Genomic DNA, 247519 nt, shown 5'->3' with positions numbered 1-247519 from the left:
CTATTCTAACCCTGGATGATCAACTCATGTATATAAAAATGATTTTAAGATGGTTGGAGACCTTGACAAAGTGGGTTTTTTCTCCTCTGTGTCAACAATCAGCTGGTGTTCTGCAGTCGGTTCTCCATGATGAGGCTGTGATGTTGGACCTGAAGGAGGAGCTGCCTTTTTGTCCCTTACTTTTGATTTTTTTTGGTCACTCATGGATTTCCAGTTTGTGGGTACAGAATATGCAGCCTCTCTCTCCGTGATTTAATCTTCTACTTTCGGTGACATATTTGCTCCGGTTCTGTTAAAGGCTAAAAAAAGAAGAGGATCAAAATTGTGCTTGAAATGCAAAATTTGATATTTGTAGTGTATAATATTGATTTTATTTATTTAAGTTTGTTTTGGTTATTTCTGGGTTGGAAAAGCCTGTTTGTGGACACTGAAGTCATTCCTTTCTGTGTGTGTGTGTGTGCGTGCGTGTCCACAAATAGCCTTTGTGTGATTTCTGCCAATTTTTTTAAATGTCTTTACGTTTTGGAAGATTCCAAAAGTGGCAGATGACTCGTCTTATTATTATTATTATTATTATTATTATTAATATCAGAGCTTGGATTCCTGTCATTGATGTTAATTATTGATTATAAATAAGTGCTGGATGCTAAGCTTTATTGTGCGTTCTTTTTTTTTGTTGATATTTTATATCTTGTATAAGATGAAGAAGAAGAAAAAAAAACAGCTTTTATACTTTGCCTTGTCGTGGACAGCAAGCCATTGGGCTTTTATTGACCTTTGCCAGTTTACGCTTTTTATGTCATATTTCCCTATTTTTATTGGTAACATGGGGGGGGGGCATTGACTTTCATACTTCTCTGTTCGATATTTAATTAAAACATATACTCTGCACATGCTTTTTTGCATCACTAATGTACACTAATTGATAAATATCGAACCAAAAACAATCGAGTTCTTTGTAGACATGAAGTGGCTTTTGTTCGACTGTGTGCAGGTGTTTTTTGGGATTTTATTGTCGTGGTAAAAAAAAAAAAAATTTTTATTTTTTATTATTATCACTTTGTTTGGAGAGTGCACGTGTTTGTTTGTTTGTTTTTTTTTGTTGGTTATTCTTGTTGTTGTTGTAATATTGTGAATATGAAGGGCTGTGTGAACGGAGCGGCCAGCTTTTGAAGAATGAATCTTAGAGCCAAGCTGATACTTCGATTTCCCAACATGTCCAGTGACACACAATCATATAGAAATGCAACATATAGATCAGGTCCTACTGGGGTGGGATTGTTTTTGGTTTGGAAGCGAGTGGTACAGTAGGAACCTTATGTTGCCAGTGCTGGTCGCACACATCAGGCTTCACTGCACTTTTTTACCTGCTTTGTCCCACTTTGTGATGCTTTCTTCATATCTGGCAACTAGGGCTGGGCAATATAACGAGATTCAAGATATATCGAGTTTTCTATTTTAGTGATATAGAAAATGACAATATTACCTATATCGAGATATATCTTTTTTCTTTTACTTGTTTTTATTTATACAATCACACAGTACAAATAACATCATACAAGTATTTCATATTAGTCCAGTCAAACATTGTCCTTCTTTACAATTTGTCCATATTTCTGAGATATATATTTATAGCTTATTTTGTATTAAAATAGTCATTTTAGTAGTCTCTGCTTTCGTTACTTTTCAGAACAGCATGAAAAGCACAGTTAGATGCGTCCTAACCCAGACCTCTCCCTAAACAAGCCACACTACAGAACTCACTCACACGTGCTGTCCTTTATAGGAGAAAAAGCCAAAAGTGGCACATATTGTGCAGCTGTTTGTTAATAAATGTGCCTTTGTGGCATTTTTTAACAGCAGATTTAACCCAGAATTGTATTTCTGGTCAGACTTTGAGTTGAAAATATCAAGATTTATATCGTATATCGCCATTTTAAGAAAAACTATTGACATATGAGTTTTGGTCTATATTGCCCAGCCCTACTGGCAACTTATTTCCCCTTTTTTCTCTCTGTTATTTATTGCGTTTTTACCACATAGTTGTACTTTTCGGGGGGTTTAAAAACTAATAAAGGATGACAGTGGGTTTGGAAATGTAATGAATGTTAATGTTGGGGGTGGGCGGAGCCATTGATCAGTGACTAAAGGTGTTTCCTGTGGTGCTTTGAAGCCACTGAGTGACATGTGGATGTAAGTGTGTGTGTGTGTGTGTGTGTGTGTGTGTGTGTGTGTGTGTGTGTGTGTGTGTGTGTGTGTGTGTGTGTGTGTGTGTGTGTGTGTGTGTGTGTGTGTGTGTGTGTGTGTGTGTGTGTGTGTGTGTGTGTGTGTGTGTGTGTGTGTGTGTGTGTGTGTGTGTGTGACTCCCAGCCCTGAACGCTCCTCACGATCTGTACTGTACGTCTTCTTCCTCATTCTGGGTTGTACTTCAGGAAAATGTCTGCCATCAACCCCTCAATATGTGCCTCAGTAACATTTCACCCGTGTGTGCTTGTGTGAGAGAATGAATGTGTGTATCAGTGGACAGAGGCTACTGTATAATGTAACTGATCAGATTAAAAGTGCAAAACCTTTTTTTTTTTTTTTTGGAGTAGAGAATAAAGACTTTAAATGATGCTCTTACCTGCATGCCTGTGTTCATTCCGTCAAACCAAAGCGGCTTCTTCTTCTTCGGCGTCTGCACACAAACCGTCTCACGATGCAAAACTGGAAGTGTTTGCTTCGCCGCAGGTGATTATGGGTATTCTTTGACGTGTACAAATTGCAATCCTCATCTTAGCCTGTATTCACACGCGTGCAAAATCATGAAGCCATAAAACATGGGTATATCTATATTATATGATATTTCAAAATTGGCTTTTTTCTTTTGCTTTAGATTTTGTTCTTCTACTTAAGAGTGATGTGTGTATACCTTCATATATATGAATTTATATTGCTATTATATGTTATTTATTTTCTCTCAAGTTTCAGAAGGTCTTTAGTTTGTAAAAAGGTCACACTTGGAGCTTGAGGTTTTGTTGATTTTTTTCTTTGGGATGTTGTTCGATATGATACTGACTTTATATTGATTATGATCATAATCCTGTGTTTGTAACAAAAATGTGCTGAATAATCAAACAAAGCCTGTCCTGTTTTTACACCGAGTTTCTTTTCTTTTTTTTTTTGTTTTTATTTGTTGACAGAATTAAGTGCTCTTGTGCAGATATATTTCGGGTAATAGTACTGGTCACAAACACATTTTTCCTGTCAACCATGAGCCTCCTGTTTTAGATGTTGGGCAGAGCCTCGGTCGGTGTCCCACGCCTCTTTTTAAACTTCATGTTTTGTGGAAGAATTCGCTTGAGTATTATTTGCAAAAACCAATCAGTCTCAATAAATTTTGAAATTGCTGCTGTAAAGAAAGTGACTCATGTCTGCTGTGCCTTTTTCACCTGATGGAAAAGTGTTGTTGAGCCTCTAGTCAACCACAAGGGGGAGCCAGAGATTAGTATGTAAAACGAACATCTAAATAATATTTGAATTAATCTATGGTACGTGTCAAACTTAAGGCTCGGGGGCCAAATCCGGCCTTTTAGAGCAGTAGTTCTCGAACGTTATTGGCTGACGTACCCCTTTTCTCCTATTTCTGAAACCAAGTAACCCCTTTGTCTGACAATTTTGCTTAGAAAACTATTTAAAAACAATTATAGAGCATAATAATGGAATGAGTGATAACACAAACATTTAAATAATCTCATCTTGTAAATAAGTGGAAAGAAATCATATTTAGTTCAATGGTTCCCAACCTTTTTTGAATCATGACCTCATTTTAAAGAATTTCTGGTGACTCCAAAGACATTTTTTTTCTAAAATTAGTTTTTGAGCTCAGATGTTTTGTTTTTCTACTGCATTTTAGTTGAATTAGATTTCTATTTCACACAGTGAAAGTATAGAATTACAGATATTTAAGATTGTGTTTTAATACTTTTAAAAAATCTATTGAATTTTTTCAGGCAACCCCACATGGGGTCCCGACCCCAAGGTTGAAAAACACTGATGTTTGTGGTTCCTGAACAGATTTATTTCTATAGTTTTTATCATTTACAGTCATCTCACTCCTGGGCTGGGGCCAAGACTGACACTTTATTTGTTTTTCCACTTTCTCCCAAGTACCACCTATAGAGACATTAATTATTGTATTAAAATTACCAAACAATTCAGGTGTAGATATCTCAAATTCACCAATTTAATGAAACTACAACATTTTAGGCTCTTACATTTTTCCTTTGTTTATATCACTTGAATGTAGTATTTTTTTTTTTTTTTTCATTGCAAATTGTGGAAATAACTAAATTTTTCCACAAACCTTACAATTTTTCACAAAAAATTCCACCAAATTACACAAAATGTGTTAAATTGAAGTGAACTGATATTAAAAACTAGGGCATGATGTTAAAATAATTCTGTTTTTATACCAACTAAAGTCTGCAGCCCACGTATTGGGTTATTATACATTAGTTTACCCATGTGTTTTACAAATAAAAAGTGAATTACAAAACTGGTCATTTATGCATTAATCAATTCAGCCAAGCTCAATTATTTCCACACAGCATTTATCAACTCCATTATTTGAATACAGGTAATTATAAAGTGTTGTGAAATTAAATGAACAATCGCAGCACAACGGAAGTGGCAAAAAGCTAAACGGAAGTAGCAAAAATTCATATTCCGGTAGTGCGCATGCCCAAATCTCCTATCCACCTGTTTTATTCATACATGTCCTCTTTTCACGCCTTCAATATATCACAAACCAAGCAAAGAGACAATACTCTTCACGCCTTGTCCGGTGTCATGGTCTGAGTTCACATCATACTGAGATCGTATATGCGCGCGCACACAAAATTAATTTTGCTAAAGAATAGTAATAATAATAATAATTTTGTTTATTTTTGTTTTCAAAGTGAACGGACACGTGTTTTATTTGTTTATTGGATTATGTTAGGGTTAGGGTTATAATCTCAGTACAGCGGTAAACTCAGACCGTGACACCGATGTCTGAGTGTGCATCGTACTGAGATTGTATATGCGCAAATAAATAAATCATTTTTGTTTTTAAATTGAACGGACACATGTTTTATTTGTTCATTGGATTAGGTTAAGGTTATAATCTCAGTACGGAGGTAAACTCAGTACGTGACACCGGGGATATTTTACAAATTATTGAAATTCCCCATGTTTCCCAGGGACTTGAACGCATCTCTGGGATCGCGTTAATTTAAAAGACCAGTAACACCACTAATATTTGCTCTATCTGAGAAATTCCACCAGTTTCTGAAAGCTAAGAAGTTGCTCTTTACGTTGTCAGTATATAATTGTAATCACACGTGACAGAATCATTAAAGCTAATATCCGGAGTTTCTGAAAAACGTCTCGATGTCCCGCCCTAAACCGCTTCCTCGCCCAATCTACCAGAAGCCACGCCTATATTTTTCTGCACGTGCATCGCGGAACATAACAAGGTTTCATCGGGTCACATTGATATACAGTAGGTTTATTGGTCAGGTAAGAGCCAAAATCATATTTACCTGTTTGCTGTTGTGACGCGCGGCCTTGTTTCCGTGCATAGTTCCGCATTCACTTTGATTAACAGGCTCAAAAACAGGAAGTCGAAGCCTATTGGCTGAGCGCAGTCTGCGATCGTTTTCATTTGTATAGGAGTCTATTGGAGGAGGGAGGGACTTGTATACATTAATGTATATGAATGACCACCAGCAGTAGACCATAGTGAAAGACTAGTTATGCATTTTTTAACTTTTAAAAAGAATGATGCATAAACATAGATTTCTCAGAAACTTTAAGATGACGCTTTGCTTTGACGAAATCGTCACAAGAGGAAAAGAGAAAGAATAAAAAACCAATACATTGTCTTTTCAATTAAATTATTTGAAGTGTACATTTAATGATTATTTACTGTTCATGAGTGTAGATTGTGTCTCTATTGTTAAATAATAAAAAAGTTCAATAAAAAAATTAAATCACTTCAATTAATAAAAAAAATGTTTTCAATTAAAGAAAAAAAGTGTTGAAATGCAATTATTTGGGTCTCAAATACTTATTTGATCACTTTTTTCCTTGAATGAAAATATTTATTTTTGATCGACAAACTTTTTATTGAAAAGGTTTTTATTTTATTTTTGAAGTGAAGTTTTTCTGGATTAAATAATAATAGACAACAATCTATCTCCATAATAGTTCTGTAAACTTTGAGGTTTTTTTTGTTATAGTTTTAATTTCTAGGAGATGTTTGTCATTGTTTTAATGATTGAGAGATTTTAAAGTTTATATGAGATTTCTGAAGAACAGATTGTGAAAGTGGATAATAAAGGGCATTGACTTGAGTCACCATTGATTTCAGATACATTTTTTTTAAATAGTCTTTGTTATAAAGAGATGCTTATTTTTTAAGCTGTATGGACAATAACAATTTATTTCTTTTGCCGTTACATGGCATATTCAAAAAAGGTTGGCCCAAGTATCCTCTTTTTTGGAATTCAATATATGGTCCTTAATCCTCATGTGACAACAAGTAAAAGATAAAAAAATGCTTTTTAAAAATGATTTTTATTTTCTTTTTGTCACATTACATCACACAGATCACATTATCAGCATCATACATTGTCATCCATTGTCTCAAGCTTTCAAAAGCGCTTGACATTCACACAAATACTCCTCAAGTGCACCACTCCTGAAAAAAGTGCCTTCTCCATGTGGGTGTATGTGTTTGTGAAGGCCTGCTGATGAAGACCACAAGCCTAGTCTGCACACACACACGCACACGCACGCACACACACACGAGAAATGTAGCCCTCCACGTGGAGACCCAAAGCTGATGTTTAGGTGTGAATGTCAGGCTGGAGCTTCCTTTCATCTTCAAAGGAAAACAAAGCACATCAGCTTTGGGCCGTTTGTTACCGAGAGGGCAAAACAAACATAAAGCCCTTCAGTGTTGTATCTTTTGACAAAAAGAAACACGAGGTTGGAAAAAATGAGTGATGCTAAGCATGCAAAGCATCCTCAAATTCTTCTACAAGACACACACACACACACACACACACATAAAAAGCATTTTTTAAACACCAGCCAGTGTAAGGCTCAGTAAAAACACAACAAGAGAACAAAAAATGGTCATCAAATGAAAAGAAGAAGTGACGGGGGTAAAAAGCAACGAGAGCAAAAGGTGGAAAAGCGAGAAAACTGAGTGGAGCTGCCATTGCAATGCATTACATTGTATTTGGAAGGAAATCTATTGGCTTTGCTGCTGCTGCAGAAGTTAAAAACTGACATTCAAAAAAAAAAAAAAAAGCAGCACGTCAATGTTGACACATTTTGGTAAAAAAAAAAAAAAAAAAAAAAAAAAAGGAAATAATGGTGTTTTTATTTTTGCACATTTCAGGGGTTTTAGTTTAGCTTAATATACTGGGTGATGAACGCTTGGGTGGGGGTTCCACGGTGGAGCCGTACATGCACACAAACAGGAAATGGAAAAGGACGACGAGATGGGGACGAATTGCTGAAGAGAAAAGGAAACGGTGAAAGTGGAAAACACTGAAAGCTTTGCTGTCTGTTGGAATGTGCAGGGCAGGACGACATTACCCACGACATTTCCACTGAGACCCCCAAAAAGGTCAAAGTTGTCCTGCCAAACTAACGATTAGAACCACAAACAGCATCCAGATTCACACATAAAACAAGCTTGTGATTTGGCAGGAAACGGCAACAGAGAGAGAGCGAGAGGGAAAAATGTCCCCAAATTAGCATTTTTGTTCTTTTTTTAAAAAAGCCTCTCATTGCACATGGTTATATATCGTAAAGCAATACTGCATGGTTGTGTAATTTATTTTTCCATGAATTAGCAGAGAGGTACAGCTGTCTGCGGGTGTTCTTACGAGTACCAAAGATTAGAATGATCGACTACAGGCAGTACAAAAAACGAGCCAGCGACGATTACTGAGACAAAGTTTTCATAAAGATTTTACATTCAATAGCTTTTTGCTTTTCTCCCCTTTGCCTCTGAGCTACAATATACACTGAAAACGCTCGCTATAGCTTCTCAATCTGCTTTAAAATGAAAGAAACATATTTTCAATATAGTAGTAATAAAAATAAAAAGGAAGTTTCTTTTTCTAAATGATAAAAGATAAAAACAAACAAGTTCCAGGTTCTCTTTATGCTGCATATTTACACGAAAGCCCTGAAACGTCATCACCGCGCGTCACGCCTGCTTTTCCATCCAACGCCGACTTCCATCCGTTCCCCATCACTCAGTAGAACATGTAATAGTTGAGCAAATGTACACAAAAAAAAAAAAAAAAACTACCAAAACTTGCACGCGTGATCAGAGAATAACCTCAAAGCCACCGTTTTCTTTTCTTTTTGCACTTTACACAAAGGATCCTCTCAAAACACATTGATCGTCACAAGCCAGTTTAGTGCAACTTGAAAAAAAGGCGGATTAGATGCGAGTGGGCGTTTCTCTCTACCAGCTGACACGTTAACATCCTCCATCATCCCTTTTTAAAACCAGGGGCCAGAAAACTAGTTAACTGGGAGAAAGAAAAAAAAAAGCTTCACTTGCTGGTGATGTCCACAGATAATTTAATTAAATACCACCTCCATACCAGTAGGTGGCAGTACATCATTAAAGCTACTTTTGTACATTTTTAAGTTTGATGGGAACTTTAATGAATGCCTTAGCTCAGAAAATGGCCTTAAAAAACCCAAATCTACTTAGTGCCATTTGGTTATTTTACTGATCACATCCAATTAGTCCATAATGACGATGTGCAGAGGACACGCCCACAGCCCTTTGTCCTGTTGATTCCATCGGGCAGTGACGACAACCTTTTTTTTCCCCTGCCTCAATTGAAACAAAAAACACCTTTTCACTTAATAAACGTACGCTTATAAAACATCCATGCATAAAAACATGTCTTTGCGCAATGCAACGTAGTGCAATTCCTTTAGGTCAGTATTTCCTTTTTTCTATTCTCATCATTGGCACTTGGTGAAGTTTTTGTGTGTGGAAGAATCAGAAGAGCCTGTCTGTACGGGGACATGAAGGGGTAACGATTGACACAACTATTAACCCAACCTGGCAACCTACAACAAAACAAAACTATCAATAATCAGGAATCAACATCTGATGGTTTTCGCCACCAGCAACAAGCACAGGACGGGTGTTTCTATGGCGACAGAAGGTCTGAAGAACCAAAAAAAAAAAAAAAAAGTCTGTTTTTCCTCACCTCTGATTAGTCAGTATTAGTGAGAAATATCTTCTGATTAGTTTTGACCTCAAATATATCAGGTTAGTACGTTACGAATAAAAACATCATTAAAAAATTTAAATAAATGCCTTTAGTTGGAAGATTTAAAACTAGTCACGACTACAGGCTTTTCTTCTCCTCTCATCCTATTGTTTGATTATTCAATTACAAGTGCTTTTTTTTTTTTTTTTTTTTACAAAGGTTGGTACAATTTGAAGGCCGGTAGAAGTGACGGCATATATATATATATAAAAAATATTATAATATAAAATTTTACTTTGCTGTTTTAGAATTCTATATCAATATATATTGATACAAGGCAGGTAAGAAAATTGGCTTCACGTTCTCTTCAAACGACCAATATTGCTTTTAAAAACAGGTTGAAAAAGGGAAATAGTATAGAAAAGTATCTAAAAAGTCTACAAATTACCCTAAAGCGTACAAACCTTTCTACTTCTAGCTAATCTATTCAAAGGAGTAAGACTTTATAATCTAATAAAACGTTTCCCATTTTTGCTACCCTTCTTTTTTAAATGAATCCACAACCCTCGGGGGGAAAAAAAAAAAAAAAAAAAAAAAACAGGACAGAAGATGCGACATGGCGGCTTCTTTTAGCTTTAGCTGCTACTTGCTGGTAAGAACTTCAAAATGATACAAACTGGGAATCAACCACATGTAAAAATATGGAAGAAATGAATTTGGATGCCCGACTTCCTGTCAGGCGGTGATCGTTGCGTTACAATCGTAATGTTCTCGACCCACACACACGCACACACACACACGACTGTGGTAAACAATCTCTTTAAGAAGAACATCGGCAGTCAGAGAAGGAATAATCAAGGGATTCTTCAACCAACGACTCAATTAAACAAAAGCAAGAAAGACAATATTCAACGTTTGTTATCCTGCTGATTGCACAGTGTAGATAAACTACAGAAAGAAGTGGACGTGTGTACTCACGCATACACGGGATGACTTGTTTCTTTAAGGTGCGTATTAGGGAAGAACAATCTTTTACGTGTTGTTTTGTTTTGTGGGAATGATTCCTAAAGTGATCTTGGAACATTGAGGGGAAACCTTTTTTTTTTTGCACGCTGGGTGTAAAAAGAGTTGTGCTGAGTAAGCAGAAAAACAAGCAAGTTTGATATTGAACGATGTGAGTTGACATGTGCAGTCCGTGTCCAGTGAGGCAGAAGAAGAACCAAACCCAGGTGTCTGCGAGTCCACAGGCTGTGTCGGCCTCTTGGCTTAGAGAAACAGATGCTGAGATCCAGCACATCTGGTGTTAACCCTTTGTATTCCAAAACCCCCCAAGAACCTTATTTCATCTGATAGCCAGGAGCGTACATGAAGCTCATATGCTGAAAGACGTAGTCGACCGGAAAAAAAAAGCTTATCTGGAGTCTCCAAAAAACTGCGTTTAGTTGAAGCATAGGGAAACACATCCCATCCAATTACGTGTCTTTCACTGTCAGAAAAAAAGCCTACAAACCTGCGTAAAGTTCTTTTTTTAATTGTGTGATGCTTTTCATAAGTAGACATGCCAGTTTTATTTTCTCCTTGGGTTTGAAAATAAAAAAACAAGAAAAGGTGAACTCTGCTGCACGGTTTGGAGAGCTACATCACACCCCCACCACCCCCCAGCCCCACCCCCTCCTCCATCTCCAAAGTGGAAGAGTCTGCCTGGACGTCTCTCCCAGTGAGGAAGAGGAAGAGCTCATCCCACAGGCTGGAGCGGGGGTGGGGGGGAGGCAGGGTTTAGTCGATGAATCTCTGACAGGCTTTTTTCCAGCGACAGGCTGTGCACCACATGTCTCTCTTCTCCATGCCGTACACCTTTCTGCACTTCTTTGCTTCCCCGCGGGGTTTCCTTGGTAACAGCAGATGTGACAGCATTAGGACACACACTCACCCCCCAAATACAGGCAAAACAAGGAAACTCACATGAACTCAAGCTTTAATGCATCTCATCGTCATCGGATATGATTTAACTCGGCTGACATTCAGAAAGTGAAACGAATCTATTTCTAAAGTATCTTTCTATTTCTATTTAAAAGGCAGAGAAGTGATTCCTTCCGTGATCTCATTTTGTGCGGCCCCCATAGTAAATAAATCCCAAAACAGAGTCCAAAAACTAATATTGCCAAAAAATGCACAAAAGGACAACAAAACTGCACAAATTGACCTCAGAAACATTTAAAATGACTCCAAAAACATACATTACAGAAAAATACACAAAATGACCGAAAGAAAAATACACAAAATGACCTAAAAGTAAATACACAAAAAAACAAAAGAAATGCACACAAAATGACCTTAAAAACACAAACTGACTCCAAAAAACATATATTACGGAAGAATGCACAAAATACACAAAAAACAAAACGCACAAAATGACCCCAAAAAATACACAAAATAGCAAAAAGAAATGTACAAAACACATCAATTATACAAAAATGCACAAAATGACAAAAAATACACAACAACAACAACAATGTACATGATGACCTCAAAAACACCAAAAATGACTCCAAAAACATACATTACATAAAATGACCCCAAAACACACAAAAAATGCACAAAATGAATTAGAAAATACAGAAAATCACAAAAAAATGCAGAAAATGACCACAAAATAACAGCAAACTGCACAGAATGACCACAAAAAGACATACAATGTCTCCAAAACACATGCTGTATATTATAGAAAAATGCACAAAATAACATCAAATATTTACATAACCTCAAAAATACATAAAATGAAACATACCTTGTAAAAGTAAGAAGATACAAAAAATGAAAGGGAAAAAAACAAAATAACAACATTAATACAAGAAATCTTTGTTATTTCCTGTATTAATGCTGGTCTTTATTCTTAATGCTGACAGTGTTAATAATGTGGCCCACAGATCAGATACAATCCCAGTGCTGTGATAATGGTTGCCCATGTATCTGTTGTTTAATCTCGCCACTGGTTTCCCTGAGCGTGTTAACTAACAAACCTTACTTGTTTGATCCTGAACAAACATTTGACCTTTCCACACATGTGCAGACAGTCTCCCACACTTCCATCCCAGTAATCCCACATACCTGCTTCCTGCTGCTGGTTTGGGTGTCTGTGTGATTAAAGCCGGGGTTTTGTTAACAGTGGCGTGTGTGCTAGCTGCCGGCAGACGCTTCTCTCCAATGCTAACTGTTCTGATGTGAGTCACGGGCCCCTGAGGAACAGACAGAGACATTATTACCTGAGTGTTGTTATGATGGGACGTCACTGCACTGATTACACACAGACAGTCATGTGCCATTTAACAAAGTCACTGAACCATAAACAGTCACGTCACACAGATTTTTATGACATCACCAACTGTAAAAGTGTACAGTAAATATCTCCATTACAACTTTTCTCTTTAAAAATGTCATTATTCTTAAGACAAAATGTGTGCAAAAGTCATTTTGTTTCATACATTGTCACAGACACAGACAATATCCAAGCAATAAGTGACAGATATCAGTCCCTGCAGGATCTTCACTTCCTGGTTTTTGGGGAAATTTTGCTGAATACTGAGTACAATTGCAATATTTTGGAAAAATTGTGAGATGAAAAACGACTGCCATCATGTGATATGAGCGTGGAATTAGTGTTTATTTCAACTTACCGGTAATTTTATTCACATCTTAGTCATAGGGACTATTTCAGTTATAGCCTAGTTTTAGTCAACTAAATGATATTAAGATTTGAATCTAAATCTGGGACAGATACAGTCGATGAAAAAATTAAGAATGAGAGTTGATGCGTTTTTTAAAGATTGAATTACCATCATATGAGATGGTATTAGTATCTGTAAATACACACAGACCGATTTGATGTGATCGATGCGTAAGAACACATGATCACATGAGTTCTGATTGGATGTTGTTGCATGTGGCAAAATTACAGTTTTGTTTTTATTAGTTTATATTGATATAAATTTTGCTCACAATATTTTATCATCTTTGTCACAACTGTCAAAATATTTTACTCAACAAAATTAATTATATATATATATATATATATACTACCGGTCCGAAGTTTAGAAGTTATTTATTGCAATTCAAGTCGTGCAAGGCCAATGAACAGCTTGAAATGGTACAAAGGTAAGAACTGAACAGTCAGAGATTATAAAAAAGGTTTGGTTACCCAAAACTTAAAAATACTGTACATTTCAGAATTATATGAATAGGCCTTTTTCAGGGAACACAAAGTGGGTTAACAATGTAAAGCTGTCCTGCAGTAATGAAGGTTGAATCAGCTTTGAAAGCTGGTGCTACTCATTCCTACAGGTGTTCCAACTGTTCTAGATTACTTCCAACCCTCTCTGTCTGTATAAAAGCAGTGTTGGAACACTGTACTTTGATGAGTCAGAAGTTTAGAATACATTTGGTCTATAAATTGATTCCATGATTTCTTTTTCCAACTCAAATTGCTTATTTGTTCTATGCTTTCATTTCAGAGTGCAATGACACAATGAACTGAATAATTTTCAGTAAAAAACTGGAAAAAGTGTGGTGTTCTAATATTGTAAAATTTCATTGATGTTGTGAAATTTTTACATTCTCTTGCGGACACAATTGAACGCTCTAAATGGCCGACTTTGGCTCCCGGGCCTTGAGTTTGACACGTGTCTTTGAGCGTTTATTAATGAGCTTCACGCCCAATCTCATCACAAATAAGTCACGTGGACTCAATACATGAGGATTACACTGTTAGTCTTGATCACACATAAATGGTGTCGACCCTCCATCAGAAGCACAGAGATAACGTCACAGTGCATTAAGCACTACCTAGAATTGTACCCACAACCTCTCGCTCTACCATGTTCTCCAAAGGTAAGCCTTCATTCAGTGAAAGGATTAATATTCCTCCTACTGTTCTGTACTGTACGTGCAAAAAACCTTCAGATAAGCTAAAGGAAAAAAACAACAAACTTGTTGCTGAATGGACGACGACATACAGTAGATTTTAAAGCGGTTGATGAAAATGTTGAAAGTAAGTTAGAAGAAGTTAAAGTTAGGGTGAAGAGTCAAAGCCTCCCTCACCGAGACTCCTTTGAACATGACAGCAGGCGACTGCCACGACACACTAATGCCATTCCCACTCCCAGTTCCAGGCCCGATCCCATTGCCATTGGCGATCCCAGCCAGCTCCGGACACACTGGGATGCTCACCGGAGCGGTGGCCTGGAACATGGACAACCAATCAGACACAGCCAGAGGACGGAGGGAAAAGAGAGAGAGAGGGATGGACGAGTAAGGGGAGGGAAAAGAGTTTCCATCAGTGGGGAAGACATTCAACCATCTGACCTTCAAACTTTACACTGGTATTAAAGCTCTGCACAAAAGACCACATTACAGTAGTGATGCACGATATTATCGGCACGTCATCAATATCGGTCGATATTGGCCTTAATATTAAGTATCGACTACAGCCATTCTGCTGACATAAATAACCAATAAAATAGCAGGCTTTGCTTCCTTGATCAACCCATAAACATCATACACTTAGACCTGGGGTGTCAAACTCATTTCTGTTGAGGGGTCAAATACGGAGCCGTTTGGCCTGAAGTGGAAAAACGTGTAATTTCAACATTATTGTGCTCTAGTTTGCACTTCTACACACAAATAAAATGCAAAATATGTAAGAAACTGACAATATCCACACAATAAGTGACAGATATTAGTCTCAACAGGATCTTCACTTTACATTTTCTAGATTTTGTCACCAATTACTATTGAATTAAGGGAAATATTATGTCATAATTTCAGGAAAATTGAAGGATTTTGTAAGAACGTTGAGTTTTTCAACAGTTTAACATTAAAAATTACTTCAATCATGACATATAAGCACCGGGAATGTTAGTTTTCATTTACACAATGATTCATGTTTTCTCTGTAACTGTTACTTTCTCCTGTGGGCAGTATTGGATGCTCCAAAGGGCCGGATTTGGCCCCGGGGCCATGACGCTTCATCACCCGTGGAGAGGCGTGGTTAAGTGCTGCCATCTTGTGTGTGGGAAGCAGACAACAGGAATGCTTGTATATCAGGCAATCAATGATCTCAAAGTAGAATTATTCACTGAATTTATCCATTCTTAAACAGTTTGATTTTTTTTTCCTGATATAAAGCTATGACACAGAATGCTTGGATCTTGTAAAAACTCTGTTGTGAAATAATGACATAGATAGACCAAAAATCATATATCGTGCATCCCTACATTACAGGGCTTTTTTTGTTACTCAATAATGTGTTTAACTGTTGTGCATCTTCTGATGTCATTGCAACAAAAAGTTGGTCCCACCTAACGTTAATCTATTTTCCCTCCAGAGCAGAGAGGAGGGAGAGAGGAAATATAGTTCCCTTAGGTTTTTTAAGCTCTGATAAATAGTTGAGGTGCTGTACCTGGTAGGCGTGGTCAGTGCGGATGTGGCAGAGAGTAGAAGGAGCTGATTGGCTGAGCAGCGTCGGAGGATGACTCTGAGATCCGTTCATTCTGATGTGCTCCGAGTGAGGGACTTCAGTGAGCGGTGGAGGGAAGATGGGTGGGGGGCAGGCTGTGGTTGGGGAGGTGGGGGTGAGGCTGGACAGTCCCTCTGTCAGGCTGTCCATGTTCACCTCGATCTCAGAGTAGTAAAAGTCTTCCTCTCCGTCGCTGTAGTCTGAGTCACTGTTTCTCCTGACGATGACGAGGAAGGAAGACAAACTCATTACAAAGTGCATCGTCACTTCTTTACAGGACAGCAATAGCTTTAGAAATATTCTTCAGTATCCTAGGGCAGGAGATTAAAACTGTTTTTATCAGTTGACAAAAATATATATTGATTTTGTTCACGTTATTTTATTATTCATAGTCTCGCAGCTGTCAACACCGCATGGGAAAATATTGTAAAGTTTCATTGATTTTGTGTATTTTTTTTTACTTTCTCTTCTCTCGTGTGAATCGGATGCTCCAAACCAGGGGTCACCAACCTTTCTGAAACTGTGAGCTACTTCATGGTACTACTGTATAGTCTGAAGGGCCACTCGTTAGAAAATCACTTCTTAAATACTCCATGTTCACAGTTTCACTTTAATTACAGGGTAAGATAATAAGGAAAGCTAGTAGTAACTTAAAAAGATAGGAAATGTTGAGGTTTCAACATGAAACACTTTATTTCTCCTTATTCCTGCAAGTGTTTAATTGTAATTACATTTTATTAAAAATCGACCTTGCATTTTTCAAAACACAACTTGTGTGTGTATATATATATATATATATATATATATAACATACCAAAGACCATACACCAGATCTGCAAGACTTAAAAACATTTGTCACAATGTTTCTGTAAAAATACACATTTAGGCATATACAACTGGTCTCACCCTGGGATCCACATTTTTCCACGGTCATGTGATCACAACCTATTTTCAACCCATTTTCAACCAATTAAATGTAGTTTTTCAAAAATAGCTGTTGAAACCATACACACACATATATATATAATATTTTTAAAAACATAAATCTATATATTTTTCCTTGCAACATGCATTTTACAGCATGCTTGTCAAAAGAAAAGGTTATTTTAAAATAAAAGACAAGTCCAACATGAGAGACATTAAGTCTTTGTTCATTTTTGACCAGCTGTCCACGACCCACCCAGTACAGGTCTACGACCCACTTTTGGGTCCCGACCCACCAGTTGAGAATCGCTGCTATAGATAACATTACAGTACATTAAGGTATAAAATTGTTCTAAAAAGTAGTTTTAATGTGTTTTTTTAATAAAAAAGGTGCACATATTTTGTTTATTAGCAGCACATTTTTTGTTATATACATTTATATACCGACAGCAGGGGGCAGTAAACATCAGCGTGCTACAGTTAAGGACCTTTCACCAACAAGGCTGGGCTCTAATGTCCACTCCCAATAAACTCAGTCCTACAGAGAAATAAAAAGTGTCTCATGACAGCCCCTCATACTGTTTTTGTTTTTCTTTAGCTGCAATGTGACTAATTCAAAAATATCCGTGTTCAATCCTCCATTTCCGTCAAAGCGAACTGAAGAGAAACCTGTATTCACTTCTACTGTCACTTTAGAAACCACAAAGGAAACAACACTGTTCTAATAACATGTAAACACTGCAGAAAGACATGGATTTGAAGATCATTCTGTAAAGTAGGGTTTGTCAACCTTAGGGTCGCAAGAAACTGGAAGGGGTTAAGAATATTGTTTAAACCATTTCAGCCCATTTTGCAACTACACCAAATTTTCCATATTTTAACTTATTTTGATCACTTTTTTTGGTGGGGGGGGGGAATTAAATCCATTGACATCTTAAAGGGTAACTGCAGTGAATCGTAAATGTAACCTCATTTAAAAGCTTATATACAGGTACATCTAAAAAAATAAAATAAAAATTATATTATGAAAATGTTCAATATTTTTGTCACTCATTTCAGAAAGTCAAACCCATTTATGATATAGGCTCATGACACATAGAGTAAAATATTTCAAGCCTTTATTTCTTGAAATGTTGATGATTATGGCTTACATATAATGAAAACAAAAAAATCAGTGTCTCTGAAAATTACAATATTACATAATATCAATAAAAAAATCATATTTTAAACACAAATGTAAGGCTTTTGAAAAGTATGTTTATTCATTTATTTCTATGCCCTCAATACTTGGTTGGGCCTCCTTTTGCATGAATGACTGCATCAATGCAGCGTGGCATGGAGGCCATCAACCTGTGGCACTGCTCAGGTGCAATGGAAGCCCATGTTGCTTTGATCGCAGCATTCAGGTCATCTGCATTGTTGGGTCTGGTGTCTCTCACCTTCCTCTTGACAACAACCTATAGATTATCTATGGGGTTCAGGTCAGGCCAGTTTGCTGGCCAATCCAACACAGTAACACCATGGTCATTGAACCAGCTTTTGGTACCTTTGGCAGTGTGGGCAGATACCAAGTCCTGCTGGTGATAACGGGTCAGTTTGACCCATGTCTTAAATCAACTGTAAAATACACTTAATAAAAATTATTATCTATCTTCCAATCTCTTGGTTACCTTGTTATGCTTCCTTTTGAAAATACTGGTATTAAAGTTTTTGGTGTGGGTGTCTGAGCCTTTTTCTGTCAGTATACCACTATAACTTTTTTAAAAAAAAAGAAAATCAGAACTGACAGGCAGTGGGAAAACTTGATATAAAATGTATTTTAATGATTGTTAACTACATGTGTGTAAGCCATAGAATTGTAACATGGTTCCCCAGGTTTGCTTTTAAATTTAAATTTGTAATTGATTGATTTTTGTAGTATTTCAATGACAATTATAATTACAAAGTCAATTATCTCAGAATCTGAATCAGAATTCCTTTCCTTTATTAATCTCAGGAGAAAATTGCTTATGTTACAGCCACACAAAAAAAATCACAAATTAAACAAAAAAAACGTTAACAAAGACGAAAGAAAGAATAAACGTTAAATTAGTGTATAATTAAGTAAAAGACTGTTAAAAATAGAGATCAGATACACACACATTACAGTAGTAGAAAATAAAGTAGGATAGATAATACTACTACTAATAATAATACAAATTATATACAAATATGATACAGATATTTGCAACAATCAAGCTATGAGGTTACAGTGGTTATCTGAATTGCAATTATGATTGTAATTAATTATCAATTACGCGATTACAATTATAACTGACCACAACCCTGATGGCGGCCACCGTGTCTGATGGCTTTTAACTATGGACTTTACATTTTGCTCAGCGCACTGAGATGACTTTGTTGTAATTTGCGCTATATAAATAAAGTTGAGTTGAAGAAAATAAACCTCCAGTATATTATGATCTTTTGAATTAACTTGAAAATTAAATGTATTACAGGTACCCTTTAATGGCATTAAATAAATCAAGTGTGAAATGAAGTTTCTAACCAAGTCGATGCTCTACACCCTCGTACCTACATCAGGGCTGAACATACTGTATTGTTGCCATGTTTACTATCCAAAAAAAGTAAAAAAAAACATATAAAATCTTGACGACAGTAAACATATATACAGTAGATGTAATAAATCAATCAATGTAATCTCCACCTAAACCCAAGTTTATAAAATCCTATTAAAGTGGCCTAATAAGGTTCAAAACTACACTAAAAGGCAGGAATTCTCCTATTTTCTGCAGGACTGGGTGATTCCTGCTGCACCTGTGATATAAACACCTGCATGGAGCAGACGCAGCAACGTTATAGCTTAGCCTGTAAAAGACAGTTGTTGGACTGCATCCAAGCTCTAACACGTCAAATGTGTGTCACTTATCCCGTCTCACCGCACCCTTTAAATCACAACTGTAATCCTGCTATTCTGAAGCTGCCAGAGAGCCCAAAGGTACAAGTTAAAGGGCTATAATGAGGGGAAAACCCTAAGCCTGAAGTCTGGGCTGGGTGATATATCACTGTTGTCATGTTCATACCCATAATATTGCAATTTTGTGCATGTTTCTTACTGTGCATCAATGATTCAATGTATAACTGTGCAAATTTACATTGAAATTGTTATTTTTTTAACCCATGTCCAGATTAGAACCGTGTCTATCAAAAACTTCTGACTGTGATCAATTTTCTGAATTCTTAACTCTGTCAATGTATTGATGTGTATTAAACGTCATAAAAGTCACCTATTTTTAAATTAATAGAAACTGAATTACATAAAAATCTAATTATTCACAATACAATTATTACATTGTTTATTTAAAATATATTTTTTAAATAAATGAATATAAGTGATGTTAACTTAAATGTGTATATATTTGACATTATATACAATATTTTATACATGTAATACAAATGTACATATACCTACTATTCAGTGTCAATATAGGTGAGCTCTCCATCTTGATTAATATAATCATTATTGTGTTTTGGTAGTATATAATATTACTGTATGCACATTGTTTATGTTTATGTATGAATGTATATATGTACATAGGTGTATATCTGTATATGTATGGGTGCATATACATGTATGTATATATAAGTAGCTCATGGATAAATTAGTTACACTGGTTATAAGATGGGAAGGATTAAATAAGTCAGACTTCTTCCCGCTCCTTTTTTGAACGTGTAGATGTTTTATTGAAATCTTCTTACTTTGTGTTTTTGACTTGTTTTGGAAATTAACTTGTTTTGTGACATTCCTTTTATTTAATAAGTATTGTTCTTGTTTTTACATGTTCAAAAATAAATAGATACTGAAAAATCAAATGTACAACCTTTGTTTCATTTTTATCTTAATAATTTAAATGTCATTATCTGGTCAAATAAATCCATAAACAGGGAATAAATACTCCTAAATACTCACCCTAGGTGGAGGGTACGGATGTGCCGCTGGATCCCTGAGGAAGTGCTGAGGACTTTTTCACAGTTTTTCCACAAACACTTGAACATCACCTTCATGGAGTTCTGAAAAAGAGATTTCCAAATAAAACACAACGTCCGTTACACAACTCACAAAAACACTTTTTTTCTCAAGAAAGCTAAAGACCTTGTGACTCAACTTCAAGAAAACTGTGATTTTTTTTTAGTTCTTGAAACTGAGACGTCATCCTTCTGTGTGTGACTGCCATGATTTAAAAATCATGTTATTGCTTTGGTATTTTTTAGTTAAAAAAAAAGCCCAATATATAACATAAGTATAGAAGCCCAGATAAAGACAAGCTGAGGCAGTGAAAAAAAACAAAAACCCAAATGAGACAATGAATATACTAATGCACTGTAGATTTATATTCAGTCTGTCTATCTGGTCTCACTGCACTTTGTGGATAAAGTGCACACACAGTGTTAAAGGCTCAATCTAAACATACACACCAGCATGACATAAGCAGCGGTGCCCTTTTTCTAACCTCTGATTATCATAAGGAGCATTTAAAATGCTTATCATCTCCGATCCCACTCAAATCAGGTTTAACGTAAAACCAAGGATAACCGTCCCCTGCTTGGTTAAGTGAGCCGTGAGGAGATTGAGATTGAGTGATGTAGTAGTATGTCACTTTTTATTTCAATTTATTTCCCTTGCACATAGAAGCTTGCAGCTGTCTCTGGTGCAGGCGGGGACTTGAATCAGTGCTAATGAAATACAGTGGGTGTGTTTTCTCATTACCTTCTAACAGCCTCCGGAGAAAGACAAGTTAGAAGAAAAAGAGGAGGGAGCAGGTAGGCGAGCAGGAGAAGTCAGAGTAGTGCAGATTTTCATCAATGGATTCGTTTACGTCTGTTCTTCATCGCTACTACTAAGACTTATCTCCGATTGACCTTGGTCACCTTTAAAGCTACAACCCACCGTCATTTATTATTAAATAACATCGTAGCGTATGCCTCATAGATCAGTGAATCAAACGTCATTTACTCCAAAAAGAAAGGAAAAATAGACATGAAGTCTTGTAAACGGATGCATAGAAGTGTTTTTACTTTATTCTGATATCACGATGAATACCGGGAACAAACTAAAACAAAAATGGTGTCAAGCAAATCACCGTCCACCTTGTCTGGTGAAGAAAAACAAGAAATCACAGTAAGAATGAAGTAAAATGCATCTGTAGTGAGTGAAGTGCTTTTCCCTTATTTTTGGAGTAAAATTACTGTATGTTTAATTCATTGAGATATATATACTGTACATATATTAGTGGTGTGACTCAATCAAAAAAAAAAATCTAATTAATTAGAGACTTTGTAATCAATTCATCTCGATTAATCCAAATTAATCGCCTAACAAAATTAGACACAAGAAGCAATGTTTTTTCGAATTTAAATTGATTTTTGGTATATATGACTGAATAAATAAAAACAATAAATGAAAAAAAATGAACAGTGGAAAATAGTTAGAATATAAAGTATGTGGCATGAAATAAATAGACCAACTGATGAAGATGATACATTTTGTCTGAATCAGTATCAGTATCGTGGGTATACCAAGATCCTGTGCAACGAGTGCTGTTTGGAGTGCAAATAAAATCAAATCATTTTTTAGGGTGTTATTTTTCTGTAATTAATTAATCGTGATTAATGAATTACAATCAGCCCTCATATATAGCTCTACATATATATATATAGCAGCTATATATGGCAGCAAAGTAAAGCAAAGCATCTAATCTCTTGATAATGTACTGTACATGCATCCTAACATGCTGTTAAAAGCCTCTAATGAAAAAGCTGCTCTTTAATCCCACAAATAATCACAAACACCTGAAGCACTTTCCTTGCATCTTAACACAGTTACAGTAAGACGGGTTATTTCCATGTTTATTAATCCTCTTAACTCATGGCCTAGACAAAGCCAGTCTACAGCCCATGGATGATAGCGACGGATGCTAATAGGGATGTCCCGATACAACTTTTTCCATTTCCGATATGATATCGATATTGCAGCCTTGCGTATCGGCTGATACCGATATCAGCATGAATCATACATACATATTTTTTTTCCTCTCTCTCTTTTCTTTAATAAAAAATAATAATGACTTATCTTATTTTGTAGTGTGGAATGTTAGAAAAGGCTTGATCAAGTGATGTTAATCAAACAGAGAACAATAGTCGGCAACAGTAGGTATGAGAAAAACTGACCCATTTATTATTAACCAGTTGGTTACATAATTTTTTAACCTTCAACATAATATCTACAGTATTCTACAATTGAATAAAATAAATAAAAAATGAATTGGGGGAAAAATAAAAATAAAAATCAGAAAAACAGGAAATTTGAATCCGATATTCGTTTTCAGGCTCTAATAACGGTCGGGACATCCCTAATGCTCATAAAAATGTAAAAGTCCACAATCGGTCACAGCTCTATTGGTGCAACGTCATCCTGTGAGTTAGCACAACTCTCAGCCCTATATTAAATATATTACAGTATGTGACCTGCTTGTCTTTATTTTCATTCAAGCTGCCTCCAGTTTAATTTCCTCTCTGTTATCTGTGATATTGCAAAGCCCTCTGGCATCCTAGTCCTGTCTTTATAGTTTCATATTTCCAGTAGCTTTGCTTCTATCACAAGGGTTGAATCAAATGCTGTTCCCTCACAGAATATATGGGCTCTCCTCTGTCACCGTATGGACTGATGAAATAGTGGCATTCATTTCTCCATCTGCTGCAACCATGAGTATAAATTCTCCTTCCCAGCGGGCCTCATTTCAATATATGCATTAAATCCGTCTGCCAGCTCGGCTTTATCCGACATAGAAAGGACTGGAACCGAGAAGCTTTGTCACAGTAGAAACTCTTTGCTGTTGGTCAGGACTATTTCAAAAGTGTGGAGAGGAGAAAAATAATCCATCACCCACGCGCCCAAAAAAGTCAAAGGCTGTGAACTTGCACTTTTTTTTGTAAGTTTAACTTGTGCTTTATAACAACATTTCTTCAGATTTCAAATAAATAAGAAAAAATCCCACTGTGGATATATTAGCATTTATTTTCCCTAATTCTCTTACATTTTATCTTGATTTTGGATTTATTAATTGAGTTACAATAATGTGACATGAGGAGCATCTCCACCTGGTTTATCAGCTACAATCAAGCAATCTAAATTTTTTAAATTTTTTTTCTTTTATGTCATCAATTGTAATAATAAAGGAGTTAAAATAGGACAGCACCTTAGTTTCTGTTAGCGATAAGGCTCACCAATATTATTGACCAATATTATACACAAAATGTAATATCGGTATCAGTTTTTCTACTGATATTATAAAACCAATACGTGCAGATTTTTTAGACAACTTATTAAAAACAAATATGTGACTCTTTTATTACTGAAGCCAAATACATTTTCTTATTCTGCACGATGATGTTTATTTGTGGAATAAGATAAAACTTTATTGATCCCCCAATGGGGGAAATTTTAATGTTGCAGCAGCTCCAAAAAAAAAAAACAGGTGAACAGGAAATATAACAGCATCAAACAATAATTAAATAAGGGAAGAAAAAATATAATAGAATTAAATAATATAAGGTACACTTTCACTAGTGGATCACACACATACTTGACATAAACACTATGTAAACATAAACTGAATGCATTCAGTGATGCATTAACCTGTTATTTCCCTGGACAGATACAGTATATTATGTGACCTAAAATTAGGTCGGGGCGAGTCTATGTATATAACGGTACCGGTTAATATCGAAAAACGTAGTGTTGGACAAAATCGGCAAAAAAGTAAAATCTAACGCAAAGTTTTCATCAATAATACTCATAATTCTACCCATTACCAATGTCTTTTGAGACAATTGTGTTTGACGATCTTCGATCTAACCAATGGTAAAGTGGAATGAAGGTGAAACTGACTCAATTGACACTTTCTTTTGTTTTCATAGCCGTCAGAATGGTGATTGTATTTTTGGCTCAGGATTTAAAACATTATTCATTCCACAGTTAGAAGAATGATGCTAACAGTTGTTGTGGTTTGTTACAACTCACTTTGACAGATTGTAACTACCTTTCTCTTTCTTGGTATGGGGTCCTCAAACATGAAGTGCGCACTCTCCGTGACATCCTCACTGACATCATCACCGTGGGACGAGAGCAGGAAGTTCTTGTTGTGGTCATTGGAGAGTGGAGGAGACGGTGTGGAGGGCACTGATTGGTCACTGGCGTCCCAACTCCAGTTGCCACTGGTGGAGCTGCTGTAGCTGCCCGACAGAGCCTCTTTCCAGGTCTTGGTGGTTGGTTCTGGGACTGAGGTGTAAAGAGGACATGAACACAGTGCGTTTTAATTTGAAGTCTGACCTCAATCCTTACTGTGTATTAGGAACATGTAACATACCCAAAGCCATAAGCCTAAACAGCATCTCTAATGTATACATTTTAATACACTGTGTATACAGTTTGAGCATTTTCCTTTAAGCCAAATCAAATTCTAACAAAACTTTTTTAATATCCAGAGCAAGCCACTATACAGACTTCTTTTTTTCTATAGGCTTTGCTTTTCATGCCCAATCCAATGATGCTTAATACAAACATAAGACTTGATGATCATACCAGCCTGATCAGACTTCCTCTGGAGCAAAATAATAAAGTCTAAAACCCAATATTCAGGACATCCTAAAAGCATGTTAGGTGGGAATTAGATTATGTAAACTAATAACTATTTCATATAGAAATGGTAGGGCCTTAATCCAAAATTCAAAAGAATGTGTAATAAGTATCAATGTATTTACAGGGATTACGGTACTAAAGAATTTTAGAGAATTAGCGAAGCTTTCGTCTTGTTTTTGTTGGCCTTTTTTTAAAAAAAAAGAATATTTATCGTTTTTCGTCCTTTTACAGGTGCTAAAGGAAGAAATTAGCATTTGAATCACTAGGAAAACCGCTCAGTGTCAAGCTGCATAAATTACAAAAAGAGAGATTCAGCCAGTCCTGTAGTTCTTTAGATATTTTCTAGCTTCAGGATGAGTGACTTTGTTTGCATATTCTGATTACATTGTTACATCAGTAGATTTAAGCACTGATGTTCAAAATAAGTATAACGTTATATATAATTATTAAGCCTTGTTACGAGATTAAAAAGTAATTGTGATAAAGAAAGTCAAAATTATGAATTAGTTGAGTCATAATTATGAAATGCTTTAACACTTCATGGATACTGTCATAACTGCTGGAGTGTATATCCATGTGATTAGAAAGAGAACATTTTCAATGTAAATTAGCAAAGAAACGTACAAAAATGTGATGGAATCATTTAGCAATAAAAACATTTTTATCTACTATTTTCTACACTATGTGTTGAATTCTAAGAAATTAATAGCCAAAATGTGTTTTAAAATAATTATTATTCAAAGTCTAATTAAGACTATGACTTACTATTCCATCATGATTATTTCTCATAATTATGACTTTACGAACTCATAACTATGACTTTCTATTTCATAATTATGATTTTCTTTCTCATAATTGTGACTATTAAGTCATAATTGTATAGTTGTATACCCATCACACTGCTCACACTGCTTACAAACCATTTACACTGATGTCCACCCCAGTTTAGCAACAGGTGTTTCCATGCAGGCAGACCTGCTAATAGTGTATCATGTTTTTCTGCAGTCTGTGCCTTCTCCTCGCTCTTCTCTCTCTTTTCCGTTTCAGGTTCTTGAAGCTGGAGCTGACAGTTCCTGATCTGTGGTTCACGGCTCAACTAGTCTGGGACACACTGATGTTCTATCTCTCTATTCTGTTCTGTTCTCCTCCTTCTGTCCACTAACCCCAACCAGTCACAGCAGATGGCTGCTACCTTTGAACCTGGTTCTGCTGGAGATTTCTGCCTGTTGAAAGGGAGTTGTTATTTCCCACTGTCGCTAAATGCTTGTTCATGTGGATTTGTTTTTTTTTTCCTTTCTTACAAATTTAATATTTTGATAGCGCGTCGAGATTAATTTTGTTGTAACATGCACTATATAAATAAAGTTGAATTCAATTTAATTATTATGACTTTCTTTCTCATATTTATGACTTTACTAACTCATAATCATGACTTGCTGTGCTCATTTTGGTTTTTTTTTGTTGTGATGGAAAGGGGCTTCCATAATTATCAGATATCCGATAAAAAAAGACCATACCCTATTTTGTAAACACCTTTGTTGGGATACATTATGCTCGTTTAAGAAATCATTTTTGCATCCAAACATTTAAATAATTCAATAATTGAACAAATGGAATCATTTTGTTTAATCTATGGATATTTTGCCCTGAGAAAGCTACACAGGCACTTTAAACGCGTGAGAGATGAGGTTATAATCTATTTTCAAAGACAGACCGCTAAAGTGACATCTGTTAACACACGAGTTACTACATCTGATGCCTCACAATGATAGACATCTTTCAACTTTTCTTTTCTCCTCCCACGCCCACAGTACATCCTGGTAATATCTGCAGTCTGCTGAATCCTACAAAGACATCTAATCTATAGATACACAGCTCTACTTTATCACCACAGCATTATCACATAAGGTTCCTGTGGCCTTTAGGATATAGAAAGCTATATGATGCTTTACTGCTGGTTAACAGAGCAAAGAGAACTTTGACCGTCTGGCAGGGTTGGCATGACGATGGCAACCACATCATATCTGGAGACAGCAGAAGGACCTGTGGTGATTGGGTCAAGGCTAACGTGCATGCCTTTAAAGATAGGGAGTTGTGCCAATGACACTGGATAAATACAGGTTAACACATCAACAACTCAGCAGCTGTGTCTGGGTACACTAACATTAAGTGACATATGATACGTCCCATCTTCTGCTCCAGTCCGCATATATGAAAGAACAGAACTCTGCAGCATTTCCTAAGCTTCTATTGTTTTCTATTTCCACAGAGGGCACAGCAGGACAGGTGAAGATACCTGAGGGCGCACATGAAGGGTGGAGCACCAATGGGGACGTGGACAGAGAGGTTAGAACGGTGGCAGCCATCACTTCTTTATCAGCATGACCTGAAGGGTTCCTGTAAAACAAACAAATACAAAGTGAGGACACAAGGGAGTGTGGCTATTCACAGGTTCTCCTGTCCCCACTTCAACCTGAATACTACTCAATACCACCTCAAACATTCTCACTGGGTTGTAGAGGCTGATATTTACTAATAATCACGTGATGGGACCATTATAGGATAAAAAAGTTTAAACTATACATGTTTTGTGTGCTTTAGTGAAGGCTTTTTAAAAAATATTACAATAGATGAACTGTTCCTGTTGCCATATATTTTTAAATAAAACTGCAGAATACAAAGATGAAACAAATTCAATGTATTGCCTAAAGACTAAAAGAAAAAAAAATGGGAGCGGTACAGGAGCAGGAGTCATTCTGAATGGGAGTCATTTTACCAGGAGTGGGATGGGATAGGAATTTTATTTTTGCTTTGGCCCAGGATTGGGATGGGACAAGATTGTTTCTGTGGGAGTATGATGGGACCAGACAGGAGTGAAAATCCACTCTTGTGTCCCGGTTGTTAAAGTTCAGCTGGAATATTTGCGTTTTTGAAGTTGTTCCTGTTGATGAGCAGCCAAAACTCAACTAAACTTTTATATTAGGCAGCCCACTGTCAAAGGATACACACAACTCACAAACACATACATGTTCCAAACTTGGTATGGAAAGCTGTTTAAACAGGAATTTGAGATCAGTGAGATCAGTGATATCAATCATAGTTCAGCTCTGCAAGTGCTCAAAGTTTGGACTACTTGTACAAGGGAAGTAAAAAAAAAGTTTTTACTCATATTACTAGTGAAGCAAAAGGTGTCACTATTGTTACCAATGAAGCAAAACATACCACCACTGTAAGCCTTATATACTAATAAGGTGATGGGGAAAAGCAAATCCAGGGTTGCCATTGGCTAAAAATCATTACGGTGTACTCATGCTCAAAATTGTCCAGCAGTGGCAATGCTTTAAGTTCTTACTAGTTACATATTATAAAAACATTTTTAATGTATTTATTTCAAGCTAGGCAGAAAAACAAACAGAAAAGGGTTGTACAATAAAAGGAAATATATTCTATGCAAATGAAGATACAAAAATAAAACATAGATGCTCGAAATGGAGTAGGTCTACTAGTATCATTAGTAAAACTAGCAGACAATGTTGCTTTACTAATAAGGTTTACTCGCGCACTCGTACGCCAAAACTTTTACTAGTAAAAGCTTTTTTTGTTTACTAGTATCATTAATAGAGGTGTCCCGATCCAATATTGATATCGGATATTGGTCCGATATCAGCCAGAAAATGAATATCGAATTTTATCGGACTGCAACTAAAATCACCGATATAGGCGCTTCGATAAAATTTTCCACTCCAGCACTTCTATCCATGTGGTTTACACTCCAACAAAATACCCTACTGTTGCTGACTATTGTTCTCTGTTTGAGTAACATCACTTGATCAAGCCTTTTCTAACATTCCACTAGGGGTGGGAACCTCTGGGTACCTTGCGATACGATATGATGCGATACAAAGCTCACGATAACGATTATCTCACGATATGACGATACTGCGATTATTGATATATTGGTCAGAAATCAATCTACGATAATCTATGACATAACAAGAAAAAAGATTAAGTGAAAAAATACAATTTTTATTTTATATCTCTGAAAGACAATAAATTAAAAAAGTGTCCTATGAACAGTGACACTATTTTGGTGCAACATTTCTGTAAATAAGTGTCAACATATCAATGTAAATGAATAAGTATCTCCAATAGTGCTTTCTGTAAACAAAAAATAGGGTCTTTCTTACCAGTGACACCATTATAGTGCAATATTCCAGTTAACAATATATTGGTTCCTTCAACAAACAGTGACAACATTTCTGTGAAGACGTACCTGCACATTTTAGTGAAAAAGCAGAAAAGGTTTTGGGGAAAGAAAAAAAAAAAAAAAATTAAAAATTAAAAAAAATTAAAAATACAAAATCGAACAAAAAATCGCTACTTAAGCGAGAGCATATCGATAATCGATCGTGCGGAAAAATATCCCAATATATCGCCATATCGAGATATCGTCACACTCCTACATTCAACACTACAAAATAAGTAATAAAAGTAGTATACTACTGATAAAGCCAAAAGATTTACTAGTACAAGTAGACCTAATGCAAATTAAGTAGGATGGATTATTACCAAATTCAGCTCGCTGATAGGTGAAAGTCAATGTCAAGCTTGAATTTTATTGTGCCCGCCCCCTTATTAGCATATAAGGCTTCCTAATGAAACTTTTTACTTTACCAGTAAGGTTTATTTGCACACCAGTAAACCACGATTGAGTACATGTATTCCAAATTTCAGCACTAGTAGAGATTAACTATTAGGAGTGTGTATTGCCTGGCATCAGGCGATACAATTCGTATCCTGATACATAGGTCACAATACGATACGATATATCGATATGAAAGTATATTGCAATTTTTTTTTTATATATGACTTAAGAAACAACTAATCTGTAAATTTCTACACCTTCATGAGAACATTATGTATGAAATATATTTTATTGCCATATTTTACACTTAAAACATTGGCTTTAACATGCCATGTGCCAACAACTTAAAATAAAAAAAAAAACATACAATCTACCTGTGGCTTTTAAACTAACTTTGACTTTAGTACAACATGACTTTAATGCAACTTAACTGAGGTTTATGCCTAGAACAACAAATAAATGCAGAAAGTTAGTACTTTCTTTTTGGATTTTATTGAAAAAAACACAAGCTGTTCAACATGCCCAGGTTTCAGCGTACTTCTTTGTGCAGTTACAATGTCTCCTGCAGTGGAAAAGACTTTCCTGGTTAAATACAGGTAAAAGAATCGCATGATGTAATATATCCTGTTTATCATTTTTTTTTACAACACCCCTATTACCTATGTTTGATTTCATTGATATCAAATTTATACTCAAACAGCTTTCCATCCTCCAGTGTTTATTGCACTTATGGAAAGCAGAACAAGATTTGTATTTGAACGTAGACACTAAAAAAAACCCAAAGAAAAAGTAGACACAATGAGGACTCGATCCCTATGATTTGCATGTGAGAAAGTGTATAATTTATGAAATTGTATAAACAAGCACATTTATTCCAAATGCCCCTTATTCAGGCTCTGCAGCTTTAAGAGGACATGATCCCGCCCACACTCCTCCACTACACAACCAGAGTAAACTGGTTTGAAGCATTCTCTCAGCCAAGCCCTAAGCCTTGGCAGAGATCCGCTCGGCGTGTGTGCTGTGCATGCACACACGGCGAAAAAAAAACAAAAAAAAAACCAACCTTAAAACTAAAAACACTTCAGTCATGAGCGCATACAAAAGCAGATTAGAAAATCAGTGAACCAGCATGTACCTGCATGCACACACCCACTTATGCACAAATAAGTCATTCATAAAACATTTCACGGACACAGAAAAAGTTAAAAAAGTAGCAAAACTCCCACGCAGAAGAGAAAGTGCTGGAAAATGGGTAAACGAAGCAGAAGAATGCTGCAGATATTAAAGGAATTTCACATAGATGGAGATGTTGACTTTTCTTGGGTTTAACTTAATGATGAAATGACTGCCATCTTATGCATCTGGATGTGGGTGTGTGTGTGTTTCTTGGCAGCAAATTCGAAGTGGTCGATTATAGTTACTTATAAACATGTAATAGAGTATAAACAGGAAAAGTGGGTGTGCAAAGACATGGACAGCCCAGTTCAAGCATAAGAGCAAGGGACAGATAAATAACATGATTAGTTGTGTCCTGTTTCAGTCATTAGCCTTGTTTATATCAGTAAACAGGGTTAGGCAGGGACTCTTGTTTGATTAATGAAGCTCTGTTTTCCATTAATAATATTCCATTGGAAAATGTCACATGTGCACAAATAAACCAACTTGTTATGACTCAGCTCAAGATATGGGGAGAAGCTGTACATTTGTATGAGAAAATGTGCCTGTGGGGCATTAACCATATATCTGTGATGGTAATCTGTATGTGTTCTTTGGATTGTGTGAGTGCCTGTGTGCTTTTTACATAAACAACAACCAAAAACCTAGCTGCAGTGGGAACACCCCAGGAACATAGTCAGTTTAGTCATGATCAGTTATCAGTTACAGCTTTTACTTCACTTAGCAAGACGAAGACTTTTGCTACATTGGAAGTCTAACAAGGTCCCGCCTTTCTCTCAATGGCTTTGGGATGTTATGTTTTTCTTAAAACAAAAAAACAAAAATCAGAGAGGAGCTGAAGGGCAATACAGAGGCTTTTTATCAAAAGTGGCAGCCTTTTCTTTCCTATTTCAACTCATTACAGACATTACCATGCATGATGTGAATGCTGTAAAGTGGTGGATCTCGAATTCTTCAATAAAAAATATCAATAAAAAGGAAACAAAAAACATCCAAAAACCCTATTGGAAGATCAGCTTTGTTTTTTCTCCTATTATTTGTATGTATAAAAACACACACGCACACATACACACACACACCATTAACACACACCCTTCCACCGAGGCCTGATTTCCTGACATTGAGTGTTTTCCTTCCTTTCCAGAACAACAAATGATACTTAACCCCAGCATTGTATCTGTGGGGAGATTTTGTGTGTGCAGGGTAAAGTAAAAAAAAAAAAAAATAGAATACTGTGAGCGTGTTTCACACACTTTCTCAAATGGCTGAATCGCTGACTTGCTCTTTATCCTGCTGACAGTAGTGAAGCTCCTCAACTGTTGCTATCAGACCGTCTTTGATATCAGTGTTTACACCAAGTTAGCAGCAGATGGCTGCCATATTCTGCTGTCATAAAAGCCGTCTCGGCGCGATAACACATGCTGTTTATATCAGCACCTGCAAAGGCCCTAAATGATACAGTTGGTTAAGCTTCTAATCTGCTCATAGAATAGACATCAAATATTTTAACGTTGAGGGAGTGGATTAGAAATGAAGGTGCAACTTTGTGAATGAACAGTAAAAATGGTTTCTTTTAGAAGGTTTTTATTTATTTATTTTTGAGCGAGTTAAACTGGGGATGCCTGTAAATAGTCCACAATGAAGTGAATTTGAGAGCTGAGATCATTGTCAACAAAGTGGGTCTGTGCGCGGAGCATGTTTTTGGGGTGGAGACTATGGTTTTTAACTCACCAAAGTGGGATGTTTACAAGTGCAAGTCAGTGGTGCATTTATTAGATGTAGTATATTTAAATATGACATTATAGGCATTGCAGACCACGCCCATACCAGCAAACAAACATATGCAGACAACATACTATACCAGACATGGGCAACTGGCAGCCTGTGCCGATCTCGGTCTAATTTTAAAGTAAATCTACAAAATGACAGAAAAATACACAAAACAAAAGCAAGAATACATTAAAAAATACAAAGAATTACAACATGGCAGGGAAATACAGTTAAATACAAGAAAAATACTCCAAAAACACACAAAACTACTACATAAATGAACAAAATGACAACAGTAATAAGTGATTAACACAATATGACTCCAAAAAACATACATTTTACAGGATAAATACACAAAAGGACAACAGAAATACACAGAATGCCTCATAACAAGCAAGACAACAACAAACATACACAGAATAACAGAAAAAAGTCACAAAATTACAATAAAGACTTTGTTCTTTCATGTGTTAATGCTCAGATTGATCATTATTCTAAACATTGACATGAATGTTGATAATGTGGCCCTTCGATCGAACAAACACATTTTTGTGGCCCCCGCTGTGATAGAAGTTGCCCACCTCTGTACTATACACTACATACTGCCTAAAGTTATACAAAGTCAAAGCAGTGGTCTTTCACTACTACTGTCATGTTTTTAATGTATCCACTTTACCAGAACCAACATGTGTTGGAACATTTGACACACTTTAATACGAGCACAACAAAACTAACAAACTCTCAGACACACAGCAGACACCCTCTTACCTTCCTTCCTCCCTCTACTTGTATTGGCCCTGGCTGAACCCAGAACACTCCCCTCTGACAGCAGCACAGCGCATGAGCCGGCTAAAGTCAACATGCCAGGCCCAGGCATATCCACAGAGAGAGAGGGAGGGGGAGAGAGAGAGAGAGAGAGAGAGAGAGAGAGAGAGAGAGAGAGAGAGAGAGAGAGAGAGAGAGAGAGAGAGAGAGAGAGCAACAACAAGCTCAGGGGGCAAAAAGGCAGGAAAAGTTAAAGCTCGTGTTTAGTTGTTTGTTAAATGGAATAAACAGCTTTGCTTTGTAGATGATCATCATTAGAGGTGAAAGTAAAGGGTTAATAGTACTCTAGTTACTATAACTTACTTGCTTTTCTTTCTTGGTACTTGTACTTTTTTGAGTATTTGGATCCTCCACTGTTTTTACAAATGTGGCCTAAAACCTTTGAGATGTCCTTATTAGAAAACCTATGCCTAAGAAAATGCATTATTTTGCACCATATTCGTTTTATTAACTTTTTAAAATGGGACCTGTGCGCCGCCAAGTTGAAATTACCTCATTGATGATGCTAATCGCCCCTTTCATTCCATTGAGTTCTATAGGCGGTGAAGCATCCAGGATCATTTAGCAGCTTTTTCAGTCAAAATGACAACTTGTTCTGCTTTGGGTTGCTCTTTCTTTCTTTCTTACTACAGACTTTATATTTTGTTAAGCGCTCTGAAACAACTTTGTTGTAATTTGCGCTATACAAATAAAGTTGAGTTGAGTTAAATATCAGTAAAAGTTAAAAAAGTCAATCAAACTGCTGCTCTGAGTTCTTGGCATGACACCATGACATGCATTACGATCCTGGTTGCCTGTATTTACATGCAACCTGATTTGTTTATCAAATTTCGGTAAACAAAAGAGGTTTACATCGACTTTTTTTTTTTTTTTTACTTTTACTGATTTTTAGAGGAACCCAAAGGAACACAAGTTGTCATTTTGACTGAAAAAGCTGCTCAATGATCCCGAATGCCTCATCTCCTATAGAACTCAATGGACTAAAAGGGGTGATTCGCGTCATCAATGACGTCATTTCAACATGGCGGCACACAGACTCGAAAACGGTAAAGTAGTCCCATTTTAAAAAGTTAATAAAACAAATTTGTAAAAACAGTGGAGGATCCCTTTAAGTACGTTTTAAAAGAAGTAAAGTCATTCATTACATTTCTACATCCAACAGTTAATGAGTAAATGATTATCTTTAGTTTTAAAGTGATCGACGTACATTTTGAAACTACAAGAAATGAAATGACCAGACAACAATCAAACGCAACACATTATAGCCAACCAATCACCTTACATGTAATGTCGCTTCCTTTTTAGGTTCATACATGAGATGTTTACTGAATGCAAGGGAACCGTGGCAAAATGTATTACCAAAAATGAACGTGGGGGGTGAAAGTAACTCGTAACTTTTACTTTGAGCACTATTTAATTGAGCTACTTTTTACTAGTTCTTGAGCATTTTATGTATGACATACTTTTACTTATACTTGAGTACAAGTTTAATCAATTAAGAGTACTTCTACTTGAGTAGAACACATCAGTACTCTTTACACCCCTGATCATCATGTTCTCCAGAGTGCAGCAACATTTTTATTTGTTTTTCTATTTTTTATCAGTTGCAAACACTTGGTTAAAAATATATTGGTATTATTCCACTGCAGATCCCCTGAGAACATTTAAGCAGTTTAGAAATTAATGGTGGAACGATGCTAGGATGTAGCTGCTCCACCACATGATCCGTTACACTACAGTGGGCTGTGTGCTGTTGTTGGGGAGATCAGCAGGCCCTCCCCTCTATTTTTATACAAACTACCTATGATCTTGTTACCATCCCGACAGAAATCCCCCTAATCTGCCATGCTAAATCAAGGCCAAGTCAACATTGTTCACATTGTCATCATCACCATCACAAAGGAATCAAAATATATTGCTTTTCGGCCGTGTTACAAATTGTTGGTCTTTATTCTAAAATGATTTTGCTAAAGTTTTTTTCTGAGCTGAAAAGTTCCTTCAACTCTGTTTTTTTTTTAACTGCAGGCGACAAGTGTTGTTGCTCTATTCAACATGAGTTTTATGTATTTAAATGTAATCGCGGTGTAATGAATGGTACTGTGTACATTGAGATGAATTCATTTGAATGTGTACTCATGTTACAATCAACACTCTCAGTCTCTATCTATTCATAGCAGTCTGTAAACTGTACAGCTATAAACTTTTATAATAACATTAGCAGCATTTAAAAAATAAGTTGCTTTTTACCTCTGCCAAGGAGTTTATTTTATTTATCTGTTTGTGAACAGTCTAACTGAAAAACTAATGAATGAATAATATTTTCAGTAAATATCCCAAATGGGATAAGGAACAAGTGATTAGGTTTTGGGGATGATTTGAATCAATACACTGATTTAGGACCAGTTCGAAAAATCGATAAATCCCCATGTTCGGCTCTTTGAGCTGGTTCTACAACACCTCCTGGTGGTGACTTTGAGCATTACACGCTCTAGTCATAAGTTCTGTTTCGCACAGCCACGTGCAAGAAATTTCTTTAAAGTTTGAATGATCATTGTACCATGATCACGGATCCAGAGAATAGGATAGAATTTTGTGCTCTCTGAGTGCTCTAGTTTTACATTTTTCTTTTTAAAGGACATATTGATTTTGCATTCTGATTTAACAAAAATAAAAAATAAAACATTAAAACTGATTAGCAGGAAAACAAAAGTATAAGGCAGACAGCTCGCAAAAAAGGCAGGAAGCCGTGAAAAATGGGTACATTTCAATCACAATTACAATTAATTTTTAACCAAAATCGCACACTGCCACACAAAAAAACAGTTTCTGAGAGTCCCACTCAGTCCCAGTGGTAGCCTCTTCAAATAACCATCCATTCCATGTGATTTGCAGGCTCGCCAAATCAAGGATCACTGGGTGTGTATGTGCCTCTGTATGTACTGTATGAATGTGTGCCGGCTTCCTCAATATTCAAAGCAGCTGTGTGTGTGTGCCTCCGATTGGCAGACACACTGGTGTGTGACCTTGGCAGTTAAAACATTGAGCAATCCGGTCACACAAACACATGGAAACAACGAAACCTTCTGTTTGATGGGATAATACACACACACACGCATACGCGCACACGCACACAGAGCGTGTTTTCCTATGACAACTCTTTATCGCTCTTGCACTGAAAATAAATGAAATCACACACAGCAGGAGCGACACAAATATGCATAACGGGACGCATTATTTCAAGTCATTAGGGAAAGAATGTGAGAGGCTAGCAGGAAGAAAAGTGCTAATCATATGTTATGTTCTGTCATGTGATCTGATATGAAACTCCTTTCTTTCTTTCAGATTTGTCATCCTTGAAGCTTTCAAACTATTTTCTAAAGAACTTTGGTGAGGGGAATGTTTCATAGAAAAGCTTTTTTTTTCTGCGTTTCCATTATCCTTGGAAATGTGCAAAATCTTTCGAAAAAAGGTTTTGACGCTTTGACGAGGAGAAATTTCATACGTTTCACTATTGAAATGTGTCACAAAAGTACTATGGAAACACTTTTTCTCCAAATACCGTGACGTACCTGGTCACATGACCACTGCACTGCAAGAAAACATGACACCGTACGTGTAAACAGAAGAAAAGAGCGGGACATTTCTTAGCATTATACGTAAAAATGGTTACTGCCACATTAGACGTGAAACAACAAAGGAATACAGAGTGTTATAAGGAGGATGAGATTTCACGGAAACAACATTCGCTTTCATTTTGAGAAAATCTGTAATGGAAACCCAGCTTCTGTTAGCCAAAGGCGAAATGTGGTTTTATTGCACACAAAAAACTGAGCATGACAAACGAAGCTGGAAATGTTTTACTGTTGTCCAACTGGCAAATCCTGTGCAGTGACTAGTGAGACAACACAGTGACAACAACCAGGGCCGTAGGGACTGACCAGGCTAGTGTGGATGATATCTGCCTGCAGTGCAAGCAGGAAAGCTGCCCCATCTACACCCACTATTAATAGAACATCCACTGCTCTCAATCTGGCTATCCCTGCACCCCCCACCCCCAACCCTTCGTTCCACCTCAACCCCACGATATACATAACACCCCTCATTTGTCTCCGTCTCACATCTTTGCAGACAGATGGTAATGACTGAAAGAAAGCAGAGTCTTCCTCAAATATGTTAATGCATATAGTCTACAATCAGTTCTCAAATGTTTTGGCTCAAGTACCCCCTACCTCTAACTTTTGAATCCAAGTACCCTCCTTTTGTACGACTAGAACATTTTTCTCAGAATTCTGTGAAAAAATAACTTTAAAGAATAATGGTGGAATGAATGAGTTATAAAACACATTTGAAAGAAACTCATTTTGTAAATACAAGGAATGAAACAGCATTTAATGCCTCCTGAATAGATTTAAGGTCATCTCCCACCTGGTGTGGGACATCATTTTGTGTGTTTTTTCTTGTCATTTTGTTGTTGTTTGCCTGTGGTTTTTATCATTCAGTATATTTTTTTCTCTTATTTTGTGTGTTTTTGTGTGATGTTGGTGTTTAATTGTTAAATTTTTCTATCTCAGTTTGTGTTTTGGTTGTTTCTTATGTCGTCTTTTATGTTATTTGTCATTTCTGTGTATTTGTAGTGAACGTATGTATTTTCTCTCATCTAGTGGGCTCTTTGTTGTCGTTTTGTGTGTTGCTGGTACCAGTAAGTCCTTTTATCTCTTAGTGCATGTATTTATAGTGTCGTTTTGTGTATTTTGTTGTTTTTGTCTGTTCTTCTTATCTAATACATTTTGCCTTATTTTGTTTTTGTTATCATTTTGTGAGTGTTAACTGCTGGTGATACGTAGTACGATTATCATTTTTTAAATTAAAATAAACATCATAAAACTACATATTTTTATTCCTTTTATTTGTTAATTTTATTCTCTCTCTCTCTCTCTCTCTCTCTCTCGCTGAAGTACCCCCTGTAGTGCCATCGTGTTACCCCTAGGGGTAAACAGGCCTCCATTTGAGAACACTGGTCTACATACAACAACACTTAACTTCCTCCACTGTTTTATTCCTAAGGTACACTAATACATTTACATCATTTAACCAAATAAATTATAAAGTGGAATATGATCTTCACCACGGTTTTGTATGCATGTGTCTTTAACATTTAAAGATTTACTGTGCACCCCATACACATGTTGTCCCGTATACAAATCCCTTGGCTCTTGAACTCCCAGGAGAGGGAGAGGCTGTTAGGCAGAAGCTGTGTCTTATTTTTTTTTCATGTGGGCTGTGGAGTGTGATGGCTATTCAGTCAGAGGACAAAAAGCCTCCACTTCTCTCTTCTCTTGATCGTAGAATACATCTGTGGCCTTAGGGACAGGCACAAACAACAGATAGCTTTGTTCTGGAAAGTAATTGGTAATAGTGGTGAAGCAAAAACAAAAACCAAATACAAAACAAAGGGAAAAAAATGCTATTTTCTCTGTGATTTTTCACTTCAAAATACGAAGAAAGGGTTGCATTTACAGAACTACTTTTCTTTGTAATAACAAACCCATGTGTTTAAAGGGAACTTTCACTGTTTTTATATCCTTATTAGAAGATCTATGTCTAACAAAATGCATTATTTTGCACCATCTTAATTTTAAAAAAGGGACTATTTTACAGTTTTAGAGCCTGTGTTCCGCCATCTTAAAATCATGTGACTGATGATGTCACATGACCCCATTTGGCTGTAAACATCCCATTGTTTTCTATTGGAGTGAAGCATTCAGCCAGCTTTTTAGATTAAAATGACAAATTGGGCTCTTTTTGGTTGCTATAAATAATCTATTCATCATGACCTTGTAGCTATTGCAAACTCCCAAACAAATTCACAACCTCAGATAATCCAAAAACAACAGCGCTGCTAAATGTAAAGCAATCTCTTTAAATCAATAGCTTCAAGATGAACTTGGCTTTAGAAACAGAGGGCTGTCCTTCTTAAACTAAAGTTACAGTAAGATGTCGGTCAGGGTAATGTTAACCAGAGTGAACGCATGTGTGTGAGTGTGTGTGTGTATGATGACGATTTGTAATAATTGCGGAGAATATCTGATGTTAATCACGAGCGAATCGGCCATGTCAGTAATTTGTAAAGTAAAAATTCCCACGCAAATTACTTACTATATTTTGCTGAACTCCGAGGTCCTGTGAGAATAGGCCTCTCTGTGATTTGTACAAAAATGGGCGGGATCTGATGCATGATTACGCGTTGTTTTGTTTCCAGGACGCATGTTCATTTATTTTTTTAATAAATTTTACGGTTTCTTCTCGGATCCATTGACTACTTTTCTTCTTAGCGCCTACCATGTTGAAAACAATGTGAGCAAATGTTACACAATACGCAGCGCGTTGACATCATATCCGGGAGATGTCCGTAAATTTCAGCAAAATCACAGGCTTCAGTTTTCCCGGGCGAATGCGCCACATAAAAAGGAGACGTTGGGTGGGTCATTTATTTATTACATGGGGTCCCCAGATAATACTTATCCCATGCGAATGGGGATTAAGTGTGTATTCCATACCTCACATCCCACGTTACCAAGAATATGCTCAAACAGACTGTGAGAAGTGTAGCAGACGGATGGATAGACACTCATTCAACTGAAATCCTTTAAAACCACACCATGTGACATGTAGTGAGCCTCAGTGACAGCTGAAGTCCATGTTTGATTTGATCGAATGCTCAAAAATCTGAAACCCAGAAAATCTACAAGTAAACAGGAAGCAGAGAACCAAAGATAAGGAATAAAGTTTAAAGCCGAACTCCGAGCAATGGTCAGTCCTCTTTCTTTCTCTGGCTTCACTTCTTACTTGCATTCTCTCGCTTGCTTCTATACAATCTGCTCTCTGCCATAACAAGCCAGAAAAGGCCTTTGCTTGGTTTCCTGTGTCTTTCAAAAGTAAACTACTGCTCTTCCAAAACCACTCAGCTCAACTTACTGCCATGAAGCCAAATATCTGCAGGCAGCATCAGACACAAAGACTCCAGCCTAAAGATTGAAAGGATCCACTTTTTTTTCCTCCAGAAAGAAAACTTAAGACAACAAAGCTCTGAGGATGTGAGTACACAAGCACTGAGTAGCGGTAAATAGGTTTCATGACTTTCTTTCCCTTGCCAACCAAATTATATTTACAGTGAAAACGGGAGAGAAATTGCAGAAAGAACTGTGTAGGCCTATGTCGTTTCCAACTATGACTTGGACTTTTTTTGTACATTAACTTACAAACTCTTACAAATGTAAAATAAAGCTGCTCCATTTGAGTTTATACCAAAGCCGTAATGAAAGGAGGAACAGTATTTTAGTGCATATTTAAAGCTTTGACAACATTATTTTATTTGAATAAAATAAAATATTTTATGTTATTTTATTTTATTCAATTTTTTGAAGCTCTTTCTTCAACTTTCTTTAAATCTGCATTTATTTCCTGACAATGTGGACATTATTATACATCTTTGCTTCATAAAAGTATCACTTAGAAATTCTAAGACCTATGAAAAACTTTGCTTCAGTGTTGAACAGGTAATAAGGGTAACACTAAAAAAAAAAACTCACAACATTAAAGCTTTAATACAAACGTTTCAGTCAGTCATTTTAAAACTTTCTAGCAGTGATTGCCATGATGTCAGAAAAACATTCAAGCTCCTGCAGTGCCCACTATAAGCTTACTTTTCCTGATAAAATATATATATATACTGTATATACATTATTATTTTAAAACATCCATTTTATCATACTCAAATTATATGTCAGCATCGCAGGACACACGGTTCTTCCAAGCCAAATATCTTGTGCCTCATTGATTGTCATTAATCAATGTATCAATTAATTATTGAAAAAGCACTAGTACAGTTTTTAAATTTTAAGCATTGAGAGTTTAGTTTGCAAAATGATGAACAAACGCCACACCCTCCGCCCCTACGGACTAGAATGAACTGTTTAATTGACATAATTCAGCTACACTGTACATTTCACCACATATATTTATTTAATTTAGTGACATCACAGGTATCACACTATATTATTGAATAACTTGCCTGAAACTTCACCGAATCGCTTTAAAGTTGTTCATCATAATGAGGGAATATATAAAAATCAGTTTGTATAATTAATAACTTTTTTTTTGGTAACACTTTACTTGAAGTTTTATACATAAGGCTGACATTAATTAATCATTATCTGTCATTAGCATGAAAAAGGTGTCATGATGGCTGTTATTAAAGCTGATATCCAGAGTTTCTGAGAAATCTATGTTTATGTATGATTCTTTTGAAATGCAAAAAAATACCTAACTAGTCTTTTACTATGGTCTACTGCCAGTGGTCATTCATATACATTGATGTATATACTGTAAGTCCCTCCTTCGTCCTATAGACCCCAATGCAAATGGAAACGATCGCTGAGTGCACCCAGCCAATAGGCTTCGACTTCATGTTTCTGAGACTGTCAATCAAAGTGAATGCGGAACTGTGCACGGAAAAATGGCCGCGCGTTACAACAGCAAACAGGTAAATATGATTTTGGTTATTACCTGACTCATAGACCTATATCAATGTGACCCGATGAAACCTTGCTATGTTCCGCGATGCGCATGCAGAAAAGTAGAGGCGTGGCTTCTGGTAGATTGCAGAGGCAGAGGGAGGAAGTGGAGCTGTTGGGTGTGGGACATCAAGACGTCCTCTCAGAAACTCCGGATACTAAATTATGACACGTTTTGCTTAATTTTGACATTTTTGGAGCTATATTGGCATTTTTTGGGTTAGGTGAAGGGATGTAGTGGGGTTAGGGTAACGAACGACACTTAATGATTGCCTTCATGACACCTTATTCATGCTAATGACAGGTGTCATGTCATAATAATGACAGCGTAATGTCAGCCTTTAAGTATAAAACTAAGTAAAGTGTTACCCTTTTTTTTTTTAAATAATATATATTATCTATTCTCTCCATTGTGTTTGGCCACTGTCTGGGGTGAGTTGTAATCGTGTGCTTTGTACATTTGAGGAGTCATGCAAATAAGCAACAGGATGGGACAGTCCATAAGATGAATGTTAATGCTAATGATGATGTAATAACAGAGTTGGGAAGGAGCTCAATCAACACACCATTAGCTTCTCGTCTAGAAAAAGATCCCTACCGACTTCAAACCTAACTTGCTTAGTGTTTTGGTCAGGATAGAGAATGTAGAAATTGGTAATCCTCCAGTAAAAGCTGTGAGTTTTTCTATGAAGGCCAAAACGACATGATGATCAGAGCATGGAACACTCTCTCTCTCTCCCAGACTGACTGACTGACTGACTGATGGAAGGACTTGCCAGACCTGGCTCACGCTGTGTGTGACTAACTGTCAAACAGTCAGGATTCTCTGGCCCAAAGTTCTTCACTATTAGACTCACAAACACAGACAGGGGTTCAGTTCATAGGAAAGCGACATGAATTCATGTGTCAAAGAGGTGTAGCCTGACTGACTGGGCTTCTTTTTGTTGGCTGCACACTAAATTATATAGCTGTGCTGTGGTAAATCCAAAGAGTACTTGTGAAACTGACACTGACGGTGTCTGTCCATCCCCAAAAATGTCAGTTTGCAATAACAACAATTGAATGAAATTAAAATAAAATATGTGATATTGTTTGTTTTTTTTAAACTTTCAAATAGATCTCTGAAAGATAATAATAGAACACCATTTGAAATGTCAACATGCTCTATATCTACTAGTTTTTGGTCGAGTTGATAATATTTGGATAACCTTAAAAAAATGATACTGTTACTAAAACTTTAGTTTTTCTGTCTGAGTAACAGAATCTTTATAAATATATTAATGTAATAAATAAAACCATAATTTGGAAACTGCATTTAGGTGTAGGTGAATGGGAATCACATGGATGGATCAGTTTAAAAGCTTGGAAATTATTTGAAATGTGCAAGTCACCTCAGATAACCTGATTTTTAGTGAATTCTGCAGACTGTGCAAATAATAGTAAGTAGAAAAAACAGTCCCTCCTTTGTTGAAATCTATTGAAAATCCATTTTAAACAATTTTGTTACTTTAACCATTTTCTAAACTTCAAATGATAAATACTCTACATCTCTTTACTGTTTATATGACTGCAATGTTTATGAATTACAATCAGATCAATAAAAATGTATTTCTCATAGAAAGACATGAAACTATAATCATCATTCACACTAATATTAAAAATACAAGTATTATTATTATTAGCTTTTGTTGTCAGTAAAACCCATCTTAAACAAGCAAAGCAAAGCTAAAATAAATCCAAGGAAAAAACAGATTCAGTTTCTCTTTCCAAACTCTCTTTTTGCTTCTTTCCTTCTATGCCCAATAATCTCTTCTTGCCTCATTTTCTCTTCTTTTCCTCAAGGGATAATTACTGTAAACAAAATTCACAGTATAAACATAGCCCATTATATACACTGTGACAGTGGTGTTGATTCTTGGTCCAAACCAGATTGAGGCTGTTTGAGCTGAAGTAAAAGGGGTTCTACAAATAAAACAAATGGAAATCAGTGTCATCTTTCTTTGTAGATGAAAACGGGACAGTTATCTCACAATATCTTGCAAAAAGAAATCCACTGCTTTCAGACAAAAACAACAAAAAGTGAGCATTTGTGTTTCTGGATTAAAACCATGTGTGAGTGGACATCCAGTTGATCAGAGAGCACTGATAATATCCAGATGTTGAAAAGCTTTTTAGCTTTTACTTCTGTGCAGAAAGAGCAGCAATGATCAGAGCTCTTTTCAGCATTTCAATGAAACATTTGCTTTGTCCAGTGACATGTTTGTACCAGAGGCCAGAAACCCCAAATCCTGTGTAAACTACGTGTATTGGTCACAATAATTAATGTAACAGAAAAAAGTAATTGAAATGTAATTAAAATCTTTAATTCAACTCCTTATAGCAGCTCAACTGTGAAGCAGCGACCTCTGTGGCCAAACGTGGTGACTACAATCATTGATCCAAGTAATTCTGGAAATCAGGAAAATACTTCTCACACTGCACAACTTCCACCATCCCTCCAATCACCTCCAAAAGGTGACCATGGCTCAGTGGTAGAGTGGGTTGTCCAATAACCAAAGGGTTGGGGGTTCGAATACTAGGGGTGTCCCGATACGATACTGATATTGGATATCGGTCCAATATCAGTCAATATCGGACCGCATCTAAAATCTCCGAAATAACATATATTGGTTTTTTGGATTTATTTTTTCAATATCTTCTATTTTATTATTTCATTTATTTTATTCAATCATAGAATATTATTATTGGTAAAGGTTCATTATATGTAATCCATTGTTTTATAAGAAATGGGTCTGTTTTTTGTTTTTTTTTATAATCAAGCCTTTTCTAACATTGCACACTACAAAATATGTAATAAAAGTATGTATGATGCGTGCTGATATCGTATCGGGTCGTTATTGGCATCAGTTCGATAGATGCAATATCGGTATTGTAAAGTTGTATCGGGACATCCCTATCAAATGACGCAATATCCAAGACATTGGCTGAATAATGGTTTCTGTGAAGCGCTTTGAGTCTTCTTGAAAAAAGCTACATGGGTTAGTCAGTTATTTGGGAGTTTGTCTCTGCAACAACACACCTGAATTTGTCAACGTGTCATGCAGTTCTGTGGCCAGAGTTTGAGATCTGTGCACAATGAAATCATACTCATTTGTTCATCCAAAATTAATTTTAGCCTCAACAAGTTTGAATACATGAGAGCCCTTTATTATGATCTAAATCTTATTTTTTTAATGGTACGACAGTAGATGGATGGATGTTCCTATTCTAGGATCCACTTGCTATTAAGGTTTAGCCCACTAATCACTAATTATTTTGAAACTATGAAGAGCAATTGAGAGACAAAGCTTGCAAGTACCTGAATAGGAGCATTGTGCAGCCATGGGTGGCAAATGGAATGGCATGACAAAGTCAACAACCTGCTGTGTCTACAAAAAAATGCCACCTTCTAACCAGAGCTCTACAATGAACAATGTACAACTGTTACATAACAAAGAGGAACAAGCCAGGAATGTGCCTGAGAGAGATGTCTTTATTTCAGTATTTCTATATTTCTGCTACTTCAAGATTAAAAATAAATTTTAAAAAAATGGCACCACTGTGGATTTAGATATTTTTGGAGACACTAAATAGAAGCTTCAGCCTACTAAAAAAAGAACTGTATTTTAAAAATCCCTAAACAAATTCAGGGCTCTGTTCCACAAAGATCACAATCCCTCAGCACATCGCAGAAAAAACATTTTCTACATAATACAAGTAGTTTCGACCCTCGAGATTCACTTCTTGCTCTGTATGCCTGGAAATAGATGACTCATATTTATACACACTGTGTGCCTTCCGATTTCTTTTTTGCTCATTGATGAGATAAGATAACATGAAATAACACAAGACCAGACAAGACTGTACTTTGATGACCTTGAGGGAAATTCCTGCTGCTCAATATCTTTGCTTAGTTTTTACGTTATGTGACCCTGAAAGTCTCTAAAGGTGCTCAGAAAGTAATGCAATACTTTTCTTATGCTCGCTGTGCAGCACTTTTAGAAGAAAAAACATTAAGCACGACTTTGGAATTTTGCAAATCAAATGAATGCCATTGTAATTTATCACAATTATTCACAAGTTTTTCGGAAAAAAATTACGAGATAATTTGTCTTCCTTTATTTTATTATTGGTTGCCAAGCATTAAAAAGTGACCGCTGTGTAAAGATGGCTGATGGGTTTAGTATGGCACTCTCAGCAAACACTTTGATGCATGATGCATTAGCCAATGAGTGGGAGGACAAAAGCTTTACAAGTTGTTCTATGTTAAACAAAACCTGACTTCTTCACAATGGTCACAGAATGAGAGCGAGTGTCTCTGTGTACACGGAGAATGAGAGAAAGTAAAAGAGAGAAAAAATTAGCTAAACAAATCTATTCACTTACAAAACAGAGACCTTGTTTTCTGGGGGTTTTCATTGTTTTTTTTTTTGTTGCTTCCAGCACACACAAGGATAATTCCTTATTCTAAAACCCACATGGCTCCATTGTGAAGGATGTGGAAGTCTTCAAAGCCCATTAAGCGCACAAACAAAGCATTCAGGGATTCTAGGAGCGTATAGCAAACTAAACTGGGCACACAGGTTCCTGCAGGTGTGGTGTCCTTTAGAATTTGTTAACTTAAAGGTGCAATAGGTAACTCATAAAATTGACTTTTTGTCATATTTGCTAAAACTGTTACTATATAAAGACAGCATTGCATGAAACTAGTAATCTGTCAAAAAAAAAAAAAAACAGGCTCATTAAGTCCCGCCTACTGCTCATACTGCAAATTGCCAGAATCCACCGCGACCAAGCAAACAGAACCAATCAAAGCCAGGATTGTGATTGATCTCGCTCCCTTCCTCCTCAGTTAGCATTAGCATCAACAGCTTACACGGCAAAAACGACGAGTAAAAAGAGGAAACAAGAAGAAATAAAAGCTAAAAAGCAAGAGCCCTGTCCACACATAGCAGGGTATCTTGCAAAACAGAGATATTTTACTCCGATTTGACCTATCATCCACACGCAACAGGAGTGTTTTTCATGAAAAATGAAGGTTTATGAAAATTCCAACCAAAGTGTGGATTAGAAGAAAACGCTGGCTATGCGTTTGGGTGTGGACACTGATAACTGGTTTCCAAACGTCACTGGGACTGTGTGGTTCCCGATGTTGGTGTGGGTTTCTCTGCTACGCGGTCGCTCCGACGGGCCCTGCAGGCCCCATCTACCCTCCCCGGTGGCCCGCTGTATGGACAGGGCGGGCTCACACTAGACAGGTCTCCAACATGGACCGGGTCACAAACATTGGTAGGCAGGTGTGCAAAGCTATAACGATGCACTGGGACCCCAATTTATTAAGCTGCCAACCACAGAGCGTGATGTCCATTAATTTGTGGATAACACATTTATGCGGTTTGTGTGGATGGAATTTTTTCTTTAAACATGGATGTGGATATACATTTATAAAAAAAATACCCAGCTACGTGTGGACAATGGAGGGAACTCCGTGATCTGGAAGGACTCATAATAATATTCATGTCAGCCTCCTCAGGGGGGAGAGCAGGAGAGCAGCAGAGATGGAGGGGGTGGGATCTGAAAGTTGTACTTGTTCAAATTTAATGCTGAGTCCTCTCTTTCCTCCATGTTACCGACTGCAACTTTAAGCCAAAGCTTTAAAGGCTATCATGATAACATCTTTAGGCAAACATCAGGTTAACGTTGTGAATCCTACTAAAGCAAGACATTTTCTTGGTTCTTTTCTATAACAGCAGACACTGGATTGGAACATTAAGACTAAGTTTAGTGTAATTCCACTATTCAATTAATAGAATAAAAAGGAGTGACTGTAAACATTTCTTTTTAAATACAAACGGTTGATGATCAATTATTTCAAGGTTTGCCATTTTTTTATGTCCCATGTATTTCCTAAGAAAACGCAAGTTCCTGGAAAGTCTGAGTTGCTGCCTCACGAACAAAAGTTAAATACTAGATATATATATTCAAAACTTTTTCAAGAACCTCAAAGAATCCTGCTAACTAGAAAGCAGAATACTGACAGGAAACAGTAAAACAGATAATAACAAATTCATATTCAATGAAAACTCCACAATGTTTACATGGCTCTGCAGTTTTTTTTTCCAGCTTTTTCTATAAAAGCAGTCATTTTTTTTTCTCAACTTGTTGATTAAAACTCTCAAATGAGTTTGACACCCAACCTTTAAAAAATGTTTAATCATTATTTGCTGTTTGGTAAGTTCCAGCAACTGTGACTTGAGGCCGTATAACATTTCTATCCCATTTGTTCAGAATAACTGTCTCCCCATGCGAACAATGCTAATCTGCTAATGTCTGTGGCTGGCTGGCTGTATGATGCAAACTTGAACTTTTTTTGTAAAAATGTGCGAGTCCCGACAGGAATTCTCATGTTAAGATAACGAGTTAACATCTGGCTTCAGAGACTGCTTAGAGAGGATATGTAGGTTTAGGTAAGGTAACAAGTACAAATCCAGGGTATGTTTATCGTGGTTTGTGGTACAGGTTCTCAGAGTAGGAAACCAGAAATAAGACAGATGCTATGTGTTTTAAAACGTAAATGTATCGTATTGCTCCTTATTTACAGTAGTCTTCTTTTAGAATGAATAAGGCTTTGAACTTTTGTCGAAACTGTTTGTGTAAAATGAACCTGGGTGTGTATAGACCCACATATTTATATAGATATAAACATATCTATGTACATCTGAAACTCTATATACTCTTCCAAATACTTCTCAATAAGGAGGAACAAATCAGCGCAACTTCCAGTAATGTTTAGCTTGTCACATCAAAGTCGTTTGTGCAGATTAACCCCGCAAACGAAATTCAACAATTACTACCGTATGCTGCAGACGAATGTTAATGAAAGTTTGTGGATAAAAAGAACAAAAAAAGAAAAAGACAAAACAGATTAAAACTGCTTCGAGTCTCTCCAAGAGTGTGGAGTAATCCTTCTGGCAGGAGACTACGCATTGTTTAGAGGACTTCAGCTTCTCTGGATTTGAAGTGGGAATTAGTGCTTGCCCCTTCAGACAGAAGAGAGTAAGGAAAAAGGCCAAGAAAAATGGAAAAACGGATGTATGGGAGAGATAAAAAAGTAGGAACAAGAGAGACGGGGGAGCTTTATAAAAGCAAGGATAAAAATTTGTTATTTTCTTCCAAAAATCTCTGAACCCTGGAACAGGCTAACAGGCTAACTAAACTTACAAAAAAAGACAGTGTCAAGTTAATAAAGTCATCAATGCACAGTTAGTAAGGTACAGGATAAAGTTGACAGCTGGGGGGAAAATGGCGTGGAGCAGCTGGTGGTTGGTAATATGAAGCGTTTGGATGAAGGACAGAATGAATGATTGAATATAAAAAAGGCCAGTTGACTGTGGCATCTCTGAATGTTACTGAAGCAGAACAGAAGGACTTATGTAAGCCTCCATTAGTGTGGGTGAGCAAGCGATAAAGCATTTAACTGCATCACTGCCAGAGCTGCGCAACAAGAGTTTCCTTTTCTCCCAAGAAGTTTTTTTAACTTTTTACTCGCCTACCTGAGCACAGCAGTATAACACATTGCCTGTCTATACACCTTTAGACATACAGTTGGTAATGGAGATGTTAGATTTAACTTTAAGATTATGCAAAAACATGTGGAACATTGTCCAGAAACAGTACTTATGCAACACACACAGCAGAATATTAGCGGAAAACATTCCCACAAGAACTCCTACTCAGCTCCTCACTGCTCCTCCTTTAAAAAGTTAAATATTTTTTGTCCCCTTATATTCTTCCCTGCCGCCTAAGAACAGATGATGAATGACTCATTAGAGCACAGTGCACACACACATGCACACGGAGTATAGAATTTACTCATTAGCTGGTACTTATTTATATTGGCAGCAAAAAAATAGCAGAACCACAGCCAGGAACTAAAAAATGTTGTATATGAGAAGAGTTTTATCTCCACTAGCTAGCAGTCAGGAGACAGTGCTGCAGTGTTGGATGATGAGCTGTCTGCTGCAATCTTCCATATGCTTATAAACTATCTATCCAACTAATAACCTAGATCTTGAGGCTGACTGAGCAGACGTGCCGAATGCCTTCCAGCGTCCTGATCTGACCTTCCCTGCTCAAGCCGCATGACTCCATTCAGTGACGACCTTTCACCCCTGCTTGTCTGTGCAAGAGCTTTAACCTCTTGTTGTCTGGAAGGGACAACGTTAGATTAAAAGGGAGGAAAGAGTGTCCCTTTACATTTTAATGAAATAAACACAAACTTTGATGTTACAGTAAATAAGAATGGATAAACATGTTCTTAAAAATAGTATGCAAACAAAAAACTAAACAACCTGAGTGCTACAAGGTTGATCTACTAGAGCGGCAGAGTTAGCAGTCTGGAAGTGGGTTAAACATCCCAGACTACAGTGGGGGTGGGTAGCTGTTTCTCTACCTCTGACCTCCAGCAACCAGCTGTAATGTCTCTATTGAGAGATGAGTGTTGGTGGTTTGGTAAACGGTGGCGGTTGAGATATTTTTAAATGTCTATCCTGTTTATTTGGCCTAAATCCAGCCAGTGACTATGGTATTTTACAGCTGGAGTTAAGGCTGGTTGGTAATTATGTTAACACAGCAGTCTTTTTTATTTCTTCTCTCTACCATAGGCAGCCCCCCACATCCCCATTTCTTTCGGTTGCTTTGGTCTAGGGTTTTTGCCGAGTCAGTGTTTTCCATTCATGTTACATTGCTGTGGTCACTGAGTATCTGACCAAGGACAGATAAGAAAGGATAGCTTTTAGCATTGAAACAAAACATCCACTCCCCAGCGTGTTTCTGTCAGATCTATTTTATTGCTCAAGCTGCTTTTGTTGAATTATCAGCATGCCAAATCCCACAGGCTTCAAAGGCTGAATATGCTCCGCCTAACAATCCTAAAAAAGGGAGACATAATTAGGAAGCAAAAAATTGGAGAGAGAAAGACAAATAAAGGCACAGTTTGGAGAGTTTAAGACTGTGCGTCTGTGCAGCAAAACGTATCGGTAGCTCCTCTTCCTTTCAGAAAGATCTTTACCCCGGCTTGCCTCATGAATAATGACCTACTTTAGACCCTGAGCAAACTAACAAGACAAGGTGTGACAGTGCTTAGCTATACACAATAAACAATGCTGAGCAGGTTAAAACACACAACATTAAGCATTCAATCCAAAAACACAGGACTGGCTTGGGGAAAAACAAAATGGGGTCAAGGCTCTTGGAAGTAATCAAAATGAATAGTTTATTTGACGTCATTTAAAGCTTCTTCTCATGTACAAAAAAATGAAAAAACACATCCAGAAAGCTGCAGGGCTGCTCTGTAAGTTGGTGGAAAAGTGCAAGAGAAATGTTGCAAACACAAACTATTTGGATGTAGTTTGTTACTGTTGCTACAATCATTAGTAACCGTTTGAGGTTTGTGCCAGTTGCCTCTGACCCACACAGTATCAGACCAGTGTATCAGTATTAACTCACAGACCACGTGGGACTCAGGTGCGACGGACGGAGGGTTTGTCTAACCAAGAGGTTAGCAAGATGATTGGAAGGATCTCCCTCAATATGTTGAAGTATCCTTGTGCAAGACATTGAACTTAAAGTTGCTGCGAATAAAGGTTTGGTGCCTTGCGGAGCAGCTCTGTGAGAGTGCATGGATGAATGCTGCTAAATAAAATTGAGTTTTAAAACTTGAAGTAAACTTTAAACAAGAGCACTCAAAAAGTGCACACCTCAGCCAAGCGCCATCTGGTTGCCAAATAATGCCAGTTAGCTGTATCAGTGATCCTGATCATGCTACCATGACCATTTGCTCTTTAAAGGCTTGGAAGAAATTCATATTCCAGTTAATAAATTATACAGTAGGTCCAAAAGCATGGGCACACACATTTTTTTCAGAAAAATCGTAATGAAACTCGGGATGATAGAGGAACTAACTCGACATTGAGTTATGGTCATGTTTGTCTTGTTTCTGCTGCTCCGCTGACCTCACAGATTAGCTACTCATCTTTGTGTTGTGGTGTTTCTGTACAGTTTGCATGGTCTTCCTTGGTATGTGCATAAGCATAAGTTTCCTTTTAAAGTTTTAAAATGTCTAACTGTAGTAAATAACAAGCAAGTAAGAAACTGAAGGGATATTAAAATGATGGCCAAAGTAAATAATGTTTGCATGCCAGTAGTTTTTTCACTGTTTGACGTTAATTATATTCGACTATAATAATATTATATTAAACTACAATTATTTCACACCAATGTCTTACTATACTCACATTGTTATGGGACAACAATGTGGGATGGAGTGGAATTGGTCATTAGACCACCCGTTCTGCCTCCTGGCCAGATGTGTGTAGCTTGGTTCTCTGCAAGGAAGTAATATTTTCACCAGAGTTTATTAATTTGTTTGTTTGCCTGTTTGCAGGATTACATCAAAAGTACTGGTACTAGGGTGGTCCAACATTTTTTTATGCAAAAACAAACTGAAACTTGCATGAGAATGCAACGTACAAATTAGAAGAAGAAGAAGAAGAAGAAGAAGAAGAAGAAGAAGAAGAAAGAAGAAGAAGAAGAAGAAGAAGAAAGAAGAAGAAGAAGAAGAAGGAAGAAAAGAAGAAGAAGAAGAAGAAAAGAAGAAGAAGAAGAAGAAGACGACGAAGACGACGAAGACGACGACGACGACGACAGACGTGAGCAGTACAGTCTGTCAATTTGGTTAGCCGGTCCGTGGCACTGCTTCAACTGTGAGATACCCTCACGAGGAGCGACTGGATTTCAAACATGTTTGATTTCCTTACGACCATACAATTGCTGATGGGGAAGTGTATGCCTGCCTTTACAAAGTCCAGCAACCATTGTGGCTTTGTTGACATCACAAAAATGTTCATCTGCTCTTTGACAACTTGGAGTAAGGATTTCAAAGAAATGCTGATCTCCTTCCCTTCATAATCTGTATTGATTGTGACCATACCTGCCTGTCATTGCCTTATCTCGTAAGATCTCTGAAGCTAGGCCTGGTTAGTGGTTGGATGGGAGACCACTGAGTATTCCAGGTGCCACAGTGGGGTGGCAGCTACTCTAATGGCATATGTCATTGTGTCCTTAGGCAAGACACTTCAGCCACATTGCCTAGTATGAATGTAGTGAGTGAATATTAGTGGTGCTTGGAGGGGCCAATGGTGCACTATAGCATCCTTGCATCTGTCAGTCTGCTCCAGGGCAGCTATGGCTACAATAGTTGCTTACCACCACTGTGTGTGGAGTGAAAGAATAATGCAATGTAAAGAGCTTTGAGTGTCTATGAAATGCGCTATATGAAATCCAATGCATTGTTATTATTATTATTATTATTATTATTATTATTATTAAGGGTGTCACAATGCTTTGGTGGAATCTCTGAACCTTCTGTTTCTATAATTTTATATAAGTATAATGTGTAAAGTCAATTTCCAGAAAACTTTGAGCAGCGGGTGCAACCTCTAAAACATCTCTTTTTTCATCCAAATTTCTTCCTAAATCGTCTTCTGGATGCCAAGACCTAATAAAGACCAAAACACAAGTCAACTATTGTTTAGTATTTCAAGTTTTGCAGTGACAAGATCTAAAAACACAAGTCACATGTTAGAGACATGCAATGAGATAAATGGTAAATGGACTTGATTTATATAGTGCTTTATAACCACACTGAAACAGTCTCAAAGCGCTTTACATATCAGCTCATTCACCCAATCACTCTCACATTCACACACCAGTGGGACAGGACTGCCATGCAAGGTGCCAGTCGACCACTGGGAGCAACTTAGGGTTCAGTGTCTTGCCCAAGGACACGTTGACACATAGTCAGGTACTGGGATCGAACCCCCAACCTCTCGATCAGAAGACGATCCTTAAAATAAGTACTGCACAAGTCTGGTATTCAATGACCTAAAACACTTGATCAAAACTTTACGACAAGTAAAAAAAATAATTCCACTTGTATATCCAATTTATTCATCATTTCCATGTGTAACGAGGCGCAGCTCCGTTTTAACATGTTATCAAACAGCCACTTGGTATGATGGCTAAATGACGGCACTCTATAACATCCGGACAGCAACAATGAACAAGTTCAGTAAAACTGTACAGAGGGCTAAGGCACTGCCTCCAACCACTCCTAGTCAGTCCTTACAGTTAAATAATCCCTTATCAGTTAGCTAGGCTTGTCCCTGGATACAAGGGCTGCTGGCTCTGTGGGAAACTGTGTGTTTGTGCATGCACGGTATGTTTATTTTACCCACAGACAATCCAAAAATGATCTCTGTGCAAATGCTCATGTGCTTTTGCAAAGCAGAAAACAACTAAGCATGACCGATTAAATAAAATTGCACTCCCACAGTTTATCCACCGCCCTCGCTCACAGAAAGCAATAACCATCGCACGGGTAATTTAACTGGCCTACCAAAGAAAACTAACAACGCTTGTTAATGCAACAGGTCAATCAATATTTTCAGATGCTTTTTTTTCCTCTTTCTCTCGGGGTCGGGTTCTATTGCACTGAAAATAAATGTTTAGTGGCCAGTAATATCCATTACTCTCTTAGGTCTTTGTTGACTAAACAAAACCACTACACAGCCATAGGCAGACAGTAAATTCAACTTCTAGGTAAGATTGTAAAATAAAAGTTAGTTTAAAAACAAAGCACTAACATGAACCAGTTTTAAAATCTTTTTAAGTCATATACCGTTAGTAAGTATAAGAAAGAAGAGCAACAATTTTACCTAGGAAAGCAATAATATATAATATGTATATAATGGTATAAAATATATTTATACTTATTAAACATAATAAAAAAAGGAATACATTGTGATAGAGAATATCATTAATTCAAATATTGCCACACTAAATTCTGTACTTAAAATGTAATTGATGAAATCTGTGTTGTAGATGTTAAATAGTGTATCATTAATATTATGTACATGTCACATACGTTCATGTGTACACATGTATATGTTTGATGTGGTGTATATATAAAACTGTGTGTAGAATGTATATTGAATGTGTATAGTAAAAACAATATTAGTTAATTTTGTGATATTATTTAGAGTGGTGGTTCCAAACGGTGTGCCGCGAGACAAGTCCGGGTGTGCCGTGGGATTTTGTGACAACCATACATTTATTGCAATATAGAACTACACAAAAATAATATTTTTTTAATTTACTACTTTGTATGCACTCATTTCATAATATATAGAAAATATATATATATATAATATATAGCAAAGTATAGCAAACGCTATACTTAATTTTTTTTTTTTTTAAATATTTTGTTAATAAATATTTGATTAATATAGTCGCCTTTGTAGCATTTTTTTTGGCATTAGTAAATAATAATGCACATTTACAGATATTGTACATGATATGAGTGACAACATGAGTTACAAAGGCTATTTTGCACAATAAGTGTGCCTTCAGATTTTCACTCCTCCTTTGGTGAGCCTTGGTCACAAAAATTTTGGGAACCACTGATCTAGAGAACCTTGTTTTGTTTTTTGTGTTGGGGTAGGTGTGTATAAGCTTTTGCTTCAACGTACACCATTTCGGCTGATTAGTTAGACAAATGAGTGTTTTTTGTTCTGTTTTTGTTTTTTCTGAAGACTGCCACAATAAAATTCTAATTAATAACAAAAATTGACATACAAATGACCATCTACAGTATGTTATCTGTGATTCAGTACTAAATTAGCTGCTGGATCCCTCTTTGTTAATCTTGGTGGCCTTGTAAACATAATAAACAGATCTACAGGGTTTAAAATGTTCTCCACAACCCTATTAACCCCTCTTTACCTTCAAAGACCACATTACAAGAAGAAGTGACCAAGTGCCTCATACCTGTTTCTGGGGACAGGGATGTGAGAGGAAGGGTGGGTCTTGTTCTCTGTTTGTGGTACATTCTGCCCTTGTGCCCTCATGCGGCTGGCAGGCTCCGACTGTTTCCCTGGGTTTCTGATGTCCAAAGACACGAAGCCACCTGCCAACTGCCCGTTAATGCTCTGGCAGTGAGTTGGACTGCCCCTCTTCAGTATCCCAGAGAAACCAGTGTCCCTGTGGTCCCCGAGGCCAGTCTGGAAAAAATTACAATACGACATCTTATGTCAGTGGTTTCTTGCAAATCCTAGTTTATAATTGCTTAATGGTTTAGTAAAATATCAAAACCTAAACAAATGTATCTCAAAGGTGGTCCTCAAATCTTCTTTAAAGGTTCAGTATTATGCTATTTTTCACCCATTTCCATTTGTTCTAACAACAACACAGTAGTTGAGGTTTATTTTCCCAAACTCGCCTGTTTTCTAGAGTTTTAGCCCTCTGAAAAGTCACTTTCATGACGCTTCTATAAACAGGCTGTTTTGGGGCCTTCATGCATATGCATGAATGGGCATGTCTGTAGACGCAGACTTCATGCCTCGCTCTTGCGAGGGTGATCAGTGGTCACCAAAGCGATTTTCTTTTGCTATCCACACACTCTTGTTATTGTTTTGAGCCAAAAAATTGCACATTACAGTAAAACACATGGCTATTTAAGCCGCTATTGTGATTGTGAGTCTGTCTCAGTGCTTCAGACTGTGTGTTTATCACATCAGCAGCAGCGGAGTCGATCAGCTGTTTCAAATGCTCACTGGAGTGCTAAGCTGTTAAGTCACTTTCACAGGAATAGTGCATTTAAGATGATAATCATTTGTTTTGTGCAACCGCTGCTTCGCATTGTGTCACAAAACAATGTGACAATGCGAAAAAAGGCAAAATTGCATAACCATAAATACAAATAATGAATGAATTTACATTTTCATTGTAATTGTGCATGCTGGAATTGTGTCAACATTAAAATGATGCATTTGACTTAGACTCAATGCATCTTAAAATCCTAAATGTTGCAGCCATATAAGATTGTGTTTAGAAACATTAGAATTTTTTATTTAGATACATGGATAACTAACGTAAATATGGACAAAAGGTACGGATGTCCTGATCCAATATTGATATCAGACATCAACAAAAACAATCAGATTATATCGCCCTGCATCTAAAATTGCAGATAAAATACGTATAGTTTTTATTAGATTTATTGAAGTTATTTTTTAGGGTCTTCTCATTTTTTTTATTTTATTTGTAGAATATTCTTATGTTTAAGGTTACAATTTATGTAACCCATTAGTTAACAGTAAATGGGTCAATTTTTCTCACCCCTACAATTTCTTTGAGTAATATCACTTGATCAAGCCTTTTCAAACATTCCACACTAGAAAATAATAAAATAAAAGTAAATGTTATCTGCGTATCAGATGGATATTGGTATCGTATAATACTCAAAGTTGCAATATGGGCTAAGTTAAAAAGTTGTATCAGAACACCTTTAACTAAAAGTTTACAAAGCCTTACGCCGACTTTAACTTTTTGTTTTGCAAGATGTATTTTCTTTTTTTGCTAGATTGTATTTGAATTGTTTGGAAGTAGTCTAAGAATCTAATAGCTATTGAGAAACCTACACATAAGGAACAGTTTCATAGATCAAAAACATGCAGAAGGAACGCATGCCGATTACTCATAACATCATGACCACTGACAGGCACAGTAAATAATAGGATCTTCATCTTGGCACCTGTTAGTGGGTGGGAATGATACACTGTATTAGAGAGCAGATTGTGCTTTTGTTCCTAAAGCTTATATCCTTGAGGCATTATCACGTGTTATGGTTAAAGATGAGCCAAACTGTGAACACCAGATGACTGAGTTAGAGCCGTCTTTAATGGTCAGTTTATATTAAAAGTGGTTCAAAGAAAAATAGGCCATCAACTGGTTGACAACGTCAATGGTTAAAGGGTTAACCATCAACGTACAAGTTTCAAATCATAAAAGAAGTTACTGTTTTGAAGTGTTATTTTCTTAGAACCAGGTTCTACTCTTAAACCAGGGTGGGAGGATATAAATAAGAGAGAAGAGTTGTGGTGGAAAAAGAAAGTGGTTTAGTGGCTTTTTTGTACACTTAAAAACTACATATTCTTGTTTCATTTGTTTTTTCAATAACAACAATGTATTACTGTTCTAAATTACAAGTTCAAGCACTAAATCACAGTGTATGTAAGATGCAAGAGGGACAGAGTCGTGGTCATAAGGGAACCAACTTTGTTTTATGCATAAAAACAAAGTTCTAGAAGATGCATGGATTATTCATAAAGTGTATGAATAACTGTACTGTATATCACTGTTTATATCACCTAGCAATAAATGGTAAATGTGAAAAAGATCATCATGATAATAGAGGAGGCAAAAAAGCCTATTAGTCTTGTTGCTATAGGTGTAGTTAGATTAGAACCTCAGTTTTCTATAGAAAAAGTCTCAGATTTTCATCATACGTGGACAACCTTTCCTGGAAACAAAAATTCCCATTGACAGTGGCCTTTTAGCTTGCATTTGAACTTTACCAGTGATAAGAAATTATTTGAAAAAGATTCACAGAATATACCAACTAGTCAGAGGAGTTAACCTAAAGTTTCAAACCAAAGGAGCAGCTGTAGCCAACAAGCATATTTTGGGGGTGTCTACTTCACAAGTTAGGGTCCAGGAATGTCAAACCCAGGGCCCTCGGTCCAAAAAACATTCAATTTGTCCCGTGGGACAATTTCTCTGTGCTGTTTATGTCTCGATTCCTCCTCTTCCCAACCAAGGACGACAGATTATCTTATGTTTTATAAGAATATTCTATAACATTATCCTGTGGTCTGAGGTATGTTAAAAGTGAATTTGGTCCGATAATTGGCTCCGAGACGGGTCAGGGCTAACAATCGTAAATATTAAACCACGTAAATATTGAACACGTAATGCAACTCAGAACTTATCATTTCAGAGTTAAAAATTCCGCTCTCCGAGTTCAACCGAGTTCAGCCCCAGCATGTCGAAATATCTCAAACATGACTGACCGGTGAAATATCAGAATCTTTTCCTGACTTTTCCGACAAGGAGCTCTGACTTCCGGTGGCATTCCAAGTTACTTTTTCAAGTAAGAATTCAGAAAAACCTGAGATCTGAGTTGCTTGGAAGGCGGCATTAGAGCACAGGTTTAGATTTATTATAATAACGCAAGATTTCTGACTTGGAGGAAGATCGGTGGTGGGACCAAATGATTAGCTATGTGCACACACACAGAACAGTCAACACTGTTCTATGCCTGATTGTTTTTTTTTATTAATGTGTGAGATCTGTAACAAATCTCTGCAGATTTAAAAAAAAAATGATGTGTGTAGTAGTGCTAGGAGATATATCGAGTTTTTGATTTTGGAAATATAGAAAATTACAAAAACGCCTATATCGATATTTATTTTTTTTATAGCTTTTCTGTATCAAAAAACTCGTTTTAGGAGTCGCTGCTTTTGCTACTTTTCAGAAAAGCATGAAACGCACAGTTAAATGGATTTCTGAGTGATTCTTAACCCAGACCTTCCGCTAAACAAAGCACACTACAGAACTCACTCACATGTGCTGTCCCTTATTGGAGAAAAAGCCAAAAGCATATTGTGTAGCAGTTTGTTCATAAATGTGCCTGTGTGGCATTTTGCATCAGCAAATTTAACCCAGAATTGTCTTTCTGGTCAGACTCAATTTGAATTCAAATGTTCGAGATTTATATCGTATATTGCCATTTCAAGAACAACTAACAATACATGAATTTTGGTCCATATCGCCCCAGCCCTAGTGTGTAGCCCATTTTAAAAGATAAGACTGACCATTTTGTATATTACAATTTAGTCTACACCTTAGTAAACTTTGAAATAGTTTTTGTAAATGTGTTTATATGTAGAAGTGCTAAAACTAATGCATGGTAATGTTAAAAATCTATTCTGACTCATATTAGATCTAACAGTGCTGAAAGTAGGGCTGCACCATTATAGAAAAAATTATAATCACGATTATTTTAGTCATAACTGAAATCACGATTTTTCAAACGATTATAGGTCAACCAAAATGTTCTTCAGTTTTTTGCACAAAAAAACATAAATATATTCTTTAAACATAAATAAAATCCTTCTTGCACAAAACAAAACACTTCTTGCACGTTGATGTGTCTTTGCGCTAGGTCTTCATCATCAAACCCAAAGTGTTCCCATATCAGAAAATTTGACTTGCCACTTTAAGTTTACCATGTGTTTTTGCTGCGTTTCTCCTGCCATGTTTCAAGACCACTAGCAACAACTTTCCTCGTGTTGGCCTGCAGGCTGAAGTAGTGGTTTTGTTTTATTTAGTGAATAAAACATGTAATAGTCCTGGTTAAAAGGCCAAAATGAGTTTGCCTGTCCTTGTCACGTTAATCTTATTTTCAGATACGAAAGCGCAACAAGAGCGAGGCCAGTTCAATATAACTTGGCAGGTCATGTTTTTATGTTTCCACCGTGTCAGGATGGCTGAGTGGTCTAAGGCACCCGACTCAAGAATTTTTCCTTCTGCTGCTGTGGGTTCGAATTCTACTTTTGTCATGTATATTTTTTCATTTGAACATACAGTATTTAGCATGGCAAATTCCACCTTTAAAAATACATATACAAAAAAGAAACATTTTAGGGTATTTAATGGGTTAGGGTTTAAAATACATATATACGAAAAATAAACAAATAAAGATTTTGGTATTTCCTGGGTTAGGGCTAGGGTTTAAAATACATATACTAGGGTATTTCCTGGGGGTTAGAGTTTAAAATACAGACTATACAAAAAAACATTTTAGGGTATTTCCTGGGTTAGGGCTAAAATAAAAAAAATAAAAGGTAGCTAAAAATAATTATGAGCTAAAATAAAACTGAGGAACTTCAAGTCACGTGGTGCACCTTTCACGTCACCTAAACTGGCCAATGAGGGGCGCTGGGTATGAATAAACTACGTTTCCGTATTAATATCCACGGCCAAATTTTTTTTTTCTAGCACAAAATCATTTTCCGGTAGTATATATGCTCATAATCGACCTCAGTACGAGGCAAACTCAGTCCGTGACACCAGACCCAGTGCTGAGTAGCCCACGCTGTAGCTCCACCCAGGACAGGAGTCATGGGGGAGGGGGTTTGAAGTTCTGCCTCCCCCGGCCTGGCCTGCAGGCTGCACTGTAAACTTTGGTAGGAGTGAGACGCCATTTAAAGCGGTCTAGGTATATGACAGCTGCACTTAGTTCACATTACTGTTATTACAGTTGTTTATATTTATATATAAAGTAGTCAATAGGCAATAAACAAGACGACATGCTGAAGCAGGTGTGGTGTCGTACGTTACAGCATCGTAATAACACGTTAAAATGTAGATGAGAGCTGTGTGAATGTGTCACACACACACACACACACCCACAACTTACTTTATCCACGTCGTGCAACACCTCTGCTTGCCACCGGGCGTCGTCAGCCCGTTCCTTTGGGAGAAGTCCTGTCGTTGACAGCCTCCACCGCACACCCACCGTCCATAACCAGCCTACAGAGCACCGAGCCGTGCGAGTACACCGCCAACGAGCCGCTGCTTTTCTCCCCCCGTGCGTCGCGGAGCACCGAGCGGCCTGGCCGGCAGCTGAAATCAGCCCCTCCGACCCTCGGCCCCTTCTCCAAAATATACTTGGACTCCATATTCAGACTAGACTAAAGAAAAGGAACCTGCTTCCTGTAGATTTTAGTGCAATTTGCTGAATACATTTATCAGGATTCTCTCGAGTTTGTCAGATGCTTTGCTAACTACTACTACCCTAGACTACATGGAGAGTCCTCCACCTCCTCCAACGCCACCACCGCTAACCGGGGTATCCAAAAAGCCGCTCGGTCAGGAGGATAACAGATTGTTTTTCCTCTTTCCTCCAAACCAATGCCACGCCCCCCTCGCTTCACTCCCATTGGTCCAGAGCGTACATAAACATTTCACTTTGGCACGCGTCCACAGCGAGGCGACTCCTGATTGGCTGAATCTAGACCGTCAATCACGTTTTTTTCCAACGCAACGAATGTGGGTGGAGGAGAAAAAGGGGCGTGTTTCGCAGTTTACCGGCCGGTGTCTGTCGACGACGGAGCCGGTGAAGGGAAGCATGCTTCAGAGCTCAGCGGTAAACTAGTACATTTGATCAAATATAACGTTCTAATAGTAGAGAGTAAATGAAATAGTAGTTCAGTAGTTTTTACACTATGGAATTTTATTTATTATTTATAAATTCCAAATGAACACACATTAAGATTGTAACTCTACTGACACACGTTTTTTAAATTAAACAATTCAATTTCATTTATTTTAATAACGCTATCTCCACAATTTGCATTGCTTTACAGCAGGGTTCGGAGCCAATGTATTTTAAAACAATTCTTAATATATTATTATTATTTTACACCCCCGTTAATTTTGGAAATAATTTAGTAAATTGTGGAACATAAAAGGCCAGTCAAAACATTTAAACAATAAAGTGATCACATATTTTTTGCCCCCTATTATAAACAAATTTATCTCCAATGATTATTTCACCTTATTTGTTCTAATCTTCAAATCATTTGAGAGTAATAAAATAAAAACATTGATCATTTAACGTCCTTTTTTCAAATTCCAAACAGTGTGGGCAGGAACTGGTCCCCAGGCCAGCAGTTTAAAACCACTGCCTTTTACTGTATCCATCTTCTTTCATTGGATAAACAGCACAGTAAAATGTATTCACAATAGAATTCTGGTGGATATTTTTTTGACTGCTTTATGTATACTGAATTCACATCGTCTTAAGATAACTTTTGGTGAGATACTACAATCACATCTCATTTTATTTTTTTTATTTTTTTACTAACAAGATTTCATGCCAACACTTTTTAAACTGTCATAACTAAGATGAGCAAAAGGCAAAGCTATAATTGTGAAATAAAACAAAAGACTCCAAGTAAATGAAACACGTTATAATGTGCCACTTTATTAGAAAAGTAAAAACTCGCTGTTATATTTTATGAAGATTAATATAAAACATTACAATCTTCTGCATATCTGCACCGTCACACTATATTTCATTATATTTCATTCTTTTTTTTAACATAACCCTGTGCTTTTAGGACATACATTGGCTACAGCTGTCACAGCAGTATTGGCCCATAATTATATTCTGAAAACAAGTAACAAACAGCATTTTTGTATCTGCTAGGAAAGCTAGAGACAGTTTGCATCCACAAAGTACAACTCGTCAGTGATACCCATCTTTTTTTCCCCCCTTCAAAACAAATATACTGTATAATTTAATAATTACACTTGAACAACATCAGTACAGCAACAGAGTATTTTACACAATTACGTCATCATACTGTATTTGTGCATTGAAAATCTCGTTCGGTGTATAACTACGCTCAAAAAATGTATATGGGTGCTTACTCTTGGAATAAAGTAAATGTGTCACATCGGATGATCGGCAGGGAAGGAGGATTGTTTGTGTGTGTGATGGCGATTTACAGCCTGCATTGTTCAAGTGAAGCCTCAGGGGCTTGTTTAGCATTTCAGCTGTTGGCCATTTCTCATATCAGGCAGTAGTTGAGCCGTTGGTGCATTGTTGATATCAGACATAGGTTGGCCCGACCCACAGCGGCTAGGCTACCCCCTCTACAGCCTCCCATCTCTCCCTGAGTCCTTCAAAACTGGACATCAAAGGCCCCTACCCCGCACTGCCAGAGAGAAAGGTTGAAAAAAAAAAAATTGAGAATATAGCAGTAGAGAGAGGTGTGTGTTTGTTGAAGGAGGGTGGGTGAACACTGCTGGGGGAGGAAGTAGAATCGAGATTCCCTGAACTGGAAATGTACATGGCTAAAAGTTACCGTATGTGTTTCTGTGCTTGTCTGTGTGCACACGCAAACAAGTTTGAGTCGACAGAGGAAGCTCCATTGGGTCTCTGTCCATTTGCAATGATCCTTATCCGACTCACTGCTAGCTGTGCACCCCCTTTCCCCCCACCGCTCTCTCTTGCTCCAGCAGTGCAGTGAATAAACATCACTCAGGCCTAAACTCCCAGTGGCTTTTCTCTCTAGCTGTTTTTATTCTCCCCATTTCCTCTATGTGATGTTGTTCGGAGGTTAAAAGCTCTATGTAGCACATGGCAAAAAAAAAAAAAAAGCACAACAGAAAATATTAACAATCAATTAAGTAGCACAATATTTGTTTTTTATCTCCATATACAAAGCATGCACTTATTTGACCAAGCAGAAAAAACTTGCACCGACAACAGAAACATACTGTTTTCATGGCAGTGGTATGAGCTATTTAAACAATGGGTTGTTTATTTTTTTGAATTAGTACTCTAAAAAATAAATAGTGCAATAAAATACAGAGTGCTTTCATTTTTGACAAATATCCTGACACAGTAGCATGAATAATCTATGTCTAATCTCTCTAAACCCGTTTTATCAATGCATCGCTATCTCACTGTGAGATCATTTGAATGCTATCTTCATCTGGACACTTTAGTTACCTCTTCATCATTTATCCTTCATCCCATTTCATAAATATCTTAAATCTCTCTTTCTTTTTTTACATCCCCATATCTACATGGGAAATAGGTTGTTTATAATGGAAGCATACCTAGTACAGAGGATGAAGACAGAGGGTGGAGAAGGGCAACCCTCCAAAAGACTTTTTGCTCATAACTCTTATGTCCAGCTCTGTATTTTTCTTGGATTCCAAGCCTTCTGTTGCTATTTCAACCATTGGACTTAAGTCTAGGGAGCTATGAGGAGTTTCTGGCTTTGACTCAACTTCTGAAAGCGCTGAAGAACTATGCTGACATATGCCCCTTTGCAGCACTTTATTGCACAATGAACCCAGCAGTCCTGCAGCTGTCCAGCACAAAATTACAATTGTCATAAAATCTGGTGTTTACTAGACCCAGAAGACATGGCACATTAATGACTGAGGCTGAGGCATCCTGTACTATAGTCTGGATACGCTTCCTTTTCTCATTGGTTACAGTATTACAGTTTGGTTCATGCGCTGTTGTGAAATATGTCACTCTTATAGCTCTGGGGAATAGTCACTTAATGCTCCTGGCCTTAACTACCCCTTCACCCTCCATGACTCTGCCTAGTATGTTTGCGTTTTTGTGTAGGTGGGTGTTGGAACGAGTGTGTCAACATGCCTCGAGCTACAGATGTTTGTCCTTTTTGAATGTTGATTTTCCACGAATCCCTTTTTAGAATTTTAAGATGCACTGTCTTGTTATCATACGTGCCATAAGAGTTAACAGCTAATCAATGTAGGGCTGCAATGGTGTTCATAATTTGTAACTTGAAAACCTAAAACTTCACTTTTGTTGGCTGGTCTTCAATGTTTGACTCACAGACCACCTGTTTCAGATGTTTTCTAAAGTAAAAACCCTCACACATGTATGTTCATAGTAGATTAGTCATCTAAAACTACCGTTTAGGCATGTGTACATGTTTGAGTGTGTGTGTGTGTGTGTGTGTATAGTTGTGGCATTGTTAACTGTGTCTCTTCAACTCTTTACATAGCCAACACCAATGCTACCACAATCCTTTTTCAAGTGTGTTTCCACATGCATGCACATTTTTTCCCATACACATTAAAACGTGTTCTGTTCATTTTGTGAGTTTTTACCACATATTCTAATGGAGTGTTCATACAAAAATAAAGATATCATGGAAAATGATACACTTATAAGTAAGTATGAACAGTGACGCAATACTGTATATTGAAGAAGCATTTGTTTTTTTTGTTTTTTTTAAATGATTTGATTGTATTTGGTCCTTAATTCTGGTCTGGACAAGGCTTAGGCTGGTTCAGAAGTACAGACCAATGGATGCAAGTCTAAACCTGGATTAAGACCCTGTTTGTACCTGATGTCAACACAGAATGGATCCTGATGTAGTTTGGCGATAGAGGACCTTGTGTCTATGTACAGCAACCTGTTGGCTGGTGAACAAGGAGATCCTTGGACTATGTGCCAGTGGAATTTGGGGCCTTCCCCACCTGACAGCCAGCTACAGACCTGTGACATACATCTCCATCCCATCATTGAAGGTAAATATGGTGGTTGTGCCGGAGCTGTTGGCCCCTTGTTTTACATCGCTGATGGTCTCGTAGAAGTTTTCCCCACCGGGGACGCCTCTGACAGTGGGCAGGTGGTCCTGAGGCTGGAGCAGCTGTTGGTGTTGCTTGCTGTTGCTGTGGCGGTGCTGCTTCTTTTCTCTTCAACGTGGGCGCTACCCCTAAGCTACAGCGATTCTTTCTCTTCAACGTGGCGCTACCCCCTGCTGGGCTGTTGTTGGTTCCCTCCTGCTCACGTTTCCGGTGGCTATCAATACTTGCGTAGGCAGCTTCTGCCTCGGTTGCAGTGGTGGACCAGGACCTGTCTCCTCCCATCTCATAGCAGGGCTCCTCCTGGGAGCGAGCCTGGAGCTGGACTGCCTTGCCTCGACCCCGGGAACCCATGTTTCGTGGGAGGGTTTTTGCGCCACTGTGTTCCATGGGCGTCTTCTTCTTCTGACTTTTGCAGACGATGGAGTAAGTTTCTGCAATCTGAGCATACACGCAAAGCAGAGCAGAGTGTGTTCAGTTAATACGAGAGCAATCAATACAAGCCTTTGGATGACACCTTTAAAGTTACAATGTAGAAACATTACTTCACACACACAACTGGTTGAAAACATTTAAATAGAAAACTCTCTTTTCATTGGTTAGCTGTGAGTGTGTCTGTTAAATAAATACTTTTTTTCTGTTTATGATATAAATCGAGAAACGAGAAAGCAAATAATAAACGGTTAGATTGTGTGTGAGTCTGCAAGTGTGTGCATATACGCAGAAGTGTGCTCAAGTATTGACTGAGCTTGCTCTGTGCTGTAACCTGACCTATTTCAACAGGCAGGATAAGAGGGAGTAAACAGTGTTATCAGCCTCCAAGGCAGAGCTGGCTCTGCAGTGGAAGGACCTGTTAAATTTTCACTATAACTGCTGTGGCAACTGAACACCGAGGTATAGCACGAGGGGTCTGATGATTTGCCAATATTGTGTTTATTGCTGAACTTTGATCTAATTTCATGTGCTTGAATACAAACAAAACTTTTGAGTTTTCATTGATTTATTAATGGAAGCTGCATGGTGACTTTGAACTTGTGCAAATGAAAGGGCTCATATTTACGCCTTTAGGTTTTCATATCTGCGACTCAATGCTGAAAGACCTGCACTGGATGAGGTTTTCAAGGACATTTAGATAAACCCCATTTCTGTGTCAAAATTCTGCACTAAGCGCACGAGAGCAGAAAATTGTGGGATATAGTAATGTTTAACTTCCATTTTCAAGCCCTGAATAGTGACTCTTCTTCTTTATGAGCCTAAATAACAATAACACATGCATTCAAATATACTTTTTTGTTTTGATCCTATTCCAAAAGCTAAATCCTGAAAACACAAAACTCTTTCCCATTTTATGTATTTACCATGTAATTACTTTTGCTGTTTAAATTTCCTTTACATTCTATGTGATGCATGCATGTGTGGTTGTTACATTTTGGCAAAAAAAGAGAAAAAAAATGCTTATTACGGGTACAGAACTGCCATTCTCTGTGACTCTTGTTTTCTGCCTCTTTCGTTCCAGCGCCTCTCCACCCTCATACAAGCCCTGCCCCCACAAATCTCTTGTATCTATGACCTTTTTGGATAAACAAAGACTCTGGCGTGTGCTTTACGGGTGTACACACAATGTGCAGTGAATGTAAGTACAGACACATGTATATGTGTGCAAACACACTTTGCAGTTCTGTGCAGCTGAGGAAGGAAGTCACAAGATGATGAGGATTTCAAAACTGGGCTGCAGCTGTTGAGGAAGCTTGTGTATTGTTTGTTTTCTTTGCCTCACCCCATCCGTCTGCACTTTTTTTTCCTCTCTTAAAAACCTGCCAAAAAGTCAAAGGCTTCAACTTCCCATTAACATAGATGAAAACTAAAAAAAAATAACAGAAACATTTGCGTATGATCATCTATATTTTTCTACATGTTGTTTCCAAGTTCTTCTATTCATCGGGTAAGACATGTTTTGTGCAACGTGATTGGTTGACGAGGGCAGCGCCTCCGAAAAAGCCACAGAGGGAGTGGAGAGCGGCACAAGAGGGAGGAGATTGAGCTGCAAGTAGAAATTCAACACCTTTGTACAGCAGCAACTGACAAACTCCAGAGGATAGATAGCATATGGGCAAGTTAGGGCAACCACAAACTCGTGAATGGAAAAACACAGCAACTAAGAAAGAGAATGTTGTTTGCGAAAGGAAAAAAAAAAAAAAGTGTTTGAAAGAAAGAAAATTGGGAGGAGAATGTAGAAAGTAGTCAAGGCCAGAACCTCTGTGTGCCAGAGGAGGAGTTAAACAAGAGCGACAGAGCACAGACTTAACCCCGTGTTCTCCAATAGACAGTGAAACTTGTTAAAACGGCAAAGAACTGAGTAGAGACTTTCAAACTGCTTATTAAGTTCACTTCACTGCGTTCAATTAGGAGGAAATATTACTTTTGTCTACATAAAAATCTGCTAACTGGTGTTATTTGTTTGTGTTTCAAAATAGAGACCTATACACTGACAATACATCAATGAAGGTGATCATGGAAAGCATTGATTAACCTGACACCAATGATAGATGGTGCTCTGTTTGTACGCCAGCTGCCTCTGAAACTTCCAAACCTACAAAGAAGTCTCTCTTATACTAGGGAAAGCATTGAGCAGAGAAAAGGGGTGTAGCAGTGACCTGGGGTGGAGTTGCTACATGTGGAAACGCATGTGCTCAAGTATGTGACATGATTGACACGTGCAAGTGTGAGTGCTTTCCCCTTCCACCAGCAGCTAATTGTGTTTCTCAGTGAAATTGTGCCAGGATATTGATTACAGAGGTTTGGACCTAAGGTTTAGGCCTACACTCTGACCCCTGTACTGACGCAAGGTTAAGTCCAATGGACTTGATTTATAAAACGCTTTTATAACCAACGAGGATGTCCCAAAGCACTTCACAATATCAACTACTTCACACACCAATGGGACTGAGCTGCCAAGCAAGGCACTAGTCGACCATTGGGAGCAACTTAGGGTTAAGTGTCTTGCCCAAGGACACTTCGACACATTGGCCACGTTTACATGGGAGCTTTAATTCCTCTTTAAAGCAGAATAAAAGTAAATTGTACAAACTGTCACAAATGCCGTGAAGTGTCACAAAGCCACTTGTGTACAGACATTAAACATTTTATTCACTAACTATAGATAGATGGGCCACAGGCCGGTTGAGTTTGAGAAATGGGAAAGTTTTGAGCAGGAGAACCGGCTACGGCGCAGAACAAAACATCAGAACCACCAAAAGCAGGAACATTTGTTTCTGCTCCATTATTGAATGTTGTGAAAGAGCAGGAAGAGAACGCACTCGCTTTCAACAATAGATGAGATTCTCTTCTTCTCATTTCTTCTTGTCTGATGAGAGAAGGGTCTATTCCATTAACAGTGCCCCCAATTGACTATCACATGCAACTGCATCAGAGGCTGTTTGCAGCAGATCACATACAAGCCTAATCAAGCTGATAGAATTATCAGCTGTTCTCTGCCCATTTGGCCCAGGTCTGGTTCTATACCAGTGTGAAAAGCAGCCTTAGATAGGTAGTGGTTAGGATTAGAGGTTAGGGCTGGGGTTGGGCATGTAGTAGGTGTGGTTGAAATCCAGTAGTTCTGCAGAAAATAAATCATTTTCAACACAACACCCACCACACGTGTCAAAAGAAATGTGTCAGGTAAATTACCTCAGAGTAAAATGACCTCAGATGACATGACAACAGTCATGAAGAGAGCACATTACAAAAAATACAATGTAATAAGGAAAGGTTGAAAGGTTGTACCAACCTGTTCGATGAGCTGCAAATATCAGTCTCAGAATAATTCAAAGAGCGCAGACAGTTTTAATCACAGGACAATGAAGTTTGACGGGGGAACGGAGCAAGTTTTGCATCTCTGTAGTCCAGCTTTATCCACTTCAGATAAGAATATGAGGAGATTTTTGAGCAAACACACAATCAGCACTTTCTCAACACAGATCCAAGGCCATCCATCAATCCATCCATTTTCTGACCCGTTTGTTCCTTTTTTCAGGGTCGTGGGGGTTCTGCTGGTGCCTATAGCCAGCTCTCATTGGGCATTTGGTGAGGGTACAACCCTGGACAGGCTCCAGTCCATCGCAGAGCAACACAAACAAAGGCAACCTCTCACACTCACATTCACTCCTACAGGCAATTTAGAGACTCCAATCAACCTAACAGTCATGTTTTTGGATTGTGGGAGGAGGCCAGAGTACCTGGAGAAAACTCACGCAAGCACGGGGAGAACATGCAAACTCCAAACAGAAAGGACCCAAGTGTCCACCCCAGGGCTTGAACCCAGGACCTTCTTGCTGTGAGGCATTTCCTAACAATATGTGTGATCAAAGAGTTTTCTGCTAATGTCAACCAATTTTATCATCCAAGGCTGATGTGTCCAATTGTTTCCTGAAAACAATTGATAATTATCAGGCCGCAGTTGACCCTCATGCCTCATGTCCAATCTGTTGGACTGGACGTTAAAGGCAGATTAAAAAAAAGGGGGGTGGTGATTGGGATCAGGGTTCAAGCATAAAGTGGGGGTGGGAGTGAGGGATCCATGTAACGTACCTCCAGCAGTAAGAAGAAACCTCGTATGACAGGCAGGTCACAGGGCAGCGCTGTTATGACGGCGTGTCTAATCAAATGGGCGCCCCCGTTGATAAACACAAAAGCAATCAGAGAACGTGCTGTCTGTCCATCTGCTTGTTGTCTTTCCGGTCACACACTGGCACGCACACACACACAGCTACACTACCTCTTTTTGCAGTTGGGGGTGATGGGTGCCCCTGTCCATTCTCTCCACGATGCGGAGGCGGTGCAAGGTGATGATGTCATCATCTTCTGGAGGCTTCCAGATGTACTGCTCACCGTTACCCATGAAAACGGCCTCCTGATAACAACACAGGACAAGTAACGCTGGTAAGCAAATGCAAAATGCTTCAAGTCTTCTACAAGTGATGTCAGACAATGTCATCTGAGACATGTTCTGCAAAGAAATAAGGAACTCCATACAGATAAACAGTTTATTATTGATAAAGCACATAGTGGCTCACACTTTATCATGCTACATCATCATTGCACCCATTTTTATTACCGTAAACTACTTGTTGTGTGTTCAGTGAAAAGTTACAAGATTACTAGTCTTTACATTAACAGGATTTTTGGGCCGATCACCGATCACTAATCAGTGACTTTAAAAAAAACAATAACCGATCACCGATCCGATCATATGATTTCAGGTTGTTTTTTTAATAACAACCTGAATAAAGAAAACAATCGCGCACACACACACACACACACACACACACACACACACACACACACACACACACACACACACACACACACACAAACACACACACACACCAGTCCCCGCTTCAGAGCCAGTAGACTGGGGAAGAAGTCCGGTGCTCAGCCGCTCCGCTCGACATTTTTGCCGTTCACTCATAGGTTTTCACCTTTGTGCGCAAATACGAGTGAAATAAAGCCGTGTCATGTAAAGCAAACAACTCTTGTAAATGAGACGGATAAAACAATGCAATGGGAGCATCTACAGAAAGTTATTATTATTATAGTTATTATTATGTCATTGATCGGATCGGCAAATTAAGACATTACAACCAATCACATTAACTGCATTAAATGCAAAATATTGGCCGATCCAATAAGTGTAAAACCTAAAGATTACAATTTATTTCACAGACACTTGCATCCAAAGCGATGTACAACACTATCAGTTAGGGTTAAGGGACTTGCTCAAAGATCTCCTGCTGACAGACTGTGAGTGATGACTGAATCAGTGTAAATGTTGCTAAAACAACATCATTGTTCACCTCTACCTAAATTATATGTAAGGCTTGTGTTGAACAAAAATGATATGAACCTTCTGATCCCGTAATGCAACCTTTTACAAATACTGACAAATGAGTCAAGACGCCAATTTGGTGACTCATGAAATACGAGTACAGTGGTATGAACAAATGTATTGGCCTAAATTTAAGTACAGATATAGAAACACTGTGCTCACACTATTGGTTCTAAACCAGGAGAGGTGGCCATTAGGGATGGTGAGATTATTACCAGGCTAAATAAAAGTGGGTGCAGTAATTTTTGCACTGTACCAGACTGGTGATGAGAAGTGGGAGGTGAAATCTGAGCACCGATCACAATAAACATCAACTATGGCCTAGTCTAACCTTGAGGTCATGACTGAGAATAAGACTCCAGTTAATGCTGGCATGGAGTCAAAATGCCTCCCCCTGGTTTTCTGTCTTTGGTGGTGTACCAAGCAAAGCCAAGTGGAACACGACACCATGGTTAGCACAGGAAATACTGCAAAGATGATGTCTCCCTGTAGGTCTGGGATTGACATGGGATCCCATAGGATGAGCCAGATGAAGTTGGGAGGACTGGGATGTAATTTTAACCTCTAGAGTGAATTAATGTCAAAAAGGTTCAATCAGGTCCAGAGCCTTAACTAGAGGAGACGGACTCAAGTTAGCTAAATGGTGGTGTCTGTCAGAGGAACAAAGTTATGGAATACACTTCCAGAAAGCATCAAAAACTGTGGCAATTACCCAACCTTCAAGCTGTTCTTGGCTCTTTTAACACCGGAGAATTGTGGGTTTTTTTATTGTAAAAAGTACATGTGGTATCATGTTTTCTGTCATTAGTCAGATGAATGTTTGTCTAATTGTGCCATGTTAAATAGTATTGATCAACTGTACGTTATATAACATTTACCTGCCCTAGGACAACGGGTGAAATTTAGCTGTTGTGTTAACTCCGGCATATTCCTGTTTACGCTGTTTGCTGAAACAAATTAATAAATACACAAATTAAATAGTTCATTAAAAAAAATGAGTCATTTAATGCCTTAGGCCTGCATGGTTTTCAGTGATATCGGTTTCACTTTTTAAAAACGCATTGAAATACTTATTCTAAGATGATACTGTTACTATAATACACAGGAATGTCAAACATATTTTAGTTCAGCAGCCAAATATGTACACGTTTGATCTCAAAAGGGGCCTTTAGTTAGATTTTAGTTAGGAAAAACAAGTACAGTTAGGTCCATATATATTAGGACACAAACACAAGTTTTATTTTATATTTTAACCTGTTTAATAAAACATATTCCAATTTAGAGCTGAATGATTAATTGCATTTGCGATATTATCGCGATATCGTGAAATGCAATTTTTTAATCACAAAGGCTGCACTTTTTTCTTTTATTAATTTTCTTTTATTTATTTTTCTTGTCCTGTCTTCTACTGTCCTGTTAAGTTAAGAGAGTGTTTAAGAAGTGCAGCCCACATGTCCACAAGTTTCATGAAACGTGAAGTTGGTTAGATATGTTGAAGAGGTAAAGCCACCGATTCCTTGTTGTTTATTGCTTGAGTTCATTGAAAAATACATGACAAGAGGCCCTTGAAAAAATAATCGCATATTAAATCGCAATATTGAGGAAAAAAAATCGCAAATTACATTATTTTCCAAAATCTTCAGCCCTATTCTAATTATAGTTATATAATGGACATGGACATAAAGTGCAGACTTTCAGGGTAAACTTGGGAGAGAAAGGCCCACAAACAAACAGCAACTCTAAGCTGCTGCAGTAATGGCCTGGCAGAGCATTAAAAAGGAGGAAACCCAGCGTCTGGTGATGTTCATGAGCTCAAGCCTACAGTCAGTCATTGCCATCAAAGAGTTCACAACCAAGTATTAGAAAACAACTTTTTATTTTCAGTAATTTAGTTTACCTAACTACTTTTGAGCCCCTGATAAAAAGGGATTGTGTTTAACGAATGTTTTTAGTTCTTCAGATTTTTATTCAATCTTTTTGTTTAACCCACTGAATTAAAGCTGAAAGTCTGCACTTCAACTGCATCTAAGTTGTTTAATAAAAAAGTTATTTTGGTACTGTACACCAGTGTTTCCCAAGCTTTTTTGTCTCATGTACCCCCCGAGGCCTCTCTTCTGATTAGGAGAACCCCTTCGTCACTCCAATTTAGTAACCTTTCTTGTTTTATTTACATGTTGGTAATAGCTTGAAAATGTCAACCTGTATGTTTAACCCACACTAAATATCAATTTTGTGTACTACAATTATTGTATAGCAGAGAATATATTTACCTCAATTTTTAGTAATAACATGTTAGTAACATTTTAGTAGGACATTAAGGCCACAATATTGTTTATTTCATTAATGCAGTTTATTGTCAACGGGTGGAAAAGCTGTTGGATGAACATGTACAGTGTCTGAAATAGGCTTAAAAATGACTCAGCATGTTGGAAATAGATTCATCAATGTTTCCAAGTACCCCCTACAATGTGTTCAAGTACCCCTAGGGGTACACTTACCCCTGGTTGGGAACCACTGCTGTACACAACCAAAATTAAAAAAATGTTGTCTGTCCAAATATATGTGTACCTAACTGTATTTTTAACATAAATGTGCCCTGGTTTGCTCTTCCTTAAATTTTATATAAAGTATGTAAGGCACCAACAATATCCAAGCAATAAGTGACAGGTATCAGTCCCTGCAGGATCTTCCCTTTACATTTCCTTGGCTTTGTTTTTGTGTCCCAAGAAGATTGCAGAAGTTCTTTTAACAATTTGAGATTCAAAATAACTGCCATCATGTGATATAAGCCTGGGAAAACTGTGAGCCCTGCTGGTTTGTATCTTTACCAGATATTTTTAGTTATTCTATCGGTAACGATGATGACTGGTGTGGGTTTGCAAGTCAAATAAACACAGCAAAAAATAAAAAAATGAAAAATTCCCAATTAATTTTCTGTCCCTGCTGGTGATCCGAACCAATTTGTAGCCAACAAGAAAACACACAGCGGTGTGTGTACATGAGACCAAGAAAGCTGTTATGCATTCCTCCTGGGTAGTGAAAGTGAGTCATGGAAGCTGAAAGGAGTAAATGGCTTCAATATGAGCGTGTTGTTCATCCCACTCTAGTTGCTGGCTACCTGTTAGCTGCTCCTAGACTGACTTGATGACAAATTCAGCTGAAACACACACACACACACACACACACACTCATGTGCATCCATGCACACACAACTGGCTGGGCAGCCTGCCAAGCTGTTACATAATCTATCTCACCCCTCTAATACCTGCTGTGCTCTGTAGTATAAAGGGGACATAAAACACAAACACACGTACAGTACGCGCACGACACACACGAACAAGGACTTATCTTACACAGATAAAAGGCACAGGTCAGCAACTAAGCAGACATCTACAGCTGAGGAGCAAAAAAACAAAATCATCAATCTTCTATAATAAAAAAAAAAGGCAGTGGTTTAATGCTCCGTCAAAACACACACACATTAAAAAGACAGTGAGCCAGTAAACCAATACGGAAACAATGATCACCGTCAGACAATAGTCCATTTGGTTGATTCCAATGGCCAAATAAAACACTTTTGTATTCATAATATATTTAGTGTCCAGTGGTTACCCACAGGACATGAGTCTCCCCAGGGGATAAAAAAATCCCTGATTCCTAATACCAGAGGCTATATAGATATATATATATAAATGGAAAGAGTGCCCACTGGTGGTTAACTGACAGGGTTACAGCATATGGAGGAATATGTGTTGTTGTGTCTTTAACATTGGTTTCTTGTCCTCTGCTCTTTAGCTTTTATTAGTGTTGTGTTCAAAACCACACTATCCGAGACCAAGACTTGCCCGAGACCAGAATGCACCAAGACCAAGACTTCCGGGACCCGAGACCGAGTCAAGACCAAGACCGAGACAAGCCGAGACCGAAACCAAGACCATAAACATTTTTTTTTTTAAATTAAAAAAATTATATAAATAAATAAAATTATGACAAGGTTCGACATTTAAATAACATTCTCTCTTGCAGGTGCCTGCAAAAAATTAACAAAAATATTAAAACTGCTACTGATAAATTCACGATTATTCTACATATTTGAAAACAAGATTTTTATGTCAGCTGAATGTACAGCAAGTGTTTAAAAGTATTTCTGCAAAGAAATAACATGGCTGGTCACCTACACACCGCAGAGTGTTTCCTCTTTGCTGTGCTTTTACAAATGTATTCTTTGTGGTTCGTGAAACCTAATTTCACAACCAACATGTTAGCGGACATGTTCAGCTCCCGCCTCTCTTTCCTGCTTCTGTGTGTGTGTGTGTGTGTGTGTGTCACACACATCACTCAGTCACATTAAGGAAGGTTGAGGTCATTATACGGGGTGGATTAAAGAATGAATAAAGGATCATTTTATTCCGTTCTTCTCCTTTAGTTTAAAAATAGCAGGAATTAGTGCTGGTCTTGAACGGTCTTGAGGGACAATCCAGAGTCCGAGACAAGACCGAGTCAAAATGCTTCAGAGTCCGAGACAAGACCGAGACCTTTAAAAGACCGGTCTCGACTACTACAACACTAGCTTTTATGCTCAACATGTGAAATGACTGGCTTTTCAATGCTTTTGTTTCATCTAAGTTTGATTATTCTAACATATTCACCTGTCTTCATGGGACTGCTGCATCAAGGGTTGGGGCCAATTACATTTTCAGTTACAATTACATCTTTAATTATCCATATTCAATTACAACTCAATTACAATTATGGTGAGCAGCATCAATTACAATTAAAATTATGACTATTATTTTCTCCCCAAAAGTCACTTACAATTACGTTCTCAATTACTAAAGTTCAATTTCAACTAATCAAATCAGAATCAGACATAATCACTGAGCCTGTAATAAATAAGCCCATAAAACATATTTTTCCTCGTGTGTTAGCTTTTTGTTAGCATCTATTATAATAACGGGTCATGTCTTGAGTCTTAAACACAAAAAAACATTATCTCGTGGTTACCTTATTAGCCTTCCTAATCAATGAAGATATATACAGTGTATATATATATATATATATATAAGTTTTTTAATCGTGAAAAACTTGATATGAAACACATTTTAATAATTATTAACTATGTATGTGTAAGATATAAAACTACAACATGGTTCCCCAGTTTTGTGTTTTAATTAAATAGTTGTTTTTATAGAATTGCCATGTCAATTACAATTACGAAGTCAATTATCTGAACCCAATTACAATTCAATTATGATTACAACAGCAATAACCCAACGCTGGTTGCAGCTCGGCTTTTGAATAAGTCTCCTTAACGCGCTGGTTCCCAACCTTTTTTGGATCGTGACCCCATTTTGATATCAATCATTTCTGGCGACCCCAAAGACATTTTTTTCTAGAACTTTTACTTTTTGGTCTTGTCTGTTATACTGTATTGTGACAATGACGTGACACTTAAACATAATGTCCAATTACATTTCTTTTCGTTAAACTTAGAATATATGCCCTCACTAAGATTTGTTTTAAACAAATATTATTTACTAAATTACTTCTGTCATTCATCCTGTTATTCAAAGCGTCAAAATATCATGTGGTGCGACTGTCTTTTGAAAAAATCTTTGAAATTACTCTAAAAAATCTATTCAAATTTATTTTCTGCCCTTTTTTTAGTTTTTAGTCCTACATAAGATTTCAAAGTATTTCTATTTTTATTTCCATCATAACATTCATGCAAACCTTGCCCATTGATGCCCATTTTATGAAAAAAAATCCTCATGTGTCATTGACACTACAAATACAGAGTGGTTACAATTAATGACGAGTTGTTGTTGTCAGCTCAGATTTTTTTTTAACTGCATTTTATTATTATCATTATTATTATTATTATTATTATTATTTTATGAACTAGATATATTTTTTGACAAAGTGAAAGTATAGAATACAGTTGTTTCAGTTTGTGTTGTTTTAATTTGAAAAACTAGCTAAAAAAAATTCCAAAATGTATTTCTAATCATTTCAGGTGACCCCATTTAAACTCCAGCTGACCCCACATGGGGTCCCGATCCTAAGTTTGAAAAACCCTGCCATAACTGCTTAATTTTCTGAAATTGATTATCTATCTATCCATCTATCTATCTATCCATCTATCTATCATCTATATATCCATCTATATGTCCATCTATCTATCTATCTATCTATCTATCTATCTATCTATCTATCTATCTATCTATCTATCTATCTATCTATCTATCTATCTATCTATCTATCTATCCATCTATATATCCATCTATCTGTCTACCCATCTATCTATTTTATGGCCTCTACTCCTAAAATGATAATCCTTTAAAAGGCAGCTCAAGACCTGTTCTTTTATTGCTTTTGTTGTGTAATTGTGTGTGGGTTTTAATGCTTTATTGTAGTTTTCTTCTCAATGTGACTTCTGTGAGACACTTTGTGACATCGATCCAATGACTTCTCTACCTTTGGGAAGGAGTGCAGGTGGAACGGCTCCAACGGTTTGCGTGGAAGCTCCTGGCTGCGATGCAGAGGAGGAGGGGCAGTGGAGGGTGAATCGCTCACGCTCGATTGGCTGTCGGATTGGCTGTCGCCGCCGTTATTTTCCTTTCTGTTTATCTTGTCCACCTGATTTTTGAAAAATAGGTGAAAACATTGTATTTTGAGAAAAAAAACTACATGCATTAAAAGTCACGTTCATAGACACGACTTTGTATTTTTAGTTATACAGGGACATTAAAAGTTCATGTCAGCAGTGTTCGTTTTGGTTTACTTTTCTAATTAAAATGTCATTTATTTGTGGGGGCCCTTTAATGCAAAAAGATTGAGTTCAGTTTTAGTTTAGTTTGAACTCAATTGTAAATGAATTATAGTCAAGTCATTCTGTTGGGGATTCAGCCAACTTCTGGTTGACATCATGTTCTGTTCCTTTACACTAACTCAAAGTTAGCCACTGATTGGACAAAACAGTTTGGATTAATTATAGTTTAAACTTTTTTTTATGTAAAAAGCATGTTTTTTTTTAGAGTTTTAGTCATTCTGCATTTGTTCGTCTCTAAATCCTATGAAAAAACTATTTGTTGGCACTTTTAACACTTAAATGCAAGATATTTGGGATATAAATTTGAAAATAATTTGTTGCTGAATTGTCTCTGTATCTATTTGTATATTACATGTGTACACACTCCTCGGTTATGATTGCAAATATTTATTTATTAGCTCATAAATGTTCCCTCAGAACACAAAATATATGATTAATAGTAAACTTAGCACAAGTCGTGTCAGAAATGTTCATATGGCAATAATCGTGAGCTTTATTTTGTGAATCCAAAACATGCAGAGCTGTATTCACCTTTCTGAATTTCCGTATGGATGCGTACTCGGCTCCAGATGGATCATGAGTGGACAAGGAATTGACAGAAGATAAAGGAGACCTGCTGACCACATTCGCCCCGTTACCTCTTCCAGTCACTGGTCCATTACCAGTGCCGTTCCCTCTGCCTTGTCCTCTCCCAGTCTGTGAAAACAAGAAGCAAACACAATATGCTACAATATCCATCCGTCATCCAACCATTTCATTAAAAAAAATGGACAAAAAGTGTTTTAAAAAGACAATTTCAGACAGAAAGTTTATCAGTGTTGATTTTTGGCCACCCCGTCACAATGAATTGCATTTTTCTGCAGCATTAAAAGGAGCTCACTGGGTGACATAAACATTAGGGGTGAGATGATAGTTCATAAAACAATACAAAAGACAATGATGGGCACGCAATAACGATACAATAGGTTTTGGAAATGGAAATAAGACCAATTAAATGCAGTTGGAAAAATATCCATGTTTTATTTCACTTTAAGTCTGGGCATACTTACTAGGGGTGTCCCGATCCGTTATTAATATGGAATATTGGTCCGATATCAGCCAGAAAACGAATATCGGATTTTATCGGACTGCATCTACAATCTCGATATATATTATATTATATTTATTCAATTGTAAAATACTGTAGATATTATGATGAAGGAAGGTATGTAATCAATTAGTTAATAATAAATGGGTCAGTTTTTCTCATACCTACTGTTACTGACTATTGTTCTGTTTGAGTAACATCACTTGATCAAGCCTTTTCTAACATTCCACACTACAAAATAAGTAATAAAAGTATGTATGATTCGTGCTGGTATCGTATCGTATTGACCCATGTGTAAGGTTGCAATATCGGTATCGTATCGGAATTGGAAAAGTTGCATCGGGACATCCCAAATACTTACACACTTACTCTGGCTATGATCTTTTTTAAATAAGACTGTAAATAGAACAGAAAAACAGAGACTGACAATTCATGCCTGTCTAAAATAAAAAAAAACAAATTATGTCCTCATCATAATATTCTTCAAAAAAGAGACAGCATGTGTGAGTGAGTTCCATAGTATGACTTGTTTAGGGGAAGGTCTGGGTTAGGACACACTCAGCACTGTGATTTTCATACTGTTTGGAGAAGTAGTGAAAGCAGCGACTCCTAAAACCAGTATTTTAATAAAAATATATTATAGGCGAAATTGTGATATTCTATATCGCCAAAATAGAAAACTCAGTATATCTTGAGTTTTTATATGCTTTGCTATACCACTTATCAACAATAGATTTTGTGACATTTTAATATTCCCACCTTCAATAAAAATTATGCGCAAATGTTCTGGAAAAAGAATAAATAGCTGGTGTAAATCTTTAATATGGAAACATTCTACATCAATGTATGTGTGTGTGTGTGTGTGTGTGTGTGCGTGTGCGCGTGTGTGTGTGTATGTGCGTGTGTGTGTGTGTGTGCGTGTGTGTTTGTGTGTGTGTGTGTGTGTGTGTGTGTGTGTGTGCGTGTGTGTGTGTGTACGTAGATTATAGGTGGGGAAAAATTTAAATGACTAACATTATTGTATCCTAGTTTTCAGTTCAATTCACTTCAAAAAATCTTGATTTTGTTACAAATTTTTGTGTAATTTAGAGGAATTTGGTGGAATTGTTTGATGAATTGATGAATATTTGTGGGAAAAAAAGTTATTTCCATAATTTGCAATTGCATTCATGTGATATAAACAAAGGAAAAATGCAAGCCCCTAAAAATATCTCGACAACTGAATGATTTGGTAATTTACACAATAATTCATGTTTTCTCCTGCGGGCTGAATTGGATGCTCTTAAGGGCCAAATTTGGCCCGCGGGCCTTAAGTTTGACACATGTGGTGCAGGTACTTACATTCCCGTTTCCAGTCCGAGCCCCGTTGGGGTGAGCTGGGGGACTCTGAGCCGCTCTGACTGAAGCTGGGGTGCTGCTGGAGGATGTGGACGGTGCTGCTGATGTTACCTTGGGGGTCACGTCACCCCCTCGCACTCCCACGCTCTCATACAGGCCATCATCCAGGTAATGGGTCGGGGTGGGGTTTTTCCGCACTCCCACCTCAGTATAGGTGTGATCTCTGGGTTCCCCCCCTCCTCCTCCTCCTCCTCCTCCAGCTGACACCACCTCCTCTCCTGTTTCTCCTCCATCACCTCCTCCCTGGCTGGAGCCCTGGGGGCTGGTGGGAATCTGAGGGAGTTGGCGTCCGTGTGAGGGCCTCAGGTCGGTCTGTGAGCGCCGGCTGTGGAGGAGCAGCAGATCCATACTGGCCGGGCGGCTCTTGCTAACTGCTGCACAGCAAAGGAAGGAGGACAAAAAGACGAAGGGACTGAAGCATGGAAATGAAACGGCTTCAGGCTGCTTGTAATTCACCGTCACATTCAGAATTTCAATATTCAACACTTACAGTTCCCATTGCAGGGAAAGCGGTTGATCTCGTGCAGCTTGGTGTCAGATTTGCTCATTGAGTTCAGATTAGGGTGTCGAAGTGTGCCCTGCTGTCATACACACACATACGTGATTACCAACATGGATTATGTGTGCGTCATTCTGTACAATCAGGCTGTGTTTGAAATGGCATACTACGCACTATGCACTACAAACTCAATGAGTATATAGTGTCTACTACAGGGGTCACCAACCTTTCTGAAACTACAAGCTCCATCAAACGTACTGAATCATCTGAAGGACTACCGGTTTGATATACAACTTTTAAATACTAAATTGTCACGGTTTCACTTTTATTAAAGGGTAAGACAATAAAGAAAACTAGTAGTAACTTAGAATGATAGGAAATATTTCAACATGCAACACTTTTTTTTTCTACATTCGAGAAATAGTTTCATTTTCATTACATTTCATAGGAAATGTTCGTCCCTATTTTACTAGCCACTAACTAACAACTTTTGTTTAAAACATGTAACATTTGTACAATTTAACAATTTTGTAATATTTTACAAAAATCCACTTTGCATTTTACATCTTATAAAAATTAGCAGTTTCTTACATAAAATCCAATCTACACTTACATTTTACCCATTGTTTGCGTAAAAATAAACATTTATAGATGGCAAATTTAATACAAAAACTTATCAAGTGAAGCAGTGATGATGTCAGATGATGTCAGAATTCTACAGTGTACTGAAGAACTATTACTTCAGTACAGTGAGGATTTCCTTGATCTGGGTAAGAACTGCTATTTCTTTCCACCACATTACCACAAAAACACATTCTCAAAGACTACACAGTGTAACCTTATTGTATAATGATTTACATCTGTTTTATACCCACACAGAAACAAATCAAGCACCTCCAGCTATGATTTAACCCAACCCTCATCGACTGTCATAGCACCACCTATTGGCAAAAGGAAATCATGGGCATCGCATTTGCAAAGAACATTGCAGGAAAGTTTATGATATAATCCTTGAAAATGGTCATCTACGTCTCAACACTTCAACATTTCTGCCACGCCCCGACATGCAACACATCTCAACGTGCGCCACATCCCGACATGCATGTGGGTGTGAGGGCCCGTTCATCGCTGCTTGCAGCTTTAATTGTAATTTAACTTCAGTAATTGAGAACGTAATTGCAAATTACTTTCTGAGAATAAAAAAAAATTATTGTAATTTAATTGTAATTGAACATGGGTAGTTGAAAATGTAATTGTAACTGTAACCAATACATTACACATCTGGGTATTTTTCACGTACTCAATCTTTCTATACTATCTAATGTGAATGCACTACATACATTTTTACGTGAGACTTAGTATGAGTAGTATGAGTAATATGTTAGTATGCGATTTTCAAAAACAGTCTCAATCTGCAGGCGTAGATAAAGACGGAGGAAGAAGAGAGAATAAATGTGCATCTCACCATGTTTACAGATGTCCCTTTCTCTCCAGCCGGTGGGTGCTTGCTCTTGCTTTTTCTGACAAAACATCAAAGTAAGGAAGGTCAACAGAAGCCATTGGACACCCTCAGCAGCAGCACAGATAGATACTATCTATATACTATCAGCATCCACCACAAGCCAGGGCGTAAAAGTCCTTGGTTGATGACATAAGCACAGTGGATGAAGCATGACTCACTATTTGAAAGCAGACGACCTTCAGAGAAGTTTTTTATCCTCGAACAAAGCAAACATACTTACTTTTCAGTCATTTCCATATGCCGCTTTCATTTTCTTGTTGATAGGGTGGCCTATCCCATGATACCATAAAAGATTAGAGGACTATTTTTAGTATTCGACTAAGCAACAAAAAATAATAGCAAACTCATAACAGGATTCGTATCTCAGAGAAAAGAGAGTCAAGAGTCACATTGTATAATAAAAATACAATAAATTATGTCTATTAGTTTTAGTGTCAGGTTTCATACAGCTCAGTTACAGTCTGTGTTACATGTACAATATTTTTAAGTAGGGATGTAATGATTAATCACAAGGCAGTTAAAAATCGATTCATAGGTATCACGATTCATATTAATTTTCTGAAAATTGAATTGCAGTACTTTTTTTAAAACTTCTCTTGTCCAAATGCTGAGGCGGGGGGGGGGGAATCTGCTACTACTTTCTTTCTGGCCACCTTCTACTCTTAAACATGTTCATAAATGATTCCTTACCACTTTAGCACCGAAAAAATATCTGTAATATTACGTGAATATCTGTAAAAGTCACGTTTTTCTATTAGCATCTCTTCTTCACTGCACAGAATAGCTGCATCCCAACCGACCACTGGGTTACCAGCGTCCTCTGTTGTTCCAAACAAATATCTGAAGTAAATACAGTGCTGACTGTTTTTTCTTTAAAGTACAATTGTTAAGGCACAAAATACATTTTCAGTTGCACTTTTAAAAAGAAAAAGAACCATTAAGCAGTTTTGCATTGTTTACTATAGAACCAGAATTTAAATTAATAGGCTTCTTCTTCATTTGTATTATTCCTTTATTTATTTCATTCTAGATTTATTTATAGTTAAATTGCATTGTTTTGAATAGCTTATAATACAGTATTTTCAATTTTTTTTTTTCTCAAAAAAAATAATGGAATATTTTTCAGTCATCATTTGTCTACAGTCCCATTTTGTAAAATAAATTGTGAAAGAATTGTATTGTGAACCCAGTATCGGGAGTTGAGTGAATCGCTACATCCCTATTTTTAAGTGATAATATAATCCGCTTTGCTGAAAATATTGAACTTTTTGTTTGAGTACCTAATACTTTTCACATTCAAAACAGTTGTTTTTAGGCAGATAACCTTTAAAAGTATAGCATTTTCATATATTGGGGGTCAACATATGTTTCAGTCATTAGATTTTCAATTCAGAAAAAAAAATTAAAAAGCTAATTTTCATTTTAAAAGTCAATAGTTCAGAGATTTTTTTTATCGGAGTCGAGAAGGGATGAACAAAACTGTAAAAAACATTTTCATTTTCTGTTTCAAAAACAAAACTAAATATTTTTCATATGGCGCAACCGCACGTTAACGTTTTCAAAGAAAGAGTACATCTGAGGGCGGTGTTGTGTTTCTAGCAAGAGGACCAAAATATGACTTCTAACCTGTGGTTTCTCGAGACCAGACCTTACTATGAACTATGGGATTTTTGACATGGCATAACAAGACTTGTTATCTGCAGAAATCGCTGCATGCAAATCACACCAAAGAGTGGGTGGAAAAAGTTGCATGCAATCACGTCGTCTTCCCTGAGACACACTTTTTTTATTGTTTCAAAAAACAACTTCTGTTACACAGCAGCTGAAAGTTTTCCTCTCTACACAGCACCGTCCTCAAACACGCTCTTACTTTGAAAACAGCAACTTCTTTTTTTTTTTTTGTCTCTGTCTTCTAACATTTCATTTTTTGTTTTTTAAAAACAGAAAATCAACTGGTTTCAAAAGTTTAATTTATCCCTTCTTTACCCTTATACAGAAAAGTGTCTTGAAATTCAGTTTTTAATATCTTTTTTCTGAATGAAAAATCCAATGACCAAAACATGCACTAGCAAACAGTAATAGATTTATATTACTAGAACATAGTGACTTTACCAAAGAAATGTAGCCTGTGTTCCTAAAGCTATAAAAGCAGAGCCACATTTAGCATTTCACACACATTAGTGTAACGCTAGTGTTTTTCAACCTTGGGTTTTAAATTCCAAGGACCCCATGTGGGGTCGCCTGAAATGTCTAGTAAATGATTAAATTAATGACTGAATAAAAAACATTTAATATCTAGTTTAAAAAAATAATAATTAAAACACAACACACACTGTTAAACAAATATAAATCTAGTTTAAATAAAATGCACTATGAAGAAAAGAAGAAAGAGGAAAAATGAAATGAAATAAATCAATATGTTAAATAGAAAATGAAAATATTTGAGCTGGCACATCTTGTCACTTTGTGCATAAATCCTGGTTAATCAGTATTTGTTACACAGTATAACAAACATGATTAAAAACCAATGAACATGAATAAAAGTATTTGGGGTTGCTAAAAATGTGTGATATAAAAATGGGGTCATGATACAAAAATGGGAGGGAACCACCACATTAAACTGACCAACAGCACTACATAAACTATTTAATTTACCTTTTTCTCTTAACAATGATTCAGTACTTAACATATGATGCTGTCTGGTCTGTGTTGCCAGATAGAACTGGTAATTCTACCCATAAACAGCCAAAACTCCACCAAAATGCAGCGTACACCACCTGATTCGGGCACTTTAAACCCAACCTGGCAACACAGCTTCTGCAGAGCTTCACTCTTCTGTCTCTGCTTGGCTGTTTGACACTTTCTTCACTTACAGTCTTATTTCCCCGTAAAAAGGACATTTATTTATTGTTTACTTATTTATTGTATTCAGGCCTATTAGTTTTTTATGGAAGCCACTAAAAAATCACTAGGGCAAGTCATAATTATGAGTTAGTAAAGTCATAATTATGAGAAAATCATTTTCAATGTAAATTTGCAACAATAAAATAACATATAAAAATGTGACGGAATAATTTTTGCAATAAAGACTTATTTATGTACTATTTTCTACACTATGTACCATGTGTTGAATTCTAAGAACTGAATAAACAGCCAAATTATGTTAAGAATGAAATATTACTTTAAGTAATTATGACTTTCTATTTCATAATTATGACTTCACTAACTCATAAATGACTTGCCATGGCGATTTTGATTTATTTTATAGTGGTGGAAATCAAATTAAATGGAATAGAAAACAGGGATTGTGTCAAAAGGAGGATATATGAGCATTAAGTATCAAGTACACTGTACATCATTAATGCTCCCCTGAGACACCGTAACTATAGGAAACAGTTGATATGGTGAAAGAGTGACGAAATGAAGTGAGAAAACAAAAGCTCCAAGGTGCAGGTGAGAAGGTGACAACACCTCTGTGTTCATTATTCCTCTCTCACCTAGGATCTGCATCAGTGAATGCGTGATTCTTTAACACAGTTAAGAAGTAAAATGTAGCTATTTATAAGTTCCACTGAGGAGAAGAAATCGTACATTCTTCTTATAACCAAATAGTTTAGAAAACTCCTTAGTTGCATATTTTTAGCAAATCCACATTTTGTGTCATCGTAATATTTTCTTTAAAGACGTATGACCATTAGGAGAAAAGTGTAGAGATGATTTCCTGATCTCTGCACAAAGCAGATGTTTAACAGACAAAAGGCAGAAACACATGTAATACACATTTTCCTTCACCATGTACTAAACCCACGGTTGGAATAACTCATACTTGTACCTGCCAAAGTTCAAGTTCCTTATAACGCGGCAATAGTGTGATTTTAATGCCACGACAAAGGCAGCTTTGACATTTCTCTACATCCTTATCTGAGTAACCCATGGCAACCAAGCCACAGTGCTGCCTCTGATTGGTCCCTGAAGGGTTTGGAAAAGAAGAAAAAAAAACAGATGTAGGCTGTTGGGCTGCCTACGTTGACTTGGTCCTGAATGCTTGGCTTAAGAGTCTGATGGCTTTTTTTTTTTAAGGGGGAAAGATGTCCCACTGCTCCAGGCTGCAGCGCAGCTCAGACTCAGAATGATGACATGAGGCTGTTCTGGGTTTGTCCTGTAAAAGGTTCTTCATCTGATTTGACACTGGCAGACATTAACATTCATTACTGTTCCTCCTCTCAAATGGAAACAGAGACGTAGATTTATGAAGTGGAGACTTTCTCAGTCATTATGATCATTTGACTTCAGCGCACTGTTTCACATCTTTGTTCTGATATGAGGAAGAGGGAATTTTTTGTTCCCTGCATTAGAGAAGGAGCTAAAGGCACAACTGGATCCTCGTTTTAGACGCGACCTAAAAAGTAACACAACGCTGAATGAACATATCTAGAATATTGTGGTGGTAAAAAAAATTATACACATAAATAAAAGCTATTAATTTCAGTTATTAGGTGTACTGGAATGAAACAAAAACACTATATATACTATAAAACATGCACAGCCGAAGAGGAAAAAAAGTTTCTTAAAAACTTAAACATTTAATCAACGTTTTTCTGAATACCATATCAATAGGCTGTACAATACCACCATCTGCATTTAAGAGTTTGAATAGTTCATAGATGGCACACAAACATGTGGCCCTTCAAAATAAAACATTTTTGGTAACACTTTACATGAAGTTTTATACATAAGGCTGACATTACACTGTCATTATATTCACTAGCATGAAGAAGACATCATGAAGGCTATCATCAAGTGTTGTACGCTAAATTATGACACATTTAGCTACATTTTGACACCTTTAGAGCTATGTTGGCATTTTTTGGGTTAGGTGGAGGGATCTAGTGGGGTTAGGTAGGGTTAGGGTTAAGATTAGGGTAAACACTTAATGACAGCCTTCATGACACCTTATTCATACTAATGACAGGCGTCATGTCATAATAATGACAGCGTAATGTCAGCCTTTATGTATAAAACTTCAAGTAAACTGTTACCACAGGTGGTACACTAGTGTACACTAGTTAAAATTGCTACTTCTCTGTTATTCGTGAACTGATCGGGCGGATATTTGATACGTATAATCTATGAATGTGTACGCGTCGACGTTCAGAGCCCAATTTTTGATTTGGGGCCCAGGGGGGGAGTCAATTTCTCATTTATTTGTGAGTCAAATATTATGACGGTTAGTGGTACCAAATCATTGGCACATACCAATATCTACTGTAAATGTGGCCAAATACACCGTACGTGTCACAGGGGCGCCAGGGGGCCTAATTTTTCAAATGACTACTCCTCCGTTAGTTCCTGTTCGATCGGAATGCAGTTTGGTATGAATACTCTATGAATTAATATGATTAGACGCTCTAGCCCCTTTTTTTAAAAAATGAGGCCCGGGGGCCCTTCGCCCATTTCCGGTCATTTCCAAATTTATGGGAACATAGTCATGTGATATAATGTTTCAAAGGTAATTCAAAGTAGATTACGATTATGCCTCACACAATTCAATTCGGGGCCCAAGGGCCCTGGGGGCCCACCTCCACTATCTGACACAGGTCAGATAGTGGAGCCCAGAGCTCACAGTAAACATGGTGATGCTGCTTTTAGTTGTTATGCTGCAAAGAAGTGGAACAAACTGCCAGCAGAGCTGAAGTCAGCATCCAATGTGAAAATTTTTAAATCAAAGTTAAAGGCACTTTTTTTCTCTACTGCATATGATTGAGAGAGAGATTTTTTGTCATGTTGTTGATGTAATGATGATTTTAATTGATTTTACTGATGATTTTAAATGTTCTTATTCATTTTAAACAATTGAATGTTTTATCATGTAAAGCACATTGAGTTGCCTTGTGTATGAAATGCGCTATACAAATAAATTTGCCTTGCCTTGCCTTGCCTTTTCCGGTAATTTCTACATTCATCGGAACATAGTCATGTTATATATCGTTTCAAAGGAAATTCAATGTAGATTACGATTTTGCATCACACAATATGATTTGTTTTACTTGGAGGAACCGAGTCATTTGACTGAATTCTCGGGAAGGAGGTGCGTGCTATTCAGCGAGGAGATGTTCCGCGGGCCCGACCGTAGTTCATCCAAACTTGTTTTCTAAACTCTCGTAAAATCCCAGAGAGCACTTTAACATTGAGTTGTTATACTGCAGGGCAGGGTTCATCCTGGACCGTTTTCCATTCTATTTATAGGACCAACACACACTGATGGATGAGCTCAGGCCACCAGCAGGATTCAAACCTACAATCTTTGTACATTGAGGCAGCATGGGCCAGTAAACAAGATCAGGACTCTTTTAATTGTCATTGAATTTATATTATATATATCTATATCTGTTTGTAACTGAAAACTGAAAGAGATGAGCATAACAATCATGGAACCCTTGGTTGCACAGATGAGAAAACAGTTCGTTTTAATGTTAGTTTTTACTTCTTCCTGAATTTTTTTGGTAAATGACAGCCTCACCTTTGGCATCCCACGCAGACGAGCACAATGAGGATGGTGACCACAAAGGCTGAAGCTGCTGCGATGGCTCCCAGGAGCAGCAGGTTCTGGTAGGGATGCTCCTCTTCATTTGATGATTCGCTCCCATCCATGACACCCACTCCGTCGTGCACTGAAACCTCTCAGTTACGCAAGCTCAAACTCTGAAGCTCAGCCGTCAACTCAGGAAAACCTGCAGACACACCAGGGCACGAAAAGAGAAGTTGAAAAAAAAATAACGAGTGACATTAGCGATAAGACAACACTAACACAAACTTGAGGAGGATTGTGTGTTTGGTTTGCCACTGGCATTTTGTCACTTCTCTCTTCGGGTTTCTATTTTCGACTCAGAATTGCAGAGAAAATAGAGCACCTTACAAGTCAGCCTGAGCGAGCGTGCCAAAAAACGGTTGATCATTATCTTTATGAGTTTTAAATAAAGATCAAACAACACAGAGACATTTCATCAAGTAGAGCAGAAAGCATTTAGTGTTACTTTCAAAAGAATAACCACCAAGAGACATTTTTCACTGATACGAGGACCAAACCCACTACTGTTAAACTGTATTTCCACTCAGCTCTTACACAGATTTAATTCTTTACACAGCAAAACAAACTCAATGTCCATCATTTTGTATACTTCAACATTTTTAGGCAAAGGGCAGTCAAAGGAAAGCGGCATTTTCAAAATAAATCACCTGGAGCAAACATGAAAATAAAATTTGATTCCATTCTTTAAAACTTTATTCCACTGTGGCCTAATGGTTTGATTCATTTATTTACCTTTTTACATTTCAAATTCCGTCCTTCGCTTAGTTATAAGAAAAGCTTTCGTTTCATTTCCACAATTTTTAATTATTTTTACAATGCATTGCCTTTTTCTTCTATCTTGGCTGCATATGTTCTCAAAGGTTAACATTACATATCGTGCAACATTTTTGTGACAGCTATGCAATTTTTATTCTTGCAAAAAAAAAATCAATGTACTAGAATAATGCAGACATAGGTAACTAGTGGCCCAGGGGCCACATGTGGCCCTCGGTCTAATTTTGTGCGGCCCCTAAAACACACAAACTCCAGAAAATGACAACAAAATGTACAAAATCTCAACAATATATACAAAAGGAGTTCAAAGACACACAAAATGCCAACAAAATTGCACAAAATGACAGAAAAATACAACAATAACTAAAAATATAACAAAAACACACATGACTTGAAAAACACACAAAAAGGTAACAAATATTCACCATATTGACAAGAAAAAAGACAAAATGAATTCAAAAACACAGAAGCACAAGAAAACCCAGACAAAAGGACTACAATGACCAAACCCTTTGTTCTTTCCTGTATTAATGCTCAGATTGGTCATTATTCTAAATGCTAACATAAATGTTGATAATGTGTCCCTCGGATCAGACAATCACATATTTGTGGACCCCGCTCAGATAGAAGTCGCCCATCTCTGCAATAATGCATCTTCAGATAAAAAGCCGGATTACATATTCTGGGAATCCTTATTATCTAAAATAAATGAGAAACATTTTCACATCACGTCAGAGTATTATTATCATTTTTCTGCTCTACTTTTTAATTCAGTTTTTTTTTAAAGACCCATTTTAGCACAGATATAAAATATTCAGCAAATGCAAATCTGTTAAATACATGGCGCTTCTTTTTTTTTCTCTTTTCAGTGCAGATATTTGCAAAAATGTGGTGGTTCACCATGAAATTCCTTCTTTTTTACTATAATAAAGTGTAATTCTCTCCAAACAAATTGAAAAAGATAATTTAGGATATGAAGAAAACAAATCCAAAGCCACTTCTATGTAGCCCTGTGTATTTAACGTGTATAAATTATTCTTACTAAGAGAATACCACATGATCAGGCTTTCTGTTTTCCTATGTCATCTCTACTTTACTTCCTCTGTCACCCTTTCTTTCTCTTCTGATCACTTCTCCTCCTCGTCCTCCTCTTCTCTCACACTGCCTGTTTGCCTGACCCTGCAGATATGTGAGGCGATGCAAGGCGAATGAATTAGCAGAGCCGAGGCCTCAGACATCCCTTTATGAAAAAGACAGACAGGCAGGCAGTGAGGGAAGCTGAGCACAACACAGCGGGGGAAAGAACTGGAAGACAGTGATTGAAAAAGGGAATGGTATGGGAGTGATGATCAGACACAGGAGCAAATGAGTGGGATGAAAGGTGGGAGAAGATGCGGGAAGACAAAGAAAGGTAGAGAAAAGAGGGAAGAAGGCAGAGTGTGGGGGGGGAGCGTGATGAGGAGAGATGAAGACGGGTAGGGAAGAAAAAAAAAAGAAGCAGGAAAGCCTCAGAGAACGTGTGATGGGAGGCAGAGAACGAGGCAAGGAGAAGGAGGTCATCAGCGGTCTGAGTCTGCCTGCCTGCATTTTGTCAGCCTGCTTTTTCTGAAATATTAAGAGGAGAAACACATGCTGCCTCTCTGAACTACACAATGCAAAATGGAAGCACATGTCGCGTGGCGTCTGCAAAGGCATGTGAAGCACAGGAGTGGTGAGAAAAAAAAAAAAAAGATTCCGAGGGAGGAGGAGAAGCAGTTCCTGCTCAACACCCTGCGGCGGCAACGCTCGGTGGTGACACACAGCGAGGGCGCTTTAGTGTTTATTTCAGCATCTGTCTTCATTTCAGAAGATTGTGAGTGAAATGATGACAGTGATAATAACACCATATTGAGCACAGTGGTGGATGCTTGACTGGTGTCGGCTGCTGGTAATTACAATAGAGATGTGAGTGATGACGACGGGTGCAGATACCAATACTGACGGTGATAATGAGGCCACAGTGAGAGTTGAACAGAGATACAAAAGTGGCGGATGCAAGCAGGAGGTTTAGAGCCCTGTGCAGCAGTGCAACCTGACCACAGGGTGGGAGGTTTCCTCTCAAACACACACATACACACAAACACACACACACACACACAACAGACAATCATTTGTGTATGTGTGTTGCTGGGTATGGATTACACAATAGCTTTGTGGCATAAAGTGAACCATTTGTCAGACCTTCAACGTACTCTGCAGCCTACTTATTTTGCAATATCCACTAAACCAAAGCTAATTATAGATTCACACTCAGCAGTGTTGAATAATATGTGCACATTTTTTTTTACATGCACCTAAAAGGCATTAGCATCCGTTTTGTTCCCTGGCTTTACAAGACAGAACAGCCTGTCTCAGTTTAAAAAAAGGATGAAGGAGGCGTTTTTAAATGATATGACTACACATTCTAAAATAAGATTACACATATTAAATGTAAAATAAATTGTTTTCAATTACAAAAGATGACCAAATCACTTTACAGTCTGATTCAAATTAGGGCTGGGTGATATGGACCAAAACTGGTGTCTCTATATTTTTTCTCAAAATGGCGATAATATACAATATAAATCTTGATCATTTTAAATCAAATGAAATCTGACCAGAAAGACAATTCACGATTAAATTTGCAGATGTATAATGCCGCACAGGCACATGTATTAACAAACAGCTGCACAATTTGTGCCACTTTTGGCTTTTACTCCTCTAAGGGACAGCATGTGTGAGTGAGTTCTGTAGTGGAAAATTTGTGTCAGAAATCCATCTAACTGCTTTTCACGCTGTTCTGAGAAGTAATAAAAGCAGCGACTGCTATAACAAGTATTTTGATACAAAATAATATAAAAATATATATATATATATATACCTATCGATATAGGCGATAATGTAATTTCCTATATCACCAAAATAGAAAACTCGATATATCACCCAGCCCTGATATAAATACTAATATACAAGCCAAAAATATCCTTTATCTAATAAATAATTCATTACAATTAATGCGTTTACATGCACACAGCAGCTACGCTCATAAATCGATGAAGTACCTTTTGTCTTGTCTCAGTATAAACCTATGAACCCAAACTCCAAACAAACTGCATCGGACTCTACCACGATAGGTGGCGCTGTATCCTGTATGTTAATACAATGCATGCTGATGTAGTTCTTGTTGACCCGAAGAGGAAGATAAAAATAATTTTTCATGCATTTTTCCCATAATGTGTTTCAAGACGTTCAGTAGCAGCATGAAATTGATTTCCTCGTCAGTCCAAAAGTGTGTCTTCTGCTTCAGAATGTTATTCTTTTTCCAGGGGAGAAAAAAGTGTTGCATGCTCAGATTGCAGCGCTGGATCCAAATCAAGCTACATAAACTATTAGCTAGATTAGCAACCGCATTATCTGGGTGTGTCAATCGAGCTAAGGATAAGCCAATTACAGCCGACCTGACCTGTTTAGATGTTTTACAAAATTCCGTTAACATCGGACTAAACCATTTATTCATTTTTTTCAAACCACATACAAACCAACTGGATGAATATGTCACAGTGAAGCTACATGTCCTCATTTTAGGCAAAATTAGGAAATTCTGAGTTAATGGAAAATGCAAAAATGAACTAGATTTAAAAATTGATTTTATGACAAAGTAGTTCCATGCATGTGTCCAGTGTTTGGCATAAAACAGATCCTAAAATAAACTGTGAAGAAACTATTGAAATTTAAGAAATAAGAGCAACGGGGTGATTTTTTCAGTTCATTAATGTTTTGAGATGGGCATATTAAATTCCACCACAAGGTGTAGAAAATTTGTTAATGTAATACTGTGATTTTGAGCATGCTGTGCTGCATGTTATTGTACTAATCTGCTTTTAACTAAATACTGCACAAAGACTACAGTGCGCAGCTTCAGGCAGGCAGAGCAAATTGAGTATTAAAGTTACCCTCAGCATTTAAAGGTGAATCAAAGCAATCGTCTAAAAATTAAATCAGCAATCATCATCAAAAATTAAATAAATGAGTGCAGCTGCCCCTCTTCATTATACATGCCCGAGAAGGCTTAATGATGATAATGCACAGTATAAGTTCCTCCTCCTGCATTTCTGATTGACAAGCTTCATTAAACCTGGGAGTAAACGTGAGGTCAGGGCTGCTTTCAAGACTCACATGCTTGGAATATATGCATGCACTCTTATCTTTATTTTTCATTTTAGGGATTAAATTGGTGTATCAATTTATTCAGAAATGTAATGTCTTGGGCAGGCAATTGAGAACCTGAACCAAAACAAAAGTAAAATGATAAATAATAACATTAAAATGATCTTTGCAACCCTGCACACTAGGGGTGTGTATTGCCTGCCATCTGGCGATACCATTCGTATCCCGATTACATAGGTCACGATACGATATATCCCGATGTTAAAGTATAAGGCAAATATTGCGTTCTTTTTTTTAATATATGACTTAAGGAAAAATTAATCTGTACATTTGTACATCTTCATGAGAACATTATGTATGAAATATATTTCATTGGCATATTTTACACTCAAAACATTGGCTTTAACATACCATGTGCCAACAACCTAAAATAAAAAATAACATACAATCTGCCTGTGGCTTTTAAATCAACTTTGACTTTAGTGCATCTTAACTGAGGTATACGCCTAGAACAACAAATAAATGCAGAAAGTAAAAAAAATATATATATATATATATATATATATATACGCTAGCCGGAAGGACGGAGGACGAGGACTAGTGAGTGTGAGAGCCACTATCCAGGATGAAACATCCAAGATCCATAAGTACATCAAGGACAAGGCTCCAACAGATGATGTACTCAGTGAATGTCTCAGACAATGGGGAACAGAAGATGAGGTGCTGGAGGTTCCGTCATGGGAGGACAAGCCCCAACACGGGATGTACCACCGAAACATAACTGAAGTGGCGGATATCAAGAAATCCTACCAATGGCTAGGCAGAGCCGGACTAAAGGACAGCACAGAGGCACTCATCATGGCTGCACAGGAGCAGGCCTTGAGCACCAGAGCAACAGAGGCCCAAATCTATCACACCAGACAAGACCCCAGGTGTAGACTGTGCAGAGAGGCCAATGAGACAATCCAGCACATAACTGCAGGGTGTAAGATGCTGGCAGGGAAAGCTTACATGGAGCGCCATAACCAAGTGACTGGTATAGTGTACAGGAACATCTGTGCAGAGTATGGGCTGGAAACCCCAAGGTCAAAGTGGGAAACACCTCCAAAGGTGGTAGAGAATGACCGAGCCAAGATCCTGTGGGACTTCCAGATACAGACGGACAGAATGGTAATGGTGAACCAACCAGACATTGTGGTGGTGGACAAAGAGCAGAGGAAAGCCGTTGTGGTCGACATAGCAATACCGAGTGACTGCAACATCAGGAAAAAGGAACACGAGAAACTAGAGAAATACCAGGGGCTCAGAGAAGAGTTGGAGAAAACCTGGAGGGTGAAGGCATCAGTGGTGCCCGTGGTCATTGGGGCACTCGGGGCAGTGACCCCCAAACTGGAGGAGTGGCTCCAGCAGATCCCAGGAAATACATCAGACATCTCGGTCCAGAAAAGTGCAGTTCTAGGAACAGCAAAGATACTGCGCAGAACCCTCAAGCTCCCAGGCCTCTGGTAGAGGACCCGCGGAGGGTGAGGAAGAGATTTTTTTTAATATATATATATATATATATATATATATATACTGTATGTTTTTTTTTGTTGTTTTTTTTTGGATACAAAAAAACGATATGGATGCATTTTGAATCGATCTGAGAATCGCGCGACATAATAACATTAAATATCGCCGAATCAATTTTTTTTCAACACCCCTACTGCACACAATGCACCTGCAATCCAACCCAAGCCTATGAGCAAAGAGGCTACACTGCTATTCTATTTTCAGCTCCACAGAGCGGCCCCTCTCACAAACACAATCACGTTAAATTGGTAATTGCAGCTACTGCATTAGCATTAGCATTACATCTCATCTGTCGCCAGACAAGCAGCTGTTATGTAATGAAACTGTGTCAATATTTCCCTACAGAGAGCTGTGACATTTTACACAGTATGGTGTGAAACTCAATAGAGATGCATTTTTAGAAAAAACAATCAAAGACACCCATAACAAGATTGCCTTTTTTATAAAATGAGCTCATTTGGAATAAAAAAAAAAGGAACCAGTTTGTTTTTGAATGCACTGTAATCTGAGCTCACTTACAGTAACACGTACCGTTTCTGTGCAGAAATAAGGTCCTACAAATATATGAGAAAAGCTCTTTGACTGTAAAATCAAAGCCATGTTTGCAAACCATCATCAAATCATTCATTGAGAAAATAATCTGGTTTTCCAACATTTGGCGTCACAATTACTAGGAGCTCTGATTTTATGTTTTACAATTTCCCAAATTCTATTTAAGGGATTATTATTATTATATCGAGTCACATTACATTTTTCTGTTTCTTTTCCATTTCATCATTTTCTGTTTAGATAACCTTACTGGCTCTTTAACGTCCCAAAATCATGCCAAATATGCATAAGATGTAAGACTAATGAACAATACGCCTAAGCTCTGATGCGGCAAACATCCTCCCTGGTACCTGCACTCCTATTTTTACTTTCTTTATTATTTATTTCTATTGTTTATTTCTGTAGTATTATGTTTATACAACTATATTTCTGTTGATATTTCTTTTCTTGCATGCTGCTGGCCCCCGGGGAACACATTTAGTTTTTATGGAAACATGAAAATGACAATAAAAAACCTTGAATCATGAACCTTAAAATATAGTGAATAGATTCAACTACTGGTAATCATTTTACATTTCATAAGCTTCAAATGATTTATAAAATCTGTATGGAAATCATGGTAGATTAGCACTAGCCACAATGCTAGACCCTCAGCCACCTATTTATGGGAAAAATATAGAGGAAATGTGTGATTTGTGAAACTTTGAATTTCTGCCAACAAGCGAATTACCCTCATATATTGCATTAAACCTCGTGCGGCTGTGTGATTGGTAAAATGACCACCAGTTCAACTAATACACCAACAGCTAAACCAGTGCATTTACAGATTTGAATGCAGTCTTAATAATCTGAACCAATTATTTGTCAAAACACATTCCAACATACGAATAAATACAATTCTTAATATAATGTAAAGAATAGTAGATAATATACAAATATTTAAGTGCCATAAAACACAGTGACTGTACAAAATACTATAAGTTTTCAGTGAAATGGTCCTAAAATTTTGAGACTTTAGGTTGGTTCTTTTTCTGTTGCACAATTTTTCTTCACAATATAAATGGTGATGCGACACTGCGCCCAGCAGTTCGTGTATGGTACTGCAGCAAAAATGAAGCCGAAAGATTCGATCATTAATTTACAACATTAAACAACTCATCGACGCACATTTTTGTAGTCAACATTATCAATTATGTTACGGATCATTTTTGCATTATTATACACATTGTGGTTGGTGTGAATCTCGAGACGGACAATCACATTAGGGATAGACCAATATGGATTTTTTAGGGCCTATGTCCTTACCAATTTTTTCTCCATTAGCCTTCGCCGATGACCGATACGGACTGCCGATTTTCTTGAGCTACTTTTGCTCCCTCAATTTACATAATAAAAATGACACAATGACGATAACAAATGGTACGAGTCTCAATTTTTTTCTAAAAAAAGGAACATTTATTTAAATTAACAAAGGTGATGTAGAACAAGAACAAGTAAAAAATATTTAACAAATATCAAAATCAGGTGATCAAGAACAAGTAAAAATAATTTCTGCCGATACACATAAAAAACGCAAAAATTGCCCGATAATATCGGCCAGCCGATGTATCGGCCTATCACTACTCTGCATGTATTTTCAACACGTAGTGAACAGATTGACAAAATTATGAATGGAATTGGACATATTTGTCCATTTGTCAAACTATCTAGACATTGATTCATTCATCCATTTCTGATGAAAAATAGCTTGTAAATGTGTGATATTTCCCCAAAAATGCATGTGAGGCATTTCTGTGTAAAGCACTGTTTAACAACCCAACAGTCAGCAGTGAGTGACAGTTTCTCAGATGTTTAAATAAATAAGCACAACCCGCCAAGCTCCCATTTTCACCTTTTGTCTTTCATCAATTTTACCAGATATAGTATCAGGCACATACCATATAATATATAGTGACAAACTAGATGCACTAGGAACTTAGACGTTTTTCACACAAGCCCAACTTTCACAATCAACAGAAATCTCAGCTTTCAGTGTCCCAGTTTGTCACTTACTTTAAAGGAGGTAATTCACTTTGAACATGTTTCTGTGCAGGAAACACGCTGCGATAGGAATTGACGGTGAAAACAATGTTTCAGGAATGACAAGTAACTTTTTCAAGAATGAAAACCGCTCAAAAAAAAACAACCAAGCTTCCATTATCTGTTTAAAGTTGCTGTGGCAAGTCATTAAACCTCAGACTTCCATTCTACTATAGTTGCTCTTACTGGCTAGAGATTGCCGGTGAAGACGCAGCTAATGATTGACAGAAATTAGCAGTTATAATTAATAGAAGAAGAAAAAAAAAAAGGCAAAGCAGTGGACAACACGACTGCAAATTTTTTGCGAAGCAAGTTCAGAGGAGACGAGAAATCTAATTATGTCTGTGGTAATCTCAAGCTCCGTGGGACATCGCTGCACTGCACTGTGCATACCAATAGCAGGGACGGGGAGACACAATTTAAGGCGGTAAGAGTTAGTGGAAGTGGAGAGAAAGTGCACAGGTTATCCCTGCAGCGGCTATTTTTAAGCCTCCTACACTCACATCAAAGACTGGAGTGGAGGAATTTGGAAATTCACTTTGCATGTTGATGTCAAACCCAAAATGACTTGTCAGAGGTAATCACAGAATCCATCAAGTTCACAAAAACCTGCTGAGCTTCATAATGTTGTAACCTAATAAGTACAAGAAATATGATTAGAAGTGGACCAAAAGCTTTTGGTAACCTGCCTCTGCTAATGAGTGAAAGTATTGGGTAACAAGTGAAGAGATGTCTTTTAATAATAACACAAGCCTCTCACAAATATGACTATTAATATGATAATTCATTTAGGGTGCAACAATACATGCAAAACAGTAAACTAAATTTACCTCCGATTTATTATCTAGTAGGATACTATTTGATTAAATGATGTTACACCTGGGTCATTACATGACATTTCAACAAATGGCCCATGTACTTCGGTCTGAAAAATGTCAGAAATTTTTACCAATTGTTCCGTGATTATTCAATAGGCACACTGTAAATTTTTAGTTTGATTGAATTCATTCTTTTTGAGATATGGTCTGTTCATTTTTCTTCCATTTTCAGCTTCCAATATCTCAGAAACTACATCGCATAGGACAGTGGTTCCCAAGCATGGGTACGTGTACCCCTAGGGGCACAGGAGCACATTGAAGGGGGTACTCGGAAAGATTTAACATTTAATTTAAGAATAATCAGGAAATATTCCTAGTTCTTTTTTTAGGCAATTTTTTAAACAAATTTACCACAAACTAACAATTAAACTATTGCTTAATAAAAGACTATATGTTCTTGTAATTAGGATTATTTTATGTTTGTTTGGTTTGTCTGTTTGCCTACCTACCTACCTATGCTGTAGAGACCATTTTATCACACTTCTGACAATAGGACACAATAATTAGCTATTTGCTTAACATTGAAGTAATTGCATAAAAGTTGCATGGTATTAAATAATAAAATAAAATCCACTTTAAATTACATTAATTGCTTTGAATTTGTAGATTAAGCCATAGGGAACCAATGAGTGAGACACAGTTAGGGGTTTAGGAGAGCCCACTGTTCCACAAATGAAAAAGCATATGAAATTATGGAGAGGGTATCTATGATATGAAGAGGGGGTACACGCATGATTTAACCAAAATACAAAGGGGGTACATGGGACAAAAAAGATTGGGAACCACTGGCATAGGAAACTGAAATTTGGTATAGTAATACAGCTGCACCTACTCTCTGAGAATATACAGAAATATCTACTATAAATCTAGTGGACATGCCAGTACCTCACATTTGGAGAAAAGTTTGTTTTGGGCTCAAACATGTTTGGGCCTTCAGTAAAAAACTTTGCATTTGCCTCAGCTCACTGTATTTTTATCATCTATGTACATAGACTGTTCAAATCACTGATGATTAGTCACATATATGCATTGGTTCTTGGGTGACAGTCTCATGAAATCAGAAAAAAATAATTCTTTTTTACTATATTCATTGGCCCATAACTGCATGTGTTTTAATTAAAGTATAAATATAACTCTTTATGAGACTACTTCTTCATTTTTCTTTCTTTCTTTGAGATATTTCATCACTCGCAAATATTGACAATCCTTGACATGAGGCCCTCGTAGCTATATCCTCTGTGTCTCATAATCATTTATTGTTAATTCGTTTTTCAGACCCAAGTGTTCAATACCGGGGCTTGAACCCAAATCAGTTTCCGATAGATAGGTAGGACAAACTTCATCTCTTTCACATGCAATTCAGCAACAATGATGTTCTCAAACGCCAAGTCTTGTTGGTTTATTTTTAGTGACACCGAACTTTGACATTTTAGCAGTTTTCTACGCACATTGTAGCCGCCACCACAAATAAAGAGAAACATCCTTAAAAAAGATTGCTGAACATCTTTCTTTCTCTGAGGATCAATGTGTTTGTATGAATGATTAGTGACATTTTTGTAAATAATGCCATCTATAAATCAATGATAGTGTGTACGCTTTACACGATCAGGATTTTTGGGCCGATCACCAATCAGTGAGTTTAAAAAAAACAATAACCAATCATATGAATTCAGTTTATTTTTTTAGGTAACGACCAAATTCCTTCGTTACTACCTGATACAGATTCGAGGAAAATAAAATGGTACTATTTTTCGGGACCTAAACGCTAAAATTGAAGAATTTCCATAACATTTATTGTCAGAGTGTGTGTGTGTGGGTGCGAATGAACACTCTAGTTGCTCGACCATGTGCGGAGTGAGAGAGCGTGCGTGAACGGAGCAGATCAATTATAAGCTGTATGGCGTTTTTAGTGATTGGCAAATAAACGTTGCAGCTGTTGAATTAAACCAGAGTCACATGTCAGACTCAACGACTGCTGTGTAGCAACTACAAGAGAGTTGGAGATGAAGCTGTGGAGGTAGACCACACTGCAACTACGTGAAGCCTCCACTAGCATTAGCGTTAGCATTAGCGTTCGGAGCAAATACATATTTACTGACTGTGGCGTCACAAAACCTGCTGTTGCTTATAGTTCATATTCACAGCATACCTGTCAAGTTATGAATTTGAGCCTTCCCACGCGCCCAACCAAGCTCCAGTATCCCTTATATTTTAAGATAAAAGAAATCTAAAATACCCACTTATCAAACACTTACTAAATACAATTATGTGATTATTATTTTGTGTATTTTGTTGTTGTTTGTCTGTTCTTTTTATTATTCAGTATCATTTTCTCTTATTTTATTGTCATTTTTGTGTGTTATTATTTACATTTTTGTGTATATCATTTAAATTATTCTCTCAATGTGTGTTTTTAGTATCGTTTGGTTGTTTCTTATGTCATTTTGTATGTTTCTCTGTTGTTATTGTGTATTTTGTAGTGATATTGTGTAATTTTCTTTCACTTAGCGCACCTTTGTTGTCGTTTTGTGTGTTGCTGGTAACATTTAGTACGATTATCATTTTGAACTAAAAATAAACATATTTTTTGTGCTTTCATTTGTAATTTTCTACACTCACTCTCTAAAGTACCCCCTGTAGTGCCATCACCCCCATTTTGGAAGTTGTGAGGGTTGAGCTAATATATAGTGGAGCAACTGACAGGATACAGTTTGATGCTTCTGTCTGAGCGCACAGAGGACATAAGCTACAGATAAATGGATCGTGCTGATCCTACAGACTCGTCCAAGCCAAGACCCCATTTTTCTCTCACTTAATTAACCAGAATGAGTCAGAACGAAGCAACATTCAGGATTCAGATTCATCCTTATGGGATTGGGGATCACTTTTTGTCTTTCTCTCACTCTGCTTCCCTGACTTTCTGTTTATGGTTGACTCTTGTGCTAACTTCCTTCTCATTACTCTAATGACGGTGCGTCAGTGAGCTTATGCTCACAAGTGCAGTTTGCTTTTAAACCTTTGCAGTTTGGGGATGGCACAAAAAACCACACACATGCACACAAACTCATGCAAGAGAGGGAACCAAATGAAATCACAACATCGCATGAATTATACATGCGTGTTGAAGAAAGACGTGGAAATATCAAGAAGCGTGAGCGCTGCTTATGAGCGTGCATGCTAGGATCACAATTACTGGGAATCAACTAAATAATGACGGGGAAAAAGAAGGATTGTGGGTGAGGAGTAACAAACATTTTTTCTCCTCCTCAGACGCATCACCAAAACTCCCAACATAAATTCAAGTGTTTGAAAGTAAGACAGAGTACATCCAAGCCCAGCTTTGCCTTTGCTTTAGATGCATTATTTATCTGTGTGCCAATTTGGAGGAACCCTCCCTTTATCCCCCAGCTGGCACCAAAAAGAAACACGAGAGAGAGCGAGGGAGGCAGAATAGAGCGGGAGAAGTCATTGCAAGAATATCAGAAAAAGGGAAAACAGAAAACCAGCGAGAGATTGAGGGGAGAAAAAAAAACACAGAAGTAAACATTGGGCGAGACAGATGCAGCAAAGTAGGTGCAGGAATTGCTCTGCAATGTGGTGAAACATCCAAATGATCCAGGGAGGATTCTCCTCCTTACATGTTCTGATATTCCCGCTCAGTCCAACTCCCCTGCACAGAGCAGATTAATGACAAATTCCACACCAAAGACTCATCCCACAGGAAAACACAAAAAGGAATAGAGAGCTGATATTTCTTTCTGTCTTAAACCAAACTGAATAGAGCTGCTAAAGAAACATCATCCTCTCACACTGATGGAAAAATGCAAAGTGCAAGCTTGTTATCAAACGCAAACACAAAAATAAAAACACAGCATTCAAACTGGCTTTGTGGGTTGTCGTGTGTGCTGCAGTGGCGTCATTATTAGGCTAATTTAGGGGGGGCTGAAGCCTCCCGAAAATATTCTTCAGCCCATCCATTTTCTGATTCGCTTGTTCCTGTTTTTCAGGGTTGCGGGGGTCTGCCGGCTCACACTGGGCGTTAGGCAGGGGTACACCCTGGACAGGGCACCAGTCCATTGCAGGGTAACACAGACAGACATTCACTCCTATGGGCAATGTAGAGACTCCAATCAACCTAACAGTCATGTTTTTGAATTGTGGGAGGAAACTGACGCAGCACGGGGAGAACATGCAAACTCAACACAGAAAGGACCCTAGTGTCCACCCCAGGGCTTGAACCCAAGACCTTCTTGCTGTGAGGGCGGACATGCTAACTACTAAGCCACCGTGCGTCCTTGTTCTTAAGCCTCCCTCCCCCTAAATAATTTTGGTGTTTTATTTGCAAATTTCTTTTACAAATAAAAGTGCAGACAAATGTAATAGAAAGTGACTGGACTCATTTTATATTTGTATATATTGATAGTGCTTTGAGATGACTATTGTTGTAATTCACGCTATATAAATAAAGTTTAATTCAATTCAATTAAATTTTGGATAAATAATCATACAACCTGTTCTTTTTCATTATTATTATTATTATTATTATTATTATTATTATTATTATTATGTTATTAATCCGTGTGTGTGTGTGTGTGTGTGTGTGTGTGTGTGTGTGTGTGTGTGTGTGTGTGTGTGTTGTTCTCCTAGGGGCTGAGCCTCCCCCGTCCTTAAATCTAGTGACGCCCCTGGCGTGCTGCTATCATTAGTGGATAATGGTGACATCATCCCATTCTCTCTCCCAATCAACTCCATCTACGCTGGCAGCTGTTTAGTCTGTTCATGACGGGACAGCCTGCCCCAGATTTAGACACACACACACACACACACGTTCAGCCTTCGTCTCATCTTCGACCTCTTTTTCCAAACCCGTCACATATTATTATTGACTGTCACACAAACGTACTACAGCTCTTTTAACATTATGCTCTCACAGGAACAGGAAGAGATCACTTGGAGCACTAGCTCCTCACCATAATGAGTGTGGGTGGGTGTGTGCTGTGAGGGGAGGGGGAGTTGGGGGCTGGTGTTTAATCTGCTCCTGTCTCCCCTTAACTCAGCTCTGAGCTCAAAGACTCAACAGCTGGTTAAATCCATCCCCATGGTCCATCACATGGACGACACACCTACAAACAATATTTATTGAACCTATTTTAATTGTCTCACACCTTTGATGTCAGGTCTACAGTCGAGCTGTGAAACAGCATTAAGGAACGTAGCTATAGCTGTAGTGCAGGGCGTTGGCTGATACACTCTTCTGCTGAAGGATCTGTCAAAGCTTGGAGCTGCTCTGACGATCTGCCTGTCAGGTTTAGCCCTATTTGTCAGTCGACTGTGATTCGTCTCTCTCAGCTTTGTCACGTCACCGTTCAGATTCCTTCAGCAAGAACACGCCGCCCGCTTATGTTGATTCTTCACTAGATGGGCCGTAAATGGACAACACCATAAATAACGCAAAAATAACATTGTTCAGTTACAATTACGTCTTTAACTATCCATCTTCAATGACTTAGGGCTGCACGACAATGGCAAAAATGATAATCACTAGGGGTGTTGAAAAAAATCGATTATGTCGCGCGATTCTCGGATCAATTATTTTAAGTTGTTGGCATCTACAGTAATGTGTACACTTGTATTTATTCCTTATTTAATTGATAGACTTTTACTGAATTATGTACATTTTATTTTCTCTTTCTTTCTTTAGTGTTTATTCTTTTTATTTGTAATATTTCTCGAGCCGCTGTAACACAAGTGATTTCACCCTGAGATAAATAAAGTATTTCTGATTCTGATTAATAACATTGAGGCTATATAGGGTTGATAAAAAAAAGCTTAATAAATCTATATCTAATAATATATCTATCAATGCAATTTATGCAGTTATATGTTAATAAGCACGTATTCAAGAATTTAACAACTTATCAACATTAAGGAAATGTTTATTTACATTAATAATACTTGGGTAATGATAGTAATGCCTTATGAAGGCTAATAATTTATATTATTATACACTTATTGATAGTTAACAATGATGCTCTTCATCTGCTTAATAACAGATATACAAGGGAGGAGTGTGTGCAGGTGTAGTAGTATGGTTTCTATGCAATGTTTTATAAAGGACGCCCCGGGTCTAAGAAAGTAAATCATTTATGTCCAAACAAACAAAAAAAGAAAAGAAAGCAGAAGCTGAGACATTTACATAAAGTTATGTTAACAGCTACAAAGAATGTGATGAAATACAAAACTCATGCCCCCATTACACTTTTTTTTAAAATACGATGTATGTATAAAATACACTCAAAACAACACACTCAAAAGTTCAGTTCATATTAGATATAAAGTAGGGATGGGCAAAAAAATCAATTTAATTGATTTATCAAATTTGTAGAAAAAAACAATTTTTATTTTGCAAATTCGAGTAAAAAAAATAAAATAATTGTATTTATTTAATTATTTTTTTTTCCCACCACAGTTTTTTCTGACTTTTACGTGTTCCGTCCTTGTGGGTAACCTTAGTGCGTTATGAGCCAGCCCCCTCTTTGTTTACATGTTAAATTTTTATTCAAACTATGCTGAGAAGCTAAGGGAAGAGTTAATTCATTTTTTTTTTAAATTGTAATGTTATATGTTATAAAATATGTGGTTATCTGATGTTTTAATCAGAAAATTTAAGCTACTGTGAAGTTGCTGTTGCACTTTTGCTTAAACCTGAGTTAAAGCTTGAAATAGTTGAATGACAGAGTCTCAATTACTTTTTATTTTGGGATTGCTCTATGCATTTTAACTCTTGAGGACAATCACAGCAATAAAGTTGCACTTTTCACAATATATCTGATGTCTGCAGTCATTTTGAAGTTTTTCTTTAAAAAATCTGATTTTTTTTTTTAAGGCAAAAATCACCTAGCCCTAATATAAAGTTGCAGTAAAATATTATTAACTGACTTAAAAACAATTGAAACAAACAAGCAACCTCTTGGGAGACTCAGACAACCAAAGTGTAACGTAGTTACAGAAGAATTAAATGAGGCTTTTATATACAGAGAAATATGAAGTGCTATGATTATAATGTTTTCTAACTAATCCTGTTTCAAAACAATGTCACAAAAACTTTGTGTTTTCTGATTGAATGATGAATATGAATAGAAATAATAATAAAGATAAATCTATTAGCCAACATTCAATGGTGACAGAAAATTTAGGAATTTTACGAAAAGATTATCTGTCATTTTTGATTAAAGACAAACTGATACATTCTGATGCTCTCACGCTGGGAAACTACACTCACATAATATAAATAAAAAAAATGTGTACAGTATATGTTTTCAATAAAAGTTTCTATGGGTAAATGATCACAAATTCACTAGTATCACAAAATCAATGCAACACCTAAACTGGAGGAATACGAGCTCGTGAAAAAGATCAGATCCTATAAAAAACCAAATATATATACGTTAAGCACCTGTGTAAACAGTAAAAACCACGCACTGCACACACACATAGACACGTGCACACGCATGTAGCAGCACCTGGCTGCTTTATCTCCCCGGTGGCTAGTGGTGTGTTCACACATTTGTGAGGAGATTGCTATTTCTGCAAGAATCCAGATAACTCAATTATTCATTGTGAACGCTGGTGCACTCACTTTACCTCTGTAAAGAGTGAGGCGGGCCTGTCGCGCAGTGAGCGTGCACTCACCTCGTGCATGTCTATGCATGCGTGCGAGCGTGTGCAAATGTGTGAGAAGACCTCTCTGACAAAAGATGAGCTGCTGACATGCCACACCACCACGGGGAGGGGGTGTGTGGGGGGGGGGAGGCGAGGACAGAGAACAGAGCTGTCATAAACTTGACAATCAGAGATATAAAGCAGGAGGTGAGGATCAAAGAGCAAAAGGAGGGGAGGAATTAGTCTTCTTATCTCTTCTCTTTAAGCCAACTGTGCAACTTCAAATCCTCACCAGTTCGATAAACGATTGCGAAGAAAAAAGACTTTTGGAGCCAGCAAAACTGAAACTCAATCCCCATTTAGTGAAGTATTTCTAAGCTCTAAAAGTGTTATCCTCACATCGTTTTTTATTTTTTATTTTGCTAAGGATGCTATAGCTGTTCGACATGTGTTGCCCGGCTGCTAATTAGACCTGATCCCCTAAGGATGTCAGAGGCCTTTTAAAAGTAGCTGCTAACAAATACATTTTTAAAAATTCAACAAATAACGTATACAGTACATACAAACAAGTCATATACAACATTCAAGTAGGATCGTATAAGTCTATAGGATTAGAAGCATTAAATAAACTACAATCCCTACACAAACAAAAGCACACGAAATATATCTTTATTCGAAGACAAGGGTGCCATAGTTTTTTATTTCTGTTAAGGTAAACTCTCTAATCAAATATAATATTTTGCTTGTTTGTTTTTAAGCATTTCAATAGATTCATATTATTGTAGAAATGAATTGGGAATAGCATTAAAATGAGGTTTAACGTCGGAATACTTTGGTTTATGTATGAAAACCTGTCATTGATGACAAGGAAGTCCTGGTGTTCATTGTCCAATATGAGACCGAAGATGTTTGTGTAAATTCGTGCTATTTTTCACCCATTTCCATTTGTTCTAAGAACCCCAAAAACATAGTATTTGAGGTTTATTTTCCCAAACTCGCCTGTTTTCCAGAGTTTTAGCCTCTGAAAAGTCACTTTCTGAGCAACCCTACAATGCATATTCATGAGTGGGCGTGTCGAGGGCTGAGCGATTTTGGAAAATAATCTAATTGCAATTTTTTTCCTCAATATTGCGATTTAATATGCGATTATTTTTTCAAGGGCCTTTTGTCATGTATTTTTCAATAAACCCAAGCAATAAATCAATTAATAAATACATTTTAAAGCACAGATTACAACAATAAAGCAAACAAATCTGTGGCTTTACCTCTTCAACAGTAGGAATGGACATACTACTACTCTTATCGATCTGGTACTTTATCGATACCTTAATTTTTTTAAATCAATGGAAAAACACAAAATAACAACAAAAAAAACAAATAATGAACTGTTTATTTTCAAACATTTTTAACAATTATGGCACACAAAATAAATGAAAAATACAAAATAAATAGTTCTAAATAAAACACTAAAAATGTTTAAATAAATACCTTTTTTATATTAACAAAACACTAAACCAACTATCTAAACAATAAAAATATTCAAATCAAACATATCAAACATTACTTAATGAAAAATTGTGCAAAAGGAGAATTATTGAGCTAAAATGCTGATGGCTGCTGCTGCACTGGCTTGTGACAACGAGGCTAACTATGTTGTATATATTATGTATGTTATAACCCTGTTTTTCCATATTTACTTGCAACTTTAGCTGTAAGATAACATATAATTGCAAGTCACTACTCCAACTAAACGTTGCTGACAGCCACGGCACGGTAGCGGCCGATGTGCGGGAAACCGCTAGGACCGCTACGCCGAGATGACCCAGCGTCCCACGAAGCAGCGGGTTTGCCTGTCAGCACTCGCCGCCACTGGAGCAGACGGAGGCGGCGCGACAGACAGCAGAAGCGTGGCTGCTGTGGAGGACTATCGGCTCGGCTGCCGTGGAGAACACCGCATGGCGCACACACACAACTCATCTGGTCCTGCAGCAGCACACACTTTTCTGACTCAAAATCACAATAGCCGCTTAAATAGCCATGTGTTATACTGTAGTGTGCAGTCTTTTGGCTGAAAACAATAATAAATGTGTAGGTAGCGTCTACAGACACGCCTACTCATGAAGCGAGGTGAGTCAGTCAACTCCGCATGCGGGTTCTTAAGGAGGACTGACATTATCAACGCTTGTCTGAGGCTTGAGGATTAATGCCACCTTAAAAATACCGGTAACAGGGCCGATAAGGATGTAGTCTGTCGGTCCAAAAACAAAATAAAATAAAAAATAATAATCGCAGCCTTTGCGATTATAAAATTGCGTTTTTACGATATTGCGAGAATATCGCAAATGCGATTAATCGTTCAGCCTTAGGCGTGTCTTTAGATGGGACACTGACTTCCTCCTACCCGCACGGTGACGTAGGGCCAGAGGACGGCCCGCCCTCCTCCCACCCACTCCGTAGCCGAACTCATGCTGCTTTATAAACATGAGACAGAGCGTGGGGGCGGGGCATTCATCGGTACATACACAGGGCGACCGTGGCTCAGGTGGTAGTGGAACGTCTTCTGATCGAGAGGTTGGGGGTTCGATCCCAGTACCTGACTATGTGTCGAAGTGTCCTTGGGCAAGACACTGAACCCTAAGTTGCTCCCAGTGGTCGACTAGCGCCTTGCATGGCAGTCCTGTCCCACTGGTGTGTGAATGTGAGAGTGAATGGGTGAATGAGCTGATATGTAAAGCGCTTTGAGACTGCTTCAGTGTGGTGATAAAGCGCTATATAAAATCCATTTACAGACTGTAGAAAATACATAAATAGCACTGCACGAAGGACGCTGAAATTCGTCATCAAAGTGGGAACATGTCATCAAATTGGAGCGAGGTGTTTAGGCTCGCCCTGCAGTAAGAAAGGAGCAAATCACCCTCTAACTAACGATTGAGGGAATCAATGAAAAAAACACTTCGGGCATGTGTATGAAACCCAAATAGCACATTTATGATGTTTAAAGTACAGAAAAGTTAGTTTAGCGTAACATGGGCCCTTTAACAGAGCACTGGATGTGTAAATTCTGTTTGATATCTTAGAATAGCGTTTTTTAAGTAAAGGGTTTGTAATCCGTCAATAAAGTTCTTAGATAAGTGTTAGGATATTGATTTTTTTGTATAAAATTAGTGGATATGAGATGTAATTGAAAAGAATTGCTGAAAAATTATTTGTTACCTTTTTTTAAAACTCATTATCCATTTAGGCAGGTCAGGAGTAATATTTGGTATTTTCTCTAGTAGCAGGCAGATAACGTGTGCTTTGGAATGTCTTTAAATATAGATTTACAGTAAATGGCTGTGAAGCCAGCTTTTTGTAGGGTCACAGATTTCGTCACAGCCCCTGTCTACTACTCTGGGTTTAAATGGTGGCCACCGTCTATCAAGAAAGAGCCCTTTTCTCTCCTCCTGGCTGCTCTACCAGGACTTTTAAAGAAAATAACTCGACTAAACCTCTAGTATATGATATTTTGATTGAGCTTGCAATTACATTTCACTACAGGCACCTTTTAAAATTCATATCTTTTCTGGGGATTGCTGTGGAGTATGCTGCATATGTACAGAGTGTAAAACTCTCTGTTTTGGTTAACAGAACATGTCCTAAAATACGGATTTATTTGTAGCTATGAGTTATATCAGGCCTGTAATTCATCTGTTACCTTGCATTTATATTTATATATTTACATTCAGTAGTGTTTTTGGATATATTTATTTGTAGACAGAGTATTTAATGAAAATACTCAATGCTTCAAATAACTGACAAATGTGTAATAGCCTTAAAGGTGCAGTCTGCAACTCTTATAAAAGTGAATTTTTGTCATATTTGCTAAAGCGGTCACTATGTAAGGACAGCTTTACATCAAACTAGTAGTTTGTGTGAGAAAAACAGGCTCATTGAGTCCCCCCTGCTGCTCCAGCAGCCTTTGGCAGATTGCCAAAATGCACTGTGACCGAGCAAAAATAACCAATCAGAGCCAGGATTGTGTTTGATGGGCTGTCTGACAGCTGTTGCTCACAGACCCTACCCCTTTCCCGGAGCTAGAACGTTGTCTTTTTTACAGTGTATGGTCTGGAGAAGTAGAAGATGGAATCAGTGACTTTTCTGCTTGAAAGGTAATTACTGCTGCTTGATTTACATTATGTTTGATTTGTAATTGTTACACTAGAACTCTGTAGTGCATGTGTTGTTCGTGTGCGCGCAGCAGCATCCGTGTGAGCTGCTGTAAGTGACACTGCTGCTGTTGAAATGTGTGCACATTGAGAGAGAGAGAAGCGCTGCAGTAATATGCTTTTAACAGAGCATGTTATATTACTGTGATGTTGCTGTCGGACTAATGTTAGCTTGTTAGCTCCTCTGAGGGAGGGACTTTGGAAAGTTTGCAGGCAGGGCAAGAGAGCAGCGGGGAGGGAAGGGGGAATTAAATTAAAATGTAAATAAATTTTACAACAGAAGCATTCAAAAGGGTGTCAAAAGTTTGAAGGAAGGAATGAAACTTCAGACAATCGGATCATAAAAATGGTTAATTATTGGTGAATAATGACAATTCTAAGAACATCAGACCTGGAAATGGAGCACTCTACACCTATAATTTTGTCCTCAATCAGCTCACTATGATCTAAAATATGTGGTATCAATAATATAAATATGAAGCTGTTGCCTGGTTTAGGGATTAGAACTATTTAACCATGTCTCATTGTAGTTTATTGTAATTCAATCCATGTAATTATAGGAAACTCACATCTCTTACGACCCCAAGGAGGGGAAACAGAATGTTCCCTCGGACCAAAAGAGGAACTTTTGCTCTGCTTTTTAAATTCACAAGGCCTCAGACTGTGACTTCCTGACCCCTGTGGAGAGGAGTGTCAGTTCTGACAGTAACCAGTACCTTTCCTCCAAGGACTGGGAAAAGCCCAGCTCTCGTTCTTCCCTTAAAAACTGAGAACAAAGAAATCTGTTACTATCTGTCACAAAAGAAAACGATATTATAATGATCTATGCAAAAATTGAAGATGTATAAATTGTCTCATCCTCAAGAGTTCTTTTCAGATAATTCTCCTCAAAAAGGAAGCTATTTTAACCGTTTTGTTGTGCTAAAGTGTCCAAAAATGTCTAGAAACTTCACAAATGTTAGTTTAAAGGACTGTTTAACCATCCAGGAAAAAGAAGAACATGATCTCTGATAATTATGTTTAGCAGTAAAATTCACCAACCATTTCTGAAGTAATGCTGTGTTAAGTATAGCCATACTTGGTATCAAAATGACTTATAATTCATGATATTACAAGTTCTCATATTGAAAAGGTAAATTGAAAGTATACTGGACTCATGTCATTGTTTCATGTTTAAATCTAGGATTCTCCTTGTTTGTCTGTCATCACCCACTCACACGCACATGCACTACAGACAAACCCCCAAAAGTTGAGTAAACTTAAACCAACACCTTCGCTCACCAATCACAGCCACGACTTTTAAGAATTAAAAATAAGCCCATCCTCTAAGAGGCGTTCTCCAAAGTTACTTTTAAAGAACGTTTCTCAGTAAATCGTCAGTTTGGGACGTTGGCGTCTTCAGCTCACCCACATTCCTGCTAGGCTTGGGCGGTAACACGGTAATACCGTATACCGTGGGGTCATAAAAAATAGCATTATAAAAAATAAAAAAAATCAATACACTTCCACATGACTGCGCAGTGTCCGCCCCACACATACACACAGGTGTCAGAGAGAAAATGAGAACAGACATGTGTAAACCAAGATAAGCTTATTCAAGGTTAATGCTATAGTCTGGAAGCGGAGTGATGGTTCGCTCAGAGCGGCCAGAAGCCTAGATCACAGCCCCCTCTGTGTGTGCTTGTGGCGGGGTCTCTAATACACCAGAAAAATCTCCAATAATACAAGATAAAGTCCATACATTTGTCACTAGTCTATACTGCGAAAAAAAGACACTAAGGGTGTTCAGAATATACCAGTAAGGGAGGTTCAGTTTCGTTTTCAGTGTCAAAACGGAGCGGAGAGAGGATTCTACGAACTGCAGCTTTAACTCCTTGAATGAGCCTACATTTTGAGTGAACTCATCCTTTAGTAACTACGCAAGATGTCCCTCGGCTCTGTCCACACACACACACAGAGAGAAACAGCCGCTCTTCGGTGTGAACGCACCCTGAGCCTTACGTCACATTTGTTAATTAGTAACGGTAATACTGTTTACCGCGGTAAAATAGGGAGGAGAATTTGGATACCGCCCAAGCCTAGTTCCTGCCTTTATCTCTTTTTATTTCATTTTAGCTGTCAAGTTAGATTTTGAACCAATAGCTCGAGCAGTTCAAATGGACCTCGCCCGCAGCGAAGCCTAAGACGCTGGAGCAACGTGCGTAACAGCCGATCTACAAAATCAGGACCGCAGACCAACTGCGGTCCTCACGCTCTCCGTCAATTCAGCTGCGACCGGCCAAAAGTGCCATGGATCGGCTAACTGAGCGAACCCTGCTGTCCAATGCCACAGATCCAAAACGGTGGCACATCCACCTGCAACACAGAACTTGCTAGTTCTCCCGGGCATCATCTTCAGGGGACCTGAACAAACATTGATAATCTTTTTAGAGTAGCGATTTCACTTTATTACGTTATGATCCTCACATGAATTAGCTTAGAACTGCATTTTATCATGACATAATTACCACATTGTTTTTGTTTATTATTGAAATATGAAAATAAAAGGTTAAATTGAAATCTTTGACTCTCTCTGATTTTTACGTGTGTCTATTGGGTGTAGAGGAAGTGGTCTGAACTCCTTTCCCCAGCTCGACAGCTAATGGGTTATTGTTAAATGGTAAGGTATTATACCGAAGTGATCTAGAACACTATAACTCTATCTTAGATGGCACCTCATTTAAATTCATGTAATATTAATAACACTTAACATTATCATTCTTATCGCCCACTGTTCTTCTCCCCCTACATAATGCTTCCTTTAACATCAGTAAGATGGGTTCCTTTAAAGAGTCCCAAAATGTTTATAGAACTTAGCTGTCAGTTAGCTGTCAGACGATCACACCCCGGAGATTTACTTCAAGTTATGCTTTGTACTGCTTTATTATCCTGTCATCTAATTTTGGGTAGAGGCTGCTAACAAATACAAATGTGATTGAAATGTCACCACCAAAACTCTTGGGGGTATATCTACTAAAGGTCTGCGCCTCTAAAAAACATGTGCAAACTTCACTTCACATATATATATCTACAGTATATATGTATAGCTCTCAGTTTGCAAGCCAGGCTTAAGCCTTTCTACCGTGCATCCGAAAAATCAAACGATTACTCTTCTGCGACACTGTAGATACAGTGAGAATGTTTCCAAAGTCGCTCAAGTTTCCACTGTCATCATATTTGTGCAGTGATTGAAAAGGATAAGGTATGGTGTTACAGAGGTTTGTAGATTTTCACTTTGATATAAGCTTTCCAGCAAAGCAGGTCGTCTAACGGTCATTGTCACAACAGCGTGTTTATGTCCACTTTGACCTGAAGCAGATTAGTTTTACATCCATTCTGTTTGTATAGCACCTGCAGGCTGTGAATCGGATTAGCTTTAAAAGATGGGCCTGGTTAGATTATTGATCTTGTGATTTTCCTGCTCAGAAGCTGCAGATGCTGTGCAACCACTGCACAAAGGTAACTGAACATCAGCCATGAGAAGTGGCTGCTAACATTTGATAAGAATGAAACCTCTGATTGAAAATAAACACTTTATTTGAATGTTTTGTGTCAGCAAATGCATGACACAAACGTCTTCACAAAAAAAAAAAAAACGGTTCTAATGTGGTTTTTGGTGGAATTGTTGGGTTTTTTTCTTTAGAATTTTATATTTTGATAAGGGCTATGAAATGACTATTGTTGTAATTGGCACTATATGAATAAAGTTGAATTGAATTGAATCGTTCTCTTCATTTCTCTTGGTCTTGTTGAAAATATATTAGAAAGTCCAAAAAAAAGGAGATTTAGTAAGTTACAACAAAACAAAGGCTTACTGTACACAACAAAAAGCAGAACCTTCCTTACCAACTTAAAAACTAGAGCCTCAGATTTCCACTTTTCCAAACTCCGTTTCAGTGGGGAGTGCTGCCCCCATACCACTAGTTGGTGTGACTGAAATTGTAAGCCAGACCAGCTGGGAGTGAGGTGTAGGGTCCAAGTAGGAGGCACGTCTGGTGTGAGCCCAGCTCATCCATCCAGCGGGCCACCAGAGAGGATAAATGGCACGCCAACAACACTTTCTAGCACATGCAGGTCACCTAATGGCCACAGACCTATAGATCTGGGAGTGTGAAGGTGCGAGTGTGTGGTGAATCCACACTTGGCCGCTGCTACGTGCTGGCCCTCGAGTCCATTAATCCCCTGTGACTAGGGATGGGCACATATCACATTTGAACCAATACTCTGTACATGTGAATCAGTAGCATGTAGTACGAAGGAATTCGGTCGTATCTAAAAAAGTACCAAATTCGGTGCCCATTCCTACCTGTGATGATATATGTAGTCCTATGGAGTCTGAAACGAACAAACTACATATACAAAAGTAGGGGTGATAAAACGATAACAATATGTATCACGATAGATGTGTGATCAATATCAATAGAAAATATGCGCAATACAATATTTGTTAATTCACTGCACTCCGTTAAAAAAAAACCCTAGAAACATCCCCAACTTAGAGCCGCAAGGCATTCTGGGGGATGTAGGCAGAAGAATGGCCGCACATTTTGCTTGATTAAGCATTTATTTAAAGTATATATTTGCACATTGACCAGTTTGTTTATTTAATTGAGGTTTTTCTGCTCTTTCCATAGTTTTGTTGACCTCTTTTTAAATGGTAAATGTCAAATATGATGTTTAAAATAAAAGTATTTAAATTTGACGATTTTTCTTCTGGTCCTTGAAAAAAACTAATCAATAATTATCGATATCCACTGATATGAAACACTTATATCATAATGCATTTTCCAGGCATATTGCCCAGCCTTATACAAAAGCCTTAGATGGCAGACACTGTGTTGGTGAATCTGTGTGTGCCACAAACCAGATCCTCATCACTGTGTGTGTTGCTGCAGTGCTGTTGCCCTTATTTCCCTGAGGACTACTCCACAGAACCAATTGGAGCAGTTACACATGTCAACACTTCCATGCAACCACTTACCGCAACACACCCACCCAGAGATTCTTTCCATCACCTGTACTGTCGGTGCACACAAAGGCACAGTCATTGTACAGACAGACCTAATGGTTTCTTTCAGAGACACACATAAAAAGTCCCGCCCACTTTAATCTTTCGGGCAGGCAGAATCTATGGGTGATTTATTTTGAAGCCATTCCCTGAGGGTTTGACAGGATTGAGCTAGTACTCAACCTGATCACAGCGCTCGCTTCCAACGTCAGCATTTTATGAATCCGCCCGCTTCAGCCCAACTTGGTGTGTTTGGGAGCAAGTTAATGAGGAATGGAGATGGAGTGGTGGGAAGTAGAAATGAAGAGAGAGTAGGAAGGAGATTCAGCACAAGTAAACTGGCACTGTGATGAGTGTATACTGTAAGTCAGCATACAGTCTGTAGCACACACCCCCGAGGTATTGGGTGACTCACACTCTGCTTGACGCCTTTATGTGCCGCACGATTCCTGTTTTGATTGAGCATCTCTCCTCCCAATAAAGTGCAACACAAATCTTGGATACAGTGTAAAAAAAAACTAAGCTGACGCAACAAAATCAAAGCTTGACACATCCTTAATGGTCGGGTTCAGTCATTGGACTTTACCAAGTGTCATCCTCATGACTGTGTCTAATTTCCCTGGCTACTTCATTTTTATTTGAAAGGTGGTTAGTTCCTATAGAGCTGTGTTATCACAGTTGTGCAGAAAGAGGGGGCTTACCTCGCTTCTCCCAGCATCAGATGGGAGAAGCCATTGATTTAAATCCTTGGTCATGCTCAACAATGGCAGCTTACGGAAAGACCATTAACTCAGGTGAATTCTGCAACGTTAACCTACATTCCCATTTTCCACCACACTCCTGCTTCCTCTGAATGTCCTACACAGCATCACCGATGGAACAGAGACAGCAGAGGGAGCTCTGTGGAGAGCTCATCAATGGCTCCTCTCTCAGTGACTCATGCAGCGATTCTTTGCATTTCTTGTTCAAGGCCACCTACCTACCACCTCCACTCCACTGCAATGACTACGTATGCTCATCCATTGCACTACACAATGCAGAGGATCAAAGGTATCAAGCTGAAAAGTGTGTTGCCTCCTTAAAATATATGGTGTTTAAAAATTTTTTTAGAAAGGAAATTGTATCATTATCCCATTTTCCGCAATAAAAGTATTGTGGTTCGACTTGCTAATTTTTGTTTTCCTCTTCTACTCACGACAACTTTAAACTAGGTCAGAGCTGAGCTCAACCTAATGATGTTCAAATCTGTCTCTGAGAAAGCTCCGTCCTCTTCATAATTGTGATCAAATGTAGAAAAGTGTGCCTATCTAGATCCTTGTTGCTGAAGTCTATCCCAGCATGAGCACTTAGTACGAAGCACAGTACACACTGGACAAGATATCAGTCTGTGACATCATTCACTCTCATTCTATTGTCGTTAACCTTATTTCTCCTGTTTTTAGAATAAGTCCTGTGAGCGCAGATGGTGACAGGACAACGCCTTTAGAAGATTGAAAAAACCCTATTCTCATTTATAAATATAAAAAAACACGTATTTAATATAAAACCTTATATTACCATTTTTGGGACTCCTATTTTTCATGTTAACAGAAAATAGATAGAATACATGGAATTCACGTTCAATCTGAGCCGTTAATTATCTTTCTATTAAAAATCAGGCACCAATATGAAACAGAAATGCCTCTCATCCATGTTTTGGGGCAATATCTCAAATGTTCTCACTATTGTCCCCCTAAAAACGGGTAAATTAATGTCTAGCAAGTGTAAAAAATTATTGAAAATTAGGAATGCACAGAAATGAAAATTCTTGGCCGAAACCGAAAATTTTAAAAAGAAGGCCGAAAACCGAAACACCAAAAGAAATTATTATGCAAATGATTAGTCCTATAGCATTTATGGCTCTGAATGTATACTAACGTCACTAAAATTAAAACATTGCAATTGTATAAATTCATATTAATGCCTCAAAGAATAAATAAATTCAAAATATGAAAATATTTATTTAGCACCGACATTCCAACAATGCACATTACAAAATAATAAAATTGATCCAACTCAAACATTAAATAATGTTGTACAGACATTCTTTCGGTCAGAAAAGTGTTTCAGCCAAAAATTTCGGTGCATCACTAACGAAAATGTCAAATTTCGCTCATAACCTCGTTCATATTCTTGCGCGACATAATCACAGAGCTGCGCTGGATTCCGTGCAAAATGAAATGAAAATAACCATAAGAAACGGACTAAACCCTCACTTACATGACCATAGCATGCATTACAATGCCACTTTGTTTTGTGCCACAACAAGGTTGATGTCTAGCAAGCTTAACAAAAGCACGGCAACATTTCTCGCAACATAATCTTATGTGATTTCAGCATAACCCTCTGAGCTTCCTTAAGTCATCTGAAGCATATAAATATAAAATAATAACAATAGTTGACTCTATTAACCTGGGATTCACTTTTCCAATAATGAGTTGGGATTTGCCCATTGGGATTTTGTCATGGATTTGAGTATATTTTCATTTTCATGCACATTTTGTCAGGACTATTTTCAACTTATTTGGCAAATGCATCTAAACACAAAGTCATTATGAGGTAATGTGGGATAGAATAACTTTGAAACCGAATAATATATTTAGGGGTGTCACTTTAAAAAAATAACAACATTAATCGCTTTTTTTAAGCACTCCAAACAGGGCGGAACCTTTATCATTTCAAGAGTTTTTGGTATACCCAGAATACTGATGCACCTGCTACAATACAAGACGGAAGACTGTCGAGCTTCTCAGCTTCGTTTGCATTAATTTTGGCTTAAATAAATACACCGTATGGAAAACACAGGCCTAGTTGTGTGCAAATCAAGCAAGTAAGAGTTTGCCGACGTTAGCACCTCCATGATAAACAGGTAACGGCTAGCACGGATAGCTAGTGCAGACACTCGGACAGTGCTATGCTACATCCTTCGAGCACGCCGTGTTACAAAAACTGGACAAGATGACAGGGTTCAAAGCCAAAATGAATAAATCCTGATGTTTTATTTCATTTTTATTTTCTATTATTTGTAGATTGACATGAGTACACAGCAATATTCACCCTGATGGTCAAAACTAAAGGTGTCAGCCTGCATCTTTTCAAGTCTATTGAAAACAATAAATGACTTTATAAGCATCACTTTGTTATATATCAATCTTTTGATCAGCCACAATAATGTTATTTAAATGAAAATATCTCAAGTTGAGGGCTTTTCTCAGCAATTTTTAGATTTGATTAAAAAATCGATTAATCGCACCATTTTTTAAATCTCTTGACAGCACTAAATACATTTCAGTGAAGGTTTTCAGTTATCTATACGATAGTTTCTCTTCTAGAATGTGTTTGTGTATTGGAGATTCCCTGTTATAGGAACTGCTAACTAACGTAGGTCACTTCAGAGCAGAATCCTCTTGGACTAGAAGTGAAACATCGTAATGAATATCTCCAGCAAGACTACTGGTACTTTTTATTCTTTGCAGTGTACTGATCAAATCTAAGTAAACATAACTTATGAGAGTTTGCATATTTGTTTTAAATAAAGATATCATTCATTTACAACCCATATATTTAGTCTGTTTTTTTTCAGCAATTGCTCTCAAAAAACGTATTTGACACATTTAGTCAGACAGCAACAGATTTATGAAATGAAATAAACTTAAGTCAATTTATATGAAGTATGGCACAATATTAAAAAATTAAGTCAATTTCACATAAATTGACTGCAGAGATGAATCCACTGCTCATCATTATCTGACTTATACGATCATTTTTTATTTAAAACTATTGACTAAATAATTCAATCATTTTCAGACAAGAAAGTAAGAAATGACACCAATAAGATACGCCTTGAAGACTTCATTCAGTTCAACTGCTCAGTGTACAGGCAACACACAATCACAGAGGATCTCAGAGGACCGCTGACCTTGCATGTTTAAAGCCATTGTGAAACAGTTCAACACAGATGGGGTTCTACTAATTGGGTTAGTGCAGGGTTTGGTTAATTGGGTTAGTAAAGATTTCAGTAGGCTTCTCAACAATCAGATTGGTGAACGAGTGCAAGAACCAACAGCAGGTTTGCGTTAGTGAAACATGCACCATCAAGTGAAAAATAGTGGTCACACCATGAGAACTTTACAGTGACACTCCACAGTCACGCACCACGTACACCAGAAAGCTTTAGGATGGCAAATTCTTGTTTAAATATAGCAAAAAAAGGATGTTGGTGAGACCACAATGGCTAAATAAATCAATATCTTGCAGACATGCATTTGTGTGAAAGAAGGACAAATAAGAAAAGAGTGTGAAAAAGAAGAAGACCAGAAGAAGAGCAGACCACACGGGACTTCAGCTCTCTTTCATGTGGAGGTGAATGCATAAATAATAAAATTAAACCATCAAAAACAGCCAAAAATAGTACTGACACACACCCACATGCATACACAGACACACACAATTTATACGTACAGGACCAAATTATTGAGACAATAGGCTTCTTATTTTACCATATACAACAACTAGAGTGGATGTTTAAGGTTGTTAAGCTTCGAACTTTCACTTCTTTCCTTTACCCTACCTGTTATCTAATGGGAGCCAGACAGCCTGTGAGATGTTTGGGAAGCAAACTGCTAAATAAAGATATTTTCAGTCTCTTTGTACGCCAAGAAATCTCAACCTCAGTTACTTCACTTGCTCACTAAACACAATCTGCTACCTCCTAAAATAGCTCGATATGTCTCTGAAGCTGAGCTCTTGACTTTGACACAGAGACAGATAGGATACGTACAATAAAAAAATAAAAAACAGACACCACCAATGGTGCGACAAGCCACAACGAGATGTGGAGGTTTGTGCAGTGTGATCCAAGTGCATGTATTGTATTGAGTTGTATCGACTTGTCTTCTTATTTTTGTAACTCATAAGGAGGTTGCAAAAGTGTCCTGATCTTGTTTAACTTTCATGACGTTAAAAACAAACATGCCATTATACTATTCACAATGCTAATCTAAAATAACGCCTTCAAATCTAAAATATTAGTAATATTATCAGCAGTTAATATTTTTGGCTGTTAGCGGGATTACATCAAAAGTACTTAATGAATTTTGACAATATTTTAACAATGATAGAGCTTACATCTAGAAAGTTTCCATTTAATTTTGGAGGGATTCTGATCAATATACTGATTGTGGATCAGTTTGAAAAATCAAAAATCATGAACGGCAAAAATTGACCAATCTTTACAAAATTTGACTCAGTTACGTTGGGTTGGTTCCTCAATTACCCCCTCGGATCGGATCCGAATTGGGCATTTCATTGCAATGTTTTGAGAAAATGTGGATGCTCATACATTTGAATCTACTGTATCCTTATTAAAGGAGATAGAAATGTATTTAAAGTGTAAATGATCATGGTACCATGATCAGGATCACTGACCCAGATAACTGCCAATATCTGGCAAAGAAGAGATTTGGAGCTTAGCGTAGGTTTGCGCGCTCTGGGTGCTCTTGTTTACTAATATATTATATATATATATATATATATATATATATATATATATATATATATACACACAGGTTACTGTAAAAGTTCATATTTGAGGTTTTCCCATGTTTGTGGAAGCGTCCTTGCTTTAACAATAACAGTCTTGATTATAAGCTTGTAAATTGTGCAATGTTCTGGCTTTATACGTTTTCTCTACAATGGAAACAACCCTTTTAATTTGATGTAGAGTGGAAGTCATTTTTTGGTTCTTCAAAACACCATTATATGTACAAAAGGTCAAGATCAACCATAGATTTTTGGAGCAGAAACAGTTCTTCAACAGAAAACAATCGATAGTTACTTGACAAATATGTTGGAATTTGCCAATGATTGACTCTTGTCGAGTGCTAAAGGCCTTAATTTAAATAGATCAGCCCTTGTTCTTGTTTATGTTTTGATTTTTGCTCTTTTTTCCAGCCAGAGGCAGCCTCTGGAGTGGAGATTATGTGATCTCTCTTTCCACAAGCCACTCTTATTAAGCAGCACCACTAAAAGCCTAAGGATTCTCTTACTAAACCAATCAATAAGGGATCTGTCTTGCCGTACTCCCCGGAGCCCTCAGCTCCACCCTCCATTCTTCTTCTTCTATCTCTTTCTGTCCCTTCAGTTACTCTCATTCAAGGTAAGCAGTGCACAGGCAGGTGAAGTGTGTGCTCCCATGTGTTTGGGAGTGTGTGCACTCTGTGATCTGGCACACCCATTGATGGCTCTGACACAAGATGTACCACCGTCTGAACCCTCGGGAGGTGAGACAAGCGAGAGCAGTCCGCTGAGGCACAGCCGAGGAACAAAGTGTTCTGTTAATGAATAAATAGCAGAGGCAGCCAGCGCGAATGCCCTGCTGTCATCACCTCGTCTGAGTGCAGAGGCTGATCCTCCATCAGCAACACCTGTGTGACTGTCAGAGCAATCAATAGACGGGGGAACCCGGCCAACGGAGCACACGGTGTAAACACTGCGTGATGGGACATTTAAATAAACTTCCCATTCAGACTGACACCATGATGGCCTCGCCAACATTCCAAAACCATAACAATATTTATTTACATGCATTAACACAGACAAATGACAACAGATGCATACAAGACAAGAAACACTCAAATAAACAGTGCGGTAAACAAAATTGAAAGTCCATTTTGACTAAATATATGTATCTCTTCCCAGAAATTTGTAATAAATCAATTGATTTGATCTCGATAGTCGATACAATTGTGGGCTTCCTTGTTACATTATGTAGCAGTTTGCTTTAAAAAAAAAAAATAAAAATAGCAGTTCTCACTGAAGTAATTTCTAGTGACTGCTTTGTTTCAAACAAAACAAGCTGTTTAAAACATTTAAACTGCAAACAATCACTGAAATGATCTATTCATGAGAAGTAAAAAACCTGAGGCTCTTGTTGTGAAAGGTTTGAAGCTGAAGTTGGTGTTTTTAACTCTATGTACATTCGAGGAAGAAAGTAGAACCAGACATACTAGCGCAGCTTTTGATTTTTTTTTTTGTATTTTTGTTTCATGTATTTATCTGTTCATTAAACAGGAAGTTTCTCCAATATTGAGAATGTTGCAACCCAGGTGTTTAAGAGATTTTCATGTGTCAGAAATTATCTGTATTTAGACTTAAATTCTTTCTTTATACTTTTTGATTGCCTTATTATTAATATATTAAAGTTAAGATGAGGCAAAAGCACTTTAGTGTTGAACTAAATAAACAATGAATTGCAGATAAGAGTGGAAATCGTCTATAACGTACGATAAGTATTACATTTTTCTAATAGTTGCTTTATCGTATAGAACAGAGGTGTCAAACTCATTTTACTCCAGAGGCCAAATATGGACCAGTTGGATCTGAAGTGGGCCACAGATTATATGCAGGGAAAACAATAAATTTCAAACATTATTGAACCCTAGTTTGCACTTATACGTATCGATATGTAATGAATGTAAGGCACTGGCGTTATATAAGCAATAAGTGACAGATATAATCTTTCCAGGATCTCACTTAAATTTCCTTCATTTTGTGACGGTTTTTTTAATATTTAATTTTGGTAAATGTATAATGAATAATAGGGCTGGGTATCGCCAGGTACCTTGCAATACCAGGAGTGGGAACCTCTGGGTACCTCACGATACGATGCGCGATACAAAGCTCACGATAACGATTATCTCACGATATGACGATACTGCGATTATCGATATATTGGTTAGAAATCAATCTACGATAATCTATGACATAACAAGTAAAAAAAGATTAAGTGAAAAAATACAATTTTTGTTTTATATCTCTGAAAGACAAAACATTGAAAGAGTGTCCTATGAACAGTGACACTATTTTAGTGCAACATTTCTGTAAATAAGTGTCAACATACCAATGTAAACGAATAAGTATCTCCAATAGTGCTTTCTGTAAACAAAAAATAGAGTCTTTCTTACCAGTGACACCATTATAGTGCAATATTCCAGTAAACAATATATTGGTTCCTTCAGCAAACAGTGACAACATTTCTGTGAAGACGTACCTGCACATTTTAGTGAAAAAGCAAAAAAAAAAAAATTGATACTTAGCGGGAGCATATCGCTAATCGATCGTGTGGAAAAATATCGCGATATATCGCCGTATCGAGATATTGTCACACTCCTATGCAATACGATACATTGCTATATTTTTGCACATGATGACGATATTATCACGATACAGAGTGATAATAGATAAATTGTGGGACATTTCATCTAAGATACATTACGATATCTGTGTCACTGAAGAAATTCAGAATTTATTGAATGCACTGAATCAATTTCACAGGAATTACAAAACACTGTCAATCAATTTTATATGAATGACAGCCAAGTAAAACAAAGTGTATACTGCACAGTGGCTCTTCTCGATAACGTACAGCAAAACTAAACCTCACGATATATCGTTGTATCGATATTTTGGCACACCCCTCATGAATAACTTGAGGAAATTTGCAGGATTTTGGGGAAAAAAAAGGTTATTCAGTAATTTGAGATTAAATGACTGTGATCACATGATTTAAGCATGGGAAAACTGTGAGTCCTGCAAAGATCATGGAGTTTCATTGAATTTGTGTATTGGGAGAAAGTATCGACAACTGAATTACGGTAGTTGGTAATTCATTTTTACATTCTTCTGTGGGCCAAATGGGATGCTATAAAGGGCTAAATTTGGCCCCCGGGCCTTGAGTTTGACACATAGAACATGTTCTGAGTCATTTCATCAAAATGAATGGTCACATTTGATATTTTACCAAAAAAACTTCCTCTTCTGTGTTCAGACTTTATTGTGTTACCTGGTAAACATCAGGTCACACAATGAAGCTGAGGTTTGCAACACTTAAAATAGTAAAAAAAACCCAAGCTTGAGCAATGCTGTGGTGAATTGCATGTTCTCTCTGTGGCTAAAAGTGTTTGTCTCACAAATAAACTCAAGCCATAAACCACCTCTATATTGACTGTTATGGAAGTGTTTGTAGAATATATGCTGCATATTTGTGTTTTTGCGTTGTGTGGGCTTTGATAGGCCTCAGCCTCCTCATACAGGACATAAAAAATAGACAGACGTCACAAACACTCGTTATAATTCTTCCCTTGTCACGATTACGTATTATGTGGGTGATATTGCCTGGTTTTCATTATCTTTCGCACATACTCTTTTATAGCACAACCCAGCCATGCCTTATGTGATGACGTCAGTATCGCTAAATTCTGATGCAAGAGACCAATTACCAACACCATGTCTGTAGATGATTTGACTCGGGGCATTTTGCTATCGGCTCTCACACTTGGTTTTCCAGGTAGAGGTGCAAAATAAAGTCTGAATGAAAACACTTGTCGGCTAAATCTGAACATTACATGTGGGTAGGAAACACACTCCCTTTACTTAAAATGGGAGCAGGCACCGTTTGAAACTAGTTTGCCCCTCTAACAGCATAAAACACAAAGCAGAATAGTGACTAAAAGGAGCATCCCCCTGCTAATGAGACCCTGAAGATCTGCTCTGTTTGTACAGTTTAAACTGTTGTTGGTATTAAAACTTCTCCACCCACGACAAGTGGTAAACTGCACGAAGCGGAAAGGAAAACAGAAGTATTTTCACTTTGAATAGCGTGCATACGGTGTACCGTGCTTCATTGCAGTTGCATAGCTGGAGGGATTTTCAGAGAGAGAGACGCTGAACACTAAGCAGAGTATGTCAACAAACAACACAAAATGGAGTGTGAAGTGAACTTTAACTCAAGTTGCGAAAACAGTTGGAGAGAAAACAGTTTTGCTTTACTTAACACTTACGAACACATTTTACCCTTGGGGTCGATCTGATATTTGCCTCCAGAAAACGATTTTCAGAAAATTGTTGACCGAGTTTTTGTGTCACTTTGTTTATTTGTTGAATTCATAAATAACTCCTTGATAAATGAAACCTTGACCTGTTCTCTAGCACCAAGATCAGGCTAAACTTTTAAATTAGAATTCATTTATCTGCAATAGCGTTCATCCAAATCTTCTCAAGTATGAACACCGTTGGTTGTGGTGATGATATGACCTTTCCTGCAGCGCCACCACTTTCAGTTTTAGAATTAGTGTATCTTGAAAATCTTTCATCCAACTATTTTCTAATTTGGGGTGCACATTCATGACAGAATGAACCATATTGATTGATGTTGGTGACCCGCCCTTTCCTCACATAAACACATTTATTTACTCATTTTTTTTATCTCCTTTTTTGTAACATATAGTTAATAACTATAAAGTCTTCTGTCTCAGACACATTCTCATCGACATCATTTTCCCTGTGAAAGAGCTGTTCCAAAGAACAGAGGACATTTTCAGGATGTAAGGTCGCACACAGTTTTACACAGCTAAAACCACTTGGGGTCAAATTGACCCCAGAGGATTACACCAATGTAATGTGTGTAATATGTATTCAGCACATTGAAAAAATATTATCATGATCATTTTATGCTGAACTAATTGTACCCATGAAATTTGGAAAAATTATGAAATATGAAGCATTTTTTGAATAAGGGGTCAAATTGACCCCAAGGATAATAGGAAGGTTAATTTAAAATAATTCACGTTCAATAGGAAAATGTATACTCAATGCGTTCATTTGCAATAGTTATAGCCTTACTCATTGATGTTATCAACCACTTGTTCTTTCTTGAATCTTAACTTAACTTTTACACGAAGCATGCAATTTGCGTCAAGTGATTTCTTTCTTTCTTCACAAGAAAAAAAGCGGCCTGCACAACAGAGTTAATAATTGAGAATATTGTACGCAGACACTGCCTTTTGGTGCCCTGAGCTCTTTGGTCACAGATCCATGGCACTAATGCCGTGTGGCAGGCCAGTTTGAGAATTCAAGAGGTCATTTACGCTGTAATCTGTAAAACACGTCTCATTCTTCTTTGCTATTATTTAACAACCAAAGGCCAAAAGCAAAGAGTGAAATTTGTTGGGCCTTCTCTTTTATCGACTAAAAACAACAATTCTGACTCAGACGCCCGCCTGCCATTAATGATTATTTTGTTGTGAAGCAGAAATAGAAGTTTATATGACAAAACACAGCTTTTTAAAAGAAAGAATGAAAATGTGTAAAGGGGACTGGAAACATATCTGCTGGAAGCTCAAATGTGTGCAGGCAATTAACGTGTGTGGAAAAAGTATAATTACATTTGTGTGAGCATTATGATGATGATTATGATTAAGGATTCACGGGAGTCGAAAAATACTGTGCATGTTAAACAGAAATGTCTCCGTTTGAGTGGAGTTTTCATATTGAAAGTAGTTTTATCAAACGGAAAACCATTTGAACTCTCATCAGTGATTGGCTAATGGAAGATTTGCAAAGGCCTTTTTTCAAGCTTGGAGGCACTACAAAGCAACAATTATTCTGTTAATGTTAATCATAATGTTGTTGTAAATGACACAAAAATAACAAATACAGTATATGACAGTAAAAACTGTGAAAGGGTTACAATAATTGACTTTTCTGATTTTAAATAATAGAAAGTAGAAATAAAATGCAGTTTTTTTTTTAGGGTAAGAGGCAAGCCAACATAAAAAAAAAGTGGGACATGCTAAAAGAGCTAACATGGCTAAGTAGAACGTTAGCCCTGGGATTAACTGATCAGTGTCAGTGGATTATGGTCCATACAAGACAGGGGAAAGAAAGATGTGTCAGCTTTTATGAAATACAGAATTAATGGTAAATATTAGAAGAAAAAAACTGTCCTATATCAACTTGTGCTACTGTAGCCGTCTGAAAAGTTAGCATGCTAAAGCTAACGAGTTTCATGAGGTGCAGGTGTTTCCTTCTTTTTTTATTCATGAAATCCAAAAGACTGGTAAAGGGACTTTACTTATTTCGGTATTAATATACTCTATGTGTATTTCCAAAGTGCTTCTCACCACATTCACACATTAGAAGTCACCGACATGTTTTGGGCTGGTTTATTCAGCCGTTATTTAATGTTTACACTGTTATAGACCATTAAAATTGATTCTGATTCTGATCTAGAGACCTCACACACTTTATTTAGTAAGTAGCTAATACTTTAGATGCTCTAAACCTGCAATGCCAACAAAATCAAGTTGTCATACTTTTCATCAAGAAAAACATACTTATCAATCTGTGAAACTAAATGAAGAGAGTGAGCATTAAGAGTGCAGTTACTTTAGAGCACTGTGGCACTTTTATTTTCTTATTTAATAACATGTCTGTTGGGTATTTTAAGATGAGGCACTATTCATTTTTATACTAAACATTTTAATTTAATATCATTTAATCTTGCACTAAAGTCTGACGTGAATTTTCTTTTAATTTATTGCCGGATTGATCAAACTCACAGAAGTGCTCTGTTTAGGGTTGAATGAAAAAAAAAGGTGAATAAAATAAATAAGGGACATCCTGGATCTGTTTTTTTTTTTTTGCTCTTCTTCATCTTTTTAATTTATTATAGAAGTATCGGGACGGGACTCGGTATCGGCCAATTCTCAAAATCAAAGGACTCGGACTCGGGGGCAAAAAAACCTGATGCCTACTTTAAACCACATTCACACATTAGAAGTCACTGACATGTTTTGGGTTAGTTTATTCAGCCGCACACTCCGTACTATACACTACAAACTCAATGAGTATATACTGTCTGCTATATACTACAATTATGATTAGGATGATGACCATTCCCACTGAAGTATACTTCCGAGTTTCCCAAGATGCATTTCGAATAAGGCTGAGCGATTAATTGCATTTGCGATATTAGCGAGATATCATAAAACGCGATTTTCTAATCGCAAAGCCTGCAATTTTTTATTTTTTATTTTTTTCTTGTCCTGTCTCGTACAAGTAAATATCCAAGGAAGTATTCTACATTTAGAGCCTGCAATTATCTACATTGCACATCTCAATACAGTAATATATAGTTACATTACATTTCAGTTACATACGGTACATATCATTTTATAATTACAGTATATACGAATAAATACCAATGTTTGTAGCAGAAGCTCTTTGTTTTTAAGGATCTTCATCGAAACAGTGGTTGAAAACATCAGTTTTTTTAACGCCATTAATAATAGTTATTTATGATCTTTAAAGTATGGTTTTGACAACATCACAGATTAGCAACTGGTTTAGTTTGTTGTCAAGAAAAAAAATGTAGGATCTGATATGCAGTATTTATAGAAATTATGGCTTTTATAGTAGTGGCAAAAGCACAATACCGGTAATTAAACTGAATAAAAAGCTTGGAAATGTTGCAATGTTGGTGTTACTGTCAAATAACCTGAGTGGTAGATGGATGTAGGAGATATTTAAACATCTACTTGAAAATATGACAGCACAGGCTCATGTCTGCACACATAGGTTTATGAATGATGGCGAGCACGGTCAGCACATGCATGCATATGGAGACGAAACAGGCAGACAGGAAGAGTGCAGACAATGCTGCAGGTGTGCCACTGAACAGAAGGAAGAGTGTGTTTTTCATTTCTACAGTGAAGATGGGATAGGATGATAGGATGATAGGATGGAGGAGGGAGGATGAGAGGAGGGAGGATGAGAGTAGAGTGCTCCAGTCCTGTCGCCTTCAGTGCATCAGCAGCAGGAATAGTTCCTGGCCCTGTGGTGGCCAAAGGACTGTTCTGGAGTGTGTGCATTAAAGTACACAGGCGTGTCAATAAATACATATAGCTACGACTGTACATTCACTGTGCTTTCTGAGGGAGTTGTGTGCGAGGAGAAAGGAGCTCCTATACAATTAATGTGTGGGTAGATGACAAACGCAATTACCCTGGACCGGAACCAGAGCTGGGACTCCAACGCAAACACAAAACGCACAAGATCCAAGAGTTAAGCACCTCTCGACAAAAACCACTTGACTGATCCAGTTTCACACTGGTTGTGTTACATGTAGATATATTTGAATCTCATTCACCTGAAGTGAAAAACCAGTGTTGAACTTAACACATGAGCTAAAAATGCTCTTATTCTTCTGTAGTAGGCACCAGTAGTGAGATGTAATCCAGGGCATCGCTGCTCAATAAGGCTGGAGAGCAGCCCTCAGGGGTCACCCTCCTGCTTAAGTCACCACAATGAGTGCAATGAGGTGAAATACACACACACACACATGCTGGTGGATAGGAATCATGCACTGAGTCTGCAGGAGAGGATCCACACACACACACACACACAAACTGATTACAGGTGGAGAAATTAGGGGTGTCCCAAGATCCGATATTGATATCGGATATCGGTCCAACGTCAACCAGGACACGAATATTGAATTTTATCGGACTGCATCTAAAATCTCCGATATATATTATATTTTATCCATTGTAGAATACTGTAGATATTATGTTGAAGGGTAAATTCAATGTAACCAATTGGTTAATAATAAATGGGTCAGTTTTTCTCATACCTACTGTTGCTGACTATTGCTTTCTGTTTGAGTGACACCACTTGATCAAGCCTTTTCTAGCATTCCACACTACAAAATAAGTAATAAAAGTATGTGTGATTCGTGCTGATATCGTATCGGGTCAATACCAGTATCGGCCGATACTCAAGGTTGCAATATCGGAAATGAAAAAGTTGTATCGGGACATCCCTAGTGGAAATCATGAAGGCTAGTTACTAATGGTGTAAGAAAAAATCGACTTGGAGATACATATATATATACAGTATATATATTTAACCATACGATTATTGTGTCGATCCAAAAAATCTCAAAATTGATTTTTTGAATCGTGTTTTTTTGAAGAAAAAAAACATTTTATTGCGCTAACATATGCGTAGCACGTAAACGCCCAGTCACTACATGTCAGTGAACCACTAATACATTGTAGCAGTTGATTTGACTTTATTTTCATAAAACATACTGGGTACTTTTATAGTTGAATTGTTTACTTTTTTTTTTAAGAATTTCAGAACTTAACAGAATCAGAATCTAAAAAAACTTGAAACTTTTTTTTTGAAAAATGTCATTTGACAGTTTGATAAACATACCACTTGTTTTTGATGTTGGTACTTGAATCATAGTTAGTTACCATTTACGCGTTCTCGCAAGTTTACTTCTTTTTTTTTTTTAATAAATTGTATTTAAAGCATTTTTTTGTACAAGTAAAGGTGAAATTTAGAGAATTGAAATGACTGTTCTCTCTGCCCGAAACATTTACAGACACAAAAACACAACAATGTAGGATATATACATTGTAAAGTCAGAACAACAACAACAACAAAAGAACTATTTGCTATAATTACAGTGAGAATGCAGCAATGAATATGAAAATATATATAAATATAACTATGGTGTATTACAATAGTGGAGAAATATGAATAAAATGAAAGTGAAAGTGACAGTGAAAGAGGTGTGGGTCGTAGATTAGCATGTCGACGCTCAATCAGTGCATGCATCAGATACAGATACAGTCCATGCTAAACCATAATAACCAACCTTGCCGTGAAGTAGGGCTGGGCAATATATCAAGATTCAAGATATATCGAGGTTTCTATTTTGGCAATATAGAAAATGACAATATCGACTAAATTGATACATATTTTCTATAGCTCAGTTTGTATTAAAATACTTGTTGTAGGAGTGGCGGCTTTAGCTACTTCTCAGAACAGCATGAGAAGCACCGTTAGATGGATTTCTGAGTGCGTTCTAACCCAGACCTTCACCTGAACAAGCCACACTACAGAACTCACTCACACGTGCTGTCCCTTATAGGGAAAAAAAAAAAAAAAAAAAAAAAAAAAGCCAAAAGTCTCAGTATACGGTTTTATATCGTATATCGCCATTTTAAGAAAAATATCCACCAGCCCTAGTGTGCAGACAGAACTGGTGCCTTTCCCTCATCATCATCATCATCATCATCATCATCATCAGAGACCCACGCCCTCAGGGCCAGCAGTGGCTCCATGGTGAGGCTTTATTAATTAACTGTGCACTGGCACAGTGTGCAACACATGTTCACTCTAATCCAAACTTTAAAGGGACACCATCGACCTCCACAGTCCACACACCCCCTGCGGTGCACAGCACGAGTGTGTGCATGAGCGTGCGTGTGTGCAGAAAGTGCGCCATTTCTCAGTGATCCGAAAGGAACTTTGGCATCAAGCTGACCAATCCGCTGTGTGCGTGTATATGAATGAATGACTGATCAGATTCAGACAGGTGCATCGCCTAGTAGGAGGTGGTGATCGGTGGGGGGTAGGTGGTGCTGAAAGGCTGAAAGGCAGAGGGTGGTCGGGGGGTTGCAGTGCTACAGGCTGAGCTTTGGTTCATGATAAACAGGATAGAAAGAGGTGGATGGTACTGACCCGCCCCCGGTGCGTTAGCAGAGCATCCCGATGCCTCACGGTCGGCTCCTCGGATCACTTCTCCTCGGACAACGCGCCTGGATCATCACCGTCATCCTCCAGCGGCTTCACATCACTCTTGTTATTTAAAATCACACGCTGAGGGTAGCAGGTGTTGGTGTCTCAGAGTGAGGGCCACAGGAGGCTGAGGAGGTGTCTATTTGAGGGGATGCTGACGCGCTACCGGAGGGGCTCGCCTCCTGCCTTCATCCAGCTCCATCAGCTCCTCCGAAGGCAGCACCATGTGACTCCAACTGGCATCAAGGCACCTTCAACAGTGTAGAGCACTTCCGCTTTCAGTTTTCAAAATAAAAAAAGCACAATATAGTCCAATGTAATGAATGAATGATCCGACGTGGACAAAGGACTTCCCTTTAATAATTGAGTGAAAGTACTGGAGTTAGTTAGATATATAGATAGATAAATAATGAATAATAATAATAATAATAATGCATTGGATTTTTCATAGACACTCAAAGCACTTAACATTGATGTGCATTATTCTTTCACTCCACACACAGTAGACAGACAGACAGACAGACAGACAGACAGACAGACAGATAGATTTTTTTTTAATCATTTTGATCCAGTCTGGATATTTGCGTATTTGATCATGATTTTTGTATATAAAGAAAATCAAAAACAAAGTTAAAAATGTAATTAAAAAAAATGAATCGGGGTGCTGATACATTTAGATCTACAGTATTGTTATTATAGGAATATACATTTCTTCCAAGCCTTTAGTGTGAATGATCATGTACCATGATCATTAGAATTGGAGCTAAACGGAGGTTTGCGCTCTTTCAGTGCTCTTGTTAAATCTGAAATTGTACAGTTTTATTACATATGGGTAAGGTTATGTTAAGGGAAAAAAAAAAAATCTAAATTAAAAGCCAGAAATTTGAGAGCCTTTCCCGGTTTGACATTTTATGAACACTTTGTGAGCAAGTGACTGAGTTGTTGTTCCAAGACAAATAAAGTACAATGTTATTTCAGCTTTTTTTTCTCATATATCTCAATAACATCTAATACCGTTCTAAGAACTGATCTTAGATGTAAAAAAAATACCCTAGATGTGGCTCTAACGGACCATATATTACTGGCAAAAAGGACAATGGGTTTTTTTTCTCAATCTGTTATTATCTCATATCATTTTATATGTCATTTGTCTGCTCTTGACTTCATAGTTTGACATCATCATTAAAATCATTCATTTGTTGGGATTGATGCAGGGTTGTTTTATTTAGTGAAACTAATGATATAGGATGAAAAACAATATGGAAAAAGAATTAAAAATATGGTCCATGATTGTTTCAGGAGTAGGGGAAAATGTAGGCACACCATACAGTGAATGATGCAAGAAGAAGCTTTTGTGGGATAGGTTTGAAGTTCACGCACCCATATTAGATATCTTGTGAGTCCAAGTTTTAAACTTGGAAATGTAACTGGTAAGAGCATGTCTTTAGGTTTGACACAAATCAATTAAAAATATTTTTGAAGACACATTTCATACATAGATGAGTTCTAGTAATGCTCATTTTATAATTATTTTTGCTTTTATGTTGAAAGCCACTCATTTCCGCCCACATGTTCTCTTTTATTTAGCTTGATGCTGCCGTGAAGTCGCCCATGCACTTAAAAGAGGTCCTCTGAGAGCGCGCCCCCTGGTGGTCACCATCTACACTACATCAGTGCTGAGAAAACGCTGGTGGGAATCAGAGTCTTCACCGAAGCTTCCTTCCATCATAAATATTTCACATGCTTCTTATAATAACCGCCGTGTTTATCCTTCATTTAGTCTGAAACTTTATTCATATCGGGATGGAGATCAGATCAGATGAGACTGTGCCACTCAGGGCACATGTATAATGTTAAACTTTAATGAGCATAGACCGAAATAAAGAAAGTGCTCACGTGCTAGTCAAGCAGTCACTGGTGTGTGCGGTTTGTAGCTATGAAGGAGAACTAACTGGTACTGGTGTGGAGGAAAGCTGCTGACAGTACATTTGTCTGTTTCATCATTTGAATGGTGTATTTATTGGGTTTACAGTAATTTAAAAAAAAAAAAAAAAAAAAAAAAACAACCTTCTGTTTTCATTGCTAAAAGGTTAAGTTAGTGCAACAGTGCTCACATGAACAGCTTTAACTGCTTGATGACTTGATATTGTTAGCTTAACTTTGCTCGGACGGTCACAGACATAATTTCTATATTTAGCTCACATTTAGCTAGTTTTTCTTTCATTTGACACAGAAATTTATTTTTTAAAAAACATGTTCTATATAATTGTTAAAAATGTGTACACCTGAAAAATAAATTTAAATCTAAATGTAAATGTTAAATGTAAACGTTAAATGTAAAAGTTAAATCTAAATGTTAACTGTAAATATACAGTAAATGTTAAATCTAAATGTAAATGTTAAAATCTAAATGTAAATGTTAAAATCTAAATGTAAATGTTAAAATCTAAATGTAAAAGTTAAATCTAATCTCTGGCTGCAGTCAGTGGTGTGGGCGGGGCCGCATTATCAACAGGCGCTGGCCTGCATACTTGACGAGCGATTTAACATTTATATTTATATTTAACATTTAGATTTATATTTACATTTAAATTTTGATTTTATATTTTGATTTTATATTTTGATTTAAATTTGAAATTTGAAATTTGAATTTCAAATTTAAATTTCAAATTAAATTAAAATTAAAAATTAAATTTAACATTTACATTTATATTTAGGAAAGTGAGCTAAATATACAAAATATGTCAGCTATGAAACAGTGTCTGAGTTTTTACGTTCAGCACCCCATATGGCTTTGTAACAATTGTTTGAGTATTTAAATTGAAAACTGCTTCTCTTTTACTGTTGTAATGTTATTGTACAATGCATCCCCCCTTTACTTTCTTATAACTTCTATCACTTTATAAGACTTTTGCGGACAAGTATTGCAAATTAGCACATGCTAAAAAAAAAAAAGAGCAAAAAAACTTAACAAATAATAAAAAATAAAAAAAATTGGTGCTAAAGCAAGGAAACACTTTTCGTGAGATTTAAAGTATGTCAGAAAAGAAAGTGGGTATAGGGAAATCTAATAAAGGGGACGGGGTAACAGCTTGAGACACTTTCAATGGCAGAAAAAGAAAGGATTTTATCCTTTTGCTATTGTTGTCCACTAAAGGCCAGACGCACGGGTCTCCTCCACAATGTGGTTCCCCTCGGAGCAGCACACCACTGGTTGCCCTGTCACTTCACATTAATGTCTCTGAGGGAAATGGCAGCCTGGAGGGCCACACTGGATATAAAAGAACGACTCTGAACACACACACACACACACATACAAGTTTACAAAATAAGTAGATTTGGAGGGGAAAAAATAGGTTAAATGTGCACTTATGATAAAACTAGACCAGTAAGCCCATTCTCATGAGTCCTCCATTACATTTAAGCCCCTTACACACACACACACACACACATATATAGACACACTTTACATCCCACACATTCTGATAATAGAAATACAACAGTAGCTACACATGTCAGAGCCACACGACAGTCACCACCACCACCACCACCACTGTATATGACATTGACCCTAACTGACACAAACGCAATAATACTATATGATTCCACACAGTGAGTACACTCACCACCTTGGGTTGCCATCAATCATATAAGTGTGTATTTCCTGAGTTGACTGCACGGAGTTTAGACCAGAATATTCAATAAAGGGTGACTGTACAACTTGGAAAATGACAAGGATGTGAGATAAGAAATATGACTTTATGGGTGGTGGAGAAATGAAGGTGGCGAACAGAGGAGGAGGAGGAGGAGAAGGAGGAGAACGAGGAACAAAAAAAGAGAGTTGGAGTCGGTGATGAAATTTGATGTGAAGTGTTCCCTCACTCAGCCCACACATTCATCAAAGATTGATAAAGCTGGTTAGAAGAGAGGTGGGAGCTGCGTCCATGCACTCTGAGAGAGGAGGAAGAGGAGGGAGGAAGAGGAGGATGGAGAGAGAGGGAGAGAAAGAGAGAGGGAGGAGGGAGAGGGAGAGGCAGGAGGGGAGTGACTATGTGCTTTTAACATCTTTTCCATTATAAATCACATTGGCCAGTAGCTGCCCAGAAGGCAAGAAGAGAAGATGCCAGGGCCTGATGGGCGGAGTCAGAGGGTGTGAACAGATAACAGGAAATGAGATGGCAGCATCGACAAGAGTATTGTGTTGACAATGGAAAGGAGGAAAAGTCAATAAAGCCCTTTTTGTGGCTATAACTCATTCCCTTATTTTAGGTGGTCTCCTAAAACGTGCTCCATATTTATATTATTATATTATTATTTATAAACCTTCTTCAGGGTTTCCATGTACACTTCCTGCTGCTGCTGCTTCTTCACCGCCAGCTTCATCTGCAACATCCTTTGACTAATAAATCAATAATCTTTCCTCTGGACATGCCCAAAATATCCCAATCTGGCCACTGTGCCCTTCTCTTCAGCTGCTGCTCTGCTCTACACATTGCTAATGCTGTATTTAGAATAATATAAACACAACTTTGTCTGCTATTGAAGCACATTTCTTCAACTGAAACATTTCATAATGTTCTATTACAAGTGCACGTGCAGCCCTCGTTCTGATTTTGTGCGGCCCCCAAAAACAAATGCACGGAATGACTTAAAAATAGTCAAAAACTGATAAAGTTACACAGAATGAGAACAATAAAACACAATTGACAACACAAAACACACAAAAGGATGTCAAAAACACATAAACAACAACAAAAAATATGCAAAGTGAGAGAAAAAAAAGTAATACATGATACCAAAAAACACACAAACAACAAAACCACACAAAATGAAAATAAAACAACAGAAAAAAACACATAAAGTGGGATAAAAATACACAAAATGACAACAATAATAATGCTCAGATTGGTTAGATTATAAATAATGACTTTCGATTCTTCTTCAGATGAGATTCTAAATGCTAATATGGATTCTCATAATGTGGTCCTCAGATCAATCACATTTTTTGTGAACCTCAGTGTGATAAAAGTTGCCCATTTCTAGTATTGCCTATTTTAGACTCTTGTTGTAAAAGGCCAGAATTGGGAGCTGGTATGCTGTATGTGAAGCACTTTAGCACTTTACATTGGTAGGAAATAAACACAGTTCAGTGTTTTTCTGACCAAACAAAGTGGATTTCTGTTGTTGTAGTTTATATGACACAAGAAGTGGTTGCATCTATAATGAAGAGCTGGATAGAAACCATACAACTTTCTTTGAGTAGGATATACAGTATATATATATATATATATATATATATATATACATATATATATACATATATATATATATACATATATATACATATATATATATACATATATATACATATATATATACATACATATATATACATATATATATACATACATATATATACATACATATATATACATGCATATATATACATACATATATATACATGCATATATATATACATACATATATATACATGCATATATATATACATACATATATATACATGCATATATATATATATATATATATATATATATATATATATATATATATCAACACACAATAACTTTATAAAAACTGCTAAATATTATATCACTAAAATAATGCTTCACTTTTAAATATCTAAGGAGTGCGTTTTTGTGTTTTTTACACTTGTGAAAAAGTGTTTCAATGCAAAAAATATATAATGAAATAAAATATTTGAGACCCAAATAAATGCATTTGAACACATTTTTTTTAATTGATTTTGAAATCTTTTATTTTCTGGATTAATAATAAAGACACAAATGTATTACCCATAATATGGCCCAAATACAAAAAAGATGAAAATAATACTTTTCAATCAAAAAAAACAAAAAACAAATTCAACTAAAGAAAAAAGTGTTCAAATGCAATTATTTGGGTGTCAAATATTTTTTGGCATTTCAGCACTTTTTTTTTCTTTGATTGAGAATTTTTATTTTGATTGAACTAATATCTTTTTTGTATTTGGGCCATATTATGAGTAGTATATTTGTGTCTTTATTATTCAATCAGAAAAAAAAACCGTATTATCTTTTTGATTAATTGAAGTCATATTTCTTTTAATTGAAAGGGTATTTTTTTAAACAATAATAAAGTCACAAATCTGGTTTAAGGCGTGCGTATTGGTGTGTTACGTCACCAAACCAGCAGATGGCGCTAACTACTATCAAACCTGGCAGCAGCAGCGTGGTTAAAAGTCACATTTGCTTGTTGTGGCGCTTTCATTTCTTCAAAACGAGACAAATATGATCCATCACATACTAAGAAAACGTGTCCAGTGGAAACAACAGCACCTAATCCTCACTACTCATTTTAAATCAGCTTTAACTGGAAGGTTAGAACAGTTCATCATGGGAGCAAATGAGCCTATCTTTCATGTTTAAACAGTTTGTAATGGATCAGAATTGTTTTATAATTGTTGCTCCTGTTCAGCCCTTGGTCAGTCCAGTATCTGTCTCACTCCCAGTGGACTACACCTCCTCCACCTCCTCCTCCTCCTCCTCCACCTTCTTTTTACGCACCATCCTCCAGTTCCTACAGTCACCTCCTCCTGAGCGCCCGGACCGGCTGGAGTCAACCATCTCCTCCAGAGCCGCTTTACCTTCTCTTCCATCAGGGCTCAGATCTTAAAGTAGACCCTCAGAGTAGCGGAGGAGGACGATGGGACCCCGGTGTTGGGCTCAGGGCTGAGATAAAACCCCGAAGTCTATCCTTGTGCGTCCGTGCGTTCACCGTTGACACAATGGGCTGCTGCAGCGGACGATGCACTCTCATCTTTATCTGCACTTTACAGTTGGTGAGTGAACACACTCTTTATGTCACTGCTTAACTTTAAAAGTCTTTAATGGGTGAGAAAACAGGGAACAGCAAGTCAAAAAAGAAAAGCTACTTTGTCACTGGTTGGTGGTTACCAGTGGTTCTTCATTTGACACACCATCCATCACCCCATAATAATGACCCAAAAAATGTTTATTAGATATAAATTAAAATATTAAATGTATCATAATGTTAGAGGTCATCACAGAAGTAGTATTGGAAATTAATATAATTTCCAAACAAAAGTGAGAGTAATATGTTGTCTTCAAAATAAAAGCTTTTTTTTTTGTTTTTTTTGTTTTTTTCACATAGGGCTAGGCGATATGGACCAAAACTCATCGCGCAATATTTTTTTTCCCCTCCGAATAGCGATAAGCGATATAAATCGCGCTCATTTGATTTCAAATGAAGTTTGACCAATTCTGGGTTAGATTTGATGATCCAAATGTCACAAGTCCATTTACTAACAAACAGCGGCACAACATGTGCCACTTTAATCTTTTTCTCCTCAAAAGGACAGCACGTAAGAGTGAGTTCTGTAGTGTGGCTTGTTTAGTGGAAGGTCTGGGTCAGAACGCACTCAGAAAACCATCAAACAGCGACTACTAAAACATGTATTTTAAAACAAAATAAGCAATAAAAAATATATATATATTGATATTGTAATTTTTTATATCCACAAATTAGAACACTCAGATCTTGAATGTTGATAAATTGCCTAACAATATTTCCATGAAAACTACTAAAAGTGAAAAAAAAAAGAAAAAAAAAGAAAAAAAAACAGATCTGCTACCCTATTTTGAGTCCCGACCCACCAGTTGAGAACTTTAGTCTACCTAACCACAAGTTCTTATGTGTGGTCTAGCTTAGTGTTTATCAAATGGGGCTACATGCACCCCTCAGGCTATGCACCAGCAATAGAGGGGGTACTAGAGAGAAAGAGAGTGGAAAATTAACAAATGAAAGCTTTAAAAATATGGGGTTAATAATGTTTATTTTTATTATTTTATTTTTGATTAAAAATAATCATGATAATGGAAATGAATTTGATTAGAACATGAACTGAAAAAACAAGGTCCCACACCAGGCAGGAGATGACCGGAAATGATAAATACGATAAAAATTAGATCATTTAAAATGTGTGTTATCACTTATTCATTGCATCATGATTCTATATTTTTGGTTTTTCATAGTATTCTGAGCAAAATGTTGTATTTGGGTAAAGGGGGTACTTGGATTCAAAATGAAGAGAAATGGGGTACTTAAGCCAAAAAAGTTTGAGTATCCCAGGTTTAGCTCAATCTGTGACCTGGACTCAGGCTTGTTGATGTCAGACTGTATTAAAGCTGCAGACAAGCACTGAAATACACCCAAAAACCCTCCTTTTTAGTGGCTTAATCTAGAGCTCAGGTAACAAGCTTACCCCCATATGCTCTGTACAAAGTTACAGTAATCACTTCATCTGAAACATATAGGTTTTTAAGTATAAGTCTAGCATTTTTACTGGCAGTGTTAATTTGGTGAGTTTGAATGAAAAATGGATAAAGGATGGATGGAAGTTAAAGGTCAGAAGTGTGTCAGTGAAGATCAGGTGTGTGTTTGAGAATAAACATCCAATCTCGAGACTTAAAGTTCACTTAGTTTTTGATCAGTCATCTGTTGCCTGAGACATTTTGCTGACGGTCATCCAATCTCACAGGGTGCTTCCCTTTGCCCGTATCCCTGAGCAGAGTTTAGTCGACAGCCTGTGACAATGTTATTTACGGTGGCATTAAAACCTCTCAGATACAGGCTGCATTCAAACAACAGAGGGAACAATGACATTATCTTCAGGCTGAGGAAATAAATGTGATGTATTGCATTCTCTATGTGTGACTTTAAACGGGAAATGATGTAAGAAGACAAGCGGAGGCTTGCTTCTATCCCACTCCACAGGTTTCTTGCTTTATTCTGCAGTTGAGAAATACACTGAGGTTAGAAATGAACCCGGATTCATCTTTAAATAAAACTCGAGCGCAAACCTCCACTAAGTGCCAAATTTTGTCTTCATTTACACTTTAAAGATTTGGAAGAAAAATATTTCCCATAAATAATGATACATTAGATCCAAATGTACTGTATGGACACAAAAATTTGCGATTAATAACGCAAGATGGATCCAATCCAGACGAAACTCAGAGGGGTAATTGATGAACCGACCTGACATTACAGATTCAAATGTTATAAAAATTGGTCAATAATGAACCAAGCTAAACATTTTTGAAATTCTTCAATGATGAGCGATAGGGATTTTTCAATTTTTGAAAACTTGGCAGAAGTAAAAATATATTCACTTAAAATACACAAATATTTCTGTCTTTTGCATTTTCAACAATTGTTAGACAGCCGGTACCTCTATGTTGAACTTTTGTTCATTGAATTAAACTAGCAAAGGCTCTACAATGACACACATAAGCGCTGAAGATTATGAACTGAGCTCAAGACACACACACGCACACACACACACACACGGAGCTTCAAAGCTTTCCGCTTCGTTAAAGCAGAGGTCAAGCATTGGTTATGAGCTTTATAAAGCTGTCAGCTGGCTGCCTAAGAAGTCCCCAAAGACTTCAAGAAACTGCTTTATTTTCCTCGGCACTGTTTCTGGATAAGAGGAGACTTCCTGTCACACATCTACACGCAGTTGAATTTAACCTGCAAAAATTGGTTGTATCTAACCTTGGCTAACCTTTCCAAAGGTCATTCGGTTGTGTGAGTCTTTAGGTTTGTGTCTGCTGACATTAATAAAGGCGTTTGACAAACAGAACGAGGGACCTTTGCTATCTCTTGGCTGAAACCTATGCATTGGCAATGAGCTAGGTTATTCCCAGTCCATTACAGGTTAAAACTGCCATTAACAAAACCTCATACTCTGCTCCGAAGATGTAAAAATAGCCCCTGTGAACCCCAGTGTGTGCTAATTATCCAGTCAGAGTGCTTTGATCAAATCTCTTTTGGCATACTGGCCTTCCTCTAATTGAACTGCGATGTGCTTTCCCCGTCAACAGGCTGAGTGGTGGGACTCATCTCTCTGGTTAAGAAAGCAACCTTATAATGAGTTTGTATTGTTCAAACCGCCACTGTTCTCTCTTTCCTTTGCAACCAAACTGTTCTAGACAGTGGGGCTGGATGCTGGATGCTTGTCAGGACCACCAATTGCGCACTTTGTCACTAAGCCTTGTCCCTGCAATGATTTGTTTGTACTCTGAGACACAGGCGTTCCATTGTTGGTTGGTTAAGGTGTTGACCTAACGCTGACCTGATGTTAAAGATTTTCTCATTGGTTGGATCCAGAAACCAGCCTAGACTCATTGTGAATATCAGCAACTAGCCATGACCACTCTTTAATGGAGCTGACAGCTGCTGTGGCTCTGTGGACTACAGGTGATAAATGATGGAGGCCTCTCCATCGGTTGTGGTGGGTTTTTTTTTCGGGAAAGACCAGCCAAGAACCATGAGCCGACACATATAATCACACTGACCAAGGGTAATGAGCTCAGAGCAGAACGGTGACCCCGAAAAAGGCGGCACTGATAAATGCGACGTCACACATAGGCACTATTTCACACACTCAGACACGCCCACAGTCACAGCTGCACATTCTGGACTGTGAGTTATTGGTTATTTAGGAAATGCTGGGTAAAGTTTACTGCCTTCGTGTATGGAGAAGATAGAGCTTTGACAAAGTTGAAATAAATCTACTTTCATTTGTGCTCAAAGAGGACATAATATTATTAAAGCTGTGGCTCAAGGTATGAATTTAGTTTTAATCTTTGGCTTTTTCTTCATTTCTCTCTTTTAAACCAACAGTCAGACTGCACACATCGAATCTCAGAGCGTATATCATGTGTGTATGTGACATCCAACTTTTCCCCTTTTGATGGCATAGTTAGATACTATACTATCTTTGTAGCCAAAGCTTCATAGAAGAAAATTGGGTTCAACCAAAGTGCTTCCAAGAAAGTTTTAGTCAAGAAGCAGAGCAACACATCTGAAAGTGTGTTTTCTCTGAAGGCACAACATTATCCCATGGCAGGCCTTACCTCACCTCCTACATATTACAAAAGATTTATGCAGCTTTACTCCCAATTTCCACAACTAAATGCGTTTGCATTTTGCCACTCGGCTTCTCACAAATCCAATTGCGTATGTGTGACAAAACAGGCAGATGGGAGGTCCTGGCCTGTGACTTTGACATTAATGCACCACAAAGCTGTAATTAGGAATGATTACTGCAGCTAATGTGATAAAACACTGTGCCCTTCTTTGGCCAGCAGATCAGTCAGTGAGGATCGCTGTACTCTATTATGTTACTGTATCTCCTGAAAGTCCAGTTGTAAGTTTATACATCTAACCTTCTATCTATTGAAATATAAGTCTACGGTTAGCAAGAGCCTCCACGTGCTGATTTTAGACGATATGGATGCTGCAGGAATCTGTTTGGTCTTTCGGAGAGTATTATGTGTGACTGTGGTCCAGTATGATCAATGGTAATAAACTGGATTTCCTTAGCACTACCAAGTGGATGTAGAGAATGACCAAAGGGAATACAGTAAAAAATCTCTCTGTTCTTTTTTATCCTTCCCTGGGTTGTCTATTAAGTTTTGATGAAGCTTCTTAGGATTTTGGACTGTCATTCATACCATGTTGGTATGAATGTTTTTTTTTTCCCAATTATTTTTAACTTTGTTTTGCTTTGCACAGATAGATAGAGTATCATAACATTCCTACCTAAATTATCCATGTAGGCTTTTGTGTGTGTGTGCTAAACACAACCTGCAATGCAGAGACGGACTCCCCATAAATAATAGTTCACTGACTAAAAATACGTTATCAAGACATCTATTTAGTTTTTGCAGGAAGTAATTATGTTGCCGTTTCAGGCCCATAAAAAGGACGCTTAGGGCAATGGTGGCTAGTGTCGCTGCCTTGTGGGAAGGAGATTGAAGGTTCAAGCCTCGGTTTCGAAAGGATAATTGAAAGATTTATCAGGAATTAGCATTTAAAAGCATATTTGGAAAAGGTATTTGGCTGAATTGGATTTTATATTTTTACACTACACTTTCTTTGCTATTTGTCCCAAAGAGACACATAAATCTATTATCAGTCAGACACTGTTGCATAACACAAAAAAAGAGCAAGTGGCATCCATCCATCCATCCATCCATCCATCCATCCATCCATCCATCCATCCATCCATCCATCGTGGCTTAAAGTTATTTTAGATTAAAAGAGGACTGGCTTTGTAACCAAACTGTTGTCTTCTTTTTATGGTATACATCCTTCTTTAATGAATAAAACTGCACTCACCAATAAAGATATTGACTCATTGTCAGTTTGATATAGATTGGACTTTCAGTTAAGCACATCTCACACTTTATTGAATAAACATCCAACGAGGACAAAAAAGGTTCGCCTTCTGCCGATTTGATCTTAGCTACCAACAAAGGTCATTAATATACAAAATCACACTTATTCACTTCATCCTTCAGTGGTTGTGATGTTATGGCTGATTAGTCTGGGTTCGAAGACGGGAAGATCAATAATGATTAAATAAACCAAACAAAGCTGCTGTTGAAAGCCATTGTCAATTCTTGTGCTTGACATCCTCTAGAGATCCAGATATGATGTGATATTTGAATGACAGGTTCATCAATGTTTTTAAAAAGAAGTGTGTTTAACAGTAGGTAAATGTGGACCACAGGTGCCAAAGTTATTCACATAATTTCAGGAAAAAAGGGGTGATAACCTCATCTTAGTTTGCCTTCAGGCTCCTTTTCTTCACTCTGTGAAGGCCATACAGGTCCCTGTAATCGAGTACAACCTGTGCGTGTGTGTGTGTGTGTGTGTGTGTGTAAGTGTCCGCTGTGCTTGCGTGGTTAAATAGACCCCTGGTGTTCAGAGCTGATTGTGGTCTTGACCCAGTGCCTGCTGATTACTATTCCATTATAGTCATCTTCCACTGAAGAGACGATGCTGACAGGTCAGGACTGTTTTCACCTCCAAGTACAGTACCCATCAAAATGATGATTAACTACAGCCTCTCAGCCTGAGTGCAAGGCATGAATAATTTAAACTCAAATTTGTAACTTTGGAAAACTTCACCTTGTCGTGACCAACAGACTTGTCATCCAGGCTCACGTATGAATTTGTGTTAATTTTGACAGCAAAATTTGATTTAGTTTGAGTCATAGTCTTATGACTAAAAAAAACTTAGTTTGAGTTAAAATGCAGTCATCAGGACTCTTATAGTCAAGTTTTTAATTAACTAAATTATATAAAGATTGTACTTGACAAAAGCACAAGAGTTGATGCATTTTTTAAAGCTTCAATCACCATTTATCAACTTGATTTGTGATTCTATTAATATTTGTAAATACACAGAACAATTTGATCATGTGATCAATGCGTGTGACCACATGATCACATGAGTTCCGATTGGATTTCCTTCCATGTGAGGTACTTGTTGTTGTATTTTCATTAGCTAATGAAAACATCAATATATTTTGTTGTCATTCACATGTATTTAAAAAAACATAAATCCTACTCTTGTTGTTGTCACGTAAAAACAAACATCGTATTCGACGAACACAATGACAAAAATCTTTGGTCAACAAAATTAACATTGGTATGGACACTTCAATGTGTGATGTATACTTTTACATTCTAAACACATTGATTTATGGCACTCCATCACCTCATTTCTCACAAGTCAGGTCAGATAATTTTGCCAGTATCACTACTAGAAGAAAAAAATAAATTCACCAGTCCCCTAAAGAAACCCAAGGTTAAGATCCTCATTTTCCATGTATTTTAATATCTGGCCAGTATAGGTCAACACTCTAATGATAATGGAGTAAAATAAGACTGTTTTTCTCTTTTTCTATCCTCATCTCCACTGTTAATCTTTATTTTTTTACTAATACTTGATTTCCTAGTTGAATTATTGATTACCTACTGATCTATCAGCGGGACAGGAGTCGTTAGAGATTTGTTAATATAAAAGACTAAAGAGTGGAGAGAAGCAGTGAGAGGACCTCTGACTCTGGGCTAATTATGAGCATGACTCTAGAGACAGGAGATGTCTCTCTCCTCTTTCCGCCCTTTCTTTCATCTTGCCTCCCCATCCCACAATCTCTTTGATGCGATGTTGCCATGGAAACCGCAACGCGTACGAAAAGATGCTGAAGAGCCCGCGGGCTTTTAAAGGCAGAATGTCAAAAAGATACGCAGGGAGTGTTTGATTCAAATCTGAGTTTACAAGAGGCAGGTGCTGGCTGAGGAAGGCTGAGGGTTGGACTCTGCTCAGAGCTCGACACACATCCTGACTTCAGGACAGCTGTCATTCCAAACACGGCTCCGCTTACAAATATAGCCTTTAACCTCACCACAGAGGCGTCCCACCCAAAAATGCAACATAGCAATCAGTTGGATGCAGCCGTTTTGGCATTGACTTTGTTTGAAATGTCCTCCTCTGGCTGCAATTAGCTATTAACACATTCCTGAAGAAAGATTTTATGCTAATGATAAAAGAAGTAGAGACAAATTTCCCTTTCCTCTTGACCTTCCCCAGAGTTTGGATTCAAGCTATATTGCATGTTGGTTTATAATATTATGTGCGTTGGTGAAAACCTCATCTCCTCTTGGTCCCTGGTGGCCCCTTGTACAACTGTTCACCATTTTAATGTCTTCAATTTAACACACCATTAATTATGTAGTTATAGTGAAAACCTTGGGTTGGGGAAACGTGAGCAAGTACTTTTACCCTTCCGTGCACCGGTTTCCGTGTATGCTTCTGTGTGTGTTCCACTTCACTGATGGTGTAATATAAAGCTTTAATGGAGATAAAACTCAAAACTATTTGCAAGCCCATTTCTCTCCAATTCTGACAGCTCCAGCGGTGTCATTTGTTATAGTGTGGCATCAAATAAATTGCTTTGGGAGTAGCACAGCTGGGGTGACTATCTTGATAGATCGCACACAGTTGAATGGCTTCAATGCATATTCATCTCAATCAAATTTCCTTCCACTGTTTTTTTTTTTTTTTTTTTTTTTTTCTTGGCATTCGCTTCTTGTTCTACAAGCAGCTGATGACTTAGTGGATGCTTTAATTGCATTGACCAAATGGTCAGACAGCAGGCGGGATCGGGGTTTGATGTTCTAAGTGAGGAATCAAGGAACGGTGGATTCATGGTCTTTGTGTGAATAGAGGAACAGCAGTACAGACTTAATTAAGAAAAGCAGCTCTAGAGGGAACAAACTGCTGACAGCTGTTTGTCGTTCTCCACTGCGTATTCTTGATGAGAATTTCCTATGTCGCTGTTAAATTGCCTTGATGGTAATTGGAGAGACTCCTAAACAGCTCTTCGTCAAATCTGGGACAAGTTGAAATAGAAATTGGAAAAAAGGATCTGCCTGTTTAAACTCGTTTTTTTCATTATCTTCCATCTCGTTCTTAGTCATAGCGTTTGGGTTGCATCCATCATCATTTTCAAAGGCGTTATTTGCTCAGCCAGCTTAGCAGAAATCTTCAAAGCTTCTGTTGGTGTTGTTTTGTGTGTCTCTGTAAAATTAGATAAAGATAATTGTATGTTACCTGATACAAATAGTTTGCATGCATTTGTGTGTGACACAGTTGGCTGTCAGTGCTCTTTGTCAAAAATAAAGAGAAAAAAAGGCAGAAAAATACTGAAAACTGGAATAAATCTCTCTGAATGAAGCTATATTGGTGCTGCATCTCCCTCTTGGGGTTGATGTAAAGTTTAAATTAATCTTTAATGATCTAACTATCGCATCCACGTTTACAGATAAACTAGTTTTCCAAAAGCAAGGCGGTGGAAAACAGATAAACAAAACAAAGCAGATGATGTGATGCAGGGTTGGGGTCAACTACATTTTTCAGTTACAATTACGTTTTCAATTAACCATGTTCAACTACATTTCAATTACAGTGACCAGCATTTTTCCCAACTAGAATTAAATCACAGTTATTTTTTATCCTCAGAAATTCAATTACAATTACGTTCTCAATCACGAAAGTTCAATTACAGTTAATCACAATTACTGAGCCTGAAATAATAAAAGCTAACCTTCCTCTTGTGTCAGCTTTCTGTAAACATCTTTTATGATAACCTATGATAAGTCTTAAGTCAGCCGTAAAATATTCTAAAAACAATTACCTATCATATAATTTCTTTCCTATTTATTGGTTACCTTGTTAGGGTTCCTAAACAATGAAAATATAGGTTTTAATATTTTTGGTGTGGACATCTGAGCCTTTCTTGTGTCAGTATACAACAGTTTAGCGTTAATGTATAATTGCCTATTTTTTATAGTATTATTTGTAATTAATTATCAATTGTGCAATTACAATTATAATTGACCCCAGCCCTGGTGTGATGTAGGCATTTCAAGTAAGAGGAGAAACAGTCTTTAGTGTCAGAGTTTGTGTCATATCAGTGATCGACACTTTGTTTAACGTTGGACATTAATAGATCTCAAGATCAACATAAAGATTGTTAAGTTAACCATCATACAGTGAATCTCTTTTGTCCGTGATTAAATTGTGAACAAGATTCAAGCTTTTGAAAACACAGCTTCAGGTCCTTTATGAGGCTTATAGTACATTAAATAGTCAGAACTCGCCAGGGAACAAATATATGAGCAAAAGCGTTTGATTACCATTCATTAAGGTTTTTAACCGTCTGCTTCATCAAGACTCTGTGGGGGCTGTTGGGTCTGATTTGATTTAGAAAAAAAACTACTCACTATGTTGGTTGTGCTGTCACGACTCATGAGTTTCATCAACTTCAAGCAGATTTCTAAAAGGCAGACAGGAACTAATGGTGAAGGCAATTTGTTTAAAATGCTTGGAGAAGATAACCCTTTATTGATCCAACATGTGGATGACATTTATTGTATTTAATGGTGGTTTTTCATCCACTGTTTGAATTTAGTCTGGGGTAAATGATTGATCCTCATATTTCTACTGAGTCACTGTAAAGTGAGAAAATGAACAAAGCACATCAAAAGCAGAGCGGACGTGAAGTGAAGAGAGAGAGAGGAGGGCAGACAGGGTGAGAGAAAAAGGATCAGTGTGTCTGCAAACCTTAACTAGTTTAGTTGACAGACCAGACACGACTGGGGCTCCTTTGCACAGAGACTTTTATTTAACTCAGCTGATTAAGCTGAAATGAACTATAAACTCAGATGCACTCAGCTTTATCGAACCAAGCCAAAGAGGATTGTTGATTTGAGTGTGGATGGTTTTTAAAAAAAAGCCTGATGCTAAAGAACCTGGAATAGACTAAAGATATACACCACCACTGCAGGACGGCAACAGCTAAAAAAAAGTTTGAAGTAGTCATTCTGAGTCCAGACGGACAGTTCTTCTACACGGTGATTTCAAATCAAATGCGACAACAAATTACCATGTTATCAGTGCTGTGCTGAGGCACTTGAAGTTCAAAACGCTGAATAAAAAGCTTTTAGAGTTGCGTGAACTTTAAATAACTACTTCATCAAAACACACAATGACAACCAAAATTCCCTCAGTGTCTGTTCAGCACTGCCACCCAAAGCGAGGGGCACTTAAAGGGACTCAAAACTGTGTGTTTCCACCGAACAACAGCAGCAGCAAAGAAGAAAGTGGCTTATGAAAGCACCCTACTTCTTAATCCCTGTTTCAGCTCCGCTAGACCATGCACCACCAAGGGCCATCTATCTATCCAAGTCTTTATAAGAGATCCATGCACACACCCACTGGCACCATTAGTTACACAAGAACCAAACAGAGTATAATAGCTTTACCCAAGCGAGAGATGAAAAACTAGATTGGAGAAAGTACTTTGTGAAGTATTTAAGGGACTTGTTGGGAGTCACGGAAGACAGTGGGCATAATTAGATATCAAAAACATCCAGCTAGCCTCTAATTCATACCATTTCTCTGCCATGTTCCAGCATGGTCACATTTATAATGCAAATTAAGACAGTAACAGTCATCTGTTTATCTCATTTTACTACGTTCCCAATCACTCAGGTCATGGTGGTTAATTTAGGCAAAAGGATGAGTGAAGAAAACATATATGCTTGTTACAACAAAGACCCTGAGATGTCAACAGCCTTTTGTTTACTCTAAAGAAAAAGTCAGCATCAATATGTAAATCCTAGACTCCAAATCAGTCACTTCTTTGATGAGAAGAAAAATGCCTTCAAGGATTTCAGTCTGGTCCACTAGAACCACAAACCACTCACTCACCGAGTACAAATGAGTCAGGTTTTTGCTTCTTGTTTACCAAAATGTACATTAAATAATAAAGTATTTAATTAAATAATAAAACCGAGCCCATTCTCAAAAGTCATCCCAAGAGTTATGTTTTGGGTAAAGTCAAGTTTCAATACAAACTCCAAAAACGTTGTCTTTTTTAAGTTGTCTATCGTTTGTTTTAGCATCCAGTGTTTGCGGGAAACGGCCTCGCAAGTTGAAGATGAAAGAAGAAAAAACAAAACGCACAGTAATACACAGCATGTCAAAGCATTCTTGAACGTACATTTAGAGGGTTTTCCTGATTTTCACTCAGGCTCATCATTTTCAGCCCCTTCAGTGATGTGTAGTGTTGCTTGAAGGAGGGATTTCAACACCTTAAATGTGAATACTCGATTAACACGGTTGAGCAGATACTCATTGAACTAGAGTTACTTACAGAGTGAGATTCCCACTGGAGGGGAAAGACCTGACAAACAAGGATGGGGAAGACCATGAATCAAACTGGCTGGCCTTTTGTAATGTAACTGGCTCTGCGATGACAGATCTTCTTTGTTAGAGGCTCATAAACGACAAAATTGTACCAAAAGGGCAGGATGACACACAGGAAACAGCATAATCCACTTGTTTGGTGAGTAAACAGTTCCTTGTTAGACTCTTTTTTTACCCCAATGAAGCCTGATTACTACGTATTCACTCAGTAAAATCAATTTTGTGGTGAGGAATTGAGATCAATATGCTGGAAACGGAAATGTGTAAGAGTTGTTTTTAATTCATCACTCACACTGAGCACTCCTCAATTGTCCTCCTGCCTGTGTGAGTCACTTTTACGCTTGAGCACAGAGGAGACTGACTCATGTAGCCTCAAGTCATACGGAATGGGTGCACACACACACACACACACACCCAGAAACATGTTATCAAAGGCCATTTAACAGAGGACACACCCAAGCAAGCCGACTGGTGCAATTTATAGTATCTGGGGGCGGGGGGGTGGGGGTGGGGTAATTAGGGAAAGTCTAGAACAGTGGTTCCCATGTGTAATCTTTGGGATACTTGAACACATCTCAGGGGGTACGCAGAAACATTTGTCAATTTAATTTCTCAAATTATAGAACACATTGATAATAACTTGTAGCAGAACTCTGTGAAATCTATCAAAAGGTGAAGTTAAAAATTTAAAATGACCCAAAACATCAGAAACAGATGAATAAAAGATTTAATCGCAGGTTAATGTTGGAAGAAAAGAGTCTGCTGCCATAAATAAACAGTGCATAACATGAACTAAGGGGCTTCATGGGACAAAAAGGGTTGGGAAACACTGCTCTAGGACAGTGATTCTCAACTGGTGGGTCGGGACCCAAAAGTTGGTCGCGGACCTGTACTGGGTGGGTCATGGAGAGCTGGTCAAAAATAAATACTTAATGTCTCTCATGTTGGACTTGTCTTTTACTTTGAAAGAAACTTTTCTTTTGCTGTGAAATGCATGTTGCACGGGAAAATATGTAGATTTATGTTTTTAAAAAAGATATCTGTTTTGAATTGCTATTTTTGAAAAACTAAATTTGGTTGGTTGAATTCTTTAAAAAAAAAAAGAAAAAAAAGTGGGTCACGATTTAATGACCGTGGCAAAATGTGGGTCCCAGGGTGAGACCAGTTGAGAACCCCGGTGTAGAAGATGACTGGTAGTAACCTTTGACTTAAAAGGCATCAGGTCCTCCTCTCCCTTTCATCAGAAAGTTGTTTGACTATAGAGTTATTACTCATAGACAAGGTGCATGACAAGCCAAGTGCTGCTAACTTCAAAGCAAGCTTGGTCAAAGCGGGCTGTTTTCCACACAGTGTAGTCACTTATCTTCAGGAGGCATGCGTGTATTAAACATCTTTCAGATGATACAGATGTCAGACCCACTCACACTCCTCTCTTCCCACCTATGCATGGCATACTTACCATCTACTTCTTTTTCTCCATCACTTCTAAAAGACAGATTGAATTTCTTTTCTTATGTATTTACGAGGGATAAAGGTCTTACTATTTCAAAGGCTGTTATTGGGTGTTCTTTTAAGCTCTGCTTGTGTCCTCATTTAAGAACCGAGTGCAGAGACCTGCTAAAAATGTCTGACAGTGGCAGCAGCAGTGATAGGTTGTGAACCTAATCTGGTATTAAATGTATGTCGGGCTGAGTAAATTATATGTGTTTTTCAGAGATCCAAAAATAGAGATTAAGTGAGTGTGAGAGGGAGAAAAGTAAAAGATTGGCAGTTGTGGACGTGTAAAGGCCTTGTTGGATCCTTCTGTCATTCCCATTCCTTAATGCCTTGGTATTTATGGTGGAAGAAGCGGTATGTGTGGGCAGCATGGTCTCACACATACACACACACACACACACACACTAAGTTAAAATACTCACTAAGAGATCCTTCAGAGAGTCATTTATTCTTGCAGGAGGTCAGTGGGAGGCTTTTAGGGGCCGTTATGGAGTCGGATCAGTCTTCCTGGAAGAGCATTGGTATCTTTTGATCAAATTCTACCCCACTCTCCAGTAACCTGCTTCCTATGAATCGTCAGCTAATTGCACCACATGAGGTATATGCAGTAGTGCAATGTTAGAGTGTGTGTGTGTGCCGGCCTGTGTGTGTGTGTGTGTGTGTGTGTGTGTGTGTGTGTGTGTGTGTGTGTGTGTGTGTGTGTGTGTGTGTGTTGGTCAATGGTTTTTCTAACCCTGATTGATTGCTGTCATTCTGAAGGATTATTGAGTTAGCAGCAAACGTGATGGGCTTACAGCAGCATTTATGAGAGGGAAGGCATGCCACACACACACACACACGTACACACACACACACACACACATACACACACACACGTACACACACCTTTTCACACAATTGTTTATTGATGGCATAAAATAACAAGGGGTACAAAGCTATCCCGTGTTTACAGAGTCTGTTCTCGATAGAATAATTATTAGATCAATGGATAGATAATCAGCAATTGTCAGAGACAGAATCAGTGTCTTACCGTTATATATTTATTCATTGATATTTTTTTTTCTTGTGAAGTTCTTTGATATCTTAGGTTTGAAGCTAACTCGCTTCTTTGAGGCTGATTATATTCAGGCCAACTTGTTTTCCACCAACAGTGCTCAGGAGTACATCCCAAATTCAAAGCTGAGTCGATACTATTCAATGGGTGACAGTTTAATAGATTTGGGCCTGTAAACACCCGCCCCAATTTAACTCTGAGGCTTTCACCTCTGATGGCAGATGTCATCCTGCCAGTTTAATCAGCACTTTAACTGTGACCACGAGCTGACACGAAGATCAGCGATCTGGGGCACATTGTTTCATGTCTGAAATGTGACTTCCTCTGAAGTTATTTCATCTCAATGCTTCTTAAAACTGTTTGCTCTTGATTAATTTAGATATTTTTGGTGTTTTCTTACCCTGTGCCCAATGCTATTCCAAGGCTTTATCCATCACTAGCAGAGATACTCCTTGAATATGGCCACGAGGACATGATGTTTTTAATTCAGAATTAGTTATTCCGAATTAAATTATTTGGTTCTGCTTCATGTTTACATGGAAATAGTAATTCCAAATTAAAGCTGATATCCAGGATTTCGGAGAAACGTCTCGATGTCCCGCCCTAAACAGCCTCACTTCCTCCCACTGCCTCTCCCAATCTACCAGAAGCCACGCCTCCACTTTTCTGCACGCGCATTGCAAAACATTATAAGGTGGCATTGATATAGGTCTATGGGTCAGGTAAAAGCCAAAATCATATTTACCTGTTTGCTGTTGTGCATTCACTTTGATTGACAGTCTCAAAAACAGGAAGTTGAAGCCTATTGGCTGGGCGCAGTCGGCGATTGTTCCCGTTTGTATAGGGGTCTATAGGACAAAGGAGGGACTTATATACATTAATGTTCATGAATGACCACCTGCAGTAGACCATAGTAAAAGACTAGTTTGGTATTTTTTTGCATTTCAAGAGAATCATACATAAACATAGATTTCTCAAAAACTCCAAATATCAGCTTTAAGGTTTACATGGAAATCCAGTTTCATTCAATTCCACTTTTGTCCTGGGAGTCGTAAAGGGTTCTGATTGGACAGGGGGCGAACATGACGTATTCACGTCTATCGGGATAAAAAAACCTTTTCAATCAAACCCAGTCGTTAATGCAACAGCTGTTCTAACTCCACTATTCAGGACGTCGTGTGGAAAATGAACTTTATAACGTTCTGCGTCATTAGTGAAGCTCTGGTGCACCATGCCCCGCAGCACCGATGAAGCCTGTTCCATTTGCCGATGTCCGTGTGTGTAATAAGTCAATGTGTCCGTGTGAATCTCCGCATGTTTATTCTTCCGTCTATCCACTCTTTTCATTATACCTGTCTTTTAAGGTTCTTATTAAATAAATAGTCTCAGCTCTAGTCCGGGTGTCCATCCTGGACTATGTCGTCACCAGCGCGTCATCACGGCAAGTCGCGCATGCACAGAACTACCGGAATTAACTTAAAGCGGAATTATGTGTTTACAAGAAAGAGGAATTATTTAATTTGGAATTAAAATTGGAATAAACCAGCCACTTAATTCCGATTTAAGTTTAATTTGGAATTAAGTGTTTGCAAGGTCAATGTAAAGAGGATTTAACTTTCATTCTGAATTAAAGCACCCATGTAAACGTGGCCTATGTCACGTGAAGCTTGGTGCATTTCACAGTTAAGTCCCCTTAGCCTCAGTGTTACTTCACGCCGCGCCTGTGGATTTCCTGCCCTTAATGTCTGTGTGCGGCAGTGTTCAGTTTTAATTATCATTCTTTATTTGATCACCTCCCTGTTCTGCCTGTCACAATGTCTCACCATTTTTGCTGGTAACATTTCCATTACATTAGGACGCTCAGCCACCACTGTGTATCGAGGTTGTGCGTTTCTATCAGTGCGCTAGAGATGAGATTTCTTCCTGCCTCATCCATCTTCAACCTCTTGGCTGTAAATGACATGTCTGCACACAACAACCAAACACAATGCCTCCTCCCCCAACACACACACACACACACACACACACACACACACTGGGACCAGAATTGGACTGGCAATGGAATTTTAATTAATTGCTTTGCACTTCCCTGTATTTTCCCCAAATGGCACAATAATTGAGTCGTTCCAAATTAGAACTATTACTCCTAAAGATTCAAGTGGCTGTACGTTGTGATATTTATGATCAAAGATAAACTAAATCATCAAAATTGGAAAATGTGTTTGTTTTGTTTCAGCTTAATTACCTTAACGTGATGGCAACGAACTTGAACTTGTGTAGCCAACAGATTATTTTCCATGCATTGATAAAGTTAATGCAGATGATCAAAACTAAGCAATTATAATTTAAACGATAAAAGATTAAAAAACACATACTTCAAAAAAAGTTTATATCACGAATGTTCAGAATTTTAACAAGCGTTTCTGGAAAAGCAGAATTTTTTTTTAAAGCGCTGTTGGAAAATCACTGGTGAAAAGTAAATTACAATCAGAGATCAGACTGTAATAAAGAGTAAAAAGGAGACAACTAGTGTTGAGAAGATGGTCATCTTTTATGATACCATGAAAGGTGTTAATGTTTGAGCTAACCCAGTCAATTTGCTCTCTCTAACTCAAATTATCATCCACAAAAACTCCCAGGAATCTTGCAGACAATACTTGGGGCATTTCAACAAAATCAACAATTTTTTTGCCACAACAAATTATAAAGCTTGATTTCTTTATATTCAAGGACCATTTGTTTATTTTAAACCATTGCCCATAGGCACTTAAACCAGCCTTAGCATTGTGCATCATTGAACAAAAATATGGGTGTTTGTTAATGTTCATTGATAATAATTTTACACATGACGGTGCTCTTGGTATACTTTTGTTTATAAGCATGAAGCATTTAATTCACGTTATTTTTGTTGTGTATTAGGATGCTATTTTTCAACTACCGTTTTCTAGTCTATATGAATTGTTTTTATTAAAAGTTAAGTTTTATCATTCTTATTTTGTGCAGGTTTTTGGTTTGGAGAGACAAATCTTTGACTTCCTGGGATACCAGTGGGCCCCCATCCTAGCCAACTTCCTCCACTTCATCATCGTCATCCTTGGCCTCTTCGGCACTATCCAGTATCGTCCGCGCTACATCATTGTGGTAAGTTACACTAACTTGAATCACACTAAACAAGTGAGACACTATAAACCCGACGAAGGCTGTATGTAATCTATTTTTCATAAATGTGCTCTATTCATCATTTAAAAGCTTAGTAATTAGACCTAATTAAAGAGAAGAGGGTGGGCTGTCCAGCTAAACATGGAGCTCATCAGATTTATCATTTGGATTTAGATTTTTGGACAGAAAAGGGGACTTTGCCTTTTTTATTTTGCCATATTTCTCTACACTAGAAAACTACCTACTTGGGGGTGTGACTGTCGGTGACATTGCGAAAGTGTTTGTTGTTGGCAAAAGAACAGTTTACCGTCAGATTGCCGATCAACCAATAGGCGAAAAGTTAAGCCAGTGTGGACAACCCCCTCATCTGCATTATTCAATGTGTGTGCTGAAATGCTTGCATAAATAAAATAATAATTAAAAAAAAAACATTTATTTACAGCATATATTTAGGTGTTAGCAAGTGATTTATTCATGAAAGTGTCTATTTGTGCGGTTGCCGTACGGACATCCCCCAGTGCTATTGGTTAGGTTACTGAAGTACACGTACGTAGCGTCTTAGGGTTAGGTAGATAACCTAATATCGCAACAATTTTTAGAGTTAGGGTTAGGTTTAGTCTTAGGTCAGTCGTTGGTCAGTTTAGGTTGCATGACTATGACGTGATCTGGCCAAATATGGGCGCTGTGTACAGATAGAATGTCGGTATATTGATACGGCAACCATATGGATAGTCACTGCCTTTATTTATCAATGGCATATATCTGTAGGTTTTTATTTTTTAGATATGGCAGAGTTGGTCCTTCATAGTGCAGCTGGTTGTTTATCACTAAGAAAAAGCACAAACATTCTAGAAACGTGCTTATACGCACATCAGTTTCATTTGACACCAGAATATACATTTGATTTGAGGAACGTGCTTTGAGCAGCTTTAGTTTGAGGCACAGATGGTGAAATAGAGACGGGAGAGGGTGAAAAGGTGAAGAATAAACTGGAGTTTTGCAGCTAGTTGTAAAGGAGGATACAGGACAGGGAGGGAGGAGGGGTGAGAGAGAGAGAGAGAGAGAGAGAGAGAGAGGAAAGTTGGGGCAATAGTCTCATCATTGGAAAACAGGATAGGTTTCAAGATTCAACTTGCATGTTTTTATGAAGTTGCCGTTCAGTCTTTCACTTTGCCTCTTGTGTTTAAACACACATTGCATTGTGAGTCTGAGTATTTCACAACCCATGCTCAGATGACTGTCAATGAGTACCACTCAGAGCCCCCCCTGCATCTGTCAACACTCGTCCGTCTGTCTGTACCATTCCATGAAAGGCTGAGTCATGATTTTTATTCAGTCTCAGCAGTTTTTCTTCTGCTTCCCTTAGGGTGTACATAAACTTCCTAGACTTACTGGCAACATCAAAAAGCATTTAAGGGACAATAATAGAACATTATTTTTCATTTTGTTTGCCCTCTTTCTGCACTGCTAATCAGTGTTTTTTTTCTCCTTAAGTACACAGTGTGGGCTGCTGTTTGGGTAGCATGGAATGTCTTCATTATCTGTTTCTACCTGGATGTCGGAGGCCTGTCCAAGGTGAGACCTTTCTATTCTCTTACCTATTTTAGCATGCTTGTGTTTGGTTCTCCCTTATATGTGATTCCGGTCAGGTCCCGGAACTGAAAACCCACCCGGTTCTTTAATGCTAGAGGAGGACATACAATTATAATATTACACTTGTCAAAGAATAGAGTTGACGCTATTTAGTACAGACACATTTTACAAGTGAGTAAAAGACTATTCAGCGCTGGCTCGCAAGTTACGTCACACAAGTGTTCCAGAAGCAGAAAGAGAGCAAGTTCCTGGCTTCCCCTCGGCTTTGACTTCTTGGCCCCTCCTGGGCCCCCGTCCCCTGACTTAACCTGTATCAGTGGCCCATGTGCTGTGCAACAGTGTGTGAGAGGCGTGGTGTTTTACACCCATATGCGATGCTAAGTGTACTATCTAGTGTTTGTGAGTACGCAAATAATATCCCTCACTTATAAATTGTTTCTGAAAAATTGAGTGATTGGTTCAGTTGAAGCTAATGAAATAGAAGCTGGGTTGCCACTACCCTTTGAAATGCACAAAATCTAAGTAGCGCAATAAAAACCGGTAATGGAAGCACCTGGATTTTGAAAAAACACTCAAATATCGTTAAAAGGTGTTTACACTTTCATGAGGAGGAATTTCACACATTTCGATATTGAAATCGCAAAAGCACTATGGAAACACTATTCCTGCAAATACATGTCACATGACGTCCCTGGTCACATGACCACTTCTTTCCAAGAAAACATGCTGCGTTATGTGTAGACAGAAGAGGAGACCAAGACATTTCTTAGCATCATACTTTAAAGTTGAGAATAATTAAAATGATTACTGCCAAACAACAAAGGAATATAGAGTATTGTAAGGAGATTTGAAGCGTCCATCTTCCTGTAGAGATTTCACTGGAGTTACGGGTTAGGCTCAGTTTGGCTCCTGCCCAAAACAACCTTTAATGGAAACACGTTCAAAGCGCAATTATACTTTGCCGACATTGAGAAATATCGCTTTTATTTTGCAAAAATTTGTAATGGAAACACAGCTTGTGAAAAAGACAGCTGGATAATTTGACCACTTTTGAATCTATAGTTACTGCATAGAAAGCAAATGAGTTTGTGGTGTGAACTAAATATAGATGCTTTAATCACAGATTGTTGACAAGAGCGCGCAAAGATAGTTTTTGTTCAAAAGAGATGTTTGATGATAAAATTAAATGACTTTTTAAAACAACCCTATTCTCACCATGCCCTAAGCATCCTTTGAAACAGATTTCACTACTTTAAAAGCATCTAAACTACCTAAGAATCTTCAAACTAGATCAACATGGATAATCAGTTTTATTGGTGATTGCATCTGTTGCACTGACATTGGGTGCTTCTCCATCTGTATCGAGCCTGAGGACAGATGTGCAGCTCATGTATTAGTAGCTCAATCATCACTTAGTATACAATAAATGTTTTATAAATCTAGCAGTGAACAATAAATCGCTCCGGAAGCCTTCGGTATAAAGATTTGTGCTAACAAAAAAGAAAAAGAAAAGAAAAACACTCATCGCACCAGTTGCAGCTCTTCATTAAAGCTGAGGGTTTGCAGATATAGGGCCCTATTTTCAAGGCGCAAACCTCAGCAGAGAGCAAGAGAGAGGCCAGACAAAGTTGGTATTAGCACAGACATGAGCAACTGGCGGCCCGGGGGCCACATGCAGCCCTCGTTCTAATTTTATGTGGCCCCCAAAGTAAAAGTACAAAATGACAGAAAAATACACAATATGACTCTACAAAATACCTCATAACGAGCAAGTCCACAGCAAACATATACACAAAATGACAGAAACTTTGTTCTTTCCTTTGTTAGTGCTCAGATTGGTCATTAATTCTAAATGCTGACATGAATGTTGATAATGTGGCCCTTTGATCAAACACACATTTACATGACCCCTGTTGTAATAGAAGTTGCCCACCTCAGTATTAGCATGTTTGCGGTCTAAAATTACAGTGGAGGAATTGTTATCAAACTTGGAAGTTCACCTTGAGTCATGCTTTGGGGTACACAAGGTACTTGGTTCAAATCCCGGTCAAGCCCCCACTTTGTTGCTGCTTTCCAGAGGTGTTTTACTAATAACGTGGTTTTCAAACAGAGGTGCTGTCAGTATGCAGAAACAGTGAGAAGAGTAAACTGATTAGTCGCCATATTTAGCTTCTTCTGAGCTCAGCACCTCAGAGCGCTCCACATACCACACACACACATCTCACCTACAACACAAACAGAGAAGGCCTACCTATTGGCTGTAACATATAAATGAGTTATCATAAAAGCAATAGGCAAACATAGGATTGCATCTTGGCTGTGCAAAAAGTTATATTGTGCATTCAAAGCACAATCGTTGTGTTTTTAACAAAGAGAACAAGTCTCTAAAAATGAATGTAAAACAAGATCAGAGAACGTAAATCTCCACCAAGCACCAAATATCCTTTTTGCCAGATATTAGCGGTTATCTGTATTAGTGAACCTGATCATGGCACCATGATTGATTACACTTTAAAGGCTTGGAACAACACTGTAGGTCCAAATGTATAGCTGAGTGAAATTTCATAAAGATCAGCCTTTTACGCACCGAGATATGTATTCTTGAAATTTCTCCAAGACAAAGATGCTGATTTTTCAATTTTGAAACTGAACCAGAATCGGTGTATTGATCTGGATGCCCTTCAAAATGTAATGGAATCTTTCTTAGCGTAAGTGTGAAAGCTCAAAGGCAACAGCTGAACATTTGTTTTATGTAAGCATATATTTAGTGCTCTACAGTTTGTACAATGATTTTTATCCCTTTATTGAATGTTTATTGGGTTTCCTTGAAATGCTGAATCAAACTAGTTTTTCAGGAAACATTTTTTTTTATCCAAAACCCAGTGCCACAGTTTATACACGCACATTTATTTCTTCGTAGTTCCTCTGGTATTCCTTGGTGTAATTATTTAAATTAATTCAACAGTTTTTTGCAGCATTGATCATTCTTGTTCTATTTCTGCTTTTAACTTCACTTTTCTTCTCCTGTATTGATGTATACTTTCAAACAAGCCTTTCTTACTATTAGGATAATGTTTTCATTTTGAAACCATCTAACACCTGATTACCCTCCTATTATCCTCAAATATTCCTAACACATTTTACCCTTGGGGTCAATCTGACCCCAGGAATATTTGCCTCCATAAAATTATTTTCAAAAAATTGTTGACTAAGTTTTTGTGTCAGGCACTTTGTTATTTTCTTGAATACATGATTAATCCCTTGATAATAAAACTTTGACCTGTTCTCTCGCGCCACCATCAGGACAAACTTTTATATTAAAATGTATTTATCTGGAATAGTTTTCATGCAAATCTTCTCAAATTTACTGACATGAGTGTATGAACCCTATTTGGTTAGTGTATCTTGAAAATCTTTCATCCAAATCTTTACTAATTTGGGGTGCACATTCATGACTCATAGAACGAACCACATAAACATTTATCTACTTGTTTTTATCTGTTTTTTTGTTACATATTTGGGCTTCTTCACTATGAATTCCTCTGTCTCAGACACATTCTCTTCTACGTCACTTTCACTGTGAAAGAGCTGTTCCAAAACCTCATTGACAGTAAACTCATCTGTTTCAACTCAAAAGTATGAACTCTGCACCTGCAGGTGTGGGGATGTAAGGTCGCACACAGACAGACAAGTGTTACACAGCTAAAACAGTTTGGGGTCAAATTGACCCTCGAAGAACACCACTGTGTGCAAGATTTGTATAGCACGTTGAAAAAAATATCATGATCATTTTATGCTTAATTAATTGTAACCATTAAATTACGAAAAGCCATGAAATATACAAACATAAAAATAGTCAACTATTATTTTTTGAATGATATACATTGAATGGCATCAAATTGACCCCAAGGATAATAGGAGGGTTAATACACAAAAAGTAGTTTCAGACACTTCCTGCAACTGAGGAACTTGGCCATTGTGTGAAAGTCTTTGGCACCGTCAAGTGTGTCTGTCACTCAGTGCTGATGGCCGTGTGTGCAGCACATTGTGTATTTATTCCTGCATGATGTCTGCTAGAATAATGAAGCTTGTAAGGGCCAGCTGCTCTGGGCTAAGGCTGGGCATTACCCGACAGATTGCACCAGCCTCGGTTTGGAACTCTGCATATGGCCTCCAGGAGGAGAGCTAGCTAATGGACACACACGCGGCCAAACGTGATGCTCAGCCTTCCAAGAGAACCCTGACACAGTGACCAGTATTGACTGGGTTGTACAGGAGGTTAATGTATCTGTGTGTATTTACGCATGCATGTGTGTGTGTTTTCGACACAGGCTCTCACTTTTTAGAGTGAAGTCAAGTGCCACATGGTCAGTCTTTTCCTATTGATCTCCGACCCCCTCCCCCCACAGTGCAAGATCCAACAGACCGACAGACAGACCATGTGCCTCTGTATAAACCTCATGTTTTTAACAGCCTCCTTTCATCCTCCCCATTGTGTTTTATTCACTCTTTAACATGTGGCAAACTGTGCCAATGTATACACAGATGCTTAGGATGTCCTCGTCTATCTGTCAGATTTCCTTCCTTATCAAACAAATTAGATATTTTTCTTTATAAATATATAAAGTTTACTCAAATTGTTCCTGTTTTGTATTTATGAATATCTAAGGTTTGCTTTTGATAAGTTTAGAAGGCTGCACTTAAGAAATCAAAGTATTAATTCAATTTCCGTATTAAGTAGGTTTTGCTTTGTAAACAATACAAGGACACCACAAGCACAATTCAATTAACTCTTTAGTCAATATATACCCCCATATATGCACACCGACGGTCATTTCCATAAATTCGGTATAAACAAAATACAATGGGGTAAACGAGCACGCAAATGTCTTTTGACAAGAAAAAGTTGAAGGCACAAACAAAATGTCTTATTTCCTTTAGAATTCATTTATTTCAGATTTTATTTTTTAAATTGCATCACTATCCCAATACTCATGAACCATAAACACTCACTAAAGTAGAGATAGGCAACTTTTATCACAGTGAGGATCACAATAATGTGATTGTTTCTAATCTGAGGGCCACATTATCAACATTCCTGAGCATCTGAGCAATAATACATTGAAGAACAAAGGTTTTCTTTGTTGTCATTTTGCATATTTTTCTCATTTTGTGTGCACTTGTTCTGTGTTTTTGGATTCATTTTGTGAATGTTTTTGTTATGTAGTGTGCCGGTTTGTAGTTTATTTCATTTTATTGTTATACATCAATTTTATATAGCGCTTTTCTGGGTACTCAAAGTCGCTTTACAATGAAGGGAGCAGTGTATGGGGTCAGTGCCTTGCTCAAGGGCACCTCGGCAGTGCTTGAGAAGTGCCCTGGCACCTCTCCAGCTACCAGAACAACTTCTGTTCTTTTGGACCGTACTGGGACTTGAACCGGCGACCCTCCGGTAAAGTTTTTTGTATTTACCATGCAAGTCCCATAAAATTAGACCGAGGGTCACCTGTGGCCCCCCAGGTCACCAGTTGGCCATGTCTACATTAGGCACACTTATTTTGAGCCACAACTTCAAAATGAATTTATAGTTTTATGAATCATCTTGAATCTCTGGTGAGTCCACACACAGGCTTTGCTGTGAAACATTTATTGACTTTCTTTGGCTAGCGACAATAGTTTTACTAGTGAAAGACGAGAAACCTTGAATCAATAATATGGCGTGATTGATCTGTTCTTTGAGGTGCAAAGGGAGCACAACAATAACAATCAGACAGTAAGTTGCCAAAAGCCTCTTCAGTATTGACTGCAGACGTGAGTGCAGCCCAAGCTTGTATCAAGATGATTTCTAGTGCTCGAGGGATCAATCAGCAGCATCTGTCAAGTCATCGGACTATGCGTTTGTAATGACCTCCACTTGACCTTGTTTTTGTTAAACTGGGCTAGAAAGTGACAGACTGAAAAAAGGAAGAAAACAAACGACTGCGGGAGATGACGGGTGATCTTCTCGAATTAAGTGCTCCAAAGTTGAGCACTATTATTTTATGACTAGACGCCTGTCAAACACTTCTCATCTGACTGCACCGACCTATTGTTGAAAGCTGCGTGTATGAGCGTGGCCAGATAGAAATCAGAGACGTTTCCTTGCAGCCGGGGGCTCTGTTAATAATGCATGTAATGTCGCTGTGGGGCAGATTGCAGAGTTGGATTGCTCATATTGCGATATTGATTAGCATGCCTGCATGTGTGGGCTCATATAGTTGTGAGTAAATGGGTTGTCACTATTCTGTACATAACATGTATCTATAATAAGAAATATTTAAAATATATTGTATTATTTTCTAAAAAATGACATGCAAGGACTTATTGTTTATTACTTAAACAGTTGATTAAACATGAATAGGAATCTGCAGTTTAGTGTGTCAGTTTATATTTGAATATGTAATGCAAAATTACAATAATTGCATTCATTACAGAGGGACAGTAGTGTTTATTATTAATTTTTCATATTTAAAAAAGGGGGATGGGGTGGTATGGATGACCATCTCTGCCATAATTAAAAATAAATAAATCAATGAATAAATAAATACCTACATAAATATGTCATAAATTGGTGAATCCCTAGAAAACTACTTACTTAATCTTTTAGTTGTGAAATTAAAAAAATTCCCCCAGAAGCTACAAGTCCCAACATTTTATGAATATTTCCTGCCTTTAACTGCTCATGTGCTGTGACCGATATTCAAAGCTTAGGGTTTGCAAGTTTTAACAATTCAATGTGTGAAACTTTTCATTAGTTTAAGTCACATGACCATTTGACAACAACCTCTTTGTTTATGATGGAGTCAAAAAACAAACCTTCGAGCAGCAATTTCTACTTTTGAGATTAGTTTGTTAGTAAATCCCTGTCTAAGGATTTATTAACATTTTGGATGATATACCAATAAAAATGCGAGTTATATGGTTAAGCAGCTTTAAATGAATATTTTTAAACCTGTGGCAAAAGTTACACTATACAGTATATAGTATATGCATTTTTTTTTAAATTTTTTTTTAAAATCTATTATATTGTATATACATTGTTTATTCTTATGTTTGTATTTTTATGGGGAGCTCTATCTCATTACATGTTATGTAATGATAATAAAAGGCTATTCTATAGGCTCAAGTTTTCATGAAAGCTGTTTTTAAAGAAAAATATAATTATTTATTCAAGGAAGGCACATTTTAGAAATCAGTTTGTTTATCAAAATTGTTCTTTTATTGACGACGTTAGCTACATCTTCAATGTAGCCATACCAGTCTGTCATTGCCCGATCCCGTTAGATCTGGCCCTTGTTAGTAGTTGGATGGGAGACCACTGAGAATTCCAGGTGCCACAGTGGGGTGGTTGTCACCCCAGTGGAATCTACGATCGTGTCCTTGGGCAAGGCACTTCACCCACATTGCCTAGTATGAATGTAGTGTGTGAGTGAGTGTTGGTGGTGGTCGGAGGGGCCGATGGCGCACTATGGTATCCTCGCCTCCGTCAGTCTGCCCCAGGGCAGCTGTGGCTACAATTGTAGCTTACCACCACTAAGTGTGGAGTGAGAGAATAATGCCTTCATTCTGTAAAGCGACTTTGAGTGTCTATGATAAAGCGCTATTTAAAATTGATGCATTATTATTATTACTTCTGGTCAAACTTTTGCAAAGAAAGCGTCACAAAAGATAAATCTGCTCGGTGAGGTTTATGTAAAGTGGATTTTATTAATAACCAGAGGTGTAAAGAGTACGACTTAAGAAGTACTTTTACTTAATTAAAATTCTACTAAAGTACAAGTAAGTCATACATAAAATACTCAAGTACAAGTAAAAAGTAGCTCAATTAAATAGTACTCAAAGTAAAAGTTACTAGGTACTTTAACACCCCATGTTTATTTTTGGTAATACATTTTTGCCACGGTTCCCTTGCATACAGTAAACACTATTGGAACTTACTTTATTCTACATAGATGCCTTTGTGTAAAATAAAGGTTTATCAAAATTCAAGTCAAAATGAAAACATTCTCTAAGTAGATCTACATTTATGAACTCTAAAACAGAGAAAATGACCGACATTCAATGCTGTTTATTCTGGTTGGTCGGCTGTGATGTGATGCATTTAATTGTGGTCTGGTTATTTCATTTTTTGTTGTTTCACAATGTCTGTTGATCATTTTAAAACAAAAGAGTTATAATTTACGTCTAAGTATCCATAAAAGCAACTCAGTTACAGTAACATGACTACTTGCAATCCATTACTTCACCTCAGTTAATAACCCAAGTGGAAAAACAGAAGTCAGATTACTGCTATTATCACATTCTCCATCTCAGTCTGAGGTGATGAACAGTATTAGGAGGATGATTTCTGTTTTTTCTCCTACACTTTCCAATTAAGCAGAAATGTGTATTTCCTGGTTGTAACAGCCTGAACATATGTTTTCATGATATATTATACATTTTTTACATCATTTCTAAACATGCTATGTATTTCTTCAATGGTCCCTTTTCATTGCTGCTTTGTCTGATTAGGGTTATCCATCCCAGCTTATTCTCTGATGCTTTTATTCAACACCAAAACATTTTGTCTTTCATCATTTTTAAAGGTGTCTTGCATTTTTCCAGGATAAAGGTTGATTTTTTTTGTCTTTTTTATCTCTTTTAGGACAGCGAGATGCTGACGTTTCACATCTCAGCGCATCACTCGTGGTGGAGCGAACACGGACCAGGCTGTGTGAGGAGAGAGATGCCACAGGCTCCTATTGGAGTCCAACCCTCAGAAAACCACTCCTACATCACCGTCATGGGTTGCCTCCTGGACTACCAGTACATCGAGGTCATGCAGAGCAGCACACAGATTCTGGTTGCTGTAAGTCCCTCCGTGATTGATCACTACGGACTCCACATGTGGATGCCAGATGTGCATGCTAAGACATCTATGCACAGGAGTTATGGGTTCCACTGCCATTTCTTTCTACCGCAGCATCTCTATGATGACGTTTAGTGTGACAGCTGCTAATGTGCTAATCAAACACTGCAGGGGCCATTATTGGTCCCTTTGTGCTACTCAATGTTAATACTAGAAACTCACACCCTGCCTGCATGTGCGTTTGCATACAAACTAACCTCTCCATGGAAGAATACGGTATGCTTTTCCAACACTGCAGCTTATATGCTATATCCATTACAGGGCTCTACAGCATGAACCATTCACTCAAATTTAGTCGCTCATTATGAGAGTAGATGAATACCAAACATACATATCATTACCCCATTAATTATTACACAGCTCACTTTGTGCGGGGACGTAACTGAGGGTCCGAGTGAAGTGGAGAAGTGTCGCCTGTAACAGATCTACAACGTGAAAACACACTCTTGTTGTCACTACAACACGCGGTTTAGTTGGTAAATTAAATGTTTTCCAAATGCTGGAGTGAAGCTCTTATTTAGATGAGTTTTTTGCATGGACTGGGTGGTGGGGACCCTCCCAACTGATTGTGATCAATAAGTTCAGTGACATTTTGCATAATAATTTGCATGAATAAAATAGACTATAAATCTAATTTTTTTTTTGTTAAAAAATGTTAATATAATCACCTTTTTCTTATAAAGATACTTTTAGAATACATTTGTTTTAACTTTGAACTTGTGAAAATGTATCTGTTTTTATTTGTTTTAGAATTCAAAATTGATTATGAAAAAAATCCATGTCAGCTATAAGTTACCTTTTTGGTCACTTTATCTTTATGTCATAAATAAGTTAAAATGTAAGGAAAAAACTTAATAAATGCATTATATTAGTTCATTAGATTTCTAATGATTTCACACAAGATCCATGGGGACACCAGAATCTTTCATTAAATCAATTTTCCTTATATTTAAGGAGGAATAATAGAATAAATGGATACATTCTCAGTAGCTGCCGACACACACTAGAGTTGAGGTGAGTGTGCCGACACGTATAAACTGAATTAAAGTATTAGTTCATTCACTCATGGCACTGTGTTCTTTGTTATTTACCTTGCCCACCACGTGTTCCATTGACCAAAGGAGGGTGGAGCTTATCATTTCCTGTATTTCTACCCTGTGTGACATCTCCAGTGATGTCACCAGGTGAGACCAAGTAGGAGGGGTGGAGGATAAAATTATGTTTGAATGATTAATTGATAAAAATAAAAAAAAAGTTACTCAAGTAAGCATGGTTATAGAGAGGCATTATTTGGCATGTTTTCATCCTACCACATTCCTAGCCACTTCGGTCTCACTTCTAACAATCTATAATAGTTAAAAAAAATTAAAAAATATACCCTTAATAGTCCTAATTATTTAATAAGGCTAATAATAGGAACAGTTTGATCACAACTCTGTGGTGGAATGCTGACTTCTAAATGTGCCAACACACAAAAGTATTTGGACAACTAGTGGAAAAAATTATGAATCAATTAATACATTTCAAAAGATAGATTATTTACATTGTTTAAATTGTACTACAAACCAGGTGACTCGTCCTAATTAAGATATTTCAATTACACTGTACAAAACTGAAGGTGCTGTGAGGTGAAGAAATGAGAAATCAAAATGTAAATGTAAAAAATGCCTGAGGTGAGGTGCTGCATATTTTTGCATCTATGATTAAATACTTTCTTTCATTTCTTCGTGCTCTCAAATCTTTGACTTTAGGAGAAATATTACTGTATAGCACTGCATTGTGATGCACATATACAGATTGTTACACGTCTATGTCACAGATAGAGGGACTAAGGTGTAAACATACCAGAGGATGATGGAAGCAGGGAGCACAGGACAGCTGTTAGTCATGTTGGCATATTATACAGTTGATGGATTGACATTAACATGGAACATGGTATCTATCATTCATCACTGCAGCCCTGCCCACAGAAGTAATAGAACCATTGACCTCAATTCACAGTCCAGACTGTTTGACTGAAGTGCATTAAGACATTGAACTACTCTCTGATTGACTGTCATGCAATCCATCCTTTTCACCCAATATACCAGAAATGTCAGACTCAAGGCCCGTGGGCAAAATACGGCCTTACACCGCATCCATTCATACTCATGGAAAAATGTTGCACAAAGTAAAATTTGATGATGATGATGATATGATGGAATGGTAGATGGTAATTTGGTAGACTGAAAGCCAATAGCATGCCGGCATTGAGCAGCGTTGAGCTCTGTCCCGAACTGTGGACTGCAAACAGGGGTACTTCAAAATCCCTGCTAGCACAAAGACACAAGAGACAAAACATGAAAAAAGAACTAGAATTGAACAAAAGAATAAACCAAAAGGGGACCACGAGGGCTAAAGTCAACTAAAACCAAACAGAACCTGACATTAACATCCTCAGAATATTTGCATTTGTATTTAAACATCTCAGGTTTCCAAGTAAAAACATTGGGATTCATATTCTTTTATTTTTTTGTCTGTGAACAGTTTAACTCAAAAACTAATGGACGGATATGATAAAAGATTCAGGAAATATCCAAAATGGGATAAGAAACAATTTTGGCAATTATCCAGATCAATATACCAAATCTGGATCAGTTTTAAAAATAAAAAAAAAATTCCTATGTTCAGCTTTTTAGGCTGAAAAGTCCATTTTGGGACTAATTGGGAATCGATACAGTTCCTTACAGTTTATAAATCCCACCCACCCTACTTTATATCATTTAAGACAAGTTGTTTTTATTTACTTTTTCTCTCAAATTTAAGCATGTTTTGTTTTTTTTTATATTTAGAAGTTGTTTAGATACAAACAAGGAGACGTTATTATGCCCTTAGCTTTATTATCCTTTGCATGAATACGGATTAGGCTCAGATTAGTTCTCAAGCGCTGCTTATCTTTTGAAAAGCTTTGACAGAAAACATGTTGAAAGCAGAAAAACAAGCAGCTTAGGCTAGTTTTTAAGAGTCTTATGTCCTTTTTAAACACCCTCACATGGAAATGTTTCCAGTGGGTCTGAATGTGAATAATTAACTACTTGTTCTTTCTTCCTGGCTCGGTGACATTAGCATGCTGTTTCCAGTTTTACCTTTATGCAAAACACGCAAATCAGCTTGTAGAGACTCATCAGCCCCCATTTGTGCGTGTGTGTGTGTGTGTGTGTGTGTGTAGTATTGTACTCTCACACTTGCTGGGGGATGGTAGAGAACAGGTGGATGTGGTCTCTGTAGTCCCCAGCTCTTCATGATTTGTCATCAAACATGCAGCTGCCTGGCACACACACACACACACACACATGCACGCACACGCACGCGCACACGCACACAGTCTGGCAGAACGTCCTTTGTAATTAACCTGCTGCATCTCTGCACCACCTTTTTCCTGTCGCGTGCTCAACGTCCTCCTTCCTCCGTTTCTTAAGTTTAACCTGACAATTCTTGTCATTATTGCTCAGTTTATTGAGTTTTCTCTTGAAAAAGCCACAATCAATAGTGAATTAATCACCTTGTAGATCATGTTATTTACCTATCGCTGAATACACACACACACACACACACACACACGTATAAGAACGCCCATTGCTAAGTAATGTGTGTCTCCCACCATTGTGTCAGACAGGATCTCTTGTTAATATTAAGCTTACATTAGGTTCATTACCCTGAATATTTGGCGAAGGCTGGTAGAAGAATAGACACAAGTCACACATTTTACATTAATAAACTACACAAAGAGATTAAAATTGATAAATATAATGAATAAATAAACCGTGTTTCACCTGAAGATCACTTGTACCATCTTGTTGGAAAAATATACTTAATATATTTTCCGTGATTTCTGACTGTATGTTACTTTGGAATGAGACTGCCAACTTTTTTTTTTTTTTTACAACCTTATGAAGCATGTAAGAGAATTAGCATTCTCTTGTTTGGTTAGTGGAGTTTGCTGTTATGGTGAGATTGTATGTATCAAGTAAATATTAGTCATAGGCTGTGTTTGAAATCAAGTACTACTCATACTAATTCTGCCTTCAAAATTAGTATGTAGTGCGTTCATATTAGATAGTATAAAAAGATTGAGTACGAGAGAAATACCCGGCTATTCATTATATTGGGAATTATGCACGGTAGATAGATGAGTCATACTCATGCATTACGAGAGGAATGTTCATAAAATTGCCCTGGGAACGGTGTCACATACTGAGATTACCTCCATATTGAGATTATAACCCTAACCCTAACCTAACCCTAAACCTAACTTAATCCAATAAACAAATAAAACATGTCCGTTCACTTTGAAAACAAAAATGAATGATATTTTTTTTTTAGCAGAAATTCATTTTACGGTAGTGCGCATGTGCACGTAATCAATCTCAGTACGATGTGCACTCAGTACATGACACCGGCTTCAAGCCAAAAATCAAACATCATCTTTTCAAAACAAAAGCATCTCTTCTTGTCTGCCATTAGTTTGCAACTCTTTTGTAAATAGGGCTCTTGTTTTGAAGTTAACTGGTTTGCGTGTGTGTGTGTCGAGTGCATGTCTCCCTGTCGCAGTGTCTGATCGACCTGAAACTTTTTTAACAGCTTGCGCATAGCCCGAGGTTGTGCATCCATTATTTTGGAGTTGGAATTTGGTGATTACGTTGCAAAACGTTTATTTTCATTTTATTTTGAAATCAACGCGGAATCAACGCGGGTTAGACCGGACGGAATGAAAACGGCAGTCATGAGCCGCACTCGCCGTACTCACACTGATATACTAGCAAAGCTCTCAAGTCTCACGCATTGAGCATGAGACACATGCATTTCAACCTGATGTGAGTGACGGAGTGGGTACATGCGCGCGGCTGATGTGCGTGCATGTGTGTGAGAGTGAGCCCACGGAGGAGAGATGCGCGTGCGTGCCTATGAGTAGAGTCCGACACGGCAACCGGGACAGGTAGTTATGTTATATATAGTGCAGCCAGTCAATAAAGCGCAGCTCTACAACAGCAAAAACGACCTGTTCTTTCTACACGGTACCATCTTTAACGAGCTTGAGGTGTACGGGAGTTAACAACAGAGGAGAAGCAGCCTACGGCCCAGGAGAGTACAGATCTCCCCCACACACACGATAATCACCCCTGCACTAAGAAATGTTAAATACTAAATAAATAGTTTAATTTGTACGAATTTGTCTTTTATCAGATTCTACCTAAACCGCCGCATTGGTGCAAACTTTATTCATCAATTTATCATGCGCGTGTCCCATAGAAATTTACCTCTTTACAACACTACAGAGTACAGAGTATGTACACCTCTTTGTACATCCAACCTTCAAACACATACTCATTTGGCCATAATTGACAACTCTATTCTTAATTTTGGTTTTAGAATAGACGTCTTTAGACTAACCCTGCATATACAGAAACTCCTGTCTAATGCAGCTTTTTTAGTTAAAATAAGTCACAATGACTGTGTATTTTGTCTTATCAGAGGCAATCAAATCAGCTGATCAACAAACTTATCAAACAGCAGCATCGTGAGTTTCAAATATTGCTTTTGCCCTTCAAATATCTCAGCATCCAGAAAGACTGATCATGTTTTTACATTCATTTTTCACACCAGATGCATTTGGGTTTTGGAATTCATTCCTGCATATTTTCTGTCAACCCCTGGGCTAACTTGAAATTTCAGGGAGAAATATGATCAGCCGTCTAAATATCATTTTTGTCTTTATGATGATGACATTTCCATCAACCTATCAAGAGTGAGGTCTTGACATTAATCGAGTAGCACGTCGTAAAGGTGGAGTTTCTTTACTCGTGGACCAACAGATGCAGTGCAGACTTGACCGTTATTAGCCTATGCTAATAGATGTAGCCCTTTTTCTGGCAGGAACCTAACCTTGAATGATTTTTAGCTTCGTGTAAGTGCTATTTTATTGCAGATGAAACACAAATGCAACCAAACCAATACAAGAAGAAGAGCAAGAAGGGGCCATAAAAGCCTTTTATAATGGCAAGACCATAAAAGATACATTTCCCAGCCTTAGTAACGAAGTTTGAAAACTTCCAGGAAAGCTTGAAGAAAATGAAAAAGAAGTAAACGAATATGGAATTACAAACTGCCGCTAACAATAAAATACAATAAGAAATAATTCCTGTGTCCCATCTTTGGAACTTTTCTAAATTCTACCCTCTCAGAAAGTGAGATGTGTTTGATCGACTGAAACTAAATTAGTGTGCTGTGTCACTTTATCCCAGTAGTCATTTGGCTGTCCACGATTAGTGCAGATTGTTGCAGACTTTGGCTCAACTGTAATTTGAGTGTTTAAAAAAACAAAAAAAAAACCATGTATTTTATGTCTTCTGTATTAGTTTGAGCAGGAAGTTGAGATTGAGCAGGAAACACACTGATAAAAGGAAGTGAAGCACAAAAAACAAAGCAGGAAATAGATGGGATATACTGTAAAATAATGGAAAAATATACTAACAAACACAATGAGCAGTAATACCTGGACATGGTGTTTACACTATTGAGTAGTGTTGTCTCGACTGTTTAGATTATGGCAGCGTTTGTTTGAGTCGTCCACAGACTGCATCAAAAATCCGGCTCTTTCATGAAATTAAACAAACGTGCGCTCATGCATGGAGATGAAGCCACATGGAAGTACACGCTTTCAAAGAAAGAAAAAAAACACAGAGAGACACAATAGGACTGGAAAAGAGGGTGTGACCCCTGCTGTTAACACCATCTTGTGTTTGACACTGGCCTTATACATATGCTAATACTCCTCCATTTCATCGCCTTCGTAATGGCCGGGGTGAGATAAGCAATTAGATTGAAAAAAAAATCTAGAGAGTTACTAGAGAGATGCAGTAGTTTGAGTCAAACGTCTTATAACTATAGCCCACACTGAGACAGGACCATATTCTTCTGAGTGATTGTATTCCAGCTCACAACACAAATGTGGAAAAAAAGAAATGGCAATAAAATAAAGAACATGATGTCTTTGTGCTAGTTTGTGCCATTTATAATCACACAGACCACGTTAAGGCGAAGGCTGAATAAATAGAGCATAAATATCGTCATCGTTACATACAGCGATTACGCAGAGGGCATTGTGTCCAACGCGGTTTTAATTGTCCTGGTAGAGTCCCTGATGATGGATGGATGGGTGGAAGGATTCCGCATTGGATGACAGCCATCTGTCATGCCCACAGGCCATCATCCATTTCTGTTTCCCCACACTTGCACCCACATCTTTGCACTAGTGTGCTTCGTCGCTTACTCTCGAACGATAAATATCTTCGATTCATGCATTACCTTCTTTTTTTTGCCTGTCAAATGTATTTAAAAAAAACTAAAATTAAAGAGAGAATGTTCTTCAACCGTTCAACCTTGTCATGGTTTTTAAAATAGATTTTTGTGGCCCCGGTCTTGGGTTGTCACTCTCTTAGTCTTGACTCAGTCTCGACTCCCAAAGGTTTTGGCCTTGTCTTGGTCTCGGTACATTCTGGTCTCGGGCAAGTTTTGGTCTCGGATAATGTGGTCTTGAGCTCAACACCAGTTAAAGGTACTCGGAGTACTTGGACTACAAGACTTCAACCCTTAAAGGGCAAATGTTACGCTAAATCAACTTTTCTGTGCTTTAAACATCACAAAAGTGCTATTTGGGCTTCATACACATGCCCAAAATGTTTTTTTTCATTGATTCCCTCAATCGTTAGTTAGAGGGTGATTTGCTCCTTTCTTACTGCAGCCCAAACACCTCGCTCCAATTTGATGACGCGTTACCACTTTGATGACGAATTGGATGCAGGAAGCTCTCTGCCGTGATTCACATGTAAACAGACACGCCCACTAAGGTGATCATTTCAGCGTCTTTTGCGCAGTGCTATGTATGTATTTTCTACAGTCTATGTATGTACCGGCGAATGCCCTTCCCCCACGCTCTGTCTCGTGTTTATAAAGCAGCATGAGCTCAGCTACAGAGTGGGTGGGAGGAGGGCGGGCCATCCTCTGGCCCTACGTCACCGTACGGGGAGGAGGAAGTCAGTGTTCCGTCTATAGACACGCCCACTCATGAATATGCATAAGTAGGCTGCAAATTAGCCTGTTTGTGTAGAGTTGCTCAGAAAGTGACTTTTCAGAGGCTACAACTCTGGAAAACAGGCGAGTTTGGGGAAATAAACCTCAAATACTATGGTTTTGGGGTTCTTTGAACAAATGGAGATGGGTGAAAAATGGGACCTTTAAACTTCATCTTAAAAAGCCACAGAGGGAAAATGGGAACATCACAGCTTATAGTTTCTACAATGGGCATTTAAAGGATCCTTTAAAGTTGCAAGTTCTCTAAATGTGGTGATTTTGTGTTTGAATTATAAATGGACAAGAAATAAAGGTTCAAATCTTCCATTACATGATTTAAAAACTGTTTGAAATAGATGTAGAAAATGGCTGTAAGTACCATAACGGCTTGCTTGACTTTGATTTCCTCTGGTTCTGTTTCTTGGCACAGTGTCAGTCCGACAATGGACACAATCTCCTCCTCATTTTGTGAATTACAGCTAACAAGCAGCTGCCTAACTGCACATTGTCGTCCCTGGCTGTGATGTCTAACCTCTCTTGTTTGCTTGTGTGTTCACAGCTCCTGGGCTTTGTTTACGCCTGTTATGTTGTCAGCGCTATCACTGAGGAGGAGGACAGCTGTGAGTAACTTACCTCACACAAGCTCACACTCTCATTCTCAAAACAACCCACCACTTACCCAGAGGAGACAAAAAAACGCCTGAGAGATGTAGACTCTCCCAATTTTCCTCTTTTTTTATCCCACCCTGCATTCTCCATCCTCCTACCTCCCCCACACTAGCTGGGTTGTCTCACTTCCTCTCCTTCCTGAACCAAAGGAGCCATGTGTTCCCCTTACACACCTTACTAAGGGCGTGGTTTTCTCAACAATTGACCTGTACCAATGTTTGGTAAATCAACTGTAGTCAAATTAGTGAATGGTGAGAATTGTAAGTTTATATTTCTTCCCACTCCTTTTCAGACATGTACATTACATTTATATAGAAAGTATTTGAGAGCTTGTTTGTATGATCCCATTCATTTGTCCATACTACTTTTTTTTAGCTACTTTGTTCTGTTTTTTATTCTTTATTCTTTACATGTTCAAAATAAATGAAATAAACAAACAAATAAACAAATGGGTGGATAGAATCTTTCCATCGGTCTGGCTCTTTGTTGACCTGGACATAGTGGCGTCCCGTCCTGGGTGTACCCATCTAGCATCCAATATGAGGACAAGATAGAACTAGTGGAGAGGATAATTGGAATCTGTTTTCCACCTATTTATCCCTCACTGTTAATGCACCCACGTGATTCAACCAGAAGCAAGTTCAGAAACAAGTTTGATACTAATATCGTTGTTTCATCACTCTGAGTCAGACGAGGGCAACAATCCACCATCGTGTGAGCACTGAAGTAGAAAAGGATGTGGGAAAAACACATTGAGGAGTCATGGTATGAGTCATAGGAGATGAAACCAGAGAAGCAGTTGTACTAAATGACTCAGTTGCTGTGGCCTCACTGGCAGCAGGTCAGAGGTCGTCATGTCGGTTAGCCAATCAGAGGTCAGGAAACATGTGATCCGAAGGTCACCTGGAGTGCATGTGGTCGTAACTTATGATTAACTTCGCCAAGGATTATGTCGAAAGTACTGAACAAATTTTGACAAAATTTTAACCAAAGATAGACTTTACGCCATGGAAGATTCCATTAAAATTTGGAAGAGGTCCAGCTCAACATACTGATTCTGGATCAATTTCAAAAATTGAAAAATCCATATCTCCTACTGTGCAATTTTTTGGCCCATTTAGGGCTGATCTTTGACTCGTGCATCTATTTTTGGGATTGGAACCTCACGACCAGCTCCGAATCGGCAATCATATGGTTTTAAGAAAATCAAACATGTTTGAAATTCAGTTGCTCCTCATGAAAGTATCGCGCTGATGAAGCAGTGCCACGGACCGGCTTACCTTAAACTCTCACATTGCGCATGCGTGAACACCGTAGGACCGCTGTAAAACTGACAGACCGTACTGCCCACGTCTGTCCAGCCAGTTCCTGGTCCATCACATCGCCACCTTTTCTTTTTCAAAGCTCTTTTTGCTCAGATTTGCGAGTGTCTCTCCACTTCTGGGTTCCTTTACTTCTTCTGTTTTAATGGCGACACTTCAGAGTTCTTCTTCTTCTAATTTGTATGTTGCATTTCCACAAAAAAGACCCCGACGTGTCGTGTATGGACGTACAGGTTGAGCAGTCAGTGTTGGTCCGTACAGCGTGAGAACATGAATTGAAAAAATTGCACAGTGTATCCCAGCCTTTAGGCAAAATTTCAAAAATTCACATCTTGGCTCTTGATTGGCCAATCTTTATGACACTTGACTCAGTTATGTCGAATTGGTTCCTCAATTAATCCACTCAGTTTCATCTGGATCTGATTTGGTTTGTGCATTTGGTCACGATCTTTTGACCATACATTTGGACCTATCATTATTCATGGGGATAGACATTTATTACAGGTCATGGTCATGGCACCGTGATCAGAATCACTGATCAAAGATAACTGTGACTATCTATCAAAGAGAATATTTGGCGTTTGTCGGAGGTTTGCGCTCTCTGAGTGCTCTTGTTTCAAATTGTTTTGGACGTGCAAACAAAATCATAATAAAATTTGAACATTGAAAAAATAAACAGGGGATGTACAGGTACATACACAAAATGTGTTCTCTGCCTTTAACCCAATCCCTGAGGAGCAGTGGGTAGCCAAGGTGTTGAGCCTGGGGGGCAGTTAGGGTTAAGAGACTTGCTCAACATCCCAGATGGCCCATGATGGATTTGAACTAGCGACCATTTGGTTGAAGGGGTTGCTAAAACACAACTTAGCTTAAAGATACAGGATGTTGGAATTCATTTCATCGGTTAAAAGATCTAATGGCCTTCTGTTACCTACGCTGTGCCAGAGCGACACGCTGCCACATTGCTTTTAAGTGCTGCTTCTTTGTTGTTGTCCTTTCTCTGCACACTCATGTATGCCCAAGCTCTCACTCACATGCTTGTGTTTGGTCATGCAGGTGCACAGACTCTCACATTAACTCAAGAACTAGTTTGGCACTTATCTGTCCCATTTCCCCTCCATTTGATGTGAACATGAAAGCATGTTGCCACAAAGAGCTCCATGGCAATCTCAGCATCTCCCCTCCTACAACAAAACCCTACTTTGTACATACTTCTCCCCCGTTATCTCCTCTTAAATTACCCATGTCTTTAAAAAAAACGATTGAATCATCATGACTCAGAGTCCAAATCGTGTCCAAATCTTCGTTCTCTCTTCCTGTCTCCCTTTCCTTCTTTTATTGGCATTGAGCTTCAGTGAGGTGTGCTTGTAACGCATTAGAAGCCTCTGGTCACTCGTTGTTTCAGCCTCATTAAGGGCCTTGCTGGTCAATAACGTCCACAGCTGATGGCTCTTCACTCAAATAAGAAAAGGCACAACAAATCCTCATCAGAGACTGAGACGGTGAAAGCAGAAAGAGACAGATGAGAGGGGAGGTGTACATCATTGGAGTAGAGTGAGGTGATTATCAAGGAAAGGAAAAAGGGAGATGAGGCAATAGGCAGGAATAAACAACAAAAGACAAAACCAGCTTTTTGTGAATAAAGTGATAAGACAGGAATTCTTCTCACGGAGAACACTTTCTCACCCCAGGGAGAGGTCTCGGGTAAATTTGAGTGCTCAGGCTTGCTTAAAGACTGAAACCACACACATACGCACATACACACATAAAGCACACACAAAGGACACAATAAACCATATGTACCATTAGCTTGAGGTCTGTCGAGACTTTGGCTTTTTTATTGATACTGTCTCTTTCTTTGTGTGCGTGAGTGCGTACATACTTGCACCATTCTGCTTTGTGCTTTGACTTATGCTAAATGTCTGTGTGTCACTGTCTTAAGTGTCGGGTGTTTGTGTGTATTTGTTTTTGTTACACAGTGAGTTTTGAGTTATCAGTGGCGAGCAGACGCGCAAGCAGAGTGAGTTGCGGGGAAAATCCTCTTTGCAAAGTAGGTCATGGAGTTAGCCGCCTAGCACCAGGATAAGCTTTAGCTTGTCTGCTAATTATTGCTGCTCGCTCCTCCTGTGCTGAGTCACTTCAGCAGAAAATCCTTCACGGCAGACTGAGCTGCTGTAGGGATGGATGAAGGTAGAGCTCAGGTAGCAGAGTAATCTTCAAAAATAAGGGAAAACAACACCACCTATTGACCCTTTTTCTCTTTGTAAACATTGTGACTTATCCATTGGCGTAACAGTCAGAGGCATAACATATTTTTCTTACTATGTAAAGACATAAACTAAGACCACGATTGGTGAACTCGGACTTATAGGATTTGATTGACAACCCTTTATCTTAGACCCTGAATTGACTATTGAACAGGACTACAGTTAACTAGACAGATAGACCACAGAGACCCTCAAGTGACATAAATAAGAAAAAATAACTAAAGAAGTTATGATGGGACCCGGAAGTTATTGGCGGGCAATGTTGAAAGCCAATAACTATGTTGAAAGCGAACAGCGAAAAATGCAAATTTTGGCATTATAAACGCTGATATTTTCACCACGTGCTACATAACCAAATGCGCACCTTGGATGTACATGCTGAAAGCACACAGAGCTGTTCAGAGACAGAGTTATGACAACAGAAAAGTTTGCGGAAGTTTCAAATAGCTCCCACGAGTCCGTTTGTTTTTTCTCTACACACGCATTTCAACAACCTGTGACGAGTATGTACATGCGCGCGATTAATGCGCGTGCGTGTGTGTGTGTGTGTGAGAGAGAAGATGACTATATACTATGGAGCAAATAATAAAAACTTCCTGGATTACAGTGGATATTATTCAGATATATAAATAACTGTGGTTATCACAGATTCATAGAACAATGGACCATCATTTTGCTGACTTTATGGATGGGCCCCAAAAAGTTCTCCCCTTTATTCCCCCTTATAGATGACCCTGTCTCCACATGACTGTTCTTCAATGTTCATGTCTGTGTTCAACCACCTTCAGGTACAGTGGGGGTGCCCGGTCTCTGGGACCTTTATGTCGGGGTCACGGGCTAAAAAGATTGAAAACCCCTGGGTTAGCTAGCAGTTAGCAGTAGCGTGCAAATAGAGTCCTTTAATAATTTAACTACAGTCATTATTACCAGATCTTGCCAGCGTTTATTTAAGTTAAGAGCTGGATCCCCGTCTGCTGACTGTGAGAAAATGTATTCTTACAGAAAGGAGCAGGTGAGGGGTTGAGAAATGAAGTATGTTAGTGATGAAAACAGTGATTCCCACAGGAAATCAGGGCAGGGTCAGAGGAAAGGGACAACACAGCACAACAGCGCTCATCCTGCATTCCTATCAGTGCTCAGCAGACCATCTCTGCCTCCTCTTATCAGGAAGAGCTTGATTTGGCCCTACAGTATTTTCCATGGCAGGTTAGGATCTATGTGTATTTTCTTCACTGAAATTGGTTCCCAAAAAAAGAGAAAACCTTTTTTTTCTGTTATTCTTTCCAAAAAAGGGATCTAATATTGCTCCTGTGTGTTTTCCAATCATTTAAGTGCAATTCACATTTTCTACTTTTCTATCCGTCATGGTGGTGGGAGCCTCTGGTCACGCGGAGCTTTTTCAAATGCCCTCTTTCAGCTCTTATCTTTTTGTCCCTCCTGTCAACCAAACCAAGAAGCGTGACGAGCTCAACCTCTCCCTCTCCCTCACTTTCTTTGCCTCCTTGTGTCCTCAAAAGCCAAACGCATTTTTGCCCAAATCCCTGTATCTGTAAAATATCCTTTTTTGTTTTTTTTTTTTTTGTACCAGCTTGTAAATCATTTTTAGCACAACATATTACTTCTTTAAAAATGTTCACCTAAACGTTGGTTAAAACTTGTAAGAGAAGGTGGACTCAATAGAAGGTGGACTGCATTCGGTTTCTGAAGGTTACTATCGTTTTCGGGCGATAAAAAGGATATTTTGACAGCTTTTCACCTGTTCAACCAGATTTCCCTCTGGCATAAAGCAGATGCATTTAATAAAGGTTCAACAGGGCTTTATTCTCCCATTTGTGGACTATTTGAGTTCAAACTAAAACTACAAAAAAATTGTGCATTTTATCATCTGTAACTAGCTTTTCTCATTGTGTCCTGTATTTCCATTTCAATCCATCACACCTTATTTTCTTTACTGTGTCATTGTCTCTCGTTTGATTCACACTATGATTTATATTTACTTTGTTTTCAGTTGATTTTATTGGTGGATTTGACCCTTTTCCACTCTACCATGTCAATGAGAAACCATCACATCTCCTCTTAAAGCCCATGTACCTGTAAGTATGAGTGTGCTCTCATTCCACTGTACGTGCCTTTGCGCTGTCATCACAAGCGTCATAGTTTGTGACGAATGCAACGCTGTTGAAGTCATAATTTGTGGCCAAAAGCAAGATCAGGTTGGGTGCTTTGTGTTTGAAACCAAGTCTGTTATGTTTAACATTACGCTTCAATTTAATCCAGTGTTTTCAACCTTGGGGTCGTGACTGCATGTGGGGTCGCCTGAAATGTCTAATAATAATAAAATGTAAAGAGTTATTGATTAAAATTACATTATTACTATATTTTTGTTTTTTATTATTTTGCACAGTTAAAAAAACAACACCTAATTTCAAGGACTTTTGTCATTATGTGCATAAACATGTACATAACGAAATAACGTCCTCAAGTTCCACGTTAAGCCCTTAAATAATAAATAGAGTAAAAGAATAAAAATAGAAAAACAATAATAGAATTATACAATGATATACAAAACAATAGTCACAATAATATCACAGAAATAGATATACAGTGCTGAAAGCTCAAATATGATTGTTTTTCAAATTAAAACACAACATACATTCTCTAACAACTGTTTTCTATACTTTCACTTCCTTGGATATAAATCCAGTTCAAATAAAAAGCAGTATGAAAATGTGTGAGCTGGTGCATATTGTTACTTTGTATTTGCAACAAAGTATAACAAACATGATCAAAAAACTAATTTGTGATAGAAAAATGGGGTCACGTCAAGAAAAAGGTTGGGAACCATTGATTTAGTCCATGCTTTAGTCTTTAGAACAGTGATTCTCAACTGGTGGGTCGGGACCCAAAAGTGGGTCGCGGACCTGTATTCAGCGGGTCGCAAACAGCTGGTCAAAAATAAATAAATACTTAAAGTCGCTCATGTTGGACTTGTCTTTTATTTTGAAAGAAACTTTATCTTTTGACAGGCATGCTGTGAAGTGTATGTTGCACAGGAAAATATATAGATTTATGTTTTAAAATAGAGAGTGTCTTTTCAACAGCTATTTTTGAAAAACATGGGTCGCGATTTAATGGCCGTGGAAAAAATGTGGGTCCCAGGGTAAGACTAGTTGAGAACCCCTGCTTTAGACAATATTTTTATTTAGTTGTGGTGGTATTTACTATTTCTAAAAGTATTTTAGTTTGCATACATATCTACGATGGTAGTCATGTAGGCTGGTGTTGTGGCCATTTCTGTTGCCTGTCAAAATGATGATTTACGGTGACCTTCCAACTCCATCAACTTGTAGCGATTCCTAATCAAAGCTAAGCAAAGGCTCTGAAATGACAAAAGTGTTACAGAATCAGGTTTCACTCAGTTAGCTCGTATGCTAAACAGCCTGGCTAGCAGAAAGACTCCAAGGTCTTGCTGGTTTGGTAGGTCTGAGTTATGTTTGGGGGATAAGACGCTACATCCTGTCAGAATGCTCTTTCATTGGTCTGACATGCAGAGGTAAAAGTAATGGATTACAAGTTCTCAAGTTACTGTCATTGAGTTGCTTTTATGGGACTTGAGTATATTTCTTAAATCAGTCATTTTACTTGCACTTAAGTATGTTTTAAAAAGAAGTAAAGTAATACATTACATTTCTGAATAAATTATTACATTTATTATTTTTTGTTTACGTTTCATGGTCACATTGAACATAATCCATATGTTCTTAGTCGTACCATTTCTGACCAACGCCTTGGGTTCAGGTTGTGGTTTCCATTATGTTGTTACCCACATGCCACATTTGGCATGGCACTGTTTTAGAGTTCATAACTGTAGCTACACCTGAGATTTCTTTAAATTTTATGACTTAACGTACTTGTACTTGAGTAGGATATATCAGTATCAGTAGACTTTACACCTCTGCTCACATGTATATAATATACATGTGTGTCCATGTCTTAAGCACGAAACATTTAAAATTATATTTCAAATTGGATTAATCCATTTAGTTGGAGAGCTTTATAACATTGTGTCTGGGAGGTCATGCCATAATTTTCTGCTACCATGAAATGAATATTTTATTAGCTTCTTGACAGTTTAATCAGCTCTGTCTCTAATGGTGTGGGGCCTTTTCCTCCCCCCCCCCCCTCAATCTGCTGAGAGTCAAACCGTAGAAAAAAATGCTCTCTGGTATATGTGTGTCCGTGTGTGTGCTGACCCTCTGCTCTCCCACTGTCTATCCTCTCCAGGTCTACGTAAGTAGAGCATCCAACGCAAACGGAGAATCCCACTGAGAGGAAAATTGCTGCCCACCAACAGACGTTCCCATTATTCTTGATTCCGATACTGTAAAAATGTCATTTACTGGCGTGTCGTCGAGGACAGGAAAACATTCATCAGTATGAGTCCATTGTGGGGAGTTCAGGTGAAAGGGAAATTACATTGTAACACAATATGTCTGATGTGGTCTTTATAGGGGAGAATTCAATCTCTTCTGTGGAGCCTTCTGCCTGGTTTCTGCAGCTTGGACTATAATAATTCCCAGGATTGTAGATGTGTTAAACAAGTAGAGCTAAAAATACTGACTGTGTAAGGCTCTTCCTGGTCTGTGGTCCTTGTCTCATGGAGACACAGGTGATTTAGCAAATCACTGCTGGTCTGCCTTTGATCTGGGCCCGACTGGCTGAATTACGGTGGAGGCTATTGTTACACTGCCTGTTTACTTTAGGTCAGGATCTGTGTGCATATACACATGAGTCTAAGCAGGAAGAGGATTGGGAGGCGAGAGGAAGAGGGTGTGAGTGTGGAAAGAACAGAAACAACCAAACCTACAGGGGCATCCGTCAAAAAATAAAAAATGTAAATAAGTAAAGCAGGAAGTGGGAGGTTTTTGTATTTTGAATTGTAAACTGTCAGGATGGTAAATGAGCACCGACACAAAGTCTTAACACTTACGTTACGGAGTCTTGACTTCTGGCTATTCTCACCCACGGCGATCGGCTGTGAAAGAAAGCTTTGTTTAGGCTCCAGTTTTAACTCTTTATAAACTGCCATTTCCTACAAGGGGAATCAAACAATTACTGAACCACTTTTTCTTTTTCTTTGTTTAGTTGTTTTGCACATGGCACAGAACCTTTTCAATCTGTTGGTTAAACAACAGCCATTGCTCTGATAGCATGGTTTTGATAAGCAAGTGTGAGACATACTGATAGTTACATTAAAATCTGGTTTCTATAACGATAGACATTGAATATTACTGAACGGCTTCACTCTTGTGTCTTCTTTAAAAATTCACTTTAAGGGTCCTTCGCTTCACCTTTCAATAAATATTTAAATCAAGATTTATGCTCACCAATGGGACACCAGCTGGTCCCAGTTTGAATCTGACCACACCTTCAACAACTGATAATGGGCTCCAGTCAAGTCAATGGCAAAAATGGCCTCCCCTGTTGGTGTGAGTCAATACTGCCCCCTGGTGTTGGAAAGTGGACACGTACAATTCGTAGGTTGTCAATACATAAAATACATTCCTCACCACTATGATCTGATTCTATTAAACCATGTTTCAAGTCATTTTTTATTTTATTGTACAACCAGTAGCAAGACTGAACTGAATTTTAATCTTTTTCATCAGATTTCAGGTTTGTTTTCAGTTTGGGGTTTATTTTTAACACTTAAAAACATCGAGTTTGTGTCCGTTCCATTATTGATTATGAAAACACTCAATAAACTGAAAATTGTTGTTACGAACCTGAAGATTGCGTGACTATGACTGTGACTTTGAATTTGAGTACAGACTGGTTAATTCTTTCTCTGAGGGAAGCAATAAGTTAAATGTGATTTTTATTTCTTAATTTAAAGCCTGTGATGTAAACACTACTGGAAAGCTAAGTGTTGTGTTGTTTAATGGAAACACAAAGCACCTCATATAGCAACATAATCAGTGTTAAAGTAGTGACATGCTACTAAAGGTATAACAATTAGTCTTCCTTTCATCGCAATACAGCCTTTCTCCAGTTTGTATTAGCAGACATGTTATGGTTGTGTATGTGCTAGTCTTCACTGAAGAACAATGTCATATCTTCTTTGTAAAGTATGTGAAAAACTTTTTTATTATTATTGTTTTTTTTTTATTTTTACAACATGTGAAACTCAAACCAGATAGTTTAGTGTTGTGCTTTGTGGATGTAAATATGTTTGTCATTAAAATAATGTGCTCTTCTAATGATCTCGTGGGGTTTTGTTTTTACAAACAACAAAACAGTTGCAGTTCACAACTTTAACAGGATTATATGTTTATTATGGTTCTTTATTAGCATTAGCACAAAAGAAAAACTCCAAGTTGCTCATCATCTGATACCAAGCTTTCCACTGCAGCCTCATGACATGAACGCACGGACACTGCCTCTGATCACAGCTCTGCAGATGGGGCAGTGACGCAGGTTGGCTGCACAATCTCCACAAACCACCAGATGACCACAGGGGATGAAGACGATGGAGACCAGCTTGTCCATGCACACCTTACAGGTTCTCTCCTCTTGCAGCTGCCTCAGAAGATCTTCGGGGTTGGAGTCCTTCACTGGAGTTTAACACACATAGTTTCAGTGTCTTGATCCTAAACCTGCAGCAGTTTAATCCAGTGCCAATAGTTTTACAGTTGTTGTTGACCACTGACCTCTCTCTGAGCACGGAGTCTGTGTCCTCACATTTCCACCACTAGTGCTCTGCCTTGTTTCTGACTCTTTTAGAGAAAAATACAAAAACATGTCAGTCTGACAGAATTTCAAACATTAGTTGAACTGATTTTAAAAGCTACAAACTAAACTAAGTAGATGGAATTTGTGTATCTTTTTTATGCAAGTTTAAAGTCTAGACTACATTTGTTAGTTGAATTTTATGGAGCTTTTTAGTGAATGTTCAGCATCTTATACTCTACTTTATACTGCAGTCTTTCCTCTAATCAAGAATGCAACAAAAATCACAAATCGACAAGATTGAAATGAACAAAACAGGCTAGGATTCAATAAACCTGTATTGCAGTGTTTTTCAACTTTGGGGTAGTGACCCCATGTGGGATTGCCCAGAATTCAAATGGGGTAGCCAGAAATATCTAGTAGTTTATTTATTTATTCTTTTTTTTTTTTTTTTTTTAAATACTGATTAAAATTATATTTTTATAATTTTAAATATTCTTATTTTTTTTCTCAAATTAAAACACTACACACAATCTCAAAAAACTGTATTCTATATTTTCACTTCCTCAAATATAGATCTAGTAAAAGAAAAAAAAGCAGTATAACAATGTTTAACAAAATAGTTAATTAAAAATTAATAAAAAATCAAAATTACATTTTAGTAATAATATATAAATCATTTCTTTTTCAAATTAAAACACCACACACAATCTCAAATCTATACTTTCACTTCCTCAAATATAAATCTAGTTAAAAATCTGAGTCACTACATCTCATCACTATAGTGCTACTCGTAACACTATATCACAAACAGGATCAAAAAATAAATGAATGAACGATGTCTCTGTGGTAGCCAGAAATGTATGATATCAAAATGGGTTCACGACCCAAAAAAGGTTGGGAACCACTGATGTATTGTAAGAATTTGCAAATAACCTCACCACTCACCTGCAGTACCTTCAGTAACCACTGGGGTAACTGGCACACTCTTTGGGATTCATGTACTTCTACAACATTGCCCATCTTTCTCACATTTAGCACTAGGGGTGTCCCGATACGATATTGATATCGGATATTGGGATATTGTTTTAATTTCATTTTATTATTTTTTTTTATTATTATTTATTCTATTAAATTGTACATTATGCTTATATTTATGTTCAACTAAAGCTTATTTTGCACTTAGAAAAATATAATTATTTGATGGTATTGGATTTATTGAGGTTATTCTTTAGGGTCTTCCAATTATTACTTTATTTATTTGATTCAATTGTAGAATATTCTCATGTTTGGAGTTTGGAGTAAAAATGTATGTAACCCATTGGTTAATAAATAAAAATAAAAAAAATCTCATGCATACTGTTGCTGACTAGCCTATTGCCCTCTGTTTAAGTAATGTCACACGATCCAGCCTTTTCTAACAAGCTACACTAAAAAAAATAAGTAAGAAAAGTGTGTATAATTCATGCTGATGTAGTATCGAATCGGTATTGTTATATCGGTCAATTCTCGAAGCAAAAATATTGGTATTTGGAAGTGAAAATGTTGTATTGGGACATCCTTTACTTTACTTTGTCTGAACTACTTCACAAAGACCAAGCAGCGTCTTTAATCAGGGGTTAAACTCTTATTTACATATACTGTATGTTCGAAAACCAGGGAGAGCAACAATCAAAGTGTGTCAAGGCACTAGCCTCATATAAAGACTGTGTTTCTAAGTGATATTTTAATGTAAATTGTAACAGATAAGTTCACTGTATTTTGATATGGAGGCTTAAGGAAACACTGTGTATCACTGGTGGATGTTACCTGTAGTTAGTGGCTCCCTCTGTCTGTCCTCCTCCTCTGCATGCAGTACATCAGTCACCAGGTCAGACACAGATGTGTAGTGAGAACCACTCAGAAGATACTTGGTCTGCACCAGACTCTCCACTAAGCTGGGCTCGAAGCCCATCTGGATCACAGTCTGAACCACAGGAGAAAGCATGGCTGATGAAGCTGCCAGACCTCCAACCACATCTGAAGGGGAACAGTGAAGAAGATACCCAAAATGTATTGATCATCTACTAGGTGTCATCCTCCAGTCTAGATTAATAAATGTATATTCTGTTCTATTCTATATTGATTTGCTCACATGTGGCCCTCGGTGGAAATTTGTGCGGCCCCCAAAACAAATCCCCAATAATTGTATTTCAAGAAGTTGGAAGAAATATAAAGCCCAACATTTTACATAAAATAACTCCCAAAACACACAAAAAGACATCAAAATGCACAAACTGCTTAAAAAAAAAAAAAAAGAAATACACAAAATGAGAACCAAGACAAACACAACAACCACGCAAACAAACAAAATAACTACAAAACACTTTACAGAGTAGCTCCAAAGACACACAAACCGTCAACAAAATTGCACAAAACGACAGGAAAAAATAGAAAACAACTATAAAAATATAGAAAGTGGCTCCAAAAATGCACAAATTAGGCCAAAAAAAGGAAGAAAAAGACAGAAAAATACACATAATGGCTCCAAAAAAACACAAAATGTCTATTAATTGACAAAACAAAAAAACCACAAAGACAAAAAAAGGTCATTATTCTAAATGCTGACATGAATATTGATAAAGTGGCCCTCGGAACAAATACAATCACACTTTTGTGGCCCCTGCTAGTTGCATATTGCTGCTCTATAGCCTAGGTTCCCAAAGTGAGGTACAGGCAGTGACATGCAGTGGTTGATCAATACATCCCCTTGCCTACCCAAGAGTGAATTGATATTTTGATTATTTGTTTTAATAATAATATAATTATAATTTCTTTTTCAATTTCCGATAGCCTACAGTACCTATAAGGTTGAAAGTGTCAGCATTTTGTGCTTTTCATAGCCCGAATGACTCAACATCGCTATTTCCTTGTACGGCAGAGATGCTGCACAGTCTCACTCCGCTGTAAGGCAGGAGGAGGAGCCAGGGGGAGGCCACACCCACTCCCAAAAGCACACTAATGTTCTGCCTCTGGCCCCATATTGAAGTTTTTATGTGTTTGTGCATGCGCAGTCAGTTCCCCAATATGAAAACAATTTACGTAAAAAGAAAGATCGCTACGGTGCCTTTGGACGTAACCGTGCTATGCTAAATGCTACATGTACGTTCACAGTGCATTAGTGAATTAATACAGCACGGCCACTGTTCATTCTCTAGCTAGAAGCAGGATAACAGTACAGGCAGGATGACAGCGCTAGAGACGATAAAGAAACATTCTTTTGAGGAAAAACGACAGCTTTTAAAAGATGGGTGGCCAACACCTGAGCTACCAGACCTTCAGCAAAGGTAAGGTCAGAAAATTGTTCATATTTTCTACAGTGAATGGTACAAAAGGAAGGATTGGCTTTGTGGATGAGCCTCACTGACGCTGTTCTGAGTTGTTGTTGTTGTTATTTTCTCCGTGTTTCTGTGTTTCCAACACAAACAACGGATGTGCTACCGTGTCATGAGATATATCTTGTTGGGAGAGTATGGAGGCTGCTATTGAATAATTGTTTAAGATTCTTTAATGGTGTTTTACAATCTTGATTTTGTTAGGTTAACACTTGCCAGCAGAAACATATGAAATTGTCATTGACGTCGACATTGATGGTCTCAATTTGCAACGCCCTGCCTACTCTACCCTAGTGCTCACGGCACGTCACTGGGTACAGGTACCCCCAGGGATATGCAAATTGTCATGAGAGTAGGTGAATATGAATTAAAAACAGCGTGACAACATTGGAAACTAGAATATAAATAGAGCAGCAGTCAGGAGCCTCCATGCAGTGCCACAAATTACACAAGATGTTAGCACTGGTGCACTACTGGATAGCCGAGCTACTGGGAATCACATGTAGTTTGTAAAACTGGGGACCCCAAACAGCATCTGCATCGGACCCCCACAAAGGTAGAAACGGCTTCCTAGAAGGATGGACAAACGGATGGATATAAAGCTGAAAATGTAAATGACTTACCATCTCGGGAGGCAATATCTCTGCTTGTGGGGGTTTGTGATCCTCCCTGTTAAGACAAGGGTTTCAAAAACATCAACAACTTCAAAAACATGAACAAGTATGCATTTCCTTCATTGAAATATGGTTAAAAAATATATTTTCAGTATTTGTTGAAGGCGTTGGGTATTATCAGCTTACAGCTACGAAGAATAAGATTCTCACCACAGTCTGACCCAGATGGAAATGGGCATCTTGTATGTTGCTAATGTACTCCTGGCCCCTTGACTGGATTAAAAACTCACATCTGAAACATACAACAACAAAAAAGACAATTTATATACTTCACTGTTCATGCTATGTACTATGCAATTCACACACAAATATGTCTGTGCAGCAGACGTGAAAGTGAGAATTATTATATTATCAACTATATTTAGTGACTTTCAGCGACAAGTCTCAAAAAAAGTGTGTGGAGAATTTCACACGCATTTTTCCATTGAACATTTGCTTTAATAGGTTATATCATCAGCCAACTTATTCAGTTGCTCCATTTGGTTAAATCTCTCTTCATTTTATTTACTTGTTTATAGCGTTTACTAAACAGTAATGATCTTTATTGTATTCTACACTGCACTGCATAGAAGAGCATTATTATTAAAGTGATGGCTAATAATTTACTTGAAGTTTTATAAATGAGGCTGACATTATGTTGTCATTGTTATGACATGACACGTCATTAGCATGAATGTGGTGTCATGAAGACTGTCATTAAGTGTCCTTTGTTACCCTAACCCTACCTAACCCAAAAAATGCCAACATAGCTCCAAAGGTGTCATAATTTAGCAAACAACATGTTAATGTTGTCATGTCATGTTAATGACAGCATAATGTCACCTTATGTATAAAACTTCAAGTAAAAACTCTTTGTGAATGCACGCCGTTACCTTGGAAACCATTTGGCATGTTCCTGCCAGGGGTCGTCACCGGGTTCCCAGTTTCTTAGTCCTCCATCACAGAAGAAGCATTTGACGTTGTCACCATGACCTGCAACGCAAACTGCTGTGAACGCAGATCCTCTGAGTGTTTGCAGCTTTACGACAGAACACTAAAATTCTCTTTGCACTTTGATGATGTACTAAATGAAAAAAAAAGAGCATTGTGTCTCTGAGGGCCGACCTGAAAATAAAAGCTCAGAGTATATTCCTTCCCCATTTATTCCTTCATGATTACTCTGATTTCTTTCCGATGTGTTTTATAATGTTGTGCTAATGCCCTGTAAAGCTGTAGGGTTGTAATTCAGCTGCTCCAGCTTTGTCCAGGTTGTTCTGTTCACAACATCATGACTCAGCAGCACAATTGTACCACAAACTCTCTCACACAGTGGGGTCAAAGGCAGTGACTGGGTCAGTGTTCAACAATTCACTGTCACTGACCATTAAAGTATGAAAAAGGCATTCATTTGTAGTTGTTTGGCTTCATAGAGAAGCCTTCTGTAGCCCACCTGTGTAGAAAAATCCTGCTCTGGCTAGAACATCTGGCTGGATCGAGGCCTCTGTAGGCCAGTTGTGGAAGGTGGTGAGACGGGAATCCTCTCCTTCCATTTCTGGGTATATGGCTTGGCCAGATGTTCCCTGGTCTTCCATGGTCATCCTTTGAAGCTGGCTCAACAACTGGCCATCCACAGAGTCGGAGGAGCCCTCCTGGAGCTCAACGTTTCCCACATCTTGCCCCAGTATGAAACCGCAGGTTGGAAAATGCCTCCTATGTTCTGTAGCTGGCCGGTCACCCTGTACCCAGCACCTTAAAATCCCTCCACAGCAGAAACACTGAACCTTGTCCCCGGGGCCCACGAAGAAGAAGCCTGCCTTTGTCAGATCTCCAGATGTGACAGGTGCGTCTGCTGGCCAGTTGTAAAAAGATCGAAGTCTCTCCACTTCCATTCGCATCTGTGGCTCCTCGAGGACAGGCAGCATCGCTGTCCTGTCATTTGTCATCTTGAATGTTGTAGGTTTTCCTTTCTCTCTCAGTCCTGTGCCTGCCGTCCTTTTTGCAGTCCATAGTGGAGTGCACACTGAAGGTGAGTGCAGCACAGCAGCTGAAATAATATGAGCAGCGGCTCAGCGGCCGACAGGAACGCTGCTTTCCAGAAAATCCCCCACATGCCAGAATGCATGCTCATTGATCCTCAAAAGAATGACATATCCAACAGGCCACGTTGCTCTGCCTTTGGGGAGATAGACTGACATGTCAATCATTCAGACAAGTTGATAATATGAAAACATTCTTCAAAGGATCTCTGAGCAGATGCAGTGAAATGGACAAACCTAAGTTATAAATGTTACTTGTGATAAATATAATGGGCACATTACATTATATTTTCCAATCAGACTCATTGAGTTCTATTCATACAACTAATGTCGCACAAAAAGAACAGTTTTAAGTAATAGCAAAGCATTGAAAGAGTCTTACCTAACTAAACACAAAATAATACAGCAGTGTAAGCTATTTCAGACCTTTTATGTAGGTTGGAAAAATCTATTGTGGATACTTACATAAGCTGAAATACATATGACTCTTTACAAGTAACAGAAGAGTGAAAATCAGGCACTAATTGGGATTAACTGGGCAAAACTGTCTGAACAGGATTTAAGCACATTTTTGTTGTGAAATCTGCAATTCTGCATTATTTCTAAATCCTCTAGTTCCTGGTTCCCAAAGTGGGGTACGCAAATAGTCATAGCAGGGTGTACGTGGAAAAAAAATAAATAAAAAACAGCGTGACAACATTGGAAACTAGAATATAAATCAAGCAGCAGTCAGGGGCCTCCATGCATTGCCACAATTAACACATTGGCCCCTGCAAGACCACCCTCTAGTGGTGAGACAATTCATTACATGGCCAGACGCCCTGATTAATTGTTTGTTGCAGTTTTATGTTATTGTTTTCATATAACAAAATATTTATTTATTTTGCTATCAGACTATCGGTAACTTTCAAATTATTAATCAAAAAATGTTCCATATCCTTCCAGAACAGTTACATTTTTGGACATTTGTAAAATAAGGGCACGTCACGTGTGTTTGTTTTTCACCAATTGTACTTACATATTATTTTATTATATATTATTACTCAACAGGATAGGTACATTTTCACTTTAGGGCTGCATTGTATATAGCATTGCGTTACTAAGTGTGCAGGAGTAGGGGGTACATGGCTTCAGGTTAAATGTCTGAAGGGGTACGGGACTGTGAAAAGTTTCGGAAGCACTGAACTCATAGTTTGCGGAGATGAAAGTTTGTCAATAAAATTATTTTAGAAAATTATTGCCCTGTCTGTCAGATAAATGTGTCTCATACAACAAGGTAGTACAAATGAAAACACTGTCCATTAAGAAAAATAAATGGCAAAAGACAAAAAAAGATGGTTGATCAAGTCTGTTTATTAGTGATGATTAAAATACAACATACACTTCTTACAGAACACAAAAGCACATCACATTACAACTGAGCACAGTTTTTATGGCAACACAGTGAAGGTTGAACCAAGACAAGTAGTCCACAGCTTTCTGGCCAATCAACTGCCTTCTCTCAAATACATCTCCACCATTCACCATCTTTCTCCTTCTAAATGTAGGCAACCAAACAGCCAATAAGAGAAAAAACTCCACATTTGTCCAATATTGACCTGCTCTAGACACAACCCACATTATTCAGTTAAAGCATAGCTTAAATGCAGGTTACCTTAACATGGTTCATTGTTGACCTCAATGTAACATGTGACCTAACCACATAAATCTGCTGAGACATGTGCAAGTAAGTAAGATGGTAATGTCAATACAAACATAAAATCATTTAAAACAGGCTTAGTTTTTTGTGCGGTTTTCAGCTTAGTAAACATAAAACATTAAAGTACGGTTGTTTTTTTTTTGTTGTTGTTTTTTTGTTTAGATTGTACAATGGCATCACAAGTCCATAGAACTGTTTGACAGAAGCTTTCCTACAGCGCCCTCTAGTGAACTCACAGAAGTGTCAAACTTTTACCCTGTTGTAAAGATTACATTAAACTTCAAAAAGAAAACAAACCCTCAACTAAAAACATCCAGCAGTTCCGATGTGTTTGTGAGGCTCTGAAACGTGGAGTCCTTTAATACTTATCTGATGTGAGACATCTCCTCCATGTAGGACGTCTTCACGCAGCCCGTGCAAAGCTGGTCCATCCACAGCGGGGCTTCGTGTTGCAGAGGGGTGCGACGGGGGAAGAAATTGTAGGTGGGGTCATAATTCAAAAGGCAGCTCAGCGATGCCATGTAGATATCAGAGAAACGAGAGAGACGTCGAGAAAAGTAGGTGGGGTTGTGACACGTTCGGAAGATGCTGCCAAACTGAGGGTTGAAGAAGTTCTTTATCATTGCCCTGTGACACAAAACAGTAACAATGTAAGTTATAACACTGTAAAGCAGGGTTTCTCAAATGGAGATACGCAATGGCAGGGAGTACTTGAGTGAAAGAGTGAAAAAAAATAAATGTGAGCATGAAAAATATGGGTTTTTATATTGTTTATTTTTTAGTTTACAACAATAATCATAATAATAATGGAAATAATCTTGATTAGAACATGAAAGGAAATTCCAATGGTCAGTCTCGGTCCCACCCGGGAGATGACAGGAACTGATAAAAACTATAGAAATAAATCTCTTCTGGAGGCACTCAGTCAGTGTTTTTCAACCTTGGGGTCGTGACCCCATGTGGGGTTGCCTGGAATTTAAATGGGATCAACTGAAATGTCTAGTAATTGATGAAAAACTGTAGTCTATGCTTTCACTTTGTCAAATATAAATCTATTTAGAATAAAATGCACTACAAACAAACAGCATCAGAGCTGGCACAACTTGTCACTGATCCTGGCTCCTCTGTATTTGTAACACAGTAAAGCAAACATCATCAAAATTTTATTCAAGAAAAAAAAAGTCTTAAAACCTATATTTTCATTGATTAGGAAGCCGAACAAGGCAACCAATATGCAAGAAAGAAATTAGATGATAGATATTAGCTTTTAGTGTAAATTGTAGTTGAACATTAGTAATTGAGAAAATAATTGTAATTGACTTTCCGAGGATAAAAAAAAAATGGAATTTAATTGTAGCTGGAAAACATGGGTAATTGAAAATGTAATTGTAACTGAAAAATGTAATTGACCCCAACCCTGGCCCAAACACTCCAACTCACCTGAGCTCCTCTCGTTCCTCTTGCCATTCCCGGAAAACCTCTTTTGACTCCTGGTCTCTGTGTATCTAAAGTAGTAAATATTAACGTGATTAAACATTATTAACAAGAAATAAAATCAATAAATAAAAAAAAATATTACGCTTGGTATTTGAAGAACAAACACACACACACAGAGGTTCCTTGCTTTATAGATAGATAGATATACGTATATCAGAATATGATGTTCACGGAATGGTCTCATGTTGTCTCTTTCAAACAGGCGTCATTAAAATTCCCAAGCAGCAGGAAAAACAGGCTCGTTTTTGACCTGGAGGTCATTTTTACACAAAATGACACCAAACAAGGGGTGTAACAAAACATCCTAGCATGAAAATTCACAAAAAAACAATGCAAATTAAAATTCAAAGATGCACAAAAATAACCAAGTGGAAGAGACACAATGATATTTGACCCTCTCACTTGCCGTAGCAGCTTACACGCTGCAGTACATAAAAGCTTTTAAAACTTTATTTAATAAATAATAATACATTTTTTATACTCTAACTCTTGCAGTAAGATTGTTTTCTATCCACAAAAGATTATTATTACACAGATCTTCATTGGTAATCTTTTTCCATTTTTCATCATATCGTGAGTATTTGGTATTTCGTTCCACCCCTATTTCGAAACAATAAAAACTCACCTGCAGCTGCTCCATCAGGCCGGTCAAGGCCTGCAGCCACGTGAGGCTCAGAGCGTAGCGGTAGGTGCTCACCACTTTGGTTTCCTGCTCCAGCTCTGGAACGATGGCTGCTGTTCTCCAGCCGTGACGTAACATCAAGTCCTGCGGGAAAACAAAGGTAGTGAAATGTTTTAGTAGACGGGCACAAACTTTCTTTTACTAGCTTTCATGGGAAGGAAAAATCTGGGAAAGAAAATATTTCTTTCTTTACCAAATGTTGGGGTTGCTTGCTGTGATTAATACTTTTTATTTTAAATTACTAATCATTGGAGCCCAATTAAATTAAATTGGGCTTTAAGCCTTTATTGGTATACAGTATATGTTGTTACACACATATAAATTTGTCCTCTGCAATTTTACCCATCCCTGAGGGGAGGTCGTAAAATATAATATCTCCTTATATTATGTTGCTGTAATGATGTGATGATGAATCCTGCAGCTTGGTTGTCAGAGTTATCATCTCTTCTTTGGACTTCTAAAACCACATTATTATCTGGGTAATTCAAATGTCAAGCTTAAATAAATAAATAAGGACCAAGTTACCACATGTTCAACAAGTCTAGTAATTTACAGTAAATTGTGTTTTTTCTTATTTTTTTTAGATTCTCACTATCACGTAACTACTAGGCAAAACAGTAACATGAGGGCTGTGCTACCGACATGTAGGACCAATCAAATGCAAAGGACAGTATCCTACATTGCCTGTGTTGTTGTTGCTGGAGAACAACAAACAAAAGTTTTCAAATGAAATTAAAGTTGTTCCTTTTCACTCAATAAACACTGGTTTTATTATTTTATTGGAAACAATGAAAGAGGAGCTGAGGAGACGGAGCCCCTCCCTTTTGTTGTTATTAATATCATATATATATTTTGAATCATGACTTCAATATGAACATAGAAATACATATGCACTTACTGTACATCTGGGATCGCAACAAATAATATTAAGAATTGAGTTATGCAATAAATGAAGGAGAAAAAAAGGGAAAAAAAGAAAGAAAAAACATTTGCAATGGAATTGTTTCACATTGAGCTTCCACGTGTGTGTGTGTGTGTGTGTGTGTGTGTGTGTGTGTGTGTGTGTGTGTGTGTGTGTGTGTGTGTGTGTGTGTGTAAAAGAAAAAAATATCAAATGCATGTAATGAATTTGATAAGACCCCATGAAGAATAGCGACTGAGATTTCAGAAGCTAATGGGGATCTCAATAAAATGAAAAAATGAAAATTGCTGGTTGGTTTGTGTGCTTTCACGGCATGCGGTAATACGAGTTACTTAAAAACAGAAGGCAAACATGTCCCATCATCTGGTTTCCAGGTCACACCTTCATAAGGGATTAAAAATGTTTGCTGATGAGCAGACAGGGCTTGTAGCATTGCGAGAATCTTCAAGTCTGTCCCAGTTTGAAGAATATATACCAATATTGCCACTCAGTTTATTTGTACACTGACCACATCACATAAATCAAACAAAACAATAAGGCAGGACTAAAGAAGAGAAAATACCCCACACAGTGACTAAGATACATACTGCAAGGTCGCTATAAAGATGATCTCCAAAATACAGCACTTTGGATCCTCGCCAGCCTGTCAGTCTGAGAAAGTCGAACAGGTTTCCCTGAACACGAAAGGGAACACACGTCAATCAGTTTAATCCATCAACAAGCACAAAAGCATTTAGATCTGCAACTGTGTGAGAAAGACAGAAATGAAGTAGATACATGTAGGTTGGACCACAGTTTTCATTACTCAACTCAACTTTATTCATATAGCATAAATTACAACAAAGTCATCTCAGCGCGCTTAACAATATATATGGTCCATAGTAAAAAAGAAAGAAATACGGACCTGTTTGTAGATCTGCCCTTTGTCTAAACTCTTTATCTTCTCCCATCGAAGGTCTCCATTATCATCCAAGCGTCGGAAAGGTCTGCAGAAGAAACATTCCAGAGGATGTAATAATAATATAATATAATTTTCCGCTCCAGCACTTCTATCCATAGGTGACTGTGGTTCACACTCCAACAAAGTAACTATTGTTGCTGACTATTGTTCTCTGTTTGAGTAGCATCACTTGATCAAGCCTTTTCTAACATTCCGCACAACAAAATAAGTAATAGAAGTATCTGTGATTCTTGCTGATATTGTATCAAACCAATATCGGTATCGGCCGACACGCAAGGCTTCAATATCGGTATCATATCAGAAGTGAAAAGTTGTATCGGGACATTCCTAGTAAAAAGTAGCTAATTTAAATAGTACTGAAAGTAAAAGTTGGTAGATATTTTCACCCCCCACTTTTAATTTTAGTAATAAATCTTGCCACGTTCCCTTGCATACAGTAAACATCTTTGTGTATAAACTTAAAAAGGAAGAGTTGGAAATTTTACACTATTGGAGCTTAATTTATTTTCTACAGAAGCATCAGAATAAAATAAAAGGTTTGTAAAAATGTACAATTCTTTTTAAAATAAAAAAATACCAATTAAATCAATTCACAATAAAAAAAAAAAATGGTAACACTTTACTTGAAGTTTTATGCATAAGGCTGACATTAAGCTGTCAATATCCGTCATTAGCATGAATAAGGTGTCATGAAGGCTGTCATTAAATGTCGCTTGCTAAATTATGACACCTTTGGAGCTATGTTGGCATTTTTGGGTTAGGTGGAGGGATCTAGTGGGGTTAGGTAGGGTTATGGTAATGAACAACACTTAATGACAGCCTTCATGACACCTTATTCGTGCTAATGACAGGTGTCATGTCATAATAATGACAGCGTAATGTCAGCCTTATGTATAAAACTTCAAGTAAAGTGCTAGCAAAACAATTATCAGGCTCTTAGTATAGCTAAATATATGAACTCTAAAACAGTGCCATGTGGGTATCAACATAATAGGTAGAACCCCCAACCTGAACCGATGAAAGTAACTGAGGCGTTGATCAGAAATAGCACGACTAAGAACATATGGATTATGTTCAATGTGCCTTCATAAATGAAAATCAAAAATTATAATTTATTCTGTAACAGTTGTGTAAAATTGTAACAAATTACTTCACTTCCTCTAAAATGTACTTAAGTACAAGTAAAATTACTGATTTAGAAATATCCTAAAAATAGTACAAGTACCCATAAAAGCAACTCAGTTACAGTAACGTGAGTAATCCGTTACCTTCACCTCTGGTACAGTGGCAGCTACGTTAATAGAGTGACAGTAGGTTAGTTTGTCAGTTGTGAACAAATATACTTTCTTTCCATCAGTGTGTTATGACCTGCAGAGACACTCACTTGATACAATCAGTGAAGAAGTGAGGTTTGTCTGCTTGCACAATGACAACATCAAAGAACTCTCTCCAGTTTTTTCCCACCATGTGCTTCATTCCTTTGTCCCTGCACGACGCAAGACATCGGAGTGAAACATTGAAATAAATGAGTCCAGTCAGGCTGAACCACTGGTGGGCTCAATGGTAACACATACACAAAGCTAAAGGGACTGTTGGTGATGAGAAACAGTTTCTTCCCGTTGCTGACCAGTCGGTGCAACACAGCATCTGTTTCCTCTCCTCGTTGAATCAACTTATCTGAAAATAAAGCAAAGCTCTGATGTAAACCGTGCAAGCAAGGTTTGCAGAAAAACTGGAGAAACTTGGATAAAACTCTTACCAAGATCCTGCATGACCCATTTGTACATAAAACCTTTGAGATGAACCATTCCAATGGCTTCCTAAGGGAACAAATATAAAAAAAAAATATATATATGAATATATGTTACCTTGACCTGGATGACTGAGAAGCTTCTCTTTCAGTCCTTTTGATGAACTTGCCAACTAAGCTCAGCCACGCCCTATTACTGAGATCTGTGGCAACATAACACTCAAGAGGAAAAGCAACTTTTGTTCTTTTCAAAAGTCAAGGGAGTTTTTCCAAGCTCAGCAAATTCCTTAGCCTTAACTTGAGGCCCATAACAACAGTCCAACACAGCGGGAGACACTGAGCAATATTGAGTACAGAGAGTACGCAGGTAAACTTACTGAGATGTCTTTGAATAGATGAACGGGATCATATTCGATATCATTAGTGATGAAAAAGTCATTTGCTACAGCCAGGAGGGTCATCTCTGGAATAGAGAAAATGTCCATGAACTGCTTCACCTTTGGCCCCTGTGGAAAAAAACCCCACAATATCAAAAAGATTCATCAACCTTTTTTTATTTCTAGGAATGCTTGTTTCCTTCCCAGGAAACCTAATTTAGTTGACATTTTTGGGGAGCAGTTTGAATGTCTTAATTTCCATTGGAAGTGTCTAATTAGCGAGCAGCTACCCTCAGAGTAAAATCAGTGCGACAGACAAGTTATTCAGGATCAGACTGCTTCACTGAAGATCAGGAGGCATCAAGTGTGTACTTGATGCTGCCGGTTGAAAGGCTTGACGAGAGAGTAGTATGTGCAGCTGCTTCAAAACAGCAAACGCCATACACCACCAATGGGAACACGTCACATTTACCACCTGCCAGATTTAACCAACAGAATAGCTGTTTATCCAGGGTATATGCAGGAATCCTGAGGTTAATTTCAATACCTTTAAAGACTTTATAAAAAAAACTTTCAAAGAAATTTAAGACCTCGTTGCCACTTTAAGCTGTTGTTAGCAACACATCTTTAACAGTTGTAGTTATTATTTAACTACAACTTAACAGAAATTATGTGAGCTGAGAAGGAATAAAAACTTGAAAGAATAAATTAAACTAAAGGCAGGTTTATAGACATTCCCCTCAGGTCACAACAAGCAACAGCAGTTATTCAAGGCCAACTGGCAGAAAACAAAAACTTATTACAACAAGACATGTGCCTGAGATTGTGTGATTTGCTTTCCATCAGCTTCTCTGTGTCCATCAGCTCTTTGACAAATTTGGCAAATTAACATTTTTGACCATCCATACTGAGAGAGACAAGCTGCATCACATTCAGTTTTGCAACACACTCCTGTGAAGTCTGTTGATTTATGACATTGTGCCTTGAATTTATTTTGTTTGTTCTTGAAATACACTGGCATTCAAGTCAAATGTATCTATGTAACGCGTTTCAAACATAAATATGTTTTTGTTTTCTTCTCGTCTGTTTTAGCGCCAGAACATCCGCTATCATATAACGTTGCACCCTACTTGCGCAGTCCCGAGACAATCTCGCTCCGATTATGCAACCGAGTCAAAGCTTGAATACCAATAAAATGTAATACTTCATAAAATTGCGATTAAGACTTTTTAATACTTTTTAAGGGCCTTCATTTTCCCACAATTGATTTATTAACTTTTCATACTTTTTAAGACCCCACGGAAACCCTGTTATCATTAGTGATTGAATGTAACAAGAGCAGCTTCCAAGATGGGTCATTCTGACAGAAAAACAGTCATTTAGAATTACCGTTTAAAGAAATATTCAGTTTACGATTATTTTTGAAAATGGAAAAATAGAAATTATTTTGGTAACACTTCACTTGATGTTTTATACATATGGCTGTTATTAAGCTGTCATTAAGTGTTGTTCACTAAATTATGACACCTTTGGAGCTATGCTGGCATTTTTTGAGTTAGGTGGAGAGATCAAGTGGGGGGAACAAACAACACTTATTGACAACCTTCATGACGCCTTATTCATGCTAAAGACAAGTGTCATCTCTTAATAATGACAGCGTAATGTCAGCCTTTATGTGTAAAACTTCAAGTGTTACCATTATTTTTTCTGCTTCACAGATTTCATTATCATTTTTTTTCTTCTTCAAATAGATAAAGGATCCATATATGAATGTTGTCAATAATATCTTTATGTTTATATTTCTAACTTCCACACATCAGAGTAGCGACCAAAAACACAATGGTGAACATAATCAATGATGACTCAACAATAGGGGAAGTTGGTGTGCAAAAACTTCTCATTTCATAAATTCCTATCTTGCCACAACAATATATTTATAAAACACAAATCAATACAAACATAGATCTTCCATACATTATGGTAGATTAAACGTTTACTCATTGTTAGCTCCATTCTACTTCCATGAAGGACACTGTGGTGTGCACTGTGCGCTCTATTGAAATGCGACACATCCATAGTCGTACACAAAGGTATTGCTACACATTTATGTGTTAAAAACATTCCTCCTCACCTTCCCATAGAAGCCGCTGTCCTCCGTCAGAGGGATGTGGTAAGTCCCTCCATGAAGCTCAAGAACCTCCTCATCCGGCACTGGGCTCAGGCCGCTGGAAACATCAAACCACATTTCTGAACATCAGCTCAAAAACTTTGTTTTCTTTTTGTCCAATAAACAGACACGACAAAACAAACATGGCATAAAATAAGCTTAAGAAACAGCTGTTACGATTGTTGGTTAGAAACATTTACCTCAGTAAAAAAATGACCCAGAATAAGACTGACATGATGGTACCAAAACAATCATCCTTAAAACCTAAAAGTACCAAAATAAATCTAGATATTTCCCACCCAAGAGACCCTTTAATTTTTTATTTTTAATAGATTTATAATTCTGTCTTGAACCCTAAGGGGCCTCAATATTAGGGTCCCTTCCTCCCTCCCTCGCTGCACAGAGATTGTCCGTTCAAGCCCAACTGGTCTAGGTGTCATACATGGAGTATGCCTGTTCTCAAGTTTCATCATATCAGAACTACATTAATTCTTTAATACCTACAGTAACTAACAACAGAGGCACTGTTGCACACACTGCATTAACCAGTAAATTAGGTTGACTTAATGGGCTTATCAGTGGTCTGTAAACACATTATTTGCCTGTTGATCAAAAAGGATGGAACTTAAAGCTACAATATCTTAATAGAAAGTCTTTTGAATTAGATAAAGACATAGTTTAGGCCTAATAAATCAACAAATCAAAGATCATTTGTTTGAAAAAATGGTTGTCAAGTTTCACACATTGCATTGTAGAATGTGGAGTTCCATTGACGGATGCATACAAGTGTTTTTACTTCATTCTTAACATGAGTTCTTGGATGTGCTCCCAAAAACTCTGCCAAAGTGACTTCCCAACTACTTTCTGATGTTTTAATAGACTTTAAGTTGCGGCAAAAGGATGAAATTGGATGTCCTGTGGAGTGAGATGATATCACGAGGAATACCAGGAACAAACTAGATCAAGTAAAAACACTTCTAAGAATCGGTCTACGTACAGGACTCCACCTTCCAAAATGCAATGCACTAAACCTTTCCGAAAACTTTTAAACTATAATTTCAACCATTTACTACACTATGTCTTTATTTGTCTCCAGCAGCCTTTAAAGAACAGTATACCAACAAGTATACCAACCAATAACATGATTTTACAAAAAAAAACATGGGAAAATTGTTTTAAATAATAACAATCATAGTAATGCAACAGCTCACTTTTTCTCTAAATATATATATATATATATATATATATATATATATATATATGTATGGGAAAAGGGCAGTAAGTTAGTACAGAATTTGTACAGCATGATCCTCTTACCGATACACAGTTCCAGGCTGAATGTAATGGAAGGCATCAACCTTCATCAGAAGACCCTAAATAAATAGGAAAATAAATGGTTTATGACTGTTAGCCACAGATAAAAAGATAATATTCATTTTAAAACTGTAGAAATGTATAAATATGTCTTAAAAAAAACCACCTTTTGGATGTCATAGTGAAGACCCCGTACAGCAAAGTTTGGGATGTAGTCATATTTAGCGATACCCTCAGGATACTGTAAAGCAGGATAAGAAAAGTTAACTTGTGTTTAAAACTAGGAATGCTATGAATTCAAGACAAGTACTGCACCCACATTGATATACCTTAAAGTGTTCGATTAGAAAGGTTTTTGCTTTATCAAAGATCATTTTATTAAGTGTATTTGAGTAGAGAGCCAGAGTGTAGTCGTAGTCAAAGCCGTAGATATCCACTTCGGCCAGGTTGACCTCATTGTTGGCGTAGATGGCCGAAGAGTTGAGGCTTTTACATGCACCGGGTGGGATCAGTTCTGGTCCAGAAGGGAAAGAAATCACAGTTGGATTTTGGTAGAAGATGAAGTGTGACTAATCATTCATAGGGATCACAAACAATGACTGGGCATTTCACAAAGTCAACTGAGAACAAGCAACTCGTGTTTCCAGTACAAAAAAAAAAAAACTGCAACATCCCCTTTTTTCAACCAGCTACTTTTGACCTTCCACTGAGAGGAATGAAGTTGTGTCTTACGTGGTTGGCACTTTTACCAGGAGTTTTACAACTTATATTACTGGGAGGGTAAATTCCTCTATCTCAAATCTAACCAGGGTGTGTTGTTTGTAACTTTAAACCTGAAAAGAAGCACAACAATATACCAGATAAGCCCTCTGTTATTTAAGGAGTCTCACCGGTAGCTAAATGCACAGATTACACAACCTGTTCACTAGTCGAACACCTCAGACAAGTTCACAGGATCTGGGAAACGCACATTTATTCACGCATTGACCTTCAGGCCAGTCCTCCAACAGCATGTCAACTGCTGAAAGAACCACGCTTCCCACGAACAGTCACATGTCCAAAGATTACATCTGTAGAACTACAGCGGAGATGGTGCGTGACTAGTGTTAATGCAAACCTACAGCAGTGGAAAGTTTTAGGGAGTCAAAAAAAACAAACTACTTTTGTCTCGGCAAATCACTTACGACACAACAAACATTTGAACAAGTACTGGCTTCATGTGCAGGATCTTGTAACCATTTATTATCTTTTTGGTTTGTTGGATTTTGTAAATATTATTATTAATAATTTATCATTGTGGTAAATACACTGCAGTTTGTGCTCATGTTAGAGAATACAAATTAAATCAAATAACAAACATTTGAACAGTTTACTTGCAGAATACAAGTAAAGCTTCTTTTTTTTTTAATCTTTAGATTTTTTTCGATCTAAAACTACATAAATGTTGTTGTTTAAGCAACGACTTGTTCTTTATCAGCAGCTTTATACAAGGATTCTATTTCTAATGGCTGCAAATTAATAACAGCTTTGGTTAATCTAGTCAAGTCATGTTGAAACCAGCTAATGTGCTACTGTGGTGTGTGTTGACCATTGGAGTGAGTGTGTGTGCGTGCCGTGCCTATAGTTATTCGTCTCTGTGAATGATCCTGTACGTGGCTCGGGGGGCCTCAGGGTTGTAAACAGCTCTTTGCTATGAGTCAACTGGAGTTGACTGTGACACTGTGACCTACAACAGGATCATTATTGAATCACACTTGTGATTACTTGCCTATTTTTATGATGTGTTGATTATAAATGGTGAACGTGAAACAAATGGGAAGTTGCGTGACTTGTATTGAATTCTAAAAGACACTAAATGGCTTAAAAGAGTAAAATAGAGCTGTGAAAACACATCTGCTGATAAGTCTGGACACATCTATTCTTCAGTGAGTAAACATGATTGAAATTGAAATCAAATCAAAGTCTGAGGCTGGGAAAATGTTGAAATAACAGTACAAAACAAACAGCTCGAGTTTGTCCTTAAGAGCACATTATTGGAAACGCCAATTTCAACTTAGGACTGTGTTGCTGCTTCTTCCCTCCCTCCTTCCTTCTCTACACAGCAGACCCACAGGAAGGCAGGGCTCCAGAACAAATAAACAACAGTGCAAACTAAAAACTTTCCCCTCAAGGCTGAATGCTCCGGCTTCCCGTATGAACCAAAGTTCTCAAACAATTTTCTTCTTTTTTTACCGTGATTATTCCAAAATGAAATGGGATGCTTTTGTAAATGAAACAGACTTGAGATTACTCCATTTTGATTTGTTGGTAGGTGGAGGGGGGGTGGTATGACGAGTGACAGGCACCGCCTTTATGATTTGCCAGAGGATTTTTGAGTAATACAATCTGAATCTGCATTACGGTGTACAGTGTGGTTAACCGGTTTTATAACAGTTTGGGACAAACTACACAATCATGGTCTCTTTCTTTCAGTCACTTTTGGAAAGCCAGAATGCATCTATTTGACAGGACCAATGCAGGACTAACAGACTCCTTTGTCCCTCACCCCACGCCACCAAACTGTACAACTCCTCACACTGGGGGGAGGAAGGGGGAGACAGCGAATGAGCGGTAACTGGAGTCAGTAGTAGCCACCAACATGCAACACACCAAGCACCTTATTTATTGCTGTATATTCTCTATATTTTTATTTTCTATCTACCCTGTTTGCTGCTTTTTTAAATGCCACTGGAAACCCTAATTTCCCTGTGGGATCCTTCCCAACGAATCAATAAAGTTAATCCATCTATTTATCTATCTACCTACCTATCTATCGATAATTTATTTTCATTTTTTTATGATTTCTACTAGGTATTTTACTTTCGTAGAAAGATCTACCACTTGGACATGGACTTTGTAGCAGATTGGCTAGCAATCGCATCAGTGGTTCCAATAAGACTGTGAACTGACAAAGGACAGGATTCTGACCCAGAGACAGATGCATGATCTGTGTGAGGGTGAAAAGCTTAACTTTCCCCCTTTTTTAAAAAAAACTGAAAATACCTTGTACTAACATTTCTTTACATGTGAAATAAGCTTTTAAAGCTAAGAAATTAGATGAAAATCATAGAAAATAATGCTTTTCTGGGCACCTCCTGTCCTTATTGGTCTGTGCTGGCTCCAAGGCACTGTAAGGAGAAAATGTGCAGTAATGGAGGAATATTACTACAAAGTCAAAGGTGCACGAGCAATAACACCATTAATGATTCATGATGATGAACTACAGTTGTCCTCCACTTTCAAACATGCTATTTTGCTCTGTTGTTCCACTTGTGTCTTAAAATCATTCCACGTGTTTGATTGATTTTTAGAAGAAATGTGGTGCAGCTTATAATTTGTGAACTTTAATTCTTTATGTATATATTTGCACAGCTAAAAGAACGGGCTAGGTTACAAAAAATAATAAATTAATTGATTTAAATTGATTTTCCTTTCAATGTCCTAATATCAATTCATCCAATACTTTTTTATATACATACAAGTATTTTTTTTTTTTTTAACTGTGTATTATGTAGTGCTGTGGGTTAAATTCTTAACGTAAAAATGAATGTCTGTAATACTGCAATAAGTTTGAGTATAGTTTCTACTGTTTACAACATTAGTTCTGTGAGAATGTCTTCTAAAACTAGTACTGTGACGGAATCGAGTTTAATCGAGGATCAAATCGATTTGGGAAATCTAAATCGATAGCTCTAATGTAAACTGTCATTATTATACGTCACAGACTCTAAAGATGTGTTGAATTTCTGCTCCAGATGTTAACACGTCTTTAAAGGTGGTGCATTTAAAGCTTTCACATCTAAATTTTAGTTAAATTTAAACTTACACACGGCCTGAGCAGCAGCACCAGTGAACCATCTGTCTGCAGGGAAAGAGGATGAACTCAATCCCTGATCGGACAGAATGTCTCGGTGTCAAAAGGATAAACAGCGCTGATGTATCGGTGAGAAGCTGATTGATAAACATGGGGTAAAATGAAGACAAAGACTGTGTTTACCGTGAACCAGCCGCTTCATGTCATTGTAACGGCTCCACAGGTAAGACTTCTGGTCAATGGGAACCGCGGTGGAGGTGTAGGAGCGGCTCCGGACGCTCGCCCCGGGGGCTGCAGTCGGCTCCTTGGGTCGCTTCTTGTCCGCTGAGGTCCCTTTAAATGGAGGCTCCTCTTCCTTCTTAGCAGAACTTTGCAGTTTGGGGCTTTCGGGGCCTTGCTTCGTTTCTCCGCGCAGGCTGCTTGAGCTGCAGAGCCCGTTGGTTCTCGGGGTGCTGCTGCTTCCGGCCCAAAGTGTACGTGACAAACATGTACCCACGGTCTTCAGAGCCATGTTGACCACCTTCTGTAAACACGCCTGGCACTTCGCTGCATCTGCACACTTTGGGCTCAAAACAAACCCAGGGCAGGAGAAATCAGGCCACGCCCACACAACACAAGCCACGCCATTTAAAGTTGCAGGCCAGCCAATCACAACCATGGATGTATGTTATGATCAGAAGCAGCCCGCAAAGCGACGTGCCTACGTGGCTGCCATGTTGCTTTGGGCAACGTTCCCATTAAAGGCAATGCATGTACAATGGAAATTAATAAGAAAGTCATAATATGTGCTATTTGGTTAAAACAAAATGGAAGGTTATGAAAGCCTATTCCCAGTGTCCTTGTACAAATGTGGATTTGTGTGTTTTTTCCTTAAAGCAGATTCTGAGAAAGGTCTCGATGTCCCGCCCTCAACAGCTCTACTTCCTCCCCCTCCTCAATCTGCCAGAAGCCACGCCCCTACATTGTGGCACATAACAAGGTCGCATCGGGTCGCATTGATATAGGTCTATGCTTAGACATACATATATATATGTATGTATGTATGTATATGTATATGTATATGTATATATATATTTATATATATATATACACATACATACATATATACATACATACATATATACATACATATATACACATACATACATATATATATACATACATATATACATACATACATATATATGTATATCCGCGCTGTCGGCCAATGGAGTTGCACGTCCGCACTGGCGGCCATCTTGTCACCTCCACGTAATATTGTGTAGTAGTGGTGCATGTACTTTTTAAATAACAATAACAATTTTATACCGATTTTCAAAGGGTTAGTTTGTTATAAAGTCAGACGTGTCGTTATAACACTGCACTAGATGATAATTTTATTACACTTCTGGTCAATTGTTTTGGATTACCTCCTCATTTCCCCATTGGACTTCAGATAGGTGCAATGGACACGAACACACACACACACACACACGCACACGCACACACACACGTTTAGTTTAAACAAGTAATAATTCAAATTAGTGTATTATATTAGTAATATTTTGTAAATGTGACATTTATTTGCAATAAATAAAAAAATAGGTACAAAATTTCTTTTTACAAATATACATCAATAAATGTTGCATGTGCAAATCCCTCTTGAGAACTTGCAAATCTATTATGTCACCCTCGCTGTTTCTTTGTAAAAGGACCTGTAATGTAAATACTTCCACTAAGTAATGAGCAACTATCCTAAATATAGTCATAGTATTGTAATGTACAAACTTCTGTTGCGGAAACCCGGTGGCCGGGAAGTGTCAGGTGAATGCATTTAAAGAAATGAACACAAATGCAAAATGGCCACAACGGAAGTGTTTCCGACGGACCGGTATTACAGGTAGACACGTTTCTGGCAGATGTTTTTAACCCACCAGAACAGAGAAGAACAAGAAGAAGACATCGAAACGCGTATGAAAGTAAGTGAAAGTTGATTAGGATACTCTTATATTTTTCATATCAGGCTATCATATCATAATACCGGTCCGTCTGTAATACCGGTCCGTCGGAAACACTTCCGTTGTGGCCGGTTTGCATTCGTGTTGTGACCTGTTTGCTTTTGTGTTCGTTTCTGTAAATGCATTCACCTGACATTTCCCAGCCACCGTACAAAGAGACTTGTTGTATCAATTCTTTTATGATATCTATGGCGTCAACCACAGCTTTCACAATCCAACTAAAGTTACCACCGTCAACGAGCCAGCTTTGTTTAACTCTGCTGCAGCATTCAGTAGAATCAATCTATGCACGATACAGCAAATAAGCTATTAGTAATGTCACTGTTTACATCCCCATACTGGACACCCGTAAATTAGGGCCTCTGATTTTCCATTTTAAAATTTCCCAAATTTGGTTTCAGGGTTTATTCATTTCCATCACATCATCTTTCCACGTGAGATTACATTGCAAGAGCCACGTTAGCCACACTGCAAGACCTTCAGCTAAGGGTTTAATGGGCAAAATGCCATGAAAATGTGTGATATGGTCCCAAAACATTATTTTTCAAACCTTTGATTGACACCACCTGGCGAATCACCCTCAGCAGTTGTGAAGACATATCCCCAGTTCAGCTATTACATCATCAGCTAAACCTGTCTTTGCACCAGTGCTTTTTAAGCTATGAATACATAATAATAATCATAATAATCTGAACCGTTTGTTCATAACAACGCATTAAAAACACATTTCAGATCTGCATTTATTTACAATCAGAATAACGTGATCACTAGTCTAACCATTTTACATATAGCTCAAGATTTTGAACACGATCATTGGCGGTATATGACATATTTGTCCGTTTGTCACACTTTATAGACATTCTGTCACCCGTTTTATACAAAAAATAACATATAAATGCATGACATTGTCTCAAAACATGCATGTTAGGAATTTCCGTGTCATATTGGAAACTAACTTTAAAGAAAGAGGGGAAAAAACGATTGGATTGCTTTCTCTGTTTCAGAACGTGAGTTCCGAGGTTTCTCTGTTTTACAAGATCACGAAAAATGGGAGGCCCTACACAAGCTTGATGGTTAATCACAAACAGTATTTTTAATACTTTTCCCACAAAACTGACTTACTAAGAGGTTCCAAGTGTAAACAAAGAAATATAAATTATTGGTGAAAACTGTTTAGTTACAGGTACTGAGAACTGAAATATATTAGGATTTACCAAATCATTCAGGTTTTTCTCATTTTCAATTTGAACAAAAATGCTCCATGAGCCAAACTGGTCTTATTGCGGGCCACATTTGGCCCACAGGAAATTCCTCTTTCTTAATATTTGACAGTAGATCAACTTTCATCTGGATTCTCCTCCTTCCACCAAAGGCCTGCATATTTTCATTGACTGGATCCATAAACTGGCTCCTTTTCTACTCTTGCATGGCATTTCTATCTCAAGGATCCTTTTAACTACATATTTACCTACATTTCTTATCTCCTACATACATTACTAAACCATTATGACAAGAAGAGATAAGGCACGTGAAAGATAAAATAAGAAAAGGTAGAGTTATTGATTCACGAGCGGAGGGCATGTACAACATCTCAAAGGTAAGGTAAGAATCAATGTGAAATTGCTTTCGTCGTTCTGTTCTTTGGTGAATCAGTGGTTATTAGTTCAATTTGAGTGCAGTGAATCTAGTGATCTGCTAGTGCCAATGTGGCTGAGCACGCTGTTGTTCTTTAAATCCGTGTATCATTCCTTCATTCGTTTTTCATTATGTAACAAAAACATGAAAAACAAAAAAAAAACACTCATTATTTGATATTTGTTTCCAAAACCAAAATGAAAAAAACGGAAAATGCCTTGTTTTTCAAAGTCAAGCTCTTTTGCTTTGGTACAGAAAACAAAAAACAGAAAACGAACATCTTTATTTGTTTTCTCCATTACCGATTTGCTAAAGTACGTGACCCAGAAGTGTATTCTCATCCGACGCTAACGGTTATGCTAACGGCAGTTCGGCATGACAAGATCGCTGCTTCCAACTGTGCATTCGAAATTTGTCCTTTTCGCTTTAGCTGGTGTTGGGCACAGAACCTCCTCACGGACATTTCAGAGGATTTAGAGACTATTGAGTGGTTCAGAGCTAAAGATATCTCGTAGTGTATAACGCTTCACTTCCGGGTCACGTACTTTGGCCAATCAGTAATGGAGAAAATTAATAAAGGTGTTTGTTTTCCGTTTTTTGTTTTCTGTACCGAAGCAAAAGAGCTTGAATTTGAAAAACAAGGCGTTTAACGTTTTTTCATTTTGGTTTTGGAAACAAATATCAAATAATGAGTGTTTTTTTTTTCGTTTTTCATGTTTTTGTTACGTAATGAAAAACAAATGAACGAATGATACACGGATTTCTTCATCCTCTCTATCCGCATTTCCCATTTTCACAGATTGTTCTTTCCAGAGAACATTGAAACAAGATCAGGTTCAGCAGCTTTCTTTGCGCAACAGCTTGACAACACCCGCCTCCCTCCATAAGATGAGGGTTGTTATTTCAGCTATAGATCCTGTTCTTTTCTTTGGCATTCCACTAAAGTCAACTGGTCAAGGCAGATGTCTGTCGTTTTTTATTCTTTGCTTTCTTTCTGTTAAGTGGGGACATTTCCTTCCCACTTTTGAGTTTTGTGTGTCAACAATCATTCTTGAAAATGGGAGAAATGGCACTCATCTGAAGCCATCTGGATAATACATGGTGCATACGAACAATACTAGTTTCAACTTCTGTTTTTTTTTTTTTTTTTTTTTTTTTGCTGTGTTTTTGTGCATTCTTCTTAAGCATAGTTTCAAGATTGTCGGAAAAGGAAAAAAGGGAGGAGGGGTTAAAGGTGAGGGACAGCCCTGCTGCTGATTACTATCACCTGATGTAATCTCACACAAACACGTTTACAGTCTGTTATGACTTTCCTATACATTCAGGGCCTTCTTTGAGTGGATTACTGCTTAGCCTGAGGAGACCCAGAGCATATGAGAACAAGAAAGCAGTCTTAGAAGAAAACAGAAAGGTTTGCGTTAGTCATGCAAGCAAAAGAGCGTAAGAATGTCCATGTTTACGCAAAGGTTTTTTTTTACTCTGGATATCATATATCTACTGGGTGAAAAATGACAGAAAACTATTTTTTGATAGCGCTTGTGTTGGAGAAATATAGTATTGTATGAAGAACTATTCCAAATGCTCAGAGTCACTTTCTTTTGTAGCTTCACAAATACTCAGCTAGTCATTGTAAAGGCTTTAAAAATGTATTTAAATAGAATAGCTTGCACGGGGGGAGGGGGGGGGAACTGAAAATTGTTTATGTTTTTTTATTTGTTTGAAACACACACAAAAAACTTAATAGACACCCTGATACCTGAAATTAAAGTGTGTCCAAAAAGTGTTTATTACCAAAGAGGTTTTTCCTAACTGACCAAAAAGTTGGACAAGATATTTTTTATGACTCATTTTCCACACTGCTTTAGTGCCTTTCAAAAAAAAAAAAAAAAAACAGAGTGAAAAGGAGCTACAGAGAAAAAGGAAGGTTAAACCGGGACAACACGATACCAGTTAAATAAGTTAACATATTAAATTAGGTTTAACTGACAAAGTTGAGCTTTTAAAGCAGAGCGTTACCTGATCTGTTTGTTACAAAAAAAAAAATAAAGCAAGTCAAAGGTGTTTACAGAATCATGAACATGTCGGGCTCGGCTCAAGATTGTCCAACTGGTAAGTCGTGAAAGCATTGGTGTTCTTGTTTATAAAGCTAAGTTGTTTTTGAAGCTGCAGAGTGAATGCACTACCAGAGAGGGGGGAGGCCCACAGTGTGCATGCTCGGACTGAGCTGACAAGCTCAAAAGGAACACAGAGCCTGCTGTGAGGACTACTGAATACAAACACGAGTGAGCCGTAGTGTTGAATAGACCTGGTTTTACAGCCAAGATCAGAAAGCCAAAGTTAGAAAAGAAAGGGCGTAGAAGGAGGTGTTGTTAAGACCAGGGTGTCTAATTAGTGGTTCAGCAAGGTAGTGAGAGAACGAATAAAGGAGAATTCTCAGACGTTTCATTCGTTACACAGTCTTGAAAACATCCTTTTGGTCTTTCCCGCCATTTTCTCATGCAGTAGCTGTTGTTCACACCCCCAGGTCAGAGGCCCCATCTCCTCTTACCACAATGACAATGTTCCTAAAGTCACAGAGGGACAACAGGTTGTCGAAACAACAACATCTTACCGAAAAACCAGCTTAGACAGCCTTCTCTGACAGCTTCTACGGATCTGTTATATAGGGAAGAGACACAAAGCATTTCATTATGTTTTAAACTTTAGCCCCTGTCATCCCATCCCCCACAAAAAAATATAAGATCACAGGCTTTAATGAGCAGAACATGACCTTTGTGCAGAAGACTTTATTTTAGGGCTTTGTTATGTGCACCTCAAAGTCACCCCCTGACCTGGCTTGGAGCCCCTGCAGATTTCCAATAAAGCCAACAGATCGGTGGATTAAACCCTTTAAGTCTCCACATCCCCTCATCCACGTTACAAATGTCTTTTTTTACTCCACAAAATTTCTATTGATACTCTTGTTAATTTTCTCAGTCCTGTCAGATCAGGTTTTCTTCTGTGTTTAGTTCTGATACTAAAAAGTTTCTGTTAATCCTCACGGGTTGTCCCAGTTCTACCAAACCTTTAATACGTCAGGCTCATCAATGCAAGAGCCAAACAGAGAGAGTCAGGTCACGGCTAATAACGCTTTGGCAGAGATCGACCCGGAGAAGTACGAAGATACTCGACCTGAGCATCCACGTTCAACTTTTGTGATTTGTATCATTTAATGCTGGCAAGATAAAGTCTGGTTAAACTGAAGAAGCACTGAACAAAAATGAGCATTTTATTAGTTCTTTAGTGTTTGTTACGTATACTGTACGTCATGGTGCTCAAATGTTACTCTAAAAAAACTTGAATATGTTTGTGTTGTTGGTGTGAAGTATTCCTATTTTTTTGTTTCTTTCGGACATAATCAATATCCTTTGATTAAATTGCTCTTAAATAACTGGTCCTCCTTTTTGGGACAACGTTGAAAGGTTTCAGAACATCTTATTTTTGACCAAATCTAGTTGGCAAAACAAGTACGTAAACAGTGAGACAAGTTACCGGTAGATATGCCAACGTTTATTGCTAAAGACAGTTTGAAACCAAATTCTAGACAACAATTCTGAACAAATAAAAAGGTCTCCCTTTTCTCCCAATGCTTACACTTACCACATAAACAAATAAATCAGAAATGAACAACTAGCAGAGCAACTTCCTCTTTGCTAACAATGTCTTTCTTTGCCAATAAACAAATAAAACAGTTGTATTGATGAATGCAGTTAGTAAACTCACTCTTATCTTTATTTGTGTAATGTTGAGCCTATTGAACAGCTCTTGGTTCATTCTGTGGAAAACGACAATTTGTTTGATTTGATGCTGTTTTACTAAACTCAAACCTACATTTTATGATTGTTTATAAAACACCACAGTGTTATTCAGTTGTACTACAGTAGTATAAACATGTAACAGTTACTTTTACTTGCATTATAACAGTTTTTGACAAGAAGTACTTGTCTTTAACTCAAGTAATAAAGTACTTTGTCCACCTCTAGGATGCAGTGTTTTTATTTGCAGACATCAGTTGTACTCCCACCATCACACAGGCTATTTTCAGCTGTTCCGTCGACATATGGTGTTTTTCTGCCTGAGCAGGGCAAGTGTCAGCATGTAATTACCGTTGCTGCAGTGGAAGTCTATGATTGGGCTGCTGTCACATGATCTGCAAACCTCAAACAGCCCAAAGCAAAGCCTGTTGCTGACCACCCTTTAAGGGGGAAAAAGATTGGTAGAATTCTGGAAACTATCCAGTTTTCAAAACCTTTTCTTCAAAAAAAAATCAAAAGCGGCTGATATTTCAGAAAGCATACGAGTGGGAAGAAATCCAGACTGATCTCAGCTCTGTACAAAGGTTTGATGTCAGCGAGAAATAGTTCCTCTTTTTATATCAAAGAGAAATGGGAAAAGGAGCTTGGGGAACATATTTCTGAAGAGGAATGGTTGATCGTGTGTGAGACGTCCACGTCCACTAGCTCCAGGACCTGGAGGGAGTTCAACTGGAAAAATTTCACCCGATATTTCATTACTCCTAAAATCAGGAGGGGAATGGTCTCAATCCAGCAACCATGCTGGAGATCATGTGGACATATGGATGTGGACCGTCACCACACACATATTTTGGACATGCCCAAAACTAAAACCTTACTGGGCAGAGCGTAAATAACTCAACTCAACTTTATTTACAATAAAACAAAATATAAAGTCCATAGTAAGAGAAAGAACCCAACAAAATGTTGCAAAGTACTGTAGTTGGAACACTTAACAGGTGATATAATACAAAAAGAGAATCAGTATCTAATTAAAATATTAATATCAGCAAGTAAAAAATCAATTACAAGACTGGGGCATAAACCTACACCACCGACCGTGGAGCGGTGGGCGGGCACTGTGGAGGGAATGTATGCAATGGAGAGACTTACACACAGACTGAAACTACAAGAGCCTCAATGTAATAACAAATAGGAAAAATGGACAAATTACAGAAGGAAGAAGACGCAGCCACCACCACTTCTACTACCAGACAATAAGGAAGTGTTGATTCACTGCCAAAGTGACTACTGGATAATGTATGTGTTGCACTTTTCCACTGTAAATGTAAAAAAAAAACCTTAATAAAAAATCAAAAGTCATGATAACCAAGATCCATATTTCTGGCTATGAGAGAAAGAAGGCTCACAACATTGTTTGCAATGGGTTTGTGTGTTTTTTTTTTTAGTGTTGCTGGATAACGCAACTGTTTCTTTACCTACGTGATAAATAGGTGAGTCAATATTTAGAATTTAGATAGTGATTCTATAAATATGCTAAAGCCTCCAGCAGAAACTCTGATACTTTTTCAATGTGTAGTCCTGTGGGGACCAAACCCATGTACTGTTCTATTGTTTACCTTAAGTGGAGGAAAACCAGTGACCTTCTACAAACTGCTTTCGTCAGCAGAGCTTGATGGTGTCACGCAGACACAGTTATCTGCTTTCTTTGTGACGTTGCAAGTTTCAATCTTCGTTTTCGACCCAGTTTCCAATGTGGAGCTGTACAGTGCTTCCTATTGTGACATTTGTAAACAAACGTCATCATTGCCTCACGACTTGATATCTTGAAGCAAACATGCAAAAAAAAAACCAACCCCAAATTAAACTACTACAACCTCTTTTATCTTCAATATGCTAAAATGAGTCAAACACGCAGTGGAATCCCCTTTTTACATGACTTTTCTTTGTAGTTTCTGCTCTTGCTGCTTAATTCTTCTTATTATTTTTGCTTAAACATGCTGTTTGAATAAATACGCCGACCCAGTGCTTATCAGATGTCCCAGACCAGCTGGTCACATATAGATAGAAACACCAACAGTGTATCTGAGGTCTCATGCCTGAATGAAGCAGATCTCAGGAAGTCTGCAGCAATCTAAGAGAATTAATTGAAAATACAATAATCAACAACAGATAAACGGAGGATGTTTTAATCTGTGTGAGGAACTTTGGACCTGACTCACTATGTTAAACAGATAAGAGGTTATGCTATGAATGCTTGTTGTTAGTCTGTCTTTTGTACTAATACTAATTGCTTTATCAGAACGGACTCTGTTTTGTGGTTAGGCAACAGTTTTATTTCCTGGTGGACTTGGAAATATTGATTTTATTACTGACGTCTAATAAAAATAAATACCAGTTGTTTTTATGACAGATAATTATTTGTTGCTTTTTTAAAATATAAGACTAGTTTAAATTCAAATGAGTTATTCTAATCCATGTTTGCATGCTCTCACTGTTTAAACTTGAGGTAGTGGTAGTGTTGTAGTACATGAGACCGGTTTTGGTCGAGACCACATTTTGAAAGTCTTGGTCTTGTTTGAATGTTTCCATCAAGACCAGTTTAGACGAGCACTGAGCTGCTGCATTTTTATCTGCAACTGAGAATTGTGTTAGGTCTAATTCTCGTTCACTGGTGGATGACCTCCTGGACTGCTGGACAGACACTAAAAAGGTCTTAAGTAGGATTTATACTCTGCTCACTTCATACCATGAGACCAGCCTGGATGAACTTAAGCCTAAATGGAAAACTGATCTGAATGAATCTGTAACGGACTCAGTTTGGCAGAAGGTCAAACAGAACATCCATTCTTCTTCAATCTCACGTAGACGTGCTGTGGTTCAGTTTAAAGTGGTACACCGTCTGCACTGGTCCAAAGACAAGCTGTCTAAGTTCAAGCAGGACCTGGATCCGTCATGTAACCGATGCAAACCAACGCCTGCTACGCTTCTGCACACATTGTGGACCTGTCCGTAGCTTTTGGGATTTTGACAATCCATCTTTGAGGCTTTTTGTGGGAAAGCGGTACGCCCGTCCTTTATTCAGGGTGGTCTCACTCTGTGGATTCTCCCTTAAGCAGGCATCAAATCAGCATGATTGCTGTTTGTTCATGGTTGGCTCGAAGGCTAATATTGTATAAATGGAAAGACCCACGTCCTCTAACATATGGTAACTGGGTGAAAAAGATTATGGGTCATATGCATTTGAAAAAAAAAAAATAGATATATACTGAAAGGATCTCTTAAGAAAGTTTATGACCAGTGGCTGCCATTTTTGTCTTATTTTGAAAGTGTGTCTGCTGATAATACTTTCTTAATTTGCAAAGGCTCTATACTTTGTATACAAATCATTGCCACATGAATATGTAACCTGATTTTCTGATCCAGTATAGCAGGGGTTGGGGGGGCTCTTTGTTTTGTTTGTTTAATGTTTACCAATGTAATATATATATATATATATATAAAATAAAAAGACAGTGGTTAAAAAAAAAAATCCATTAGCTCATTGATTAGTCTGCATTCTTACTGAGTGTCTTAGGCGTCAAACACCTGCAAAAACTCAGACATCAGTTCCAACTATTTTTCTAGTTATGCAGAAATACCTCTGAACACGTACTTCAGGCCACAATTACCTGACAAATATATTTATAATAATTAGGGACTTTTAAATACATACATATGATTGAAGTAATGTTTATGAAAATAAATTAGTGCATTTTAAATTTGTTAAAACAGAAGACGATTCTAGATTTCCCAAAACAATGGAAATATGACATTAACACAAAACCAAGGTTAAGACATTATATTCATTTTAAAGAGAACTGGCACACTACCCCTGGCAGTGGAGGTGGGCAGGTACAAAGGCCTCTCTGAGGAGGAGCGACTCCGTCCTGTGTGAGAATTGGAGCTGGTGGAGGACAAGTTTAATTTTGTCCTGTATTGTCCACTTTATTTTGATTTACAAAATGTTTTATTCCAGATGTTTTTGGATGCCCAAGGGGATGATCATGAGTTGGCTTTCTAGAAAAGACTTTTGCTTTTGTTTGTAAAGCGCGTGAAAGACAATTTTGTATCCAGTATGGGAAGTTTTGTGCAGGATGTTTGTGAAACTGAACTGTAATCATCTGTTTTATTGCATATGTTCAGTGTCTCGTAAGCCCATGTGGGCTGGACACGCTTGTGCATGACACCTAAATAAAATCAATCATCATCACAAGGAGTCAATTTTTACAAGAATTTTCCTAAACAAATTTATCAAGTTTTGAGATTTCATGTTGTGCTTTGAAAAACCTTATTTTGTCTGTCAAATGTACTTAAATAAAACTACAGTTAAAGGGAGAATAATCTTCAGCAGTTCAACCTAGTCATTGTTTATAAAAATGATTTTAATGGTCTTGTCCTGATTACACACCGACTGACTGCGACGGAATGGCCTCCTAATCTTCAGAAATTAAGATTTCGATTCAAATCATGGACCAAATGTATGTTGTAGTGAATATCTACCACGCAGAGAACAGTCCATATAATCACATGCTACACAACCCCTATAAAGGTTTGGCCTTTTAATCCAGTTCAGTAAACATATAGCAGCTACCAGTTTAAGACTCCAGATATATTGACCATCTTTAGTCGTGAACCCTGTCATTGAAATCAAATAATTTGCTCTACTTTTTACTTCATGGCTGCATCCGTTTTTAATTTAATCATTTCTTTATTATTTACAATCAGAGGACAACATTTGTGTTTAAAACCAATCGCATACAAATAATGATCCGTATACATTGTTGGTTTTTATTCTTCATAATTAAAGTGGACGACCGGAGTGAAAGGTTGACTTGTTTACAGATATATAGTTGATGCATGTTTTGAGTGTCACATATCTTCAAGAATAACAGAAAGAGCAGAGAACATAAATACAGGTCCATTATTGTATAATGGTAATTAAATTACAGACACATGTGCACAGAGTGAATTAAATACATTAAGAAATCAATTTACAAGCTTCAATGTAACAGCATTATAGAGAAGTATTTTCACTTTTTAGCACGAGGTGAACTTTGAATTTAAAGTAGTCATACACTGTACTCACATGGTCTTGGATGTACTACTTTAAGGAATCCATCATTTTCTAACAAAGCGTACTCGCTGCAGCACTCTAAAATATTCAAAGAGAGCACGCAGAAAATCATTGGGTAAAAAGTGAAAATATCTTCCCACAATGGGTATTCACTTTCAGTGCTAATGCCGCCTCACAGTTTACCTTCAAAAGCAAATTTAAAAAATGTCCACATTAAATAAAATGTACAACTAACATGTTAAATAGAAACACAACCTATGAAAAATTGACAAAACCAAAGGCACAAAAAATTAATCAGCAGGATGAGGCTCAGTCACAGAAAAGCCAACGTGTTCCATTCACTTTCCAGCTGTTTGCAAACTGTGGAATAAATACGAGTGTCTTCTGGACATATTCATCGCAATTTAGACATTAGAAGCCCGTCATTATTTCTAGGATTATAAGTTGGCTCCTCTCGTTAGAGTCCAGGCCCCATGAACCAACTGCTTACTCACATTCAGTTAATGTGAGACATGATTTTAAGTACAATATAACACTTTCCTTCATTAATCAAGTTCCTACAAGCAGCAGCGATGACCACACACACACAAGGCTTAAGAGCCCAAACAGGAAAAAAAAAAACATTAGCATAATCGGCATTGAACCATGTTAGCTTCAAACTCATGAAAAACCAGACTGAGAAGATCTTCATACAGGTTTAAAATGCAAAAAAAAAAAAAAAAAAAAATTAGATGCAATGAGGATGACTAATGCTACTGTTAGCATTTAGCTATAGGAATGCATGACAGGAGTGCATCTGAAGTTAACGCTACACACAGTAAGCCTGAGGACACACTGACTTGACCTCACTTCACTGATAAATGCACTGTGTCCTCTAACAAGGAGAATGACACTACATGTATCTGTGTTAACAGATTAAGACAATGTATCTCAACTTGCATTTGGCTTTTGTTTTTAAATCAAGTAATCAATTACATGCTTTTGTGTTGTATTTTAACAATTTCCATAAATTTCATCAAAATATTGAACATTTCTTCCTTTTTGGGATTAATGTATGCTAAAGAAGTGTATATTTCTGCAATGCACTGCCGAACTGAACTTAACAGTAAAAAGCAAGTACACAAGCACTGTCCTGTCTGCATAGTCCGCATAGTAAAATGCACATTGACGTTTTCCCAAATTGCCCTTCAAAAAAAAAAAAAAAGGAAAACTCACTCAAGTTTTGACCCGAGGATGTAAACATATGGCTGAACCTTTGACTTATCAAGTGTTTACTAACCTCTAGTTAAAGGGTTTGACTGACTTTTGCCCAAAGGGGCACAAAAATGTCAGGGAAGTAAAAGAAGGACGTGTCACAGCACCATCAGACAACAACCAGCCCTAAACTCAGGACCACCCTCTCATTAGTGAAACAGACGTCCAGGGAGAGAGCTGTGGCAGCTGATCTAATGGCTTACCAACACTAAAAATAACATTAGATAGGCTGGACCCCAGTGTCAGGTGTAAAGGCGAGAAAGTAAAATAGACATGCACAGTCTGTGAATCAGTAGGCTGCACAGAGCAGTGGCTCACCCATAAATAAATACTGCTGTCAGCTTCACTACAACACGGTCAAAAACAAAAGCACATGGAGGGTGAAACCACTAGACAGGACACGGGACATGAGCAGCACACTTGTCTCTCTCCAGGCGTCCCCACACCGAGTGGACGAGACCAAGTGGGTGTGATGACAGACAGCATTAAATCCATCGTTGTGGTGGGTAGAGTGAGGAGGGATGTAGCATCACAGCTGAGATGGACAGGATGTCTCGAGTCAAGGGAGGAGGACAGAGCCAGGGAGTCAACATGGAGACGGGTCCTTATGGAGAAGAGGGGATTTGGAATAATGGAAGAAGCAATTCAGCGCTACAGAGACAGGGGGAGACAGAGACAAGAGAACATGCATTTAATTTCACTTTTACAACACGAGACAAACCAATGAAAGGCACAAGAGTGAGCTGTAAAAATGAATTTAGAAATTATAAAAGGCAGAAATGGTTCTCCAACGTAAAAATCATTACCCTCGAAACCAATGGGTAAGCTTGGCTTATGCAGGGTTTTTCCAACCTTGGGGTCAGGACCCCATGTGGGGTCGCCCGAAATGTTTAGTAACTGTATTTTATACTTTCCCTATGCTAAATAAATGCTGTAAAAAAAAAAAAAAGTATCTGAGCTGGCAAAACTTGTCAGTAATCCTGGTTACTCTGTATTTGTATTACAAAACAAACAAAATGTCTTTGGGGTCACCAGAAATTCTTGATATCAAATTATGGTCACGATCCAAAAAAGGTTGGGAACCACTGGATTAATCAAACAAACTATTTTTACCCTCTTATTAATTATTACTGTTCTGATTCAGACACCTGTGACCATCCCCTAATCTGTATGTTTCACAGAATATCATTTAAAGAAATATCTGCAAACTCAACTTATTAATCTATTCTATTTCAGGTTTTTCTAACCTTTTTACCCAGGATCAGGAAAATCCAAGACACTTCATAATGTGTGTTAGAATATTTTCACTATTATCTGTTCTAACACTTACTTTAGATCATAATATATCATATCTCACAAAAAACAAATGTGTGTTCTTGATTATTGAGAAGTTATTTGACAAATGGTTATAATATAAAGTGTGGCTTTTTTCATCTTTTTTGCACACAGCTCAGAGATAGCAATAAGTCTGCTTTTATTTGCTCTGCTGACTGTTTATCGCCGGCGAGTAGATTTCAAGCTCCGAGCCCTAGAAGATGAGGCTTGTGCTTTACTATCAGAGCTCCGACTGACATTAGCATTTATTACCTCAGTATTTCTAACTGTGGAGGCAGACAGCCTACGTCTAGACTCTCTACAGATGCCAGTTATTCTGGCGTTACAGGGCGGATTATGGTCAGAGAGTTTCTGAAGCTCAGAATATTTTGCACTGGACTGTGAAGATGGCGAGTCTGACTGAGAGGTGTTACCCTGTGCAGAGTGAGACCTGTGACTCGACTGTTTTCTCCTCACAGAAACATCTAGCGGTGGTTTTGGGACAGGCTGCTTGTGGCTTTCATACGTGTTAGGATGCACACACAAAGCTTTAGAAGAGGTGAGATTATGTGGAGAAGAAGAAAATAGAGAGTTTTTCTGCCTGCTGTTTGAAACAGGGACAACACGGGTGGTGACAAACGTGTCCTGACGAGTTGGGATGGAGGGTCTGCGGCGTGACCTGCCCTTCCCTGAATCACCAACATGTGGGTTGATCATTAACTCACTGCTCACTGAACTGGTGGAACTTTTACGTGTCAGGGGAAAGCCTTGACTCGTGTCTGGGATAAAAACATTGCTCAAGCTGTGGCTTCTAATGAAGGTGGCATCCCGAGGGAGAGCACTGCCTTTCTGGGACTGGCTACTGGACTGGACGGAGTGAACAGTTCTTACAGGGCTTGTGTGGAGGCTTCTGGTCAAAGCTCGTAGGTGCTGCGTGGCCATCGCAGGGACACTGCTGCCAAAAACCGGGCTAGCCCGTGGGCTGCTCCTCAGTGGGGTGCGGGCAGGGCTGTTTCGAGGGCTTCTCGAGGACCGACCCGACTTGTTGGCAAGCTCTTTAGCCCGGGAGCGACGAGGGCTGCTGTTCAAGCTATGAGGAGCCGTGGGGGTCTCCAGGTCCTCCAAACGCTGAGTGAGAGCCAGTTTTTGCTGGATGGCCATACGCAGCAGAGAATTCAGCGTCTTCTTCTCATCTTCAGCTGCTGCGAGCTGCCTCTGCATTTCATCCAGCTGAGTGACGTACTGATCACACCTGAGAGACACAAACACCAGGAAAACATGCAACATGCAGAAGCAGTCGTTAATAAATTAATGCTCAAACCCAAACAACACATTCAGGACATACTTCATTGTAATTAGAGTATATCCTGATACTAAACCAGGGTTCTCGCCAGCGCTGTAGAGCGTAGGGGCCCCCGACATTTTAATTTTGCTCCCCTACAGAGCAATGGCACCCCCTGTGTTCAGTTTTCACCAATGCAGGGGGGATTTTCTGTTGTTTTTTTCCCTTTTCTTTAATCAGTATCGTCATATTAATTGTTGCACACTTGGACACAAAAGAGAACTCCAAGCGTGCATGAGTTGTTTTAACTCTTTTTAATCTGAATAACCAGGCTGTGTTCTCTCAGACCAGGTCTTCTTTTTTCGGCCCAATTAAAGCTCTACTGTGGGCGTGTGTGTTCCAATATTACTGCAGGTCCCACATAATACCTAATTTAAATTTGAAAAGCACGTCTTGGTTTTGAATAAAATGTTATTTCTTGTCTCTACAGTGTATGTGAGTATTGATTAGTGGAGGACCCACACACACACACACACACACACACACACACACACACACACACACACACACACACACACACACACACACACACACACACACACACACACACACACACACACACACACACACACACACACACACACACACACACACACACACACACACACACACACACACACACACACGAGTAACTAACTACATTCATCATCACCTTCACCAATTCAGCTTTAAAGTAAGGCTGGAACAAAGATTAAAAAAACAATAAAAAAAACTTTAGCTTTATTTCACAAACTTTAGCCTTCAGAAAGTTAAAAATTTCAAAATAAAATTTTAAATAAAACAAGTTTATTGACCTTAACATGTGGATCATTCATGATGTTTTTCCCTCCTGAGCTATAATGGAGTCGTCACATTGAAACTCTGTCATTAGACTCTTCATAGCAATTATTTTCACACCCAACATTGATGTGAACACTTGTAGAAACAGTCCCCAGAGGTAGAAAAAAAGAGCAGTTGCAGTTACATTAACCCTCCATATGATGGCACTCTCAGCCTTCAATGGGATTAATGATCAGGGTATGCTGTAATCTGTCGCTTGGGATGGACACTTGTCCTCTCCAATCAAATCAAACGCCAGCTAACTCCATGACAGTTTAGTAGATACCCAGAAAGTATTATTAGTGTTGTAGAAGCAACAATACAAACATGTATTATTATGTTAGGTAAGAGCAAAATTAATTAAAGCCAAACATAAAAATCACTGCAAACAATTATCAGCAACCCGAGACAAATACAAGAGGTTATTGATTAGTCTGTTAAGTGCGCTGATCAGGAAGTCTTTCTGCACGTTTCCCCTGATGATATCGCCTGTAAACAATGGACGCCCTCTCCTCTATAGTGAACCAGTTTTGCTTTGCTCCCCTCCTCCACCTCTCCCTCCATCAGCACAAGGCAGAGCATGTGGCTTTGTAATCTTCACGTGAAACAGTGGATTGTCCACCAGCGTAACACACTAAGCTTATTACATGACTAACAGCAAAAGCTGTACCATGACAAGAATACCATAACTAAGTAAGTAAACATTTTGGCAGCCAAAACTACATTTTTCTCCTCCTAAAATTACACGTCAATTTTACCTCCATTGTACTGGACGTGATTGCATGTGATGTGCAAGAACAAAAAGACTTACCGACTGGCAAACATGACTCGCAGAGAGGAGAAGGTGGCCGCATCTTCCTTCAAGGCCTTGAGCTCATTTCGCAGTTTCATCATGGTCTCTGACACCATGCTCTTCTCCGTCTCATACTTGGTTTTTAAATTGGCCAGGGCCACCTCTGCAGTCTGCAAGGACATACGTATAAAATCATATTCAAAATGGATTCTGTAAATAAGCAATCAGCAGCAGACAGGACTGTGCATGTTGATAGATCTGCATTGACTTAGACACAAGTAGAATAGTTAGTGGTGCAGACATTCATGTACTTCAACACGTTGGAGCAATTAGTGTGAGAGCAGATCAACGTAATGTCAATGTGTTGATTATAGACAATAAACATGCACGCACACACAACTGTTTATCTAAGTAGAAAGGAATGCAGAGACAAAAGACAAATAATAGAGATCACTTTTAAAGGGACTTAATAGCAGCTAACACTGCAGCATTCCTACGTGATAAAGTAACTACTGTCAAGTAAACAGATGATCTTGTCTTTGTGTAAACAAGTACGTGTGTGCATGCGCTGATAGTTATGGGAAAGAGTAACGTCAGCCTTCCAGTGTTTGACGTACAACAAAAGACAAGTGAGCTAAAGAACTCTGAAAAGAGCAACACAACCCAGAGGACACAAAGCAGAGGAACACACGTGTGCCGTGCACAACAGGTCAAGCTCACAGCTTGTCCAGATTGTGCGTGGGTAATACTGAGGACTTTCTCCTCTTTAACACGTTCGACTAAAGAGTCAGATCATTATTTCCTCTGAAACATGCACAGTTGCACCAACATTTAAATTGTTGCAGCCATGTTGTTTCAATGACATATTGAAAGGAAAGACGCATCTCACATATTTTGGTATTGGTTAAAGGTGTCCCAATATGATTTTGATGTCGGTCTGATATCAGAAAAAGAAATGAGTATCAAAAAAAATTGGCTTGCATCTAAAATCTCCGATACATACACTCTGACTCATCATTTGTATTTATTGATCTTAGTATTCGGGGTCTTCTAACTTGTCTATTATTTCTTCAAACTATTATATTCAAATGTAAGATATTCTTTATGTTTAACTAGTGGTTCTTTCACACTTTACAAATATGTTTTGTGTTTATTGAAATTATTAGGTTATTTTTGTGGGTCTTCTAATTTATTTTCTTTTTTTTTCATTCAATTGTTGAATATGATTAAGTAAGTATGTTTAAGACTAAAATGTATGTAATCCAATGGTTAATAATAAATAAATATAGTTATGGAAATCCTATGATCAACATACTTAAGTGCAGCAGTAAATGTCTTCTGGACGGCAAAGAGCCAAGTGTGGCAGTCAGCTGCTGCCTACCTGTTTGTTGGCCTTGAGCACAGTCCTCAGGGTAGCAATCTGTTCCCTTTTGGTGCTCAGGAGAGATTTGAGCTTCAGAACTTCCTCCAGAAGGCTTTCAGCATCGCGCTCCGCTTCAATACTGCTGCTTATCCCTGAGTAAGGCATCGCACCCTTTTGACGGCAAAGATCCACAGCGACCTGAGAAAACACAAAATCACCTGTTGGTTAAATTTAGGTCATTGAATGCTTGTTTGCTAAAATATTAACTGTAATGTATTGTTACTGTAATATTTTATTATAGTGGAGTCAAAAAGTTAATTATATACAAAAAGATGTCCTATTCTATTCCATTTGTCTATAAGTGTTTTTGTAGATACAAATAAATGTCTATTACGATACAACAAGGATTCAGTGTAGTGGTAGGCAAGGCTAAACTTTGACCCCCTGATAATCCAATTCATTCAACGTGAGTACACGTGTTGCCACAGCTGATTCCAGGCGTGGGATTTGTGAAGGCTAAGGACAGACTCAACTGCTTTAACAGTCTGAGTAGAGCATTAAGTTGAGAAAAATCTGAGGCTTTCATTCCAAGACTGCATTCCAGTGTTCCACTGAGCACTAGCTTGATGTGTTAATAAGACAAGTAGCTTTTATAAAATGTCAAACATACTGATGTAAATTGAGCAGTGGTCCTCACTTACCCGGAGGTGTTTTATCTGGCAACGAATGACTGAAACCAAGTTGCGAACATTTGAGGGGTCCCTAAAATCCAGGGTGGGGGACCCGGGGCAGGTGGGAGAGTCTCCAGTACTGGTCCCTGCACTGTCCACCTCTCCCATAAACTGCAGCGCTGCAGCTTTGGAAATAAACATGTCATTGGGACGGAGCTTCTTCTGGGCACTTTGCTGGGGATAGGCAAGATGGGATCTTCGTGCGACACCTGCTCCACCACTGGCCCTGGCGCCATCACGGTAATAGTCCAGGGTTACTCGTTTGGGTGTAAGGTTGTTGCACACACAGATGTGGTGGTAGAGGTTGGAAAGCTCCTCAGAGAACGCCAGCAGTTCCTCCTGGGCGACACTTAAGTGGCCTTCAGAATCAGTCGCTACTTTGCGCGTGGCTCCGATTTCCTTCTCCAGCTCACTGATACGCTCCTGGTCTTGTTTGCTGGACTTGATGCACTGACGGATTTTGTCGGCCAGCTCCTGGGCTTCTGTTCTCCACCGCTCCTTCTCGTGCTTGTACCTCTGCTCCAGGGTGTTGTAGCGAGCCCCCGCCTGTGAGAGTTCATCTCGTAGCTTCAGCAGCTCGTCACTTGCTGAACGCATGCGCGCCTCCAGAACTTCTTTGCTCTTCGTGTCAACTTCGTAGTCAAACACACCGTTTGCACCGTCTCCATTCTCGGTTTCATCGTTTCCCTTCTCGTCAACCTGCTGGTTCTGGTGCCGACTGCTCTGCACAGCTTCCAGCTGCTGGGTGAGTGAGCCCACTTTGTCTTCCTGCTGGCTTAACGCCTGTTTGGACATCATCAGCTGCATCTGCAGTTCCTCAACTTTGCTGGAGAGGCTGGACTTCTCTCTTTCTGTCTGTTTATGCAGAGAGAACATGCACAATTTTATTAACTTCAAACTGACCTTAGTATAATAAACCAATACAAAAACACTGTAGAATAAGGCTGTGCAATAATTGAAATTTGACTACAATTTTGATTATTACACTCAATTACAAAATTGAGGAAAAATTTTAAAATATATATATATATATATATATATATATATATATATTTAATTATACATGTTTCATTTGCTAAATAAAACAAAATTCAACAATTTAGGATATTTTCAAAGAATAAGGCTTTGCACAAGAGAAAAATGATTATTAATACTGAGTTGTTTAATTGACACGCATTAAGCTAATGCTAGCAGGCCAACACCAGGGTTGCTAGTATTTGCTAGCAGTATTAAAACATGGCAGGAGATACGCAGCAAAAACACTTGGTAACCAAGCACGTCAAGTCAAATTCTCTTATATTGGAACACTATTTAGAGAATATATTTTATATTGTTCTGCACAAAAAAATTTTTTTTGGTTGACAAATAATCGTGATTTCATTTACAACTAAAATAATAGTGATTATATTTTTTTCTATCATCGAGAAGCCCTACGTCAGAAGTCCCTTCAAGTTTTACCCATTGACCTTTGACCTTATTTTTTTCATTTCAAACCACAGCTGACCTCATTTGGAAACAAACATCTGTTCACTAGAGCTTTTTAGCCCAGCCCCCAATTTAAGTACTTCATTAATAATATATTTCATTCAGACACAGATGAATGGTACTTCTTCACATTGCTCATTCTCTAAAGTGCCCCTTTATTTGTGAAGCTGTGAAACTGTATCTCACAGCAGCCATGATGCTGAGTGAGACACACATACTAAATCCATTTTATTCCTCCACGAGAAGCGGATGTGGCCCAGAGCAGGAAGTCACAGAAAGCCTCGTCGACAGCGTTGTCACTCAAACTGCTATATACAACAACCTCATAGTGCACACAGTTCATTCTTACAAGCAATTGTTTTTTAGTCTAAAGCTTTAGTTTAGCTTTCAATTTACATCAAAGTTGTTTTTATTTTTAGAATGATTTTAATTAAAAAAAAAAAAAAAGATCTATGGAGGATTTAGTTTACTAAATTTTCTTCTACCTATATTATGTTTTTTCTATAGTTTAATGGTTGGAACTTTTAACAGATATTACGGTAATTGGCTGATTCTACATCATGACCCACCGATACACTACACTCGCTTTTTCTCAAAATGATCTACTAGTGGACAATATCACGTTTGAACATCTTTAGTTTGCAAACGTTTAGAAATAAAAAATAAGAGACTAGTTAAATAAGTGCCCAAATAAAATACAAAATTATTCTTATGTTGAGGTATTTTTTAAACGGATCAGTCTGGGCTTTTTTTTTTTTTTTTAAATGAAGGATTAAAATAAATAAATACATTTCTAGCTAGATTTTTTCCAGTGCACCATATACAATGTCTTTATTATGTGACAAGACAAACTCAGAAATATAATATCAGATACACTTATAAGGACTTCAAGAAACCTAACACACACATTCTGAACATGGAAAAAAGTAAACCTAACTCTGCTAACATCTACTAGGACTTAAACCAACAAACTTCTACCAAGAATAAAGCTGAATTTGAATCTTTAATACTGACAGATATCATTGAATTCACAAGAGAATAATTTACAACTAGCAAAATCAGAATAAAAACTTCCCTTCATATATTATTTATTATAAATGTACATTTTTATTTTGTTGTGTTTTAACTGTACTTGTTGTATCTTTTAAAAAAAACTGGACTAAATGATAAAAAATATGTATTTTATAAACAACTTTAATATTGTGGCAACCAACCATAGGTAACTATTCATTGGAAGTTAATACTGGTGCTTTTTCCTTGGAATTCATTCATTTTGTGTGATATTTAACTTTTGAAACTGGTCATTTGTGTGCGGTGTACAGTTTTCCTACCTGCAGAAGCTGCTGTTTAAGTTTCTGACTGTCTGAAAAGTGAAGCTCACTCAGCAGGTCTGAAACCAGCCCAGAGGCTGGCGCTCGTAGGAAAACATCACTGGTGCGAGGCGTGGAGTAGCGATGGATGAGGCCATTGCTTTTAGAGCCACTTGAGTGAGGAGGGTGAGCAGAACTGGAGGCAGATCCAGAACCGTTGTTAAAACCGCTGTCCTGGTTCTCCCCCTCTACTTCACACTCTCCGCCCTGGCCCTCGTCCTTGCTATCATCTAGCTGCTCCAAGTGGAGCTCCAGGTTCCCCACAGAATCAAAGGGGTTGAGTGTCAGGGCGGAGAGCTCGCGCCGCAGGGTGTTCTTCTGCTCCCGCTCCTCCTTCAGGGCCTCCAGCGCTTCATCCAGCTGCCGCTCTGCGATCTCCCTCAGCCTCGCTGCCTCGTCTATCTGCGCCCGCAGCTCATCCTGCTCCTCGTTCTTATGGGTCAGCTCCAACTTCATTGATTCAAACTCTACCTGGAATTGATTAAAAACACAACCAGTACATGAACACACGCGAGCTCACATATATGTTACAGGCAAAGTAGTAGGTAAACATCCATAGTGCCACAGGGAGCGACATCAATTTTATACATGTTTATACATTTTATTTTAACTAAATTTATATTTGAGAAAGTGAAAGTATAGAAAACAGTTGTTTGAGACTGTGTGTGGTGTTTTAATTTGAAAAATAATAATTCAAATAATCTAAAAATATAATTTCAATCACTATTTTTTTTTAATAAATTACAAGATATTTCAGGTGACCCCATTTCAATTCACTCCAAAGTTGAAAAACACTTAAACCCAAACGTCATTAACTGTGCACACAATTATGCTAGGGCTGGATTTAATCTCTGTATGATAATTTCTTTGTAGTTTTAAGTTGGAAGAAAATATATTTTCTGGTGGACTTCATTGAAGCTGCTTTTAGTTTTTTTTTTTAAATGACAGTGAATATGAAGAACATCGTCATATTTACCTGATTTTCCTTCAGCACAGACACTTGTTTTTGGAGAGATGTGTTTTCTTCCTCCAGCTCTCCGGTGTCCTGCAACTGGCGCAGCTCTCTTATTTTGTATTCCTTCATTTCATCTCTCAGATGGCCCTTCTCTGCCTCCAGACATTCACATTCCTGAATATCACACACCGTTGTCAATTTAGTGTAAAATACTAAACTTTATAGGGATAGTTTCTTACTTCTTTGTTATGAGCAGAAATTGTTAATAATGCACACGTCTTAGAACTTCATCTGCTCTTATACATCATAAGCAGAAACAATATGAGATTGTACATTGTCCAGGTTCTCCTCTGGGTGAATACCTTCTTTAGCTGGTTGGAGACCACCCCGAGTCTATCTATCTCTGCATGGGCATTGCCCAGAGCGAGTCGTGCTTGCTTGAGCTCCGACTGAACTTCCTCCATTCGGGTTGCCATGGCAGCCTCTTTAGTAGCAGTCTCCTGTAGCAGGTTCTCCTCCCGACACTCCCCGTCTGCAGCTGCACGCTTCTGGCTGCTGACGGAGTCGGCAAATGCCTGCACAGGAACAAAACCCACATTACAAAAAGGCTAAACTGGCAGTATCGTGTTTTACATTTGGAAACATTGGCAGTGTTGACAGAGGATATCTTATCACAGCAAGTAATGCAAACATTGGAAGGAGAAGAAATTAGATGTTTGACAAATACATGATAAGAATAAGGAAATGAGTGTTTTTAAACCAAAGCAAAGACATAAAAAACATTTTTTAAATAATGTACATTAAATATTGTTTCATTACAGAACTGACAGGAAAACAGGAACTATTTTCTTTTTACATAAATAAAAAATAAATAAAACAGCTGGCCATAACCCTGACACACTTACGCATCACTGCAAAATGATAAGGCAACCGCAAAATAGGGCAGCAAATGAAAACAAACCTATTTAGCATACTCATAAAACTGTGGTTATACAATGAAGCCAAGGGTTGTTTTAGCTTAATTAAAACTGGCCAAACTCGAGGTGGCTCTTGAGCTGTAAAACCAAATATATTTACATTAAATTAACAGTGCACACATCTCATTATAGAATTTATAAAAACAAATGCATTTCTAAAAAAATTAAGGCTTTTGGACAGCTGTGTTATTTGTGTTTTGATTACATAATCAGATATACACGTATAAAATCATCTCGTGTTTTTTTATTCACCATCTGGTGATTTCCAGGAACCCTGTAGCAATTTAACTACCGATACATACTGACAAAAGAGATCTAGAATCCTAATTATTACAACGCAGTCCTCTGCTGGTGCCTCCTATGTCAAATGACATTTAGAACAGCAGTGACTCAACATGCAATCACAGACATTCTCACTCACAGCGTGACATTAGGTCACAGCTGGAACACAGGTGCTATTGTGACAGCCGAAATAATGGAGCCAAATTAACTTCACGGTTCAGTTTTAAACAATAGTGTCTGTTTAGAAAATGACTTCTCAGCCATTTTATGAATGTTCATGTGAAATTTATTCACACTATAAGGTGAATGCAATCAAACTGTGGAGTTGGTTTTACGTGCGTTTTGGGAGTGCCCCAAAGGATCAAATCACAAATGCAACATCTTGAATAAATTAGACACTTTAAAGAATGCAAACATATTTATCTTTTCACGTTTGTTTATGCAGCTAGCAGCCGCATCGCTTCGCAAAGTGTGAAAAAAAAAGCTTACAGATGCATACAATCATTTATCAGCAATATGGATTTTATTAGTCAGCAAGTAAAAATTTGTGATTTTGTTCCCATCAATGTGAATGTATTTAAATAAATGTTACTAAAGTGCAAAGGTACACAGAAGGATTTTTTAAATCTTAAATTTTTTTTAACACAGCTCAGACAACACGATAATCTTATGAGACCTAGAAAAACAAGCCAAAAACAGCCCGCTTGTCTTTATGTAGTGTGTACCCCTTTAAATTAATAGACAACATGTGAAGGACTGGCAGTGGTTACATTAAAATAGTTTTAGAAATATCCATCTCTCTTGATGGATAAAAAATTCTGATTTGACCATTCCAGCATACATGATTTACAGTATATGAGCAGAAAACAACAATATGAGGTCTTATTGATATACAGGATTGAAAAATGTCTGACACATGTACTGTATGTTGTTCTGAAACAATCAGAAACAAAGTACAATTTTCAAATGCCTAAATAAAGACAAAATTGTATATTTTCCCTGTAGCCTTAAGGTATGTTAAGGGGTCTTGGGGGTTCTTACCTCTTTGAGCTGCTGCAGCTCCACTCTTAGGGCCTCGTGCTCCTCCTCCAGCTGTGTGTGTTTCCTCTTGAGTGCAGCACTTTCCTCCAACACCACCAGTCCATAGCGGGCGGCCTGTAGCTTCTCCTCCGTGGCCTCTTGGAGCTCCAGATTCAGACGCATCAACTCAGCTTTCAAGTCTCTGCCCCCCATCTCTGCCTCCTCTTCTCCCTCAACCGTTGAATCTACCGGGTCTGTATCTGCCTCCAGCATCCTCGCTGGCCTCCCAGTTGTCTGCAAAGGGTATACTGGGACACCTGCCTACTTCACTGTTCCAGTCCCATTATCCTAAACTAAGAGACAGAAAACAAAAAGAATGGTTACATAAAGTACTTAGAAAACTGGCTCAATCCTACTGAACACTAATTAGGGAAAATGCAAGATTAGGTTTTGGATTTGGTAGGAGGGAAAGGTACTTCAGCTCAAAAGCACACTCACAGCAGCAGTTTGCTAAAACCAAATTTATTGTAATAATGGTTACTATCACTTTTTGTAAAAAAATAAATAAATAAAATAAAAAAAAAACAACAAGCTTAAACATGTGCCACTCAACTCGGAATAACAGAATGTAGGATACATGAATCACAAAAGTGGGAAGATAAAAATTTGACGAGGATGACACTAAAAAACCAACAAGCAAAGAATAATGTGCATGATTACAATAAAGGGTGTCGTTTGTCCAGTGTACGCAGTTAGTTAGGAGAAAAATATACAATATTTCCAAGTGGTCTTTAATGTGAAATATCTCCCAGAGATTGGAGCCTGACTGATTAATGGGGCAGATTTCAGCTAACACCAAATAAACTACATAATATCTATCTGATGTATTAATCTTTTTGCTGTGTGGAAATGCTGCCAATTTGTGTTGAGATTTCTGCATTAAAAGCTGCCACTTCTGAATCAGCAGTAATTATTAGAAAAACACAGCACTGGGAGAAGTGCACTAAATCATTGTTTACATTTACATTTAGCCTTTTTTTATTTATCCTGTTGCAATTTGATGAACTATTTTATTTTATTTTCCACAGTGTATTCCAGAAATACTGTTTGCACAAGTTTGCCTTTTCTTTTTTTTTTTATCCGTGGCTTTAAAGTCAAACAGCATTATCAATTATAGTAGTGTTTTTCCTTCCTAATCTCCGATAAAATTTTCCACTCCAGCACTTCTATCCATAGGTGACTGTGGGTCACAATCCAACAAAGTAGGTGGTGGTAATGCACCTTAACGTTGGCGCTGGTCTCATAAATTATTTTGTATTTATTTTATTCAACTGTAGAATACTGCAGATCTTATGTTGAATGTTAAATTTTATGTAACCAATTGGTTAATAATAAATGGATCAGTTTTTCTCATACCTATTGTTGATGACTATTGTTCTCTTTTTGATTAACATCACTTGATCAAACCTTTTTCTAACATTCCACACAACAAAATACGTAATAAAAGTATGTATGATTCGTGTTGATATCGTATCAGATCAATATCAGCATCGGCCGATACACAAGGCTGCAATATCGGTATCATATCGAAAGTGAAACAGTTGTATCGGGACATCCCTAATTACTATAGACCTTTTTCACAACTTTGGTATTTTGTACCGAAAATATGCAATCATTGCGGACCCCTACTTCCTGTTGCGATCAGGGCAACGGGTAAACAACAGTAAAGTACCAGGCTGCTCTTGTAATGCCCAAAAGCTGCCTCATCTATTGTTCCACTCCTTCACTGTTAACGGTGAAGCTAGACGAAAATGGGTTCAGGCTATTCGGTGGGATGAAGGACCAGCTTTTACAATTAAAAGGGGAGATTCAGGGGAGGTGGATGGAGTCCCACGGACCGAACATCAGCCACGGAGGAGCTCGTCCTGTAGTTTTAGTTCACTCTGTTAGTCTACTATGCTATGCTTGCTACAATATTCCCTCATCAATATTATGAATGTTACATCAAACATGGTGCAGGTTAGCCAGTTATCCGCTGGTTAGCTAGGAAACAATAACAATCCTGAAAGCAGCAGCAGTAATATTTAACTGACCTGTATTCAGAACTTCCCTTATTTTTAAACAATGGCCATGTAATATTAATAATGAAGTAATGGTAACATTTCTTGGTCATTTCAGAGTTGTTGACGTGGATTTGGAGCCAATGTTTCATCTGTAGAGCAGTTCGTCTTCATCTCAGAACAAATCCAGTAAGATTCATTCATTCTATGCAAACATTAACATGGACAATGTTATCTGTTGGTCCATCCTGAAACATCAAGATACACCATTTGGTTGAATTTATATTTGTTTATGAATAAATAAAACTATTAACAACTAATATAATTTTAAATCTTCCATGCAGGAAATAAAGGAGGAAGATGTTAAGGCAGATGCTCTTCCATGGAGCAGTCAGGGACACGGATCATGGACCAGGACCAGCAGGACCACGTCCATGGTCCAAAACCTTCAGCTCATGATGAACTCAACAGCACTGGTTGGACTGGTGTTGATTCTGGAGCAGATAGAGGCAGGCTTTGGCCATTTACAATAGAAAAATGCTTTTTTAAATAAAATGAGTTGGTTTGAAAATCTAGTTTTGCTTTGTGTAAATAGTTATTTATTCTGTATTCTACAAGGACTTTGTTAATTGTTTAATGCTTACTTGTAAGCACAAACATTTATTTTATTCAGATAATTACATTTCTCTTTACATCCACACATTCTGAGTTTCAATCATCAGCATGTGTTATTTTTTTTTGCCCCAACATAGAAACATAACCTGCCCTATTGCAGTACATACTATTAGGTTTATATTTTTCATTTTTATGTATTTATGGGAATGTTAAGTTAATGCAATACTCAACTAAGGAGTAAGACATTTAGATATAAGAATGCAATTGAGATTTCCTCAAATCAAACAATTTATTGAAACAAATCAAACAGCAGCCGTGGGTATAAAACAAATGTGGGTCAATAAGGTGTCATGTGTTGTTGATCATTAATAACAGCACTAACATAAGTTAAACAGCATGATGAAGAGGACACACAAACATATGCTTATTTAAATAAAACAGTATCCCTTTAGTCACACACACACAATAGGTTCCCAGTCCAAATATAGATGGATAGAATGACACTTGTGCTGATATTCTGGTTGAATTGAATCCCAGCAGCATCGCGATCATGGAAGTGCACAGAGTCATCCTTAAGAGAATCTATAATGATAAAACATATCAAAATCAACTTATTGCCTTTATCTGCAAGCGTAGTCGAAGCTAAGTAGCTTAGCAAAGGCTATCACTAACACGGTGATTGTTAAGAAATAAAGCATCATTGATAATTACCTGTGTTCCTGAACGTTGTCGCAGATTCCTGTGACTCCAATGAAGACTGGTAGAGTTGTTTGGCTGAATCATTACGTAGGATTGGCAAATCCGTGAGGGAATTTGCGCAGACTCTCTGATCCATTTTTAATTACCCGGCTTTCTGCTGTGTTGACATTTTATCGGAAGTCCACATACACTGCCATTAGGGATGTCCCGATACAACTTTTTCAATTCTGATACGATATTGATATTGCAGCCTTAAGTATCGGCCGATATCAGCACGAATCATACATACTTTTATTACATATTTTGTAGTGTGGAATGTTAGAAGAGGCTTGATCAAGTGATGTTACTCAAACAGAGAACAATAGTCAGCAACAGTAAGTATGACAAAAACTGACCCATTTATTATTAACCAATTGGTTACATACATTTTAACCTTCAACATAATATTTAAAGTATTCTACAATTGAATAAATGTAATATATATTTTAGAAGCAGTCCGATAAAATCCAATATTCATTTTCTGGCTGATATCAGCCCAAAATCAATATCGGATCGGTACACCCCTAACTGCGTTTGCGTATTTCTGATTATTGTAAAAAAAAAAAAAAAAAAAAAAAAAGGTCTATTAGCACAGCTTATGTCTCCAAACAATAGACCATTAGATATCCTTCCATCATCTTATAAATCATCTCGTTTGGCTTGGTTACCATCCTCCCGTCCACCCTTCTTCACTTATTTATTTGACAGACATAAATAAAAGATTAGTGTGTGCATCAACACTTTATATTCCAACTCTCTGCATACATGCATGCATTGACCAACTTCTACCACCACGAACGATCAGTGGCAGGGTGGGGCAGATCCCATCATTTCCCTGCATCTCCCCTTCAGTGTCCGAAGATTGAACCACAAGGTGACTAATGCATGATGGTGGTGTGCGTTTATCATCACGTGAACATCTGCGCATCCCTGTCTATTGAAACAGCATTCGCATCTTTATTAGTTAAATTCATAGAGGCTTGGTTGCTGACAATGCGTGTTGTCTAAAAGATATGAATATTGAAAACGTAACTAAAAAAAACCACAACAGAGGAGAAGAAACACGACTTTTGAATAAGGCTAGCCTCCCTAGCTTTAGCCTAGCCGGGATGTAGACAGTAAAAAAAAACCACATGTTAACTTACACAAACACTGTGTAAATGTGTTTGTTCAACAAGCTTTAAAAGGGACTTGTTTGTTTAGCTTTTGTCAATTAACGGACATTAGCAGTTCATAACGTCAGCAGATGTAACAAAGTGAATGGTTTCCATGTTAGCTGGTTGCCTGCTACCGAGTAATGCGCGCCTGCAGTTGAAAACTGAGACTAATACTACAATTTTTAGGCTAAATATCAAGTTTGCGAGCTAAATATTTGAATTCTCTATACCATTTGTTAAGCTAACAGTCAATAATTACACAGGGACTGTTAATTCATGATTACTCTACACAAAAAAGGTGGATGCTTTCTCGAGAGTCAAGACCTTTTAAATTAGATTATTTACCAACTTAAATGATAACCAAAACACAGTTATATGTATACTTAAGCACAGTAATATACTCACGACGTGGCTATTTTTGTCTTGAACACGCGTCAATGTGTCACCAGTTACACCCGAAACCAGTCGATCCCGTACACCGGATCTTGTCACGCTTATTAGCCGGATAGCTAAATCATGAACCACGCCGTGAACTGAGCAATGTACTCACCCGTCGATTCTGTGTAAACGTCAGCACAGCATCTTCTGCGAGGCCCTCGGAGAGATAGTTGCTAACCACGACTGTAGCCGGGGATGCCGGAGCAGGTTAAACAGGGTCCTCTTCCCCTCCCTCCTCTGCCTGTCTCTCCTGTTTCATGAGGTCGAGTGTCAACCGCGCGAATTCATCGCAGCACCACTGCGCCCCCTAGTGCCCACACAACAGAGCCTCCAGTATTTTATTTTTAAAACCTTTTTTTTTTTTTTCAATGAATAGAAACACAATATTTATTATTTCCTCCTGTTGACAGTTTAAATGTATTCTAGCTACAAGTTCAAAAAATGTAGTTGTATCCCATTTTCTTGCAAAATGTCTTAAATATTTGATTCCCACTTGTTAAAATTGTATTAAACTAATTTGAGAATTTTTAGATTTTAACTAAAAACAATGACAATTGTCCATTTACTAATATTTCTTCAAAATACATTCTAATTTAATGCAAAGTGCATTTTTTGGATATGTTTTTGATTTATTCAAGCAAAAATTTAAACAAGTGGTTATCGATTATTTTTTTTTAAAATTGATTTTTCAAACTTTATTCAAAAATGTAAAACAAAAGCAATAACAATCGGAGGGGTGGGGGAGGGGAGGCTTGTCGAGGCAAAACTTCATAGAAACACATTGTACAAAATTATTGAACATAACACAAATCAAAAGTCTTATAATGGTTTTTATGAATGGAAAGCAGTGGTTCTTGCTTTGTGTATCGACAGTGTGTACAATCAACATGCCATTTAGCTAACAGCATTATAAGGTTACATATATAGAATTTTTTTTTTTTTGTTGTTCTTTACACCAACTACCAAGTCAAATTCCTTGTGCTAAAACCTTGATATATAACTGATTATGAAGAAGAAGAAGAAGAAGAAGAAGAAGAAGAAGAAGAAGAAGAAGAAGAAGAAGAAGAAGAAATAAATAATAATTTAGGCCATGGCAGCCCAGAAAACCAGCAAATATGGACATAGAGATTATTATCTCAAGCTCACAACAAACCTAATGTTATGGTCCTGAAACCATTCTCGAAGGACCTTTGCTTTATTTGTATATGATCTATTTGACTACTGCCATCTGGGAGATGCGGCTTCCATAAAGAGGTGTAACTAATACTATAAACCTGTTGCAAGAATGCTTTGGTAGATTGTGAATGGCCAGAGAATGATGTCATGCTTTCCCCATCCAAGCAATGGAAAATTAATCTGACCATCTATGTCACAGCACAAAGCATGGGGGTGGAACATAAATGGTGGTGTATGGGTGTGTGCTTCTCAAACTGACAATAATAGTAGACATAACTATTTGCTAGTGTTTGTAGTTGTATCTAATGAGTTACTTCAATATTACATTGTATGTTTGAAGCTCATTACAGTTGGTTCCTTATTACATTTATTCTCACTACATATAGAGACCAATGCACCAATAAAACAAAACATACTTTATATGTACAGTATACGGACACTGGACATGACGCACTATGAAGTGTGATACCTGTTTCAATAGCTCTAAAATACTACAAAACGTACTTCAATTTTTTTATTTTCAAATAAATGTGCCCATATTTTGTTTATTGCTAAACATTAGACACATTTTATGTTATAAGCAAGACTAGTGCCAGCACTCTTTAAGTTTAATTCTACTATAAAGATCTTAAACATTTAAATTGAAACGTTCAAAGATTAGATTATTCCTGTGGCATTAAGGGGTGTCAGAAAATTGCAGTAAATAGTATTTGATTGATGTGAGGATTATGAAAAGTTATTAATCTCCCCTGGAGGCCCTGAATATAAAAGGTTTTGAGAAGTCCCATTTGCACCACCTCGCGCAGTAAAGCGGTATTACTGCATTGCACTGCCTGAAAACGAGTTTTTTCCCCACAGATAGGATGATTACATACATATATACAAAAATATCGCACAGTCTTAACACAACACTGACACTTCGGAAAAAAAGGTAAAATATCAATAAATCTCTGGGAGAAACAAAATGACGACAGAGTGTCCGTTGACTTCCGTTTCTACGGCGACTTCCTGTGTATTTCCGGGTGTGTGCATGTTAGCAATAGATAGCGACGAGCTTATTAGCGTCACCTGCTAACTATGAAGATCGTCACCTGGAACATTAATGGCATCAGGACGTTGAGAGGAGGCATTCAGAAAGCTCTGCGTGCTCTGGATGCAGATGTTGTGTGTGTGCAGGAAACCAAAGTGACGAGTGAGTGAGGAACTTTAAACGCAGTGACAGTGAAATATGAAACATGTGCACTGTGTTACATTCACTGAGGTCCACTAACTAACAGTCTGTCTTTAATTAAAAGGAGACCTGCTTGATGAAAGAACTGCCATCGTTGACGGATACAATTCCTACTTCAGCTACAGCAGAGGCCGCAGCGGATACTCAGGTGTGTTTTTCTATTGGCCGTGTCTACGGGTACGTTAAACGTAGACTGCCACTCTATGGATACGCAGCGCCGCCATTGGCCAGTTTAGGTCACGTGATAGGTGCACCTATCACGTGACCTATTCCGTGTCGCTCATATTTATTTTTAGCTACCCCGCTAACCCTTTTATTTTTGCCCTAACCATAACTGTAACTATCCCTAACCCTAAAATGTTTTTTTGTTTGTTTGTGAGATATGTATTTTTAAAGGTGCAATTTGATGTGTTAAATATGTTAAAATGAAGAAACAAAAATTGTCAAACAAGGGCGTTCAAACCCATGTTAGCGAAAGCCACGATTGCAGTGAGTGCGGTGCCTTAGACCACTAGACTATCATGGCACAGTGCTGACACAGGCAAATTGCGCTTATGTAGAGAAGCTCCGCAAACGTACCTCCAGACAGTTTTTTTGTATTTTATTTAGGAAGTGCCTATGGAACGTATCAATAGCCCAGTGGACTATGGGTATGTTTTCCGGACCTTTTCCACATAAGCATAATGTGCCAGTGTTTTGACCGTGTCTGGATGGCCGAGTGGTCTAAGGCGCCTGACTCAAGGATCCGTGGGTTCGAATCCCACTTTTGACAAACATATTTCTTCATTTTAACATATTTAACACGGCAAATTCCACCTTTAAAAACACATATACGAAGAAAACAATCATTTTAGGGTATTTTCTGGGTTAGTATTAGGACTAAAATAAAAGGGTTAGAGGGGTTGCTAAAAATAAATGAGCTAAAATATGAGCCTTACATTTATATATTGACCGTAGACTTCCAGTCTATTCATACGCAGCGCCCCTCATTGACCAGTTTAGGTGCACCACGTGACCTAAAGTTCCGTCAGTTTTATTTTAGCTCATATTTATTTTTAGCTACCTCGCTAACCCTTTTATTTTAGCCCTAATTGCAGACTACAGTAATTTGCTCCTATTCTACAAGCAATAAGATTCGACTGTACTGTTCATATTTTTTTTCTTTATTAATTTATTTTGAAGAGACGATGCATCTTATTGGACATACAAGTATGTAAATATACACTTCTGCTAATTTTCATCTGTAGTCTTCAATGACTATAAAGGCAGAAGCTACTAATACAGCCAACATGTGGTGTTCATAAAGTAATCAGTAGACATGGTGAAGCAGAATTTCACCAGCATATCTGATGTTTTTCTGAATGAGAATGGACCCATCAAGGGCCATATGGCTGCAGAGACCCAATAAAAGTGACCAGCGTTTGTGCTGATGCCTCTTTTCTTTCTTGACTGCCAAAAAACAATTTATTTATTTTCCCCTATTAACAGTTTCTTTATTAAGGATCTGAAAATCTTCCTCATGTGTGACATGTGCAGGGGTTGCCACATACTGTAAGGACTCTGCTACTCCGTTTGCTGCTGAGGAGGGTCTCACAGGTCTGTTGACCAACCATGAGGGTGCTGTTGGTTGCTACGGTGACCAATGTGACTTTTCAAGTGAGGAGCTACAGATGTTGGACAATGAAGGACGAGCTATTATCACTCAACACAAAATCATGTAAGATAACATATACTGAATGATTAGATGTCAGTGGGATTTTTTTTTTATATTACAGTATGTGAATCTTTTTGTCACATTTTTTTCTTACAGGTGTGAGGAAAAAGAACAAACCGTGACTGTGATTAACGTCTACTGTCCACGGGCGGACCCTGAGAAGCCTGAAAGAAAACAGTTCAAACTGCAGTTCTATAGGTTGCTTCAGTGTCGTGCAGAAGCCATTCTTAAAGATGGGGGGTGAGAGTTATATATCAGTTGTTTGTGGGGCAAATGTGCTCATATTCTGTGTGAAAGATAATAGAAAATGCTGAGATCCTTTTTGTTTTTAAATACATTGCTTTCTTTCTTTCTTCTTTTTCTTTTTTGTAGCCCTGTGATTGTTTTAGGAGACGTTAACACATCCCACCTGCAGATAGACCACTGTGACCCCACTGATACTGTAAGAAAAGCAAGTCATTCTGTGTGGTGTCATTTTTCTCTGTCCTTAAAGAAACCGTAGATATTTAGTATCAAATAGAGATTTGGATTAAATTTAAAGATTTGAAACCAAAGAAAAAAATCCTAATATCTCAATTTGGCTTCAAACCTTGAAAAGAGAAAAAAAAATTACGACTTTGCGGTGTCTAAAAATATTTGACTGAAATATTTTTAATGCAGTGGTTCTCAACTGGTCTGGCTTTAGGACCCACATTCAATACATACAGGGAAGTCATGACCAAAATCAAGCAAAAATGTTCAACATGTTGCAGTTTGAATCTTACATATAGTGCAAGATATCACGAATATACAAAAGTCAAGTTGATCATCAGACAGACTTTATTTATAGAGCGCTTTTCATATTAACAGTATAATTTAAAGTGTTTTACATAATTGAAATGATGAACAAAAGGTTATCATGCTAGTGAGGAAAATGTTCCTTTTATCACTCAACTATTTTTAATTGAAAAAACAAAAAGTGCATCTTATGGACACAATATTGTACACACAACACTGAATCTTAACCTAATGTAACTTCAGTAACATTTTTATAACTCAATGCTTCAGCTGGAGCCATTTTCATCCACAAACTAAAAAAATATAAATCAAGGTGTAATCTATGTTTACAGAATAAACTTTGTTCATTTTAACTGCTAACTGCCTTATTATTAGTAGGTAAATACAGAAAACCATTTGAACACCGACTTGAGTTTGGATGAATTAATGGGAGAACTGGGCTATTGTCATTAAAATATGAGAGCAAATCCCAGGATTTGTTCTGTATGTGAAAGGTGGGTGGCTATTTGCATGACAAGGCATCGTCGCGGCCTACTGGTTAGGAGTGTGAACAGACAGCATTCCGAGCCCTTTCAGATTAAAAGACAGTAATTTTTTACTCTATTATTCTCCAGTCAAAGTCCCGCGACCCACTTGTTGAGAATCACTGTTTTCATGTATCTGTACAACACAATAGGAAACACAATATCGTGTGTTTGACTCCTGCTATAACTATACCTCATATGTTTCAGGCTGTAGCTTTCTTTTTAATTGGAAAACAAAGTGGAAAGAAAGCAGTTCTCAGTGTAAAGTTGCATGTGATCTTAACGTGTCTTTTCTCTGCCCATAGGATGATTTTGGTGAAAACCCAGGGAGAAAATGGCTCAATGAGTTTTTGCACCAAACCAGGCAAACGGATGATCAAAATGCAGAGGAACCAGATTGTGTTAACGACGGAAAGTTTGTGGATACTTTCCGCTATTTCCATCCGACTCGCGCCAACGCCTTCACGTGCTGGTCCACCCTCACCGGAGCTAGACAAACCAACTACGGCACACGCATTGACTACATCTTTGCTGACTGCCGGCTGGTGCAGCAGTTTGCCGGAGCAGACATCATGCCGGAGATGGAGGGATCCGACCACTGTCCTGTGTGGGGGAAGCTGAGCTGCTCGCTCCTCCCCAGCTCCAAACCCCCTCCGCTCTGTACACGATATCTGCCAGAGTTCGCTGGAAAACAACAGAAACTGTCACGGTTTCTTGTTAAAGTAGATCAAAAATCTGTTCTTGTCGAGCAAATCAACTCTTTACCTGGATCACAAGAAGAGGGAGAGAAAAGGGAGAATTTAATCCCATTGGCGGCGGAAAGTATCTCTGGGAAAAAGCGTTTATTGGTTTCAAATTCAGTTGTGTCAAAGAGTAAAAAGATCAAGACGGTAAACCCTCCTTTGAAGCCTCAGGGCAGCCTGCTTTCCTTTTTTAAACCCAAACACACAAAAAACAAACAGCCTGAACAGGATCATTGTCTTAATAAAGTGACTTCATCATTACTCAATGATCAGAATCCCTTAACAACTACCAACACGTGCTCAGATAAAGACATCATTCATAAAGAGGCTGAACCTAGTAGTGGAGCTACTGTGGAAAGTCTCAAAGACATAGAGACCAAACCTTTACCCCCCCAGCCATCTGAGGGACAGTCAAACACCAAGAATGGTGGGTCATCTGGGTTCTGGAAGTCGGTGCTTCGTGGACCTCCTCCCCCTCCTCCCTGTAAGGTCCATGGAGAACCCTGTGTGCTTCGCACCGTGAAAAAAGATGGGCCCAACATGGGCAAACAGTTTTTTGTCTGCGCTCGTCCTCAGGGACACTCGTCCAACCCTGAGGCGCGATGTAATTACTTTGCCTGGGTTGAAAAGAGCAAATAGTGTCTTTCTGTACAGTGTAAAAAAATGTTTAGATAAGTCAAGTATTACACTGATAACTATAATTATAGTAATAGATTTTATACAATTTTATTTGTTTTTTCTGTAACGAACAAAAAATAAAAGTCCACTTTTTTCAAATAATTCTACTGGTAGTTGTGTGAATGAAGGGGTCATGTAAAGCAGGGTTTTTGGCACACAGAACAAAATTGAATTACAAAAATGTATTATACATCTATTTATTAATATTTTTATATAAAAAATGATATAATAGTAAAAAAAATTTAATAGAATAAAGTTCAATTGTACTTTAAGTTTATTCAAGACACTTTGATTAGAATCACTGCATATTAAAAACACTTTTTATTTGGGAAAAAAAAAAATGTATATATATA

The 247519-nt window shown here is 37.8% G+C and overlaps 7 protein-coding genes and 1 long non-coding RNA gene across 14 annotated transcripts; 3 read left to right on the top strand and 5 right to left on the bottom strand.

Moving 5' to 3' along the window:
* Positions 1 to 10341: 10341 nt before the first annotated feature.
* On the bottom strand, positions 10342 to 62090 carry slc2a4rg (SLC2A4 regulator; the record flags this gene model as incomplete). Its single annotated transcript, XM_028453002.1, has 9 exons — positions 10342 to 11172; positions 12393 to 12520; positions 14379 to 14519; positions 15739 to 16012; positions 20690 to 20790; positions 24819 to 25057; positions 27714 to 27814; positions 56333 to 56565; positions 61827 to 62090. Coding segments are annotated over 9 exons (1593 nt in total), but the record flags the coding sequence as incomplete, so codon positions are not given.
* A 1270-nt stretch (positions 62091 to 63360) lies between these two features.
* LOC114467146 (uncharacterized) lies at positions 63361 to 133996 on the bottom strand. The gene is given in 12 exon segments (XM_074783812.1): positions 63361 to 66598; positions 66600 to 66651; positions 66694 to 66994; positions 71323 to 71387; positions 71390 to 71462; positions 78915 to 79076; positions 79801 to 79965; positions 81698 to 82128; positions 82245 to 82335; positions 83719 to 83773; positions 90296 to 90506; positions 133729 to 133996. Coding segments are annotated over 11 exon segments (1668 nt in total). The 5' UTR covers positions 90427 to 90506; positions 133729 to 133996; the 3' UTR covers positions 63361 to 66456.
* On the top strand, positions 66843 to 79046 carry LOC114467147 (uncharacterized). Of its 3 annotated transcripts, XR_003674496.1 has the most exons (5): positions 66843 to 66979; positions 68070 to 68186; positions 70587 to 70886; positions 71340 to 71491; positions 78925 to 79046. It is a non-coding gene; the product is annotated as an uncharacterized LOC114467147 (long non-coding RNA). The 3 variants fall into 3 exon arrangements; XR_003674494.1 differs by lacking the exon at positions 70587 to 70886; XR_003674495.1 differs by lacking the exons at positions 70587 to 70886; positions 78925 to 79046 and adding an exon at positions 76233 to 76286.
* A 6173-nt stretch (positions 133997 to 140169) lies between the features above and the next one.
* Positions 140170 to 187314, top strand: nkain4 (sodium/potassium transporting ATPase interacting 4). Of its 2 annotated transcripts, XM_028453875.1 has the most exons (7): positions 140174 to 140623; positions 157992 to 158129; positions 159642 to 159722; positions 168424 to 168627; positions 177356 to 177416; positions 183063 to 183147; positions 185339 to 187314. In XM_028453875.1, the coding sequence occupies exons 1-7, from the start codon at positions 140570 to 140572 to the stop codon at positions 185346 to 185348; spliced, it is 633 nt and encodes a 210-aa protein (XP_028309676.1). In that variant the 5' UTR covers positions 140174 to 140569; the 3' UTR covers positions 185349 to 187314. The 2 variants fall into 2 exon arrangements, with proteins under 2 accessions (XP_028309677.1, XP_028309676.1); XM_028453876.1 differs by lacking the exon at positions 183063 to 183147 and having other exon boundaries at positions 140170 to 140623.
* Positions 187315 to 187367: 53 nt separating this feature from the next.
* birc7 (baculoviral IAP repeat containing 7) lies at positions 187368 to 194928 on the bottom strand. The gene is made up of 7 exons (XM_028452991.1): positions 193261 to 194928; positions 192704 to 192803; positions 191982 to 192063; positions 191781 to 191826; positions 189593 to 189802; positions 187765 to 187830; positions 187368 to 187668 (listed from the first exon to the last, which is right to left on the bottom strand). The coding sequence occupies exons 1-7, from the start codon at positions 193751 to 193753 to the stop codon at positions 187469 to 187471; spliced, it is 1197 nt and encodes a 398-aa protein (XP_028308792.1). The 5' UTR covers positions 193754 to 194928; the 3' UTR covers positions 187368 to 187468.
* A 251-nt stretch (positions 194929 to 195179) lies between these two features.
* nt5dc2 (5'-nucleotidase domain containing 2) lies at positions 195180 to 209658 on the bottom strand. Its single transcript, XM_028452990.1, has 14 exons — positions 209252 to 209658; positions 205545 to 205729; positions 205382 to 205456; positions 205219 to 205274; positions 203866 to 203959; positions 201735 to 201863; positions 201367 to 201427; positions 201182 to 201284; positions 200992 to 201093; positions 199551 to 199632; positions 199234 to 199320; positions 197668 to 197808; positions 196986 to 197050; positions 195180 to 196172 (listed from the first exon to the last, which is right to left on the bottom strand). The coding sequence occupies exons 1-14, from the start codon at positions 209577 to 209579 to the stop codon at positions 195911 to 195913; spliced, it is 1770 nt and encodes a 589-aa protein (XP_028308791.1). The 5' UTR covers positions 209580 to 209658; the 3' UTR covers positions 195180 to 195910.
* An 11606-nt stretch (positions 209659 to 221264) lies between these two features.
* LOC114467119 (protein bicaudal D homolog 2) lies at positions 221265 to 240601 on the bottom strand. Of its 4 annotated transcripts, none has more exons than XM_028453181.1 (10): positions 240436 to 240601; positions 235337 to 235668; positions 233399 to 233611; positions 233058 to 233210; positions 232043 to 232552; positions 229197 to 230081; positions 228514 to 228693; positions 227151 to 227302; positions 225070 to 225430; positions 221265 to 223515 (listed from the first exon to the last, which is right to left on the bottom strand). In XM_028453181.1, the coding sequence occupies exons 2-10, from the start codon at positions 235586 to 235588 to the stop codon at positions 223510 to 223512; spliced, it is 2712 nt and encodes a 903-aa protein (XP_028308982.1). In that variant the 5' UTR covers positions 235589 to 235668; positions 240436 to 240601; the 3' UTR covers positions 221265 to 223509. The 4 variants fall into 4 exon arrangements, with proteins under 4 accessions (XP_028308982.1, XP_028308984.1, XP_028308983.1 ...); XM_028453183.1 differs by having other exon boundaries at positions 235337 to 235609; XM_028453182.1 differs by lacking the exon at positions 240436 to 240601 and adding an exon at positions 240291 to 240358.
* Positions 240602 to 242515: 1914 nt separating this feature from the next.
* On the top strand, positions 242516 to 247265 carry apex2 (APEX nuclease (apurinic/apyrimidinic endonuclease) 2). Its single transcript, XM_028453391.1, has 6 exons — positions 242516 to 242691; positions 242795 to 242878; positions 244267 to 244447; positions 244541 to 244684; positions 244817 to 244886; positions 246051 to 247265. The coding sequence occupies exons 1-6, from the start codon at positions 242577 to 242579 to the stop codon at positions 247125 to 247127; spliced, it is 1671 nt and encodes a 556-aa protein (XP_028309192.1). The 5' UTR covers positions 242516 to 242576; the 3' UTR covers positions 247128 to 247265.
* The last annotated feature ends 254 nt before the right edge of the window (positions 247266 to 247519 follow it).

The sequence above is a fragment of the Gouania willdenowi genome, chromosome 7 (assembly GCF_900634775.1).
Source record: "Gouania willdenowi chromosome 7, fGouWil2.1, whole genome shotgun sequence".
NCBI lineage: Eukaryota > Metazoa > Chordata > Actinopteri > Blenniiformes > Gobiesocidae > Gouania > Gouania willdenowi.
Note: the sequence above shows the minus strand (reverse complement) of the source record. Positions and strands in the feature narration are given on the sequence as shown.

Bases quoted from the DNA above. Each gene is read 5' to 3' on its own strand.
- nkain4 (XM_028453875.1), top strand. From the start codon at position 140,570: ATGGGCTGCTGCAGCGGACGATGCACTCTCATCTTTATCTGCACTTTA. The intron at 159,723-168,423 runs GTGAGACCTTTC...TATCTCTTTTAG, and splicing joins ATGTCGGAGGCCTGTCCAAG to GACAGCGAGATGCTGACGTT. The intron at 177,417-183,062 runs GTGAGTAACTTA...CTTTGTTTTCAG, and splicing joins CACTGAGGAGGAGGACAGCT to TTGATTTTATTGGTGGATTT.
- birc7 (XM_028452991.1), bottom strand. From the start codon at position 193,753: ATGACAAATGACAGGACAGCGATGCTGCCTGTCCTCGAGGAGCCACAG. The intron at 187,831-189,592 runs GTAACATCCACC...TTTCTCTAAAAG, and splicing joins GAGGGAGCCACTAACTACAG to AGTCAGAAACAAGGCAGAGC. The intron at 187,669-187,764 runs GTCAGTGGTCAA...GTTAAACTCCAG, and splicing joins GACTCCGTGCTCAGAGAGAG to TGAAGGACTCCAACCCCGAA.
- nt5dc2 (XM_028452990.1), bottom strand. From the start codon at position 209,579: ATGGCTCTGAAGACCGTGGGTACATGTTTGTCACGTACACTTTGGGCC. The intron at 201,285-201,366 runs GTAAGAGTTTTA...CTTTATTTTCAG, and splicing joins ATGGGTCATGCAGGATCTTG to ATAAGTTGATTCAACGAGGA. The intron at 201,094-201,181 runs GTATGTGTTACC...TGCGTCGTGCAG, and splicing joins AACAGTCCCTTTAGCTTTGT to GGACAAAGGAATGAAGCACA.
- LOC114467119 (XM_028453181.1), bottom strand. From the start codon at position 235,588: ATGCTGGAGGCAGATACAGACCCGGTAGATTCAACGGTTGAGGGAGAA. The intron at 233,612-235,336 runs GTAAGAACCCCC...GTTCCTGTGCAG, and splicing joins AGCTGCAGCAGCTCAAAGAG to GCATTTGCCGACTCCGTCAG. The intron at 232,553-233,057 runs GTAAATATGACG...AATCAATTCCAG, and splicing joins CTGTGCTGAAGGAAAATCAG to GTAGAGTTTGAATCAATGAA.
- apex2 (XM_028453391.1), top strand. From the start codon at position 242,577: ATGAAGATCGTCACCTGGAACATTAATGGCATCAGGACGTTGAGAGGA. The intron at 242,692-242,794 runs GTGAGTGAGGAA...TTTAATTAAAAG, and splicing joins GCAGGAAACCAAAGTGACGA to GAGACCTGCTTGATGAAAGA. The intron at 244,685-244,816 runs GTGAGAGTTATA...TCTTTTTTGTAG, and splicing joins GCCATTCTTAAAGATGGGGG to CCCTGTGATTGTTTTAGGAG.